The sequence below is a fragment of the Kogia breviceps genome, chromosome 5, assembly GCF_026419965.1.
Source record: "Kogia breviceps isolate mKogBre1 chromosome 5, mKogBre1 haplotype 1, whole genome shotgun sequence".
Taxonomy (NCBI): Eukaryota; Metazoa; Chordata; class Mammalia; order Artiodactyla; family Physeteridae; genus Kogia; species Kogia breviceps.
Genome location: NC_081314.1, coordinates 16,091,995 through 16,380,352, shown reverse-complemented (window position 1 = coordinate 16,380,352; position 288,358 = coordinate 16,091,995). Strand labels below are relative to the sequence as shown.

General features: G+C 42.5%; 6 protein-coding genes and 1 long non-coding RNA gene across 23 annotated transcripts in view; 2 read left to right on the top strand and 5 right to left on the bottom strand.

The window, feature by feature from the left end:
- CLDN18 (claudin 18) overlaps positions 1-9,194 on the top strand; it is a 27,874-nt gene extending 18,680 nt beyond the window's left edge. Inside the window, exons 2-5 of one of the 2 annotated variants that reach the window (XM_059065199.2) lie at positions 2,629-2,793; positions 3,413-3,530; positions 5,553-5,663; positions 6,663-9,194. In XM_059065199.2, coding sequence (XP_058921182.1) covers positions 2,629-2,793; positions 3,413-3,530; positions 5,553-5,663; positions 6,663-6,834 — 566 coding nt within the window. In that variant the 3' untranslated portion in view covers positions 6,835-9,194. The remainder of the gene's footprint in view (positions 1-2,628; positions 2,794-3,412; positions 3,531-5,552; positions 5,664-6,662) is intronic. The other variant, XM_059065200.2, reaches the window with a different exon arrangement.
- LOC136794224 (uncharacterized) lies at positions 2,381-30,934 on the bottom strand. Of its 2 annotated transcripts, XR_010840623.1 has the most exons (10): positions 30,871-30,934; positions 30,201-30,402; positions 29,174-29,376; positions 28,880-29,058; positions 28,403-28,446; positions 11,995-12,151; positions 10,374-10,534; positions 7,445-7,528; positions 6,905-6,993; positions 2,381-2,881 (listed from the first exon to the last, which is right to left on the bottom strand). It is a non-coding gene; the product is annotated as an uncharacterized lncRNA (long non-coding RNA). The 2 variants fall into 2 exon arrangements; XR_010840624.1 differs by lacking the exon at positions 28,403-28,446.
- Positions 30,935-44,611: 13,677 nt separating this feature from the next.
- On the bottom strand, positions 44,612-93,365 carry DZIP1L (DAZ interacting zinc finger protein 1 like). Of its 5 annotated transcripts, XM_067033721.1 has the most exons (18): positions 93,266-93,365; positions 92,548-92,771; positions 89,917-89,995; positions 78,894-79,475; positions 76,133-76,217; positions 72,859-72,980; positions 72,020-72,181; positions 68,809-68,937; positions 62,276-62,338; positions 60,849-60,989; positions 58,285-58,315; positions 57,103-57,156; positions 53,968-54,101; positions 51,879-52,074; positions 48,937-49,153; positions 48,347-48,519; positions 47,161-47,276; positions 44,612-45,411 (listed from the first exon to the last, which is right to left on the bottom strand). In XM_067033721.1, the coding sequence occupies exons 1-18, from the start codon at positions 93,356-93,358 to the stop codon at positions 45,088-45,090; spliced, it is 2,925 nt and encodes a 974-aa protein (XP_066889822.1). In that variant the 5' UTR covers positions 93,359-93,365; the 3' UTR covers positions 44,612-45,087. The 5 variants fall into 5 exon arrangements, with proteins under 5 accessions (XP_066889822.1, XP_066889823.1, XP_058921155.1 ...); XM_067033722.1 differs by lacking the exon at positions 93,266-93,365 and having other exon boundaries at positions 48,347-48,516; positions 92,548-92,853; XM_059065172.2 differs by lacking the exons at positions 89,917-89,995; positions 93,266-93,365 and having other exon boundaries at positions 72,859-72,992; positions 92,548-92,853.
- A 6,921-nt stretch (positions 93,366-100,286) lies between these two features.
- A4GNT (alpha-1,4-N-acetylglucosaminyltransferase) lies at positions 100,287-105,324 on the bottom strand. The gene is made up of 3 exons (XM_059065194.2): positions 105,125-105,324; positions 102,941-103,378; positions 100,287-101,127 (listed from the first exon to the last, which is right to left on the bottom strand). The coding sequence occupies exons 2-3, from the start codon at positions 103,349-103,351 to the stop codon at positions 100,513-100,515; spliced, it is 1,026 nt and encodes a 341-aa protein (XP_058921177.1). The 5' UTR covers positions 103,352-103,378; positions 105,125-105,324; the 3' UTR covers positions 100,287-100,512.
- A 24,272-nt stretch (positions 105,325-129,596) lies between these two features.
- On the bottom strand, positions 129,597-142,478 carry DBR1 (debranching RNA lariats 1). Its single transcript, XM_059065192.2, has 8 exons — positions 142,123-142,478; positions 141,383-141,507; positions 139,475-139,555; positions 137,007-137,092; positions 135,264-135,488; positions 132,622-132,702; positions 132,177-132,322; positions 129,597-131,463 (listed from the first exon to the last, which is right to left on the bottom strand). Exons 1-8 carry the CDS (start codon positions 142,317-142,319, stop codon positions 130,773-130,775), a joined length of 1,632 nt encoding a protein of 543 aa, XP_058921175.1. The 5' UTR covers positions 142,320-142,478; the 3' UTR covers positions 129,597-130,772.
- Positions 142,479-154,941: 12,463 nt separating this feature from the next.
- On the top strand, positions 154,942-258,848 carry ARMC8 (armadillo repeat containing 8). Of its 7 annotated transcripts, none has more exons than XM_059065176.2 (22): positions 154,942-155,259; positions 175,259-175,335; positions 190,701-190,772; positions 192,131-192,273; positions 192,378-192,475; positions 197,370-197,462; positions 202,116-202,196; positions 204,197-204,272; positions 204,369-204,459; positions 206,168-206,228; positions 208,260-208,460; positions 211,482-211,577; positions 228,831-228,913; positions 229,225-229,306; positions 233,578-233,664; positions 236,834-236,926; positions 239,297-239,446; positions 240,149-240,244; positions 245,881-245,976; positions 250,579-250,651; positions 252,051-252,144; positions 256,273-258,848. In XM_059065176.2, the coding sequence occupies exons 1-22, from the start codon at positions 155,215-155,217 to the stop codon at positions 256,304-256,306; spliced, it is 2,022 nt and encodes a 673-aa protein (XP_058921159.1). In that variant the 5' UTR covers positions 154,942-155,214; the 3' UTR covers positions 256,307-258,848. The 7 variants fall into 7 exon arrangements, with proteins under 7 accessions (XP_058921159.1, XP_058921161.1, XP_066889819.1 ...); XM_067033716.1 differs by lacking the exon at positions 154,942-155,259 and adding an exon at positions 155,272-155,481; XM_059065178.2 differs by lacking the exon at positions 240,149-240,244 and having other exon boundaries at positions 154,958-155,259; positions 256,273-256,954.
- A 2,400-nt stretch (positions 258,849-261,248) lies between these two features.
- On the bottom strand, positions 261,249-286,014 carry NME9 (NME/NM23 family member 9). 5 transcript variants are annotated; one of them, XM_067033711.1, is made up of 12 exons: positions 285,894-286,014; positions 285,519-285,555; positions 279,230-279,287; positions 274,491-274,594; positions 273,246-273,317; positions 270,883-270,999; positions 269,469-269,544; positions 266,657-266,739; positions 266,013-266,105; positions 264,922-265,076; positions 263,545-263,681; positions 261,249-261,639 (listed from the first exon to the last, which is right to left on the bottom strand). In XM_067033711.1, exons 2-12 carry the CDS (start codon positions 285,549-285,551, stop codon positions 261,545-261,547), a joined length of 1,023 nt encoding a protein of 340 aa, XP_066889812.1. In that variant the 5' UTR covers positions 285,552-285,555; positions 285,894-286,014; the 3' UTR covers positions 261,249-261,544. The 5 variants fall into 5 exon arrangements, with proteins under 5 accessions (XP_066889812.1, XP_066889815.1, XP_066889814.1 ...); XM_067033714.1 differs by lacking the exon at positions 285,894-286,014 and having other exon boundaries at positions 279,104-279,287; positions 285,519-285,554; XM_067033713.1 differs by lacking the exons at positions 279,230-279,287; positions 285,519-285,555; positions 285,894-286,014 and adding exons at positions 274,840-274,891; positions 279,104-279,121.
- Between the last annotated feature and the right edge of the window lie 2,344 nt (positions 286,015-288,358).

Here is a 288,358-nt window from a genome sequence, read left to right as displayed (position 1 = left end):
TTTAATTGTGTGTGTGAAAGAGAGCTAGCACCACACCATGAGTGACGGTCAGAAAGGGGTTCTATTATGATTTCTTAGCCAAAGTACTCCCAAGGTGAAAAGAAATTTGAGGTTTAGGATTTCCAGTGAAAATATAATCTTTCCAGGTTGTAAGCTGCTTGAAGACAGAGATTATTTCTCATGAAATTTTATTCTTCCTACAGCATCTGGCAAAGGGCTTTGCAGAGAATTTGAGCTTAAGAATACATGATGGATGAATGAATGAATGAATGAATGAATGAATTCATGGATGAGTACATGAATCTGTTGACATTTGACTATGAGAGTATACCAACATGTGCTGGATGAATACACAAAGGTATAAATAAATACACAAGTAGATGTCACATGCTTGCATTTGTTAATGACGGAATGGATGAGGTGTTTGTTCCCAGTATGTGTGGGGTCAACAAAGCCATTGGGCAAGTCTTTGGAAAACAGAGGTGACACACTAGAACCCTCTTATATTAAGAGGTGGATCCAGAGGCCACTCTTAAGCCCTCATGAGTTCTTTTCACCTTACTGGGGCCACTGTGGCTCTGGCATCAGGAAACTGCAAGCTCAAGACGCTAATATTCATCAATTCTTCTAGGAATGAATGGTCAGATCCTGGAAGATTGATCCACACCGTACACCAACACATTTACCCCCAGAATATGTGGTTAATAGGACCAAGACTGATGATGGATGCTTATAGACATCTCTTCCCAGCAGGGAAGCAAAGTTAAAAGCAGAAGTTTCATTAGGGAGAAGAGAATCAGAATTAAGTGAATGGAAGTCAATGGCACAGAACTAGAGTAGCTGGTTACCATTGTCTCGCTACCTGATGAGAAAGTTGCCAGGGCCTCCATTCCTCAGACACTGCAGAAGGCTCTTTAATGAATTGTGCATGATCTACCTCTCCTGTTTTCAATATCTTTCATTGATTTCCAATTCTTCCATCGTGACAAATTGCTTTATGATACACACGTTAGAGTGAATAAGCAGGCAGCTCCCCTGATATTGGCCACGTTTGAGATGAAATCTTCCCGAAAAGATTGGAGAGAATCCCTCCCAGGGCTCCCTTGTCTTGAGAGTCACATTTATAAATAATCTCCTGGGACAGGCAATTCCCTGAGATGACTTTTGGAGAATATTCCTTTATACATTCTTAGCATCCATTTCAGAGGATGACATTTTATGGTCTAAGTCTCCAAGTTTGAAGGATACATTCTGTTAGGAGCTTACAGATCCCTATACCTTGCTGGCAGCCAGAACTCTACCTGTTTTTCCAGGATAAAGTACCTCAGAGCAATGTATTGTGATGGGAAAATAACCATTTTGAAACAGTTCCAGGTTTGACCCCCAGCTCTGCCTTTCCTTTGATATGTGTCTTGGGGCAGGTTATTTAACCTCTGAGTCTCAATTTCTTCAATTATAAAATAAAGATAATAATACTACCTACATTGCAAGGGAGTTTTTATATGGATTCAATCTCGTAACGTAGAAAAGTCCCTAATAGCTTTCAATGAAAAGTAGCAGTTGGCTATGACAACTAGGATCGGACAGAGCTCTCTGCTTTGCTTCTCATGGTTCTTCAGTTCTGCTCTACCAGAACTACCCACACTAGTGGCCTTTCCCTCAGGAAGACACAAGCACTAATTTATCTTCCTTTTGTAAAATTAATTATGCTTGTGGCGGACATGTTTAATGACTTTCTATCCCCACTTTGGCATAAGCTCCGTGAGGGCAGAGACCATATCCTACCTGTTACTCACCGTCATCCCCATGCCTAGTCATGCAGGCTCAGTAAAAAACTGTTGGGATGAGTCACGGCACCTTAAGCATGCACTGGAAACCTCTTTGGAAATATCTGGAGGGGAGGTCACTGAAGGAGAGTCCCAGCAGGACGTACAGCTTCCATTGATTCCTGGAAAGGGAACTGCTGATAAACTGTGGTTGTGCTGAAAGGCCTGAGATTGATATCATTGTCTTTTTATGTAGACCCCAAACCTACAGCTCACCATGACCTTAGTAGTCCCTTTGGGAAGCGGCAACAATACAGTGCCCCTGGTATACCACCTAGTGACCTTGCTTCATTATAGGCTGTAAATGAGTATTGAGCTTTCTGGAAGGGGACACAACCCTGTGGAGCACTGAGTGCCTATGGAAAGACTAGAGAAGAAAGATGTTTGGGTTAGAAGTCAAAGCAACACAGTTTTACTAGAAGCTCTATCAATAATGTTTAATGGCACCTTAGTCAAGCCATTTCCCCTTCTTGGACCCCAGGTTATCAAGCTTTAAAATGAGGACATGAAATAGCTAAATTCCCTTGGCGCCCCCCTCAGCTCCAACAGTTCATGATTTTCCCATTCTATAGACTTCTGCGTGCATGTCTTTCATCAGTCAGGGGAGTGTAAGTGATGGTTTTGCATTTTTCACAATTTCATATCCCCTGATGACGATAAGGTTCACAGCTTATGGACTTGCCGTTTCTCAGCAGTTTGGTGCTGGTTGGCTGTAGTTGTTTTCTTGTATTAAACCAGAGCCTAATCAATCACGTTGAGGTGGTCTTACTTCTCTGCTTGTGTCTTGCCCCTCGACCCGCAGCCATGCTGCAGGCAGTGCGAGCCCTGATGATTGTGGGAATCGTCCTGAGTGTCATCGGCCTCCTGGTGGCCATCTTCGCCCTAAAGTGCATCCGCATCGGCAACATGGATGATTCTGCCAAAGCCAAAATGACACTTACCTCTGGGATCATGTTCATCATCTCAGGTAAACAAGGAGCCTGGGGTTCCCTCTCTCAAATGTGCATCCAGGAATGTCAAAGCAAAATCATTCTGGCAGAGGACAGGGCTTCTCCCTAGTGAGCATGGTTTGAACATGGATCAGAGCTTTACACACTGGGATTCAAGATCTGAGATTAAGGCTCACTTACACCCTACAGAATTATCATGAGTGCTGGTGTCCCTCTTAGCTGCCACCCTCGCCTCATTATGAGAGATTCTCAACTCTAGGTAGACATGTGACTCAATCCCTAAAGGCATTATTTTGGTGAGACTTTAGAAAATGATTTTAAGGGAAAAACCCTTGACATCACCAAAGGACCAGGCCCAAAATATTTGTACTACTGACCCCTGGTCCCAAGATGGAAAATCTCTTTCTGCGCACGTTCAAATCCTTCCTCAGCTAGAGAGATAAGAGACTGTAGGCACCTAGCACAGGGTCTGGCTCATAGTGGGAATTCAATAATCGATGCTTGGATTGACCATCCTGTTATAGGAATGGAATATTCTGCAGCCTGCTCCTCTAAACTCGTTTAAACGTACATTGCCTCACAAACAATGCGATCCATTTAAAGCTGACTCCGGAGTTTTCTTGTTCTTGCCCACAGGTCTCTGTGCAATCGCTGGTGTGTCTGTGTTTGCCAACATGCTGGTTACTAACTTCTGGATGTCCACAGCTAACATGTACACCAGCATGGGCGGGATGGTACAAACCGTCCAGACCAGGTAACCTCCTAGTCTAGTCTCAGTATTCCATGGTAAACATTGTTGCAAAAATCCGATTAAACACATATGCCTAATGTGACTGTCAGCGCCTGAAATAGCAAAAATTTATCAGAGGCAACCATGCCATATCCTAAATCAACAATGATCTGTAAATTCATAAACTTCATTTCAGTGAAATATCCTTGGTGATATGACTTGAGGCTGATCTGACATTTGCATTGAAATACAGCGACAGTTCACAGTATTTATCTAACACTCTTACACAGGCCCCATTGTGGTGTCAATGAAACAGGCACTGTTAACCCAAGCATGTAAATGAGCATCAGCCCCACGTCTCCAGTCCATGACAGGAACCCAGCTAGGGACAGGGAAAAGCTGGAATCGAAATGAGGGAGGTGCGGTACAGATGAGAAAAGTAATGTTTCTTCCTTGTACGGCTGTTCTTTCTCTCATTCATTAATTCATTCATTCTACAAATGTATCAAACATATGGGAACTCTTCTGAGGTCTGGGGATAACGACAAGGTCCTCGTTCTCACGGAGGTCACGGTCTAGTGGAGGGAGATGAAACCTCACTGTAATTTGGTGTCGGAAGCAGAGTAGAACTTTTCAAAGATGGAAGAGCAATTCCAATACCTATATTCATTTAGCCACTTCAAAGGGATGTATTTCATAGCAAGAAGCAGCAGCAAATCCCTAAAAGAGAAAGATCTTGTTCTGGGAGAGCAATGTAAATATTATACCTAGGTGACCCGTCCTCTCTGGAGTGGATACACTCGGTATTTCTCTAGCAACACCATCGTGGGAGACAGATGAGCGTGATCACGTGATAAATCCATTTCTCTCTGGCTCCCTGGAACTCCACTCGCCATCCATGTTCCTGCTTTATTTCAAGAATAGGAAAAAATGTGGTCCCCATAAGCTGCCCTCATCCTCCTTTACCATCCTCTCATGGTCTCTTGACTACAAGGGCAACTTAGAAGCATGTTGATCAACTCGTCCTGGTTTTCCTGGGATTTTCCCAGTTTTAGCACTGATAGTCCCAGATCCTGGGAAACTTCTCTGTCACAGGCATATCAGGATGGTTGGTCACCCTCTTTTGAAGAGCCCGCCTTGGCCGCAGTATCTGGGTGCCTGGTGTCACTGCCCCTGCCCGAGGAGTCACCCACCCGCCTGGCACCCAGTGCTAATGCCCGCCATCACTCTCTTACACCGTCTCCTTAGAACATTCCCGTGTCCCTTGGGCAGGCAACTTCAGAGATTTCGTTCTCAGACAATCCTGTTTTGATGTAATTGAGTCCCATTGGAGGCAACCCTCCAAGGGGAAAAGCACCAGCCTTGGTGGACTGGAATTCAGTGTGGACTGCAACAGAAGCACCATGAGGGTGGGGTCTGTGTCCGTTTGGTTCACCCCTCAGTCCCAGTGCCAGGCAGTGCCAGGCACATAGTAAGAGCTCAATAAATACTCATTGAACAAATGAGTAAAGAAATGAACGAAAGAATGACTGGTCTCTTCACATTAGTTCTTTCTAAACATAATGCTCCTACCGGCATGGACGGTTACCAGGGTTACTTGAGTTAGAGAAGATAAAAGCTTCTTGGCCCACAGTAAGAACCCAAGAGACCAAAATTCCTTCTGAAATAATAACTTGAGAGTGATCCCATCGTCTCTCAAGCTTCTCTTATCGAACCTTCAAGACACTTCCCTTTGCCAATAGGGAGGGAGGGGGATTTCCTGAGATGTTTCTCTGAAATTAGAAGGTTATAATTAATTCTATGCCTGAGTGATGCTAGGGGGCCTAAGAATCCCATGGCTGTTTTGCTGAGTAGCTTCAGCCCCAATTCTATCCTCCAGGACACCTGATTCAGTTGACTGCGACCCAAAGGGCTGTGTTCAGGGGCGGGCTGGGATCGATGTGGCATCCAAAAGTGGGGACAGAGAAGATGAGCATGGCCAGGTTCACCGGGTAGAGCCCGGGGAGTTGAGTCAACAACATTCACAGCCACCGTCTCCCCACCCAGGTACACCTTTGGTGCGGCCCTGTTTGTTGGCTGGGTCGCTGGAGGCCTCACGCTGATTGGGGGCGTGCTGATGTGCATTGCTTGCCGGGGCCTGGCGCCCGAGGAAACCAAGTGAGTCTCCCCATCCCAATGCAATCAGATGTTTTATCCGAGTCCATTTCAACGTATCATTTGCAGGCAGAATGATCAGTATAGGTACATGGAAAACTCTCCTGACAAAAGGATCATGAACCTTACCTTTTACGAGGAGACCTAAAGAACAGAACAGGCCTATTTCAGCCTGAGCAGATTTAGAAACGATGCTACTGAAGGAAAAACCCAGCCCTCTAGGTTTCCCTCCCAAGTCCAGCATTCTGTAACTCAATGGTTCTCAGCTGGGAGCAATTTTACCCACCTCCCACCCCCACCCACCCCTGCCCTGGTCCCCAGGAGATATTGGGCAACACCTGAAGACTCTTGATTGTTACAGCTTTGGGGTGGAAGGGTTGGGTGATACTGGAATCTGGTGGGCATAGGCCACGGATGCTGAATATCCTACAAAGCACAGGACAGGCCCCTACAACAAAGAAGTATCCGTTCCAAAATGTTAGTAGCACTGCTGCTGAGAATACCTGTTGTACCTCTGCAACTGGGCCTGGGGTTGGGAGACCTGGATCCCAGTCAGCTTCTCCTGCTCACCAGCCCTGTGACCTCTAGACAGTCATTTGCCGTCTCTGAGCCTCTGTTACCTCATCCACGCACTAAGCAGATTAGGGGAGATGGGTTGCATGTAAATACCTCCCAGCTCACAAATTCTATGATTCTTTGGCATAACCATGTTCCCCCGGACATCATTTCTGGTTCAGCTTCATCTTAATTAATGAACAGAGGGTACTCACTAGTCACTAACCCCCCAGCTCTAATACAAAGCAAGAAATTCTGCTCTACCACAGAGGCTGAAAAGCCAGTGTCCCAAAGCCCAGGGAAGCAACTGTCTCAGTTTGCCCAGGACTAAGGGTTTCCTGGGACACTGGACTTTCAGTGTTAAACGTCAGACATCCTAGGGAAAATGAGTAGTTTGTCCTCCTACCAAATACATCTATGGTCATAGAATGTTTCTTTTGCTTTCAGCTACAAAGCCGTCTCTTATCACACCTCGGGCCACAATGTTGCCTACAGGCCTGGAGGCTTCAAAGCCAGCACTGGCTTTGAGTCCAACACCAAAAACAAGAAGATATACGATGGGGGTGCCCGCACAGAAGATGAGGGACAATCTCATCCTTCCAAGTACGACTACGTGTAGCCCTCCAAGACACCTCGACAGGAGCAGAAATCCCCCAACTAGAGCTCACCCCAAAACAAGGACATTTTACCTTGATTTCCCATTGCTTTTGACTCACAGTTGGAAGTTAGAAAGCCTTGGTTTCACCTGTGGTGAGGTCTTGGACACCGGCCTCTGTCTCTAAATGTTCCATCACAAAACAGCTGAGTTAGCAGATGTGCATTAGAGGCTATAGCCCACGTTTTCCAATCCTCTTATTTCTTTTTTTTACATAACCTTTTAAATCTGATGATAGAATGTGGTTTGAATTCCTATCAATCACTTAGATAATTTAGGCAGACTCTCCATCCTCCTTCTAGCCAATGGCCCATTGATGATCTATTTCCCAACTCACCCCCCAGAACAATTCTGAAAGGAAAAAAAGACTCAATCAGAAGACATCATTTTCTGCTACTTGATTTTTGCCCCTTCCCCCCACCCCCACCCTAACTTGGCTACTAATAAACACTGATTGAAGGAGAGTTGGTAGGGAAAAATATTTACCATATCTGCAGCTCATTATCTGAGTTTTCTTACACTATGATCTTGAACATTACTTGGACCAAAGTGATTTCAGTTTGAGGAAACCAACCTTTTCCACTTCTGCTAACATCTGCTAATTCTAGCTGGACTCCCCACTGCAGGTCCTCTTTCTGTCACAGGCCAGAAACTGTCCCTAGAGGAATGAGAAAAGAATTTTTTTCTTTTGTCTTTTTTCTTTTTTGGTAATCTAAATATATTTGGTATTCTAAATATACTTAGAATAAATAATGTATTAGTGAAATGATTCACTGTCTCTGTGAATTAGCCTCACCCCTGCACGTGAATAGAAGAAAATGAAAAAAATAATTGCTCTGATGTTGTATTGTACTTTGTAAAATCACATTTAAGTCCAAATTTCATGAAATGCTCGCTGATCCTATTTCTTTCCCTTTGAGGTCTCCTGGGCTCTGATTATAGATGATAGAATCAGTGTAATCCATGTAAAAACCAAATGGAACACAGCAGGTCCTAGGAAGTGAGTTGAAACTGGTTCTTTTTTTAAAAAAAAGTGATGAGCCTGAATGTAATATTTCCAAGTGACAGGTGTCCACACTTCCATGGCTGCAGGCCACTAAGAGTTGAGGGTAGCACTTACTTGACACTGTGGTCAGCTTTGTGACCCTGAAAGCTGGTCCCTTCACTAAATTCATCCTGAGTGGTTGGACCGTTGGATGTTCAAGAACTCTCTGCAGCCACACGCCTTCCCTGTGTTTGCATCACTACTGCCAAAAGCCTAACCTCCTTCTTCCAGGCCACCAGAATCCCATCCCAGCACCAGAGCCAGAATAGGCCTCCCCCAGGAAACTGAGGGAAGGCCAATCTCTCAAAACTACCTAGTCAGGGAACAGCACTGGCACTGGGGGAATCTGACCATTGGGTTACTCTTTGGAGGAAAACAGTCCTCAGGCCAGTAGTACTTATGAAAGTGGCCTACAAGGAGAAGGGTGAATATTCATAGGGGTCTTCAGGCTGTAAAGACTACATCCAGGGGAAGACCAGATCATGGCCCATTAAACAGAGAGGAATTGTGTTCACCAAGAACCCAAACAGTAAACCCAGAGACACTTCTCAATGAGACAGCAATGGTTTTAGGCCAAACCACATAAGAGCGCTCATGAAAAGCATTGTCTAAGATGGGGTAAAGGATGAACAGATAAAATCAGGATGGACCTGGAGATTATCATACTAAGTGAAATAAGTCAGACAGAGAAAGACAAATATAATATGATATCGCTTATATGCAGAATCTAAAAAAAAAAATGATACAAATGAACTTATTTACAAAACAGAAACAGACTCACAGACTTAGAGAATGAACTTATGGTCACCAGTGGGGAAGGGTAAGAGGGAGGGACAGATTGGAAGTTTGGGACTGACACGTACACACTGCTATGTTTAAAATAGATAACCAACAAGGACCTACTGTAAAAAAACTAAAAATTTAAAAGTCAGCAATGCATGCACACACACACACACAAAGTGGAGGTTGGGAGAGAAACAGCTGAGCAATGTAGAACATGGAGATTGTTCAGGGTCCTCAGGGTTTGAGTTGAAGGCCCTGAGCACAATGAACTCGCCCCCGCACCACCACCAAGTCCCTAGTCAGGTCTGAGGCCCTGAGGTGTGGCTCAGCTGGGTTTTTAATTAGCACATTCTCTATCCAACACTTAATTGTTTGAAAGCCTCCACGTAGGGTGTGCTTTGTAAATTTTTTTGTTGCTGCTCTGTCTTATTGTATATGCACTGAGTATTGACCTCCATGTTTTGTTACTTAAATATTAAAGATACTGTTATCTCACATTCGAACAGCTTCTGCTCTTTTTTCCTTAGCTTCACAATGTGGAGGTGGGAGTCTCAGCACCTCAAAGCTGAGTACATCTCCCTGGGGTGTTTGTGTTTGCAGAATCTCTGTCTTCTCAGCAACAGCCTGGCTGCCTGGAGGCCAGCCAGGTCTGATCCAGTCCAGTTAGTAGTTTCTGCAACTTGGGAAGCCTGAATAATAACGGATTCCCAGGGCTTCCCTGGTGGCGCAGCGGTTGAGAGTCCGCCTGCCGATGCGGGGGACACGGGTTCGTGCCCCGGTCCGGGAAGATCCCACATGCCGCGGAGCGGCTGGGCCCGTGAGCCATGGCCGCTGAGCCTGCGCGTCCGGAGCCTGTGCTCTGCAACGGGAGAGGCCACAACAGTGAGAGGCCCACGTACCGCATAAAAAAAAAAAAAAAAAAAAGGGATTCCCAGAGCTGCCAGGCATGCAGCGTGGGATCCAAAAACCAAGTTTAGCCTGTCTGACCCTGAGTGTGCAGCCTGAAGTGTCTAATGTCATTGGTAAGCCCATGAGCTAGTAAAACAAGAGAGTCAATGCCTGTCCCCTTGATGACATCAAGGTCTGGCTTGACCAGCTCAATTAGCCTTACTCACTGAGGCTGCATCAGGCTATAGAAACAGCATGAGCTATAGAAGCAGAACATCCCAATCTCAAATCCAGGTGGCAGCATTTCCCAGCTGTGTTAGCTTGAACAAAACACTTAACCTTTCAGAATCTCAGTTTCCTTATCTACAGAATAGGGATAATGAGGCTAATGGAATAATGTGAGTAAAGGATCTATTTAAGTGAAAACACCTGACTTGCACAACTTTAAGACAAACAGGGCCTTGGCTTGTGTGGCTAGCATATGAGGCCAGGATTGGTTTCAGGCACAGAAGGATCAAGGAATATGCTCAAGACTCTACCTTTTGGGCTTCCCTGGTGGCGTAGTGGTTAAGGGTCCGCCTGCCGAGGTAGGGGACACAGGTTCGTGCCCGGGTTCGTGCCCAGGTCCGGGAGGATCCCACATGCCGCGGAGCGGCGGGGCCCGTGAGCCATGGCCGCTGAGCCTGCGCATCCGGAGCCTGTGCTCCGCAATGGGAGAGGCCACGGCGGTGAGAGGCCCGCGTACCACAAAAAACAAACAAACAAACAAAAAAAACAAAGACTCTACCTTTTTCTGCTCACATCTCAGTTCTGCTTTCCTCTCAGTTGGTGTGCTTCTCAGGCAGGTTGTTCCCACAGGCTAGCAGTGATGACTGCTTATATTTCCAGGCATAGGCCATCTTTCAGCTAGGGAAACTTGCCAAAAAGGAGGTATCTCTTTCCTGATATCTGTAGGAGAAAAAAATCCTGATAAAACTCATTGGACTATTTGAGTCATGAATCTATTCCTATCCAGGTATCCATCCATCACCTCTTCCTATAGCCAGAGCAGTGGTATTTAGCTTGGCCAAGCCTGGGTCCCACAGTCAAAACATGGAGATGGGGACTTCCCTGGTGGTACAGCGGTAAAGAATCCTCCTTACAATGCAGGGGACGTGGGTTCGATCCCTGGTCAGGGAAGTAAGATCCCACATGTTGTGGGGCAACTAAGCCCACGTGCCACAACTACTGAGCTCGCGCGTCTGGACGACGGCCCCCGTGCTGCAAACTACAGAGCCCACGTACCCTGGAGCCTGCGGGCCACAACTAAAGAAGAGAAAATCCTGTGCCACACTAGAAAGAAGCCCGCATACCATAATGAAGAGCCCGTGCACCACAACTAAGACCCGATGTGGCCAAAAATAAATAAAATAAATAAATCTTGTTTTAAAAAAGTGGAGATTTGTCATATACCACAAAGACTATATCCTAAGGACCCAGAGTCCTTAGCAATCACACCCTCACTGCTTTGCCTTGATTTTACTTTTTTACCCCTTTGGTTGAAACTGAACTCCAAGAAAAACTTCAGAGGCACAACCTCTGAACCTCTCTGACCATTTACCAAATAGCACCGTATTTACAGTACAGAGAGGGAAGATCTGGGAGACTTCTTTGGTTCTCACAGGAAACTGATAATTACAACCTAAAAAAAAGTGGCAAAAAACAAAAAACCTTCACATTCAATTTTAAACAAGTGGGATTACCAAACTGGATAGTAGAAAACTAAGATTAAGGACATTTTGAAGACTCTGTGCAAAGACAGTATGTGCAAGTCATAATGTACAAGCTCAAAATATGACTCTTCACTGTTATCCATAAAAATCCCTGGGGAATCCCGAGAAGTGGGCTAGTGTTTTGCTGTCATTCATGTCGAGGTCCAAAAGAAAGAGGATTAAATCAATGTATCCATGGGATGCCCAATTCTTTTAACTTTTTTCTTGGGTAATATTCAGCCCCATCCTGCCACCACAGATATTATATGGGGTCAACCACACTGAACTGACTACAATTTTTGCCAAAGTGCCTGGCATCTCAGAGTTGGAGCATTTCATTGGAGAGAGCACTGGACTTGGAATCCAGTCTTTGGGGAAACCTGAACTTATGGTCCCAACTCCATGGCCAACCAGTTATGTGACCTTCAAGGATCAATCACAATGACTCACCAACATGTTTTCATTAGTTTGTTTCCTTATTGAGTCCTTGGGATCATCAGTACTGCATTTAGTGCTTTATATATCTTACCTCTAATCCCCCAACAACCCTGATGTCTCCTCATCAACCTCCATCCTGTGACCAGTCTGAGTGGCCCAAAGCTCCCAGATACTTGTCAGGAACCACACACCAGCAAACATACACTCACCGATACTCACACAGGCTCAGTCAGCTGTATCTCTGGGTCTTCAGCAGCGTCCACAGTTTCTTTGATTTTTCAGTTCTCAGGCGTTTGCATACACCTCGGAGCTGCTTTTGAACTATTGCATTCATCCAGCTGAAGCCAGGCTGATTTATCATGCTTCCCAATCCACCCTGAGGAAAGAAAGGGGTTATTTTCTTCAGAATAGCCCAAATTAATATGAAATGAGTAAAAGAGGAATTAGGAGTAGGGATAAACAGAGTTTCCTTTGGGTTTAGTATTTAGTGCAAGACACTATATCGTGGAGACAAAATGTCACTAAAGTTCTTCAAAAGTATTCAAATCCTATTCTGGAGCAAAAGTATTTAATTTAGATACAGACAAAAGGGTCTAACAGTGATGGTTTTCAGTATGCATACCACCACAATACTCAGTACTAAAGGCAGCTACGACCTAATGATCAAATAAGATGAAAACCCTTAGCCACCCCTACTATAGGATTGCTAAGAGAAATCAGAGATTTCTTCCTGGGAGAACCTTCCAGGGAGAGTTGGGACCTGCCTGGAGATGAGGAACGTACAAGTCCCTTCTATAGAAAATATCATATTTTGTCTTATCTTTTAACTTAGATTTGGGGAGGAAATGTAAAGATAATGTAAAACCTAATATGAAAAAGGCTAAAAATATTTGTTCTTTAATCCAGCAATTCTTTTTTTTTCACATCCTCTAAGGAAATAATCATAAATATTTATGCCCAAAGATATATATCAATTGTTTTGAGTAGTGAAACTGCATCATCCTAAAATCCAGCTAGAGGAAGACTTAAATAAATAATAGTTTATTCATGTAAATTAATACACAGCCATTAAATTCTTAAGATTTTTTAAAATATTATTTCTTTTAAATAGTGCATTGAAAAATGCCCTGGAAAGAAATATATTCCAAAATATTTTAAAGTGGTTGTTTTTAATAGTGATATAATGATTCTTTTTCTTTATTTATACTTCTCAGTACTTTCCAAATTTTCTTCAATGAGAATATCTTCATTTCCTATCCAGAGGAAAAAAACAAAACTAAGAACTTATGGAGGATCAAAAACTTGAAAATAACATCCAGAAATGGCACAATATGAATATACTTAACTATACACTTAAAAATAGTTAATATGGTAAATTTTATGTTATGTGGGGTTTTTTTAACCACAATTTAAAAATAATAATAACATCCAAGCAGGAAGTCCATATGGCAAGTGCAGCCTGTTACCTGGAGACCAGACCATCTCAGACAGCTTGGAGGGAGGAAGCTGATAAGTCGTGGCTGAATAGAGCTCTCTGTTTATTCCGAACCAATAAAATGAAATGCTTATGAGCCCAGAAACTGGACCTGTACTGAGTTGTTTCAGTTTTTCCCCTTTGGAGACACTTTGGCATTCATTTCTCCATTTCATCACCTCTATTCAAACTTGAAGATGGGAGACAGAGGCCCATATCCCGATAGTGGGCAAGGACCAGAAAAGAGTGGGGGGAGCTAGAACAAGTGTTGGGAGTCCATATGCAGGTTTAACCTCTTACTTTCTCCCCAAGGCCACACGTTTCCTCCCCATTGGCCTCCCTGGTTCCCAACGCCTTTTTCTGGACAAAAGGGCCAACTCAAAAGAGCAAGGACAAGCTTGCTGTGAGGCAGGTGATCTAATGTTGGCAGGTGGCCTGGACCTCCACTCTCCTGTGTAGGGAAGTATCCAGAGCAGACCATCAGTTCCCAAGCCTTCAATACCTGAAACACATCAGACCTGCATCTGGAAAAGAAGGAGCTTGGTAAAAGCCATATGTCTTGTATCTAAAGAGGAAGACTTTAGGGGCCTCAATGACTTTCTCAGGGTTTCTAAAAGATAATCTGAACCTCAGTTAGTGTGTTACCCTTAGACTCCACTCAGAGATGTTAGGCAAAATTTAGTAGCCTTTTTCTAACTGGGAAAGTAAAGTTTTAGAAACCTAGGCCTACATAAAAGTGAAGAAAACAAACCAAACTCCCTTTTCCTGAACAGACATTAGAAATTAAGAGAAAAGCATCGATGGCAGAACTGAATGATGATGAAAGATCTCTTCGAGCCTTAAAAAATATATAGAAAATTACTAATATTAATACTACTATCAGTGTCATCTACTGAGATCTAGTAGATCTCAGACATAGCTTCAGGCCCTTTTTGTACACTAGCTCCAGTCCTCAAAATAACTCAAGAGACAAGTATTATTATCCTCATTTCACATATGAAGACACCAAGGCTCAGAGAGGTTAAGTGTCTTGCCTAAGTAAGGTGATTAACTGTCCTGGTTTGTGATAAACTGTCCTGAGTTTAGCACTGAAAGCCTTGTCTTCCAGGAAACCCCTCAGTCCTCAGCAAATTAGGACATCTGGTCACCCTATGCCAAAGCTACATAGCTAATAGGAAAGTATGGACTCCAACCAAGATTTGTCTGGCTCCACACCTCACTCTCTTTCCACTATGCCAGAGTGAATCCCACTGAGGCAAAATACATACATAAATACAGACAAAGGAGGGAAGGAAGGAAGGGAGAGAGGGAGGGAGGGAGGAATAAGTCTGCTTTAAAGGAAAATGCATTTGCCTATGAAGCCAAGAAGCATAATACTTAAAACAACATACTGTAAAATTTCAATCTTTAATTCTCTAATTTTAAACAAAATGTCAAAAAAGAGCAAATCTATTGTAAATGTTGGACAGAAGATGGTGGGGATGGAGGAGGACATCAGGCTAGCTGTTCCCTCTGATCTGACACATTCAGGCTCAGCAAAACTCTCACTGTGCTGTGTGACATGGGCGCATTTTTAAGGCTGAGGAGACCTGTGGTGTGATGCCACAGGGTCAGGGAAGGCCCAGGGTCCCCAAAGGGCACTCTCTGTAGGTGAAATCCCTGACCCCTCCAGTGGTGACAGCCAAAAGCCACCCAAAGGTCACTGAGATTGGGTTTGGGCTGAGACACATTTCATCTCAGCACTAATCTTATGGTAGAGCTCCCCAGAACTCTGGGTTCTGAGTCAGTTTCCATCAATCAAGAGTTTTTCCAATCCTTTCTTGTCTGAAGTGGAGCTGGATGTGACCTGCTCACTCTGGTCTCAGGTTTGTGACCAGTCCAGGCTTTTCCTGTTATCAAAGCTGCCACCCTTAGCCCTTGTTATCAATAAAAAGCTTATTTATTTTGTTCAACAATCCGACTTGAATTTCCCCAAAGAATTTTTTGAAAGGTAAAATATCAAATATATTAATCATGTAGGACTTTGCTGCCCATACTTATTGCCCAAAGGAGGACAGTTGCCATGGCAATGGCTCTGGTAAGGAGGATGGAGTCTGGCTGAAGGGTGAATAATATACCATAATAGGGCATAGGCCACCCAGCTAGCCCCCCCTTATGATACTGGGAGTGTTTGCCCAAGTCTTAGGAGTTAAGTCATAATAAGAGAGAATGAGAGAAAGAAAAATGCCCAACAAGTATTTTGAGGGATGGGGCTGGGGCATCAGAATGGGCGGGTGTATGTGACTGTGTCTTCTCCTGAGGGCTGGCAGAGCCCTCCCACCACCAGCCCTTGTGCAGCCACACCGGCCCCATCCATCTGCAAAGGGGCACAGCCAGCGGGGCAGAGAGAAGCCAGTGAAGGGTTCACTGGAGAGCTGGCATTGGAATGACCCTTCTGGCCTCTCCGGCAACATACTCCAAGTCACTACCGGGTTCATTCTCTGTGACCCAGTGGTCCCTTCCTGGGAATCTGCCCAAAGGAAATCATCCTGACTCTTAAATAAAGCTTGTTCTGTGGCTCAGGGAACCATCCGCTGAAGGCATTTGTTAGTACCTTTGATAGCATTATCACACCAGAGATATGTCTTTCCATGTGCAAGAAATACTAGTGAAATTGTTGGGAGAAAGCTGAACAAAAACAAAACTTTACCTTCTAAAAAAAGCAAAATTCAGCCCCTAAGGAGGGAATAAGTTCTCCACTTGCAGAATTTGTAACATTTCTGTGCACCAACGCACGTTCTCATTACTGCCAGGGCTGTGCCTCTAAAAAGAATATCTGTGCAATGTGAGGAGAAAGGGTTTGTTACCAAAAACCACCAGCAAACATCTGTCTAGATGTATTGATGCAGTTGCTGGCTTTCAGTATGATTTTACTTTCTTCTTGGACTTTTCAAGGCATAACATAGATGTTCAAGTTACAAAATAACATGTTTTAAGGCAAATAAGTAAGTTTAAAGCAGGGGAGTTGATAGGTATTCTTCAGCCCATAAGAAGTTCTGAATAGCAACAATGTAACTAGCCTTCTGCCTTAAATTGTTATTTTCCTTACAACCATTTTATTGAACTTGAATAAGCGGCAAATTTAATGGAAAAAGTTTCCGGCTTTATTTGCACTTTTTATTTAACATTATTCATATAATTCTTATTATCCTCTCCCTCTATTATATTTACAGATATGGCAGATGTGAGCAGGAGACTATTAATATTTTGCTCTGAACTTGGCATCCAGACTTAAAATTCTCCCCTCATTCCCTTGTTGGTTGCACAGTTCTTCAAATCAACAGTTGCTAAATTAATTGCAATTTCACAGGGTGTTTAAATATTTGAGACCATTGTTGCTGAATGGTTGCTTGGTAATCAGCCCAGACCCAAATCAAACACAAGTTGTATTTATGATTTTTAAATTTGTCTATGAGTCTGCTTCTGTTTTGTAGATAGGTGCATTTGTGCCTTATTTTAGTTTCCACATAAGTGATATCATATGATATTTGTCTCTCTCTGACTTACTTCACTTAGTATGATAATCTCCAACATGTGGCATCCATGTTGCTGCAAATGGCTTTATTTTGTTCTTTTTTATGACTGGGTAGTATTCCATTGTATATATGTACCACATCTTTATCCATTCATCTGTCAATGGACATTTAGGTTGTTTCCATGTTTTGGCTATTGTGAACAGTGCTGCTATCAACACAGGGGTACATGTATCTTTCTGGTTTTTTGTTTTGTTTTGTTTCACATCTTTATTGGAGTATAACTGCTTTATAATGGTGTGTTAGTTTCTGCTGTATAACAAAGTGAATCAGCTGTACATATAAATATATCCCCATACCTCCTCCCTCTTACGTCTCCTCCCACCCTCCCTATCCCACCCCTCTAGGTGGTCACAAAGCACCGAGCTGATCTCCCTGTGCTATGTGGCTGCTTCCCACTAGCTATCTATTTTACACTTGGTAGTGTATATATGTCCATGCCACTGTCTCACTTCGTCCCAGCTTACCCTTTCCCCCTCCTTTCATATGAGATCAAGAACACAAGAAACACCCCACATAGGTCCAAATGAATACACTGGACTTCAGAAAAACATTACACACATTATCTTGAATTCAAACTGTCATGAAAACCAGGAGAACAGTGTTCATCCATGAGGATGTATAATGTAAATGAATCACCACTCTTTGGGAACGTTCTTTGAAGTAGAAACCAAATTTTTTTTTCTTTACCTCCTCCTCTCTCCCACCAAAATAGATGATAGATGATAGATAGATAGATAGATAGATAGATAGATAGATAGATAGATAGATAGACAGATAGATAGATAGATAGGAACAAAGCAGGGGGAAGACTTTGGGCATGAAGAAGTTCAGTGCAGCATTGTTTTTAATTCTGTAAAACTGGAAAAGGGAAAACAAAAACCTTAATCTTAACAGCAAGGAAAAAGTTAAACTATGATGCAGTACACAGTGAAATATAATGCAAACAATAAAATGATGTTTAAGAAATCATCATAACATATGGAGAAATTCTCATCCTTTCATGTTACAAGAAAAAGTAAAATTCATCATTGTAAATGCAATATAATTTAATCATAGGGAAAACATGTAAGAATCTGGAAGGAAATGCATCAAACTATTGACTGTTCTTGTTTTGAAGTGCTGAGACCAGGGTAAGTATATTTTCTTCTATTCCATTTTTTCCAGGTTTTCTATAACGGGCATGTAATTTTTATGTTTGCAATAACAATCAACCCTTAAAAAAACCCAATACCTATCTCTTACCTCATAGCTATTCCCAACCCACATTGCTCTTGTCTACTTCTACTACAGAGGCTGGAAAAGGTGAAGTAGTCACTTTTCCAGCCACCTCTGTCCTAGCAGAAGACACCTGACACAATTCTAGCCAATAAGATGTGAGTGGCAATCTGAGCCCTGCCTTTCCCCCTTCCTCCTCCTTCTTGTCTAGAATGTAGCGACTGAGGCTGCATCAAGCATCTGGGAACCAAGCTGGATAGGCCAAGAGACTCAGATATGCTGGCTGTAACACTGTCTGGTACTGAACCAATGCCAGCAGCTGAGAGTTGTTAAGAACATGATGTAAAGTGTTAGAGAAAGCTGTGCAGCAGCAAGGCCAGGAGTGGAGGGTCTCACCCATTAGATTCGTATGGTGAGATTTTGTAAATACTGATGCCTGGGTCCTGACCCTGGAAATTCTGATCTAATTGGTCTGGGCTGTGCTCTGGACAACATGATTTTTTTTTTTAATTCCCCAGGTCATTCAGCCAGAGTTGAGAACAAAGTTCTGGAGGCATATAGAAGATGAGGTCTGAGACAACATTCCACTACCCAATGGTTCAGACTTCCCATTATGTGAAACCAATAAACCCCACCGTCACTGGATTTTCTGTTACTAGAAGTTGGATGTATTCCTAACTGATGCAATTGTACTGCTTCTTAAGGCTGGCCCAAATGTGTGAAAACATGAGCAAAAAAAATAAAATAAAATTTCATAGCACATAGTAGTCACATAGATATTTCTCCTTCTCAGTGTGGACTTTTCCCTCTTTGAAATCACACCCAGGTAAAGACTGATTTATGAATTATGTAAAAGTACAGTTTCATTGCCAAGAGAGAGCCCCCAAACTTACAATTTCATACCCTCTCATTCCTTCTATGCCTCCATTGGTATTGCCCCCATTGCGGTAGAGACCAGGAACTACAGCAAAAAATCCCACATCACATCCTGGCTCAGCCCCCAGGCTCCCTCCCCCTGATGTTAGCACCTGGCTATACGTCTGAACTGTAATACCTTAATACTCAAAGTATGGTCCATAGACCAGCAGTTTTGGTATTGTAACTGAGCAGGACCTTGTAAGACCTTCCCAGGAAAGACCCCTCCCCCATATCCTTTAGCTTTAGCTCTTCTCTGAAGTACCTAGATAGTAGTATCTGATGCACATTTCCTGAGTTGTTTTACAGATGCTAAAACCACCACCAAACGGAAAAAGTTAACTACTTGATGACCATAAGCATATAGCCCCCTGACCTACTGGTACCTAAGGATTGATAATGTTAACTCCTGTGACCTTGCCCTGTTACCTCACCATCAATCACTCAATCAGAGAATTGTGCACAAACTGCTGATCACATACCCTGGGACTCCCCTCCCTCAACTGGCCTTTTAAAATGCTTTGCTGAACCCATCAGGGAGTTCAGGTGATTTGAGCACTAGCTGCCCTGGACTCCTTGCTTGGCGCCCTGCAATAAACACTGCACTTTCCTTCACTACAAGCTGGAGTCAGTACACTGACTTTACTGAGCATGGGCAAGCAGACCCAAGTTTGGTTCCATAACAGTATTACCTGGGAGCTTGTTAGAAATGCAGACTCTTGATGCCCATCCCAGACCTATTGAATCAGAATCTGCATTTTAATAAGATCCTCAGGTGATTCTTATGCTTGTTAAAATTTGAGAAACCCTGCTGTAAGAAAGCCCTAGAATTAATTATGTTTAAAGTAATGGTTCTCTCTCTAATACACTCTCCTTTTGGTTCCTCTTTTGCTGTGGAGGAGGGCAAGGAAGAAAGGACAAGAGAGAGGTAAAGCTGTCACTGAGGCTGCTGTGAAAAAAAAAATGAGTAGGACATGCTTGCCTATGTCACCAGTGGGCTCTCCCTCTCTTTCCCCTCCCCAGGCTAAGGGCGGGAACTTGAGCCCCCTCACCCTCAGCCCTCTCTCCACTAGTGTCCATCCCAGGTGAATACACCACCTACCCACCAGAGGGAATGGGAAAGGAGCACATTAAATTCCTTCTTTTAACCTTTTTGCTGCAGCAAGTGTGCCAATCCCACAGCAAGTCCTTTAGGGATGTAAAATTTCAGACAATTTTGAAAGGAAAAAATCACCACTTTTTGTGCATATATAGAAGAAAATAGGACCCTAGGGGAAATGTAGGGATGGGAGAGGAGAGGGCAGGAGAAGTGGAGCTGAGTGGAGCCTATATATCCATTGAGGTATTCTCACAACAGAACATCTACCACAAGGGAGATCTGTTTGCAGGAGGATCTGGGAGAAAGATTGCAGATGTCTATGAGACTGACACTTAGATCCTGGCACACAACGTTAAGGCTTTGGCAACAAGAGAGGACAAAGTCTGTCTCCAAAGGTATAAAGGGAGGGGTTATACATGGAGAGAAGAAAGTCACTGTGAGGCAGGAGAGAGGCAAGGTGTCCCAATGTGGTTCTGGAACAGTGGTTCAGCATATCTGGTATAGAACATTTTTAAGTTAGACACCCTCAAGGGAATTATTATAGCCCCTGCTGCTGACAGTTTAACCTCAGAGCAGTCACTGAGGAGTATGGTTCACAGAGGAGGATGAGACAAAGAGTGTAAAGATACTATTGAGAAACCCAATAGCTGGATGCCCTCTGGTTCCCCTGCTCTACCCTGATTTCATGTTGCTATGGAATGGAAACTCCAAAAATAGGCTAAACAAGGGGAGCCTACACTTGGAGAGGATGTGCAACACTTTAACATTCTCTTTCCTAAATGGAAGCTAGCTCTTCTTTCTATGAACAGGAGAATTGGCACTTAATTTATTCTTCCCCAAATGGGTTTCATGCATATAATATACTTTCAAGATTCACTTGTATTCACTTATTGAACAAACATGTACTGGATGTCTATTTTACACAAACATGTAGAAAATTTGCCATTGAAATAAAATATTTATAAACCATGTAGCAAAATATTTTTAAAATTATGAAAGGAAGGAAGGAAGGGAGGAAGGGAGGGAGAAAGGAAGGAAGGAAGGAAGGAAGGAAGGGAGGGAGGAATGAAGGAAGGGAGGGAGGAATGAAGGAAGGGAGGGAGGAAGGTAGAGAGAGAGAGGAAGAAAGAAAGAAAGAGAGAGAGAGAGAAAGAAAGAAAGAAAGAAAGAAAGAAAGAAAGAAAGAAAGAAAGAAAGAAAGAAAGAAAGAAAGAAAGAAAGAAAGAAAGAAAGAAAGAAAGAAAGAAAGAAGGAAGGAAGGAAGGAAAGAAAGAAGGAAGGAAGGAAAGAAAAAGGAAGGAAGGAAGAAAGAAAGAAAGATAATAGCCTGAAATAACTGAAACTATAAAGTCCCAGAGCAGGTACTCCATATGGATGCATCCACATCCCAGCATACACAAGCTTCCCTCACTAAAACATCTTTCACTAAAATTAAGCTCACTCTTAAAAATTATAAAGCATGTGAGGAAATAAATCATGATGAGAACGTCACCAGATTTGAAAACCAAGATAAATCAAAAATCAAGATCTACAGCTAATAGAAAAATATGAGGCTGTAAAATAAGGACGCTTTAAATGTGTCCCCAAAAAAAAGAATTGGGAAAAACGAACAGGTGGTATTTTTTTTTCTTTTTTTTGTGGTACACAGGCCTCTCACTGTTGTGGCCTCTCCCTTTGTGGAGCGCAGGCTCCGGATGCACAGGCTCAGCAGCCATGGATCACGGGCCCAGCCGCTCCGCGGTATGTGGGATCTTCCCAGACCGGGGCACGAACCCGTGTCCCCTGCATCGGCAGGCGGATTCTCAACCACTGCGCCACCAGGGAAGCCCAGGTGGTATTTTTAAATGAACCAAATAGAAATGCTGGAAATTTAAAATATAGTCATTGATGTAAGAATCATAGTCAGGTTAAATAATGGACTAGATATAGCATGGTATCTCAGAAGAATGAGTAAAGGAAATGACTCAGTACAAGAAGACAAAGAGATGTAATGCCTAAAAAAGATTTTAGAGACATGACACATAAGATGAGGAGCTTTAACATTCACTTAATATGGATCCAAGAGAAAAGATTAGTCAACCTGGAGGAGAGGAAATGTCTCTAGAACTGGAGAAAGACATATTCTCTGGTATGAAAAGCACACTGCCTCCTGAGGAGAATTAAGCTATACTTAGGGACATAGTCATGAAAATGCAGAATAACAGGAATAAGAAGAACATCTTAAAATAAGTAAAGAAAAAATTATTTATTATAAATCCATGGCAATGAGACTGACATCAGTACCAAAAAATACCAGAAGACTTTGTAATCATATCTTCAAAGTTCAGAGGAAAGGGCTTCCCCGGTGGCGCAGTGGTTGAGAGTACGCCTGCCGATGCAGGGGACGCGGGTTCGTGCCCCGGTCCAGGAGGATCCCACGTGCCGCGGAGCGACTGGGCCCGTGAGCCGTGGCCACTGAGTCTGCATGTCCGGAGCCTGTGCTCCACAACGGGAGAGGCCACAACAGTGAGAGGCCCGCGTATCACAAAAAAAAAAAAAAAAAAAAAAAAAAAAAAAAGTTCAGAGGAAAAACAGTTGTCAACCTAGAATTTTACAACCAGCTAAACTATCATTCCAAAGTAAGGGCAAGATGAAGTCTTTCCAGGGACCAGCATAGAAGTTACTGGCCATTCCAGCTGTCACTGTGCTCAGGAAACACAATGTGACTGTGTGAGCCACACAGAATTCTCCCAGTGGAAAAGGGTCAGGTCTTGGGGCTTCCCTGGTGGCGCAGTGGTTGAGAGTCCGCCTACCGATGCAGGGCACACGGGTTCGTGCCCTGGTCCAGGAAGATCCCACATGCCCCGGAGCGTCTGGGCCTGTGAGCCATGGCTGCTGAGCCTGCACATCCGGAGCCTGTGCTCCGCAACGGGAGAGGCCACAACAGTGAGAGGTCCGCATAACCCCCCCCCCCAAAAAAAAAAGGGTCAGGTCTTAGGAACTATAGAGGTCTTGTTGACTCTATCACGTGGGTATTGCCAGGCCAATACTACTGAGGATTATATCCAGACACTTAAGAACAGGTGGGCCTTGAAGAGCAAGCATCATCTTAGCTTTAGTGCTTTTTACCCACCGAAATTATTTCATTAGTTTGAGAAGTACAAAGATAACACATTCTAAGTAGGCAGTGGGACCAGCTAAATCTACATTGTGCTCAACCACCTGGGATGCAAGCATATATGGATATCCTGGTCAAGTCTTTTTGTATGCAAAGAGCAGAAAACCCACTGTATGATTTGGGGCCTCTCTGCCAGCTGCTTACTCTTCAACTAAAAATGGTTGCCCCACCCAGATCCAACTCTGCATGAACTTTTAGTTAAAGTATCTACTACAATCTAAGCAGAACCTATGTTTCTCTTAGGTTAAATTCTTCTCACGAGAGAAAATCTGACTGACCACTAACCAATGAAAATTTTGTCATCCTCTGTGAAGGGTGCACCTCTGATCCAATCAGTTCTGTCCCTGTAGTAGCCTTGGCCACTCAACATCTGTCCTATTACCATCACTTTTTCTTGCTAAAGAAGTATATCCACCCTCCATCCTATGGCCCTTTCCCCAGCTCAAAGGATATATTTTGATTGGTCTAAGTCAATCATAGTGGCACATTCCCCTTCCCAGGGATTGGTTTAGGGAATGGAGCATATGATCCAGTTTTAACTAGTGATTTATAAAGGAAAGTCTGTTGGAGGATTCTAAAAAAAGATTTCTTCACTTCCTAATGAGAAGACAGCAAAACCTACAGACCCATCCCCCAAATACACAAACACACACACTCACACACACACACACACACACACACACACACACACACACACATTCTTCCTCCATCTAGCATAACCATGATTATATGTGATGACTGGAAACATTGAAGCTAGGTTGCTACCAGCCTGAAGATGAAGGAGAGCAGAAGAGAAGCCTAGGGAAAGTGGAAACAGAACTCTAATTTTGCTCCTCATTTGCAGACATTCCATCTCTGAACTCTTTGTAATGTAGGATAGTTAGCATTTTTATTGCATAACCAAATTTCAGTTGGGATTTACTACTACTTAAAGCAAATGTATCTTAATTAAAAGAAACATGGACACCTAGGCCAGGCTTTATCAGAGACCTTGAGTGGGTACAGCTCCCACAGAAATATCCACTGTGCCAAATGGGTTTGGTAGACTTGAGGAGCATGAGGAATGAAGTATGTCCTAGAAAATCCTATCTCAAGAGAAGAAAAATGACAAAGAACAGGTTTACTTTAAGCATGAGTAGGGATGATTCTGGACGCAGTGTGTACTTTTGATTGTCCTCTAATCTGGTGTGCATAGACTTGTGTCTGAGTTCTAGGGCAAATGCATTGCAAAAAGAAGCAAAACATATTAATAGCTATAGTAGTCTCTCCTTATTTGCCGTTTTCCTTTCTGTGGTTTCAGTTACCACCAGTCAACTGTGGTCCAAAATTATTAAATGGAAAATTCCAGAAATAAAGTCATAAGTTTTAAATTGTGCACCATTCTGTGTAGTGTGATGAAATCTCATACCATCCCACTCTGCCCCACTCCATCCTACTCTGTCTCATCCAGGAAGTGAATCATCCTCTTGTCCAGCATATGATACCTATTAGTCGCTTAGTAGCCATCTTGGTTATCAGATACACTGTCATGTTATCACAGTGTTTGTGCTCAAGTAACCCTTGTTTTATTTAATAATGACCCCAGTGGGAAGAGTAGTGTTGCAGGCAACTCAGATATGCCAAGGAGAAGCCTTAAAGCGCTTCCTTTAAGTGAAAAGGTGAAAGTTCTTGACATAAGGAAAGAAAAAATATGCTGAGGTTGCATATCTATGGTAAGACTTATGGTTAGAATGACTGTCCTATCTGTGAAATTGTGAAGAAGGAAAAAGAAATTTGTGCTAGTTTTGCTATCATACCTTAAATTGCAGAAGTTACTGCCACAGTGCATGATAAATCCACTTTTATTAGTATACTGTTATAATTATTCTATTTGGTTATTAGTTATTATTTAACAACAATCTCTTACTGCATCTAATTTATAAATTAAACTTTATCATAGGTATGCATGTATAGGAAAAAATATAGTATATATAGGGTTAGGTACTCTCTGCGGGTTCAGGCATCCACTGGGGGTCTTGGGATGTATCCCCCATGGATAACGGGGAACTACTGCACTTCTAAAAGCTTAATGCCATCCTGAGAGGTTCTAGTAGCTTTGGTGCCATGACCTAGCTGTGTCAGGAGACTAGAATGAAGCTTCCTTGGAGGGAAGAGGGGTCTTTGAATCTTTGTACCAAATGGGTACAAACATCTCCCTGTTTGGAGCCAGGGACAACAATCATTGGATCTTACAAGTCTAGACTGATTCCAACTGACTGTGCTGAGAAGGACTCAGGCATGAGAGATTGCCATGGTCAGTGAGCAGTGTCTGTCATGCAAGTGGCTGGGGACAAGCAGCACCCACGTCACACTCTCACCCTCCCGAATCCCTTCCGAGACCACTTCCAACCACTCCCTGCATAACAGGAAAGGTGCACTCCCTCCAACACCCCACATCACGCATTCAAAAATCTTATATTTTATCCTTTATGCTCTTAAACAAGGATACACTTACAAAAGTGCACTGTCTCCAACCAATTCACGCATCGTTGAACAATCCTCCAAGACCAAGAGCCGTTCTCATCACTTTTATTGGCCCTTGCCAATCCGCAACTTGACACGCCTCAACTTGCTATTTCTTGAAGATCAACAGCACTCCAACCTAGCAAATTTTACTTCAGAATTTTAGTATTATTGTTATTTTTATGATTTTTCTTGTCTTCCTGCTTCATCCTAAAGATTTTAACCATGAGTAGCTTTGACATGCTTCAAAACTGCTTTTGTTCTTTCAGGGAGCTTTTGGAGAGGGTCCAACTTCACAACGTCCCTACGAAACAAGGCCATGGAGAATCCTTTGAATTTACTTCCTCAGATATTTCTTGAGTACCTGCTCTGTACCAGGTGCCATGGCAGATACAAAGATGAATAAAGAAGGAAACGAAAGTGCCACTTGTTGAGATTCTGCTGTGCTATGTAATGTGCCAATACCATGCCAGGGACTTGGAAGTGCTTCAGCTCATTTCATTTCCATAGCAACCAGCAACTTCCCAAAGCATTATTATCACAATTAGAGCTGAGGAAACTGAGACTCAGAGAGGTAACATGACTGTCATGTTACCTAGTCATTACCTAGTCTCTAGTCATTCTTCTAGTGATTAGTGGAGCTGGCATTTGAATCATGTCTGTCTGACTTGTGGACAAAAAAATGTCACCTGCCCTATCAGTAAACAAAGGATGTTGGAACGTCCAATCCATCAGCCACTGCAGTCCCCAAATATGCACCCTACGGGGATTCAGGATGGAGAAACACAGGACACTGGCCCTAGATAGCTGAGGTGTCTATCAAAGGAATGATTTAAATGAGCCCAGATTCTTGCACCTTCCCATACATAGAAAAGTGCTAAATGCATTAACATGAGATGTCTGGTTTTCTTTAATTAGTGGTGATCTTTTGATGCTCGTCTACCTGGGTTTTTTGTTTGAATTTCTGTATATCCCGGCTCCTCCCTTACCTCTTCAGATCTGTCCTTCAGAGCTATCTGAGAGCCTGTCTCCAGGGCTTAAGTCCTCAGTAAAGCTACCGAATAAAACATAATTCTCAACTTTTAGGTTGTGCACTTTTTTTCAGTCAACAGACCCAAAGCCCATTGTTTTTTAATGCACCAAGACAAGGGACCAAATGAGAAGTAAGGCTTAAAGGAAAGGGGGAAGAGGGGTCTTGGGAAATTTGGAGCCAGAGCACTTCTTAGCAAGCTGTACAAAAGTAGACTAGTTACTAACCTCTCTCAGCCTCAGCAGCTCAGTCAACATGGGCTAACACCTACCTTGCAAGGCTGTTGTAAGGATTAAAAAATAATACGTGTAAAGCATCTAGCACATGGTACTAGCCTATAAAGAATAATTATTGTTATTCACAGCTATGCAAGTTACCATTTCTCAAAGAGGCAGGAGCCATTTTCTTACACCCCAAGTTCTCAGAATTTTCAGTGGGTACAAAATCTAGGACCTAAGTTAACAGGATTTTGTTATATGGCTTTGAGAAGGCATATGTTTTTCTCAAGAATCTCCAGAAAGTCTGTAAGAAGAGAAAATCCCAAATCAGAGGCAAAATCAAGTCCTCATTGAGGGCAGATACTGGGCAGGAATGCCAAGGGAAGCCAACGTAGTTCAAGCCTGCTTGTGAATTTGCATGAAAAGTGAAGAACAACATGACCACAGATCTGGCCCCATGGAATAGCCACGGGCATCTTCAGTGAGAAGAAGGCCATTATCTAAACTGCTTGGAGTCCCACCGCAAATCTTTACAGAAAGACACAAACTCACACTGGATCAGGCTTTTGTGGGTCTCCAGGGAATGCTGACTTTGTTAATGTCACCACAAATGTGTCCCTGAATGAGGGAATTGACAGGACACCTGTCTCTGCAGTGAAACCTGATTAAAGCAAGTCCAGCCCCTACTATTCTCTCAGGAGTCTTCACAGTTTCTAAGCTGTTTAGTCCTCTGTGATTTGGTCATTTCTATGGCAGGAAGACTTCATCCTTGATTCTTCTAGTGATAATCCATCCACAGCACAGCATGAATATGCAAGGAACAGGCTGCCTCCCAAACAGAGAGGATTGCCTAGGTGGAAGGACTTGATAGGAACTGAAAATGCATCCCCAAAAGCCACCCTCACAAATAAGAATTTTTCCCTACCTCCTTCTCTGGAGGAAGAGCGGCAGGGAGGTAGCATCCCAAACTGTTTCATGAAAGAATCCCTCAGAAAGAGGGTAATAGTGGAGATGGCTGCCCTACACTGTGAATATACTAAAAACTACTGACTTGTACACTTTAAAGTTGTGATGTTTACGTTATATGAATTATATCTCACAAATATTTTTTTAAACATTAAAAAAAAAGAGAGAGAGAGAGAGAGAAGTTCAGCTTTGGGAAACTTGTCCAGGAGGCCTGGAGGGCCCAGACCCAATTAGAGCTCCAGACAGGGACTCTTGTGCATGTCACATTCTGCTCTGTAATATATCTGTATTTGTTTTAATGTTTTAAGGGTTAAAATTATTTGCCAGTTAAAATGCTTAACCTTTATCCCCTCCAATATTTAAATAAAATTGATAACCAAGGAAGATGTGCCTTAGTTTTCTGGGGGTTTGTGGAACCTTGTGGCAACACCAATGGCTTGTGGGCTTAAGAAGCATGAGAAACCAGCCAGGCTTACCAAAGTGTGATCCCGGCGTGGATCTCAGGATGCTATCCCAGTGCCTATAAAAGAATGTTGTCTGTCATTCCAGTAAACAACAAATACTGCGCACCATCAAGTCGTCGGCCACTGCGGCCACCCCTGTCAGTACTCTATGAAGGGAATTCTGGATGAAGGAAAACAGGATACTGGCCCTAGATAGTTAAGATGCAAATCTAAGGAATAAGTTCAATGAGCCCAGATTCTTGCATCTTCCCATACATAAAAAAGCACTAAAATCATTAACTTGAGTCGTCTGTCTTTTGTGATTAGCAGTAATCTTTCGATGTTCGACCCCATGTTTGGTTTGTCTTTGCTTTTTGATTTTTTCAGCAAAAACTCCTATATAACCTGGCTCCTCCCTTGCCTCTTTGGAACTGTTCCTCAGAGCTGTCTGAGAGGCTGCCTTCCCAGGCTTTAGTCCTCAGTAAGGTCCCCAAATAAAACATAACTCACAACTTTTAGGTTTGCATTTTTCTTCAGTCGCCAGTCCCAATATGTGATTCCAGGGTGTGGATCCCAGGGTATAGATCCTTGCTGTGGACTCTGGTCTGGTCAGGTCACTCAGAACATTCATTTCCTCTTCTGTTAAATTAGGAATCCAGCACCTACTGTACTATGAAACACACCCAAGCCTACATATATATAAAGCATATATATATGCTTTGTCACAGGAATAATTGGCAAAAGACAAAACAATAATGACCACAACAGCCCCCAAAACACCATTACACAGACATTCATACTCACTAGAGGGTACCTCCAGATTTGAAAGAGCTTATCCAAGGCAAGAGACCTCCCTCAGGTGAGCAAAGAACAAACATTTAATGGAAGATTGCCAGTTGAAGCAAGAAAGAAAAGCTCCTCCATCCATTAATGGAGCCCTGTGAGGCCAAGGTCAGGGCAGACCTCTGCAGCTGGAAGAAACACCCTTTCCTCATTATGGATTAAGGCTGTAAGTCAAGAACAAAATAGTTGCTTGTTTTCACAACAGTACAGATCAAATGGTAAAAGAAGTGATCATACCAAATAGAAGATTTAAATTAGAGGTCCATCCGCATCCACCAAACCAGAACTCAGCACAACCTAGCTTCCTTCCTGTGTCCAGTGTGCAGAGGCCTAGGGCTGACGCTGCAACCGCAAATGTGGACACGGTCACCGTCGTGAGGCGCAATGCATGGCTTAGGCCTGAGCGGGCAAGCGGCCCACGTCTCGTGGGGCCCTGCTCCTTCACGTGCCTTCCTTGGAGTTTTCTAAGCACCCCTCAGGGCCTGGAAAACCGGCTGGGGCCAGCAGTGCCATCTGAGAAGACGCCTCAAGCCCAGACCAGGACACAGAGAACTCCATCCCTGTTTCTCCCCTTCTCAGTGCTGACTCTCTACCCTGGAGGTGGGGTTGGTCGGATGCCCAAAGGAGCTCTGGAACATGTGCCTACGTGTGCCCAGTTTCAGGAGAGCAGCCAGGCCAGCAGCTTACTCTTCCTACTTAGTACAGTATTCCTCTGTGAGATCATGCAAGATTGGGCCCCTAAAATGGTGTTAACATGCTGAGTTGGGGTGACACTCACATATTCCACAGAAGAAGTTCAGGGCCCGTGTGTCAACCCTCCCCCCCTCCCCCATGTTCTATGCTCAGTGCCGCCTCAGTTCTACAACATCGGACAGCAGTCAGGTGTCACTTACCCTATGTGTCCCCAGCTGCTGGCGCCCAGGGGGGTCTCCCAAGCCCTCCCAGGCTCCATGCCACACACCCAGCGGTCCTCTGGGGATGGTCTCACCTAAATCCCTTGAGGCATCTTGAGACTGCCGCTCTGCAACACCAGGGGGCGCTTTAATTGATGTCCTTGCTCCTAATCCATGTGGCGACACTGCGATCTCCTGCTCAGTCTTCCCCCACGGTAGAGGACAGATGGACATGCCTCATACAAGGTATGTGCCTTGCTTTTCTCACTCCCCTCACAGACCCCTCGTCCATCCTCCCTACAGGCAAAGGTGTGTCTAAGTTGAAAGAGATCACATCCTATGAAGGCAGTGATTAAAGTCTAAAAATTTCAAGAGAAGATGTGGTCAGAAGATGTGGTCTAGGGACTTCCTTGGTTGCCCAGTGGTTAAGAACCTGCTTGCCAATGCAGGGGACACGGGTTCAAGCCCTGGTCCAGAAAGATCCCACATGCCGCAGAGCAACGAAGCCCATGCGCCACAACTACTGAGCCTGCGCTCTAGAGCCCACGAGCCATAACTACTGAGCCCGCGTGCCACAACTACTGAAGCCCGCGCGCCTAGAGCCCGTGCTCCGCAACAAGAGAAGCCACCGCAATGAGAAGCCCGCACACCGCAACGAAGAGTAGCCCCCACTCGCTGCAACTAGAGAAAGCCTGTGTGCAGCAACGAAGACCCAATGCAGCCAAAAATTAATTAATTAATTTAAGAAAAAGAGATGTGGTCTACCTTCAGGTTAAAAAATTCCAAATGGGGCTTCCCTGGTGGCGCAGTGGTTGGGAGTCCTCCTGCCGATGAAAGGGACTCGGGTTCGTGTCCCGGTCCGGGAAGATCCCACATGCCGCGGAGCGGCTGGGCCCGTGAGCCATGGCCGCTGAGCCTGCACGTCCGGAGCCTGTGCTCCGCAACGGGAGAGGCCACAACAGTGAGAGGCCCACCTAGCACACACACAAAAAAATCCAAATGGTAAAGGTAACAAGACCAGAGATCTATCATTCTCATTTTCCTGTATACTGCGGGTAAGATTTGGTTTTGTACTCCTCAACCACAAAGCAGGCAACATTTGAGAGAGTCATTGGAAGCCAGTATTCGCAGGTGGCCTAATGCAGAGGCAGCATCATAAGCAGTGATATCACCATCACTAAATAGCTGATATCAGGGAACTGTGAGAATGAGCAGATCTATATTGTTTCAATACAAACAGCCACAGCAGTGGGAGCAATAAAAGCATTGCTACCTTTTCCTCATAATGAGGAGTATGAAATTAGCCAGGAATGGTGCATTTGACAATAAAGAACATGAAGAATGTTTCCTGGACCTGAACAGGATGGGATGGTGCCAGAACACTACAGAGAGTCTTCACATACACCAACTGGACAATAAACAAATCCATAAGTACCTCTTCTCCCCCTATTTTTCTATATTGCCAACAATAAATCACTATGTCACACGAGCCCATGCCCGTGGATTTTAAATTCTTTAAAATTAATTTTAAATTAACTGCAATTTCTTTGTCTTAATCAAATAGTTTTCATAGACAGCTTTATGAAAAATATTTGCTCAGGGCAAATATGTACACCCTAGAGGTTCCCTGGGCAGGAGTGCGTCTTTCTAAGGTAGAGGAGGAAGGTTTGTGGGAAAAAGCTGAGCAGAAACATGCTTGGGAAAGTGCATTCAAACCTGAGGACAGGAGAACCTGGTCATGAGCGGAGACTTTTGTCCCCTTCAACTAGTATTTATTAGTCCCCTAAGAGCCTCCCCAAATGGAATAAAAATAAATTTTAAAAAAGAAAAATAAGCACACTAAAGGTTTGAAAACTTGAGGCTAATATCAAGAGGAAGTATGGCAAGAACAGTAGTTGCTAAAACAAATTGCCCTACGTTCAAATTCTCCCTCTACCATGTATAGTCATGTGACCGTGAACCTATCTCAGCCTCGGTACTCCATTTTGTAAAATGGGGGAATAACAGTAACTCTCATCAAGGTACTTATTGTACAATAAGTGCTCCATCAGAGTCAGCTGCTATTATGTGTTTGTGGAAGGACCTAGCCAACCATATGCAGAAAAAAAAAATCCTAGATCAGTTTCTGTAAAGTCCAGTTAATTATCTTTATGTTTAGAATACTGTAATTTTTAAAGTTTTTTAAAGATATAAATCCTCCAAATTAAAATCATACTGTATCTTAATAAAGATAGAAAAAACCAAATGAATCCAAGCTTACAAACATAGTGATGAAAATGTAGAATTGCAGCAATAAAGAGAACATCTTAAACTTAAATCAAGAAAAAAGACAGATTGACTACAAAGCAATGGCATTTGGAGTGGTAATAGATTTTCTAGAACACAGTGGAATCACATCTTTTAATGTAATGATGGAAAACAATTATCCTACTTCTCTACACCTAAGTATTCTATAATTGAAGAAAGAGAATGAAATCTTTTTATTTTCCATTTTCACCGACTCTAATGCCTTGGGCCCCCCAAGTTAGATCGTCACCCTTAAACCCCTTCTAGAGGGAAACTCTCAACCACCTATGTGACTAAAGAATGTATTGAGAATGCCTGAATCCACATCTAGAATGAGAAATATATACACACTCAGGGAGTATTAAAACCAAGTATAGGGCTTCCCTGGTGGTGCAGTGGTTAAGAATCCGCCTGCCAGTTCAGGGGACACGGGTTTGAGCCCTGGTCCGGGAAGATCCCACATGCCGCGGAGCAATTAAGCCCGCGCACCACAACTACTGAGCCCACGTGCCACAAGTACTGAAGCCCGCACGCCTAGAGCCCGTGCTCCACAACAAGAGAAGCTACTGCAATGAGAAGCCTGTGCACAGCAACGAAGAGTAGTCCCCACTCGCCGCAGCTAAAGAAACCCTGCAAGAGGCAACGAAGACCCAACACAGCCAAAAATAAATAAATAAAATAAATTTTTTAAAAGAACAAGTATATTTGCCACCTAGCCTGCAGCAGCCATTGAGTAGAAATCATGTGATCATTTATACACAGCCACACTCCAAATATTGATGCTCCAAACCCCGATGCCCTTGACTAATAGGAAGTCCCATTCTTTGCTGCAGTACCCGCCCTAAACTTTTCAGCTCTCTCAGAATTTACATGTGAAACCCAAATGTACCTAAATCTACCCATCTGTGGGTCCCAGGTAAGGGCCATTCTTCCCTGGAGTGTCTGGAATGCCCCACATAAACGCAGAGCCTCCGCCTGACCCACCCTCAGCTCTCACCCTCCCGGTGCTCTGTGATCTGCTGCCCCCTGCCGGTCTCACTGGACATAGTCTTCCCTTCCCCTCTGGAGTCCAGACTACCATTTTCTGGCTTATTACAGGCCACCCTCAAACTACTTTCCACACCACTGCAAATTTCCGGCACACCACCAGCCTCTGGCTTCGGCTGCTCCTTTCTCTCTCTCCCCAGAATGGGGCTACTTTCCCTTCTGAGACCTAGTTCTCTCTCAGTGCTGTGTGCCCCTAGTAATAAAGCTGTGAACCCCATATTTCCCAAAGGGCTTTTTTAAAAGTCATTTTGTTTCTGCTATACATTAACCACAAAAGAACTAATTCCAAAGCCAAAAAAAAAAAAAACAGACAATTACGTGAAAAATGGCTCAGAACCATGAAATAGATGCTGATTATAAATATAGGCTTCAGGCATTATGAAATGAGGCAGCTCTAAATTTTCAAAGAACAAAGAGAAAGCAAGAGGATTTTTTTAAATATCAAAAGGACTTTCAGGTTATAATTAGTAAATTGACTAACATTTTTAAAGGTAAAAGTGAATTTCTAAAGCTTAAGGCATTCATGGGATTACACAATACTGTTAGGTCTAGAAGATCAGCTCTGCCGAGCTTCTCACTTCACAGGTGAGAAAACAAAATGTTACGTGACTTTCCTAAGGTCACAAAACAGGTCTGTGGCTGTCAGGATTTGAATCAATGCTCCTAGCTCCCTTCCTCAGGCTCTTTCCACTCTGTCTACAATAGAAGCTGTGTTCACAAATGAGTGACAATCCCCAGAATTACATGGATAAATATACAATGGTGGTGGTTGTGGAGGTGATGGTGGTGATGGTGGTGGTGGTGGTCATGATGATGGAGGAGGTCGTGGTGATGGTAGTGGTGATAGTGGTGGTGGTGGTGATGGTGATGGTGGAGGAGATGGTGGTGGTGATGGCAGTAGTGGTGGTGGTGGTGGTGGTGGCGGTGGTGGCAGTGGCAGTGGCGATGGCAATGGTGGTGGTGGTGGCAGTGGTGGTGGCGGCAGTGATGGAGATGGTGGTGGTGATGGTGGTGATAGTGATGGTGGTGGTTTGGTGGTGGTTGTAGAGGAGAAGGTCATGATGGTGGTGGTGGTGGTGGTGATAGAAGATGTGGTGGTGGTGGTAGTGATGGTGATGGCGGTGGTGGTGGTGGTAGTGGTGATGGTGGTGGTTGCGGAGGAGGCAGAGGTAGAGGAGGAGGTCGTGCTGGTGGAGGAGGTGGTGGTGGTGGTGGTGATGGAAGAGCTGGTGGTGGTGATGGTGATGGTGATGGCAGTGGTGGTGATGGTGATGGTGGTGGTGGTGGTGGTGGTGGTAGTGATGATGGAAGAGGTGGTGGTGGTGGTGGTGTTGATGGTGATGGTGGTGGCAGTGGTGGTGGTGGTGGTGATGGTGGTGTTTGTGGAGGAGGCAGAGGTAGAGGAGGAGGTCTTGATGGTGGAGGAGGTGGTGGTGGTGATGGTGATGGCAGTGGTTGTGGTGGTGATGGTGATGGTGGTGGTGGTGGTGGTGGTGGTGATGGTGATGGTAGTGGTGGTGGTGGTGATGATGGAAGAGGTGGTGGTGGTGGTGGTGGTATGCATGTGTGCTGGAATATTGAAGAGTAGGGGACAGACAGTTCAAGGGCAACTCAAAGGCATGTCAGCCGAGGCTGTGATTCAGTTATGACTGGGTATATCTAACAGATTGATGGAATGAGGCCTGGGATGCAGCAAGTGTAAGCAAATCAATTAGATGTATCTATAAACAAAATGAGAGACAGTACAGCAACTGAGGAAGCAAAAAGGTCATAAGGACTTTTCCGTGTGGGATTGCCCTGTGTGTTGGATACTTCCAGGATGGGGAAACTTCCTGACAGTGAGTCTCCTTGAGAACACAGGTTGTGGAAACCCATCGGTATTTGTTGATTGCCTTTTCGGTGTAAGACTCTCTGCTAGGCCTTGGCAACACAAGGGTAAGCAGGAAAGCAGGACAAGTCCCTGCTCTATACCTATCTTCAAAGGTTCTTGATTTTTGTTTTTTTAACGATAGGAGAGTTGCCTGGCTGAATAAGACAATTTGCCAAGTCCTGCCCACCTGTCCCGAGTGGTGGTACAGGCTGGAAGAGCCCTGGTTATCTCTTGTGGAAAGGTCCACATGTCATTGAAAAGTCCTCACGAGCCATCCACCCTGGCCCACAGTGGCACTGTGCTGTAGACACCCGTGGGCTAATCCTGCGCAAAATAAAACAAGCAGTAGCAGCTTGTAAGCCAACATACCACTTCTGGTCAGGAATTCAAAGCACTTTCTCTGAATAACTATTGTGCTGAACCAAGGCAAAGAAAAGGCTCTAGAATCTTGGGGCTCAGTGGACCCTTAGTGATCAGCTATTGGGCCCAAGTTCTCCTCTGTAAGATCTCTGACTGTGGTCAAATCATGGAATCAGTGAGCAGAGGGGCAGCTCTCTACTCCTTCAGACCATCCATTTATTTGATCCATGATGCTGATGGGCTCTGTTGAGTATGGAACACATCTCCATTTCTACAAGAGCCTGACACTGATCAGCTATTGCAGCAACAGTTCAGCTCATTACCTCATCCTGGTTCAGGCCCTCCCATTCACCCTGCTCAGACCTTTATCCTGAGTCCTCTCTATCCTTTGGGAATATGTTTCTTTCCTTGCTTATGTTGGTTCTTCTCTCTTGTCTTGTCATCAGGTGTGTCTTCATATGCTATGAAGACACTCCTGGCATAATAACTGACTTAGAATTGGCCCGGTTCAGCTTATCAGATGGGGAGTGTCTGCTCTCTGTAGAAACAGGTGATACAAGGATCAGCGACATGTCCTCCACGCTAATGAACTTAGCAAATGTTAGTGCCTGGCAGCTCTGTCTTCTTCTGTCTATTATTCTAACCTGGAACCTGCACCGTTACCTCCAGGGAGACAGGTATGTAAATGAGACAGGCATGAGAACAGACATAGAATAGGCCATGTAGGTATGAATGATTCTTTCCACATCCCTTCCTCTTAGAGAGGACTTGGAGGATCTCAGTAGCTCCCCTCAGAAACTGGCAGGGGACACACACAAGGAAGAGAAAAAAGTGCAGAATCACAGCTGAGGTTTTGTTGACTTTAGAGTTTGCTTTACTTCAATTCCCTATAAACTTAGAATTGATATCAGTGTGTAAATCAACTTATTATAATATGTCATTTCACTTTAGATTTTCCAAAATTGAAAATGGTCTGGGCTTCCCTGGTGGCACAGTGGTTGAGAGTCCACCTGCCGATGCAGGGGACACGGGTTCGTGCCCCAGTCCGGGAAGATCCCACATGCCCCGGAGCGGCTGGGCCCGTGAGCCATGGCTGCTGAGCCTGTGCGTCCGGAGCCTGTGCTCTGCAACGGGAGAGGCCACAGCAGTGAGAGGCCCGCCTACCACAAAAAGAAAAAAAAAAAAGAAAATGATCTTATGTGTATCTCGGTTTCACAACACTATCAGATTCCAGCCATGAGATCAAAGTATCTTCTACTTCCTAAATTGTGGCTTCGGACTTTTAGGTGGTAAAAACCTTTTTCAGGTTATAGCCATCAACCTATTATAAACTCCCAGTCATTATCATCCTTACATGCATAAGTTAAGCTCATTATTGAAGTTATCTCAGAAGATACAACTCATTACATTTTCTTTTTTCCTATTGAATCATGCAATTCATGTAATATATGGTCCACGGATACAAACTACGGTTCCCGAGTGCCAGGCTAGGGACCAGAGCTGGTCCATAATCAGGTCTTCATTTGTCCACCTCGTTTTGAAGTGAATGAAGAAAATGAGGGGTGCGTGTCATTGTGAGGGGCCTATTCTTTGGAAGTTAGGTCTTCTAGTCTAAGATTAACTCAATCTTATTCATCTGGTATTAAAAATCTTTTATAAAATAAAGGTGCTAGTGTGTTAACTGTTGCATACTTTCTTTCTGTTATGTTCTTATTGGCAAAATAAAAGCTGTTAACCTCGAATCACCTGAAAAACATTTTGTTAACTGAGCCTACAGCACACTGCCACCCCACACTACCAGGGTTTACGTTCCCACACTACAAAGAACCAGCCTGATGGGAATCCAGAAAGACTTGTGAGATCCAGGAGGATTTGTGAGAAACGGGACACTCTACTTAGAAGTATTCAAAAGACACCCAATTAAGGACCAAGTTAGAGCTTTGACAAGACCCAACTTCAAATAAGAGTTGTAATTAGGGTTCATGAAGGTGCACGTGGGAGCCATCCATATTTATTTGTTCATTCATAGATGGGGATCTGGATGCCTTCATAAGAATCTGATATAATATCAACTTTGAAAAATAATCAATAATAAAATTCTGAGAGATAAAAATAATTCGGGTATTTGCATCCTACTGGATGATAAATTTTAATGATTAAGAACAGTGCGATTCCAGTGCCAGAACCGTCAGATTAATGGAATAAATAAAAAGTCCAGAAACAGATCCAAGAACATACAATAATTTACATTTGATAAAGGGGATATTTTTAAAAGTGAAGAAAGGATAAATTGTCAAATAATGATGGTGAGACCATTGGCTAACTGTTTGGAAAAAAATAAGCAACATCCCTAACTCACAGCTAACACCCCCTCCCCACAAACTCCAGATATATTAAGTATTCAAATTTTAAATTTTTAAATAGAAGTAAAAGAAAATATAGATGAAAATGTATAAATATTGGAATGAAAAAAGCCTTTCTAATGCTGACAGCCACCAAAGGCAGATATTATAAAGGAAAACATCAGTTAGACATATAAAACTTAAAAATCTCTCTGTGGGAAGGAACCTATAAACAAAATTAAAAGACAGGGCTTCCCTGGTGGTGCAGTGGTTGGGAGTCCGCCTGCCGATGTGGGGGACACGGGTTCGTGCCCCAGTCCGGGAGGATCCCACATGCCGCGGAGCAGCTGGGCCCGTGAGCCGTGGCCGCTGAGCCTGTGTGTCCGGAGCCTGTGCTCCGCAACAGGAGAGGCCACAACAGTGAGAGGCCCGTGTACCACAAAAAAAAAAAAAAAAAAAAAAATTAAAAGACAAAAAATAGCAGTATGACAATGGATTAATATTTTCATGTATAAAGTCTTATTTATATAACTATATATAATTTTAATATATTTACATTGTATATATTAGCAATATGTACATATAAAAGCAATATGAAGCAAATTAAATAATAAAAATGCTATCTCTAAAACTCAAAAGTAAAACGAAGAAGCAAACCAAATTATACAGCCAGTCAGTAGCATAACCACAGAAAGAAACTACTGGAAGTGATTTTAAAATATAGTAATTTGACTGGGCATCCCTAGTGGGATACACCCTCAAGACCCCAAAACTCCAAAATATAACAGTAATAAATTTTAAACTGTTTTTAATCTTCATATTGTGGACAATAAAGTTGGCGCTGCTATTCTAAGACTGAGATTGTGCTGTTAAGAGCCAAGACTCTTGGAGTGGAAGAAAAGAGATACAAATAGATATTAAATCAATGAAATAAAGTAAAAATCCTGTAGTCCTGAATTTGAATGGGGAATATCAATAAGAACTTATAATACATTTTCTTACTTGTATTTCCTGTCTCTGTCCACTGAAAGTGCTTAGAAGTAATGACAAGACCAGTGGTAATCAGGACCCCACTGCACCCAGATTGTCTGTAAATACCATCTTCCTCTAAAAGAAACCAGGATTTCCCCAGAGAAATTACTAATTTCAGGTCTGAGGCAGGAAATGTATGCTATGAACCTGGATCTTCTTTCATAAGAGATAGCAAGGAAGCTATCAGACTGCTAAGGTCATGCAAAAGGACCCAGGAACCAACAGGAAGAAGCACCCATTGGCCAAAGACGGCGAGTTCACCATCAATAAGGATAACAACCACAATCAATTTCAACAGATCAAATATATTTAAATGTATGAGTTCATGTGGTTCCCATGGAGTATAGAAGGAAACCGTCTCATTATTTTGAAAGGGGAAAGAATCAAACCCTTAGCTTCCTTACCTATATAAACTGTATCTTAAGGCAACCAGACAGTTCTATTTGGGGAATTTCTCCTTACAGAAGCTTCCCAGCCAGTAAATGCCAAAGGAATGATAGACTATCATAATTTTGTAAATCCCTCATCAATAGGTGGATTTAGGTAATTATCCTCAATATATCATCAATACCATAAAAAGAGGGAACCAGATGTTATGTGCCTGTTGCTGGAAGTGCACAGTGCCACCTACGAAGTGTTTTGTCAAAAAAGAATCGAAAAATCGAAAAAGTTGAACCCGATCAAGTATTTAGATCTAACTACAATTTACAGATAGTTTAGGGGAAAGAGGAATGCATTAAACACCATCTCAGTAATGCAGTCAGCAAAATCGAGACCAGGGGAATTCTCCAAGGCAAATAACCAAATTTCTTTAGCAACAAAAAAAATAATAAGGATTGTGAGGGAGAAAAGGAGGGAGGGAGAGAAGGAAGGAAGGGGAAAGTGGAAATGAAATCTACGGATTAAAAGAGACATAAACATGTATAGGAAAAGAGAGGACATGTGAACACAACAGACACTGGATGACATTTAGAAGATATTACTGAGTTTTGTTTTAGTGGTGGTAGTAAAGTGGTTATTTTGAAAAGGAAATATACTTTAGAGATACATATGGAAATATTTGTAGATATAATAATATGATTATTCAGGAGGAGGTTGGCAAGAGGTTTGCAGAAAATAAGAGTCTTCACGTGTTGATTGCTAAAGCTGAGCCATGAGGACATCAAGGCCATTATACATTCTATTCTTATATATGCTTGAAATTTTCCATAATAAAAAGATAAAGAGGGACTTCCCTGGTAGTCCAGTGAGTAAGACTCCACGCTCCCAATGCAGGGGCCCTGGGTTTGATCCCTGGTCGGGGAACTAGATCCCACATGCATGCCACAACTAAGAGTTCGCATGCCACAACTAAGAAGCCTGCATGCCACAACTAAAAAGGTCCCGTGTGCCGCAACAAAGACCCGGCACAGCCAAAATAAACAAACAAATAAACAAATAAATATTTTTTAAGATAAAGAAAAAAACAACAAGGAAAAGTTAATTACATCAACTGACCAAAAAAAAGCACTAAGAATATAATCGGGCAATTTATAAAAGAAGAAATAGAAATAATTGATAGGAAAATGAAAAAAGAAACCCTGTCTTAGAAGAAAACTAAAAAACGTAAATTTTTTAAAAGGTGAGGTTTCGTTTTCCATCTATCACACTGTCCAAACATTTAGAGATGAATGATACCCCCTGGTGGCAAGGGAATGTGAAAAGGAGCACCCCAAACACTAGACTCAGTGGCTCAGGTTTTCTAGAGAGTGTTTATGTAATGAAAATCCTGCTAAATACATGGTGAGGGACTTCCCTGGTGGCGCAGTGGTTAAGAATCCGCCTGCCAATGCAGGGGACACGGGTTCGAGCCCTGGTCCGGGAAGATCCCACATGCCACAGAGCAACTAAGCCCTTGTGCCACAACTACTGAGCCTGCGCTCTAGAGCCCACGAGCCACAACTACTGAGCCCACGTGCCACAACTACTGAAGCCCACGGGCCTAGAGCCTGTGCTCCGCAACAACAGAAGCCACCACAATGAGAAGCCCGCGCACCACAATGAAGAGTAGCCCCCACTCGCTGCAGCTAGAGAAAGCCCAAGCGCAGCAACGAAGACCCAACGCAGCCAAAAATTAATTAATTAATTAATTAATTTAAAACAAAAAACTTAAAAAGATTAAAAGAGGAGAAGAGAAATAGAAAATTAAAAATATATATGAAAAAAAATACATAGTGAGGAGCCAGGGCTCCAGAGCTAGCTGGCCAGGTCAGATCCCAGTCATACCATTTACTGGAGACAGGACTCAAAGCAAGTTTAACTGCTCTGTGTCTCACCTCCTAGTCCTAAAACGACTGTAATAGCAGAACCTCCTCAAAGAGTTACTGTCAGGTTCAATCAGTGAATTGTGTGTGTGTGTGTGTGTGTGTGTGTGTGTGTGGCCGCACCACACAGCATGCAGGATCTTAGTTCCCCGACCAGGGATGGAACCTGTGGCCCCTACAGTGGAAGCTCAGAGTCTTAACCACTGGACTGCCAGGCGAGTCCTCAGTCAGTGAATATTTATAAGAAACTTGGACCAGTGCCTGGCATATAGTGCTAGCTTTCATTATAATGCTGGTCCAGCAACCTCACTTCTAAGTCCTTATCCTAAGGAAATCTTTATTAAGCTCACAAAGATGTATATACACATTTGTTTATCATTCCATGATTTATCAAAGGCCCAAAGTAGAAATGCCTGGCTAAATAAATTTTTGTAATCTTTACCTGGTGATACTATGTGGCCATTAAATATTATTATGTTGATACATGCGTATTGATGTAAGGACATTTATGATCTATTTTCAAGAAGGAAAATCAAGTTAGAGAAGAATAAATATAGTTGAACTCTAGGAAGGAGACATATGTATGTTTTTAATCAGTGTATGCATACCTAGTAGTTGACTCTGGATTTGGGGGTTATTCAAATTTATTTTTCTTTTTGATTATCTGTGTTTTCTAATTTTTCTACATCAATCTTACTGCTTGGATAATTTTCAAATAATTTACTGTTACATATTATGATGGTTAATTTTACGTCAGGGTCAACTTGACTAGGCTAAGGGATGCCCAGATAGCTGGGAAAACTTTATTTTGGGGTGTGTCTCTCAGGGTGCTTCCGGAAGAGATTAGCATTTGAATCAGTAGACTGAGCAAAGAAAATCCACCCTCACCAGCCTGGCTGGGCATCATCCAACCCACTGAGAGCCCAAATAGAATGAAAAGGCGGAGGAAGGATAAAGGACGACTTAGCTCTCTCTTCTTGAGCTGGGACGTCCATCTTCTCCTGCCCTTGAGACTTGTAACTCCTGGTTCTCAGGCCTTCACACTCCAGGACTGAGAAGCTTTCCTGGTTCTTCAGCCTGCAGACACTAGATCATGGGACTTCTCGGCCTCTATAATTGCATGAGCCAATTCCTGTAATAAATTTCCTCTTCATATATCTATATCTGAACCTATATCCTATTGCTCTGTTTCTCTGGAGAACCCTGACTAATACACATATGTTCCAGAGTTCTTATAAATCTTGCCCCCCCCCAATTTTAATGTATTTGAAAGTAGGGAGGGGTAAACAGCATAGAAATGCAAAACTAATATGTGAGTCTCCAGAGTAGATAGCAAAACACATTTGGGGAGATAGAACTTAATACTGTACATTCAGGAACAGAGTCACTCTGTACAGGTGATTATCACTAGCATGTGTAAGCACGTGCAAAACACATGGGCACTCACATCTATTTCACTTGGGTCCCCCTGCAAGCGGAGCCTGAGGCAAGGACTCGGGTACAGGTTTTATTTATTTCAGAGGTGCTCCCAAGAAGCAGAAGCCAGAGGGTGAGAAAAATGAAACCAGAGGGAGGAAGGCCAATAAAGGGTGTGTTAATAAATTGTAACTGTTGCAGGAGACTGGGATTCACTCCCCCTGGGGACTTTGAGAAACTGCAGAATTAACCTCAGAACTGTCCCACCAAAGCATGGGAAGCCTGGAGCAATTACTCACCAACTCCCACTCCACCTTGGGTGTGGGCTGCCCTGGTAGAGACAGCTCTCCAGCAGTTGCAGGCTGTACCTGCAAGTAGCCTGTGCAGCCTCCCACCAGAGACAACCCTGAGGCCGAAAAGCAGAGGTCCCAGAGCGCATTGTGATGTGGGGGACCGGCAAGCGTAGTGCACTCAGAGCTACGGGAAACCAGCATGTGGCGAGGGACCCCGCAAGCACCTTTTTACACCTTCCTTGCCCAAAGCCTGTGAATAAGAAAGCATAACTTTGTCAGGAGAACCCTGAGAGGGGGATGAACTGCCCCCACCACTCCCCACTCACTGTCCCTTCCCCTCCTCACGTGCCACTGAGATCCTGGTTGTACACCTTCTCAGCTGTTCAAAGGTATGAGATCCACGAGTCCCACGTAAGGCCCTTCGTAAGCTGGGCTCTGGCCTCAGTGAACAGCCCGGCACCATGATACCCCCAAGCCTCCTTTGCCCCAGATCCCCTTTGCCCTCTGCAGTGCCTTTCCTCCTCACTTCCCCTGGTTCCTCCTGCTAGAACTTCAGGGTTTAGCCCAGGTATCAGGACCACCCAGAGGTCCAAAGAAGCCTGGATGGAGGGCTGGGGAGACGGACAGACCCGAGGTAGTGGGGAGAGATAGGTGAGGCAAGACGGGCCACGAGCCGAGTTGATAACGGTTGAAACTGGGTGTTGGGAACGTGGGTTCATCACGCTATTCCCTCTACTCGTGAGGCCTGGAGGTGCACGGCTGGGTTTCCCTTTAGGGAAAACAATGGCTGTTCAACTAGGTCTCACTCTCCTGGGCACCCCAGCCAACGGCCAAGCAGGCTGGGGGCACGAGGTCCTGGCCATTCCTGCCCAGTGGGGACTCCCTGGCGGGCAGTGCTTGCTCTGGAGCTCCCACAGGGCTGGTGGGGGGTCGGCCGCAAGGCAAAGGGGTCTGGGGCTCCCCCTGCTTCCCGCTCTCCCTTCTCCCACAGGGGTCAGACCTGCATTGCACATGAGCGCCTTCCCTGCCCGATCCGGCTTCCTCCGCTGCTGTGACTCCCCAGCAAACCGACTGCAATCCTATCTCCATCTTGGCAACTGCGCCCCAAAAGCCCTAAACTGACACAGTTGGGGTACAGATGGCTCCAGCCCCCACCCAGCCCCTGCGAAAGGGCCAAAAACTGGAAGAAATACCAGAGAGTGAGAAACGTTGTGCTGTATTTAAAGGTTTACATGTAATAAATTAACGCTTTTCAAATTTAAAAAAGTACAGTAGTTATATACATAACCTAATTTTAGAAATAATATCAAAAATTTAATTTGTGGGGCTTCCCTGGTGGCGCAGTGGTTGAGAGTCCGCCTGGCCATGCAGGGGACACGACTTCGTGCCCCGGTCCGAGAAGATCCCACATGCCGCGGAGCGGCTGGGCCCGTGAGCCACGGCCGCTGAGCCTGCGCGTCCGGAGCCTGTGCTCCGCAACGGGAGAGGCCACCACAGTGAGAGGCCCACGTACCGCAAAAAAAAAAAAAAAAAAAAAAAAAAAATTTAATTTGTGGTCCTTTGGGGATATGAGGCCCTCCTTCCCTCCCACCCACGAGCAGGCCCTGCCAGACACCAGCTCCGGGAATCTCTCCAAGGTCACCCCAGGCTGCACTGGGAGGCTCTGTCTGCGCTCCCATAGCATCCTAATCTCTGTCAACAGATTATGACCCCGTACTTTTCACCCCCCATCTCTGCCTCTACCCCAACTCAGCAGTGAGAGGCTAGAGGACCTCAGTAAATGGCTTTGGGTCAATCAGTGAATGACTGACTCAGGCATAAGTCCCCAAAAGGACCCCATAAAAGACCCATCTCTACAGTGTTCCTGCAGGTTTACAAAACGCTCCGGACTAGGGACCAGGTGTTTCCTTTCAGTCTGGAGTGAACGTGGAGGTGGAGGAAGGATGCTGCCGCTCTGAGGTCCTGTTACAACCCTTTCTCAAGCCCTGGGACCCAGGGGCACTGCCAGCACCCCTCACAGGGGGTAGGAGAGATCATATCCATCTTCTGCTCTGCTTCTCTCCAGGGGAGGAGACCTCTCGGTTACTGGTGAAGACAAGAGGCCCAGCAGCCCCATCTGTTGGGGTGGACCGTGAGCCAGCCCCACCCAGCTGGGCAACAAGGCTGGTCCTCTGGCCGCCAGGCTCCGGGGCAGGATCACCAGCCAGGGACCCTGGGCTGACCAGGGCTCCAGGAGCTGGCACCGATCTTCTCTGGGAGCTTCGAGCGAGACAAGGCTTTGGTTTCTCTCTCTGGTTCAGGTCCTGGGGGAGATCTTCCAAGGAAGAGATCTCCAAGTCACTCTCCTCTTCAGAAAGCTGCAGGGAGGGGAGGGGGAGAAGAAAATGCATCTGACAAGGGAGGATGGACGTGCAGGACGGACGTGGGGACAAAATGCGGATTTGGAAGAAAGCAGGAGGGGGATGCTTCTCCTCCTGCCCTCTCATTTCCCTGAGAACCTGCTTCAGAGACCTGGGGTCACAGCAATGCAAACACCCCTGAAATTCCACTGGCCACACCAAGGCAAGCTCCTTGGAGAGGCCTGTAGCAGAGCAGGTTGCTCTTGCTGTAATTTAAACTTTGTCCAGATTTTTTAACTGCCCACAGTGACGGATCTGGAAGCCTAGAGCCTCAACTTCTCCAAATTCCTGAGCTGATGCACCAGGGGCCAACAGGCCCACCCCACCTGCCACAGACTTCTTCTCTAGGGGCTGGGAAACACTCTGACCATAGGAGCGTGAGGGGAACTCGAAGTGCCAGGAATCTTTCGGCCTGAAAAGGGTCTGGGCTGGGGCCAACTGAGGAGCCCAGAGTGGGCCAAGGTCCCAGGCTGTCCTGGAGCCGGAGCCACGGTCACCCCACCCCCCCAGAGCTCTCAGCGGCCAGGCCATCTGCCTGGAACGTAAGGCCAACCAATCAGAAAGCACCAGGGCCCGGGCGGCAAGCAGGCCCTGAGCAGTGCCTCAATCTGCTGAGGGCTGTCGGCGTTCTTTCACAACATGGGAAAAGGGTGAATACTTTTAAAATCCTTTAGACTCATTATTTGCAAACACACACGGGCTGCATAAGAAACCAAACACATTATGTAGTACAAGGTAGGTATTTGGGGTTGGGGGAGTATAGCATCCCAGGATGCATCTTTATGATTGAGAAAGGAGTGTAAAGTAACAAGAGCTCGAAATGTTTCTGCCTAAGACAGCAACAGGAATATGGAAGTTGCTCCCTGATGGGGGGTGGGCAGAGAAGAGGACGTCCTGATGGGAATGGTCTGGGAGGCTGAGCATCTGAGTTCTAAATCCGATGGCAGCTGGAGCCTGAGAGAGGCAAGGCCATCAAGACATTCTTAGTGATGAGGAATGGCCTTGAATATTCAGTCTAAATATCCCCATTGTGGGGCTTCCCTGGTGGCGCAGTGGTTGAGAGTCCGCCTGCCGATGCAGGGGACGCGGGTTCGTGCCCCGGTCCGGGAAGATCCCACGTGCCGCGGAGCGGCTGGGCCCGTGAGCCGTGGCCGCTGAGCCTGCGCGTCCGGAGCCTGTGCTCCGCAGTGGGAGAGGCCACAGCGGTGAGAGGCCCGCGTACCACAAAAGGAAAAAAAAAAATCCCCATTGTGTGTTGTGGCCTAATGTGCTGTGTGATGCTACTCCAACACCCCACCCTGTGAAGCAACCTGCTCTGCACACAGCCTTGCACTGGGGTCCTCGGGGCATGAGGGAAGGGGGAGGGGTTGGCTGTGGGAGGAGGCGGAGCCGGAAGAGAGCAGCTACTGCAGGAAGCCAGACACAGAGCTGGGTCCAGGCTCTATCAGAGGCAGAAAGTGGGAGCGTGAGTGGCCCGGAGACACAACCCACTGAGCGGTTGTTCGTATAATGAAACAACAAGCATTGGAAAGTGGCCATCCCTCTACCTGTGCAAGGGCAGAGGGGACAATGAGGTCACCCGCAGTGTCACACCAGGGCCCAGGCTGACGCTCGCTGGACCCTCCCTCAGCCCCCACCCCAGGCGCCCAAACTCAGAGCTGGCTCTGTAGGGAATCGCAGGGCAGCCTCCAAGGTCCTACAGCCTACCTGGGGCTTCCCTCCTGGCACAGCAGCCCTCTGTGGCCCGGCACTGGGCTTGGAGAACAGACTGACGGCTCCAGCAGGCTTCTCATGGTTTCTGACCATCGACCGCACCAATGTTCCTGGAAGGCAACCAGGGGGAAAAGCCCGGAGTCTGAATGCATCATCCTTACGGGTCGCATCCAGGCTCTGGTGTGGATAAAGGGAGCATGGAAAAGGATCAAGAGGAAGAAGGAAGGGCAAAAACAGTAAAAGAGGGGCAAACAGAGAGAGAGGCCCAGGCCAGCGTGTGCTTGGAACATCCTGTAAGTGTACTGTGCACTTAAGGGCACGGCTGGGTACAGAGGCTTAGGAAGCTGCCTTTTCCTCTCAACGGGAGGCCGGGAGGAATCCCTGCTCAGTTGGTACATGAACTGCAAGACTAACGTGCAGTTCCCCCTCCAACACCTTCACAGAGAAACGAAGAAATATCATCGATATAAATTCGCACAGGAGGGCTGCGGGCCAGACACGCCTTCTGTGAACTCCACGCACGAAGGGGGCTAAGCAGTGCCTACGTTACCAATGGACTCTGGGGACGTGGGAGAGCAAGGTGGATGTCCAGACCTCAGGACTGGCCAAGAAGCAGGGAGCTAGCCACGGACTTCCAGGATTCAAACATCTGGGGCCTGAACAGAGGTCCGGAGCTACGACAGCCCTCGGCTCATCGATTCGTTCAAAAACTTTTTGTCAAGGGCCTAATGTGTACCTCACCCCTCATTACCCATCTTGTCCGGAAACCTCATCTTACAACAAAGAAACCGAAACCCTTCACACAAGCACACGCAGGGAGCAAGTGACAGAGGCTGAAGCGTGTCCGAGGACTCCAGACTCCCGGTTCCTAGATGTTTACAGCCTATCATCTCGCCTGGCAGGTCGTCGGTACTTCTCCAGAGATCTGGCTCTGGTGGTCGATGGACTGGCAGGCCTGGAACACACTGTGGACAAGATGAAGTACCGCAGAATCCATGGACACTGTGGACTTGGCAGATGGAGCTGGGCTTACACCCCAGCGCTTCCACTTACTGACTTCGGAGAGACAGAAGTTCCATATTGTTTCATCTTTGGCTAGAAAATGCAACTGAAGCCAGAAGCTACAAGCCTCTTAACGTTTTTATAAGCAAACCTTCCTCTCCTGAGGAAGCCAGCCCACCTGAGCCCTTGCCAGGCGTCTGGGCGCTCCCCTCCGAGGTCTCGCTGTCAGACCAGCCCCAGTCATCCTGCTGCCGGGGCCCCTTCCTCGAAGGAACCCTCGGGGGCTGGAAGGACACATGAGAGCCGGCATCTGCCTCCGAGTCCTCTTCAGAACTGAACGGGGGCGTACTGCTGAGGAAAAGAAGAAACGGGCGGTGTGGGGGCCGGAAGGAAGACGTTCAACGCCACACTTCACCACTTGCAAGCTTGTCTCGTTTGCCCTGCTCCCTCCCTGGGCCCAGACGCCAGCCAGGAGTCATCTGGACAGTGGCAGCCACACCAGCTCCTCCGTCAGCAGATGAAGACCCAGCCCCTCCAGCGTGGCAACTGAGGCCTGGGGACAGGTGAGTAAGGGGAGGGTAGGTGTGTCCTGGCTGGGAGCAAAGGACCCTGGTGTCTTCATGGGAGCTAGGGCTGGACCACACCTGAGGCCCTTCCTGTTCACTTCTGCCTCTGCCCCCGCCGCCCCGTCTGCAGAAGCCTGTTGGGGGCCCAGGACAGGGCGGGAGCCACACCACTGACCCGGGGAGAGCGCAGAGCCCGGCTCACCTCAGCCCGGACCCCAGGGAAGCCGGGGTGCTGGAGGGTCCAGGCACGCTGGAGCCAGGAGTAGGGGTGGGCCCCTGAGCCAGGCCCGGGCCATGGTTACGGCGGCTCTGAAGAGGTGACATGGGGGACTCTGCCAGCTTGGATGACTGTGCCACGTGCAGGGTCCTGGCCTTTGGCTGGGCCTCTTTGGTGACCGGTGTGCTCTGCTGGCTTTTGACTAGAAATACAGGTAAGAGTGAGTTTCAGAGCATTCCCATCTGGGCCCTCGAGCCAGAGAGGATGTAGAAAGAGGCTCCACACACGGGAAATGGGCAAGTCACTCTGTGCAGAGTACTGTAATAATCACAGTGGATTTAATAACTTCCCACCCCAAGTGTCCTGCTGCTGGCCAGACCTGGGGCCGGGACCCATGGTTTCATCAGAGACCAAGAGAGCAGCTGGTGTTCCAGGGTCATGGCATCGTTTCGGGAGATCCGCGGGAGGCAGCAGGTCTTAAGAGGTCTGAAGAGGGTCCAACATGTCTTGCAGCTCCCCCGACACAATTCTAGAAGCTGGCCTCGCCAAGGCCACCTCTCTACCCAACCCAAGCGGCTGCTGCCAGAGTGCAGGCAGCCCTGCAGGAAGGCCCTGCTGCCACCAGAGGGCGCCGGTGGACCACCTGGGCCATCGAGATCCACACACCCGCCTCCCTGAACTCAGTTTGTGCAGGAGAGCTTAAGGCAGGCAATTAGATACAGCCCCTGCAGCTCTCGAATCACAGGGGGTGGGCAGTAACGCAGGATTGGCAGTTTTTTTATGGGAAGAGAAGAGGAGAGAAAGTGCATCACAGGGAGTCCGAGTAAGTACTGTTTCATCAAACTCTTACACGTGTGGACTAAGCCACAGCATAAAATGCAGTTCTTACTGTAGTTCGAAGTTCGAAAAGACGTTCAGAATGCACAGCTCTCGGACAATGCATTTACACAGAAGTGGGCTTTCTAGGAAAGAGTAAACTGAAAGGAGGGTGAACTTGCTGAGGGAAAAATAACAACAGCTACAGTTACTATGCACAGACCAAGCCAAGCACTTTACATCCAACATCCATTTAGCCCCAGACAGGCTTCCAGGGATTCAGGAACTTGCTCAAGACCCACGATTCCATGGAAGTCAGCGGCAGATGCAAACCCAGGTCGTCAGTCACCCCAAATCTAGGGCTCTTGCCACTGCCTTGGCTGCACCCCGCAGCTTTGCCCCGAAACAAAAGAGGCATACTCTGAGCAGAGACGGGAGGTGAGCTTTCATACAGCACTCATGGGGCCTAGAAAGAGAACACGTGGGTGCAGAGCTGGAAGGAGGCCTACGAAATGCCGAGAGAACAGTGTTCATCTCACAGGTCAGTGACGGGCCCTGAAGAAGGCAGGACCCAAGGCCAGGGAAGCGGACACAGAAGGTGGGGGCCAGGGGAGGCTCCCACTCCAGGCTTTGGGACCAAGCACTGGAGGGGAGGGTAGCACCTCTAAGAGCAAGAAACCTTTCTCTTCTTTTGGAAACCAGGACTCAGAGGGGGCTTCCATTCACCCTCCCTCGGGGCCTGTCCCCTCTCCTCCGAGCTGCCCCAGCCTGTGCTTGGCCCTGTCACATCACCTAGTCCTGGCTGGTTTCCCGCTGAGGGAGCAGGCCCCGGCCCAGGTCAACCTCAGTAAATACTGCCCTCAATTAAACAAATTAGGAATGCATGAGCATCTGAGGCAGAGGGTTACGTGAAAGGCAGGTTAGCAACCAGGACAAATACCCTTCACTCTGCGATTTCTGTACAAGACTAAAAACTATCCTTTCCTTAGAGCTTTTAAGGCCAGAAGTTTAAACCAAATACGACAGAGTTTCCCGGAGCATCGACACAATTTTTACCATATCCTCAAAGCAACTGTCCTGTTCTCTATTTAACATTTTTATATAAGATGACACCACTTTTAAACATAAAGTACCCACTTCATACTTATGCAAGTAATAATTTCCATGAGCTCTCAGGATTGCTATGTTAGTAATATTTTTCCAAAGTACATGAAGAAAAATAAAGATTAAATCTTAAAATTATTGAGTCACGTACCAACTAAAATCAACCCTCATGGCCCCCAGGGATGTGTGGACCACACTCTGGAAACTTCCTTTGCATAGAGAGCTGAGGTTGGGGCCTGCCTGGACGCAAGGAGACAGCAGAAGCGATGTTCCTCTGGCTGCACACGTCCACGACCGAAAGGAGCTGGGGCATCACCCGGCCTGTGGATCTGAATCTAGAGATGGGGGCTCCTGAGCCAAAGAACACAGTTCCCTTGCTCCCTGCGTGCCCTGAGGACAGAGCGCGGAGGGTCCTCGCCCGCATACTTCAGTCCTCCACAAGACCCACAGGGCTTTTCCTTGCCACAAATTCCAGGGACAGAGCAGCGGCTGGACCCGGCCCAGGGGACATCTGAGTCCTGAGGACTTGTCCGCCTGCCAAACTGGCCCGACCGCTGCCCCAGAGCCAAGTGTTCACTTGACGGATCCTTGCCTCCACCTGCAGCCGCTGTGCTGACAGGCCTGGTTTATAGAGCCACAAACAGAATGGGCTGCTCTCTGTTGCGGCAAAGCTCAACTTGTGGTCCAAGCAAGTAAAGCAGTGCAGAGCTAAGCTGCTGAAGGGGGCAGCGCGTCGGAGCAGGGCCAGCTCAGGGCTGAGCACGGCTCTGGTCCTGGTTCTCCTCTGCTTCCCTGCGGGACTCTGGTGCCCACCCCACCCCGTCCACAGACTCTGTTTTTCCAGCAGAAGACTTTTGGACTCAGCCATCTTGGAGGACCCTGTCGTCTGGCCCTTCAGAACAAAGCCCTGGATGTCGGTCGGCGGGGGGATTACGCACCCCTTTATACGCAAACAAGCCTGCACCCTCGCAGGTCACAGCCCCGAGCAAGCCCACTCGCCAGCTCACCTGGAGCCTCGCCGTCTGGCTGGGACACCGGGGCCCTGTTCCACTGTCTCTCCTCCTTCACTCTGCTGCTGGCTTCCTTGATGAGCTTCTCCCTCAGACTCAGAAATTCAGAAAACCTCCCCGCTTTCTGCTCCCGCTGGGCTCGCAGGAGGGACTCCAGGTGTCGGAGGGTGTGAGCAGGGATTCCCTTTGCATCCTGGAAGACCACAGAGGTTCCCCCTGGAGATGGGTTCCCCTTCTCCTTCCCTAAGCCTCTCAAAGCTGCTGCTGGCCTGGGAGTCACTGGAATCAGTGCTGGTGCTTCTGGGAGAGGAGCTGAGCATTACAGCAGGGCGAGCAGGCTGCTGAAAGCAAGGTGGGCCCAGCAAAGCACACACAGCAGGATGGTGCAAAGGGGCTACGCACCAGTCCATCGACATCAAGCATACAGGTGTAGGTGGGACATGCATCTCCACCACCTGACTGAATCCTATGGTGGGGAGACCACGGCTTGCTCTTTTTTGTATCCCCAGGCACTATCGTTATGCTGGACACATTGTCCTCCATGGCTAACAAGGTTTGAAAACATCAACTGCAAAAAAACAAAGCCAGGGACCCTTCCAAAACCTACTGGAACTTGCTTGGGCTTTTGACATCCACCTAGAACCCATGAGAAATCATCGATTAGAAAGAAATGGTTTAATCAAGTCTGAACGTAAGGCCAGAGTTAGATTGAGCAGTAGTTGAAAACAGTCAGTGAGAGGGGGCATCCTTGCTAAATTAAACCTAGGTGTCTGTTGTTGTTTTTTATCTTATTTTACTCTATACACATAGTAGTCTCAATGATGTGATGCTCAGCTGCTTTGATAACAAGGTGTGTTCTTTAATAATAGATGTCACTGGGCTTCCCCGGTGGCGCAGTGGTTGAGAATCCACCTGCCAATGCAGAGGACACGGGTTTGAGCCCTGGTCTGGGAAGGTCCCACATGCCACGGAGCAACTAATCAGCTCATGCACCGCAGCTACTGAGCCTGCGCTCTAGAGCCCGTGAGCCACAACTGCTGAGCCCGCGAGCCACAACTACTGAGCCCATGTGCCACAACTACTGAATCCCGTGCGCCTAGAGCCCGTGCTCCGCAACAAGAGAAGCCACCGCAATGAGAAGCCTGCACACCGCAGCTAGAGAAAGCCTGCGTACAGCAATGAAGACCCAACGCAGCCAAAAATAATGCCTTTCATGATAATATGCATTCTCTGGCTGAACACGGGCATGTAGGGACAATGGTGTTCAAATGCTAATTTGTACCAGAGTGTTCAGAGCCTGCTCCACCCACAGCCACCAGCTGAGTGGGCATGGCCACGTGTGCCACCGATGACGGACACTTCACCCAAGGGGCCCCTCCAAAGGCCACGCTGAACCAATTAAATTCCCTCTGTCAGAAACAGAGACACAGTCCTTTGGGGCACATATAGTCCCTGTGTCCAGGAGAAGATGGAACATCTTGTTTGATAGTTCCACGGAGACTCTATCCAATTGGAGAGGAGTAATCTGTCAAAGTAATATCCACATACTGTCCACCATCACACCTGGACCTTCAAGCTAAGGCACATCCCCTTATTATTCATTCCTATAGCATCCAATACCTCTCTTGCAGAGCATTTCTCACAATGGTAAGTTATTAAATTTCTGGACAATCATTGTTTAATACCTGAGTTCCCTACCATCTGTAAACTCCATGAAAAAAATGGTCAGTTCTGTCTAATTCATCACTGTATTCTCAGCATCTAGTACAAAGGTGCTCAGTAAATATTTGTTGAATATGTGAACAACAACAACAAAATAGAGACGCAGAAGAAAGTAGGCAACGAGTGGAGAGCACGGAGAAGTCAGGACACAGGGTGACATCTCAGGAAGCCATTGGAGGAGACAGAGAAGGGACCACAGTGCCAGCTGGGCAGGTTTATTTTCCTGGATACCAAAGGTGCCCCACTGGAACAAATAAGATGAGTAAGCTTACAATGTAAAGAACAATCGAGCCTTTGTCGGTTTAAGAATGCCCTGTGTCTAAACGGTAGGTACCGGCCCTGCCACAGTGGGCCTGGAACTCACTCGCTTTACCCCCATGCCTTCCAGCTTCTCCGCCAGGGTGTCCTCCAGGACTGGCCTGAACTGCTTCAGCAAGGTGGGGTTTCGACTGAGAGCTGCCAGCACCTTCTGCTGTCCGCTGCGGGAGTCCTCCAGCTCTGCAGCACAAGACAACCCCCAAGGTCAGCCTGGGTGCCCGAAACCTCTACTCCCAAAGCCACACCGCACCCAGCCAGGGATCCTGGTCTCCAGCCTGTGCACCCAGGGCCACCAATCCCCTCTGAGTGTCCATCCCCGGGTCCTTCTCCTCCTGGGAACCACTGCTGCAGACCCCCTACCCACCTTCAGCAACCTCATCCCCTGCCGGTCTGGACCTCCAAGATCTCGCTCGGTCCTGTCCCAGGTTAACTGAGAGATTTCAGGCTCTTGACTCACACTTGAGTCCTGACAGCAGTTTGTTCCCTGGGCTCTGGTCTTCGCGCCCCCCGCCCCCCGCCCCAGTTTTACTGAGATATAATTGACATACAGCACTGTATAAGTTTAAGATGTACAACATAATGATTTGGCTTACATGCATGATGTATATGGTGGACAGATAGCTCCCTGCTCCCCCCGGCTTTACTGCCTAAATCAGGCGTTCTTCCTCCAGTCGTATACATCAGAACTGCCTGGGTTTGAAGTGCACATTCCCTGGCCCCATCCTCCAGAGAGTCTGATGCCATAGGTCTGGGGAAGGGCCCTGGAACCTGCATTTTAACTCGCCCAGATGATTCTGATGGAGGTGAGCCACAGACTGCACCTTGAGAAATACCGACCCAGAGGGTAACAAAATAAGCAATTACAATGAAATGTGATACCTGCTACAAAGGGGCCATCCTGGCTGAGTCAGGGAAGGCCTCCCAGAAGTGCTCTTCAGGTCCAATGCCGGGGGCCACTGTGGTTACAGGTGGACCAGCCTTTTGATTCACTCAGTAGACGTTTACTGACAAGTAATATGGAACTTGAACAGGCCAGTGCTGAGGACACTAAAGAAAACCCTCAAGGAGCTCACGGTCAAGGTGATGGCCTTAACCCTGGCTGCCTATCTGAATCACCTGGGCTCCGTCCCAAGCTAATTAAATCAGAATCTCGGAGGGTGGGCCCCAGGCCTTAAGATCTATTTGTGAAGCTCCCCAGACCTAACAACAGCCATGTCTGAGAACCAGCTGTTCTAGAGCAGCGGTTCCCAAAGTGTGAGCCACGGCATCGGCACCCCCTGTCACTTATTAGAAAGGCAGCTTCTCAGATCCCAGTCCAACCTACTGAATCAAAAATCCTGGAGGTAGGTCCCAGCAAGCTGTGTTTTAACAAGCCCCACACTGCCCCTCAGGGTTGACGCTCTTCCATAAAGTTTGCACAGGGCATGAGCCCCAATTTTGGCTGCATGTTGAAATCACCTGTGGAGCTTTAAGTACTACTGATGCCTGGGACGCCCCTCACCGCATGTTGTGATTTAGGTAGTGGGGGACTGGCATGGTCCTCCAGAGCGCTGCAGGCAGCCTGGGAGATTCCTAGTGTGCAGCCGGTTGCAGAGAACCGCGGCCCCTGCAGCGGTCCTCCAACTAGAGCAAGCCCAAGAATGCCCTGGAGGGCGGCTGCAGACAGAGATGGCTGGGCCCTGCCCCAGAAGTTCTGATTCAGTCTGTGTGGCACGGGGCTGAGAATTTGAAAATTTTGCATTTCTAATAAGTTCCCAAGGGATACTGCTCTGCTGGTCTGGGACTAGGAGAAGTAGACAAGCAAGTGAAGAGGTACAGCACAGCCTGACAAAGGTCTGGGTCCTGTCTGCAACAGGATGGGGCATGGAGGGGGTGGGGAGAGGTGTCCCTAACTCGCCCTTCTCAGCCTCCTCCTCCTCGAACTCTATGCCCTCATTGGAGGATTTGGTTCATCCCCACTGTGGACCTTGTGTTACTCAAGGTTACATGTAACTCTAATTTTTTTGCTACTATATCCCAAGGTTAAATGCACTGGGTGGGGAGGGAGGTAGCAGAGGACTGATTAGGTAAATTTAGGTTCATCCATCCAATGGAATGCTGCGAAGTCCTGAAAAATTAATGCAGCAGCTCTATATAAAGGGATTGGAAATGAATTCCCAGATATGTTGTTAAGCAATAACCACAGAAAAATATGTATTCTGTGCTCCCGTTTAGGAAAAAGGAAAAGAATGCATACATCTATGTGCCTGTGTTTGCACCAAGTATCTCTGGAAAGATGCGTGACAAACCATTAACAACGGAATCTCTGGGCAGAGACTGGATGGCCCGGCAGTAGGGAGACCTACTTCTCACTGTGCACCCTTTTGCTTTTCTTTCCTTCTCCCTTCCTTCCTTCCTTCCTTTTTTTTTTTTTTTTTGGTCAAAAGCATAGATTACTGTCTCAAAAGTAAACTATTACATTATAAAACACCCCACGATGAACTATTTGGTGACACCAATAAAACCCTCTCCTGGGTGCACCTGTTGGGTTGCTCTGGGATTGTCACATCACAGCCTGGCTGGGCAGGCAGGCCTGGTCAGCAGGTTGGCTGTGAGCTCTCTGATCTTTCCTGGGAGCTCCTTCTCCCTGACCCTCTCAAGAGAGTCTTTTTCACTTCTCCTTTGCATTCCCTGGAAACATCTGGTTGAGAGCTCGGCAAACGGAGTGAATAAAAGCAGCAGGTACCCAGGGCTCTCTAGAGGGCGCTGAGGAGGATTCCTGCACATCAGTTAGGTCCTGTGTGATCTGTCTGCAGCACGCTCGCCATGCAGAATAAAACCACAAAGGTCATTTTAAGCCAGCGCAGGGAGGCTGCATCCACTGCTCTGGGTAGTACCAGGCAAGCGGTGGGGCAGGCACCAGGGACAGGCTATGCAGCAGACACCGCACCAAATCCTGACTCCACCCCCTGCTGGCTCTGTGACTCTGGGAAAGTCACTGACCCTCTCTGAGCCTGGGTGAACGAGCAGGCTGCACGTTAGTACCTGTGTGTAATGTGCCTGGCAAGCACAAAGTGCTTAAGAAAAATTTATTTCATGTCCCTAGTTCCCTTGCCCCAGCCTCAGGTAGCCAGATCCAGTTAAGTAGGGACAAACTAAACAATGAAGAGGGCAGCCCCCAGGGAAGAAAATGGAGCCTCACCTTCCTCGGAAGAGTCCTCCTCTGTGTCCACAGCCTTCGGGCCCTTGCGGATCCCTGAGGAAAGCAGGAGCATTTAGTGTCTCCAATGCCTTGGACCCCATCCCCGCCTTAGAGAAAAGCACAGGACAGCGTGTGAGTGCTGGTCAGACACAGCAAGCCCCCGAGTCGGTTCTCTAGCAGAGAGAGGCAGGATGGGGCAGCGGTCACAACCACGGACCCTGGAGGCAGAAAGATCAGAGTCCACATTCCAGCTCTGCCCCCTAGCTAGCTGCACAGGACACGGTAAGTCCTTGAACTTCTCTAAGCCTCAGGCTCCTCATCCAGAAAGTGAGGACAATAATACCCACCCCATGTTAAATCATGGGGACAATGGATTTGAAGTCCATGGCACACAGCTCCTATTAATGGCACACACCCCAGCCCCAGCACCCAGGAGATCAAGGCCATCGGAATAGCGCCTCTCTGAACTGGCTGCGAGGCTGGGAAAGAAATGTCTAGCCTCGAGGTAGGGGACGTGGGAGATGTGTGGGTCTGCAAGGAGAGGCAGAAGGGAAGCTACAGGCACAGGGCAGCGGAGGCGGGGTGCAGTAGAAGGGTCAGGTCTCATAAGCAGGAGCGGTCCCCCTGTAGGTTGCTGTCGACCTTTAGACGCCAGCGCCTGTGTCTGTCAGACACACACAAGCACGCACACCGGCACGCCGAGTATCAAAGAGGAGGAGGGCATACACTCCAGACGGGCCACATTCACACGGATTCGCAGAGATTTGGGGTCAGCTCGCTACAAGCTGGAAACGAGGTAAAGCTGGATGGAACTGAATCACAGGCATGGTGAATTAGAAAGAGCCTGTTCAGGGGCCCTGCCTGCTCCATCCATCACTGCCCCCAACATCCTCAGTCCCCGCTCCCACCTCACGTCTCCATCGTCCTACAGAGAAGAGCAGGCCAGGCAAGAAACCCTGCCAGCTGCATGGTACGCCTTCAGCGCAGACCTGGGCTGGAGCCCTGTCTGTCCCAGAAACAAACGTCTTCTCACCCTCCCCCACCCAGCCAGAGAGCCTGACACTACAGGTCCCTGAGCTGCTGCCATCAGCTTCGTCCTATACATTGACGGGTGGGGGACAAGAGACAGGAGAGGCCAAGACGACAGCCACGATTGTTACAAACCTCCCCGTACAGACTTACCCTCCACCTTCCTGAGAGACATGGTCTGGATCTGCAAAGATGTGGAAGAGAGCAGGTTACAGCCAGCAGGGGACTCTGCTGTGAGCGGTGGCTCTGCCTAGTTCTGTGAAGAAGGGACGGCCAGTGTTTCCATGCCAACCACGGGGAACTGGAGGGAGCTCAGAGTACTCTGCCCCAGCCCCTCAATGGCACCAAGGGTGAACAGCAGCAACCAAGATGGCACCATGCTCCACTGTCCCTTGGTGCGGAGACAAGAATGCCCCTCTTCAGAGAGGGACTGTGGTTTGAAGGGCAGCAGCCCCATGCAAGCAGAGGGGGGCAGGCACACGGGCAGTACTGTCGGTATAATTGGTGGAAATCAGCCAGGGCAAGGGAGGCTCCCCTCCTGCGATGTGGGCATCTGAGCTGAGTGCCCCATGGGAGGGAGGAGGCATGATGTGGACAGTCACCGACTCTCTGCTCAACCTCTCTTTTCCAGGAAGTGCTTCTTCTTCCTCCTTCCACATAGTGGCAGACAGGACAGCCCCTTGTGGCACTGAGTCCCCCACACCACAGCCAGGTTTGGGCAGAGAATTCTGGACTGGTAACATGTGAATTCAAGAGCTCTTGCCAGCCAGCTGGTTTGAGTTTGGGTTGTCACTGTTTATTTGTTTGCTTGTTTGTTTTGCCATGTAGGGCAGACATGGGGTGGAAGCTGACCTTGAGTAAAAGAAAAAATCGAAGCAGATACAGAGAAAGGAACAGAGACACACAGCAGAGGAAAACTCCTGACTACACTCATGTCTCTGGTCCCAGTTTATTCCTAGATTTGGCTGCACTCCTGCCTCGAGCTCTCTGAGACACCCTGTCTACCCTTATGAGAAATCCCCTCTTTTGCTTAGGCTTGAGTTGTTTTTCATTACCTACTGATGAAGGACTCATCCAACGTCCATTTCTAACTATTCCTCCTTTGCTTACCTCTACCCTAGAAAGTATAAAACTAATTATTCCCTTTCTAACCTTCCTTGCAACTACAGTTGCCCATATAACACAGCTTTGAACAGCAAAATATAAGTAGAAGTCTTGGGAAAGAGCCTTTTCATCAACTGTTTCCATTGGATGTGACTGTGATGGTTGGGGCTATGGCAGCCATCTTGCAACTATGAGAGTCAAGCATGAGAACAAAAGTCAATATGCTGAAGATGGTAATTTTAAAAAAGAAAAAAAGAAAAAAAAAACAGAGTCTGGGTTTCCAATGGCATAATCTTGCAGCTAAACCAAGGCCATCAACTGTCACCTCTTTTGGTGTTACAATAAAAATAAACCCCTGTTAACCTATTCTGCTATGTTTAGCCAGTGGGTTCCTAACTGAAACATGTGCAAACAAGAGTTCTGAGTAACATAAGGAGGAAACCTCCAGACTGGACCTGAGGCGGCCAGAGCTGCGAAGAGTTAAGTGTGTTGGGGGAGAAACAGTAAAAAGAAAAGCAGCAGGGCCATGGGTTAATAAGATATGTTGATGGTGAAGTATAGCTGGGAGAACAGAAAGGCACGAATAGCAAGAGGTACAGGAACAGTGGATTAGACAGTGACAAAAAAATGGGTGCTCAGCCCAGGGAAGCTGTGTGGAGGGTGGTATCAGACCCATGGCAAAGGACCTGAGGCCACAGGAGGGCCCAGCTGGGGATAGATACTCGTCTCCACCGACCTGGGGCTCAGATGGGGGAGCTGAGCCCAGGCTGGGCAGACAGTGATCTGCATTAGTTGAAGGGTCACAGGGGCCAGTTCTAGGAGAGGGTGCTTAGTGAGTGACGCCTTTTCATCACACTAGTTTACCTGACAACTTCATCAGAGGCAGTCAATTTATGAAAAAGGAATTAGTTAAGAAATGACGTCTGAGAACACAGTGAAAGGGGCACATGCTTTGCATTCCACCTGCCTGGAGGGTTGAATCTCACCCCTGTCATTTATAACGTGCCCCGTGTGGACTCGAGCGAGGTGCTTAACTTCTCCTGCCTGTTTCATCATCTGTCAAATGAAGATGGGGAGAAGGTAATGTCTGCCTTGAAGGGCAGCCCTGAGGCTTACACGGAGGAATAAGCAAAGTATCAAGCAGGTGCTGGCCCTCATACGGTCTCTGGTGGTACCGTGAACCCACTAACACAGGACAGCAGGCACGTTTTCAGCATCCTCATCACTTTCTGCCCCTCAGATCTGAGGACTCGGGCTTCCCTGGTGGCGCAGTGGTTGAGAGTCCGCCTGCCGATGCAGGGGACACGGGTTCGTGCCCCGGTCCGGGAAGATCCCACGTGCCGCGGAGCGGCTGGGCCCATGAGCCATGGCCGCTGAGCCTGAGCGTCCGGAGCCTGTGCTCCGCAACGGGAGAGGCCACGACAGTGAGAGGCCCGCGTACCACAAAAAAAAAAAAAAAAAAAAGAAAGAAAAAAAATCTGAGGACTCTTCTCTCTCCTCAAAGAGTCTGACTAATGAGACTAGTGTTGATAAGTCCAGAAGAATCTAAGGAAATCCTTGCAGAAAAGAGTCCTAGGGCTCCAGGTCCTGGCTGGGAGGAGGTACACACCTACCATCTCCTCCTGGGAGGCGATGAGCCTGGTTTGTTCCTGGAGCTGGGCGCGAAGGGCAGTGATCTGGCGCTGGGCCTGGATAGCTGCTTTCCTCTGATCCTGAGACAGGGAGGCCTGGAGCCTCTCGTTCTGCTCCTGCAGCTGGTGGCACAGGATGGTCGGTCAGTCACATGTCTGCGGGGACCTCTGAGTGCCCAGTGCCTGCAGGGCCTGCACCTGTAGGCAAACTCTGGTCGGGGTTTCACCTGAAGCAGGTGGAGTGTTTCCAGACCTGGGCAGGTGGATTTCTTTTTTTTTTTTTTCCAGGTGGCTTTCTAACAACACTGACTTCCTTCCCATTTGAGAACATTTCAAGTGGTGCCTGAGGAGAAGTGAGAATTGAATGCAGGCCCCTAAGGTCAGGGCAAAAGGCTCCCTGTCAGGTGTGCCACCCACTGAAGGACAGTCAGGTAAGTTGAGGTCATTTGAAAATCGTCAAATGGATGTTTTTAGGTGAAGACAAAAGGTGAAGGAGATGCGGTCTAAGAGCAGAGAGAAAAATGACACTATTTTTAAATAAAACCTCTGATGTAAGAGCAGAGAGAAAATGACGCTATTTGTTTATTTTTGCATAAAGAACCTCTAGAAGAATACAAGAAAGCAATAAAGTGGTCACCTGTGGGGTGGGTGGCGGGGACAGGTAGATGGAAACGGAGCGGAAGTGAGACTTTACTCCATGTATCTTAATATAGTTCTTCTGCTTTTGGAACAAACTTGAATGCATTTCCCATTTTTAAATGTTTCAGATAAGATAAACCCATCAGATGGGAATTACTGGAACGGGGGGAATCCATCCTGAGCCAGACTCAGACCTAAGCACCTTCACCTTCTGAGCTTTCTGCAGAAGAACCTGGGGCTCCTGTTAACCGGCTTCCTCCTCCACTTGCCTCCTCGTCAGGGACATTTTTAGAGAAGCTGTTTTCTCTGCCCTGACGCCTGCTGCTATCTGTCCACTGGTCTCAGTGTCTGAACCCTTCTATTTGAGCTGCCCGTGAATTATCACCGAGGTCCACAGCCACCGGGGTCTCTCCTGGTTGGAGTTTCAGAGGAGGACCCAAACACAGAATGACCAGGCAGCTCGCTGAGTTTTACATCACAACCCTTCTTGGAGCACCTTACAGGGTCACTGCAGAGGAAATCACAGAGAAAGGATGTGTTGGATTCATAAGAGAAGACCTGGAGGCCCCTGCTCCCTGCCAGGGAAGCTGCTGTCTGGGTGGCCGACCCCTCTGTGTATTGATGGGGGTCAGCAGCCAGGAACAGTATCAGCAAAAAATTATTATCTGCCAACCAGTTCAAGGGGGCGGGGGTGCCGAAGGATGGGAAGCTGAAGGATGAGAGGAGGTCGTGGGAAACCAGGCTCCCCAAAATGGCCCAGTGAGACCTACCTCTCTCTTCTGAGCTGCATGCTCTTCCTGCAATGCCTTCATTTTTCTCTTCCATTCTGTTTTCTGAAAAAGATTAAATGCTTATCGAGTGAGCCCCTCTAGATATTAAAATATACTATAAAGCTACACGAGTAGTAGAAAACCCAGACAAAGATGGGGGAAAAAATGGAATCTTAGTCTGGGGGAAGATGGATTATTGACAAATGGTGTTCAAACAAGTAGTTAACTGCCTGAAAAAAGAATATGAACTTGGATGCTTATTTCATATCTTAAACGAAAATAAATTCTAGGTGGTCAAAGATTTCAACTTGAAACATGTAAGTGACGTCAGCAAGATGATGGACCACGAGGTTTCAGCTCTCAAAACACCCACAGATGAGACCTTTATGGGAGACTGGGAATCCAGCTGAGAGGTCCCAGCACCTCGGTGAAGCAAAAAAACCAAAGAATAGACACACTGAAGAGGGGAAGAAGAACAGTTTTCACCTCACCTGTGTCACCCCTCACCCAAGGCGGCACAGTTCAATGCCAAGAGAGACCCACTCAGCCCACAATCTCTCCCATGGGGAAAGTGAGAGCAAGTGAGCACCCAACTGCCCCAGCCTTGAAGGATGCTGCCCAGGAGGCCCACTTCTGCCTCACCCCACCCAGAACTGAGGGAATCAGCACAGCTGACTCGGTTTTTGGTACTGGCATACGGATCTCAACACCAGCTTTAGATCCTACTGGCTAGCTTGTGGGCAGTGGAAGGTGTGGAGGAGGAAAAGTAAAAGTGTAGACTATTTGTATGCAATCAAAGTTAAGTTGTTTTTGGCTTAAAGCAGAGTGCTGTAAATATAAGATGTTTTATATAATCTAATACTAATCACAAAGAAAAAACCTGTAGCAGATATGCAAAGATAAAGGAATCAAAGCATACCATGACAGAAAAATCATCAATTCACAAATGAAGACAGCAAGAGGAAAAGAAAGGGACAAAGTAACTACAGAACAGTCTGAAAACCATTAACAAAATGGCAATAGAAAATCCTTACCTATCAGTAATTACTTTAAATTTAAATGGATTAAATTCTCCAACCAAAAGATCAAAAGTGGCGAAATGGATTTTTAAAAAAAGATCCAACTGTGTGCTGCGTACAAGAGACTCAGGTTAGCTTTCAGGACACACATAGGCTGAAACTGAGGGGATGAGAGAAGACATTTCATGCTAATGGTAAACAAAAGAGAACAGGGTACCTACACTTATATCAGACAAAATAACTTTAAGTCAAAAACTTACTAGAGACAAAGAAGGTCACTACATATTGATAAAGGGATCAATTCATCAAGAGGATATAACGACTGTAAATATACAGTCAGCCCTCCATATCCATAGGTTCAACATCTGTATATTCCACGTCCATGGATTTAACCAACCATGGATTGAAAATATTTGGAAAAAAGTTCCAGGAAATTCCAAAAAGCAAAACTTGAATTTGCCTCATGCTGGCAACTATTTACATAGCATTTACATTGTATTACAATATTTACAACTAGTTACATAGAATTTACATTGTATTAGGTATTATAAGTAATTAGAAGTAATCTACAGATGATGTAGAGTATATGGGAGGATGTGCAAAACATAAGGGACTTGAGTATCTGAGAATTTTGGTATCCATACCGGGTCTGGAACCAATCTCCTATGAATGGATACTGAGGGACAACTATATACTCACCCAACATAGGAGCACCTAAATATATAAAGCAAATATTAACAGAACTGAAGGGAGAAATAGATAGTAATACAGTAATAGTAGGGGATTTTAATACTCCACTTTCAACAATGGATATATCATCCAGACAGAAAATCAATAAGTAAACAATGGACTTGAACAGCACTATAGACCAAGTGTACTGAACAGACATACATAGAACATCCCATCCAAGTAGCAGAGTACACATTCTCCTCAAATGCCCAAAGAACATTCCCCAGGACAGATCACACATTAGCCCACAAAACAAGTCTTGCCAATTTAAGCTTGAAATCATATCAAGTTAATCTTTTCCAACCACAATGCTATGAAACTAGATATCAATAATAGGAGAGAAACAGGATAATTTACAAATGTGTAGCTATTAAACAATACATTCCTGAACAAAGAAGAAATCAAAAGAGAAGCAAAAGAATAAAAAACTTGTGACAAACAAAAATGGAAACGCAACATACCAAAACTTCTGGGATGCAGCAAAAGCAGTTCTGCAAGGGAAGTTTACAGTCATAAAATTTTACATTAAGAAAAAGGAAAGATCTCAAATAAATATCCTAACTTTATACCCCTAGGACCTAGAAAAAGAAGAATAAACTAAACCCAAAGTTAGCAAAAGGCAGGAAGTAATAAAGAGTAGATAGACATAAATGAAATAGAGAATAGAAAAACAATAGACAAGATCAACAAAAGTAAGAGTTAGTTTTTGAAAAGATAAACAAAATTGACAAATCCTTCGCTAGATTAAGAAAAAGAGAGAAGTCTCAAACATATAAAATCAGAAATAAAAGAGAAGACACTACAACTGTTATCACAGAAATGCAAAGGATTACAAGAGATGTCTATAAACAGTTACACACCAATAAATTGGATAACCTAGAAAAAATAGACAAGTTCCTAGAAACATACAACCAACCAAGACTGAATCATAAAAAAATAGAAAATCTGAACAGACCAATAATGAGTAGGGAGATTGAATCAGTGGTCAAAAACCTCCCACTAAAGAAAATCCCAGAACTGGATGGCTTCACTGGTAAATTTTACCAAATGTTTAAAGAATTAATGCAAATTCTTCTCAAATTCTTCCCAAAAATTGAAGAGGAAAAAACTTCCAAACACATTTTATGAGGCCAGTATTACCCTTGTCAAATGCCAGAGGATATTACAAGAAAAAAAATTATAGGCCAATATCCTTAATGAACATAGACGCAAAAATACTCAACAAAATACAAGCACATTAAAAGGATCATACAACATGATCAAGTAGGATTCATCCCCAGGATACAAGAATGGTTCAACATATACAAATCAATACATGTGATACACTACATTAACAAAATAAAGGATAAAACTATATGATCATTTCAATAGATGTAGAAAAAGCATTGGACAAAATTCAATATCCTTTTATGATAAAAAAAACTCTCATCAAAGTGTGTATAGAAGGAATATACCTCAACATAATAAAGGCCATATATATGACAAGCCCAAAGGTAAGATCATACTCAACAGTGAAAAGCTGAACACTTTTCCTCCAAGATCAGGAACAAGACAAGAATGTTCACTCTCACCATTCTTATTCAACATGGTACTGGAAGTCCTAGCCAGAGCACTGAGACAAGAAAAAGAAATAAAAGGCATCCAAATTGGGAAGGAAGAAGTAAAATTATCTGTTTGCAGATGAGATGACTGATGACCTTACAAATGGAAAATCCTAAAGACTCCACCAAAAAAAAAAAAAAAACCTGTTAGGATAAACAAATTTGGTAAAGTTGCAGGATACAAAATCAGCATGCAAAAATCAGTTGTATTTCTCTACACTAAAAACAAACTATCCAAAAAAGAAATTAAGAAAACTATCCCATTTAAAATAGCATCAAAATCAATTAAATATAGGAATAAATTTATCCAAGGGGTGAAAGAGCTATACAGTGCAAACTATAAAACGTCAATTAAATAAATTGTAGAGGACAAATAAATGAAAAGATATCCCATGCTCATGGATTGGAAGACTATTGTTAAAATACCCATACTACCCAAAACAATTTACATATTCAAAGCAACCGTATCAACATTTTAATGTCATTTTTCACAGAAATAGAAAAAAATCCTAAAATTCATGTGAAAGCACAAAAGACCCCAAATAGCCAAACCAATCTTGAGCAAGAAGACAAACTAGAGGCATCACTTCCTGATTTCAAATTATATTACAAAGCTACAGTGATTAAAATAGTATGGTACTGGCATAAAAACAGACACACAGACCAATGGAACAGAATATGAAATCCAAAATTAAACCACATATGTATGGTCAACAAATCTTCAACAAGGGCACCCAGAATACAAAATAGGAAAAGAATAGTCTCTTCAGTAAATGGTGTTGGGGAAAATGGATATCCACATGCAAAAGAATGAAATTGGACCAATATCTTACACCATACACAAAAGCCAACTCAAAATGGATTAAAGACTTAAATGTAAGACCTGAAACCCTAAAACTCCTAGAAGAAAACAGGGACATTGATCTTGTCAATGATTTTTGGATGTGATACCAAAAGCACAGGCAACAAACAAAAGCAAAAATAAACAAATGGGGCTACAACAAACTAAAGTTTCTTTACAGAAAAGGAAACCATCAACTGATGAAAAGATGACCTATGAAATGGGAGAAAATATTTGCAAACCACGTATCTCATAAGGAGTTAATATCCAAAATACAAGGAACTCATATAACTCAACAGCAAAAACCAATCCAATTAAAAATGGACAAAAGACTTGAATAGACACTTCTCCAAAGAAGACCTACAAATAGTCAACAGGTATATGAAAATGTGCTCATCATCATTATTCAGCAGAAAAATGCAAATCAAACCACAATGAGATTATCACCTCATACCTGTCAGAATGGCTATTATTTTTAAAAGTAACAAAAGATAACAAGTGTTGGCAAGGATGTGGAGAGAAGGAAACATTTTACACTGTTGGTGGGAATGTAAATTGGTACAGTCATTATGGAAAACAGTATGGAGGCTCCTCAAAAAAATAAAAAACCAAGAGAGTTACTCATTTTCCAAGGGGAATCTCCCATGTATCCATGAGGTATACATGTTAATAAACTTGTTTGTTTTCCTCTTATTAAAAAAATTAAAAACAGAACTACCATATAATCCAGCAATCCCACTTCTTGATTTTGATTCAAAGGAATTGAAATCAGGATGTCAAAGAAATACTCACACTCCCATGTTCATTGCAGCATTATTCACAATAGCCAAAATATGGCTACACTTACCCCCAAATTCAATGAGTTATATACATTAAATATGCACAGCTTTTTTTTTTTTTTTTTTTACACGGGCCTCTCACTGTTGTGGCCTCTCCTGTTGCGGAGCACAGGCTCCGGATGCGCAGGCTCAGTGGCCATGGCTCACGGGCCTAACTGCTCCGTGGCATGTGGGATCTTCCCAGACTGGGGTACGAACCCGTGTCCCCTGCATCGGCAGGCAGACTCTCAACCACTGCGCCACCAGGGAAGCCCAAATATGCACAACTTTTTACATGTGAATCATACCTCAATAAAGTGACATGTATGAATGAATAAATGGATGAATGAATGAGCAAACAAACTAACAAAAAGAAAACACAGGAATATTTTCTTTTTGGCCACACTGCACAGCTTGTGGGATCTTAGTTGCCCGACTAGGGATCGAACCCGGGACCCTGCCAGTGGAAGAATGGAGTCCAAATCACTGTACAGCCAGGGAATTCCCATGATTATTTTCTTTTTAAATCTCAGAGTGGCCATAAACAAAAGACTGATATTCTGATCATTTTGACCACATAAACGTTATTAATTTTGTATGGTCAAGACCATGATAAACAAAGTTTAAGGATGACTAGGAAACAGGGGGAAACAGCCACAACAAGAGCAACAAAGGGTTGGTTAATTTCCATACGTTATACCAACTCACAAATTGGTAAGGAAATCAACAGAAAAAATAGGCAAAGGATGTGAAAGAGTTCATAGAAAAAGAACGGCTTTTCAAAATGTGAAACTTGAAACATCAAGCAGTGGAGACGCTTTACCTCTGCTAGTTAAATGTTAAGCTCTTACTTAACAGTCTTGGAGAGCAGAAGCAGGACATGATTGAACGACTGTGCCAACTGCCCTTCCTTGCCATGGAACTCTCAGTGATACAGACCATATGTAACTGGACTGATGTAAGGTTCATCCAGTGGAGGCCAGGCCACCCCCTCCCAGCCAATGACAGCAGATTGTGCGTAAGTCTTCGCTCCATATCCAGTGACCTCACATTAGCAGCATGAAATCAGCCATGATGCGAATATTTACACCACAGAAAATGGCAAATGCTACAAAGCAAAGCTTTTTTAGTTCCAGACAACCGGTTGTTAAGTATTTAACATCACACCATTAGACCCATGCCAAATATCTTCAAAGCCAGAAGACTGTCACACTTCCTAAGAATTGTTTTCAACTGGGTTGGAATCAAAATGAGGGCAAGGGTGTCCAGTAAGATACACTGCTGAATGTATTTTGAAAAAACTCCCAGGCAAATCTGACATTGCACACATGTATGTCACCAGCCTCACCTGAGAACCCTAAGAACCCTACTCTATGCTCTCATGAATTGGCAGAAGGTCCGAAAATATAGAACTTTGATGTCTTTCAACTTCCCTTAAAGCATAGAGCAAAACCGACAAACTCTGTTGGAAGACAGCATGGTTCTTGCCTGGCTCTGGGAAGAAAGGCATGGGGCGTCGGCTCACCTGAAGCTCCATCTTCTCCTTCAGGCCCTGGAGCTCCTGAGTCTGCCTGAGTCGTTCCTCGGGCTCCTCATCCTGCAGGGACCCGAGGTTGGACTTCATCACCTTGTGGGACTGCAGTGCCTGCAGTTTCTGAAAAGACCAGGGTACAGTATCATTCAGATGAAGATCTAATCGTGATGTTGTCTTTTATACCCGGAACAGCGTCAGAAGGGCACACCTAACCCCAACCACAAAGCCCCAACCTGAACTCACTAGGCATGCCTGCAGACATTCACACACGTTCACACTCCCTTTCACCAGTGTTCTCCTGAGAGCTCAGCCCTTGCACAGGAGAAGCAAATTCCCAAGGAAGAACAGAATTCAAGAGTGTCGTTTCCATTATGCTGAAATTCTGCTCTACTTCAAATCCGGAACTTGCCTGACAGCTTTCCCATTTCTTCCTCAGTCTCGAACAGGCTGAAGAGAATCAGACTATCTGAGCCTTGAGGAGGGTCTCAGGCACTGCAGGCCACTCCCTGAGGACTCCTGCCCCTCTTCCCACAAAGAAAACTCCTGGCTGTCACCAAGAAGGCCTGGCTTTTTACAACTTGGAGTCATGTCACCAATGCCCAGTGCTTCCCAAGCTAATAGTGTATGGTGTGAAGGAAAAGGCATGGAAAAGTGGATCAAAGACAAGGTGCCTTTCCACCCCCTTATGGTTATATTTTTAAATATATCACTACTGGGGCCTTCCCTGGTGGTGCAGTGGTTGAGAATCCGCCTGCCAATGCAGGGGACACGGGTTCGTGCCCTGGTCCGGGAGGATCCCACATGCCGCGGAGCGGCTGGGCCCGTGAGCCATGGCCGCTGAGCCTGTGTGTCTGGAGCCTGTGCTCCGCAACGGGAGAGGCCACAACAGTGAGAGGCCCGCGTACCACAAAAAAAAAAAATATATATATATATATATATATATATATATATATATATATCACTACTGCAGTGACAAAAGCAATTATCTCCATCTCTATTACTATATAAAACTCATAAGCCCTATTAAAGCTTTAGAGAACAGTTAAGTCCCTGAGTTTAACTTCTCACTCTTGCTAATCTTTAACTCATCTCAATTCCTGCTAAAGCAATACTGGGTCCAAGTGCTAACTATTCCTAAACCCCTTGAGTATTTTTGTAGAGTCAAATGCTTTATCAGATGTATGCACAACTTTCGGCCCCTGATGTGTCACTTCTGTCTTCACACTGCTGCTTATGACGCACCAGAGAGCTGGCTTTCTCGGCCAGCTCACAGCCTTCATGGTGTTTTCCTTTCAACTGGGGCAAAGTGGACTTAGTGTTTTCCACAATCACTCTAAATGGAATCTTATCTGTTTCCCCATCCCCCAGAATTTTTTCAAAAATAAATCAACAAGATAACTATCCAACTACACTGAGAATTTTGTATCCAGTTTGGTTCCTATACTTTAATAAAAGTGAAATCATAAAACGTCAGGTGAGAGGAGATAGGGGGGAGACACAAAAATACAACAGAAGCCATCCTATAGGGGAAAGGCAAAAAAAAAAAAAAAATGGATGTTCCAGTTTAGGACAGTGTGATCCAAGTTAAAAGGAAACTATGGATGGTAGTAAGAATTATGTCCTCATTTACCACAACCCAGAATTTCCTAACCAAAAGTAACCTTTTGATTTTTGAGGACACGGTTTATGAACAACAACTCCAAATACAAATCAATACCTAGGTATCTAATGTGTCTAGTCAGCGAGTACCATGTCAGGGGAAGCATGGGAGTCGGGGAGGTTCAGATGAGCTCAGAGATGATGGGTGTGGAGCTGGGGGTTAGGAGTATGATGTCCACATGGTGGAGCAGCATCTTGTCCTCCACAGATCATCCCTGTCCACCCAGGGGGGAACATTTAGGAATGGGAGGACTTGGGTCACTATCGATACACGCGCACACACACACACACACACACACACACACACTCGCACACATGCACGCACGCACACACACGCACGAACACACGCAGAGCTCTCATTGCACTCCCACCGCCTTCCATCCTTAGCTTTCCGTCTCAGGTTGAGACCACCAAGGCTCCACGCATATTCTACGACAATCCCCTTCTAGAAAAGTTGTCTAGGTGTTTCTTTAGGCAAAACATGCAATGATCATGAGAAACACTATTACACAATTCATTTTCAAATCAAGAAAAGATTCTCCTTGATGTTCAGAAGACCAATAAGAGCTAAATACATCCTGAAAATACTTCTCCTCAAACATTGTCCCTGATACAGTTTTAGTTATACAGGTTTATATGGGAAGATACAGTCCACAGATAACTTTAATAAGTTTTCTTAATAAACAATAATATATCCAGTAGAAGAGCAGGGGCTTTGAAGTTTAAGGAGCTGGGTTCAAATCCCAGCTCTACCTCTTAACAGCTGTGTGGCCTTAGGCAAGTTATGTGACCTCAGTGTCTTTGCCTATAAAGGAGGAATGATAATAGCTTTTAAAAAAAACATGTTTTTTTTTTTTTTTTTTTTTTTTACTTTTTGGCCACACTGTGCAGCATGTGGGATCTTCGTTCCCTGACCAGGGATCCCTGCAGTGAAAGCACGGAGCCCTAACCACTGGACTGCCAGGGAATTCCCTAAAAAAAGAACTTTCAAAAAGAAATTAATAAACTAATGACACACCTACCTTTAGAATGTTATAGTTGCTTGGTTGTTATGAGGATTAAAAGTTAGTGTATATAAAGTACTCTGCACAGGGGCTAGAAAAGTTTCAGCAAATGTTAGCTGTTATGTGTGACCTCCACAGACCCCAACAGAGACCCTGGCCTGTAGCCAGGGCTCAGCAAGTACTTGTTAGAAGAAAAATGCATTCATTTACATTTTGCCTCATTTCTTGTCCAGTGACGAAAGCCCTTGGAGAAAATAAGGATAATATCTCAGGAGCTCTTCCTATATGCCAGAAAATGTTAAATGCTGTCTATGTGTTAATTTAACCCTTTCAGAAACCTATCCTACAGAAAAGAAACTGAGGCACAGGAAGGTTAGGTAACTCGCCTAAGATCACACAGCCTGTATGTGATGGAGCAGGGATTCAATCCTGGGCGCTGGCCTCTAGTATCTGGCCTCACAGTGTGTTACCCACCCCCAATGGCAGAGGACAGAGAACTAGTACAAACAAAGAAATGAGAAGCCTTTTAGGTTGGGTACCTCTTCTAGCGTTGAGTTCTGGTTGGCAATACTTTTAAATTCATCCCAAAATAATTTTTTGAGCTTGTCTATTTCCCCGTATAGCTGGGCCCGCTCTTTTTCTTTCCACTCATCAAATTCTTTCTTAGCTTCTGCTTCCCTCTGGCGAGTGATCTCTGCTTCCTACAAAGAAAAGCAAGAACAGGAGAATCATTAACTCCACATTAAGACAAATATTTACTGAGAAACTGCTAGGGCTCCTTGTCCGTGCAAGCCCCTATGGAGACCCAAAGAACGTTCATCCCCCAGTCCCCACTGTTGGGACTGGGGGTGGGTTTAGTCTTATCTGAACCGTAAAGGCCCTTGAGGATGGGGATCATTTCTTTTCTCTCTTTATATTCCTCACAATGCCTGGCATAGTTGGTACTCAGTAAATGCATGCTGAGGGAAGGAGTGATGAATGAATAAGCGCCGGAAGGAGTGAGGCAAGTTTATGCATTTTCGTTCTACAAATATTTACTGAGTACCTCCTCTGGGCTGCCTTTGGGAGCTTATCCAGTCTTTGTCCTCAAAAAGCTAACAGTATATTGTAAGAAGTTAAAATTCAGGCTCAAATGCTGTCACAGGGTGCTAGTGCAAGAAGCTGCAGCTCTCTTTTGGCCCTACAGGTCTGACCAAGCAACTGAATTTTCCTTGCCAAACTACCTAAAATCATTTAGCACATCCAGGAAGATGCCATCCTGGCTCTGCCTCCCGCTCTATGAAACAGCCAGAATTTTGGCCCTGTGGGGTGCGAGTGCATCATGGGTCTGTCAGCTAGTCCGTGACCAAGCCCCCTGCCGTTTCCTCTCCACGCCCACCTGAAGCTGCCGCTGCCTCTCCGCTGCCCTCTGCGCTTCCAGCTCCCCTCGGGTCCACTTCAGCTTGGTCCAGAGCTCTTCCAACACCTCCTCCACTGGCTGCTCCTGCTTCTTCTGCTTTCCTGTGGGGTCCACTCGAAGAGAGGGTAACGGCGTAAGTCAAAGTCAGTGGGATGTATACCGTCACACCTCAGTCTGAGTTCAGCTTTGCCACTTACATTGTACACTGACTTTGGGCAAATGACAGAACCTCCCTGACCCTCTGTTTCTCCAAACTGGAAAATGGACATAGGAATAGCACCTAACCCAGAGAGTTATTGTGAGGATGAAATGTGATAATGCAAAGGGCTTAGCATAGTGCCTGGCAGGACTGCTCAATCCATGTGAACTACTGTTGTCATTTAAAATAACTATTTCAGGGCTCCCCTGGTGGCGCAGTGGTTGAGAATCCGCCTGTGGATGCAGGGGACACGGGTTTGTGCCCTGGTCCGGGAAGATCCCATGTGCCACGGAGCGGCTGGGCCCGTGAGCCATAGCCACTGAGCCTGTGCGTCTGGAGCCTGTGCTCCGCAACGGGAGGGGCCACAACAGTGAGAGGCCCGTGTACCACACACAAAAAAAATAATAAATAAAATAAAATAACTATTTTGACAGTACTAACACATGGCAATGTGAGTGCAAAATCAGCAGAGTAACAGAAGCAGAATACCAAATAGTGTGTACACACTGATTATTAATACAAAGAACATATCTATGTATCCTGACAGCAATCAGAGGGAAATTTAAAATAGTGATAATAATTGTAGTTTGAAGTTCACTCTTTTCAGGAATATAGTGTAGTTTAAATGTGTGGTTTTAAATTTCCAATGAAAAAAGGGCAGCATGCATTACAAAGAAACCTTGAATTACAGAAGAATATTCTGACTAAATCACATAATGATAAACTAAGAGTTAAGGGTTAATGAAAAAGACACCAATTGTACTTGAACATTTGCTGCTTTTTTAAAATTAATTTATTTATTTATTTTTGGCTGTGTTGGGTCTTCGTTTCTGTGCGAGAGCTTTCTGTAGTTGTGGCAAGCGGGAGCTACCCTTCATAGCGGTGCGTGGGCCTCTCACTATCGTGGTCTCTCTTGTTGCGGAGCACAGGCTCCAGATGCGCAGGCTCAGTAGTTGTGGCTCACGGGCCGAGTTGCTCCACGGCATGGGGGATCTTCCCAGACCAGGGCTCGAACCTGTGTCCCCTGCATTAGCAGATTCTCAACCACTGCGCCACCAGGGAAGCCCAAAATTTGTTACTTTTTAAAGTACATTTAGAGACTATTAGATGGTACTGTTACTGCAACTTTAAGCTTTTCTTTGAAAAGAAATATATGGCTTTTCTCAGATGGGACTTTTTAGAAACAAGCAACTTTTAGATGCAGTGTAAATTAATTTGGGTTAATTAAGTGATCTGAGGTGAGTCTGGAATGGGAGCCCTGGGTTATCTGAGAAGCCAGCTGCCTGACAATAAATTAATGAACATTAATGTAGCAAAAGTTGCCTTAAGAACATATTTTTCCTCTCCTTACAGCACTTTACATTAAGGAAATAACAAGGAATATGCACAACGATTTATGTACAAGAATGTTATCATCATGTGATTTATAATAGGAAAATTTTTAGTAGCCCATATAAATTGAGAAATAATTCAATTGTGAAACATATTATGATCGCCACATGATGAAATACTATTCAGCCATTAAAAATCATGTTTTCAAAGATGATTTACTGACTTTGGAAAATGTGATATATTCTTAATTGAAAATAAGCAGTGTCAAAACTGCATCCTATATGACTAAATTTGTATAAAGAAAAATAATGACTGCGTACATACCAACATATTAACTGCAGGTGATATTGTCCACAGTTTTTATTTTCTCTTTTCTACCTTTCTGTATTTAAATTTTCTAGATCAAAGGCATATTTTTTCCAATTTCTTTATTGTGATGAAATATACATAACACAAAATTTACCGCCTTAGCCATTCTTAAATGTATAGTTTGGTGGCATTACATACACATTCATAATGTTGTGCAACCATCACCACCATCCATCTTCAGAATGCTTTTCATCTTGTAAAACAGAAACTCTATACTCACTAAACACTAACTCCCCATTCCCCCTTCCTCTAGCCCCTGGCCACCACCATTCTACTTTCTGTTTCTATGAATTTGACTATTCTAGGTACCTCATTTAAGTAAAATCCTATAGTATTTGTCCTTCTGTGACTGGCTTAGTTCACTTAGTATAATACCCTGTTGTAGCATATTGCAGAATTACCTTTCTTTTTAAGGCTGAATAGTATTTCTTTGTATCTATATACCACACTTTGCTTATCCATTCATCTGTCAGTAGACATTTGGGTTCCTCTACATCTTAGCTCCTATGAATAATGCTGCTATGAATATGTGTACAAATATCTCTTCAAAGATATATACCTTTATCAGAAAAAAATATTTAATAAGTGGAAAATCTGTTTTTCTTTAGCAGCCTCCAATGCAGAACCAAGAAGAATTAGATATATAATAAATGCATAGTAACTACGTGAATTGTGCTGTTTTAAAACTCTGTTCTTTGAAAAAGAAATTAAAATAAAGGGAAAAATATTTTATTCAATGGGATTTTTATATTTAATTTATATTACATTTTATCACATTGTATTTTCATACCTATATTTATTTTACTTTTTAACAGCTATTTCTTATCGAACCTCAAAAAACAGTTATAAAGTATGCAAACCTCTTAATGGGAAAAACATACAGCCTTGCTACTCGTTTTAGAATTTGAAACCATAAAATTACAGTGATTCAGTCATAATAAGCTCATGACATTAAAAAAGTCAAAGAATTGGTCTGACTGCTCATTAAGCCCAGTTAAGCTTATTCATAGTCAGCACCAGAGAACAGCAAATTCCAGAAGGCTGGGAGGTAAAGGCCCTCCAAAGTCACTCTGTCTGACTGCCCCATTCACAGTGAAGGACACAGAGGAGGAAACACTGACCACGGTCACGTAACAGAAGGGGACAAAGCTAAGACTAGAACCTACCTGTCTGACTCCCAGCCCTTTTTCTCTAAACACGTGGTCAGAAACCCTCCCCGCCCCATGTGGGATTCCCCCCATCCTCAACTGGACAATGAGGCTCTGAGGGCAGCTTTGGTGGTGCACACGCCCCTCACCCACTGAACACAAGCCCAGGCCCTTGCACAGTCCCAGGAGGGCCACCTGGACTCACCACCTTCCACCACGTCCGTATGTCTGCGCTGGATGTGGCCCCAGAGAAAGGTGGCATTCATGAAGGTCTTGTCACACAGGTGGCACTACACAGAGGGAAGTAGTGGGAAGTGCAGGATTAGCTCGCCTGAGTCAGCCAGGGATTCTCCCTCTATCAAAACTCTCATTCCTTGGGCCCCCTGGGCTGCTTCACAAATGAAGAGTTTGATTTACGGAGTAAGGCAGTGACTGAACCCAAAATATATATACTATATATTTTATCCCCCCCAATATATATATATTTTTTTTCTTTTTCTGAATTTTAAAACACTACCAGGGCCATGGGGAGCTAGGAACAATGATTAGTATCATCCTTAGATGATACTAAGGAATTTTTGTTGGTTTTTCAGGGCATGATGATGGTATTATGTTTATGTTTAAAAGTGGGATGGGAGTCCTTGCCTTTTAGAGCTACATAGTGAAATATTTACAGATAAACTCATATGACTGATACACTTCAAAATAATACGGGGGTGGAGGAAATTGGGTAGAGGAACAGATGCGACAACATTGGCCATGAGTTGATAGCTATTGGGCTGGAGAGTGTGCAGATGAAGATTCATTATATTATTCTCTCTACTTTTGTATATGTTTGAAATTTTCCGCAATAAAAAGGTTTTTTTTTTTTTTTTCAAAAAACACCAATGTCCAAGTCTCACCCAGAGTTGAGAACCACTGGAGCAAAGGGTAGTAAATATAGCATCTGAAATTCCACTTCACTCTCCTCAAGCATTTCAGACAATGTCAATCTAGCATATCATTTTTTCACTGTAAAACTTCAAAGTTCTTCCAACACGGCTTTGCAGGCTGCCATTGCTAGTCAATCAGAGTAAGAGGGCAGATTATTTGCTGTCTTCACACAAAGGCAAATGTGACAGAAATTGCCAATCGTCCCCCAGTACCAGTTTTCCCTTTTACCTTAGCGATAGAAACCTTGATTTTTAGCTGACCATGAGGCTAATGAGAATATATGTCACCTCCTCCCTTACAACCAGGTGTGGCCATGTGACTAAATTCTGGCCAATGGCATGTAAACAGAGGTGGTATATGCAACCACTTTGGGGAGGTGTCATTAAAGAAAGAGCCATGATATTCCTCACCCTCCCTCCTCCTGCTGAATGGAATGTGCACCTGAGAGGTGGAACTCAGGCAGCCATCTTGGACCAGGAGACAGAAGTCACACAATGAGGCTGGAGAGAAACACATCCAGAACTGAGTCCACGATTACGTGCCACTCCTGGATTGTTTACCTCTAAACTTTGTTCATGAGAGAGAGAAATAAACTTCTATCTGGTTTAAACAATTATAATTTGAGGTTTCCTGTCACCCACAGCCAAACCTAATCCAGATGGATACAGTCTGGGTTGACGGACTTTGCCCACTCCTGAGTTCTAAAGTGACACATGAATTTCTAGTTGTTTGAAGGAATATCAGCTGGGGGGCAGGGAATACGTTACAAGGCATCTTATTCCAAATTATGAGCCCATCCCCTCATCCCACCCTTCTCTGCTTCCCCTTTTCCACCCCAAGCAGCACACTCACAAACCAGGCACCAGACTAGTCCCTCTACCATGCCAGCTTTGAACCTGGGAAAGTGAGATGCTGGCATTCAGTGGCCCAACTTGCTGCCACACGGACACAGTGTTTCTGAGAATGGAATCCACACTGACAAAGAATTGCCAAGAGCTCCAGAGAGAGAAACTAGATTCTGGTGCCATCACCTAAGTCCCACCATAACCCTGGATTTTTCAGTTAAATTAACCAATAAATTCCTTCTTGGCCTAAGCCAGGTTTGTCATTTACTACTGGAAAGGTTCTGACCCTTTTATCATAATTAACATTATATTAATTATGTCAATTACCATTCAATCCACTAACATCATGTCCTAATGATTCCTTCTATCCACCCACCCCCAAACTATGAATTTCTGTTAAACCTGAACCAGCATGATTTGTGTCTTCATCCTCAGAGCCTGGCAGAGGGCGGGGCCACCTGACAAGCTACTAAAGGGAAACTGTCCCCGATCCACTCTTTCCATAGAAAGGAATGCAAAGGCTCAAATGCCACTCTGGGGAATGAACTGTCACTTGGCTGACTAATAGAGTCACTTTTCCAGAACGGGCCTGGCTCTACCAGACCCCTGTCACACACCTCTTACACACACCTTTACACATCACACTCTACACACACACACAGCCTTCGTATATACACATTCACGTCCTTCATGAATACACACACCCTTACACACATACAACCCTTCATTCATTCACACACACACACCATAAATATATCTTTACATGCACACTTCACATGCAAGCACGTTACACACCACACACTCTACATACATACCTACACATACCACTCACAGATGTACCCTCCAAACAATCACAAACACACCTTAGACACCATCCATAAACACACACACACACCCTGAATACATTCACACATGCACACATGAGACATGAACTCATACATAAACCTGCCACACATGTACAATCTCCATACACACACACACACACACACACACACACACACACACACACGCCATAGACTCGATGAGACACCCTGGGGCTCTCTGGCCACCAGCGGCATCTCTGAAATCTGCTCCCAGCCCCAGTGAGAATAGCCACAGCAGCCTCAGGGGCCAGGCAGTGGTGCCGCCGAGGTGGCTGGCGGCCCCGCCCACAGCCCTCCCGGCGGCCCCGCCCACAGAGATGCTCACCGCATGGTAGCTGTGGGCGCTCGTCTGCAGGAGCAGCTGCTGCAGGGCGCTGATCATCTTGCGCCGCCGGCGGCTCTCCTCCCGCACGCCCCTGAGCTCGTCGGCCTGGCGGCCCAACTCTTGCTGGCCGCGCTCCTGCTGGCCCAGGCTAGCCTGCAGCCGTGCCTCCAGCTGGGCCACGCTGGCACTCAGGCAGTCCTGGCAGTGCAGCAGGTACTCGATGCTGAGCTGCGCCAGCCGCAGCACCTTGAGCAGCGCCGGGTCCACGGGCTGCCCGCAGCGGCCGCACACCTCCCGGTCCAGGTTGCTGAAGGTAACGCTGACGATGTTCTCCTGCAGGGTGGCCACGTCCAGCTCCCGTGCCACACGTTCCACGTCCAGGGCGCTAATGCGCCTCCAGTCCATCCTCTCACGGCGAGGTTGGAACTTGAAGGTGGGGAGAGTGTAGGCCGCAAAGAGGGGGTCGCTGAGGCCCTGGGCGGTGGTAGCGTGGGACTGCATGGACAGGGGGAGCCCTGGGCTGATCGCTGGGGAAGGGTGCCACCAAGACCACGGCAGGAGGCACAGGAGCTGAGAGAGGGCCTGGAAAATAAGAAGAGGGTTGAAGTTAGGCCTGGTGCGTGTGGCTCCATGTGCTGCGCTGGCCAGCAGGAGCCTGTAGTGTGCATGGTGTGTGCACTGACACGACCAGAGCAAGGGTGTGGGCTTTATAACACACAAATGTGGATTCAGATCCTCGGCCTTCAACAAGATCCTTTATATCTGTAAGCCTCCGTGTGTATTGGGGATCACGGGGCCTCCTCTTCAGGCTTGCGGTTAGGAATGAGGCAGGTGAAACACCCAGCCAGTGCCTGGCACATAGCAGGTCCTCAATGAACCTCCCGCCATGCCCAAGTCCACTGTTAAGAGTGCCTGCCAGAGGGCTTGGTCAGGAGGGAGCTGTCCAATGTATAAGCAGGTCTTTCTGCAACCCTACATTGACCTCAGGATGAAGTCTAATAACTTGCCACGGGAGGCAGAGTCACTTAATGGTGGACATTAAGTGGCTCTCCTTCTGTAATTGCAACATTTAATGGAGGAGTGCTCTACAGTTCCCAGTTTCCCCAGCTGTAAAGTGTGATCAGTATGACTGTTCTGTCTAGTGAGATGTGAGCGAAATGATGTCCGCCCCTGCCATGGGGTGGCGCTCAAGAGAGCAGCTGTGTCTGCACAGAGATTGTGCTCGGTCCACAATGGTCTGTTTCAAACCTCATGGTTTAGAAAACAGCTCCAGTTTGTTGTTAAATGACTCAGATTCTACTCACCACTCTCTTGTTAGACAAAGAAATTGCTCTCTTTGGGGAGTAACTTGACAATAGCAACCGGAATTTAAAATGATCATTCCAGTACTAAGAATTACAATCTGTTCTACAGATAAACTCATACAAGCGTGCAAAGGTGCTTGTGCAAAAATTGTCATTGTAGTATTATCTGTAATAGCAAATTACAAGAAAATTACAAGAAAGCAAAGTACAAAGTACAGTGGGGACATGAATGGTATCTCTATACGATGAAATACTATGCAGCTATTGATAAGAATAAGGCAGTTTTTTATGTACTGATTGATATGGAATAATGACTATATATATACATATATATCAATTTCTGTTTTAAAATATATTAATATGACATTTAATAATAATTAGCAAAAATAAAGGAGATATGTATATCTCACATATGTATGTGTATATGTATTATATATACACATATGCATAAATATATATATCTCACATCAGAATGTTACCTAGGGCTTCCCTGGTGGCACAGTGGTTGAGAATCCACCTGCCAATGCAGGGGACACGGGTTCGAGCCCTGGTCTGGGAAGATCCCACATGCCGCAGAGCAACTGGGCCCGTCAGCCACAATTACTGAACCTGCACGTCTGGAGTCTGTGCTCCGCAACAAGAGAGGCCACGATAGTGAGAGGCCCGCGCACCGCAATGAAGAGCGGCCCCCGCTTGCCACAACTACAGAAAGCCCTCGCACAGAAACGAAGACCCAACACAGCCATAAATAAATAAATAAATAAAATTAAAAGAAAAAAAAAAAAAGAATATTGCGTATGAGGCAGGAGGGAAATGGGAATGTGAAATGGAGATAAATAAATGAATAAAATAAATAAATAAAATAGACAGATGGTGCATGCGTAGGAGATGGAAAGATAGATAGACAGACAGGTCTTACATAGACCAATGATGATAATGATATATATATAATACATACACATATATGAATGATTCATATTTGTTATTCATATATAATCATAAGTATACTGATTTATTATTCCTAAATATGGTTCATTATCTATATTTTTTAATAAGCATAGACTATTTCTAGAAAAATAGAAAAGCTGTTAGCAATGGTTATATCTGGGAAGTAGGAACGGAGGTTAGAGGACTTTTATTTTCCACTCACCATCTCTCTATACTATTCAGTTCTTTGCATCATCATCTATTACTTTTATAATTTCTTAAAGAAAAATATACAATGTCTGCCCTTAAAGAACTTAGAATCTGACTGAACAGGAAATACATGTGACCCTATTCAATCAAGTTCTTTCTAGATCATGTGATTTACACTTTCAAGTACGGTAGAAAGTCAGAGAAGAAAAAGGTCATTGACCTCAGGAAGCTGAAAGGCCTTGAAGAAACAGTCAGGCTCGGTTTGCAAAGAGGGGAAAGCCTCCAGGAAAGGCCCCTGAGCGCCCTGAGCCTGTCTTCATCTGGGAAAGGAGGCAGTGGGAGGTGACAAGCCTGCCCCCACCTGCCCTGGGGTGCTCTGGGGACTGGAGGAGAGGCAAGGGAGGGCGCTCAGTAAGAAAACCGGCCGCAGTGCAGGGAGTGCCAGCCTCCAAGCCAGACACACACTCTAAATGTAAACCTACCAACAGGTGGAACTATCCTCACTTTACAAACAAGGAAACGGATGTCTGGAAAGGTTAAGTGTCTTCCCCAGGTAGGGAGAGGCCAGAGTCGAAGTACAGCTGGAGGTGCATCTGGTTCCAAATCTTGTGGACTTTGAACCATCCAACATCGATCCTTGAGGTTATTTGTCCTAAACCTTTGCTTGGATCAGATCATCAAACCTTACCCATCGAACTCATTCTTTCATTCACTCACCCCCTCCTCCGCTCCTTTAGAACATGCCTAGCTTGGCCAGGCCCGGTGCCAGGCACTGGGGTCACCGAGATGCATTAATCACACACCTGCCCCCCAGCCCCCTCCTCGGCAGCTTAGCATAGCTCCTTGCTGCCCCGGTACCAAGTGCAAACACCTTAGCCTGGTCTTGAAGCTGCCACAGGATGCCACGGACCCACCTTTTCCGTTTCAGCTCCAATGTTTCCCTTTCTCAGATACTCCTCCCCAGCACAGACTCCAGAAACAAAACCATCCAGCCACGAGCAGCCCCATCACGGCCCGGAGGAGAAGACCAGCACATTCCTCTTAATATGTCACATTATTTTTTAAAAAGGAGGCAGGTGACATGACACTCACCATGCCCAGCTGCAAGCTCTAACTGTGTCACCAGAGCCTCAGAGACAATTGCCACAACAAGCTGTGCTTTGGAGCAACAGCATGTTACCAGGTGTGCTGTGGGCCACGGTAACAGGACACCTGCTTCCTGTCCTCCCACAGACCAGGAGCTCACCTGAGAACTCGCTGTTTAACTATTTAATATTTAAGCTTTGGCCTCAGATGTTTGCCCACAGTCCCCTCTCTCATAATAAGGCCAAGAATGTTCCACCAGCCACTCTCTCAGCTCTCCTCCCACCTCTTCGAATGCCCCTTCCAGCCTCTTCCTTGAACAAGGAAGAGCCTACTATCCTTGCGCCCCTTCCTTTAAGGCAGGGTGTGCCAGTGCCCCTGGGACAGTCTGCTGTTCAGCCCTCACCCCTCTCTCCCCGCACACTTCCCTGGGGATGAGCTCACACGTAACCATAGCTTCAGCTACCATAGGCCTGCTATAGGCTGAGCCTCAGCCACTCCCAAATCTCCTTCTCACAGGCCTGTCTCTTGGGACCTTTAGACTTAGCCTTCCAATACTGATTATACCAGAAATTGCAAATCTAAATTCCACCAGGACCAGGAAGGTACTATTAAATGTAGGAAACATGCCAGGTGTAAGAGAAACCAAATACAAGCTTGATGGTAAGTGGCAACTGATTCCCTATCTTAGTGTCCGAGATACATGTGGGTAGTGGTTCTCAAAGTGTAGTCACTCACCAGCAGCATGAGCATCAACTGGACACTCGTTAGAAATGCAGATCTCCAGGCTAACTGCTTCAGAACCTTTGTAGTAGGGAGTGTTGGGATAGCGAGCATTAAGGACGGTGGCAAAATGGGAAGTGCGTGCCCTGTTTACAAGGGGCAGCCACCACTGAGCTTCAGCCATATGGGAAGTGATGTTCTGTGTTCCTCGTGGGCTAATTCCAAACTCACTAAGGAGATATTCAAGCAAGTATGGCCAACATGGTGAAGTAGGAAGACCCTAGCTCACCTCCTCCCACAGACACACTAAAACTACAACTATTTACAGACTGGCTATCTATAAGAGTGACCTGGAGACTAGCAAAAAAGATTTTTCCCAACTAAAGATATAAGGAAGGAACCACAAGATGGGTAAAGGGAGTGGCGAAGCAAATTAGTCAAGACTCACACCCCTCAGTGAGCGACCCACAAACAAGAGGATAATTACAAGGGCAGAGGTTCTCCCCAAGGAGGGAGGGGTCTGAGCCCCACCTCAGGGCTCCCCAGCCCAGAGGTCCTGCACTGTGAAGATGAGTTCCCAGAACACCTGACTTTGAAGGCCAGCAAGGCTTGCATACGGGACAGCTGACACCAGCCCTGGGCCCCTCTGGCCCCCACAGCCAGCTGCCCCAGGACTCAACCCCCATCACCAGGGGGCTGGCAGCCACCACATGAGGCAGGGCCAGCCACGCCTACCAGCACACTCACAGCAGCCAGCCCAGCCACACAGAAGGGCCCACTCAGCCCCATGGAGCATATAGCTCTGGGGACCAGAGGGGAGTGTGGTACTAGACTGCATAGGACGTTTCCTACATAAGGCCACTTCTCTAAGATCTAGAAACAAAACTGACCTACCTAATACATAGAAATAAACACAGAGAATTAGACAAAATGAGGAGACAGAGAAATATGTTTCAAATGAAAGAACAAGACAAAACTCCAAAAGAAATGAGTGGAGATAAGCAATCTACCCAATAAAGAGTTCAAGGTCATGATCATAAAGATGCTCCACAGCCTCAGAAGAAGAATGGATGGACACAGTAAGAAGTCTAACAAAGAGTTAGAAAATATAAAGAAGAACCAAACAGAGCTGAAGAATACAATAACTGAAATAAAAACACACTAGAAGGGAATCAACAGTAGATTAGATGATACAGAGGAATGGATCAATGAACTGGAAGACAGAGTAGTGGAAATCACCCAAGGTGAAAACTAAAAAATAATTTTAAAAAATGAGGACCATTTAAGAGACCTCTTGGACAAGATCAAGCGTAATAACATTCACAATATAGGAGTCCCAGAAGGAGAAGAGAGACAAAGGGGAAGAGAACTTAACTGGAGAAATAATAGCTGAAAATTTCCCTAACCTGGAAAAGAAGACAGACATCCAGGTCCAGGAAGCACAGAGAGTCCCAAACAAGATGAACCCAAAGAGTTCCATACCAAGACACATTATAATTAAAAATGGCAAAAATTCAAGATAATGAGAGAATCTTAAATGCAGCAAGAGGAAAGCAACTAGTTGTGTACAGGGAACTCCCCTAAAACTATGACCTGACTTTTCAGCAGGACGTTGCAGGCCAGAAGGGAGTGGCCCAACATGAAAAGATGCTCAACATCACTCATCATCAGGGAAATGCACATCAAAACCACAGGGAGACATCACCTCACACCTGTCAGAATGGCTATTATCAGAAAGACAAGAAATAACAAGTGTTGGAGGATGTGGAGAAAAGTGAGCCCTCATGCACTGTTGGTGGGATTGTAAATTAGCACAGCTCTGTGGAAAACAGTGTGGCGAGCATTGCCCTCTGAGGAAGGCGTCATTAAGACCCACATAAGCCTCAGGGCCCGATTGTACTCTCCTTGGTGTGCATCCTGGACTTTATGGTATGAACGTAAAAGAGGAGATGGCCTTTGGCCAGATCGCTCCAGAGACCTGTTCAGTTACTGGGAGTCCCTGGTTGTTCCCTAAAGCTAGGAAAAGCAACCCTGGAGGGGAAGTTGGTGCCTTTGTGGAACAAGCAATAAACCCACTGATGCAGGTATGGTGGCGACTAGCCGAGAGGGAAGCCCAGTTCTATAGAAAAATGTCTATGCAAAGTCCCTGCTTTACAATGTCTGTGCAAAGTCCCTGCTTTACAATGACTATGCAAAGTCCCTGCTTTACAATGACTAGCAAAGTCCCTGCTTTACAATGACTACGCAAAGTCCCTGCTCTACAATGACTATGCAGAGTCCCTGCTTTAGGGGTATACATATGGCTATGCTTTCCTATTAAATTTGCCTTGCAACCACTAGTTGTTTGTGCCCTTCTGATCCCATACCTTGGTGCTTTCCATTCCCTACCCCCCTCTCATCGATTGTTGCTGCACTTTGAGGACCCGAAACAGTATGGAGGGTCCTCAACAAATGAAACATAGAACTACCATACAATCCAGAAATTCCACTTCTGGGTATTCTTCTGAAGAAAACAAAAGCACTAATTCAAAAACATAAATTCAGCCCCATGTTTGTTGCAGCATTACTTACAACAGCCAACATATGGAAGCAACCTAAGTGTCCATCAACAGATGAATGGATAAAGAAGATATAGAGAAATAGATAGATAATTACTCAGCCATAAAAAAAGCATGAAATCTTGCCATTTGCGACAACATCGATGGACATGGAGGGTATTATGCTAGGTGAAATAAATCAGAAAAAGACAAATACTGTATGATTTCACTTACATGTGGAATCCAAGAGACAAAACAAATGAACGAACATAACAAAACAGAAACAGACTCATAGATACAGAGAACAAACTGGTGAGTAGCAAAGGGGAGGGGGCAGAGAGATGGGTGCAATGGGTGAGGGAGATTAAGAGGTACAAACTTTTAGTTATCAAATAAATCACTGGGATGTCATGTACAGCATAAGGAATATAGTCAATAATATTGTAATAACTTTGTATGGTGACAGATGGTAACTAGACTTATTGTGGTGATCATTCTGTAATGTATAAAAATATTGAATCACTATGTTATATACCTGAAACTAATATAATATTGTAAGTCAAATATAATTCAATAAAAAATAAGATAATCAAAGACCTCTATGACCTGTTTCCAAACTACCTTTCTAGCTGCATCTCCCAGCTACCATTTACTTGCTGTCCATACTTTCATATCTATGGGCTATTTATTCATAGGCACTGTTTTCAAATGCCTTATAAAGAATAACTCATGTAATCCTCACAACAACCCTGCAAGGAGGTAGTATTATTATCTAAGCCACAAGGAAGTGAAGAAGCTGGCTCCAGGCCCAGGAAGCAGGAGCCAACCCACGCAGCCTGGTTACAGAGGTGCGCTCTGAGTGCACATGCTGCCTCTCGGGACAGACGGCCCTCCGCCCCTTCCTTCTGCTTCTCCGGCAGGTGAGCTCATGCTCAAGGCCTTGCTCAGACATGAATGCCACCATAAATACCTCCCAGGCCCACAGGCAGAATCCCTGGCCTCTCCCCTGGGCTCCCAGAGCACAGAGCGGACTCTCCTTTGGTCACCCTCACCACACTCTGGTCTGTGCTGGGTGGTTGTGCAACATTCATTCACCCATCCCACCCACAAATGGTTCCTGAGCCCCTACTAAGTGCCAGGCACCGTGACTGGCCCTTGAGACGGATGGTGACCCAGGCAACAGTCCCTGCCATTGTTTTGGTTTGTTTGTTTGTTTGTTTGTTTGTTTTTGGCTGCGTTGGGTCTTCGTTGCTGCGTGCAGGCTTTCTCTAGTTGCAGCGAGTGGGGGCTGCTCTTCGTTGCGGTGTGCGGGCTTCTCATTGCGGTGGCTTCTCTTGTTGCGGAGCACAGGCTCTAGGTGCGTGGGTTTCATTAGTTGTGGCTCACGGGCTCAGTAGTTGGGGCTTACGGGCTCTAGAGTGCAGGCTCAGTAGTTGTGGCGCACGGGCTTAGTTGCTCTGCGGCATGTGGGATCTTCCCGGACCAGGGCTCGAACCCGTGTCCTCTGCATTGGCAGGCAGATGTTTATGCACTGCACCACCAGGGACGTCCCCCTTGCCATTGTTAATAAAAATAGTGAACACATCTGGAACTGTGTGCTTCACACACAGTTATAAGACTTTGCATGAATTATCCCATTTGATTCCCACAACAACCCAGTGGACAGATGAAGAAACTTCAAGGTGAACAAAGAAGGCAAATGACTTTCCCACAATCACACGACTGGTTAAGTGTTGGGGTCTGGCTCCAGATTTTGCTCTCCAGAAAGTCAGAAAAATACATCGAATTACCTCCCAGAGTATTAAGTGCCAGAGAAGGAGCTAGGACAGGGAGCCCCAAGGAGGGACCATACAGGACATTTCTGTCTTCTTTCTGCCCCCACCCCTGTCCCACCACATCCCCAGCTGTGAGCTCCACAGGGGCTGAGACCATGGCTTATTTACATCTGTTGGATTCCAGCCCTTAGCATATTACCCACAGCCCAGATTGCTATTGACCTGAATGGAACTGTCAAAATCTTAGAATATCTGCTTCAAGATTCTATATTCTCGGGGTCTTGGGGAACAGAGGCTATGGACCAACAAGAATTAGGATAAAGAGTAAGAATGGACTTAGGGGCACTTAAGTTGTACTCCTTGGAGAGAAACCATTTAGACTTAGTAAAATGCTTGGTTTGTTGACCATCTGTGTCCATAGCCTAATCCTCCAGGCCGCTAATGAAAGCTTAGAGGGCAGGAGCCCTCGTGGGTGAGCGCAGGCTCATCAGTGAGTGTCCCACACTGACTGTCAAGAGGTGGCAGCAGTGTCCTAGCTGGCTTCCTGAGCAGCCCATAAACCCTCATGTTTACACTCTGAGCACAGTCTGTAAATACCCAAGGTGGCAGCCCCACTCCCAGTTATACAGAATTCTGAATCAGGGATCTGAGCTCCTGAGTTTTTACTAAATCCCAAAAGTATCACCCATTTTTGTCACTAGAACCGCAAGAGTCCAATTCTCAGAAGTCCTAGGGTTCTGACATCAAATGGTGAGCAGAACTGTGGGAATTTTTTTTTAATTGGAGTAAAATTGCTTTACAATGTTGTGATCGTTTCTGCTGTACAATGAAGTGAATCAGCTATATGTATATATATATATATATATATATATATCCCCTCCCTCTTGGACCTCCCTCCCACCCATCTAGGTCACCACAGAGCACCGAGTTGAGTTCCCTGTGCTATACAGCAGGTTCCCACTAGCTATCTATTTTACACATGGTAGTGCATTTATGTCAAACTTAATCTCCCAATTCATCCCACCCTCCCCTTTCCCCACCCCGTGTCCACGTGTCCATTCTCTACGTCTACATCTCTATTCCTGCCCTACAAATAGGTTCATCTGTACCATCTTTCTAGATTCCATATATATGCACTAATATATGTTATTTGTTTTTCTCTTTCTGGCTCACTTCACTCTGTATGACAGACTCTAGGTCCATCCACATCTCTACAAATGACCCAGTTTCTTTCCTTTTTATGGCTGAGTAATATTCCATTGTAATCATACATATGTACCACATCTTCTTTATCCATTCATCTATCATTGGACATTTAGGTTGTTTCTATGTCCTGGCTATTGTAAATAGTGCTGCAATGAACAATGGGATACACTCTCTGACAAAAACCACAGTAAGGTCTTTTTTGACCCATCTCCTCGAGTAATGAAAATAATGGGACCTAATTAGACTTAAAACTTAAAACAGCAAAGGAAACCATAAACAAGATGAAAAGACAACCCTCAGAATAGTAAAAAATATTTGCAAATGAAGCAATGGACAAAGGATTAATCTCCAAAATATACAAACAGCTCATGGAGCTCAATATCAAAAAAACAAACAACCCAATTAAAAAATAGGTGGAAGACCCAAATAGACATTTCACCAAAGAAGACAGACAGACAGCCAAGAGGCACATGAAAAGATGCTCAACATCACTATTCATTAGAGAAATGCAAATCAAAACTACAATGAGGTATCACCTCACACCGGTCAGAATGGCCATCATCAAAAAATCTACAAACAATAAATGCTAGAAAGGGTGTGGAGGGTTCCCTTTTGGAACCCTCTTGCACTGTTCGTGGCAATGTAAATTGATACAGTCACTATGGAGAACAGTATGAGGTTCCTTAAAAAACTAAAAATAGAACTACCATATGACCCAGCAATCCTACTGCTGGGCATATACCCTGAACTGTGGGAATTTGAAGATGATAAGGATGATAGCAGCTATCATTTATTAAGTATCCGTGCACCAGGCACTGTGCCAGCCTTTAATATTTCTATTTCTAGCCATCATACAACCTTGTATGTAGCTATGATTTGCCTCATCTGATAGATGTAGAAACTGAGGCTCAGAGAAGCTAAGGGACCTGTCCCAAGTCCTTCAGTTACTAAGTAAGGAAGCCAAGATCCAAATCAAGTTCTGACTCCAAAACTTCTGAATTATGCCAAACTACCTCCCAATGATGGTGATGATAACACATAAATCCCTTCCCATTTTGTAAATTACAATACCTGAGATTTCTTGACCCAACTGCAAGGACTGAAAGAGTTTACAGCAAATCACAACAGGGTCTGTGCTGGAGACCCTGAAGTCTCCCTGTATCCTGGCAGAACTTAGCCAAATACAACTCAGCTCCACAGCTTGGGTCCTGGTTGGGATGGGCATAAGACAAAGCCAAATGAGAATGCTGCTGGTTACCTGGAAACCACACATCCCAGAGGGCAGGCACGCCGTACTTTCTGCAGACTGAATTATCAGCAGGCTTCTTTTCCCACATCTGGGAATAGAAACACAAGACAAAAATGACTCACTGTAGGACTTCCCTGGCAGACCAGGGAAGACAGGTTAAGACTCTGTGCTTCCACTGCAGGGGGCGCGGGTTCAATCCCTGATTGGGGACCTAAGATCCCACAAGCCGCATGGTGCAGTTAAAAAATAAATAAATAAAAATAAATAAAATGACTCGCCGTCATTAGGAAATCTAGAACTATTAACCATCTCTAGATGTTTTGATGGGTCCCAGGAACTTCCCAATCCTAGACCATTGTCATGAATTAGTGGGACCCAAAAGAATATTTACGCTAGCATTCCAAACTCACTTCATTATTGAAGAGACAGTTTCTACCTGGGGCAATCCCACAGCCAAAAAAGCAAGCCTGTCTACCACCTAGCTTTGCACACTCCCAGTGATGGGATGCTCACTACCTCACAAGGCAGCCATTCCACAGTGAAACAACTCCTAGAAACTTTACAATTCTTCTGAAACCTGCCCACCTATAATCTGTCAAAGAGAACATCCACAAAAATGACCAAAGAGCTGATTTTTTTAAACAAAATTCTGGCTGATTTTTTGTAACATAAATTAACAGATAGACTACACCACCACCGCTGCCACCTTGCTGTCTGTTCTGCTTCCTCAAGAATGCTGCCAAGCCACGAGGAGCACTTGGAGGAGACAAGCTTCCAAGGCCGCTGCCAGGCAATCATTTACAAGCCTGCCCTGACTCCCAGCTAACTTCAGCGGTGCCATCCCAGGAGCTCAGGCGTGTCATTAGTGCTAATTGTTCTGGCTGCCAAGGAAACCCTCGCACAGTTTGCAAACAGGCCGTGCACACACTGTAGGCAAGGGAGCACTAGAGACCCCAGTGGAGACAAGAGTGACCCAGGAGCTCACCTGAAGCACTTCCATTACAGACCTTGTTCTGCTTTGTTCTCTGTTTCTGCTGTTTTCTAAAGAAAGGAGTCCCCCTTTCCACTCTTTCTTGCCCATAAAGTAGCAAGAGAGAGATCCACTCCACCAGGCTCACAGCTCTCCCTTACACCAGGTCTCCCATTTCCTCCCTAGAAACTTTGGAGATATTTTTAAGAGATGATGTCCTTGCTTTGGTCAAAAGCCCATTTTAAGTTTTTGCCACAAAAGGATTTCTTTAAAATAAAAATGGGAGGTAGGGATTTGACTGGCGTCTCTTCAAAGTATTTTAGAGACGACTACATACTGATAAGACCTATCTTCCCAGGTACAAAATTGTGAAAACACAACACTAGTTTTCACACCTAAAAGAATAGCAGTTTAGAACAAACTGGTGTTTTCTTTCCCTTGGAGAAGTCATTGCTTCTTGGTAGTTTCTCCAGCTTCGGAGCCTGGTACATCAGACCACACAAAATCCTCCCTAGAGGTAGGAGGCCTAGTGACAGATGGCACTGCAAGCGTTAACCCTGTTGACCAGGACTGGCCCTCCCTGCAAGGGGCCCACAAGGAGGTTCAGAACAGCCCACCAAGTTGTCCCCTTCCCTCCTCCTGTCAGTGTCAGCTGAGCAACGAGCCTTTGGACCAAATTCCACCTCCCTGGCAGAACCCGGGTATGCTGCACAAGTGAGTTCAGGTTCCTGTTCCCAACCTGAAGCATGTAACTTCATGCGACCATTTTATCAAGTTGGATGGTATCCAAAAAGATTCCCACGTGAGGGAGAGGTCTCCAGAGCGTTGGTGCTGACAGAGACAGACAGAAGACCGCTCATCAGCTGCTGGACTGGAGAACCGGCCTCCTCTAGGTGGGGCTGTTCTCACTGGCCAGTCCTCAGCTCTAGGGGCAGGTGTGAGGGGCTGTGACAAAGGAGAGACACCACCCACCCACCCCGTCTGTGGACGGAAGTGTAGGAGGCCACAGTCGGAGCACCTCACACTCATCAGGCTTTTCTTCAAAGTCCTGTTAGATACCACATTTCAAGAGACCGTGTAGGGACAGGCAGGCCCTGGGCCTTAAGGAACAGGCCCGGGTAACCCCTGCCCAGGCCCCCCAGACCCGCCTTCCGGACCCTTGTCCCCTACCCAGCAAGTTCCCCTGGCCTTTTATCTGCAGCCACCTCAAAAGGAAAATATGGTGGCTGCCTCCTGCTACCCTCCAGCCTCGGAGTGCAAGGCGGAGGAACCAGAGATGCTAATCTGTTTGTTTCTATCAGTAACTCATTTCATTGCTAAAAGATGCCCCTGTTCCTACAGAACGCAAAGCTGCAACCCCACCCCCGCCCCCAATCATTTTACTTTTTTCAAAAACTGAAAATCCGAGGCCATCCTCCCAATGAAGGCCAGTCCGGCGGGTTCAGTCGTTCTTGCTCCCCTCCGGGTACCTCGGTCCGGAGCCGGCCAGGCGGGAGGCCGCGGGTCCCCGAGGCGCAGCTCCCCGCCTGGAGCCCGCAGGGCGCCCGAGCCGCTGCTGTTGAACCCCCTGCGGCCCGTGGCCTCCGGTCACTCGGACTGCACGACGCTCCCCAGGCGCGGCCCTCCCGGGCTGCATTCCTGGCATAGCTCTCCCACGCGGCGCGGCTCACCTGGGGGTCCCCGGAGCCTGGGGAGCGGGCAGAGGTCGCGAGTTGGCGGCTCCGCTCCTCCGCCCCGGCCCAGCCTCCCGACTCGCTCCACCGCCACGGACCGAGGCCGTTCCCGTTCCCGGAATCCTCGCCGCCGCGCCGGCCTGGGCTGCTTCCTCGGCCCCGAGTAGCGCGGGCTCTCGAGGGCGCGTGACAGAGCGTCCCGGCCACCCAGTGCTGCCAACCTGCGGGACCAGGGACACAGAGAACCTCTGGCGCCAGCAGCTGGAGGCCCGGGGTCTCTGATACCTCCCGCTCCCGTGACAGCCGCCCCACCCCACCCCAAAGAGAGGCGGAGCCTCTCCCTAGCCCCTCTGGGACGAACTATTTTTAGGCCTGTTACGGAAGCGGGAAGGAGGGAATGCCACGTTTAATCCGCCAGGAAAATCCAGGATCTTAGTTACTGGCTCCCAGGCCTTGCTGAGAGGCGGGGACGTCCTCCCGTCTACACAGACACACACAAAGACACACACACACACACACACACACCACCCCCCACCCAGTACAGCCGCCGGCCTGCTGAAAGCTGGGGGCAGCTGTAGCCTCCTGGGCAGACAACCCGGCGCCATCCGTCCTAAACTAAAGGGACTGTCTTGGTTTCTGATCCGAACCCATGCTGGTCCTTCGAGTAAATCCCAGGTCTGTTCAGATGGCAACCACTTTCCCCGGAACTCCCAACCTTCTGGCCAGACTTGTGGATCCAGCTGGGAAACCTAGAACCAAAGAACTCTTTCTTTCTGGATAACAGTCTCTGACCCCTTCCTATAACCATCTGTCGCTTTACTGAGACTCAGATTTCTGGGAATTCTTTTTTTCCTTAAGCCTTCCTCCCACCCCAATCTCAATCTGCCAAGCTGTGCCATGGGGTATTCAAAACAAAATTGCATGGGAACAAGCGTTGGCAAAAATGTGAAGAAATTGGAACCCTTGTGCACTGCTGTGAGAATGTAAAACAGTACAGCCACTGTGGAAAAGAGAATAGTGGCTCCTCAAAAAATTAAACATGGAATTACCACATGATCCAGCAATTCCACTTCTGGGTATATACACAAAAGAATTAAAAGCAGAGACTCAAACAGGTATTTGTACACCCACGTTCATAACAGCATTATTCACGATAGCCAAAAGTTGGAAACAACCCAGTATCCATTGACAGATGAATGGATAAACAAAATGTTACATATACATACCTATATATTTCAGGAATGAAGGGCTTCTCTGGTGGCGCAGTGGTTGGGAGTCCGCCTGCCGATGCAGGGGACACGGGTTCGTGCCCTGGTCCAGGAAGATCCCACATGCCGCGGAGCGGCTGGGCCCATGAGCCATGGCCGCTGGGCCTACGTGTCCGGAGCCTGTGCTCCGCAGCGGGAGAGGCCACAACAGCGAGAGGCCCGCGTACCGCAACAAACAAAAAAAAAGGAATGAAATTCTGACACATGCTACAATATGAATCAACCTTGAAAATGTTATGCGAAATGAAATAAGCCAGACACAAAAGGACATCTATTATATGATTCCACTTACACAATGTACCTAGTATAGTCAGGTTCATAGAGACGGAAAGTAGAATGGTGGTTGACAAGGCTGGGGAGAGGAGGGAATGGAAATTATTGCCTAATGGGTACAGATTTTCAGTCAGGGATAATGAAAAAGTTCTAGAGGCGGATGGTGGTGCTGGTTGCACAACAATGTGAATGTACTCAATGCCATTGAATGGTACACTTAAAAATGGGTAAAATTGTAAAGTATATGGAACATATATTTTACCGCAATTTTTTAAATGTAAAAAAAATTAAAAATGGGTGGACAGGGGCCAGGCCCAAGTAGAGATGATTGTCAGCCACCAGCTCTTGATGGGGAGTCTTGTTCCTCCTCTGCTCTCCTGGTTGGGGCACCCCTTTCCCTCCAGGACTTCCTGCAGGAGGGCAGAGAAGCATCCAGGCTGTGGAGTCAAAGACGCATTTAAATTCCACCTTCCCAGGCGGTGTAACCTTGGGAAGTCACTTACCCTCTCTGTCAAATGGGGAAAATAAACTCTACCTAGCAGGTCATTATGAGAACCAACTTAGTTAAAACATGTCAGCCCAGGGCCTGGCAGTCACAGGTGTGTCCTCCCAAGTTCAGTCAAGTGTCAGGGTTGGGAGCATTTGCTTCTCAACTCGCTTCCCTGAAGTATACAAAAAGTAGCTCTGTGTGTGTGTGTGCGTGTGTGTGTGTGTGTGTGTGTACGCGCACGTGCACGCATGTGTCATTCCCACCAGCCTCAATTTCCCCATGTGGAAATGGGTGCCATCTTTCGCAGGGCTGTTGTGAGCAAGTGAACTTGACATGCACCCAGATCTACCCTCTCGGGAACGCCAAAAGCAAGAGTATTTAGACTCCTTCAGCTGACCAAGACCTCACATGCGTGAAACCCGCACACCCTCCCTTTACTGGGCCACAGTTTGACATTCAATACAGCCAAGAATTACTTAGTGCCTATTACGTGCCAGGCTCTGTTCTAAGGCCCGAGGAAACCAAGAGTTTATAGAGGACTAGATCCCTTAGCACTAGGAAGCTGTCACCTTCTGCTGTGCCACCTGTGCCACAACACACAAGATTTGGTGGCACGAGTGGGAAAAGGTGAATCATCCTGGACACAGGAACAAGCCAAAGGAGACTGGCCCTAGTGGGCTATTCCCGGGGACATTCCTGTCACCCTGAGCAGCAGAGCCATAACTATTGGACGGACAGAAGAGTGGGTTCTCAATATCTGTGGTTTCCATTTTGCCCTGTAGCCCCTCACCTCTTCCTCAGGCCAGTGCCAGATACCAGCTCTCTGACCAGCATAGACACCATCACAACAGCATAGACACCATCACAACTGGTCTCCTTCTTACACTAAGGGATGTGTCAGGAAGCAGTGGGACATGTCAGCTAAATGAGGGTCTACTTTACGCTCTAGGGAACCCAGGATAGTAGTGCCCTCTGCTGTCAACTGCTGGCATCACACCTTGGAGTCAGCTCCTATTCCAGATCCCACTTTCCTAAAGGGCATATGAGGTGTAGGGGACAGGTCTCTCAGTGCTGGGACGCTGGCCACTAATGGTCCTAGAGGTGATTTTAGGTCAAAGGTGTATTGTTGAGTTTTCACAGTATTGATGTATAGGTAGACAGACAGGCGGAGAGTTAGAAGGGCATTTTACATAAAAACCTGGTTTGCTTGTTTCTTCTTGAAAAATCTGAGAATCTAGCAACAAAAGTCCCGTACTCACATGTCAAGAATCAGCTGGAACTGAGGGGGAACCTCTTCCCTAGGCAGAGCTTACACTCTAACCCATTCCCTGAAAAAGATCACTTTGAAGGACGTCTGTGCACTTATAAAAAGACCTCTTTCCTCCTCTTTTGCAAAATGAGAACGCAGGGTCATTTTAACCAGGACCCATGCTCTGAGTCTTGAAACAAACACTAGGTGAGGAGGGCTGAGACAGACTGCACAAATTGCGACAAAATAGTAAAATGTTTGTGTCCTTGGTATACAAAGAATAGTTAAGTCACTAAGAAATAGAAAAACAAACCCATAGAAAAGTGAACAAAAGATTAGGCAAGTCACAGAATAAGAAAATATACCGGGCTTCCCTGGTGGCGCAGTGGTTGAGAGTCCGCCTGCCGATGCAGGGCACACGGGTTCGTGCCCTGGTCCGAGAACATCCCACATGCCGCGGAGCGGCTGGGCCCGTGAGCCATGGCCGCTGAGCCTGAGCGTCCGGAGCCTGTGCTCCGCAATGGGAGGGGCCACAACGGTGAGAGGCCCGCATACCGCAAAAACAAAAAACGAAAAACGAAAAAAACAAAAAACGTATATGATTTAAAAAAATAAGCACTAGAAATGTAATGTACAACATGATGACTATAGCTAACACTGCTGTGTGATATATAGGACAGTTGTTAAGAGAATAAATCCTAGGAGTTCTCATCATAAGGAGAAATATTTTTTCCTTTTTCTCTTTCTTTTTACTGTATCTATATGAGAATATGGATGCTGGCTGAATCTATTGTGGTTGTCATTTCACAATATATGTAAATCATGCTGTATACCTTAAACTTATCATTTCTCAATAAAGCTGGAAGGAAAACGTGGTGGTGAGGGGGGTATTGGGCAAAGTAAAAAGAGTAGTGAATGGTAAGAAGTGTGGGATTCCAGATGATCCTGGATTCCCAGGATCCGGGATCCTCCCGGACCGGGGCACGAACCCGTGTCCCCTGCATCGGCAGGCGGACTCTCAACCACTGCACCACCAGGAAAGCCCATCATATACGTTTTAGTCTATGCATTTTTTTCCATCACTACCAAGTTTTGAAATATTCTTTTCTACTTAACAAATTGCATTTATTAATACTTTTTTTTTTTTGGCGGTACACGGACCTCTCGTTGTTGTGGCCTCTCCCGTTGCAGAGCACAGACTCCGGACGCGCAGGCCCAGCGGCCGTGGCTCACGGGCCCAGCTGCTCTGCGGCATGTGGGATCTTCCCGGACCGGGGCACGAACCCGTGTGCCCTGCATCGGCAGGCGGACTCTCAACCACTGCGCCACCAGGGAAGCCCCAATACATTATTAATTTTTTCCCCACATTTTATTAATCAAAAACTTTTTGCTGCCACGTAAAACTCCCTACAAATGTCATATTATCAATATTGCCACAGTGAATTCATATAATCACAGCCCAGCATAAAGAAATGTGACATTCAGGTTGACCTATTTGGTCCTATCATAAAACAGTTCATATATTTTTGAAATATTGAAAATATTTCAAATTAAACCCTTCCAAACCCTAGGGACTGGGAATGTTAGTTGGAGGACCATTTGGCATGCATTCTCCAGATGTGGAAATTAGATCCAGCGTGTGTGACCCTGCTCCTCCCTTAGAGGGCTAGCCCTAGGAAGCCTCACTTGTGGAGAGACTCAGGTGAGCTGAAAGCCAGCGGGGGTTCTGGGGACACAGGTCAGAGGGCAGCCATGGGGAGTAGCAGCAGGCCTCAAAGTCTCACTCTGGTGTCAGGCTGGACCTAAGACTCCAGAACAAGCAGCTGGGAATAAATAAAGCTGGGGCAGGAGACATGACTTGCAGGTATTTTTTAATAAGACAGTCAGAACAGTGATTCTCAAAGGGGGAAATATCAGAATGAAAGGGGATGGGTGGATGTCATTTGAAAAAGCATCATAATTTTATACATGGAGAAAAATATAAACATATGTTTCCGTTAAAGCAACTACCAAAAAGAAAGTTCTAGAAAATCTTGGTTGATGAGTATTTGTAGAAGAAATATTAATTCTCATACCTCCTAGAAAGAGGAGGTTAACTTTTATGTGACTGTAGAAGGGCCAGCAGTTTTTAAATTTCGAATTTGTAATTTGCTTTTATAAGCCAACTGGGGGAGTAGGGAATAGCAGACACCCAGGGGAGCAGAGGACACTATCCCCAGGGGGGATGTAACCAGTCATTAAGATGTAAGTACTAAGGACCTGCAATGGACTGAATGTTTGTGTCCCCCCCCCAAATTCATATGTTGAAATCCTACCCCCAAAGTGATGATATTAGGAAGTGGGGCCTTTGGGAGGTTTAGGACATGAGGGTGGAGCCCTCATGAATGGGATTAGTTCCCCTATAAAAGGGACCCCAGAGAGCTCCCTTGCCCTTTCCACCATATGAGGATTCAACAAGCAGTGTGCCATCTGCCATTCAGAAGTGGATCCTCACTAGAACCCAACCATGCTAGCAACCTGATCTTGGACTTCCAGCCTCCAGAACTGAGACAAATAAATTGTTGTTTATAAGCCACCTGGTCTATAGTACTTTGTTATTGCAGCCCAAGCTCATTTACACAGGACCTTGTCTGCTTGATCCAGCAGCATCTTCAGCATCTAAATCAGTGCGTGACACACTGAAGGGACTCAATTAATATTATTGACTGAATGGGGGTTTTTTGATTTTTTTTGTTTTTTTTTTTCACAGTCTCCGGACGCTCAGGCTCAGCGGCCATGGCTCACGGGCCCAGCCCCTCCGCGGCATGTGGGATCCTCCTGGACCGGGGCACGAACCCGTGTCCCCTGCATTAGCAGGCAGACTCTCAACCACTGCGCCACCAGGGAAGCCCTGACTGAATGTTTTAATGAATATCAAATTCAGGACTAGAAATCAAATCTCTTTTTTCCCCAGCCAGTTCTCTAACAGATCCTGTAATTAATCTTACAAAAGTAAATATAACACGTAGCAAAACCATTAGCTGCCTATCCTAACACCCATTTTCTCTTCCTTCTTGAATGTCCCAGCCTCTCCTGCAGCTACATTCTGGTCAATGCGATGTAAGGGGAAGTGTTATATGGTACTCGCAGGAAGTCTTCATAAAACAAGGGAAGTGAACCTTTCCTCTTTCCTTCGTCTTGCTGCCTGAAATGCAGAAATGATGGGCTGGAGATCAAGCTGCCATATGGACCATGGGCAGGATGGCAAACAGAAAGATGGAAGAAGCCTAGGTCCCTGATGACTGCAGTGACCATACCCGCCCTGATCTGCCTGCCTTCAGACTACTTTTACGTGAGAGAGAAACGAACTTCTATATTTCTACGTCAATGGTCTTTGGGATTTTTCTATTATGGACCCAGAAAGCCCATTCTTACTACATGCGCGACCTGCACGTCTCCCCCCACTGCCAGCAGGGGGCGCTGAGCCCGCCTCTATGACAGGGGTCACGTGAGAGTTTCATCCTCGCTCAGCTACCAGGAGTTCCACCTCCTCTGGCATCTCTAGGACTTTGGCTTCCCGACAGGGGCGGTATCTGTCAGTGCTCAGTCTCCTTAGAACCCGCTGGGGTTTCAGCTTGAGGACAACACCGGACTGCATCCGTGCGGACAGGAGCACAGTTTTCTCAGGACCCTTCCAGGGAGGTCCCACTGGGAGAAAAAGGTGAGGAAAAAGTGAAGAGAAGTGAAGAAAAGTGGGGAGAGACTTCCTGTGTGTGACTGTCTGCTGGGGGCTGGGGGGATCCCTCTTCAGAGGACCCAGGACAGAAAGGTCTTGATGTGGAAAACTGTGGGGTTTTAGTCCCTGTGTGCAGTGTAGACTGTGTCCAGTGTGGTTCTTTGGTGTGTGGTGTCCAGTTTTCCTGGTGCTGTTTATTGAGGGGACTGCCCTTTCCCTGTTGTATGTTCTTGGTCCTTTTGTCGTAAATAAACTGATCACACCCGTGTAGATTTATTTCTGGGCTCTCTGTTCTGTTCCTCTGGTCCGTGCGTCTGTTTTTGTGCCAGGACCACACAACTGTTTTGGTTACTGTAGCTTTGTAATGTTGTTTGAGGTCAGGGAGTGAGATGCCACCAGCCTGTTCTTCTTTCTGAGAATCGCTTTGGCTATTCCTGGTCCTTTGTTGTTCCACACAAATATTAGGATCCTTTGGTCTATTTCTGAGAAATATGCCATTGGAATTTTGGTAGGGATTGCTCTCAGTGTGTACATTGCTCTGGGTAGAATGGACATTTTAACAATATTCATCCTTCCAACCCATGAGCATGTGATATCTTTCTATTTCCTTGTATCTTCTTCAATTTCTTCATCAATGTCCTAAAATTTTCAACGTGCAGGTTAAACTTATTGGTTAAACTTATTCCTAGGTATTTGGTTCTTTTTGATGCAGATGTCAATAGGCTTGTTTTCTTTTTCTTTCTGATGGTTCATTATTAGTGTAGAAATGCAGCTGTTTTTTGCATATTGACTGTCACTTTACTGAATTCCTTTATTAGTTCTAATAGTTTTTTGGTGGAATGTTGTAACTGTAACTGATATGTGGGTGAGCCTCCGCACACCTAGGGGAAGTGGAGATCAGGTGAAAGCCTGGCACTCCAGGAAGTGGCCAGTTCCACGATGTAGCACCAATGGCCCAGCATTGGCTCTATTTGTTAGCTGGGCCCTGCTCCCCAGTCACCGAGCCCTCTGGACCTTGAAGCAGGTCCCTGTAAGTCTTGGGACAGTGCTTACGGTAGAGATTTTCCACCAGTGTGTTGCTTCCTCTGACCACAGCCCTCCCTTCTCGGTTCATGTAGTTCCACAGATGCAGCGCATAGGACTCGTTGAAGCTCGGCTCTGTGTCCCAGGCTTCATAGTAGCGCCTCCACTCTAGATAGGAGATGGGGTAAAATCTTTGGGGGTGTAAGAAGAAGAAGTTTAAACACTTGAGGTCGCTCACCTCCTGGAAGTCTCTGAGTTTGCACCATACTCTCAAAATCCTCGTCATCAATTCGGGACCCTGGTGGCCCCAAATATCTGGATTGTAATCTTCCACAAAGTTTTCCATGCACTGCCACAGGAAAGGGTGGTGGGGGAGGAATCCAAACACCCCATTACTGGAGACCTGAGATGTCTGCGCAGCCAGAAAGTTGTCCTCGGGGATGGGTCTGATGGAGATGACATCAGTGTCCATGTAGACACCGCCGTACTTCCAGATGAAGGCCAGGCGGGATGCATCTGAACTGACATGGAGCCAGTATCTCTCTGCGCTGCTGTTGATCTGCAGGAGCAGGTGCAAATTAGCCCCCAGGCAGGGGAAGAGGGAGGGCTGTCACAGCAGGAGGCCAGGCACAGGGTAGCTGAGCAGGAAGCAAGCCAACTTCCCAAAAATCTATTTGCCAAAAGCCCAATATTGCAAATTTACCAAAATTACCTCCACCCAAAAACGTTGCCTTTAAGTGAAAAGTGTACAGCAATCAGTATCAATGGGAAGGTTTTAGCAGCTTTTAAAGATTTCATGAAATTGTTTTTTGAAAAAAAGCAGTAGAAAAATGAAACCCAGAAGGAATTTCACAATGAACTGTATGAGTCACTTTCAGCAGGATGGAAATTAACCACAAATATGAAACTGTGAAGAAAGAATTTTTTGTAAGTCCTAAAAGTCCTGAGAACTGATAAAGAAAAATAAATAAATATGAAAATATAAGATAGATTAATATCTATGCTCTTTGAGAAATTGGTTAAAAAATCTTAAAATGCATCCATGCCTTCATCCACTAATTAATTCCTTTAATAATATTCATTGAAGGCCTACTTGCTATTTGCCAAGCTCTAAGCTGCTGAGGATACAGCAGTGAACAAACAGATAAAAATCTTTACTGGCAGGAGATAGACAACAAACAAATAAATATATCATATGTTGGGTGTTCATAAAGACTATGAAGGAAAAAAAGTCAAGCGAGGGGGCTATGAAGGGGGCAGGATGGAGCACTATCTTATCTTGGGTTCGAGCAGAACGTTGGATGAAGTGGGTGGATGAAGCATGCTGATATCTCTGAGAAGAGGACTCTAGGTAGAGGAAACAGCAAGTGCAAGGGCCCTGGGGCAGGAGTACGCTCACTATGTACAGGAACAGGAAAACAGCAGTGCAGAGTAGTGAAGGGAGAAGGGTAGGAAACCAGATCAGAGCAGGGCAGGGGCGGGAGTGAGGGAGGATCCCATAGGCTGGGGTAGAGACTGAAATGATTTGGAAGGTTTGAAAGAAAGGAGTGATGTGATCTGAATTAGTCTAAAAGGGGTCACACTGGGTGCAGTGTGGAAAATAGATGGGGACGGGGGCAAGGGCAGAAGCAAAGAGGCAAGTTAGGAAGCTGTTGAAATAACCCAGGCAGGAGATGATGGTGGTTTAGACCAGGGTGATGATAAAGGAGATGAGAGAAGTGGTAAGATTCTGGGCACACGGTAAAGATAATGCTGGTCAGGATGTGCTGATGGATTGGATATGGAGCCGGAGACAGAGGAGTCAAGGATAACTGAAAATGCTGAAATGTGAACAAAGCAGAAATTGACTTTGAAACTAATAAAAATAAACCATTATAAATGCCAGTGTTCCCAAATGGAATGCTAAAATTTTGAATACAGAAAACACAGTAGATTTTTCTGAATTTAAATATATTGATTAAAAGATTAAACAATTTTCCAGTTAAATATTGCCTAATTTCCTCCCCTTAGGTGCAAAAAAGTTTAACATAGATGGGTTTAAAACTGTCAGTGACAAATGAATGGTCTATACACCTAGAAAAGATGTAGAAACTCATTCAGTTAAGAATAGTCTCAAGAAATCCTAAGAAATAAGATGAAAGCAAAAGGAAGCAGGGTAAAGATAAGCCTAAATCAAGCCTCTCCTGTTTCCTTGAATTAGGACTCAACACCGTAGAATGAAGACCAGGCAAGAGTCAAAAGATCTGGGTTCTAGCCTATCTCTGACAATCTAGCCTTACCCTCAGTGTACCCATCTATAAAATGGCTAGATTGGACCCATTTTTCTATGGTACTTCCCAACACCGACATTCTGAGATTCTCTGAACACTTACTTGAGTGTACCACGAAAACAACGGTGTGTCTTCAAACAGGCTTTTCATATCCAAAGGGAAGAGGAAAACATTGTCTATTGCTGAGAGGAGGGAAAGGGCTGGGGAAGTGGAGTTTGGGGGCAGCTGCATGGAATTGTTGAGCCCTTTCATAAGTAACAGCACAGGTTGCTCAGGGTAGACCTTGGCCGCCGACTCCACAGCACAGGAGACCAGAGGGGATAGCTCCATTCTCTCTGAGGTCTCTAGGAACACGATGCTGCGCCCATGGCCCAGGAGGGCTTCCAACCCCTGCTGGGACTTGTAGGGAGGCAGGTGGGGGAAGAGGCAGCTGGACTTCAGGGTGAACTGGTAGAGGAAGCCACAGGTAAGCAGCAGGATGACCGACAGGGAGAGCTGAAGCTTCATCAGCATGTCCACCCCTCTCTCCTGTCCTGCTCCCTAAAATCAACACTATTAATTAAAAATTGTAGTCACAAAACCTGATGAAGATAGCACACAAGAAGATAATACCTGAATATCACTATCAAGCTTAGATTTTTAAAATTGATTTATAATATGAGATTACTTTCAGGTGTATAGCATAGTGATTCAGTATTTTTACAGATTATATTTCATTAAAAGTTATTACAACATAGTGGCTATAATTCCCTTGCTAAACAATATATCCTTGTTGCTTAACAAGTTTATACCTAGTATAGTTCATATTTCTTAATCCCCTACTCCTGTTTTCCCCCTGGCCCCTTCCCTCTCCCCTTTGGTCACCACTAGTTTGATTTCTCTACCTTTGAGTCTGTTTTGGTGTTGCATGTGTGTTCATTTGTATTATTTTTTACATTCCCCATGTAAGCGATATCATACAGTATTTATCTTTCTCTGTCTGACTTATTTTAGTAAGTATAATATTCTCTAGGTCCGTCTATGTTGCTGCAAATGGCAGAATTTCATTATTTTTATGGCTGAGTAATAATTCCATTGTATATGCATATGTATATACTGCATCTTCTTTATCCATTCATCTTTTGATGGACACTTGGGTTGCTTCCGTATCTTGCCTGTTGTAAATAGTGCTGCTATGTACATTGGGGTGCATGTATCTTTTCAAATTAGTGTTTTTCTTTTCTTTGGTTATATACCAAGGAGTGGAATTGCTGGATCATATGGTACTTCTGTTATATTTTTAGTTTTTTCAGGAACCTCCATACTGTTTCCATAGTGGCTGCACCAATTTACATTCCCACCAACAGTGTATGAGGGTTCCCTATTCTCTACCTCCTCGCCAACATTTATTTGTAGACTTTCTGATGCTAGCCATTCTGACAGATGAAAGGTGATATGTCATTGTGGTTTTGATTTGCATTTCTCTAATAATTATAAGTTTTGATTTTTTTAAATTCTAAATAAAATATGATCAAATCAAATCCAGCAATGTTAAAAAGAAAGGTGCATTGATTAGGTTTTATGTGAGGAATGTAAGGATGATTTGATATAGGAAAATAATGAATTAATAGGAAAACTATTAATGAAATGCATTATTTCCACAGATTAAAGAGAAAAGCTGTATGATCATTTTGGCTCAGTAGATGCTAACAACAGCATGCTAAAATTTGACATCCATTCATGCTTTTTTAAAAGCACATGGAAAGTTTCTTAAGCTGACAATGTCTACCAGAACATATAGCAATGATCATCCTTAATGTGAAGCATTTGAAATATCCCCATTAAGACCAAGAATATGACATGGATGTCTATTATCACTGTCATTTTCACCGTCATTCTGCTAAGCCTAACCAATGCAGTGAAACAAAATTCTTTTGAAAACAAAAGAATTTCTACTATGAATATTAGGAAGAGACAAAAATATCACTAGTTGTAGAAAATATGATTGCCTACCTAGAAAATCCAAGATAACTTACAAAAAAACCTAATAGAACTGAGAAGAAGCAAACTGAAGGTTAAATAACTTGCCAAGCTTACACAGTTAGCGGAGCCATGACTTTAACTAGGGTCTACCTGTCCCCAAAGCTCAGGCTCTGAGCAGTTACCTGCAGTACCACCCTCTCCTTCACCATAAGCTCTAACTCTATCCAACTCCAGGACAGCAGAGATCTCCATTCATCAGTAGTCTATTTTTTGCTTTACATGTAACTCTTTCGGAAAATACAAATCCAGTAAATCAGAGCTTACCTTCTAGTCCAAAACTTGTAGTTAGCCAATACCTGCCGTCTTAGCAATGATGACAAGTTTTTTCCTGCTACACTTTCTGATAAATCACCACCTAACCTTCAATTCAACAGTGCTGAAGGAAGTAAATCATTGGCAAAAGACTATGCCAAACACAAGAAGTTCCCGGGAAGCTCCTCCCTTTGCTAAGTTGCATTAAACACAAAGACTTGCAGATCGTAAGGGGTTCACATGATTTTTCAAGTGACCTACACACTAATCCTGCTGGTTTGTGGGCCTATCAGGAGGGTTACAAGGCAACAATTTCACCTGAAGAAAACTGTATAGTAGCACAATCCTGGCGCCAACAAAGCGTGAACCTAAGCAGTTTGGCCTCAGTCAAAATCATGGGCAGAGACTTGGGGAAGTTCCTTCACCAGACAACCCTGTAACTTGGTCCAAGCTTTGCAAACAAAAGATTTTGTTGAAAGAAAAGAAAATCCATCTCCACAAATCAGTAAGTAATGTAGAAACCCCAGCAGTCTAAGGGCCTGGTGATCTGGAACGAGAATTGATTCCCCAATTTCAGTTATGGCGACTTCCCTTTGCCCAGAAGTACCCCCTGTGGGATGCGAGCTTCCTCCCAGTCTCAGAAGGTCAGCATCACCACCCTCCACTGATGTGGTAATCCCCACATTTCCCAAGAGAGTGTGACTCTCCTATGGTCTGGTCCCTATCACCCCTGACAGGCACGCTTAGTAATCCTCTTTCGAGCCGTCCTCTGCTCTGTCTTCATCCAGAGCCTTCTCTCAGCCATGAACAGGTATCCACAGAATGCTCTGGTGTGAACAGAGAGGTTCCCTCCAAAGCAGACTTTGGATCCTGATATAGCAGCTCCTACAATCAAGGGAAGGAAAGCTGTCCCACTTGTCGGTGGCTTCTCATTTTCTATGTGCCCGAGGTTCTCCAGGAACAGCTCTTTGGGTCTCCACACACTCCTCTTCCTTTTGGAGCTGAATTTCTTCTCTGGACCTTGTCAATTCTAGAGTCAGGGTACCCTGGCATCTTTGCCAAAGTTCCCTGGCACTGGATAGATTGGTCGTTCTTTCCTTATGGAGGGTCAGAAGAAGCAGAGCTCCTGGACCGCACTCTGGGGTAACCAGAGGACTCCAGTTGTGTGAGTGATACGTTCCTCGTGCCCACATTTCAGGTGGGTCACAGATCCTGGTGCCTTCTAGCTGCTTGCAAGATAGCCAACACCATCAAACAGGTGGTCGAGGCAGAGAGCAGGGAAGTAGTTGGTGATCTTTGTCACAGGGATGAAAGTGAGTATTCGCCATGCAGTGAAATACTAAGCACAAAAAGTAGGACCTGTCTGAGCAAGAACCAAGTAGAGAGTATGATGAAAAGAGCAATGAGCTTGGAGTCACGCCTCAACCCACTGTACCAAGAGTACCAGAGCAAGTCCTGAAACTGCCCAGAGCCTCAGCTCCTCTGTACAGTGCTGACCTCGGGCTCATTGTGAGGATGAAAGGGCTCTATAAGCCAAAGAAGCAGCTCCCACTTTCTACTAAGGATAAGAGGAGAACAATAGAATACTATTACTGTAGATGGCCTGGACTCCCTGATGACAAACATTAAGTCACTGTTGTTCTCAGATGAATGAAATCTGTTTGCCAGTGAACCGCTGAGAAGGAAATCCTCAGCCCTGTGTGAGTACTGCTGAGATGTGTGCAGAAGTCAGCAGTCAGCCTCTGGTGCCTGGGATCTTTTTAGGGTCACAGCATGAGGTCCTTGCTGAGTTCTCTGCAAGGAGGCCTCCTGTCAGCCGAGGCACTCTACCAGGAACGTCCCAGGGACCCTGGATCCTTTCAGCCTTCCCTCTCGTGTTCAGAGCAGAACTGCCTTCCCTTCCGTGTGCTCCATCTTCTGCCTTCTCTGGCCTGTACCACACTAGCTTTCTGTCTGTGCAGGCAGATGACACAGCAGCAGCTCCTCACCTGAACTCCACAGATCCCTAGAGGCTCAAGGATAGGTTTCAGGAGACCCTGGACCCAGAAGCCATAGCTTTCATCAGTACCTTTACCTTGGACGCCATTTATCCACAGCTCCTCCTAAATATCACCTGAGGAAGGTCCCTGCTCTTTGACCCTCCGTGACATTAATTCTGTTTAAAATTCCCACAGATATCTTCACCATATAATCTCAGGCCTTCTTCAACCAGCCAAGCAACCCCTAGGAACCTCAGTACAGATATCAGTGTAGAGATGTACCCAGAGCTATTTACCTTTAAGCAATGGATGGGTCTGAATACACTGGCGACAGTCACACATGCATCCAGGTATTATCTACTTTCCTAGAGTTTAGGTCTCCTGTGAGAGAGCTCTTACTTCCTACATTGCAACGTAAGCCAGACTTGGTCAATCCAATGGATTATGGAGCCTTGGTAACTGTTGCTGAGTGATGAGACCTTAGGAAACATGGATTGCTGTAGCCCCAAATAAATGAACAGGATGGGAAAAAATTCTGAATGCATTATTCTTTCTATTGTATTTTACATTGCTGTTCTTTGGATGTTTGAAGCTAATACAAAGAAAAGGCAGTACCGGGAAGAAAATCAAGGAACCAGCACTGGGCACTCGGCACTCGTTGGCTCTGCAGATAACCTCTGGTAACCTCAGTTGGAAATAGTTCAGTGTTTGGATTCTAGACTCCCTCTGCTATAAAGGACCCACTGTGTCAAGAAGGAAACGTTAAAGGAATTTTTAACAATAAATGTTTGTTGCCCACACTTACACGTGAAATGCCTACCTCTCAGTTCTGTAGCTTCTTTGAACTCCAATTTACTGCAAGAAGGAAATGTTCAAGCCAACAACCCTTGTCCTGTTTCCTTTGGAGCTGTTGGAACCACAGTTCTGCTTATCAGTCCCACTTGTTTAAAGTGGAACTGATAAGCTTGTTAAAGCATTCAGCCATTTGCAGGACAAAACAAATACACAGAGAGTATTAGCTTATCAACGTTGCCAATTCCTTTCACCACTCTTCTGACGCTGAAACAGAGACTGGAGCGTTGGGGTTCCATGACAAGAGAGGAGGCCACTGGACAGAGGCAGTTCACTGCAGACCGAGAAAAAATCCATAGCCTAACCCTTGGGACACATTGAGGAGTGACATTATCAACATCAAATCTGGAAAAAAAAAAAATTTTTTTTACTGAAAGTCGGTGAGTTCGTGCCAGAGTAAAATCTCCTTGTCCTGTGGCAATATTTTAAACTATTCTGCATTTCCAAGAAAAAATGCTTCTAGCCTTGTGTTTCTGGAGATAATGGTTTCTGTTCCCCACACAGCCATACTAATCAAACATGCTTCTGCTTACAAAACCTTATATAGCTACCAAGAATGTGCTTCTAGGTTTATTTTGGATATTACTCAATCCACACGTGTAATTTTCCCCCTTTTTAAATTTACTTGAAGATTAAAGAAGAGGTGGGGGAGAAGGGCAGGGAGATAAGGGGAAATAATTGTTCTCAATGAATCAGTTGTGCCTCAGACGCCACTCTTCCAGGTTGAAGAACAGGGTCTGCAGGAAGCCCACAGAAGTCAGTGCAAAACCAGTCTGATCATGGAGGGCTGTTCAAAGGGGCTTTGCTATTAACTCTTATAAGTCAGTGCTTAATTTCTTCTTCCTGTAAGGAATTGGGAACATCTTGGAGCCACCTACACCAAGTGTCCACATGACACAGGTACCTTCATAAAGACTGAGTGGCCGCGAGAATGAACACTTCCCTTTCTGGCTGAAAGAAACTGTTATGGACTGAATGTTTGTGGCCCTACCCCCCAACCCGTACCATCACCAAAATTCCTATGCTAAAGCCCTAACCCCCCAATGTGATGGTATTTGGAGGTAGGGCCTTTCAGAAGCCATCAGCCTTAGATGAGATCGTGAGGGTGGGATCCTTGTAAGAAGAGGAAGACAGAGATCCCTCTCCCCATGAGCACGCACAAGGAAAGGCCATGTGAAGACACAGCAAGAAGGTAGCTGTCTACGATCCAGGAAGAGGGTCCTCGCCAGGAACCCAATCTGCACCTTTATCTTGGACTTCCCAGCCTCCAGAACTGTGAAGAGTAAGAGTCTGTTAATGAAGCCACCAGTCTGAAGTATTTTGTATAGCAGCCCAAGCTGACTGAGACAGAAACCTCACAGTAAGCTTCTTCTCTCTGATCTCCATCTATATGCTTTCCTGAGAATCTGTTTTTGCAGTTGGAGCTGCTCTTTAAGGTTTGGAGAACTGAGACCAGGCCTCCAGTGGGGAAAGGGCAAATTCATCTTCAACAGAAACCCATAATACGTGGAAGTGTCCTCCTTACCTGAGACCTCTCTGCCTTCTCTTCCTCTTGTTCTTCCACACACCCCACAATCTGTCCTCTTGTTATACCTTTTCTATTTAAATGGAGATCCTTGGTCTCCCTTATCTCAGTGCCTGACAATCACCATGCACCCACTACCCAAGTAAGAAATCAGGGAGTCATTCTTTTTTTTTTTAATACTCTTCTTAATTGAAATATAATGGATTTACTATATTACATTAGTTTCAGGTGTACAGCATAGCGATTCAATATTTTTATAGGTTATATTCCATTTAAAGTTATTATAAAATAATAGCTATATTTCCCTCTGCTGTACAATATATCCTTGTTCCTTATCAATGTTACACGTAGTAATTAAACCCCTACCCCTATCTTGCCCCTCCTCCCTTCTCTCACCCTCACTGGTAACCACTTCTTTGTTCTCTATATCTGTGAGTCTGTTTCTGTTTTGTTATATACATTCATTTGTTTTATTTTTCAGATTCCACATATAGACAGTATCATACAGTATTTGTCTTTCTCTGACTTATTTCACTAGGCATAATATTCTGTAGGTCCATCCACATTGGTGCAAATGCTGTGGAATTTCATTCTTTTTATGGATGAGTAATATTTCATTGTGTGTGTGTGTGTGTGTCTGTGTGTATCTCACATCTTCTTTATCCGTTAATCTGCAGATGGACATAGGTTACTCCCATATGTTAGCTCTTGTAAATAATGCTGCTATGAGCATTGCGATGCATGTATTTTTTGAGTTAGTGTTTTCATTTTTTTCAGGTATATATACCCAGGAGTGAAGTTTCTGGGTCATATGGTAGTTCTATTTTTATTTTTTTGAGGAACCTCCATACTGTTTTCCACAGTGGCTACACCAGTGTACATTCCCACCAACAGTGTGCAGGGGTTCCCTTTTTTCCGCATCCTCGCCAACATTTGTTATCTGTAGACTTTTTGATGTTAGCCATTCTGACAAGTGTGAGGTGATGTTTCATTGTGGTTTTGATGTGCATTTGTCTATTGGCGATATTTAACATATTTTCATGTGCTTGTTAGCAATCTGTATATCTTCTTTGGAAAAATATTTATTCAGGTCTTCTGGCCATTTTTTAATCAGGGTGTTTGTTTTTTGATATTGAGTCCTATGAGCTGTTCATATACTTTGGATGTTAACCCCTTATTGATCATAACTTTTGCAAATATTTTCTCCCATTTAGTAGCTGTCTTTTTGTTTTCTCAGTGGTTTCCTTTGCTGTGCAAAAGCTTCCAAGTTTAATTAGGTCCCGTTTATTTATTTTTGCTGAGACAGATCCCAAAAACTATTGCAACAATTTATGTCAAAGAGTGTTCTGCCTATGTTCTCAGCTAGAAGTGTTATGGTTTCATGTCTTACATTTAGGTCTTTAATCCATTTTGAGTTTATTTTTGTATATGGTATGAGGAAATGTTCTAATCTCATTCTTTCATGTGTAGCTGTCCAGTTTTCCTAACACGACTTATTGAAGAGACTGTCTTATCTCCACTGTATACTCTTGCCTCCGTTGTTATAAATTAATTGACCATAGGCGTGTGGGTTTATTTATGAACTCTCTATTCTAATCCATTTAATCTGTTTTTGTGCCAGTACAATGCTGTTTTGATTACTGTAGCTTTATCGTATAGTCTGAAATCAGGGACCATGATACCATGAGCTTTGTTCCTTTTTCTCAAGATTGCTTTTGCAATTCATGGTCTTTTGTGGTTTCATATAAATTTTAGGATTATTTGTTCTAGTTCTATGAAAAGTGTCATGGAGACTTTGGGGTTTTCTATATATAGTATCATGTCATCTGCAAACAGTGACAGTTTTACTTCTCTTCCAGTTTGGATGCTTTTTTTTTTTCTTGTCTGATTGCTGTGGCTAGGACTTCCAGTACTACATTAAATAGAAAAGTGGCAAGAGTGGGAATCCTTGTTTGTTCCAGATTTTAAAGGAAAGGCTTTCCGTTTTTCAGCATTGAGTATGATATTAGCTGTGGATTTGGCCTTTATTATGTTAAGATATGTTCCCTCTTTTTCAGCTTATGAGAGTTCTCATCATGGATGGATGTTGAATTTTGTCGAATGCTTTTTCTGCATCTGTTGAGATGATCATGTGATTTTTATCCTTCCTTTTGCTAATGTGGTTATCACATTGATTGATTTGCAAATATTGAACCATCCTTGCATCCCTCGAGTAAATCCCACTTGATCATGATGCATATCCTTTTTATTTATGTTGGATTTGCTTTGCTCATATTTTTTGACAATTTTTGCATCTATATTCATCAGCAATATTGCCCTGTAATTTTCTTTTTTTGTAATATCTTTGGTTTTGGTATCAAGGTTATGGTGGCATTGTAGAATGAATGTGGGAGTGTTCTATCCTCTTCTATTTTTTGGAATAGTTTGAGAAGGATAGGTATTAGGTCTTCTTTATATGTTTGGTAGAATTTACCTGTGAAGCCATCCAGTCCTGGACTTTAGTTAGCTGGGAGTTCTTTTTATTACAAATTCAATTTCACTACTAGTGGTCAGTCTGTTCAAAGTGTCTGTTTCTTCTTGGCAGGTTGTATTTTTCTAGAAATGTGTCCATTTCTTCTAGGCTGTTCAGTATGTTGCCATATAACTGTTCATAGTATTCTCTTATGATTTTTTGTATCTCTGTGGAATCAATTGTAATTTTTGTTCTTTCATTTCTTATTTTACTTATTTGGGTCCTCTCTCTTTTCTTCTTGATAATTTTGGCCAAAAGTTTATCAATTTTGTTTATCTTTTCAAAAAACCAGCTCTTGGCTTCATTGATCGTTTCTGTTAAGTCCAACTGGTCTGTTGTGTCATTTAAGACCACTGTTGCTTTATTGATTTTATTTCTGGATGATATGTCCATTGATATAAGTGGGGTGGTAGAGTCCCCTACTATTATTGTATTATTGTCAATTTCCACCTTTATGTCTGCTAGTATTTGTTTATATATTTAGGTGCTCCTATATTAGGTGCACATATGTTAATGAGTGTAGCATCTGAGTCTTATATTGACCCTTTATCATTATATAATGCCCTCCCTTGTCTTTTGTTATAGCCTCTGTTTTAAACTCTATTTTGTCTGATATGAGTATTCCTACCCCTGCCTTCTTGTCATTTCTGTTTGCATGAAATATCTTTTTCCATCTCTTCACTTTCAGTCTATGTGTGTCTTTAGCTCTGAAGTGAGTCTTTAGAAGGCAGCATATAGAAGAGTCTTGCTTTTTTATCCAATTAGCCACTCTATATCTTTTGATTGGAGCATTGAGTCCATTGACATTTAAAGTAATGATTAATAAGTATGTACTTACTGCCATTTTATTGCTTGATTTCTGGTTGTTGTTGTTTTGGGGGTTTTTTGCGGTATGCAGACCTCTCACTGTTGTGGCCTCTCCCTTTGTGGAGCGCAGGCTCCGGACGCGCAGGCCCAGCAGCCATGGCTCACAGGGCCAGCCACTCCACAGCATGTGGGATCCTCCTGGACCGGGGCACGAACCCATGTCCCCTGCATCGGCAGGCGGACTCTCAACCACTGTGCCACCAGGGAAGTCCTTTCTGGTTGTTTTTGTAGTTCTACTCTACTCATGTCTTTTTTGTTTGTTTCTTTCTTTCTTTCTTCCATTGTGGTTTGATGATTTTCTTTAGTAGTATGCTTGTGTTTCTCTCCTTTTCGTTTTTGTGTATCTATTGTACATTTTTGATTTGTGGTTATCATGGGGTTCGTATATGTTGACCGATAACTATATCTATTTGTTTTAAACTGATAGTAATTTAAGTTCAACCACATTCTTAAAAACCTACCTTTTTACTCCCCTCCCCCACAGTTTGTGTTTTTGATGTCATATTTTACATCTTCTTGTTTATCCCTTAACTGCTTATTGTAGTTATAGTTGCTTTTACAATTTTTTGTCTTTTAATCTTCATACTGGCTCATTTAAGTGGTTGAGCCTCAGTCCTAACTATGTATTTGCCTTTCCTAGTGGGATTTTCCTTTCTTATTACTTCTTACTTCTTTTCCACTTACAGAAGACCCTTCAACATTTATTTTAGGGTAGGTTTAGTGTTGATCAACTCTTTTAGCTTTGGTTTGTCGGAGAAGTTGTCTCTTTTTCCATTCTCATGATAAACTTGCTGAGTAGGGTATCCTAGGTTGCATGTTTTTCCCTTTCAGCACTTTAAATATATGATGCCACTTCCTTCTGCCTGCAAACTTTCTGCAGAGAAATCAGCTGATAGCCTTCTGGGGATCCCCTTGAATATGGCTCTGTTTTTCTCTTGCTGCCTTTAGAATTATCTCTTTAACTTTTGTCATTTTAATTATGATTTTGTTAGTGTGGGTCTATTTGGATTCATCTTGTTTGGGACACTTTGTGCTTCCTATGATACCTGGATGTCTGTTTCCTTCTTGAAGTTTGAGAAGGTCTCAGCCATAATTTCCTCAAATACATTTTTGACCCCCTTCTCTCTCTTGCTTTTCCTTCTGCGACCCCTATAATGCGAATGTTGGTACACTTGATGTTATTCTAGGAATCTCTTAGACTGTTCTCAGTTTTTATTTGCTTTTTTTTTTTTTTGGCTGTTCTGATTGGGTTATTTCCATTATTGTATCTTCCAAATCACTTGTGTGTTTTTCTTTATCACTTAGTCTGCTATTCATTCCTCCTAGTGTGTTTTTCACTTCAGTTATTGTATTCTTCAGTTCTGGCTCATTCTTTTTTATATTTTCCAGTTCCTTGATTCTCACTGTTTCCATCTATTCTTTTCCATAATTCAGTTAGCTTTCTTATTACTAATGCTTTGAATTCTTTATCTGATAAATTGTTTATTTCTGTCTCATTATTTTTTTCAGGGGTTTTCTCTTGCTCTTTCAATTGAGATCAGTTCCTCTGACTTTTCATTTTGCTTAACTTACCCTGTCTCTATGGATTTAGGTGAAACAGTTACCTGTTGCAGTCTTGAAGGGGTATCCTTATGTGGGAGCATCCTTATGCAGTCTGCATGTGCCCAGTCCCTTTGGTGGGACAGCTAGATTTGACGTGAACAGGAGTCACATTTTTCCTCAATGTGTGCTGGCAGCTATCACCTTGGTAGGAGGTGGGGCAGGAGATGGAGGGAGTAGGGCCAGAGTCAAGTGTGAGGCAGGGATTCCCCTCTGCTCAGTGGCCATCACCACCCTACTGGGGGCAGGGGTGAATCCCAAGTTGATTCAGGTCCTTCAAGAAGCAGACCGCCGGGCTTCCCTGGTGGCGCAGTGGTTGAGAGTCCGCCTGCCGATGCAGCAGACACGGGTTCGTGTCCCGGTCTGGGAAGATCCCACATGCCGCGGAGCAGCTGGGCCCATGAGCCATGGCCGCTGAGCCTGCGCGTCTGGAGCCTGTGCTCTGCAACGGGAGAGGCCACAACAGTGAGAGGCCTGCATACTGCAAAAAAAAAAAAAAAGAAGAAGCAGACCCCAAGATGAGATTAACTGTGCAAGGAGTTTGTTAGGAGAAATGCCAGTGTGAGAAAACATAAGAAGGGAGCTGTATAAGGCTGGGACAGCTGTCAAATGATAGGGCAAGTCTGAGAGAAGCTTGGGTGGAAGTGTCCTAGGCTGCCTTGCCCAAGGCTGTTCTTGTCTAAGGAAGGCTCAGCAAAGTCATCAGAGAGTCCTCAAACCAAAGTCAGCCACTAGAGGAGTCTTGTGGCTCCCAGGAATGAGTCTACCTCAGTATTCTTGCTACACACAGTGACTGCTGGGAGAAGCCTGTGGGAGAAGTGGTCTTGGCACAGCTCAGTGATGGATGTCGTAGTGCAGTAGCTGGAGCCATTGGTCACTTACGCTCCCTCTGGTTGGAGGGCCATGAGGCACAGTCTCATGGCTGCCACAGTTCACCCCTTGAGCTGCACAGATCTACTTTTCCAGGTAGTTTTGGGGAGCAGTGCTTCCATGGTTCCCATGGACCTCTCTTACTGAGGGGAAACTAACAAGAAGGAGGTTAGAGGAATGAACTACAGGCCCTGTCAGTGTAGTTGAAGTTGATCTCAGGGCTGCAACTCATCCTTTCTGTCCTCCAATATCCATTCTGAATTCCCTTCATCCTCAGAGGTTACCTCAGCAGGCGTTGGTAGCTTAGCTGGTTGTGCAACTTACCTCCCTGAAGTGCCTGAACACTTGATAGTCATACTCTTCCTTAGGTCAGTGTTGCTGCACATGTCTGTTCAGTTATCATGGGGCCAAGGAATACCAGGAGGCCCCAGATTGGATCTCCTGGGTTCAGTTCATACTCCTCCCTGCTACCGTTATGTAAAAGCAGCCTGACCTCCTTCTGCGGGCCAGGATCAATTACCCTTGCCAGTGAAACTGTCCCCTGTACTTGCTGGTCCCTGGCACAAGAAGTCCAATGTGCCCTGCAGCAATTTGTAATTCAGTGAGACCCTTGCAGTATCACTTGGCAAGAATCTGCTTTACTTGAGATCAGAACCTATAATACTGAAGAGTGCAGAGTTACAGGGACAGAAGCACAGAATCCTCCAATAGGTCAGTGGGGCCACTCCTATTTATAACCCTTGATTCCCAGATCCATCTACTCTTTCTGTTGGGAACAGAGCACCATACACAGGTCTCTGAATTGATACGAATATACTGTGTCCTGAAGGATAGCACCCAATTCTTTCAGCGTGTTTTCTGCAAGCTAGCACTTCAGCTGCACCTTTAAGAATGTCTTTCCAAAAGCTGCCTCTGGATGGTGCAAAATGTGATACAACCAGTAGATCCCATGGGCTCACCCCTGCACCTCCCTAACTGTAAAGCGAGTCCCTGGTCAAATGCTATACTATGTGAGATTCCGTGCCTGTAGATCAAGCATTCCATAACCCCAAATAGTGTTTTAACTGAGGCTTTGCAGGCAGAAAAGGCAAACTCATACTTGGAATATTCATTCCTGTGACAATGAAGCATTCATCATCAGGGGCCTGATGTAGTCAACCAGGTGGGCACCAAGTAGCCAGTTGGTCTCCTCAAGAAATAGTGTCATACCAAGCACTCAGTGTTGATCTCTATTGCTGACAAGTTGGATCAATCTTGGGAAGTGGGAGTCTATAATATCAGACAATACATGGCCTCCATCTTTGCTACCATACCCATTCTATTCAGGTGCCCATCAGGCCAGTTCTGGGCTGGTAACCAATTGCTAGATTGTCATCAGTACACCAGTATTCCTGTGAGATATCTCACTGTTGCTTTAACTTGCACTTTTCTGATAACTAATGAGTTTGAGCATCTCTTCACATATAAGTTAGCTATTTGTTTTCCTCTTCTGTAAATTGCTTTTTCATATGCTTGGTTCATTTGTCTGTTGGGTTCTCTTCCTTCTTCTTATAAATCTACAAATCCCTTTTAGGTAGATATTAGTCTTGTGTTGGTCTTAAACATTGCAATTATCATTTCCCAACATATCATCTGGATTAATTTGTCTTTGATGTCCTCTATTTAACAGATATTTTCATTTTGATGCAATAAATATAACAGTTATTTTGTTGAATGATTTACATTTTGGGGATCCTATTTTTTAAAAGATTTATTATTTTATTTATTTATTTTATTTATTTATTTTTGGCTGCGTCAGGTCTTATTTGCAGCACACAGGATCTTCGTCAAGGCATGCAGGATCTTTCATTGTGGCACACGGGCTCTTCATTGTGGCATTCAGTCTTCTCTCTAGTTGTGGCATGCAGGCTCCAAGGCACATGGGCTCTGTAGTTGTGGCGCGGTGGTTCCAGAGTGCATGGGCTCTGTAGTTTGCGGCACATGGGCTCTCTCACTGAGGCACGCGAGCTCAGTAGTTGTGGCACGTGGGCCTAGTTGCCCCATGGCATGTGGGATCCTAGTTCCCCAACCAGGGATCAAACCCATGTCCCCTTCATTGTCAGGCAGACTCTTTACCACTGGACTACCAGGGAAGTCCCTGGAGATCCTATTGAAGAAGACTTTCCATACTCCTAAGTCACAAAGATATTCTCCCACATTTTTTTCTTTTTTTCTTTATAATTTCATAGTTCACATTGTTTATTCGTTCATCTGGAGTGTACATTTGTACATGGTAAGATATAAAGATTGATTTTTTCTTTTTCTCCCTGTAGTGAACTAGTTTCTCCAACATCATCTACAGAATAGTTCATGCTTTCTCCATTGGGTGGTGATGCCAGTGCTATCATATAGCAAGTCGCCATATGTATGTCCCCATATATATGCACATCTGTCTTTGAGTTTTCTCTTTTGTTCCACTGGTCTATTTTTCTGTTCCTATAACTGTACTTCTTAAATTCCATTGGCTTTTTTGTATGTCTTATTCTGTGGTAGGTATTGAAGAACTGCTCCTTTTTCTGACTTCCCCACATGCCTTTGAAGCAGCTGTACTGGCAGCACAGAATGGATGGAATAGCGATGGTGAAACACTTGTCCCTAGAATAAATTGATAGAAATAAAGAGTTAAGAAACGGGCAGAAAGCTGCGACTGAATGGAAGATATTCTTGGAAGAAATGAGAGAGAAAAGGAAGAGGAGGGGGTGGAGGAGGAGAAAAAGAAACAAGCAGCCACACCTTTTGGGAAGAAAGAATTTGAAGAAGAATTTAAATTATTTAGGAGGAAAAGACCAGAAACTATTAGTGAAAATGACAGTCCAAAAGAAGTACATGACGGGATAAGAACATAAATTTCTCTCGAGAGATTTCAGCAGGATTCTGGGAAAATGATAACAGCAGCAGTATATATAATTTAAATCCAAATCCCCATGTAAAAACAGGCAGAACAACTAAATTGTAAAACCAAAATCCCACAGACAACATTTACAACAAAACTATGTGACAACGTATCCCCATAAATCCCAAAATACAAGTGGATGGTGACAGACCACCAATAGCCCCAAGAACTCCATGGTTTCAGTTTCTATGCTAGAGAAAGCAAAGAGAATCAGTCAAACCTGAGAGGAGGAGAAACTCAAAGTATCCAACAGATATTTACTGGAAAGTGTGGCCACACCGAAACTGGGAGGGGTTTTGTCTCGTATAATAGTGGATGAGAGCGAGGGGCTCCCAGTAAAATCTGAAGGGGCTGGAATAGCTCTGTGAGGCTTCTCTCCAACACAGAGCCACACACTGAGGAGATACTGATAGAAATGGAACAATCAAAATTGTACAGGATAAGGAATTCCACTTCCAGAGGCAAAATAAAGGAACCAGGTTTATCGTCTCACCTGAAACACACAAAGAATAGACAAAATAGGTGGAACAATGGTTTTTCAAAACACTGAGCATCAGACAATAAAGGACAGTCATCCCTGACTGATGGGAAACCAACAAGGTAAGCCCTGTAGTTAACTCAGCTTCCTGCCACATGAGGATTTCTAGCTTCAGTGCAGGGAATGGGAGCCAAGGTAGAACCCATATTTTGCATTGAGAAGACAGAGCTGAGAGTCCTGGAAGATTGAGGTAAGCAGAGTACTAGAGAAAAGAGATTCACACAGCAAAAGTTCAGAGACCTACAGGGGGTTATGCTTGAGAATTCAGCAGAGTAATAATCAGAGCAGGTGTGTGAGGTAACAATCCGAGGCTGGGGAAAGAACCACCAGAAGGGATTAGAGGAAGAGTGTGTGGCACTCACACAGGGCCAGAAATAGCTCCTGTGCTCACCAGTCAGGCTGAAAAACCTCATAATTCATAGGATATTGGGTAGAGAACTCAGAATGCTCTTGTCTCAGTACTGGGGGAAAAAAATAGCTTTAAAATTAGCTCTAAACACAGCTCTGATGCTGCCTAACAGATTTTTTTGTCTGCCTAACAAACTTTAAAAGCAAGAACGGAGAGGATCAAGCAGAGGAGGTGGCCAAGCTGGCAGAGTAGGAGGACCCTGAGCTCACCTCCTCCCACAGACGCACCAACATTGCAACTACTTACAGACCAACTATAGCTGCGAATGACCTGAAAACTAGCAGAAAAGATTTTCCACAACTAAAGACCTGAAGAAGGAACCATAACGATTCTGGTAACAGAGGTGGAGATGGAGGATAGTGAAGACCCACAGCCCTGGCAAGGCAGCTCACAAATGGGAGGATATGCACAATCACAGGGGTTCTCCCCAAAGAGAGAGGGATCCGGGCCTCAATCAGGCTTCCCAGCTAGGGAGTCCTACACCAGGAAGATGACTCCCAGAACATCTAGCTTTGAAGGCCACTGGGACTTATGTTTGGGAGAGCCAGAGGGCTGCAGGAAACAGAGACTCCACTCTTAAACTGTACTCACGAACTCTCACACTCTCTAAGACTCAGCACAGAGGCAGTAGTTTGAAACAACACTGGGTCAGACTGACCTGCTGATTTTGGATATCCTCCTGGAGAAGCAGGAGGCAATTGGGACTCCCCTTACGGACATAGATGCTTGGCAGCAGCCGTTTGGGGAAACCCATCTACCACAAGGACAGAGGTGCTAGCAAGTGCCATCCTGGAGTACTCCCTCTAGCCTATGAGTGCTGGGGGCTTGCCTGCTCACCAAAGGCCCAGCAGCAGTCCTGGGCCTCCCCAGCCACCCAAGACCAAGACCTTTGGATCATTGGGCCAGCACCAGCTCCAGCCTACTCAGGCCCACAGCCAGCTGCCCCAGGACCCGGCCCACCTCCCAGCAGGTGAGCACCAATGCCAAAACCTCTGGGTCCTGTGGCCAGCCACATCAGGATCCAACCCTGCACACCAGTGATCCAGCACCAGCCCTAGGACACCCCCCCCCCAAGATTATGCACCCAGCCAAAGCAGGATCCAGCCAAGCCTGCCCCACAGAAGGCCAGTACCATCCTGGGACACCCTGGGACACACAGCCAGCCATACCAGGACCCAGCCCCACCTACTAGTGCACCCACATTAGTCAGCCCCCTCACAACAGAAGAGCTCATGCGGCCCACAGAGCTGGCACCCCTAGAGCATATAGCTCTGGGGACCAGAGGGGAATGTGCTGCTGGGTCCCAAAGGACATCCCCTACATAAGACCACTTCTCCAAGATCAGTAAACATAACCAACCTATCTAATACAAAGAAGTATTAGGCAATACACAGAAAATTAGGCAAAATTAGGAGACATTTTGACATATTCCTCTGAGGAAATAGAAGAATATGTTACAAATGAAGGAACAAAACAAAACCCCAGAGGAAGAACTAAGCAAACTGGAGATAAGCAATCTAACCAATAAAGAGTTGAAGGTAATGAACATAAAGAGGCTAAACAGACATGGGAGAGGAATGATGAACACAGTGAAAAGTTTAACAAAGAGTTAAAAAAATATAAAGAAGAATGAAATAGAGCTGAAGAATACAATAAGTGAAATAAAAAACACACTACAAGGAGTTGACACTAGATTAGATGATAAGAAGGAATGGATCAGTGAACTGGAAGACAGAGTAGTGGAAATCACCCAAGCAGAACAGAAGAAAGAGAAAGAATTTTTGTTTAAATTAGGATAGTTTTAAGAGGCCTCTGGGACAACATAAAACATACTAATATTTGCATTATAGGAGTCCAAGAAGGAGAAGAGAGAGAAAGGGGCAGAGAAATTATTTGAAGAAATAATAACTGAAATATCCCTAACCTAGGAAAGAAAACAGACATCCAGGTCTAAGAATCACAAAGAGTCCCAAGCAAGATGAACACAAAGGAGTCTACACATTATGATAAAAATTCAAAATTGAAGAAAAAGAATATTAAAAGCAGCAAGAGAAAAGCAACTAGTTACATACATGTGAACTCCAATAAGGCTATCAGCTGACTTTTCAGCAGAAACTTTATAGGCCAGAAGGGAGTGGCACGATATAGTCAACGCAATAACAACAACAAAAAACTACATTCATGAGGTTAAGGGAAACATCCTGCAATCCTGACTTTAGATTGGAAGTATCAGTGTGAATGCATGAGGTGTTTTGTCATGTGTGTGTATGTGTGTGCACTTTTCCTAGCTCTGTCCATTGAAGAGGCCTAGAAACAATGACCAATCCAATTATAATTAACAATCTTTGTACCCAGATTATGGTCTTGAGATACATTGTCTCACTAAAAGAAACAAGGACTTTTGGGGGGAAATGATTCATTTCATGCCTGAGGCAGAAAAAAGGTAGAAGGCGAGTCTGGAATATATTTTCACACCAGATAGCAAGGAAAGAGTCATGTCAAAATGATTCAGTAGTAGGGATTTCTGCTAACAAAAATGGGACACTCTTAACTTTCTAAGGCATAAGTGCAACTGATTGAAACTCATTTAATATGTTTTAGTCCATAGGTTTTTAAAACTGATTGACCAGTTTGGGACTGTGATAGGGGATTCAAGTCACTATCTGAAGAGTTGTAAGAGAAAGAATCAAACATTTATCCTATATTTCCCATACACAATTGCACTATTGTTTACTGGCTATAAAAATAGCATTGTTGGGCTTCCCTGGTGGAGCAGTGGTTGAGAGTCCGCCTGCCGATGCAGGGGACACGGGTTCATGCCCCGGTCCGGGAAGATCCCACATGCCACGTAGCGGCTGGGCCCGTGAGCCGTGGCCGCTGAGCCTGCGCGCCCGGAGCCTGTGCTCCACCACGGGAGAGGCCACAACAGTGAGAGGTCCGCGTACCGCAAAAAAAATAAATAAATAAATAGCATTGTTATAAAAGGTATTCCAACTAATAAATGAAAAAAAATTACTGAATTAGAATATCACTATTTTTCAACTCCCAATAAATTATTGGATCTAAACATTGAGCGTCAAATGCTGCTAATATGACAAAAAGAATGAAAAGTAGACATGGTGCGCCTGCTGATGAAGGAACACAGCACCACCTATACAGTCTTTTCCAAGAAATCTGACCTAAGTCTGATAAAGCATCTGGTTCCAGCTGCCAATCTGCAGGAAGAACAGAGGATAGAGGAGCACGTTGAACTGCACCAAAAACAAAATCCAGGCTGTGGGATTCCAGACACCAAAAGTCCTTGAATCTCCATCGGAAAAAGTGTAAAGAAAAGAAAAAATGAAGTGAAATCCTGAAGATTAAAAGCCCCTTAAAGACATAACAATTTTTTGAATGGACAAGACTCAACTACAGTATGTAGAATTGCCCACAGGTGAAAAACTACAAAGAAATACAAGAAAGTGATTACTATAAAGACAGGATAATGGATACTTTGGGAAGAAGGGAGGGTATTGAGATCAGAGTGGAGCCATGGAGGGAATTCCAGGGTAAATGGCAAAGTTCTAGTCATCTGGGTGACCTGGAATATAGTTATAAGGGGGTTCACCTAACAAGAATTCAGTAACTATACATTTGTCTTGTGAAGTATTCTGATTCTGTTTTTTATTTTATAATTTTATTTTATTAAAATGACCTAAAGGGGCTTCCCTGGTGGTGCAGTGGTTAAGAATCCGCCTGCCAATGCAAGGGACATGGGTTCAAGCCCTGGTCCGGGAAGATCCCACATGCCGCGGAGCCACTAAGCCCGTGCACCACAATTACTGTGCCTGCTCTCTAGAACCCACGAGACACAACTACTGAGCCCACATCCCACAACTACTGAAGCCCACATGCCTAGAGCCTGTGCTCCACAGCAGGAGAAGCCACCGCAATGAGAAACTCATGCACCGCAATGAAGAGTAGGCCCCACTTGCTGCAACTAGGAAAGCCCATGTGTAGCAACGAAGACCCAACGCAGCCAAAAACAAATTAAAAATAAATAAAATAAATAAATTTATTTTTTAAAGAAAGACCTAAAGACCCCATGATTACAGACTCCTTAATAGTAGGTCAGAGACAATCAAATAGTGAAGTTATAAATTGCCTGTTACATAAAAACCTTATAAATAAGTAAGAAATTAAACTTCAACCCAGTAGAAAATTAGGGAAAAGCAATGACCAGGAAGTCTACAGTAAAAGAAATACAAATAGATTTCAATATGTGAAGACAGTCTTACCCATAAGATAATTAAAAGCTGCCCTGAGATACTATTTTTTATCTCTCAAGGCCTATAAAGTTTAATAAAATAAGGTGTTGGAAAAGGTGTGGAGAAACAATCATTTTCACACATTGCTGGAAGCATAAATCTGTATAGCCTCATCAGAGAACAGTTAAGCTTTACTTATTGAAATTATGAACTAATATACCCTGTGTCCAGTGATTCTATTACCAGGAATTTATCCTAGAGATCTAGTTGCACGTGAGTGAAATGACATATATTTTCATTTGCATTGTGTTTATTTTCAAAGGATTGTGAAAAACCTAATGTCCATCAGAAGGGACTAGTTTAATAAACTTAGATACATCCATACAATGGAATAATATGCTTCCATAAAAAATAAGGAAGACATATATGGACATGCAGTCACCTCCAAGATATTTATTTTTTTGAGAAAAAGCACGGTAAAGAAGAAAATGCGTGGATTGCCACTATCATTCTCAAAAGAGAGTAGAAACAGAAATTCAACTATTGATTGACTCTAGGGAAAGCAACTGAGTGACTAGGAAACAGAGACAGGAAGAGATTTTTCATCGTATGCTACTTGTACTATTGGAATTCAATACTATGTGAATATATAAGCAATTCAAAAAAAACAAAAACAAAAACCAAAGTTTGAATAAAAACAATTGCGTATCCCAACAGTGACTGATGAACACAGACTTATGATGAGAGTTGAGAAGTTTGATACAATTACTAATGAAGAAATCAGGTAATCATCAGGAACTTCCTGTCTTGGATTCAGTAAGTCAATACATGGAGAAGTCCAAAATGGACAAAGGAAAGCAACTGAAATGCTTTGGAATCCTTTGATATTCTTCCCTAACATTTCCTTTCCACATTTTATACATTAAAAATAAAGATAGTGGTCACATCAATAATTCACAGCATTCTTTCTTGTTACCATTCTTTTATACACTTTTAGGAACTGATTTTGAATCTTCTTTATAATTTCACTACTATAATTTATACTAAAATTTAACTTACCAGATTTGTTAAATTCCCAGGATGGAGTCAATATTTTCTCCCAGGTGGTTTGGAGTAATTGGTAGTTGTTGATTTGGCAAGAATTGACACCTTTGCAATGTTAAGCTATCACATCCAAATTCCTAGACCATTTGCTCATTTATTTAAATATTAAATTATTTCCTTTAATACAGTTTTCAGTTTTTCTCTACTGAAGTCTTGTGCATTTTTGATAAATTATTTTCCAGAAATGTTTTCATTTTTCTTCTTGCTGTGTTGCTGTGTCTGTCACTTTTGCTTACTGATTATTGTTGTTATAGAAAAAAAATGCTATGATTTTTAAAGTTTTCTTTGACTCTGGTAAACTTTTGTTGACATTGTTTATTTGTATGAATGTTTTTTATTTTTTTCTTCCTATATAGATGATCTAGATATAGATGGTCTGCAAATAATGTTTCCTTTCCAACCTTTATATCTATTTTCTTTTTTATAGAGATACAACTGTTATTTTATTTCTGCTTATAGCATAAATATACACTCATTGGCTTAGGGCAAAGCCTTTTCTTTTTTTCAAATGTATTTATTTATTTATTTATTTTTGGCTGTGTTGGGTCTTCGTTGCTGCGCGCGAGCTTTTTCTAGTTGCGGGGAGCAGGGGCTACACTTCGTTGCAGTGCATGGGCTTCTCATTGCCGTGTCTTCTCTTGTTGTGGAGCACGGGCTCTAGACACGCAGGCTTCAGTTGGTGCAGCACTTGAGCTCAGTAGTTGTGGCTTGCGGGCTCTAGAGCATAGGCTCAGTAATTGTGGCACATGGCCTTAGTTGCTCCACGGCATGTGGGATCTTCCCAGACCAGGGATCGAACCCGTGTTGCCTGTATTGGCAGGTGGATTCTTAACCACTGCGCCACAAGGAAAGCCCTCTTTTTTCTTTTCATACAATTTTTAAGGGTTACTTTACATTTACAGCCATTACAAAATATGGGCTATATTCCCCAGGTTGTACAACCCTTCTTATTTTATAGCTTGAACCAAGGCCTCCAGTAGGTATTATATTAAACAGTACCAGCGAATCAGATATCCCATTTGATTTGCTCTTGTAGTACTATGTTCCTGTCACTTGGCACACTGCCATAGCTGGAATTTCACAATTTTTGATGTGATTATTTTATTAATATTAAATTCCCTCATTGTACTTTAAGCTCCATGAAGGCTGGTATTAAAACTGGTTTTTCTCACCATTGTATCCCTGGTATAGTGACTGGGATGTATTTATCTCAATAAATATTTCTTGAATGAATGAATAAATACCTGGCCTAAGCTGATAAAAAAAACCATAATAGATGAGGGCCCTACTTTTCTTATTTTGCTTTTTCTTCCCCTATCCTAATTGCAAGCCCATTAACATCCAGGAGTATATGTAACAGTCAGGGTATTTGTGTTGCAAGCACCAAAACTCATGCTGGGTAAATTAAACAAGAGGGGAATTTAGTGGAAGGAGATCAAACAGGGAGTTGGGATTAGAAGATGAAAGGAATGCTGAAACACTAGGTTAAAAAAAGAGCAATTCTGAGGGCGTAGAATAGATAGTAGAAACTGCTGTAGAGTTCTGTCTGGGTACTGCCACTGGAACAACCATTTTCATCTTTTTATCTCTCTGATCAATATCCATATTCCAAGGAGGGAGCACCCAACTGTTATAACTTGAGTCACATGACTGCCTTTGGACAGGTTAGGGCAGGACACCAGTGCAGTAGTGGTGATTCCCAAAGAAATAATGTGTGGTGCTGCTACCAGAAAGGGGAATTAATGCTTGCAGGCCAAAAATCAATGACCTTTAAAGGTCCACTTGTGACATCACCATTTCAGACACTAGGATAAACTAGAAACTAATGCAAAGAGTTGGGAAGGGAGTAACAGGATGAAGGGGTTCAGAATGGGAGGAAGACATCTCTGAGTATACCTTTTTAAAAACATTTTTAATGGAGTATAGTTGCTTTATAATACTGTGTTAGTTTCTACTGTACAGCAAAGTGAATCAGCTATATGTATACATATATGCCCTCTCTTTTGGATTTCCTTCTCATTTAGGTCACCACAGAACCCTGAGTAGAGTTCTCTGTGCTATACAGTAGTTTCTTATTAGTTATCTATTTTATACATAGTATCAATAGTGTATATATGTCAATCCCAATCTGCCAGTTCATCCAACCCCCCCACCCCGAGTATACCTTTTAAATATAGTTTTGACAACTACAATGAGGTACCCCCTCACACTGGTTAGAATTGCCATCATTTAAAAGTCTACAAATAATAAATGCTGGAGAGGGTGTGGAGAAAAGGGAACCCTCTTGCACTGTTGGTGGGAATGTAAGTTGGTGCAGCCACTATGGAAAATAGTATGGAGGTTCCTTAAAAAACTAAAAATAGAGCTACCATATGATCCAGCAATCCTACTCCTGGGCATATATCCATAAAAGACAAAAACGGCAATTCGGAAAGATACATGCACCCCAATGTTCATAGGACCACTATTTACAATAGCCAAGACACAGAAGCAACCTAAGTGTCCATCAACAGATGAATGGATAAAAAAGATGTGGTATATGTACAATGGAATATTAGTCAGTCATAAAAAAGAATGAAATATTGTCATTTGCAATAACACGGATAGACCTAGAGAATATCATACTAAGTGAAGTAAGTCAGACAGAGAAAGACAAATATTATATATTACTTATATGTGAAATCTAAAAAATAATACAAATGAATTTATTTACAAAACAGAAGCAGACTCACAGACATAGAAAACAAATTTATGGTTACCAAAGGGGAAAGAGGGGATGGGGAGGGATAAGTTAGGAGTATGGGATTAACATATATATACTACTATATATAAAATAGATAAACAACAAGGATTTACTGTAAAGCACAGGGAACTATATTATCTTGTAATAACCTATAATGGAAAATAATCTGAAGATATAATATGTATATATACATATATATATATATATAAATCAGTTTGCTGTACACCTGAAACTAACAATATTGTAAATCAACTATACTTCAGTTTTTCAAAAGTTTTGACTTTTGAAACATGTAGATGTTTTACAAAGTCAAAACTAAAAGAAAAAAAGCAAAGCAAGGAAATTTCCTTCTCACACAGAAAATAGACACTGCTCTCTACCTTGATTTAACTTAATATAACCTAAAACTCACTCTGTATCAGTTCATGAGAATCTCCCGTTTTTTTTAGTGTACAATTCAATGGTTTTCATGTTCACAGTATATTCACAGAGTTGTGTAACCATCACCATAATCTAATTTTGGAACATTTTTGTCACCCCCCAAAAGAATCACATATCCATTAGCAGTCATTCCTCATTACCCCCCCATTCCCTTCCCCCAGCCCTAGGCAACCAATAACCTACTTTCTGTTTCTATGGATTTGTCTATTTGGGACATTTCATATAAATGGAAATCAATCAACATGTGTTTTCTTTTTTTTTTTTTTTGTATCTGGCTTCTTTCATTTAGCATAACGTTTTCAAGTTTCATCCATGTTGTAGCATATGTACTTCATTCCTTTTTATTGATGAATAATATTCTGTTGTGTGGGTATATATTTTATGTATTCATTCATCAGTTGATGGACATTTGGGTTATCTCTACTATCTGGCTGTCAAGAATAATGCTGCTATAAACATTTATGTACATGTTTTTTTGTCCCACATTCTTTTTTAAAGCTGTGTGTTACTCCATCGGGTATTTGTTCAACCAGTCTTCTCCTGGTGAATGTTTAGACTGTTTCCAATGGTTCATTATTACAAATAATGCTACAATGAATACTCTTGTGCTTATGCTTTTTCTTTGATTTTGGAGGTGTATCTTTAGGACCTATTCCTACAAGTTTAATTACTGAGTCTATATAAAGAGTTCTTTATATTTTGGAAAGATGAGCCCTTTTGTCTGTGATATGAGTAGCAAATACCTTCTTCCAGTTTGTCTTTTATCTTTTAACATTGTTTATGGTGTTTCATTTTGTTTGCCATGCAAAAGTTATCTATTTTTGCGTATAGTCAAAATGTGTCAGTCTTTTACTGTGTCTGGATTCTGAGATACAGTTACAAAGGCTTTCCTCAGTTCCAGATTAAAATGAAATTTACCCATGTTTTCATCTGGTATTTATATGGTTTCATTCTTCACATGTATATCTCTGATCTACTTGGAGTTAATTTTGGTATGTAAAAAAAAGTTTCTTTCCCGAGGTCCAATCCTATTTAAAATGTCATCTTTTTCCTCAGTGATTTGAGATGTCACTTAAATACTATACTAAACTCATATATGTTTGGGCCTATTTCTTGCCTTTCTGTTCCACTGGCCTGTCCTCTAATGAACCAGTACTATGTTGTTTTAATTACTGTAGAGGCTTTATATTACATTTTAATAGCTGTTATGGCCAGCATATGTCCATTACTCTTTGCGGGGGATTTTAACTTATTAATCCACAAGCATTAAAATCAACTTGTCTAGCTCCAGAAAAACAAACAAAACAAAAAACGTGTTGATATTTTTATTAGGATGTTAAATTTATATATTAACTTGAGAATTGGCATCTTTAAAATGTTGAGTTTATCTATCCAGGAATAAGAGATGATTTTCTGTTAGTTCAAGTTTACTTTTGCATTTTTCGGGTGCATTTTAAGGTTTTCATTACAGGTCTTATGCATTTCTCATTAAGTATTTTTGTTTTGCTTATATCATGCCACTTACTAGTATTTGTGCATGTGAAAACTATTGATTTGTATGTTCATTTTATATCATTACTTTGCTGTATTACTTTATTTACATATTACTTTAGTGGTATCTTAGTTTTAGTTTTAATATTCTGGTGTTTTCCAACTAAACATTCAGGTCATCTGTATAAAGATGCTTCTGCCTTTACAGTTCTGATTCCCCTCATTGTTTTCACCAATATTAAAATATAAAGGAGGTAGTGGGTATCTTGTTCCTTGATTTTGCTCTTACTTTCCTTTGATGGGAATGCTTATAGTATTTCCCTTTTAAACAAGATGCTAGATTTTACTTCTTTAAAAAAATCAGAAATGGGTGTTGCATTGTTTGTCCTTAGATCTATTACTGGGTGAATTATATGAACAGACTTCCTAATATTGAACTATCTTTGTATCAGTCATGCTGTATCTTAAAATGTGCTATAGATTCTGTTTGCTAATATTTTATTTAGGACTTCAATTAGGACTCAATATTCATATGTGAGATTAGTTTGTGGTTTCTTTGTGCAGTCTTTGTCAGATTTAGGTATCAATGTTGTATTAGCGTCATGAAAAGAAACTGAACTTTCCTTCATTTTCTATATTTTGGAACACTTTGCATAATATTAGTGGTTACATTTTAAAGGTTTGGTAGTTTCTCCTGAAACCATCTGAACCAGTAGTCCCTCGATAACACTATTCCTTCTACAGAAATTACTTTCACTTTCCATCTCTACTAGGATAATTCTTTTCCCTTATAAGTTATTACAAAATACTGAGTATAGTTCCCTGTGCTATACACTAGCTCCCTGTTGGTTATCTATTTTATTCCCTGCTAGTAATTAATACTAAGCTGAACTGTGCCCCAAATGACCTGTATAGTCACATTAAAATTAAAGCTAAAGTTAAACTATAATATGTAAAAGTCAGCAGGGTTATATTAATCTCATCAACTAAGTATAATATTTTGTTTGCCAATGTTTAATACTTATTTCCTGAAATCTTATCTACCCTCTTCAGCTTCAATTATATTTGATAGACATTAAGAGCGGACCAGAGAAAATATTTATAATAAACGAAAAGAGAGCATATATAAGTATATATACAATAATGACTTAACTGTAAAACAAAATATAAATATGCCATACTTTATACACCAAAATATTTACAGTGATAGTAACTCTATGAAGGCTAAAACCCCTGTCTTACTCATCTTTGTAGTGCCATCTTATAGAAGAGTGCCTGGTACAAAGTAGGTGTTCAATAAGTGCTTGCTGAAAAAAACGAAAGTGAATAATATATGTTCTCAGAAAAAGGGGTACTCAATCAAGTAAATATATGAAATTTTAATATTTTTTTATCTGAAACATACAAAGGTCTGAAGATAAAGTCCATACCTAACTAAAATTTATGTAACTTCATTATTACAAAGTTAAGTCTTGAGTCAAAGATCCAACTCTAAAAATATAGTCTCAAAAATCACATATCTACATATAACACTAAAACAAGTAAATTGTCTTAGGCTGTATCATTATCCACTGAAGCATAGATGGCTTGATTCCTCCTCTTGATTTTCTTTCTTTGTTCAGGTTCATGTTCATCACTCAGCCTCTTCAGTGGCACCTTGGTTAAGTCCTTTCCATCCCCCAACTCCAGAGGGTCACCGCGATTCCCCTCCTTGCCAACTGGGGAACCGGATGTATCATCAGAAGATACAGTCATGGAACTTGGCAAGATCCTGATGTCAGAGAAGCTTGCAGAAAAGTCAGAAGCTTGATCAGAAGATGGTTCTGCAGATGGTGTATTCACGTCACTGTGTGCACTTACAATACTATCATCATATTCCTCTTCTTCATCTAACATTATCTCTTCTGGATTGATAGAGGACAGGGCAGATGTGTCTGTGTTATATTCACTAGGGTCTTCTCCAGAGTCGTTACTCTCCACGTCATCCTGCTCTTCAGAGTCACCACACACGTGCTGTTCTTCCTTGGCCTTCTGAAGCCTGATGTTAAGGTCAGTGATGCCAAGCTGGGCACAAAATTCAGTAGTCTGAGGATTAATCCTATGAACCAACTGCATTTGTGTCTGTGGCTTGCTAGGGTCATAACAAGCGGCCGTTACACTAAAGTTACATGGAACTTTGAGGTCATGATTCAATTTTTCCAATACTTCGTTCATAGCTTCTTTTGTTGCACTGTAATCCCACCTAGAAAAGTCCAAAACAATAGCTTTTTATATTTTATCAGCCTCGGACAATAAATGATGAGATCTAACTATGGACGGCAGGTGCATTAAAAAATAAACCACATTTCAGAATTCCATTTCATAAAATTATAATTAACTTAGCAAAGGACCATTTTAAGATTAAAAACAATTCTTAGAAAAAGCTGTCCTGGGCTTCCCTGGTGGCGCAGTGGTTGAGAATCCGCCTGCTGATGCAGGGGACACGGGTTCGTGCCCCGATCTGGGAAGATCCCACATGCCACAGAGCAGCTGGGCCCGTGAGCCATGGCCGCTGAGCCTGCGCGTCCGGAGCCTGCGCTCCGCAATGGGAGAGGCCACAACAGTGAGAGGCCCGCATATCACAAAAAAAAAAAAAAAAGAAAAAGCTGTCCTTAACTCACTCCCTAAAACAAGTACAAATTTTTTTAATGTGTGAACCAAATCTCCACAGTCTTAAAGTTTCATGCACTTATGCACTTATCGTTTGATGCACTTAATACACTTACTTGGGTTGGTGCTCAGCAGTCTATTTTCTTGGATCTCTTGGAGGGAAAACTTGCAATTTTCATACCAGACAATAAACTGTGAATTGTAGCAATAACTCCCTTGATTTAAAAAAATAATAATAACAAGGTGGAGGGGACAAAAACTGTGCATACAATGGAGAGGGGAAATCCTAAATAAGGTCAGACTCACCTTGTATGCAGGCCATTATTTTCAGGCATATTCCATAGGCGCTCACTCACATTAACAAGATCATTAGTAGCCCTGAGAATTGCGAGCCATTCAGTATCATACTCCAAGTAATCAGGCGCACCGGGGTCATGTTCTATTTCTATAACCTGCAAGAAGAAATTGGAAATTTTAAGAAATACTATCTATTTTTAATATTCTAAGAATGTCAATATAACAATAAAGTTTGAAAAGAATTTAATTTAGTAGCTTCAAAACATTAATGTAACTTAAACATTCCCAAAGAAATCTCAGAACACATAAATTACAAACAGCACCAATAATTTCCCAAAGAAATCTCAGAACACATGAATTACAAACAGCACCAATAATTCTGAAAGGAGACAATTTTTTTTAAATCACTGGAAGAGTAAAACTATATTGCAAAGTTATTTCATTTTCTTTTTACCTGAAGAAAGTCTCTGTGTGGTAAGCATTTGTCCAGGGCTAGAAATTTGGTTGCTTTGGCTGACTGTCCTTTATCCTTGGCCTAGACAATATGAACCATGATTTAAGAAAGAATGTTAAAACATCACAGGCAATTCAGACATTGAAAAGGATGGAAATAATCTTTATTACCCAATCCCCTAAGTTGTGTGTCAAAGGAACAACGGTTACTTTTCCAAAACAAGTTAGCTCTATACCCCCTTGTGCAATGACAAGCAAGGCACTTACACTCTCTGGGCTTCAATTTCCTTACAATAGTCAAAGCAGAAAGAAATGGTGGTAATGATAGTGTTAAATCAAAGCAAATTAACACACATAAACCAAAGCATATAACACAAAGGTTAAAGATCAGACAACAGAAGAGCTTAAAAGTAAATTGACCGAGCTAAAACTATACAACTCATAGAAGAATTCATAGGAGAAAATCTTTGTAACCCTGGGTTAGGCAAAGATTCTTAGATACAACACCAAAGTAGATATATATATACATACTCCATAGGATGAAATACTACTCACCAATAAAAGTGAAAGAAACACTGACACTCGCGACAACAGGAGTGAGTGTCAGAAGCAAGCAAAGGAAAGAAACCAGTTACCGAAGACTATGTATTTTGTGACTCCACTTATATAAAATGTTCAGAAAAGGCAAATCCATAGAGACAAGGCAGATTAGTGGTTGCCTGGGGCTGAAGGTTGACAGAACAAAGACTGACAACAAAGAGGCACAAGGGATCTTTTGGGGTGATGGCAATGTTCTAGAACTGGATTATATGATGTTTGCGCAACTCTGGAAATTTACTAAAAATCACTGAATTCTACACTTAAAACAGGTGAATTTTTTGATATGGAAATTATACTCCAATAAAGTTCTTTTTTAAAAAGTGAACCAGCAGAAACACGGGAGGATCACAAACGTGAAGGTCACACTGGAAGAAGTAAAAAGTGACTCACTAAAAACAGCAAGGCACAGGGAGGAAGAAAGACAAGGAAGCAAGCGACGGGACACCCTGCTGAGGACCAGGTTTCAATTCAGTGGTGGGGAGGGACTGAGAGGTGGGATGCGCAGAGGTCACGGGCAGATCCTGGCAGCAGGGCAGTTCTGAGGAAAGATGACCTTTGGTGTTAGTGAAAGGGCTCAGACAGAACACCGGTGAAGTCAGAGGCAGCCGAGGAGCAACAAAAAGGGATCAAACATATTAATTCAGAGACACAAGTCCCTGAGGTCGACAACAGAAGACAGAATCAGGGAGAAGTAGCCAACTGGGTGCTCCAGCAGCAATCCAAGAGCGTCATGAGCCCCAGGAGACAGAGGAGAGTAACACAGACGTGGGAAAGGTGACTGACAGAAACAGAAGACTTGGACGGGAGAAGAGGATAATCACGTTGGCAACAGCCCAAAGGAAAATGCAAGAGTAACCTTGCCTTCTTCTCCCAGTGAAGGTGGGGAGTGAGAATAAGCCCACAACAGAGAGGGCCCACAGGAAATGTTTTCAGACAGAATCCTCCAAACCGTGTGCAAAGAGCATCACTGAAGTGTACCTCTACCGCAGAAAAGGGTTTGGTCAGGTTAAGTTCAGGAAGCGCTGCACAGCCCATCCTCCGTCTCAGAGAAAAGTAATGCCCATTAGCACACCGGACTCTCAGAAATTCTACAGAAGCCTCTGGGAAGAAATCCCGAACTTTGTTAACCCAGCACTTTATAAACGTATTTCCCATGGGATACTTTATGGGAAAGTCAGAATTCAACCAGAATCAGAGGTGAAAGGAAGAACTGCATAGTTCCACTAGAGCCTAACTCTAAGTAGGTATTTATTTTCTACTTTGCATCAAGCACCATCCCCATGCAATTACCAAAGGAAAACTCTGGGAGTCATTCTGGATTCACTCGTCCCTCTGTCACTAAATCCTGATGATTCTGCTTCCAAAATCTCTCTGGAACCTGCTTCATTCTGTGTTCCCCCTTTGCCTTACTTAGGTTTGAACCTCAGCTTTTGCTTACATAGCCTCCTCTGCCTCCCATTTTACATTACTCCAATCCACACACAAAACTGCTGCCAAATTAATCCTTCTGAAATGAAACTTTGACTTCATCACCCCCAACTTTCCCCATTACCTCCTGGTTAAAACCCAAACTCCAGAGCATGTCCCAGAAGGCAGCTATGATCTCGCTCCAGCTTCATCTCTCCCTGTGCCTCAGCCCCAGGGACCAGCTGCACTTCCCCAAAGGCACCACGCTCTCAGACCTCCAGCCTGTGCACACATCGGTCCCTGGGCCTAGATTACCCTGATAATCTGCTTCTTCCTGGCACCATCAATTCCTTTAGAAAACCTTCTCTATCCCTTCATCTCTCTGTCCACATCCCCATCTCACCATGGCCTGGCTTAGGTGTTCCCACAGTATCCTAGCATTTTTTGTCACAAACTTATTACACTATTTTATAATTGCTCGCTTGTCCCTTCTCCCCACTGGATACTGAGTTATTCACAAAAGGAAAGTTATCTTTGACTTCTTTCTCTAACTTTCCAACTATTGCCCATAGGACCTAGCCCGTAGATGTTCAATAACTGTTTGTTAAATCAAAGAATAAGCATTTTGTTTTCTACCTGATGCTGCATCAAGGCTGCAAACTTCACATGAAGGTGTGCAGAAAACCAGTAAGTAGGTTTTAAGTGCTCTAAAAGTTCTGAGGCAGCGGGACTTCCTAATGTGTTATTTTCCACTTCTTGTCGGAAAAAAGATTTAGTCTTAAGAAGTTGCTTCTTATTTCCATAATGATATATACTTCTCGGCCAATCATGAGATAAGAATATGTCCATAGGCTGCTTCAGCTTTAACAGAAAAAGAAAAGAAAGAAAGCTCTTAAAAACAGATTAACCAAAAGCAATCCCCTCCCTTCTCCCCACCACCACACAACCATTTACCCACAGAGATCTGTAGATTTCTATGTAATTCATTCTAAGAACACTTTATTTAAGGAAGTCACAGAAATACTGAGCTACTCACTCATTGAGGCAAAGAGTAACACCTTTCTCTCTGCCTGACAAATCACCTTTATTTTCTGTGGCAAGGCAGTTCAATAGAGACACGCTTTGATTAGATTGCCAATCAGCTAAGGTCTTTAGCACTGGGTTTCTAAAATCTACAACATGGACTGTTCTTTTCCCTTTTAGTAAAGAAACTACTGTTTTAAGATCAATGTCCAGATTTCATGAGACTTGTAATGTAAACAATACAGTCAACCTAACCTACAGTAAACCTTTTTTTTTTTTTTCTGATGGACTCACATAGTAAACACCAAAAAAACCTCTCTGTTCACTACAAAACTTATATTAGAGGTATTTAAGGTAGCTGGTGTCTTCTTGGGGAGAACACAAAATATACTCCATACTGTCAAGTAAACCAAAGCAAATACTTGGGTAACTAAATTAAAATAATTTAAGTAAGTGTTCAAGAAAATACAAGAGGTAAGATAGATATGATTAACCACTGAAAAGCTGGTATGGGCAATAAGTGCTACAAAAATCCAGAGAAGGGTGAGGACTTTAAACTAGAACACTGGTTAGGAAGTGAAATCTGAGCTGGGTCTCCAAGGACCAGTAGGATTTAGATGAGTAAAGGCAAAAAGCATTCCAGGTAAGAAACTGTTATGAATGGGGCATACCTGTAAACATCTTTATGTTCCAGTCGAGGCTGTATTTATGATGGGAAGGGCCTGAGTTCAGTCTGGCAGGCTCTACCAGCCTGCAGGCTCTGGCCGGCTCTTAACTGTGTGGGAAGTCCTGGGCAGGTTACTTTATCTATCTGAGCCTTTGGCCTCTCTCCCTTAGTGTGACAAAGTTGGACATGCTGCATGACAGAATTTGAGTGACAGTTATATGAACTATCACAGATGAAATATGCTTAGCCCACTGTCAGACATTTAATGGGTTCACAAACAAAAACCTAGTTTCACTTACTCTCCAGTTAAGCCAGTGTTTCGGTTATCACCTTCACAATTTTCCCATATCATCTTCACTATTATTTTCTATTTAATATCATTATTTAAAATAAAATATTTAACACTTTCTTTAAAGTATCACTTTATTCCAATATATATTCTTTAGACTTACCCTAAGGAATAGTAGCTGAAGTCATGGATCAAATATTTTATTATTAATCACTAAAATAAATGTATAGCCATTAAAATTTTAAAAATGTTCATCTGTGAACCTCCTAAAAACAACTCAAGATCCAAACTGTGGAAATACCGAATTGAGCTCTTCTTGGAAGTAGTGAATCAAAATACATTCTGGTAGAGAATTACTTTACCATTTTTTCAAGTCTGCCGTAATGTACTTTTTACATACCTGTTTTAATTTGTAGACTTCTATATTTCTCACATGATAGATACTCCTTATTGTAGTTGCATTATACGGGGGGCACTCAAAATGACCTTAAATTGAAGAAGAGAAATAAGCTATATTCAACTCCCTTAAATACTGCAAGTATAAATACCTACATACACTTCTCCAAAACTGATGTTTGTCATCAATGCTTTTGGTTCTTGAAAATTTTATTAAAAAAACACTGCCCTCAAAATGCTGGTATTTTCTAATAACTGATCACCAACTATAAATCTAAATAAGTGGGGGGCTTATGATTTTTTAAATTAAATTATATTTAACTTTGGAATACACTGTTTAGTCACATAGTTTAAGATTTAAAAGATACCATCAGAAAGGTATAGGGTAAGGGGAGCGGGGGTGAGGGAAGGATGGATTGGGAGTTTGGGATTAGCAGATGCAAATTATTACATACAGAATGGATAAACAACAAGGTCCTACTGTATGGCACAGAGAATTATATTCAATAACCTGTGATAAACCATAATAGAGAAGAATATGAAAAAGAATGTGTATATATGTGTAACTGAATCTCTTTGCTGTACAGCAGAAATTAACACAATACTGTAAATCAACTATTCTTCAATAAAATAAATTTTTTTAAAAAAAGAAAGGCATAGGGTAAAAAGTATTCCTCCTGGAGGGTAGACCCTAGTGGTTACCTAGGGCTGGCATGGGAGCAGGGTCTAAGTTTGGCACAAAACTTTTAGGCATGATAGAGATGTTCTAAATCCAGATGGTGCTAAAGGCTGCATAACTCTACAATTTACTAAAATCACTGAATTGTGTACTCACAATGGTACATAAATTTTACGTCAATCAAGCTGCTAAAACAAGCGGACAGGGTTCTCCTATTTCTTCCCCCATCTATCAGTAACCCTACCTACAGGGAACCAGTGTTAATCAGGTTTCAGTATTTTATTCCAGGGATGTCATCTATGCATATAATATACATATTTCTTTATCCTCCCCCTTTTTTTATATATACAAGTGGCAGTATAATTTATACACGTTCTGTGCCTTGTTTTTTTCACTTAACTTATTTTGGAGTTCTTTTCATATTAGTCACACATAGAGCTGCTTCTTTTTTCTTTCTTTTTGCCTTCATAGCATTGCACTGTATAGTTATACCATGACACATTAAACTAGTTCCTATCTTTTGCTATTACAAACAAGGCTGAAATACATTTGTTTATATCATTTTGCACTTGTGGAATATATCTGTAGATAAATTCCTGGAAGTAGAACTCCTGAGTCAGAATACTTCTATAATTTCCACAGATGTTACTAATTTTCCTCCAAAGAGTGGTTCCAATTTGTGCCCACACCTGCCATGTAGAAGATGGCCTATTTTTGTAGACCCATCCCAATAGTTCAGAATCATGGGGAACAGGGCAGCAAGAAACAGACTTGTGATTTAACAGTTACACTGAGGATGTAAGTTTAGCTGTCAACTTAATTCATGAAATTTTAAAATCAATGTGGATCCAAGCTATTCCTTTAACTTTAAAATCAAGATGAAATTCATTCAGGGTTTCCCTGGTGGCGCAGTGGTTGAGAGTCCGCCTGCCGATGCAGGGGACACGGGTTCGTGCCCCGGTCCGGGAAGATCCCACATGCCGCGGAGCGGCTGGGCCCGTGAGCCATGGCCGCTGAGCCTGCGCGTCCGGAGCCTGTGCTCCGCAACGGGAGAGGCCATAGCAGTGAGAGGCAAAAAAAAAAAAAAAAAAAAAAAAAAGATATAATTCATTCAGATACAGTGTGGTATATTTATACAATGGAATACTATTCACAAATTTAAATGACAGTTACATGTATCAACATGGATTTCAAAAACATATTAAACAAAGAAGCAAGTTGCAGAAAGATACATGTAAAATGATACACTTATATGAAGTTTAAAACATGCTATATAATACACTGTTTAAAGCTGTTACTGATATGGTAATGATATAAAATAATCAAATGAATGATAAACACCAAATTCAGAATAGTGACTGCCTGGTGAGTTAAAGGAGGAATAAAAGGAGAGAGATGGGATTGAGGACAGATAAACAATGAATTTCAATTGTATCTGTACTCTTTTATTTCTTAAAAATCAAAACTAAAAGTGGCAAAATACCAAATAAAACTAGACGGTGTATACACAGATAATATGTTCTAGTGTTCTCTATTTTTTCGTATTTTAAAATATTTTATAATATAAACTTAAGAATAAATTAATCAGTTCATAGGAGAAATCCAATGAAAAAGTCAAACTGTATATTATGCTTAAGTTACTACCGGGCATGGAAGTTCTAAGTTTAAAAACAATTCTCAGAATAACAATACTCACTTTGCTGTATACCTGAAATTAACACCACAATGTAAATCAACTGTACTCCAACTAAAAAAAGAATGTAATGTAAAAAAAATAAAAAGGATAACAATACCTTTTCGATAGTCATGAGATTTAAAGATACCAGAGATTCCACCAATCCTTACACCTCGGTATTTTACTACACCTGCCAAGCCTGAAAAATTACATAGTTAAATAAAATTACTGTAGGCAAAAGCAATCTTTACTAACTGAACAAACAGTTTAGAGGCCTAGAATATCATGCAGTCTTAAAATTATTTGAAAATTAAGTGTCATGATGAGGTTATGCTTTTACATAAAAAATACGCCAACAATATATAATGTAGAGTAGGGAGACAGTCTACAGAGGCAAGAGACAGAAAAGAAGCAGAAAAGAAGGAACAAGTGAGATAGGGAGTGTTAAGAGGGAAACAGACATACATAATTTGGTACCTAAAGGAATATAGGGATGGGGTGGGGGAAATAGGGGAAAATGTCCTATAATGGATTTATATGTTATATATAAGGTATATATAACATATACCTTTGACTTATAGAATACAGAAACCTGCAGTTTCTATACTTCATTTGATTGATCATCTTCAGACAGTTTCACCTTTTCACAATACTACAGTTGTCAAAAGATGATCCATCAGTAATGACATAGAGAAATTAAATTTCTGAAGTTATAATGTCATCACTAGAAACACCTGTAAACATTTAAATAAAGAGATGAAAGGACTGTATAGTTTAAAAGGACTAAAACTGAACCTGACCTAATCAGGTCTATAAATCTAAATGCAGATTATAAGCAGTGCAGAGGATAAAAGGACCACGTTAAACAACCCAAGGAAATCCAATCAGCTAAACCCAGAATGTGGGAAATTCTGCCAGATAAATTTCCCATTTTCTTCAACAAATAAACAGCACGGGTGTTTGGGGGAGAAGAGAGTGCGAAAAGGGACAGTTATAGTCTAAGAGACTTCAGAATCATGACAATCAAATGAAAGTGTGGACCTTGTTTGGATCCTATTTGAACAAGTCAACTGTAAAACAGACATCTTTGTGATAATCCATAAAATCTGAACATGAACTAGGCAACAGATAATGATAGGTAATAAGTATAATCATGGTACTGTAGTTGTGATATTTTTTTAAATCCTCATCACTTAAAAATACATGCTGAAGTATTTACAGCTGAAATAATCCGATGGCTGAGGTTTGCTTTAAAATACTCCAGTTGGGACTTCCCTGGTGGTCCAGTGGTTAAGAATCCACCTTCCAATGCAGGGGACACGGGATTGAGCCCTGGTCAGGGAACTAAGATCCCACATGTCCCTAATCCCCTAGAGCCCACATGCCGCAACTACTGAGCCAGTGCACTCTGGAGCTCCAGAGCGCCCAGGCGCCACAACTAGAGAGAAGCCTGCCCACCGCAAGGAGGATCCCGTGCCGCAAAGAAGATCCCACATGCGACAACTAAAGACCTGACGCAGCCAAATAAATAAATAAATAAAATATTAAAAAATAAATAGATAAAAATAAGATAAAATACTCTGGTCACCTCCTCCCACAAAAGAGTTTAGGTGGGGAGTGGGTTGAAAGAAGGATGGCAGAACAATAATTGTTGTTAAAGCTGTTTAATAGGTACAGAGATTCATTATACTATTCTCTACTTTTGTGTATGTTTAAATATTTCCATTATAAAAAATTCGCTTTTTTTTTAATTTAATAAGAAGAGTAAGAAAAAAATTAAGAGATTGCAAATCGTACAGAAGCTCTTTGCAGTTATATTAAGTATTGCTTAAAGCACTAGATGATGCATGGACATATTTTCATGATTACCTACTTAAATGAACTATTTTAATTAAATTTTCATGATTATTTAAATCAAGAGACAGTCCCAAAACACCATACATTTCAAGATTCCGATCAACTGATATACAAATCCTGACAGGCTTTTCCATGCCATCAGACCAAGAAATTACCCAAGAACACATACCTAAATAATAAATGTTTGGTGCTACCCAGCCACCGTAGGGTAACTCTTGCAAATGATTTGAGGCTTCATGGTTACCCCCGATGAAAATTGTGAGAACTGGGGCCTTTTTCTCTCCAGAGTAATACCTAGAACATAAGGACAAAGTTGTCAATTAGCAGAGCAGAAATGAGACATAGAGAAAAGCAATTGGTCACGCCTGTACTATTAGGCATAGCATAAAAGCAAAATAAAGTCCGAAGTAAAAAAAACCTGAGCTCATCATAAAAAGTTAAGCTCTTTCTAAACGAATTGTCCATCCTTGTCCTTAAGAATGATTCAGAGCCGCCACCTTGGGTTCAAGCCAACGTATACTCAGTGAGGTCAAAAACTTTTGTCAGTTCACTGCTACAACCTTAGTTTCTAGAATGAGGACTAGCACATAGCAAGCGTCCAATAAAAACTCCTAGATCAATAAATGAACTAGTCCCAGAGTCCTATTAAGCATGAAGTAGATTAACCTGTCAGTTTCTTCCTCCAGATTTTCCCCTCAGGCTGCGATCCCTTCCGAAACAAAACAGATGAATGCAAAGAAGAAAAGTGACATTTACTAAGCGCCAGTTCCTAGACACACAGCGTGAACAAAGACGGGAACTAAGAAAGACAGTTGGTCAGTGGCAGACAGGATTCGAACACACCCCGGGTTCTCTGACCCCACCGCTGGCTAGTCACACTGGGGTCCGGGCCCAGGCCACGCCCCTCACCTGTAGAAGGTCTGCATGTGGCGGTACTTGGGCGGCACGGCCATGCAGCGCAGGTCGGCCTCGTTGCGCACAGCCTGGAAGTCGCCGCAGCACAGCAGAAGGTCTATCGGCCCCGGGCCGCGCCGCTCCGCCAGCGCCAGCGTCTCATAGATCTTGTCCAGCTCGCCGTGGCAGCATCCGGCCACAGCCACCCGCATGCTGCCGGCCCGAGGCAGGGAGCGCTGCCCGCAAGCCCCTAAACCAGAGCCAGCCCAGGCCGGACAACGAAGACCCGACTGATCGCTCAGACCCCGCCAACCTTAACTGAGACGCCGCCTCCGGCAATCTAGACTTCATCAATATTCACTTCCGGTTTCCAAATCTCGCGAGAGAGAGGTCGGGAAGGGCATGAGCAACACGGATTCCAGGGAGCTTTGAAATCTACTCGTACTTTCCCTGTTTTGGCAGGTGGTTCCTGAAGTCCAAACAGCCTGACAGGTGCTAAAAATCAAAACCAGAATAGTAAGACAAACAAAAATTCCTGGAAATAGTGTAGTTTGATAAAATCAAACCAAACTTAGGATGAACTTCTCACGGCAAAGATAAGTGCCTGAAAGTGTTTAGAAACGATTAAACGAACGGTTTTTTAAGACACCCGAAATAAAAATAAATTTAAAATAAAACGTAAAAACTCACTGAGGATTTTGAAATTATCTCCTCGAAAAGTTTCTAAAATTATCAATTATTTTTTTTAAAAGGGGCCAGGGACTCTTCATTTTCCTACCAAATGGTTGTTTGCGTAACTAGACTGCAAGCTCAATGAGAGCAGATGAATATCTCGAAAACATCCAGGAGGGAAAAGGACCAGACTGACAATTGAAGAATTAGTGGCCAAGGCAGAAACAAGCAAACAAATAAAACCCTTCTGGCAAATTTAATCAAGAAAATAATCAAGATAATACGGAGAATAATAAAACCATCTCTGCTCATTAAAAAAAAACTAGATAAAATAAACAATTTCTAGGAATAAAGACACCAAAGTTAATTCAAAATGAAGCAGAAGATGTAAACAAAACAATGACAATAAGAAGACACTGGGATATATACACTACCAAATGTAAAATAGATAGCTAGTAGGAAGCAGCCGCATAGCATAGGGAGATCATCTCAGTGCTCTGTGTCCACCTAGAGGGTGGGAGAGGGAGGGTGGGAGGGAGACACAAGAAGGAGGAGATATGGGGATATATGTTTATGTATAGATGATTCACTTTGTTATACAGCAGAAACTAACACACCATTGTAAAGCAATTATACTACTATACTAAGATGTTAAAAAAAAAGACACTGGGAAAGTCAAAGACATAAATCCATTGAAAGACATTTATGAGTGATTTATAGGTGATTTCTTTCAAATTTACAAGGAAGATACACTTTTAATCATATCTAAATCAATCAAGAAGGTAGAAAAATATGGAAATCTAATAGTTCCTATTAGTTTTTTTTTTTTTTTTTTTTTTTTTTGTGGTACGCGGGCCTCTCACTGTTGTGGCCTCTCCCATTGCGGAGCGCAGGCTCCGGACGCGCAGGCTCAGCGGCCATGGCTCACGGGCCCAGCCGCTCTGCGGCATGTGGGATCTTCCCGGACCGGGGCACGAACCCGCGTCCCCTGCATCGGCAGGCGGATTCTCAACCACTGCGCCACCAGGGAAGCCCGTTCCTATTAGTTTTTAATGTTTTATTTTCTCTTCTTTTTTTTTTTTTTTTTTTTTGCGGTATGCGGGCCTCTCACTGTTGTGGCCTCTCCCGTTGCAGAGCAGAGGCTCCGGACGCGCAGGCCTAGCGGCCATGGCTCACGGGCTTAGTTGCTCCGCGGCATGTGGGATCTTCCCGGACCAGGGCACGAACCCGTGTCCCCTGCATCGGCAGGCGGATTCTCAACCACTGCGCCACCAGGGAAGCCCTATTTTCCCTTCTGTATTAAATTTTTTGAACTATATAAAGAACAGATACTTCTTTTGACATTGTTAAATTTAACTTCAAAAAAAAAATTTTAACTTCTTCCACTTGATTTTCAATCTACAGGAATTATCTTTTTCTGGATTTTTTTTCTCCATTGAAAAATTGTTAATTTTAATTAACTTACTTAAAGTACCATGAACAAATCAAATCTTAAGTGCACATTTTGATGAATTTTTCCATATGTAATCACCCATATCAAGATATAAAACATTTCTAGCATTCCAAAAGAGTCCCTTGTGCTTCCTCCCAAGCCTATTCTCCCAAAAGAAAAATTCTAGTCTAACCTCTAGCACCGTAGATTAGCTCTACTTGTTTTTAAACTTCATAGAAATGTCAGTGTATATTATGTACTCTTTTGTGTCTGGCTTCTTTCACTTAATATCTGTGAGCTTCATCCATGAATCTATGTAACTGAGCAGGAGGACCCTATGGGGCCTTCGCAGGGCAGATGACCACCACCCCCAGCCCCTGCAATGTCCTCCACCTACCTCTTTGTAGAAAAACTAGCCACCTAGGCCTTCTCCAAGTTCCAAAGAATAAATTTAATTAGAGAAGTGAGAAAATGCAGAAGCAAAGGAAAACAATCAAGCAAGACAAAATAATAATAGTTTAGCCATTAAACAAAGTCAAGGACCTTTAGTTCCTCCTCAAGGGCTATAGATAATAATCTGAGCCAAAGAATTCCCTGGCGGTCCAGTGGTTAAGACTCCGTGCTTCTGACACAGTGGGTACGGGTTTGATCCCTGACCCATACCATATCCTTTGAGCTATTTTGCAGATACTGAAACTCCCACCAGGTGGAAGAAGTTAACTGTATGCTGATCACAAGCACGGATACCCCAGATTGGTTGGAATCAGAAGGTTGATGATGTTGACTCCCAATTACCTCACCACCAACCAGTCAGAATGTCCACGAGCTGATCATGCACCCACAACCCCCTCTTTCACCCTGTCTTTAAAAACCTTTCCCTGAAAGCCATCAGGGAGTTCGGGTCTTTTGAGCACTAACTACCTGGACTCCTGGCTTGGCGCCCTGCAATAAACACTGCACTTTCCTTCAACACACCCTGGTGTCAGTAGATTGGGCTTTACTGTGAGCAGGTAAGCAGACTCAAGTTTGACTCAGTAACAACTATACTATAGATAGATACAGCCATAGTATACTATTTCTTATTGCTGTGTTGTTTTCCATTGTATGAACATACCACAGTTCATGTATCCATATTTCTGTTGAAGGACATTTGGATTGTTTCTAACTTGGGGCTGTTATGAATAAAGCCACCATATACATTCTTGTAAAATCTTTTGGTGGACATAACACTTTTCCCCCTTGGATTATGCCCAGGAATGGAATCTCTGGATAACATAGTAGATATATGTTTAGCTTTAATAGACAGTGTCAGTTGTACTAATTTACACTTTCCTACGTAATATGAGTGTTCTAATTATTCCATGTGCACAACAGCACTTGGTATTATCTGTCTGTTAAATTTTATCCATGTTGTTAGGTGTGCAATGGTGTCTTCTTGTTATTTCCATGTAGATTTTACAACAAAATTTTAATATGTCAATTTGAATTTTCTTCTTTTGTGACCAATAGGAAACAATAATTTAATGCCCTAACATTCAAAATCTCATGGTCAAAGAAGGAAATAGAAGATCATGAATAGGGATGAAAAAGTGCATCATGGCTTAGCTCTTAACTCTATTCCCAACCAACACCCCATTTCCAGAGGTCATACTGGTATGTTAATAAACTTGAGAATTCTCACTGACTTTCTCAAATCCAGAGAGGATAAAACTAAATCAATAACCTCAACTCCTTCCCATGCTGAATGAGGTGAAATGGGAGGATTGTGGGAGAAAAATGGATGTGTGAACAATGAAAATTCTTTTTGCAAACATGAAGGGCCATTCGCTGAACAGGTAGACCCTCTCCAATTTTGTGTGTGGTCCATGAGGAAAGTCCCTCTTATTGGGTGGGAAAGGAATTCCCTGATTCTGTCAGAGCAAAGACAGTATCTAGATAGAGGCACCCAATGATGAGCAAGATGAAAAAAGAAACCACATATCAACTATGGAAACATGCTAAAAAGAGCATAAGCTGGGATGAACCTGGGCAGGTGTTAATTAAAACTCCTTAGATACAACCAGATCTTTCTCCTCTAAATCAAGTCTGCTTGTTGAAATGGTTGATTCCAAGACAGAGAAAGTACAAAATGAGCATGGATCATCTTGTGCCAGAAAACAAGGAAGTGCTCAAAGAATCTGAGACATCAAAAGGACACTGAGTGAAGGTTTTTTCCACTGGCCAAATCTGAAACAATTTCAGCATCAAAATGCACCATCATAGTAACAGACTTTAGCCCATTGAATAAAGTCGGAATCTACTATTCCATCCTGACATAAATAAGTAAATAAATAAATCGGAAAAGAGAGGTCTTATTTACACAAGAATGCTGACTGATAAGTATAGAAGGAAAGTTGGAGTTAGAAAATCACCATAAACCATCATCATCATCATCATCAACATCACTTGTTACAAGGAAGAATTTTTAATGAATGCTAAACAATTGGGGAAACTTTGAAGAGTAATAGGATACTTACATTGTCTCAATGTATCTATTATTTGAGACTATATGATCTCAAAGTATCTTTCCAAAAGATACTAATCTTTTTTTTTTTTTTTTTACGGTACGCGGGCCTCTCACTGTTGTAGCCTCTCCTGTTGCAGAGCACAAGCTCCGGACGCGCAGGCGCAGCGGCCATGGCTCACGGGCCCAGCCGCTCCGCGGCATGTGGGATCTTCCCGGACCGGGGCACGAACCCGTGTCCCCTGCATCGACAGGCGGACTCTCAACCGCTGCGCCACCAGGGAAGCCCAAAAGATACTAATTTTAACAAAGAGAAAAATAAGGATTTTACACTAGAGAAACCTGGCAGACACCACCTAACAGAGTGATCAAAGTTAATCTCACTAGGAATGGACAAATCCACATCATGTGCCCCTGAGACATTACTTCTGTGGTATTCCTGCCAAAAATGCATAACCTGAATCTAATCTTGAAAAATAGGAGACAAATTGAAATAGACAAAAAAAGTTTTTTAATAACTGGCCTGTCTTTAAATATATATATATAATGGTCATGAAATACAAGGACAGACTGAGAAAGATTAAAAATTAAATGATACTGAAGATTCATGATAACTGAATGCAATGTGTCACTATAAAATACATTATTAATTGCCAAACCTGAATAAGATCTGTAAATTAGATAGTATTGTATCAGTGTTAATTTCCTGATTGTGATCATTTTACTGTGGTTACATAAGGGAATTCCTTGTTTTTAGGAAACACACACTGAAATATTTAGGAACGTATATATCTGCCCATACATGTATTGCAGGGGCTAGAAGCTAAGAAACTATTGGGCTGGCCAAAAAGTCTCTTCAGTTTTTAATTAAAAATGAAAGACTCATTTTTCATTTTCACCAAGAACTTTATTGAATAACATATTCACCCTTTTATTCCACTACCTTCTGCCATTTTTCAGGCAAGTTCATAATTCCTTCTTCCCAAAACATTTTATCTTTTTGAGCAAAGAACTGTTCCAGGTGCCTTTTACAGTCTTCCAGGGAATTGAATTTTTTTCCATCAAGAGAATTTTGTAAAGATGTAAATAAATGGAAATCCAAAGGTGCAATGTCTGGTGAATATGGTGGATGAATCAGAGCTTCCCCAGCCAAGCTGTAACAGTTTTTGCCTGGTCATCAAAGAAACATGTGGTCATGCATTATCCTGCTGGAAGATTATGCATTTTCTGTTGACTAATTCTGGACGCTTTTCGTCGAGTGCTGCTTTCAGTTGGTCTAACTGGGAGCAGTACTTGTTGGAATTACTTGTTTGGTTTTCTGGAAGGAGCTCATAATAGAGGACTCCCTTCCAATCCCACCATATGGACAACATCACCTTCTTTGGATGAAGACCAGCCTTTGGTGTGGTTGGTGGTGGTTCATTTCGCTTGCCCCATGATCTCTTCCATTCCACATTATTGCACAGTATCCACTTTTCATCGCCCACCACAATTTGTTTTAAAAACGGAACGTTTTCATTACGTTTCAGTAGAGAATCACATGTGGAAATACGGTCAAGAAGGTTTTTTTCACTTAACTTATGTGGAACCCAGACATCAAAGTGATTAACATAACCAAGATGGTTTAAATGATTTTCAACGCATGACTTGGATATTTTGAGTATGTCGGCTATCTCCCATGTGGTATAACATTGATTGTTCTCAATTAATGTCTCGATTTGATTGCTCTCAACTTCAACTGCTCTATCCAACCGTGGAGTATTATCCAACAAGAAATCACCAGCACGAAACTTTGCAAACCACTTTTGACATGTTCGATCAGTCACAGCACCTTCTCCGTACACTGCACAAATTTTTTTTTTCGTTTTGGTTGTGTTTTTACCCTTCTTGAAATAATAAAGCATAATATGCTCTGAAAATGTTTCTTTTTTTCTTCCATCTTCAATATTAAAATGGTTACACAAAAATTCACCAGTTTTGATATCTTTTTTTTTAATGCACGCTGATATGACAGCTGTCACATACAATCTAACAAATTGTTTTGAATGAAGTTAAAGACAACTAAATGCTACTAGAGCCATCTTATGGAAAAAACTGAAGGAATCTTTTGGCCAGTCCAATACATTTCTTAGACTCACTTGCTGGTTGAGGTCTGGATTGGGTTTTGCAAATGAGAAACACTTGTGTGAGGTTAGAAGGTAGAAGAAAAGTAAAAGCTGTTGCTTTTCTCTTCCGGCTCTGGAAATGGTGGTGGCAGCTCAGCACCCCAAGTTCATTCAGTGATGGTGAATTTCTCACTGTTCCTGATCTCAAGGGAAATATTCCCTCCCTGTTTGCCCTTTATTCCTTCCAATAATTTTGTAAACTTTCTGCTTAAAATACAAAAAATGGGTTCTTTTTTCCTGTATGTTGTACCAGCCAAGATGTCATTCAAGTAAAAGGCAACAAACAAGATGTTTTCAATCATGAAAGTACTCCAGGGAGACAATATCCATGGGCCCCTCTTGAAAAAATATTACTTGACAATGAAATCCAGCCAGATAAGAGTTGAATAAACTTATGACACAGGAAGGAAGGACTGTGTTTAAAAGATGATTGGGACCTCCCTGTCTGTTCAGTGGTTAAGACTTCATCTTCCAATGCAGGGGGTGCCGTTCGATCCCTGGTCAGGGAGCTAAGATCCCACATGCCGTGCGGTGTGGCCTAAATAAATAAAGTCTCTTTTTAAAAATGGGGTGGGGTGGGCGTGGGGGAAAAAGAGAAATTTAAAATGGTCAACATCAAAAAAATCTTTTAAAAATGGATGATTTAAAACAGAACAGAGTGAGGGGATTGGAAATGCCATGTTAGGGGTAGAGTACTTAATGAAAGTAGGGTGGTTCTGGAAGACCATGTTGATAGGGTGACATATTGAGCAGAAACCTTCATTAAATAAGGGAGTGAGCTGTGGAGCTATCTGGGCAATGAGTTTTCAAGTCAGTTTATAAATAAAATGTTATACACATCAAGATAAAACATCCATCCCTGCTATCTGTATCTTATAATTGAACTAGGTGATTATGGCACCTACCACCACCTGATGGCAGCACATTCTACAGGAAAACTAAAGAGTGAGCAAGTCTGTGGTGGTAAAACTAAAGAGCGGCAAACATCACAGAGAGATAAAAGAGTCCTGTGGTGTCTCTAGCCTCTGAATCTTAAACTTGTCAGACATTCCATTCGGACTTTCTGATTTCATCAGATTTTTTTTTTTAAAAAGCAAGCACTTTCTCTTGTTTATAGGTTTGATGACATCCAGATTGCATTCCGGTATTGTAAATGGTGAAGATTGGATTTGCTTTGCCTAAATTGTTACCTTCACATCTCCATTTTCAAACTCATCTGCCTAATGTGGCCATCTTTGCTTGGGGTGGGTGTGGAGTTGTCTTTTAGTGCCCAGGTAATCCAGAAGATGGCAACCCATCTGAAGACCTGCTGATTTTATAGTGTCTCTTTTCCTATAAATAATCGGAGCTCTTGTCCTAGCACTGATTTTGCAAGATCTGCCAGTGTTTCCACAGCTAAGTGCAGAGAAGGGGGTGTCTTAATTGTTCCATTATGCAAATGTTTATGGACAAGCCAAGCTCTGTGTGGAGCAATGCACAGAGCTTTGCCTGGTCTGTTCCTGTTGACACTGCAGGTCAGAGCTTGGGTGCCACCCCCAACAGAAAGACTTCCTGTGACTTTAGTCCTGATGAGGTTCCCTCATAGATGTTCCCTTTGCCCCACACCTTTTCACGTATCATCCTACATTCTAATGACTTGTTCTCTTGTCTCTCTTCCCTTTTTTAAAAAAAAATAAATTTATTTATTTATGGCAGTGTTGGGTCTTCGTTGCTGCTCGCAGGCTTTTTCTAGTTGTGGCAAGCGGGGGCTACTCTTCGTTGCAGTGCGTGGGCTTCTCATTGTGGTGGCTTCTCTTGTTGCAGAGCACGGGCTCTAGGCATGTGGGCTTCAGTAGTTGCAGCGCGCGGGCTCAGTAGTTGTGGCACACGGGCTTAGCTGCTCCACAGCATGTGGGATCTTCCCAGACCAGGGCTCGAACACGTGTCCCCTGCATTGGCAGGTGAATTCTTAACCACTGTGCCACCAGGGAAGTCCTCTCTTCCCTTCTTTTGAAAGCTCTGTGATAACAGGGAATGTATCTCTCTTGCTAATTGTATTACACCCCCCCCGCCAGCACTGTGCCTGGCACATAGTAGGTACCTAGTAAATATATTTTATTGAATGAATTAAATTCCAGGATCCTTGGCCCTCTTATTATTATTATTCTCTAAATGAGTCCCTTTATCATTATTAAAGACAAACAATTGCTTAATACATAGTGACTCAGTTTTTTACACTTAAATTCTTCACTCTGTGTTTCCTAAGAACAAAGATATTCTCTTTATAACAACAGTACAATTATCAAAATTGGTACATTAACAATGGTACCTCATCTACAGAGTTTGTTCACATTTTGCCATCTTTCCCCTTGATGTCCTATATAGCAAGAGGGGAAATTTTTTTTTCCAGGATTCAATCCTAGATCACAAGTTGTACTTAATAAGTGTCATGTCACATTATTTTCCTTTAATCTATAGCAACTCCTCAGCTTTTCTTTGTCTTTCAGGCCAGTTTTGAAGGATGTAGATGTGTTGTGTCTCTCAAGGTTTGTCTAATGTTCCCTCATGATTACACCCATGCATTTTTGGCAGGAATACCACAGAACTGATGTTGTGTCCTTTTCAGTGCATCATATCATGGTGTCTATTTATCCCATTAGTGGTGATATTAATTATAATCACTTGAATAAAGTGGTGTCTACCAAGTTCCTCTACTATCATTAGTAACTTGTGGGGAGGTTCCGTTTCTCACCATATTCCTACCAGTTAGTTTCAGCATCCATTGTTGATTCTTGCCTCAAACAAGTGTAACTCATATGGTTGTCAAGGGGTGGTTTTCAAATTCCATCATTTCTTCTATATTTGTAAGTTGGAATTCGACCACCGCAATTATTCAGTTAGAAAAAGAGCATTTTCTCTTTTTTTAACTGTAGTTTCTAGTAGAAGACTTTTTCAACATCTTACTAATTCTGCTTTATGCATATACACATTTTACACCCTCCAAGCACCTGAATTACGGATGCATTATTTCCCATTGCAAAGCCCTTGTAGATTTTCCTTAATTGGCTGGTTGCTTAAGTGAGTGCTCAGTAATCCCATGAGGGAGACTCCTATCAGGTCCCAGGGGATTATGTATGAGAGAGCAAATTATTGAACCTCTCAGAGTCTCATATTTTTGTCTGCTTAAAAGCAGGAACCATGTCTTTATTCCACTTTGAATCCCTAGTACAATGTGTGCACCAGTAAACCCACAGTTAGTGTCTGTTGAACTGAACTATATCTCCTCTGCACCAATGTTAGTCCATTTTCTCTCTTTAATTTATTTAAAGAATCTCTTCTGTTTTCAAATCTTTTAAAGGGTCTTCTAAATTCCTTTTGGGATCACTCAGTTTTTGTTTTGAATCTTTCTACATTTTAAGCTTTCCTTTTTTTTTTTTTTTTTTTGCATAGGTATGTTTCTACTTTCAAAAATATGGCTTTATTTCTCTACCCTGGCAGTTCCATTTAGATATTTATAAATACTTTTCAGATTTCTTTCTTGCTACTTACTATCGATTATGTATTTCTACTTTTTCTTTATTAAACTCACACTTTGTTATCATTATTTTTTCAGAAATTAATACTGCTCTGAGACAGGGGAGGATGGGGAGAAATTTCGTTCCTGTTTTCAGGGGAGTCCGTGTGGCTATTCCTACTCTCCACCACTGCGCCAAAGTTTTGTTGTTGCTGTTACGTGGAGGCTGAATCAATTTTTTTTATTACTCTCAATTTCTACTCATTATTTAGGCTTGAAGGAAGTACCTAAGATTATTTAGTAGCAAAATTGGATTTTAGTAGCAAATGGGATTCCTGATCCAAAGCTTAGGACTTTGCTAATCAATGCTTCTTTCCTGTAAAATGGCTATGTCAGTTTTCTGGAAATAAAATGGAAAAGCCTGGATGCTTTGACATGTTCCCTAGCCCCTCATCACTCTGATTTCAGCCACAGCTGTAATGATGGTTCTGCTGCAAGTTCAGATGCATGATGCCTGTATCCTACCCCAAAGGAGAGCCTGCAGTTTCTGCTTTTCTGCATCAGGTTAAGGAAGCCCTCTCTGTTCTGTGCACAGGTACAATCCAGGAGGGTAGGGAATTAAAAGCTGTGGGGATACCCTCAACTAATATAGGATGGGAGTGGTGGATTAATACTCCAACCTCAAGATGGATATCTAGGGGGTGGGGCATGCTGTATGTTTTTCAGGGGTCCTTAGGGAATAAGCAGTGACTTCAACAATGGACCCTTATATTGACTTTTTCTTCTTTCTTTTCTCACTCTGGCTGATCCATAAATTCTGTTCCATGGAAACACTTTCCAAATAAACTACTTGCACCCAAGTCATTGTCCCAGGATCTGCTTTTGGGGGTGCCCAAACTAAGCCAAAAATTCATTCAACAAACATTTACTAAGTAAGTAGTCTATGCTAGGCAGTGAGATAAAAGATCTGGAAGATAAAATTCCTAGTGCCTGCTCTGAAGTGTATAATGGGGAGACAGACAAGTAAAATATTGCCCCCAAAGTTAGAGTCTATTGTTGGAGATGCTATGTTAGAGGCAAGAACAGAATGATATGTGAAGACATGAGGGAGGGGTCACCTAACCAATACTTAGGGGAGGGGGTTCCTGGAGGATGTATTGCTTGAGCTAATTAATGAAATGTGGATCAAATACAGCTGCAACAACTCTATATCATACAAATGTCAACTGAAAATTTAGTTGATACCTCTGTACACTCTGTATAAGGGTTATGCTCTGCTCTGTTGTGGTATGTAGTACATGACATGATTCTAGGTGATATACGGATGAATATTTGAACATTTTTGTAGTTATGTTAATGTGTACTAGAATAAAAATTAGGAGCACAATACACTCGATTTTTCAGAGTATTATGATTTAGGATGAGGCTAAAATTATTTAATCAGTTGAAATTGGCTTTAAAGAAAAATATTGAATAATAATACCTGGGTGCAGGTTGGCTAAGATTGTGTGGGTGGTATGCAGAGTACTGAAGTTTGGGAAATAGTGCTGCAGCAGGAAGAAAATCTACAATGAAATCACTTCTTTCCAGAAAGTCAACAGTTTGTTAGGGGACACAGGCCCATAAGCGAGATTAGTACCACAATAAATTCAGAAACCAAGTACAGGGGAAAGACAGGAAAGCAGTGAGGAGCAAAGTGAAGAAGAGGCTAGCTACAACATCAGTTGGAAGACAATTGCTCTAGTCCAGGGGAGAGGTAATAACAGCCTGCATTAGGGAGTGGCTATAGCAATGAGAGAAATACAAGTAATATAACAGGTTCATTGCACCCATCTTGTGAAAACCTTGCTGGTTGCGAGCAGCACGAAGTTGAAACCTGTTCAGCCAAGTCCAGGGCAGTTTTGTTCATATACACCCAAACACACAAATGGAGTGGGAGAGCTGAATTCATCAATCAGAAAATAGAATTAGAAGCATATTTTTACTTGGCCTCAATTATCAGAGGGTTTTAGTGATATTTGACCCCATTTTTTTCTGCTTGACTCAGAGGCTGCAGAAATGCTAACACATATATAACGTTTTCTACGTTCCAGGCATGTTCTAAGAGCTTTATATTTTCCATCTTCATAGCCCCTTATTTTACACAAGAGGAAACTGAAGCACAGGAGTTTAAGTAACTTGCCGAGGTAATGCAGCTCTGTGAAGCAGCAAGGATTAAACTCAGGTGTTCTGGCTCTAGATTATCTATTCTTAACACTACACTAGAATAAAAGGGTCGGGCAGATAATGCTGAAACACGTTACACTTCAACGATGGATCGTGAAACACTCTTACTGGTGGCAGGAGACCTGGTTCTGAGATCACAGTTTCTCCATCTGTAAAATGGAGATAATAACGACACCAGGAGTTTGGCGCAAAGAAAGAGTGAGATAATGAATGTGAAAGTGAACTTCCAATTATGTATTTGGCTCTACACACCAGTTTTTCGGATGAAGCTTGAAGCAAGACTCCGCCCCTGAGGCTCCGCCCACCGCGAGCCGCAGGTGGGGCCGGCCGATCTTCTTTGCGCATGCGGAAACTGCTGCGCGCTCCCACCTCTCATCCAGGCTGAGAGTAGCTGCCGTTTCTGAGAGGAAGATTCGTTAGGAGGCCCCTGGTGCGGTTTCCCTTTGCTCTCCCCTCTGCGGGCCCTGGCCGTACTTCAGCGGTGTCTAGAGCGTGGTCCGTTCTCGTCTACCTGCCTGACTTTCTGCAGAGGTAACTGTGGTTGGCCCAGTAGTCGGCTGTCGAAAGTGCCGGCCCCGGCGCCGGCGCCGGCTGCAGCCGGGTGGGAAGGCTCAAGATGGCGTGCCTGTTGGAGACCCCAATCCGCATGAGCGTCCTTTCGGTGAGTGACCGGCCGCAGCCGCTCGCCTGCCCGCCCGCCCGAAAGCTCGGGCCCAGCCCGCAGCATTCACCACCAACGCGGCATGCCTCCTGGGCACCACTCCTTGGGGTGGCCTCCGGCTCAGCTCTAAGCAGGGGAGTTGAGAGAGGATGGGCGGGCGGGAGAGACGGGACCCGGCCGAGCCCTAGACGTCTCCAACTCCGGGAGCGCTCACCGGTGCAGGTTCTCAGGACGGCGTTGGGCGGGCCGGGTGGTTGGACACAGGGGCAGCTGGCCCGGCGGCGCGGCTTGGGCTTTGCCAGGCGTTTCACCGAGCCTTCTTCTTATCGATGCCTCTTTCCCGGGGTCGAGCGCTTTGCCGTGTGAGGCGCCGGGCTTGCCGCTGGCCTGGGGGTGAGCGCCCACTCAGCCCTCCGTGGCTTTGGCAAAAAGAGACGGAGGCTTCTTGGCCCCCACTGTCTCGGGGCTGCCACGCCAGGTTTGTGTGGCTTCTATCGCGTCCCAGCACCCGGTCACAGGCTAGAGCTGCTTGCTTCTTGGCAACGGGAATTTCATATCAGCTGCAACGTCTCCTAGTGTATGTAGTTATTTAAGCCCCTTTTCTCCGCTCTGCTGCGGAGGTCGCAGCCCTGAGTCTAAAGGAACCTGTGACTAGCCTTCCTTTTTCCTTCACGGGGAGTCAAACGTTGAAAAAAGAGATCAGATTTTCCTACTATTGAAAGAAGGGAATGTATTGACATGCCAGGAAGTAATACCTAGTTTGTTCGCTTAAATTTAAAAATGAAACCAGAACTTTCATCTTTCGCTGTGTAGCTCTTGAGAGAACCAAGGACCGGGGTGAAAGTTACTAGGGATAACTTAGAAGGCTTTTGCAACAAATGAGAGCTGTCCAGCTCTGAGAATGGTCAGTTTACCAGTGGTCCATTTGCTGTTGTTGGAAACAAGCAGGCAAAGACTGGTTGACCATCTTTTAGACTTATCGTGGAAGTCAGTCTGATGTTAAGAGGATGGTTGGATTATAGATGCCTTGTCAGTTTCCCTGAGTCTGTGGCTCGAACGGGTTTCTGTTCCCTGACTTCTCCCACAAACACCTATCTGGAAGCACTTAGGACATTTGCTGCAGTTCACGGTTAGAGCATTGTGGCATTTTCCACCTTGATTTATTTGGGCGGGGGTGGGGTGGGAGCTGTACACAAATTTGTCCTCTGATCCATTTCAGTAGTCCCTTTTCTTATTTTTAAACTAGCTGGGGACATACTGCTCACCTAAGCATTGAATTAGCTTGTTACTCCATCTCTGACTGACACCTAGGCACATTTTGTGGGAGAGCAGGTCAATGACTTTCCCTCATTAGCTTTTTGTTGTTTTTTTAAGTATGCATCTGGACTGTTCTCAATTCCCTTAATTATCTAGATTATCCTTCATTTGAAGCTTCTTTAGTTTTTGTACGTTGTCAACCCATGTAGTGTAAAATTGAAATTTTGGGTTTTTTTTTCCACTCCCTCAGTAAATAATATATCCTATATTACTTTATTCAAAAACTTCTTGAAGAGTATTCCCTACTTCTAGTGGGTATTTGCTTTAGCCCTAGTCTCATTAGGGGCTCTTTTTTTTTTTTTTTTTTTTTTTTAAGGTTTTCACAGTCCCAAAGTCTGGTCTTTCAGTTCTTCAGTTCTGGAGCCTTGGGAAATCAGACCTTTGGATAAATGATTTAAACTGTCTAAACTCACTGATTATAATAATTTCAAGTGAAGCCTGTACCTTTCAAAGTTCTACCTAGGGCACCACTTTTTGAGATACAAAGTGCAAGTGGAACAGGAATTAATCATCAGAAATTATCTTGAAAATAATTGGTTCCTTTAATAGGCTACTATTTTGCACCAGTTGTGTACAACCCCCAATGCACGGTTGAGCTCAGCTATGCCTTCAGAAAGCTCACCGTCTGAATGACTCCATAACCTGAGGAACATAATTCACACCAGGGGCAGATCAAATGGTTTTAAAGAATTTCCATTCAAGGCCCTTTATACCTTCTCCTCTCTGAGAGATCTCATTCATTTTTATAACCTTAACTATAATCACCTCACATATCTACATTGTCAGCCTTGACTGTTCTCCATCTAGTCTCACGTCTTCAGTTGTGTGGATGTTACCCATCACTTTCCAACAAAGCACATTCCTTCTCCTAAGAGAACTTAGTCCTGACTTCCCATTTCTGTTAATGGTATTATCTTTCATGGATCACCCACTGTTAAACCACTTGAATCATCATTGACTCTTCCCCCTTTCATGCCCCTATAGCTATCAGTCCTTAAGTTCTGTTGGCTCTTCATTCTCAGTGTTTCTCACATCTGTCTTTTCCCATGACCACCCTCTCATTCCGGAACTTATCATTTTGTGCCTGCATTACCACAGTTCCTTGCAGTTATTTTTACTGCCTCTAGTGTCTTATCCTCTTAGTTGAATTCAGTTCTCCACATTTATTTCCCTATACAGCACATCGGATGCACCGGTTCCCTGTTTCAATTCTTCAGTGGGTTCCTGTTGCTAAAAGGCTGATGTTCATATTCAGCTTTGGATATAAGATTCTTTATCCTCTGCATGAACCTCCTATCCCATATAAACTGGCTTTCTCAAGTTGAAGTGATCTTGGGTTCTTACAAACCCCAGTAACTCTTGTTGTCTGCCTGCTCATTTGCACATATGAATTATAGCTTTGTATAGGTTTATTCATGTAACATATTTTGAGCTTCTGTCATTTGCCAGGCATGGCATTGGGTTTGGGAATACAGTGGTGAGCTACCTAGACTCTCTTTGCCTTCTTGGAGATTAGCCTAATGAAGAAAATAAACATCAAAATGTCACACAGTTTTTTGTGAATGGTGATTAGTGTTATGAATGAAAAATATAGGGTGCTGTACAAGCATGTAATAGGGGAACGTGTTCTAATATGGAGAGCAATGAGAGCTAGGGAAGGTTTCCCTAAAGAAATGACAATGAGCTAAGAGTTCAAGGACAAGTAGGAACTAACTAGAAAAACAGAAGAACAGTCCAAGCAAAGGGAACTGCTTTTGCAGTGGCCCTGAGGCTTTTAATAATTATTCTGTTTTATCTTCTTATAGAGTAAATTAATTCAGAGGTAAGTGCTTGACCTTTTCTTCTTCTTAACCCAACTACTTTTTATAGCACTATGTCTTTCATTTATTAGATTCTCAATAAATATTTGATTGGACTATTTATTTGGAGGACTTGGACAAAATCTCCAGGTGTCTTTCTAGGCTACACCATGATCACCCCTTTCCTTCTTTGATTTGCATTTAGCATTACAACATCACTGTTTTCAACAAATTTATAAATTTTCCCATGTTTCCCAAACTTTTGGGTGATTTTACATTGATTGCATTTTTAAAAACTTTTTATTTTGAGATAATTACAGATTTACAGGAAGTTGCAAAGGTAGTACAGAGAGATCCCTGTGTATACTGTACCCATTTCCCCCGTTTGGTCACATTTTATATAACTATAGTATAGTATCAAAACCACAAAACTGATACTGGTATAAATATGTATACATTTCTATAACACCATAGTCAAGATCTCCCTCATGCTACTTCTTTATAGTCACACCTGCCTACTGCCCCACACCCACTATCTCTAACCCCTGGTGACAACTAATCTCTTCTCCATCACCATGATTTTGTCATTTTCTATAATGTTACATAAATGGAGTCATACAGCATGTGACCTTTTGAGATTGGCTTTTGTCACTCAGTGTAATGCCCCAGAGCTCCATTCAAACTGTTGTTTGTATGTATCAGTAGTTTCTTCCTTTTTACTGCTGAGTAGTGTCCTATAGTATGGATATATAATATGGATGTTTGAAAGATGGTTTGCTTAACTGTTCACCTGTTAGAAATTTTGGGCATTTCCAGTTTTTGGCTGTTATAACCTGCTATGAACAAACGTGCAGGCTTTTGTATGGACATAACTTTTTGTATCTCTGAGATAAATGCCCAATCGTGCAATTGCTAAGTTGTATGGTAAATGTATGTTTAATTCTTAAAGAAACTGACAAACTTTTCCAAAGTGGCTGTACCATTTTACATTCCCACCAGTAATGTTTGAGAGATCCAGTTTCTCTGCATGCTCACCAGCAATTTGGTTTGTCATTTTTAATTTTAGCTATTCTAATAGATATATAGTGATATCTCATCATGGTCTCAATTTACATTTCTGTAATGATTAGTAATGTCAAAAATATTTTCATTACTTACTTGCCATCCATATTTTAGTGAAATATGAATAAAATATTATAGTGAAATACGAATAAAATATTATAGTGAAATATTTTTTCATGTCCTTTTGCCCACTTTCTAATTGGACTGTATGTTTTTTTACTGTAGAGTTTTGAAATCTCTATATATTCTAGATGTGAGTCCTTGGTCAGATGGGTGCTTTGCAAATATTTTCTCCCAGTCTGTAGCTTATCTTTTCATCCCCTTAAACATAGGTTAAAAAATGAACTTTGATCTTAATTTCACACCTTGTACAAAAATTAATTCAAAATGGATCGTAGATTTAATTGTGAAATATAAAACTTTTAGAATAAACAAAATATGCAGAACCTTGGGCTTGGTAAAGAATTCTTAGACATAACACCAGAAGTATGACCTATTTTTTAAAAAATTGGTAACAGACTTAAGATGAAAATTTATGCCTTTTGAAAGACCCTGTTAAGAGGATGATTACACTTTACTTTGGTCAGTTTGTAGTGATTTGAGAGAGACAAGATAATAAAATGCCTTTGAATCATACTGTAGGCTGGCACAGACTGCTAAGGCCTTCGTTACATTTATTTCCCATTGCCATTATGCCTATTTGATAAGCAGTTATTTGAACTGTATAGGGTATTCCAAGTCTGGATATTCCTTGATTATGTTCTGTTCTTGATGATTGTAAGCATTTGTTGGTCTTCAGGTACTCTCTTACATGGACAACTGACAAGAGTTAAAAAATGTTTTTCTGTGAGGTTAAGCTCAACTATCCTGTAAGTATGAATTTGCCCTCTCTTGGTTTTTAGTAGTAAATGCAAAGTAAAATCTTGTCAGCACATTTTAAAGTTTCCCTTCTGTTTTCTCTACAAAACACTGGTAAGCACAGGGTATGTCAGGAGGTGGTCCTAAAAGAAAATCAGTATGAACTTCTTAATCTTTAATGGCAATGTGTGAAGAATGGGAGATGCTCATCGTATGTTTCTGGACATCTTCTATCTTTTTAAGGAAAGATTGCCACCTGAATTCAGACAGCGAATGCTCAGGAAGTCTTTTAAGCTTTACCAAGAGTTAGGTAAGGTCTTCAGTTTCACTTGGATATCTATATCTAGCCTTCTTATCTCCTCCCATTCCCATCAAGAATCTTAAAGTAGTACCAGGAGCCAGGAATTTCAGTTACTCTGACTTGTATCTTTTTGATTTCTGATTTGGCAATTGTTTTGCAGTGTCATGTGTTATGTTGTCTTCTAGGTAAATATATGGATTTATTGACAAAGGAAGATTTCTGTTATCTTCTGGAAATTGGAGAGCAACTACCTTCACTGAGCTGTAGTGCTATGATCCTTAGGACTGTTTAGCTAGGAATGAAAAGTATTCCAAATGAGAGCTGTTTTGCAGAAACAGCCCCCACTTGTCACTTTGGTAGAAGAAAACTGTTTTGATCTCATTTCGTAAACTCAGAAGAATAAAGAGTTAGCTACATTCTCTGGCATATTCATAAAACAGTTACTGGGGGAAGGGAAATGATGAGATGGTGTTATGCTTTCTATTAAAAATGAAAAGTTATGGTCCAGTGGGAAGAGTTTCCAGCCTATAGAATCTATTAATATTTGGAGATCTTTACCACCTGCAAAATGATTAGAGAACACATGATACTTCTGTTTCTGGAGTGTTTTAAGAGTTGATTAGGCTTTCAAAAAGTAAGACATGACTGATTGGATATGGGGAATGAGGAAAAGGAAAGAGTCATAATCATGATCAAGCATGATTGACAAGATTTTTAGTTTTATATCTAGGTGGTATCCTCTACTGAGATGGTGAGGATTAGGAGCTGAACATGTTAGAGGAGTAAGGAGGAAAAATGAGTTTCATTTTGGACATGCTGAGTTTGCAGTGTTCTCTGGGAATTCATTTAGAGGTGTCCAGTAGGCAGCTGGATATTCTGGAGTGTTTTCCACACCACCAAGCAATTCTCTAGCTCTCTGTGGATATAGCTGGGTGTCCTACAATTTAACTCAATTCTGACACTATTTACTTGGAGATAGTATCAGATTCCACAGGTTAAGTCCTGCAAGACTGCCCCCACTTCAGACAGCAGTTGCAAGTCCAGGTTGTTCTCCTGTCCTCTGACTGACCAGTTATAAATCAGGGGTTCCCACTGCTCCCTCCTCAAATTCAGTCATTTGTCAGAATGGCTCACAAAGCTCAGCAAAACATTTATCTTATAAAAGATACAGATGAACAGCCAGGTGAAGAGGTACATAGGGCAAGATCCAGAAAGGTCCCAAGTGCAAGAACTTCTCTCCATGTGGAACTGGGGTGCACCACACTCCTGGCAGGTGGATCCATTCACTTACCTGGAAACTTAATCACATTTTATTCAGGAGTTTTTATAGAGCGTTAATCTCCAGCCTCCTACTCTTCCACTTCCCAGAGGTTGGTGGATGGGACTGAAAGTTCCAGCCCTCTAATCACTTCGTCTTTTGGGTAACCAGTCCCATCTTGAGGCTATCTAGGGGCCCCAGCCTAATCGTTCATTAGCAAAACTCTTGAAAGATGTTCCTTATGAATAAGTAAAGACGTTGATGTCACCCAGGAAATTTCAAGTGTTTCAGGACCTCTGTGCCAGGAACTGGGAGAAAGACCAAATATATTTATTTATTAAACCACAGATATAGAGGTCTAGTGCTTAAACCTGGGGAGATGATTATTATTGGGAGTCATCAGCACAATGACCGAGTTCTTAACCTTTTAAGGGTAAGAGGCTCAACACCATCTTCCCCAGAAAAACATGCATCTGCCTAAAGAATCACATAATTTCAAGGGGCTCATAGATTCCCTGAAACCCACACATAAATCTTGAGTTAACAGTTCCTATTCTTTATTCATTCCAAAGTCAGTCACAAAAACATAGAGCAAAATTTAAAACTCATTTTAAATCATTTTGGAATGGTAAAAATTGTAACAACAAGGTTTTAAAACTCACGTAAGGTATCATATGGGGGATTTGGCTCTGAAGAACTGTAATCTTCTGCCCAGATTATGCCAGTGATCTTCCCCAAGGTGTACTGTATGTGCAGAAAGGGCTTTGTGTAGCAGATGGTATAGCAGGCCTGGGAGGCAGAGCTAGATGAGAGATCTAAGCCAGGACAAAGTAAGGCATTTGTGGATCTGGGCATAGGCAAAGTGGAATAGACAGAAATTACAAGTGGCCCGTGATACTGACATAATAGTCACAGGCCACAGTGTGATTGATGGGTCAGGCAGATCCTGCCTATGGTCGGAAAGCTAATGCACCAGTTGCTGGAAGTGGCGGGCTGAGTGTGAGTCAAGCACCATGGATAGCTCTGAGGCAAGGGTGTTTGCTGCCTCTAAGAATCTGAAGCAAATAAAGCCTTTAAAAAAAAAAAAAAAATCAGAAGGCAGCTAGCCTGTCTGGACTGTACCACCTCTGAGGTCTACCATGAAAGATGGTACCCTGGATCTCAAAGTCATTACATGATTGCAGTCTTGAAGAATAAACTATTCTTATGGTCAAGGGCAACATCACACCCATGTCTGAATAGCCTCACTCTGTTATGTCAGGATTAAGAAGTAGGCATTTGAATGCATCCTAGTGGATTTCCTGGGCTATTTTACCATTCTGGAAGGCATCTAAATGAACCTTTGCCAACCCAGAGAATACCTCAATCTTTATAAAACTCCTCACAATCCTTGTCACTCTTATGTCCCATAGAAGGTTCTTGCTCCCTTGGACTTCCAGATTCTGCTATTTTGCACCATAAGTCCTTACATGGTCCACTTACTCTGTCCAGAGGGATCTCTTCTTGCTCCTCAGTCTTCAGACATTCTTGTCTACATTGAAGAGTAAATGAATAGAATTTAATAGTGAGAAAGAACCTTACAAATCATCTAGACCCAAATAGCTCTTTGTGATTTGTACCATACTTTAAAAGGTACATTGCAGTACCTGATTAGAAAGAAGCATGAATGCTAAATTGCTTCCAGTTCTTGAGACCACCTAAGCATCTTTATAGCATGTTGATACGATATACAAGGGCAATAATAATATTTTATTACATTAAAAACTCACTACTTTGCTCTGGTTTTCCTTTTATGAAGAAAAAAACCCCCCTTTGTGTAAGTAAAATTATGGAATCTTTGCCTGAAAGAAGCCCGCAGATAATCTTTAGTTTGTCCTTGTCTGTTTTTTATTGATGAAAACTGAGAACCAGAGAGAGTGACCTGTCCACTGTCATATACTATTGTCTATGAAGTGTCGTAGTTAGATTTCCAAACACATAGAGGAAAAATTTGTGTGCACAGCCTTACATTTTAGAATTTTATTTTCAAACTTTATATGAGTACTGATTTATTTGCTATTTATTTTAAAGTAAGTTATCTTAACATGTAAAATCTGATTTTCAGTCTTAATTACTTATTGAGAGGTCAGGGCTACTGCTTATCCAAGTAGATTAAGTTTAAAATTATATATTTCAGTATTTTCATAATTGTGTTTATGAGATTGAAACATTATATTCTAGGAATTTTGGTTGTCATAAGTATGTTACATTCTGCACTGATGGGACCCAGCCAAACTGAAGTGCCATTTTATAAACTTCCCAAAGTTTCTAGAGACTGCAGAAAAGCAGGGTTTTGGTGAATTTTGGGAGGAAGGATGCTGCAAACCTCTAGAATCACCAAAGAATGAATCCCATAATTTAAAAAAAAAATGTAAAGATAAAAATAGTTTAAAAAATACTATGTGATGGGTCTGCAAAAATTGAATGAGAATCTGATTGAATCCTCATGGGGCCAGAAGTTTACTAGAATACAAAAAAGTAAAAGAAAAGAAAAATCAAAATATCCACAAAATTTGGGGTTTACTTAGGCATTTTCTTCTAATTTTTCTTCCTTTTGGAGGCAAGTAGGAATTTTTTTAATACATAGGGAGGGCATGATAGCCATCTGCAAGGAAAAGGTCAATCTTTGTTATATTATCCTTTTTTGTATTGTTCCAGAGGGAGGTAGTTTTTTTTCCCCCTCAAAATTAGGAAAAAATTCTCTAGTTCCTGGACTTTAAATTGAATAATTGTGAATCAGTGACTGATCTAAGCAGTACAGTTATTTGGCATTTCAGAGAATTGTCAAAGTGACAGTAGGAAGCATTTGTTTGGACTGAGAGTTGGAGGCATCCGAAAATCAAATCTTGGTTTCAAATTGTTTGGGATGGAGAAGAGGTTCTGGAGCTCCCAGCTGACTGGAATGTTAAGAGCTGTTTCAGTTAGTGGTTCTCAACTCTGCTAGACTCCACACCCCCTTCTTAAAACGTATTTTGAAGCACCTCCTTGGCTCTCCTGGAGTGAAATTCATAGATAACTGCTCTTACACGTAAATTTTTAAGGGTTGGCGTAATGCCTCAGCTGTGTTAAGGGAGAAAGAGCAGGAAACTAATTTATATTATTTAAATGAGTAAGTACTAGAAAGAAGTAATAAAATAGTGATATATTTACAAATAAGGGTAGTTTAGCTGTAAATATGACTGCTATAAGACAGAGTGATATAGGTATGATGTGATGGTTACGTAAATACAATAAGTGATACTGTTTTTGATGTGATTTTTCTGAAATGAACAACTTTCGATAAAGTTCCTAACAAGACAAAGTACACCCTTTCCTATATTCATATAGGAGTTGCATTCTTGGAAAATGGTATAGTAAAATGATGCGAAACACATTTTTTGTTTATATGTAAAATGGAGTTAGACTCTAGGCTCACGTAATTAAAGTTTATTTTCCTACATGACTGCATAGTGGAAAGTCTTTTCGGGGGTGGGCCTGTTGTCCCACTCACTGCAGGACATCTAGCATCCTTAGCCCTTGCCCACTAGATATCAATAGCACCTGTTGTCATTTTGACAACCCAAAATCACTTCCATAGATTTAAAGAATGTATCTTACGCAGTAGTGCTGTCCCTGTTTAGAACTACTGAGATGCTGAGCGTTTGGGGTTCTCTGTGGGGGATGTATTAGTACACTTCCCTCTTTCTCTCCTGCACTTCTCCCTCCCCGCAGCTTGTACAGTGTATAGTAAAAGGATATGGAAATAAAATGTGCTGTTAAACAATTCCCCCCATAGCATGTATAGCCCTATAATATTCTGTATCGTTTATTTATTTTTATTGCTTTTTATCTTTCTCCCCTTGCTGAAATGTAAGCTCTGCAAAGTTGGGCTTTTTTTGGTTCTTGCCTAGAACAGTGCCTGCATAGCTGTCTAAATATTTGTTGACTGAAGTAAGGAGTACAACTTTAGCTTTGTTTTGTATTCCCAGGTGTATACTATATCACTATAACACTAAATTGCGTTTCTCAAACACACCACATTGCTTCAGAACTCTTTTGCATGTGCTGTGCTCTCTGCCTAGAGTCCTTATCGGTTTTTTCCTCCCCATTTCACCTAGCAAAATAATACTAGTCTTTAAGATTAATCATCCTTGCTGCTTAGATACCACCTCCCCTTCCACCCTTAACTTCAGTAAATTGTATCTTCAGCTTTCTTTTTATCTTGTGTTCACTTTTATGGTTACACTTATCCTGTGTTAGAAGTGACAACTGTAACTTACTTACCTATCTGTTTCCTTTCTGTGCTGTGAATGAGTTGAGGGTAAGGGACTCTATCTTAACTCTGTTACCAGCACCTAGTAAATTAAATATATTCACATGTTGAATTTCAGTATGAAATAGGTTTTAAACTGAAGCTTTATAGAGCTCAAACATTCTGTTTTTTGGGTTGTGCTCCTTTCATCTCTTCCCTAAACCAGGATTTTCCCTGACAGTGCTGAATGATCAACATTATGAACAATTTTATCTTGAAGTTCCTAGTAGTTTGTGGAATAATTGACACATGAAATTTGGTTAATATGGCAACAACTAGTTTAAACATTCATTTCTCAGGGGTCAGAATTCCCCAATGAGATTTGTAATATTTCAGTTTCTAAAGAACACATGAATTAAATGAGAAAATAGATATGAAAATACTTTGTAAGCTGTAACATACTAAACAAGTGTCAGGTATTATAAAAATATTTGTATTCTGTCTACCTTTTCTTTCTGATTTGGTGTATAGGAACGAGAACTCTATAAATTGATTATTCCTTGCGACTTCTTTGGCAGTACAGTGGTTAAGACTCCGTGCTTCCACTGCAGAGGGCACGGGTTCGATCCCTGGTCAGGGAACCAAGATCCCTCATGCCAAGGTGCAGCCAAAAAAAAAAAAAATTACTCCTTGAACTATGTATTAGTATTTGTAACTGTGATTTTATGTTGTCTGAGTCCATGGTTATACCTACAGTTATAATGAAAGTTAGTAATAAAAAGTGCACTAAGGATTACCTTACATATTTTTAACAGTTATTTTAAATCTCAAGTAATGAAAGTTTAGATTTTTAAGGTCAGCATTCAAATGCATATTTATTTCTTGCTAAGTACTTAGCTTGGTCTGAGAAAAAAGCTGCTATCAGGTGAGGAAAGGTATGTCTGAATAATTAGACTTTAATCATGAATATGACTATAAATAACTGAGAAGAGCATTAGTACATTTGTTAAGGCAGTTATATTTTTTATACAAAAATAGGCTGTTCCTGAAATCAGTATTTATATGGTTCATTTACAGTTTACAGGGGTTTTTCTTGTGTGTTATCTCATTTGATCCACACTCTGAGCTATGTGGTAACGTTACCATTTTATACTTGAAGAAACAGTCTCAAAATTTTATTTTTGCCCTATGTCACAAAGCTACCAAGTGGTAGAACTAGGTTTCAAACCCATCTTCTGATGCCAAGTCATATATTCTTTCTGCCATTCAGTGCCTGAATATTAAAGAACATACTATTTTAATGAAACACACATAGAGCAAGACTTTAATGAAATAAAATAGTTTGATATTTTCTTATTAACACTTAAACCCTCACTCTTCATTGTCTAATAAACCCATTGTTTCACTTCAGGTTTTAAAACTTCAGTTGAACACATTTACTTCTTCCATTCTTTGAGTTAAATCCCATTCGTGGCAAGTCTGGGACTTAATAATTTGGCATTCAGAACCTTTCCTGAAGAATTTTTTTCAAAAGGCAGGGTTTTAATTTACGCCAATCATGCGTAGTTTATTCAGAAGGGCAATTAGAGATTGTTCTAGTTTGCTTTTTCAGTATGTCTGACCAGTTTTCTGGGCTATCTCTAAGTTTTTCCTCTTTTCTTTTGTGCCACTAAAGAGGAATAAAAGGTAGGGCGAGCATGTAAGCCCGGTTTGTCTCCAACACTCTTCATTTATGTGTGTTATTCTGTGACAAGTATTAGTAGTGCCCTCTTTCAGTCTTAAAATTATCCTGGTTTGGATGATAAATTTGAAGGTATATTCATTGTCTGTTTATTGTTATGTAACAAATTACTTAGCTGCTTAAAACATTTATTATCTCACAGTTTCTGTAGGTCAGGAATTCAGATGTGGCTTAGCTAATGCCTCTGCCCCAGAGTTCCTTGTGAGGTTGCAGTCAGGGTGTCAACAGGAGTCACGTTTCAAGGCTCAGTTGAGGGAGAATCCATTTCCAAGCTCACTCACAGGATTATTGGTAGGATTTAGTTCCATGTGGGCTGTTGAACTGAGGGCCTCAATCCCTTGATGGCTCTTGGCCAGGGGCTCCCCTTAGTTCCATGCCATGTGGGGCTCTCCATAAGGGCAACTTACAACATGGAAGCTGGCTTTTGACAGAGGGAGGGAGGGAGAGACAGACAGACAGACACAGACATGGACACAAAGAGAGGGAGAGCTCTGCAGTGACATCCTATCACCTCCACTGCTTTCTGCTTGCTAGAATCAATTCACTACGACCAGTCTTCACTCAAGGGGAGACATCACAAATGGTCACCCTAATAAAAAGGAAATTGCTTCCACATAATAGTTCTCCACAGTGGAATGCAACTCATTACCTGTTTCTGTTTTCCTTCAAGAAGAAATTTGCTACAAGCTTCTCTTCTTTCTTTAATGTTTAGTACCTGTTTGTACATATGTACATTCAGCTCTACTAAGTTCTAAATACTAATTTACAAATTTGGTGTATACAAACTTTCTGCTTGAAGGGATTCATGTACATTTTTACATAATATAATTTGGAGGGGTGCTATTAAGCATAAAAATGTAACAGGTTTTTAATCTATACATCTGTGGTGGCTTCTGCAGCTTTGAATGGGTACAGTGAGTTTAGAGCTAGGTTTCGAGGGCTTTCTAGGTCATTTGTTTGAAGCCTTGTGCCAAAAGGCAGAGGTCATAGTGTGACCCTGGCTAGCACTGCTCTCCTTCATGGGCACAGACCATACCCTGAGCTTTAGCTGGCTGCTTGGCACATTCACTGGATCGGTAGGGAGGATGAAGGATCACTGTGTGTACAATCCCTTCCAGCTACCGGAAACTACAGAGTAATTTAAAAGAGTATTAGTGTTTTGAAGTGAGCGTGAAGCCACATCTTGAAAGGACAGATCATCAGACACTGTCTTAACCTTTTGGCCTCTGTGGGCAGGAGGGAGGAAGAAACTCGAGTGTTTTTCCTATTTCAGGGGTAAATTAGTGCCTAGATCAAACTGTCCCTCCCAACATCCACACTGTTGTTGGCAAGAGTGAAAAAGCCCCCAAATTCCCTTCACTGCCACCTCCCCCATTATTACAGCCTCATTCCTCTTTCCCTTGAGGTCATCGGGATTAAGCTCTTTATCTCTGTTTACATTAACTATCACAAGAAGCCCGGGACTCTAGGGTCCTTCCTCATGCCCATGTGTCTCTGTCCGTTTACTTTTCTATCCAGATCCCTTGCCTCTCTCCTGTTCCTTTCACTGGGTTTCTGTTATCCTCACCCTCTTGTCTGAATTCACACTTCCTTCATCTTTTTGTTTAGACTGAAACCAGGTTTTTCACCTCCTGACACCCTTTTTCTCAGCTTTCTCCTGCAGTCTTCTCCGCTGGTGGCTCTTTTTCTTCCCATATCCCTCATATCTCTAGGCCTAGAAGTGGAGATAGAGAATTGCTCCTCATTGCTCTTTTCAGACCCCTCTCTTCCCTTTTCTCTAAACATTCCAGCTCTGAATCTCATCAGACTCTACCTTGTAGTCATCTATAGATCCCCTGGATCATTCCCCCTCATTTCTTTAAGATTTTAGCTCCTAGCTCATGTTCACTTTTTCTAGCACTATTTCTGTGATAATTTATGAAAATTTCATTACCTATGTAGACAATTTTTCTAAAACTCTAGACTTCCCCAATGATCATATCCTCTGTGCTCCCTTGAGGTGTTTGTCCCCATGGTTATTTCCTAGACCTTGACCTTACCAATAACTACAACCCCTTCATAATCTCAATTTTACACATTCTGGTCACCACCTTCTGTCCTCCCAAACCACTCCTTCTACTACCCAAACACCTACAAGCCTTCGTCAATCCCCCTGTTAGCTGCATTCCATTAATTCTGCTGCTTTTTCATGGGTCTTCAATAGGCCTGTCATTATAATCTCAACTTTGCGTATACCCTCAACTCAGCTGACCCATTCTTTCGGCTTTGTCATCCTTGCCTGGTGAAATTCCAGCTCTGGTTAAATCTAACTCTGTTATTCATGTCTACTTCTGTATATTTTAATGTAGCTGGAGAAAAACACAGCCATGCTGACTGGTCTCACTTCAGGTTCATAATCGTGAACCTCAAGAAGGTTAGTGCTGCCTGGCCGTCCTGATATATTCTCTGGCCCACGCTGTGTTTTATTCCTTCTGTTCTTCTTTCTCGCATCAAACCCCACAATTTTAACTTTCAGAAAATAGAGATAATCAGAGAGAATGTCCACAAGCTCTCATCACTGTATCCACATAATTTATTGCCTCTGACTGTCGTACTTTCCATGTTCTACTTGGTCAGTAAATCCACTTCCCTCTCAATTATTACGAATGTTGTTCCAGAAGTTCTCCCCCACCCCAGTGCAGCATGTTTTTCTTTATCAAAACAAAACAAAAATTTCCATCAATGAATAAGTATGCTTTAATTTATTCCATCTTTAAAAAAAAAGAAAAAGCTCTCCTGACTTCACTTGTCCCTCTAGCTCTTACTCTCTTTCTTCACTCCCCTTTACAATGAAACTCCTTGAAAGAGCTGTCTGTGTGTACTTTCTCTAGTTCCTCTTTTCCCATTCTCTCTTAAACCCTCGCCAAGCAGGCTTTGACCCCACCACTCTGCCCACACTGTTGTCAAGATCACTGATGACCTCCAGATTCCTAAGTTTAATGGTCAGGTCTTAGTTATTATCTTATGCTACACATCTGTAGCAGTTGGCATATTTGATTACTCCCTCCTTGAAACCTTACCCTATCTGGCTTCTCAGATATCCTCCCACCATACTGGCTGCTTGTTCAGATGCTCCAGAGTTCAGTCTTCAGGCCTTGCCTTATCATGGTTATTCCCTAAGTGAACTTATCCTGTGTATAATCTGTCAACTCCCTAATTTGTATCTCCCACCCACAACTCTCTTCTAAACTCTAGACATATTCAACTGCTAACTTGACATTCTTTCTTGGGTGGCTAATAAAATTCTCAGTCCTAGCATGTCCACAACTGAACTTTTGATCTTCTCGCTCAAACCTGCATCTCCCACAGTCTTCCTCGTCTCATTAACTGGCAACTCAGTCTGACCTTCTAGGTGCTCAGGCAAAAACCTTAAGTGTTATCCTTGGCTCCTCTATTCTTTCACACTCCACATCTATTCTGACAGCATATCCAGTTTGATAGTTATTTCAGCTTTAACATTTATCAGGAATCTGAGTGACTCTTACTGCCTCCAGAACTCTTGCCCTAGTCCAGGCTTCCATCATCTCTCTGAAGTGACAACATTTCTAATTATTGAAATAGCCTCCTCCCTAGTCTCCCTACTTTGTTCCCTAGCTCCCTCCACACGTTTGTCGGTTTCTAAGGTTGCAACCAGAGCACTCCTTTTAAAACAAGTCAGTTCATGTCTCCATTTTCTCAAAACTCTCTAATGGCTTCCCAACTCACACCATAAAAATAAAAATCCTTAAAATGACCAACAAGGGTCTATACCAGTGTTGTCCAGTGGAAAAATAATGCCAGCCACATATGTAATTAAAAATTGTCCAGCAACCATGCTATACAAGTAAAAAGAAAACATGAAATTAATTTCAGTATATCTAATTTAAACCAGTATATCCAAATATTATTTCAGCATGTAATCAGTGTAAGGAATTATTAATGAAATTGTTTTACTTTTTTATATCAAGTCTTCAAAAATCTGGTGTGTATTTTACACAATTTTGGTACCAAATTTTGGTTGGAAATACTTGTTTTTTTTTTTTTTTTTTTTTTTAAATCCTCCCAGACTTTTTTTTTGTTAATTAATTAATTAATTTATTTATTTATTTATTTTGTAGTACTCAGGCCTCTCACTGTTGTGGCCTCTCCCGTTGCGGAGCACAGGCTCCGGACGCGCAGGCTCAGCGGCCATAGCTCACGGGCCCAGCCGCTCCACGGCATGTGGGATCTTCCCGGACCGGGGCACGAACCCGTGTCCCCTGCATCGGCAGGCGGACTCTCAACCACTGCGCCACCAGGGAAGCCCCTTGATTTGTATTTTGATTGGAAATACTTGATCAGTATTTAGGTTTCATGAAATTTACAGTTGAAAGTAAATTTACATACCTAAGTAATTCAAAACATTCTTAAAAGTTTTCTAATAACTGAATCCAGTATTGGTTTTTAAATTTTAATTAAAGTTAAAAAATTTAAAATTCAGTTTCCAGCCACCTTTCAAATGCCCAATAGCCATATGAGACTAGTGGCTATCATATTGGACACCGCAGCTCTTTACCATCTGGCCACTCTTCTCTGACCTCATCTCCTACTGTTTTTTCCTTTGCTCATTCTGCTCCAGCTGTAATGACCTCCTGTTCTTTGATCCCAGCAGACATTTAACATTTCAGAGCCTTTGCATTTGTTGTTCTCTTTGCTTAAAAAGCTTTGCTCCCAGGTAGCTGCATGACTTACTCCTTGACCTTTTTCGGGTCTTTGCTCAAGTGTCACCTTCTTAAAGAAATTATCTCTGACCAACTTATTTAATATCTGTACCAATTGCCTTCTCTCTCAAAGTCTTATATTTCCAGGCTGCCTTTTGAAAGACGAGAGAAGAGGGCTAAAAGGGGAGAGACGGCCTGATCTACAAAGGAAAGCAGTGAAGTATGAGAAATGTCCCATACAAACAACTAAGTGAATTTGTTAAGCAAAAACATAAGAGTAAAATCAGATTGAACAAGTGACTGTATCCTCTCAGCTTGCTGCTACCTAGGCAGCTCAGAGGATCATTTTTTGTACATAGGACTGACCCCTTTATAGATGTAAGCTCTTTAAGTGTACTGTTCTGCCTTAACATCGTCTTGTATTTTCTTTGGCACCTAGCATAGAACTTTGACCAAAAGGCAAAAATTTTCTTTTTCTTTTCTCCACAACACTTCAATTATTGGCTGCCCATTGGTTAGCCTTTTGTGTTTTATATTCTGTGGTTGCCTTTCTACCTTCCTCCCTTCTTTTTCAGTGCCAGAAACTGGTATACTTGCTGATGGTATTTGTGTGTTGGCTTCACATGCCTTATGGCTGTGGTTGTGACCCTGATTCTTTCCTTGTCTGTTCTTATGCACTCATTCATTTTCCAAAACCAGCTCCTCTAAGAAGTTTTCACTATGTATTCTTCTGTTTTATATTCTAGTAGGGAATATAAACATGTAAACACAGTTACAATAGAATATGAATTCTTGAGGGGAGGGACCATACCTTACTTTTTATTTTGGCCTTTAATGCCTTCCTCAATGCCTTGCGTATAGTAGGTACTCAGTGCTTGTTAAATTGAATGAACCAGGCATAGAGCAGTAGAGTTGCTATTAATGGGAGAAATTTATGTTGTTTAAAATAAGGTCTTAAACCCAAGTACCTTTTTTATTTTTTATTTTTTTTTTTCCTCTTTTTTTTTTTTTTTTCCAAGTACCTTTTTTAAAACCACATTAAGAGGCAAGAGATGTAGAGCTGTGGGAGAGTATGTGGAGAGAAACAGTAAAATCAAAATCTGTCCTTACATAGGAGGGAGTCTAAGAGTCTGAAGTTCTCAGAACTTACCATGTTGGAAAGTCAGGAAAGCACATGTGCTCAAATGGAGTGAGAAGACATATCTGTTTGTATTATAGGAATACCTTTTTTCAGTTTTACCCTGGATTTTGCTCTTGTGTATATTATTTCTTGATATATTTGTACAGTTGTTTGCATCCCTACTTAACATTTGACAGTCTGACATCTGGGTAAAGCTCAGCCCTCATTTGTTAACCAGGAGATTGAGAGAGATAATTAAGAGTCCTTCTAACTCTGTGATTCTGTTATTTTGAGGAAACCAGACCCCGTTAGCAAGTACTTAATGGTACCCTATTAGGCAGAAGAACTTTCATCAGTTTGGCTTATTTGCTGCCAGTTTGTTCCTTATAAATGGAGTAGGTATTAATAGTGGGTACTTGAGTTGCCTACAAGGGTACTTTGGTTGCAAGCTCATAATGTGAAAACACACTTTGATTTTGGATTAGCTATATTGTCAGGAAATTTGAGTTTATAGAATTTTTTCCAGAGTTATTTTTGGAGATTCAGAATTTTAAGCTGGCACTGTGTCTTGGCAGTTAACTCTTTTCTGATCAGGGGTTCTGGGTAAACTGGAAAAGTATTTCTTCCTCTCTATAATAATTTATTGCTAATGGGTCATAGTACATGAGCAGCATATTCCAGCAGGCATCAGAAAGAAACAGCAAGGGACAAAAATTCTTTTTTTCTGGTTCTTAAGCATGTTCTTTGTTTTAAATAATGTTAAGTATTGAAAATTAAATGTAAAAAATAAGTATGCCCCCCAAATAAGTGTTACAAGAAATAACATAATAGTGCAAACCCCAAAATACAAATAAAAGGAGGTAAGTGTCTCCCCTGCTCTTCATAATCTAACTCTCCCTCTTCTGTCCAGCTTTAGCCAGTTCAGACTGGGTAGCTCTTTTGGACCTGATAAATCACCCTAATTCTTAAATTTTTTTCCCTCACAGAAAGTGTGACAACTCCCTTATAGTCGTGGTTTTTTTTTTTTTTTTTTTTTTTTTGCATATGTCTGCTTCCTAGCAGTATAGCTCCTCTGCATCACTCTGAGAGTCTTCCTCTTGCACCAAGACTACCCTTCATAAACTGTTCATGAAGTCCTTACCCTTTTTTCCTTGCTGAGAATCAGATTTTCCCTCCCTTTAGTGGGTATAAACAGAAGCAACATTCCTAGGTTTTTTTCGTATGTAGGTGACATCCAACAGTTAATTAAGAAACTTAACTTGCTTCTCAATACTTAACGCCCAGTTCTTCCATCGGCAGAGCTTGCAGGGCTCACTGCAAAGGGCCCACTGTCTAGTTACGTTTTTAGTGAGAACCGGGTATCTCTTCCTTCCCCATCTTATGTTTTATCTTGTCACAAGATTTTCTCAGATAGATTTAATATAATAAGTATTTATAAAAATTCTAATGCTTCTACCTTAAGTTAGATTATATAGCTGTTTGATGTTATGGGTGATACTGTGAATTTGTGATTTGCACGGCTTCAGATGTCATAATTTTTCCCCCCACTTTCTAGGAAGTAACAGCTAGCAGTCGCCACTATGTTGACAGGCTATTTGACCCTGATCCCCAGAAAGTTCTACAAGGTGTCATGTAAGTAGTATGTATTTAAGAGTCTATCAAAAAGTCTTGTTTGTTTCATGTTTGAATCTGTCAAGTATTATAATTCTGAAAATGCAGGGTTGTATCTTTTTTCTTCTGTTTTGGAAAGACCCCTTGACATTCATGACTCTAATATGGTACTGTAAAGAATTGTCCATTGGATAGTTAACTGACATGGTTAGCTTCATTTTTTTGTAGAATACTTGTTTTACATTTTTAAAAATGTTTACTTTGGAGAATGCTTTTGTGACTTTAATATCCAGCAAAAGCAAGAGAGTAAAATTGATTATCTTTGATAATTGGAAAGGGGGTGGGAGAATAGGTCACCAGGGTTTTGGGCTTTTTGTTTTGCTTTGTTTTTGGTTAACTCATTGACTGTCTCTAAGGTTTGAATTTCCTAGTGATGTTTTAAATATAAGAATTTAGAAAGCAGTCATTAGAAAATTTAAATAAACTTTTTTTTCCCACATTTTAAATAAACTCTTGATAACCGAAATGCCCTTCTTTTCTCCACAATTGCCTCATGTTTAGTGAGAGGAAATATTTTTAAGCAACATACCCGAGGTGATTATTCTTAAAAAAAAAAAAAAAAATTAAGTGGGACAAGTGCAATAAGATTGCAAATGATTGGAAGATGAATTCTCTCTCCTAAGAGCAGATTTTCATGCTCTTATCACATTTCTTCTAAGAAAGAAGGTCTAGCCTAAGACGACTGACTGATAGGGTTGGGAAACACAGAGCACCCACAGGGCTGAGCTGTGTCCTGGGGAAGGAGGATCCAGAAAAGGTCAGGATGAGATACATTTGGGATAGCAGTGAGGGCACAAATGAGTCCCTTTCTTCTTACTCTGTCAGTGTTATCAGCAAGATAACATCTTTAGTTTAACTCTTGCTCAACCGTGGCAAGGCTGGGATGCTTCCCACTTCCAAAAAAAAAAGCTCTATAGAAGGGATGTCTTTCTTGAGAGTGTGTATTTGTAAAGTAGAAGCAAGATAAGTAAGTAAGGCTGCTTGACTGTTCAAATTCAGCTAGAAGGGAAGGTGAGGAGCTGGATGGAGATCCACCTGGGAAACTCGACCCCTTCTCTTCACATCTTCTCAGTTTACAGAAACAGGAGATGATATTTCTTGTTTTCTCACTATGTTAACTTTGCCTATGTCCCCTTAACTGGGAGACACTATAATGATTTAATCAGCCCCTTTAAGTCTAGTTTGATTAATACCAGGAAAAGTGGTATTAAATCTATCTGTTAAATAAATCAGTTTGGGTTGTACATACACACACAAATTAGTTGAAGAGATAGGTTTAATTTGACATTCTTTCTTAGACAGGCAGACACTCCCCCACACAAAGCTAGACACAGCTTTGTATATTGATAATCCTAGATATTACTTAAGATTCCTCAATAAATAGTTTTGCTGGAAATGTCAGACTCATTAAGTATTCAGTAAATGATATAAGATGGTGTTATTGTTGTTGTTGTTTTCATTATTACTGCTTCTATGGTTGTTTAGGAGAAAAGTGAAATTTCTCAGTCAAGGATTCTGCGTGAAGGACTTGTATCTTGAGTCATATCTGATATGAGTAGCTGATTCAAGTGTTAATTGTCACTGTTAGAAACTTCTCATTTACCAAAAAACACTGTAGCTTTTTGAAAGGTGATTAAATATCAAATAAGGCATAAAAAACACTGGGAAGAGTGTATTATTTCAAACTAGCTAAGGTATAGTTTGATAGACTTAGTGCCTCTTAAAAAATTGTCAAGTCTAAGACACTTAGCTGTCAGCTAAGAAGATAAGAAAGGTTTGTGTGGAGGGATGGTGGGGTGGAAAGAGCATGGGCTTTCGAGTTGGACAATGGTAGGTTGGATACCTGGTTCTGATACTTCCTAGTAGAGTCCTTTCCTAGTACAGTGCTTGGGCAGGTTATTTGATTTCTTTGAACCTCAACTTTATCATCTGTAAAGGGAGAGTAATACTGCCCATCTTGCCAAGTTGTTAAGAATTAAGGCAGAAATATAACATTTAGTGCCTGGTATGTTGTGGATACCCACAAATTGGTACTTAAATTGTTAGTAGTTATTGACCCTAATTTAAAACAACTTCAAAAATAAGGTGATTCTTTTCAAAGAAGAGAAAGAAAAACTGAAAAAAATGTCAAGGAGATAAAACAATTCCCACCGAAGGAGAAGAAGAGGGAGAGGAGCTAGAATTCTTGATTCAGACACAAGAAAATCTGAGTGATAATACTTTCCCGTAAATGTGATTGCTACTTAAAATACTAAAATCTATTTATAGTTTGAAACGGACAGATCACCCAAAATCTTTTCACTTTATGGCCTTCTAGGGCTGTGTGTAGTATGATTTGATAAAGCTTTCTTTACCCCAGAGAGAAAAAAATTATCCTTTCTGACTTAATTCTTTCCTGAACTTCGTTACTGTCTGAAGATTAATTAATTGTACGTAGTCAATTGAATGAAAAGTGAGTTAAATGTTTAGCATTTACTTTTAAGTAACCTTGTCTAATACAAGAATAATACAATATTGATAGAGGAAAAGGGGGAGCCAAAATGATGTTTAGGAAAAGAGAATTGACCAGTTCTTTTCTTTTAATACACATTACACAGCCACCATTCAGTCAGTCATACAGAGACCATTACTAGACCAAAAGAAGCAAGTAGAAGGAAGGTGGCCACAGAGTGTAAACAACCAAAGGTAGCCTTCTGGTTTGGGGGAAGGAGAAGACAGAGGCTGAAGTAACCAGCTTTGAATCCAAAATATCCAATTCGAAAGACATAAAAGAATTGATGACTAGCTTTAGCTACGAGACAACCAAAGTTCTATCATTTTTCTAGCAATATTAGTCTGATTTTTCACTAGCAGGAAAAACAAAATCGAAGAAATTAAAGATGAATAATAACTTTTTATCAAGGCCTCTAACTAATCTACTCAGCCGAGTTAGAGCCATAGCCCTATGCATAAATGTAGGGAACTTCTTTGTAGATAACCCATGTTGTGAAGGACCGTTTTACCTAGTCAGTGAGTATGCCTTTGAAGAATACTATTAAACATCAGAACTGCTTAAGTTTAATTGTTAAAGAATGAGGAGTTATCCTAGAGACAACTTTTTTGTTTATAGTACAATATTTAGCATAAATTTGAATGGTCCTATTATACTAAAGGTTTGAAAACAGAATTAGGTCCTGAAAAGCAAGGTTTCAAATGTGTAACTGAGTAGTTAATGGAGTAAGATAGGAGTCAGATATGAGCAGAGAGAACAGGGCAATCAGCTGTGTAGATCATAAACTACAGCCTTTGCAACTACAACAGAGAGTAGGTACATCAGATAAACTATATTGTATTGCAAATTTTGAGCTTCCTCTAGTGTGGTGATCTGCGTGTGACTTTAAAAAAACAATTACAGGATGTTTTTGGTGAAGTTACTCTGGTATTAGCTCAACCATGTTAAATTTCATAGTTGCAGAAGAATAACTGTTGAAATGTTTTTGTAGACCTTGAGTTAAAGCTACTTAAACATTGTGCTTTTTTTAAACATACCTAAATTAGAGCACCTGAATCTGGTTTTGACGTTAGTGATTCTCCCTGAAAAAAATAAACATATCACCATGTGGCCTTATGTTCACATTCCCTATGTTGAAAGGCAAAAGATGATATAAGCAAATGTGGCTGGCTTTGTAGTTTCAAAGTTGAATCAAACTAGAAAACTAGATTGGCTCTTTCTGGTAAACTAAGGCAGGCAGTTGTGGATACTGTAGAATTGTGTGGTTTTCACCAAGTATCCATTTTTTAAAAGTGTCTTCTGAAGTATTTTAATATACTGATGAAATAAGTTCATTTTGGTAATGGTTTTGGTACTTCATTCTCTGGTTCCAAGAAAATATGTACCTCTGGTTTCAGCAGAATATAGACACTTTCCATTTTCTTGCATGTCCTAAAGATATGAGCTCCCATAAAATGAAGCCTCTGGCTTTTGGAAATTTTAAATTAAAGGATAAGTTTTAGGCTAATTCAAAAGCAATGTCCTGTTAGTTACTTTCAAAAGTGTTACAGGTAAACATAAGTGAAGATGACCTTAATACCAAATGAAATGGAGTGATTCTGAGAGAGTTACTTGTTTAAAACTTTGTATTCTGAGACAGGTTAGTCTGATTAAAAGGGTAGCAAGATTTTCCAGAAATTGTTAGATCAGATTGACATAGTTTTGTGTACAGATATATGTTTATATATGTATGTTTACATATATAAACGTATGTAAATATGTATGTGATACTATGTATGTGGTACTAACTTTGAACATCAAAAGTTTATATACCTATGTGATACTAACTTTGAACATCAAAAATAACTGAATATTTGTATGCATATCTGTATATATATCTTTTCATATTTATAAGCCACTTAACTATATGCTTCCATATTCATAATGTTCTAACACATTCCTGATGTTCTTTGGAATGATTACATATATTAAAAATATTTATTAATGTACTGTAAAAATATTTTACATTTATTAGTGCAGTTATTACATTGTACTTTTCATTTTTGGAGAATATAAGGTGATTTGTAATCACCTGATAACTGATAAAAAAAGAGTTAAGTACAACTCCTAATTTCTGAACTAGTGTTTTTAAAAATCGGAACTGTATCTGACGCTACCTACATTCCAGAAATCTACACCTCAGGGTAATTTGTTTATAAAAATTAATTAAATTACTGTCAATTCTCAGTTCTTTTCAATTTATACATATAGTAGGTGCACCATAATTGCCTAACTTGACTTGAAATGAAGTTCACTGTAAATCTCTCAAGTACCTGCTGAATCAAAGCCTTATGTTAAAAGTAACTTTAGTTTGAATAATAGAGCATCATTATCCACTTCTTTTAAAATTGGCAGTTCACATATGATGATGGTGATTTTGATTGGAATATGAATAATCTCATTCCTTATCCATGCTGGATATTAGAAACTTATTGTACTTGGATGTTTGGATGTTACATTTTCCAAAAAGAACATCATAATAATTATTATTACAGGGTCAGAGCAGTGAGTAAGTTTGTAATTTTCCAAGTCCAAATACTTTTGTTAAGTTGTTTACCCTGTTGCCTTATTGTAGCTACCCACAAATATGTATTTCTTCCTTATGTCTTATGAAAAGTGAGTTTTCACAAGTAGGTCAGACTTTATACTCAAGACTGTACTTTTCCGTATCTACTGTACTTTTTGACTACTTCATGCCAATTAGACCAAGAATGAATCTGTAGTATTCCAAATAAGAGCTGCTTCAGGTAAGTGAAAAGTCATACTGGTTCAAACTGAAAATGACATCATTGATCTTTAGCTTCTGGCTCCAGCCTTCAATGATTTTAAAGATAATTTTCTATTTTTAGATGATAATTAGGTTTTCAGTTAAAATTGATGCTATTTTGACTGTTTAGGAATAATATGCTTATACCTGATTGACTTAGACTTTGTTTCTCCAGCAGGTCGAGGTTCCAATTATTATTAATTTTTTTTACTTTTCCTACTTTTTTTTGTGTGTGTGTGTGTGTGGTATGCGGGCCTCTCACCGTTGTGGCCTCTCCCGTTGCGGAGCACAGGCTCCGGACGCGCAGGCCCAGTGGCCATGGCTCACGGGCCCAGCCGCTCCGCGGCACGTGGGATCTTCCCGGACCAGGGCACGAACCCGTGTCCCCTGCATCGGCAGGCAGACTCTCAACCACTGCACCACCAGGGAAGCCCTTTCCTACTATTTTAATGACAAAGTGTGGTGTTTACTTTCTCTCTTGGTTTTGATCACAAATCATAATACTCTGATTTAGACATATGCTGTAGTAGGCACTGCACATGTCATTTTTATATTCAAGACCTTTTTCTCTACCACACTAAAAATTAAACTCCTTCAGAGCAAAGAAAGGAAGTAGAAAGGTTAACCTCCATGTAAAAGTGGGTGCATTTTGAGTCTGTTTATTACTGGGCAAATTTAAGGTTCTAGCTAGATTTTAGCTGAAAATGTTCTCTGACAAATGCATTTTTGTAACATCTTAATATCGACTCCTCTTCTCCCATCTTCAAAGAGTAGACTATCCCCAAGGCTTACATTTTAGCTTTTCTACCAAGATATTCTTATCTCATCTCAAAGATAATTCAGTATGTATAAAATCAAGGTAGATCCTTGTCTTGCTAAGGGATTTATTCTCCAAACTTCCTAGTGTTCTCTGCAGCCAGGCACCCAGACTTGAAGTAGTCACTCGAGACATGTCACATATCACATTTCCTGTACCTGTCAAACCTATCAAATCATCTTGTTAACTGCTTTCTTAAAATGCCCTCTCTATTAATGGTTCCTGTGCTGCTACTTAGTCTCATATAACCAGATAGCTGGATGGATTGAGTAGTTTTTTAAACAAACATTTATTGAGTGCCTATCAGGTGCTAGGTAGGCATTGTGCTAGTATGGGAGTATATAAGAGTGAATAATTAGTCACTGCCCTGGGAGATCCAGAAGTCTAATGCAGGAGTCAGATAACGAAAGAGACAGTTCACTGTAGTTTGATTAGTGAATACTGTGATAATGATAAGCACAGAGGGTCTTGGGACCACACAGGAAGGGCATCAGCCATTTAGTTGCCTCTCTTGACTCTAGAATTATCTGTATTCCAGTCCATTCCACATTCAGCTTGTCTTCCATTGTCATTGCTTCCTTCATGTCCTTTTTCTGATCAAAAACATGATTTCTCCTTAATCCATCCCCCTTTAGTTTGTCTCTCCTCCCTGTCACTTTTCTAACTTTGTTCCATGCTTAATGTTCCACCTTAAAGGGAACCTTCTTTTCAATCCTGGCTCCTGTTACTGCCCCAGAAGTATGCCATATTCATTTCCAATATGGTTCCTTTTGCCCTCCTCATCCACTTATTCAAATCCTAGCCATTTTCTAAGGTCCATCTTAGTTCCTACCATTGCTTCAAAACCTGTGAAGCTTGTCTTATCATCTACTTTTCTCAGCCCTATAAGCACACTATTTATAATATACACCGCCTTACATTGTTAGTGTTATTTTTGTCTTCTCAAAAAGTTTGTAAACTCTTCAGATCAGGCATCTCATTATGTGATGCTTTTGTATCCTTCATAGAGCCTAGCACAGTGCTGAGCCCAAAAAGTAATCGTTGAATTCAGTAGTATGTTAGTAGAGCATTCCACCCCTTCCAATATTAAAGACTGGTGGACATGAGATTGAGATTATATATTTCTTTGATCTACTGGGAAAAAGATATGCTTTTATTTTGCATAAAAATATAAGTTGAAAGACAGTAGGAAAAAGAAAATTCATTTACTAAATTCTTTTGTCTTTTCTCTGAATGCCTGATATGCTGGAGGTAATGGAAAAAACACTTGGCATAAAGGACATGGGTTGAGACTGGCTCTGTCATTTATTGTGGAGCTCTGAGAAGAGCCCAAACCCAAGTCTTAGCTTCCTCATCTGTAAAATGGAGTTAATATTACTTAAGATTGTGGTGAAGATTAAATAATGGGTATGGAATGCTTTGTGAAGTTCAAAGCAATGTGTAAATCCTGCCTAGTTTTGTTGTGCTCCCATCTTGATGGTTGTGAGTTTGTACTTTACAAAAATATGGATTTCTATATGGTATGTTTTGTGAACCATTGATAGTAACTTCTCTGATATTTCCAGCTCAGACTGGTTTCTTGCCTCTGAAGAGGAGACAGACTTCTATCCTAAAAAAAGTAATGAGTGTGTTATGATACAGACCACTAGGAGGGATACCTAACCCAGACTTGGGAGTTGTCAGGGCATGCTTCCTGGAGGATGACACTGACATAGAAGCTCAGACCTGAAAGATGAGTAAAGTTGGCCAGGGAATGATATAAGGGAGGGAATAATAAGGAAATGAAAGAGAGAGGAAATAGCTGCACTCTGGGAACTGAAAGAAGCTTCATTTGGCTGGCTCTGAAATTGAATCTTACCCTGTACTTAGATCTGCTAAAAATGAGTATATGTATTGATTATTGTCTCTTTCGGTTTTAACTCTTTCATAGAAATGATCTTCCCTTTATATTAACAACTGAATAGAATTTATTTGCAGGGCATTAACATCTCTTCCTTGTCTAGTATAGATATATTTGACTTATTAGAGCCAGAGCAAGAATTGTTTTCTTTAGACATTGGTCCATTTTATTAATTGTGTTCTCTTTAGCCTGCAATTACTCTATAACTACCAGCTACCTCCTTCATGTCCTCTTTGCAAACTATTAGGAGAACTGGAAAATTGGTTTTGGAGTTTTTGTTTGCTTTTTTCTATAAAAACATTTACTCTGGCATGGTTTCAGGTATTTGGGTTGTGTTTATAAGGTGGGGACACCTCATTTCTGCTTCGTTTAGGAAGAATCAGGAGAAATCTGGGAAAATGTTAGGGTTGAGAATTCCAGAACAGAGAGAACCTCCAGAATGGCACCTGGCATAAAATTAACTCTCAGTAGATGGCTAGCTACTGGACAAATGAATGTGTACTGTGTTGGTATAGGCAGAACACATTAAGAGAAAAGAAGAAGATGAAAGAAAATGACAGACTGCTAGGTTAGGGTCTATAAGCTGACAGTTGGGAAGCAGGTCTCTAAGAAAACAGCACGCATCCATAAGGAGGCAGGAGCTTAGTTATACAATTTCTCATCAACTATGCTTTGCTCAGGGAAGCTTCAGTATCACATAATTTTATAATCATGTATCAAAACTTGGTTAAAACCTTAGTAAACTTCATTCAGCTTAGTCCTCATAAACAAAAAATACTCCTGCTGATCCCGTATAAACCATATGGAAGATCTGAGGGATATTTACAGAGAGAGAGGTAAGGCCCTGAAAAATAGACCTCCCTCATGCACTGAGCTGAAGGAAGAAGACTAACAGGTACAGTATTTGGCTCAAGACTTGTGAAAATGCTATTCAGAAACTTATGGGGAGAATCAGCTTTCAGCAGACCACTACATCATAGCAGCATTTTTCTGTAATAATTGAAGAAGGTAATTAAGGAGAGGGGTATTATAATTACTGTTACCAGGGTTTTCAATGCCAGTGAAATTGGTTGGTATTGGAAACACAAGCTGACGGTAACATTTAGTCACTTATTTTCTTAATAACTCCCCCCCGCCCCCGCTTTCTACTCTGTTTTTCTATAAGATCATGCTTTGCCAATTACAGAACTTTTTCAGAATTGTAACTTTCATGATCAGCAGAAAAAATTCCTGTATATTGTAGAGCTCTGCTGCCTAAAAGAGAAGTCAAAGAGATGCTTAGTAAGTAATTAGGGGAATGTATTTTGGGATATGAAAGAAAGATAATTTATAATGCTTTAATATGTAAGTGCTTAGGTGTGACCACATTAGAAAACTTAATGAGGTATGAATGCAAGAGCAGAAACTGTGGACTGATGTAGGTATGGTATTGATGACCCATATACCATGAGTGCCACTGATCTGATTTTCCAAAGTGAAATAACTTTTAATGAAAAGTATAGTCTCGAGCAGAAGCAAGAAGAACTACTATCCTGCAGCCTGTGGAACAAAATCCACATTCACAGAAAGATAGACAAGATGAAAAGGCAGAGGTCTATGTACCAGATGAAGGAACAAGATAAAACCCCAGAAAAACAACTAAATGTAGTGGACATAGGCAACCTTCCAGAAAAAGAATTCAGAATAATGATAGTGAAGATGATCCAGGACCTCAGAAAAAGAATGGAGGCAAAGATCGAGAATGCAAGAAATGTTTAACAAAGACCTAAATTAAAGAACAAACACACAGAAATAAACAATACAATAACTGAAATGAAAACTACACTAGAAGAAATCAATAGCAGAATAACTGCGGCAGAAGAATGGATAAGTGACCTGGAAAACAGAATGGTGGAATTCACTGCTGAGGAACAGAATAAAGAAAAAAGAATGAAAAGAAATGAAGACAGCCTAAGAGACCTCTGGGACAGCATCAAACGCAACAACGTTCACATTACAGGGGTCCTAGAAGGAGAAGAGAGGGAGAAAGGACCTGAGAAAATATTTGAAGAGATTATAGTCAAAAACTTCCCTAACATGGGAAAGGAAGTAGCCACCCAAGTCCAGGAAGCACAGAGTCCCATATAGGATAAACCCAAGGAGAAACATGCCAAGACACATAGTAATCATACTGGCAAAAATTAAAAACAAAGAAAAATTATTGAAACAGCAAGGGAAAAACGACAAATAACATACAAGGGAACTCCCATAAGGTTAACAGCTGACTTCTCAGCAGAAACTCTACAAGCCAGAAGGGAGTGGCATGACATATTTAAAGTGATGAGAGGGAAGAACCTACAACCAAGATTACTCTACCCGGCAAGGATCTTCATTCAGATTCGATGGAGAAATCAAAAGCTTTACAGACAAGCAAAAGCTGAGAGAATTCAGCACCACCAAACCAGCTCTACAACAAATGCTAAAGGAACTTCTCTAAGTTGGAAACAGAAGAGAAGAAAAGGACCTACAAAAACAAACCCAAAGCAATTAAGAACATGGTCATAGGAACATACATATCGATAATTACCTTAAACATGAATGGATTAAATGCTCCAACCAAAAGACACAGGCTTGCTGAATGGATACAAAAACAAGACCCATATATATGCTGTCTATAAGAGACTCACTTCAGACCTAGGGACACATACAGACTGAAAGTGAGGGGATGGAAAAAGATATTCCATGCAAATGGAAATCAAAAGAAAGCTGGAGTAGAAATACTTATGTCAGATAAAATAGACTTTAAAATAAAGAATGTTACAACAGACAAGGAAGGACACTACATAATGATCAAGGGATCAATCCAAGAAGATATAACAATTATAAATATACGTATGCACCCAACATAGGAGCACCTCAATACATAAGACAACTGCTAGCAGCTATAAAGGAGGAAATCGACAGTAACACAGTAATAGTGGGGGACTTTAATACCTCACTTACACCAATGGACAGATCATCCAAAATGAAAATAAATAGGGAAACACAAGCTTAAATGACACAGTAAACCAGATAGATTTAATTGATATTTATAGGAGATTCCATCCAAAAACAGCAGTTTACACTTTCTTCTCAAGTGCGCACGGAACATTCTCCAGGATAGATCACATCTTGGGTCACAAATCAAGCCTCAGTAAATTTAAGAAAATTGAAATCATATCAAGCATCTTTTCTGACCACAATGCTATGAGATTAGAAATCAGTTACAGGGAAAAAACCATCAAAAACAAAAACACAGGGAGGCTAAACAATATGTTACTAAATAACCAAGAGATCACTGAAGAAATCAAAGAGGAAATCAAAAAATACCTAGAGACAAATGACAATGAAAACACGACAATCCAAAACCTATGGGATACAGCAAAAGCCATTCTAACAGGGAAGTTTATAGCAATACAATCCTACCTCAAGAAGCAACAAACATCTCAAATAAACAATCTAACCTTACACCTAAAAGAACTACAGAAAGAAAACAAACAAAACCCAAAGTTAATAGAAGAAAAATCATAAAGAACAAAGCAGAAATAAATGAAATAGAAACAAAGAAAACAGTAGCAAAGATCAGTAAAACTAAAAGCTGGTTGTTTGAGAAGATAAACAAAATTGATAAACCATTAGCCAGGCTCATCAAGAAAAAGAGGGAGAGGACTCAAATCAATAAAATTAGAAATGAAAAAGAAGTTACAACAGACACTGCAGAAATACAAAGCATCCTAAGAGACTACTGCAAGCAACTCTATGCCAATAAAATGGACAACCTGGAAGAAATGGACAAATTCTTAGAAAGGTATAACCTTCCAAGACTGAACCAGGAAGAAAGAGAAAATATGAACAGACGAATCACAAGTAATGAAATTGAAACTGTGATTAAAAATCTTCCAACAAACAAAAGTCCAGGACCAGATGGCTTCACAGGTGAATTCTATCAAACGTTTAGAGAAGCACTAACACCCATCCTTCTCAAACTCTTCCAAAAAATTGCAGAGGAAGGAACACTCCCAAACTCATTCCATGAGGCCACCATCACCCTGATACCAAAACCAGACAAAGATACTACAGAAAAAGAAAATTACAAACCAATATCACTCATGAATATAGATGCAAAAATCCTCAACGAAATACTTGCAAACAGAATCCAAGAACACATTAAAAGGATCATACACCATGATCAAGTGGGATTTATCCCAGGGATGCAAGGATTCTTCAGTATATGCAAATCAATCAATGTGGTACACCTATTAACACGTAGAAAAAGAAAAACCGTATGATCATCTCAGTAGATGCAGAGAAAGCTTTTGACAAAATTCAACACCCATTTATGAGAAAAACTCTCCAGAAAGGGGACAGAGGGAACCTACCTCAACATAATAAAGGCCATACATGACAAACCCACAGCAAACATCATTCTCAATGGTGAAGAACTGAAAGCATTTCCTCTAAAATCAGGAACAAGACAAGGATGTCCACTCTCCCCCCTGTTATTCAACATACTTTTGGAAGTCTTAGCCATGGCAGTCAGAGAAGAAGAAATAAAAGGACTCCAAATTGGAAAAGAAGAAGTAAAATGTTCACTGTTTGCAGATGACATGATACTATACATAGAGAATCCTAAAGATGCCGCCAGAAAACTACTAGAGCTAATCAAAGAATTTGGTAGAAATCTCCTGTATTCCTATACACTAATGATGAAAAATCTGAAAGAGAAATTAAGGAAACACTCCCATTTATCATTGCAACAAAAAGAATAAAATACCTAGGAATAAACCTGCCTAGGGAGACAAAAGACCTGTATGCAGAAAACTATAAGACACTGATGAAAGAAATTAAAGATGATACAAACAGATGAAGAGATATACCATGTTCTTGGATTGGAAGAATCAATATTGTGGAAATGACTCTACTACCCAAAGCAATCTACTGATTGAATGCAATTGCTATCAAATTACCAGTGGCATTTTTACAGAACTAGAACAAAAAATCTTAAAATTTGTATGGAGACACAAAAGACCCCAAATAGCCAAAGCGGTCTTGAGGGGAAGAAATGGAGCTGGAGGAATCAGACCCCCTGACTTCAGACTATACTACAAAGATACAGTAATCAAGACAATATGGTACTGGCACAAAAACAGAAATATAGATCAATGGAACAGGATAGAAAGCCCAGAGATAAACCCATGCACCTATGGTCAACTAATCTATGACAAAGGAGACAAGGATATACAATGGAGAAAAGACAGTCTCTTCAGTAAGTGGTGCTGGGAGAACTGGACAGCTACATGTAGAAGAATGAAATTAGAACACTCCCTAACGCCATACACAAAAATAAGCTCAAAATGGTTTAGAGACCTTAATGTGAGACCGGAGACTATAAAACTCTTAAAGGAAAATATATAGGAAGAACAGTCTTTGACATAAATCACAGCAAGATCTTTTTTGACCCACCTCCTAGAGTAATGGAAATAAAAACAAAAATAAACAAATGGGACCTAATGAAACTTAAAAGTTTTTGCACAGCAAAGGAAATTACAAACAAGACGAAAAGGCAACCCTCAGAATGGGAGAAAATATTTGCAAACAAATCAGCAGACGAAGGATTAATCTCAAAATATATAAACAGCTCGTGCAGCTCAATATTAAAAAAACAAACAGCCCAATCCAAAAATGGGCAGAAGACCTAAATAGACATTTCTCCAGAGAAGACATACAGTTGGCCAAGAAGCACATGAAAAGCTGCTCAACATCACAAATTATTAGAGAAATGCAAATCAAAACTACAATGAGGTATCACCTCACACCAGTTAGATTGGGCATTGTCAGAAAATCTACAAACAACAAATGCTGGAGAGGGTGTGGAGAAAAGGGAACCCTCTTGCACTGTTGGTGGGAATGTAAATTGATACAGCCACTATGGAGAACAGTATGGAGCTTCCTTAAAAAACTAAAAATAGAATTACCAGGTACAGTACTGAAAAATACGGTTTTCTTTAGGATTGTGCAGAAAAGGCTTTCTGTATTAAAACTATGGCCAGAAATTTCCAGACACTCTCTTAAACTTCTGAAATGCCCATGGAGTCTGATGCCTTCTTCCATACTTTGATAATCACAGTGTTCTAATGTTCTATATTAAGATAGCATTACTGACCAATTAGCGTAAGGTTTTTTTATTAAATATTTTATTAGTACTGGGCTTATTTTGAGCTATTTATTTTTTCTCTGCCTGTCCTTTTGGGAACAACCATGTATTTGTGAACCAACTGGTCATTGATATTCTTATTATGGAATAGAGTGTTACTCCTGGTGAAGTAAAGATCTGAGTATAGCTAGAATAAAAAATACTGGTGAATATATGGGAAATATAAAAGATGTTTTCGTATTTTTAAATCTCCTTAAAAGATAAGTGGCTGTTTAAGCAAAAATAGTACAATATAGGGAATTCCCTGGTGGTCCAGTGGTTAGGACTCCATGGTTCTACTGCAGGGGGCATGCGTTCAATCCCTGTTGGGGAAACTAAGATCCCACCAATCTCACAGCACAGCCAAAAAAAAAAAAAAGGTACAGTATATTACATTGTTTCTAACTAATTTAAAAATAAAACTATGACAGCAGCTCAAAGAATGGATGGGAAGATGGAAGTATATGCTTGCAAGGCTCTTACAATACACATGAAATGGGACAATATCCCTTGAAGATTGACTGTTAAGTTAAAAGATGCATGTTGTAAATTGTAAATCAACCACTGAAAAACAGCAAAACAAAACCGAAAGAGGTACAGCTAATAAGACAATAAAGGAGATAAAATGGAATCAGAAATATTCAGTCCAGAGAAGTCAGAAAAAAAGGAAAAAAGTAAAGTCATTGTCCCTGAAACAAGATCATATCTGTTCTGTCAGCTGGCTGCTTTTACTCCCTACTCCCAGAGCTGTGCGTGAGAAGATGGCCTATATTTCTTTTATTCAAAGGATTGGTAGCCTTATTTGAAGAACTCAACTTTCTTTGTATTGGAAGTCTTTTGCCAATACTCAGGATGTCTCTCATTCCCCCCTCCCCCCACCTTGCTACTCTTTTTACAGCCCCAGGTTTATAAGGTACCTATCTCTGTCCCTTCTCTTTGGCACTCCAGGTGGAAAAGCGTCAGTGTTTTCAGTTTGTCCCTAACTTCTGTACTTGCCAATCTAAGATGTTGCATAATAAAGATAAAGTGGGATGCATTGATCTTTTATTTTTCTGTGATGTCCTAACATACCTTACCCTTTTCTCTTTCTCCTGAATTCAGAGACATGAAAAATGCTGTAATTGGAAACAACAAGCAGAAAGCCAACCTCATTGTTCTAGGAGCTGTTCCAAGGTAAGTTTGCTGTCATCCCCTTTTCTGCTATTCATACTAAGTTTTGAATGTATTTCTCATTCTCAACCATAAGACCTATCTTTTTAATGTATTGTCTGTTCTCTTATTTTTTTTAATAAATGCTTTGAAGTATATGAAGCATCTCTTAAAAATAATTAAGGTACCAGGGAATGGAATATGAAACAAATGTATTAATACATTTTAGAGGTTCCGGAAGATCATTGACCCTGCAATAAAAGGACATGTTGTGTAGATAAGCAGTATACACCAGCCTGAATCTTCCCTGTCTCCTTTGTGCTCTGGCAGGTTTTGTATGATTGGATAATAATTTATTAGGATTCTCAAAACCTTTTTTGAATTTAAAAAAATTCTTGGTTTTTTAACCCTGTTTTTCTTTTTTAATTTCTAATTTTTCGAATTTGCTGGTTTTTAAGTTAACATAGAAAGTTTGATTTCTTCTGATGAAGCTAATAAGTAAGCTTCCTTTTGGTAGACAGTGACAGTTGTATAACTTCCTCTTTGCCTTTGCTACCCAGAACTAAGTTTTATGTGCAATTGCTGTAAGTCTTTCATTCAGAATTTTTTAATGTTTTGGTTTTTTTCTCTTTCTTCTTTTCTATCTTTTTATATAGGATTAATGGTTTTATTTTTATCGTGATTGACCTTTGGTCACTATAAAGCTGTCAGCAGCCTTTCTTAGGGAATTAGTGCTCAGTATATATAAATATGCTTTAGGGAGCATGAAGGTTCTACATTAGAACATAAAGGAGATGGTCATAAGTGGTAGATGATTAGAATTGGGGGAGTATTTATTTGTCAGGCTGGCCTGGAGGAGAAATAGGATCTTCTGATCTCCCAAATAGGAGGACTGGAGAAAGAAGAGAGCTTCCCTCGCTTGAAGAGCAGCACAAGGACTCTGAATATTCCCTCTAGGCTGGATCTCTGTGGTCTCTGAACTGCAGCATTGGGTATTCAGGGTCCTTAAGCTCCGGCAGCACTTGGCTTTGGGAGTCTTCATATCCTGGAGCGGCAGAGAACGTGGACTGTGATGCTGCTGTTTCCACAGAGATCACTTGTGGACAGCTTTCAGACTCACAGTTCTGATAAACTATGATTATATGAGAGTTCTGTTGCTCAAAATGAAGAAAACCTCTTCAGATCCACCCCCACTCTATATTCCATTATTAAATTAACAGCTTATATACAAATATGACCATTTCCTAGCCCTCTATAAGCTCACCAACCATATTTTCAGTGTGTGGGATGTATTGGTAGCCTTTTTCTGTAACATTACTTTTAGCTAATGTTTACTTTTAAGTTTTTTAGTCTCTTCTGTTTATCAAGTTCTTTCTTTTTAGATTATTGTACTTGCTTCAGCAAGAAACCTCAAGCACAGAGTTGAAAACTGAATGTGCAGTGGTATTGGGAAGTCTTGCTATGGGTACTGAAAACAATGTTAAGTCTCTACTCGATTGCCATATTATCCCTGCCTTACTGCAAGGTATGTAAAGAAGTCATTTTTGTACAAGTAAAAATTAGAATCAGTTTGCAGAGTTTTAAATATGAGTTGAAAGGATGAGTCTCAAATCTCTTTTCTATTAATAGGACTACTGTCCCCAGACCTGAAGTTCATTGAAGCTTGCCTCCGATGCCTGCGCACCATCTTCACCAGTCCCGTTACTCCAGAGGAACTACTGTATACAGTGAGTTTTAGGTGTTTTTGAATCATCAGTTACATTTTACTAACAGCATACTTCTAATTTATTGGGTTGGCCAAAAAGTGCCTTCAGTTTTTAAGTAAAAATGAAAGACACATTTTTCATTTTCACCAAGAACTTTATTGAACAGTGTATTCACCCTTTTGTTCCACTACCTTCTGCCATTTTTCAGGCAACTTCATAATTCCATCTTCCCAAAACATTTTATCTTTTTGAGCAAAGAACTGTTCCAGGTGCCTTTTACAGTCTTTTAGGGAATTGAAATTTTTTCCATTAAGAGAATTTTGTAAAGACCTAAATAAATGGAAATCTGAAGGTGCAATGTCTGGTGAATACAGCCGATGAATCAGAGCTTCCCAGCCAAGCTGTAAACAGTTTTTGCCTGGTCATCAAAGAAACATGCCGTCTTGCGTTATACTGATGGAAAATTATGCATTTTCTGTTGACTAATTCTGGATGCTTTTCGTCTAGTGCTGCTTTCAGTTGATCTAACTGGGAGCAGTACTTGTTGGAATTAATTGTTTGGTTTTCCGGAAGGAGCTCATAATAGAGTACTCCCTTCCAATCCCACCATATGGACAACATCACCTTCTTTGGATAAAGACCGGCCTTTGGTGTGGTTGGTGGTGGTTCATTTCACTTGCCCCATGATCTCTTCCATTCCACATTATTGCACAGTATCCACTTTTCATCGCCCACCACAATTTGTTTTAAAAACGGAACTTTTTCATTATGTTTCAGTAGAGAATCGCACGTGGAAATACGGTCAAGAAGGTTTTTTATCCTTAACTTATGTGGAACCCAAACATCAAAGCGGTGAACATAACCAAGCTGGTGCAAATGATTTTCAGCACTTGATTTGGATATTTTGAGTATGTCGGCTGCCTCCCACGTGGTATAACGTTTATCGTTCTCAACTAATGTCTTGATTCAATCGCTTTCAACTGTTCTACCTGACCATGGAGTATTGTCCAGCGAGAATTCTCCAGCACAGAACTTCACAAACCACTTTTGACATGTTCAGTCAGTCACAGCACCTTCTCCATACACTGCACAAATCTTTTTTTACGTTTCAGTTGCATTTTTACCTTTCTTGAAATAATAAAGCATAATAAAGCAAATAATAATATGCTGAAAATGTTGCTTTTTTTCTTCCGTCTTCAATATTAAAATAGCTACACAAAAATTCACCAATTTCGATAAGTCTTTTTTTAAATGCACGCTGATATGACAGCTGTCACATACAATCTACCAAAATTATTTTGAATAAAGTTAAAGACAGCGAAGTACTACTAGAGCCATCTTAACAGAAAAAACCGAACGAACCTTTTGGCCAACCCATACTTAGCATCTCAAAACTGATCTTAACTGTGATAACTGTGTTGTAGAAAAGTCTCAAGAAGTGTTTGAAGTCTTGCTAATTTGCAAATATCAAACGTCCTAGGCTTTGTAAAGAAGTGAAAGATCGTCTCAGATCTTGAGGAATTTGTAAGCTGTTTTTTTTCTTTTGGTTTTTGTAAAAAGACCCTTCTTTAATTTCCTAATAGGTACAAATTAAGGAAGTATATTTAATGCATTCACTATAGGTTAAATCCAGTAGAGTAGGCTTTGTAGAGAAGGTAGAATTCGACCTGGTCTTGAATAATGGATAAGATTTCAAGAAGTGGAGAGAAAAGAAGCTGTTCTAGGAAACATCTGTGCGAGAGAGAATATGCAGGACAGTGGACAGAATAGTCTAATGCAGGAAGGGAATCCGTGTTCATTGCGGCTGGAGAGGTGAAGCAGAAGCAGCTTGTTAGAGGCTTACTTACCAGGGTAGAATCAGAATACGTGTGAGAGAATCTAAAGATCTTTAGAGTCATTCAGTGGTTTTCAAAAACTTCAGGGAGTATTAGGGGGTGTTTTTATCTGTTGATTACTTGGGACTTTCTTACTAAAAATTATACATACTAGTATTTTTCAAACTCTTATCCACAGTCCACAGTAAGAATGATATTTTCCACTGCCATACTGTGGGGGGGGGCGGGGTGGAAAGGGGAGGGGGCAAGGGGTGGTGGAACATCCTGAGATAGTCTTCACAAAACAGTTCCATAAATGTGGTGCCTTCTGATTTCTGTTCTATCCTTTTTCATTTAAAAAAAAAATGCTGGTTGTGATTCCCTGAGCTGACACACAGCATGTCAGAGTTTCAGAGTGGACACATACGAATCAGAGCTCTTGTCCAGAATCATGTTTTACAAGTATTTCAAGAATATAAGCAGTCAAGAGGCACAGGCAAAGCAGGCAGGGAGAGGGAACATGCCACGTGCCTCCATAGTTTGTTTTTCCTACATTAGGCCCTTGCTTCTCTGGCTTGTAATGATGCATAAGGTCTGTGAGGTTTGTGGGTCACCTCACACAGCAGGGAGGCTCTAAATTACGAAACATCTCAATTTTATACCTCAGGGATTTGTGCAGCATTCTTCAGGAAGCCATGCCTCATAAATCCAAAGACTGTTTACTGAACTGGTTCTCAAACTTGAGCATGCACCAGAATTACCTGGAGAGCTCATTAAACACAGAATCCTGGACTCTACCTACAGAGTTTCTGATTCATTGAGTGTGGGGTAGGGCCTGAGAATATGCATTTCTAAAAGTTTCCCAGTAACTTGAGATGCTACTGGTCCACGGACCACTCTTTGAGAACCACTGGTTTACTGTAAGCACTTCTAAAATGGGGACATCCTCCTCAAAGCATTCCACATAGAAGGGCTCTCCATCTGTTTTCCTGAAGGTCCAATTGTCATGTTTACAAAGAAATTAAACCAATCACCCATCTTCTTTACCCTATAAGTTTCTCCCCAACCCCCAGCCCAGTAATGGGGGAGAAATTGATCCTGGTCAACTGATTTAGCGCCTTCCTCCTCTCTCTCTAAACTGATTTCATGACCCACTAATGGATCGTGGTGCATAATTTGGAGAACACTAGTCTACACAGACTTCTTTACATAAGAAAAATTCAGACACAGGGACATTAACGTGACCTTCACAGAGAGAATACCTAACTTGTGAAACAATTTTGTCCCTCAGAGACAGTGGAGAATCCATGAAAAGTGTTAGGTGGGACAATGACAGAGAGTAGTATTTAGGTGTAACTGACTGACATCTGTGAGTGGGATTGTGTAGAGGCCAGCTACCACGGCAACTCAGGCACTAAAGACAGCACAGTCCTGTTGAAGAGGGCAGGATGTCTAGTTTGCAGTCCTGTTTATCAGATGGGTGACTTTGGGGAAATTATGTAACTGTTCTTTGCCTTGTTTAATCAACCATAAACTGCAGATATATAACACCGTTGGCAGAAAGGACGCAGGTGTGAAGAAATGGGATAGGGGCTGTTGTCACAGGAAAACTGAGGGATGAGAGAGCAATGGAGGAAAGGAATGAGGTGGAAGTAGTTTTAGGAGCGTAATAGAGGCTCTTCCTCTCAATTGCTTCTTCTCTCTCAGCTGTTACCTACTTCCCTGTCATCTGTCAATGGAACCTCTGTCGTCATTCCTGCCACCCCAACCTCGCATCTGTAAAATAGATGCGTACTTTACATTCTCATCTCTTGCCTTTTTAAAATGAATTTAGTAGCTGACTTTCTTTGAAATTTTCTGAGTGTGGTTTATTTTTTTTGTCCACGCCACGCCGCTTGCGGGATCTTAGTTCCCCGACCTGGGATCAAACCTGGGCCTATGGCAGTGAAAGCGCTGAGTCCTAACCCCTGGACCACCAGGGAGTTCCCTCATTTTGTTTTTAAACTGCTTATGACAGCACAGGGTTATACTAACAAGCAAGGGGAAAGGATTCTACTTGTAGGCATCAACAACCTTCTGTTTTCCTACTTAGCTTTTATGTATCTTGAGCATTCTTTTCTTTCTGAGGGAAACCCCAGATCTTGTTTATCCCAACAGTGGTAGTCTGGTATTCTTTTAAGTTTCCTTCCTTGCCCTCTGTTGTCTTTTGTCAAAGGGTGGGCTGTGGACCAGCAACATCAGATATCAGTTGGGAGCTTGTTAGAATGGAGAATCTTAAGTCCTACTCCAAACCTAGAGAATCAGAATCTGTATATACAGAATGTCCCCTGGGAACATACACACAATGCACATTCATATTTGAGAAGCATTGCTACAGGACTTGTGACAGTATTTACTAGGGGGCTTGAGCTAAGTGTCCTTTTCCATCTGTGGTTCAAGCCAAATATTATTTGAACGTTTAATTCTTTTTTCACTCAAGAAAGGAGATTTTTGGAGAGCCCTGCAGCAGGTTGGGAGGATTCTTCTGTCTTGTCCTATACCATCGTGTATGTTGTGAAGTGTCAGCAGTAGGCAGAGAGTGGGCTCTAAGTGAGAAGTTGCTATGATATAAATTGTGAAGACTGAAATTAGCTAACTACAGTTGTTATGAGTGTTAACCTGTTGCTGATACTTACCAGAACATCTCAGAGATCAAAATTGTCAACTTTTATTTTCATACAGTAATTCCTCCTTATAAGCGATACATTATTACATATCTTATTAATATGTCACATTTTGGTTTCAGAATAGATTTATGTCAAGTCTTATTGAAATGATTTTGTTTTATTGTGGGGATGTAGGCTGTTTATGGGAGAGAAATTGAGAATTTCCTGTTCTTGTATTTTGTTGTCAAGGATGAAAATTGAAGCCCCTTTCCTTGTCCTTTGCCTAGACAGTTTTGATTGCCGTGTTGCTTTTGTGTTGTGTTCCTTAAAGAGACTTGATTTACTGTCATTAAGATAAGAGGCTTACGTATGTATCTGCTTGTGGAAATCATTTGTTAGAGATACTCACTGTGTTTGAGTTCCTTGTTGCTGTGCTCTTCTTCCCTTTGACTCCAGGATGCCACAGTGATACCGCATCTCATGGCGCTGCTTAGCAGGTCCCGCTATACCCAGGAGTACATCTGTCAGATCTTCTCACACTGCTGTAAAGTAAGAACCAGAACAAATGTTCTCTATAATATAAAATCTTGCTTGTCTCAGGAGATGTGCCTTCTGTGTGTATCCTCCTGTAGCTAATCTATACGCATAGAAGCAGACCTATGTACGTATTTTCCCCTTTTTTTTTTGACACAAATGGTAGCATATCATACATACTGTTCTGCACCTTGCATTTTTCACTTAACATCTTGAAGGATATCCCATATCCGTACGTAAGGAGTTTCCTCATTCTTTTTTTTTAAACAGATGAAGAGTATTTTATTGTATAGACATACAATAATTTATTCAACCAGTCCTCTATTGTTGGGCATTTAGCTTGTTTCCAATCTTATTTCACAGCAGTGATGCAGCAAATACCCTGTATGTAAGACATTTTATAAGAAACAGAACTGCTGAGTCAAAGAGTGTGTGCATGTGTAATTTTACCACATGTTGTCTTATATGGAGGTTATACAATTTTATACTCCTACCAGCAGTTATGCTCATGACTGTTTTCCCACACCCTCAGTTTCCACATCGTTGGAAATTGTTTTAAGTGATCTCTTACAAGGAGAACTAAGAGAGACTCTTCTCTCTTCTTTGTTGAAAGGAGTTTCAGTTATTAAAAGAGCCTGAACCTAAACTGAAGAGTGCTATGCAGTACTACTTATTTTGCTTCCTAGTTTACATATTGAGTGTACTCTTTTGATAACCATAATTTGCTAACTTTTAACCAAGTCATTGTTTATCTTCTGAAAAGTTTTTCAGGACAGCATTACTTACCTGATTATCACTTATAATGCAAATATAAAATGAGGAGTTTGGGGAACTATAGGAAAGAAGGAAAAGTGAACAACTGCCTAGTAAACTAGGAAGATCACAGATCTATGCTGTTTTAGGACAGTTTCCCAAATATAAATTGAATCAGTTGCTTTCAGAAAAAGTAACTATAGATTATAACTAACTACAGATTATAACTTAAAACCCCTCCCAAATCCTAGCTGTCATAGCCTATTCTATTCTATATAAGACATTTAGAATTTAAGATTTTTGTCAAAAGTCCCTGAAGTTTCTCTTCCTGGATTGCTTTGTGAGCATGTAAGCCAACTCACAGGACCAGGGATGTCAATTCCTTAATCTCTTGAGGTGGACAAAGAAAAGCTTTGAGAAAACAATTTCCAACATTAAATGATGTCTTATAGCCAACCCTGGTAGATAGGTGGAGAAGGATACTCCAGAATTATATGCCTCATTACAAATCTTTCAGCATCTAGATGCAAGTGCTTGAGAGCACAGCATCTACTAGTCATAGTCACAGTAATCCCAAAAGGACACTGAAAATTGGACCTGGAGGTATAACTACTACATGTCAAATTATGAGAAATTTGAATAATCCTGTTCCTGAAGTTACCCAAATAGTTTTTAGAATTGCTCTTCAGAAACTTCTCAGTGCTTTTAGGCTTGCTTATCTGAAACTTCTCAGTGCTGTTTTAGCTCAAATCTTTGATAACGGAATACTGTTAAATCACTAGTTCTTTTGCTGGAGAGAAACTTATGCTGAACAAGAATTTACAGGCACCCTCATGCCACTAACAGAACTGAAGAAAATTAAAAACGTGAACTCAGCTTTCTATTGGCCTGATAATTAGCATTTGCCATGGTAATTAGATGACCCAATTTAAGTAGCCTGAGATATAACTAGACCTCAAGAAACATTATAGCATGTATAAACCCAGTGACAATAATAATAGTCTAAAATACAGTATTTATTTCTCTACTGATACACTAACAACATGTATCTTTGAAAACAACTGGTCTGATGATCTCTCTATTGTCATTAATTATAAAAACCTTTTATTTTCATTTTGTTTATGAAAAGAATAAATAAAATTCATAGTAGCATTTTAAGACTCATTTACAAATTTTCATATACTAGTATCAATATTAAATAAATTTACATACTTTGGGCAGGGGAGACAGAAAAAGAGATTTCTAAAGCATTTGTGTTATAAGCTAATCATAGTTATATTTTTGAAATTCTCTCCCTGATTTATTAAGGAGCAAAAACAGGCTAGTAATAATAATTGGAATTCTAACTTCTACACTGTTGCCACTTAAGCAGTGACTCAGATTTCAAGACCTATCTTTTGGGGTTTAGGATCATGAGGGCTTATGTGCTTCCCACACTGAGAGGCTGTTTCACTAACTCCAGGTTCATGCAGGTTGATTTGGAGAGACTAAAGAGAGACTTGATAATGGAATAATAGTTCCTCCTCTTTAGTTGGTTCATCCACTAATTCCTCCCTTGCAGTTGTTTTTACACAATCCTATCTATGACCATAGAGAAGAGGAAGAGCTTCTTTTGTAACAAATATTTGCTGCAATTTGGGCAAAGAATGTGAGGGATTAAAAAGTACAATATCCTGTAAGCGATGGGAAACAGTTACATACAGAGAATTGCACTGTGCTTCACCATCATTTATAAATACAGCTCCAAAACTGAAAACAATCTGAGTGTCTAACTATAGGATACTAGTTAAAGTATGGGACATTTGTACAATGGATTAAGGCCAAAAAAGAAATGAGAAAGCTCTTTATGTACTTATATGAGTGATCACTGGGATATATTATAAAGGAAATAAAAGGTTTGGAGCCATGCATATATATATATAGTTATATATGTATGTATAGTATATATATAGTATTTATATGTAGTATTTTATATATTATATATATATATATGTATAGTATTATCCTACCATTTGTGTTAAAATAGGGGGAAAGAATATACTTGTGTATTCTTCTTTGTTTTGAAGAATATAAAATAATCTATTAGTATTAGGTCACCTCAAATCAGGAGAATGGATTGGCTGAATACAGTGGAAGAACAGTGAGGTACAAGGGGGTAGAGGCGGCCCCCTGCCTACTTAGCTGTTCTGCGAAACATTGCCTGTATATAAGTCGGGACGTTAAAATTTATAAGGAAGGCAAAAAAACCTTAGGGTTAATTGAGGCTTATCTTCATAACTTATTCTAGTTACCTACTTGTTAATAGGTAGAAAAAAATGGGTCAGATTCTGAGGAGACCCTTCTTTTCCTTGGCTTCCCCTTTGTAGTCTCCACCACTGTCCTTATAATGAATAAGCCAGAGACTCCTATGTTTCAAATGAGTCAATTAATAGTGAGACATTAGGAAGTACCAAAAATATGTGATGGGGGTTTGCTTTAGTAAACTGTGGAATATTATATAGTGATTAAAAATAAGAAATTAGAAGTTAGAAAATGTATAGAATCAATTATACTTCAATTTTTTAAATGTATATAAATTAAGAGAGAAATTGCTGAAGTGTTTCTTTTTAAGGGCACTTTTTAAAAATGTTTGTTCGTTTGTTTGTTTATTTCGGCTGTGCCAGGTCTTAGTTGCGGCAGGTGGGATCTTTAGTTGTGGCATGAGGACTTCTTAATTGCTGCATGCAAACTCTTACTTTTGGCATGCACATGGGATCTAGTTCCCCGACCAGGGATCGAACCTGGGCCCCTTGCATTGGGAGCGCAGAGTCTTACCCACTGGAACACCAGGGAAGTCCCTAAAGGGCTCTTAATAGTATGTAAAATGTTTAGGGGTTTGTTGCCTATAAAATAGAGTATGGCTCTTTTATTATTCAGAAGTATGAATGCTAATCTTCCCACTTCAAATGATGGATATTTTGGTCCAAGAAAGGATGAGCATCTGCAAAACAGTTGTAACTTGGCTGAATAGTGAGTTGGAGAAGTTGGTTTGAGAGCTTTTTTTCTAGACTAGGAACTGGTTTCCTCTGGTGAACTCAAATAGGTAACCTACCTTTTGGTGCTACACTTTCCTCTCCTAAATAATGATAAGCATGAAATACCATCCTTGCCTTGGCTTTAATTGACTTTTCATTATTTGAGTGAATGGGTGGGACATAAAAAAGTGAATTAAGTACTGGCAAATTCAAAGCCTTACATTAATCTTTAGCTTGTGCCATTTTGAAGATCTTCAGTAAATTGATTAGCAGAAAACAGAGTTGGTAAAAAATAAAATACCTGAATTTTCCTATTACGTCACTTTCTTACTCTAAGAAGTGGTAATTTTAAGAGAAATGAGAGAGAAAGAGAACTAAAACATGTTTACTTCTCACTTATGCAGTGCTGTGTTTCCTACCATCCACTGCTCCAACCTCCCAGATGTGTTGAGGTAGCTTAGGACCTGGTCCAGCTTCTCTTGTAATTAATTAGTTTTAGAGTTCCCCTGACTAGGTCATCAGTCTTAAGTTGTAAGAATGACTACACTGTCTCCTGTGGGCATAGGGTAAGGGTGTGCACATGAAATGCAAAATTTCGAGTGCTTTTGTTGCTGTAATGGTGTGAGGGCCTATGCCAGGATAGCTTCTGTGCCCCCTTCCTTACTTAGGGAGGTAAGGAGGCAGCAGTTCTATGGAACTGAGATGAGAGGTAAGATATTACAGCTCTTTGCAGGACTGAAAACAGTGTCTATCCTGCTTTTTGGGAATGGGTTTATACAGGAGATGGGTAACTAAAAATTCTACATTGTAGTGAATGTGGTTTTCTCCATTTTAAGTAAATGTTTTATTGGAATGAATCATTACTCTTCTTAATGTATTATTATATTCTCTTTTCTTACAGGGTCCAGATCATCAAACAATTTTATTTAATCATGGTGCAGTTCAGAATATTGCTCACCTACTAACCTCAGTATCTTACAAAGTAAGATGTTAAAACTTATGGCCAGACTTTTTTTTATACTTTATTTTGGGTTTCTAGAGTCTTGGTCTGGAAAGAGGCACGCATGTTTTGTTGTTTCTTTGGTAGATATTGTGATCAAGAATAGTATTTTATCAGTAAAATGTTATGGGGGCATTGTTTTACCTATAGAGAGAGTGTGCTTTAAAAAAATCCACCTTGCCTTTTTTTTTTTTTTTTTTCCTTCAGGATATGATTGTGGTATAAGTTCCTATTGATTTTTACCTGTGATCATTAGTAGTCTCTTCTGGTATGGTGTCAGTGCCAAAGTTGCATGTGAGGTCATGCTTTGAAGTATGTAGGAGCAATGGCTTGCTATAACAGGAAAGACCTTGGACTTCCTATTTGAAACCTTTATTTAGCCACACGGACTGAAACTTACAGCATATACCCACATATACATCAACATTTAAAATGTGTTCTGTTTTGTATTTTGAGTTAAAAAGTCAAGGGTTTTCAGTTACTATCTTTTATATATAGATAAGCAGTGTCATGATATGCTATCAGGCATTTAGTTAAAACTTTGGTCATTTCATTATTGTCCAACTGGTAAGTTGTAACAAATATTGGGACACTGTCTTTATTGTGTCACATTAGAACTAAATATGCTACGAATTTCCTGTAAATCAGAGAAGCTGTCATTTTTGTCTGCTATCCATTTGCACTGATCCTAGTCTGCTCTTTTTGTCCTTAGCTTTATTGCAGGTCTGGCCTGCTAATATGTACGTTTTCCCTACCTCAGACATCCAAAGTTAGGTCTTGGTGAAGATCTCACAAGAATAGGAGTGGGGAATGGAACCAGCTTGAAACTAGCCAGAGGCAGGGGAAGGACATATATACTGAGAGCTGCTTCCTCTGCTCTGTACCGTGTGTAGGCTGAGACCAGTCAGCACTTGTATGTCAAGAAACAGTTGCCGGGGTGGCGATTTACTGTTCTTATTCTTTTCCATCCTCTAGCTTCATTAACTCCCTCAGTCCTTCATTTCTTTCTTTTCTTTTCCACACTAGACTTCCTTATCTACTATGGCAAGTTACAGGTTGTAGAGGAAAAAGGTTTTGGTAACATTACTCTTGCCAAGGTTTGTTCCACTGTCAGAGTGTCATGAACATATTCTAGGTTCCACCTGTAGGCATGTGCTTATGCTGCAGAGCATTGCCCAAGTGAGGGACAGAGCTTCTACACACCTCAGCTACCTATCCTGCCAATCTCAGGCTCCACAGAAGAACATCATATATAGACTCAGGCGTGGAAGTGAGGATTAGGTCATCTGATAAAAGCTGAACAGAAAGAATAAAAAATAACAGCTCTCATAGGAGCTCCTGCAAATTATAAAATATGTTGTATGTGGTCAAGAGTTTGAGCCCTTGGTATCACCCCAGACCAGTTACCTAGTTTTGAGGTATAGTAACATAATTCATAAGTATTCCTAAAGTTAAATTAGTTTAGTCCTTTTCGAACTTTTATCATAACTTTCTTTCCTCTCCTGTTCTCTTCCCCCACTCCCCATCCCCATCTCCATCCCATACACAACTACAAGAGTACTCTTTTTTTTTTTTTTTTTTGGTCTTCTCTTCAGTTCTCTGGTTTGTAATTTGGGAAGAAAAAATGTCCCACTTGAAAGGCAATTAGTAATTGTTATTAAGTTCCCTTTGCCTTACCAACATTGTATTTTTTACAGCATTCTTTTAAATTTGAATAGGGATTTATCTAGTTCCATTTTAGTTTCTACTTCCTCCTTTTTTTTTCTTTTCTATTATTTCAAAATTAATTTTAACTTTTTATAATTTTAACTTACTGTACTCTTCAGATATACAGGTCTTACTTTTATTCCCTTGAGTCCTTCCTTTAGTACTTTAGGCAGATTTAAATAGTTATTTCTTCAGAAGAGTTTAGATTCTGAGACATTAAAATTCATATTTGCAAAATTAAAATAAATGCTTTGTTTGTTCATTTATTTTTACAGGTTCGAATGCAGGCACTGAAATGCTTCTCAGTTTTAGCTTTTGAAAACCCCCAGGTATCGATGACCCTGGTAAATGGTAGGCTGGAACTTTCAGTGGCACCTACACAATTTAATTTATGAACTTTGTAGATTTAAAGAATTTCTTAATCCTTGTTGTTTGTTTTATTTCTAGTTTTGGTTGATGGAGAATTGTTACCACAAATTTTTGTGAAGATGTTACAGAGGGATAAGCCCATTGAAATGCAGCTCACATCAGCAAAATGGTAAAGGTCAAGACAATGTGGGAAGAAAGACAGTGTTTTATCAATTTAGAGTATTTTTGGACAGCCTAATGAGCTCACTTTCAATCCCCATCTTGTTTTGGGATTTTGAAATTTGAAAGTCATGAGATTATCTCATATCTTCTTAAATAGATGTGAGTTTTATACTCAATTTACTACTAGTAGCATGCAGAACAAGAACTTTCTTATAACATCTAAGACTACCTACAGAAAATTACTTCATTACATTCCCTTCTCCTTATATTTCAGTTGAAATAGCACAGAATTAGATCAGATTTAACTAACACATATTATGCTAAGCATTATGTCAGGAAAACATAAAGATATAGAAATAGTGAGAATTAGTTAAAGTTGATAACCAAGGCATGATTTCAGAGAATGTGACTCCCTCATCTTTGGAAAAACAAAACAAAGATTCCTCATAGAGATGTGATCATTTATAAGATAGTTATGTAAATTTCTTATTAGCACAGTTCCTGGCTCATGTAAGCATTCAGTACATGTTAATTCTGTAATTATCAATACATTGCCAGATAGGTTTAACATCTGTTATGTAGGGTTCTGTGCTAAGTGAATGGTTTAGTTTCAGTATTTAAGAAGCTGTGGCTCTCTAATATTTTGGCCAGAATGAGGAGTTTTCAGTGAATCACTCCTGCATCATGAATTGTTTTCTGTTTGTTTATATGATTTGTATTTTTTGTTTGTCTGCCTTTTTGTCTTCAAAACTGAGCATTTGCCTTTTTGTTAGTAAGGTAATACTCTCATGGAACTGGTTTCAAAAAACAATGCAGTAACAAATCTTAAGATAATGATAACAGCTATAAAGAATTCATCTCCTACAGTATAAGTAAGGAGTTTTACTGACTTGTTTATAACTTTCCCTAGAAGCCAGAACATGGGGTATTTTAGGTTTTTTTCCCTCCAGCTTACCAAAGGAATCTAATTCAAAAAGGAAATCCATTAATTTAAGTTTCTTAATTGCTTAATGTTCAGTACTTGCTTAGAGAATAGAAAGTAATTGTATTCTTATTCACAGCCAGATATAATTTGTGAAGGTAAATTGTTTTTCAGTAGAGCCAAATCACTAATTAATTCTCAAAGCCACTACTGGCAACCTCTGACTAGTTAGTTAATATCTTAACTAATTAATATCGTAACTAGTTAATATCTTAACTATCTTAGCTAATAGGGATAGCTATAAGTGTTACAAGTTAACTGCTTCTTCTGTGATACTTCTACCACTGCTATTGGAGTTGAAATATCCCAACTTAACTTCATTTAAATTTAGATACTTTGTTAACTTTATATTTTATTTAAAAATATTTTCCTTTTTATTATGGAAAATTTCAAACAAAAAGTATAGAGAAAAGTGTAGAGAACTCCATTGTGCCCAGCATCTTGCTTTATTGTTTACCCATTCATTCGGCCACTTATTTTTAAAACAATTTTGTAGGTATTTTTAAAAACTTCTGGCTTACTGTCTGCCTATATCGGATAGTTTTCTTTGACTATTTAATTAACAGAATCTCAGATAAGGGAGTGTCAAAACCTTCTCCCTCAAGATAAGTAAGAGTAGTTGTCTTTTTTTCCCCCCCCCATAATATCTTAAAGGCAAGTAGGTGGTGGTGGTGGGGTTTTTTTAAGGCTTTAAAACACAAGCAAAAACTTACTTTCTGCCATCTTATTCCAGTCTAACTTACATGTGTAGAGCTGGAGCAATTCGGACAGATGACAACTGTATAGTATTAAAGGTGAGCGAATTAATTCTTTCTAAAAACATGTGAAAATTATCCAGGCATATAAGTGTTGACTATAAATATTTGTATCCCTATTTCTTTTTACACATTTATCACTATGGTATGTGTGCACAGCATGAAATAATATTAAAACACCATGCTTTTCAGTGGGATGACATGTAGTTTTAAAAAATTGGTTTTAGATATGTTTTGAAAGTCAAAGTAAATCTTTCCTTGTCAAACCTTTTTCACTTTTATGGTAATTAGAAGGATGTAAAAATTATAAAAATGTGTAAAATTCAGGTTAAATAGAAAATATATTTTAGTCCTTGATTTTCATTAAGTTTGCAGCACAGTTTTGTAGCAAATAGTTCACTAACTCTATAGATAAAGACTTTATTTCACCCACATGGCAGATAATCAAAAAGCATAATGAGAAAGAATATGTAAATAACACATGAAAGCAATCATCATTATTGTGGTGTGTCATATGCAACTAGAACTCAGAAAAGCCCAGATAAAAGACTAGCCCTTAAAACTCCTAAGACCTGGATTCCCCTTTTAGCACTTCCACCACTGACTGGGTTGGTAGCCTTGGGCACATCCCTTATTCTTGTGGTGCCTCAGACTCCTAATTATGAAAATGGAAGCAAAAATTCCTGCTCATCTATCCCAAAGGGATACTGAGACTAACAATATATTAAATACATTAAACAGCTTTTAGTTATAAAGAACAGAACAACTGTGAGTAAATTGATGGTGTGTCACTTTGTGTATGTGAGATCTCATTATCAGTGTTCAAAATGAACCCAAGGATAAAAGAACATTAAGAAGATTAATGTTTCCTTTAGTCTTTGGTGAAGCAAGACAGTTTAATGAGATCTGAGGACCCCCTAAGTAAATAGCACTGCATAGAGTGCTAAGGGCTTCCATGCCCTTACTTAACTGCTCTCCCCCTCCTTTCCTTTCTCATTGGTAAACTAGGTTAATAGTGTCTTCTTTGTGTAGTAGTTGTGAGCATTAAATTCAATAATCCATGAGTTTATGGTATTGATAAATGTTAGTAACTGTTCCAAGGAAAATAAGAATAGGCTTTCTTCTTGGAAGCTTAGGGTCTTATTTAAAAGATGGAACCAGCCTGATAAGAAATCAACAGTGAACAATAAAGTGCTAAACTCTGTGGTCAAGCTATAATAGGAACTTAGAAAAGAACAAAGCATAGTTGACCGGTTGTAGAGGAAATCTTCCTGTAATTCTGATGTTTCGGTTTCTATTTCCACATATCCTTTAAAGTTGATTCATCAGCCTTAGAAATATAAACGTGGGATATTTTTATTGAGAACTTAATGTAGATAAATTACCAAGACCAGTGCCAAGGTTTTTGAAGGACCTTAGAAGTAAAATTGGACTAGTAGATATCACAGTCATTCCAGGGAGTTCTCTGGAGAACTCAGGAACTATGATTGATGCATTTCACTTGGATTACAGGAGAACTGGTAGAATCTGACTAATGGGAAGATCACTGAGTTTTTAAAGCTGTATTTTGTTTTTGCAACTGTAAGTATTAAACTCTAAACAAAAATTGAAAGTCATCCCAGCTATATGACACTCATTAAGGAAAAGATAGCATACTTTTTCTAAGGCAAAATCGTTCCTAATTAAACTGCTGGATGTATTTTAGGTAAATAAATACATAGACAGGGCAGGAGCATCAGAAACGATTTATTAGGGATTCTTAAATGTCTTTTGTAAGGTTGTACAAGAAAGCTTCAGTCTTGTCAATCACAAAAGCCTAATCAGACTTTATATTAATGTGCTTTGACTATATGGGAGTTTAGTGTGCCAGTGTAAATGACTAATATGCACTGAATTTTGTGTGTTTTTACATTCCAAAAAAAACTTTTATTCTCTGAAAGTCTTTATTGAAACATTTGATCACAAACATGACTCCCAGTAAAAACTGTTGGGTTGATATAGTTACTGTATGATCTCCATCATGCTTTTGCATTTACCAAAAAGCAAATAATTAATATCACTACCTTCCAGACATTGCCTTGTTTGGTTCGAATGTGCAGTAAGGAGAGGTTACTAGAGGAGAGAGTTGAAGGAGCTGAGACACTCGCCTATCTGATTGAACCAGATGTTGAGCTACAGAGAATTGCTAGCATTACTGATCACCTCATTGCCATGCTTGCTGATTATTTCAAGTATCCCAGCTCTGTGAGTGCCATCACTGATATTAAAAGGGTACGTTCTCTTTTCCTTTTCAGCAGCTCAAGAGAGGGATTTTTAAAAAGATTTTCTTACTGTTCACCACTTTTGAACCAATTGATAATTAACAGTTCAGAGCCATTTTAAATAAAGAAGTCTTTTAGTAATGTAGATGATGTCACTTTATGAGTTTTGAATCCAGTTTGTTTCATGTTTATTGTCAGAAGTTTTTTAGTAAGGAGATAATCAGAAAATTGCATCCCAAATTCCCAGCTAGCCCCAAAATAGTGGGGTCTCTAAGCTGGTTATTGATATTATATCAACGTCATCTAATGCTATTGATAGTCCCAGAATCAGCTTTGTCACTATATTCTCATTCTTTAGGACAAGGGTAATCTTTTGTTCCAGGCGACTGAGTGGCTTTATTTTACTCTCCGCCACTGTCTTTTTCTTTTGCTACCTTTTCTTCTAATTTTTGCCATCTCTTCTTTCTTTTCTGCAGTTTCATACTGTGCTTTGGGCCTGCTAGTGACAGCTAAAGCACCATCTAACCTCTAGTTTGAGACCATCAAGGACCAAATTGTGCTAACTTTTTCTCAAACTATAAGTTCCTCAGAATAGGTAGATATTCTTTTTGGCTTTGTTTTTCTCAACGTGTTTGTCATATCCACTTCTCTAAGCATGAGAGATAAATATTCTGTCAGAGAAAGTTTATTTAAGGAGGTCATGGTATAGAGAACATTGCCTCCTAAATAATAACCAGTACTGTTTCACAAATGTGACTGTATTTTTGATGCCACTGGTCCCAATGGTAAATTTTTTTAAACTATTCTCTTGACCTCTCCCATGCCCCTGAGTTCCAAAAAACTTCATCCGGTAGGCAACTGTTCATTTGGCATTTAACACTGAAAATAAAACAAACTATTAAGGGTATAACTTTCCTCTGTCTCAGAAAGGGCCTAAAATAACTTCCATTGATACTTGTATTAATGTACACTGCCCTTTATGTATTAAAGTTATGTGCCTGCTCTTCCTTCAGTAGTATTGTTTTTCTAGTAGAAATGATAGGTTATATTGAAGCAGCTGCCTTGTCTGTTTTCCCTCTGGCTACTTGCTCACTGACACAGGAACTCAAAGTAAAAGACATATGAGCAGGTCCTAAATACAGCCTCATGAACACCCTTGGCTGACCATCGCAGCAAGGCAAATAGAACACTTTGATGGACATGCGAGTGAGGAAACATAGTTACAAGAACGTGTAGCTTACACATGTGCAAAACATTTTATCTAGTATATAGAAGATTATCCCTTTTCTTAGGGTTTTTCCATTTTATTTCCATCACAGTAAAACTGGAATAATAATAACTTTTTAAAAAATCTCCTAAACTTGAATATTAGTTTGTTTTGTCGTCTTTATTTTTGATGATGGATTATCCAGTGGTTTCTGACATACAAGTATAGGTACGAGACCCATAAGAGAGACTTTTTTACATGTTAATAAATGTGTGATTTTCATGGTATTTTAGTCCAAGTCAGTATTCTAGTAAATGTTATGATTGGAAAGTAGTTAAGACGTAAGAATAGATATTTTAAAACTTACACATCAAAATGAGTGTTGTATATTGGGAGGTTCCTCCCATAAACCATCAGTACCTGCTTTGATCAAAATATTTGGGGAGCTACTCTTAATAATTGCCTTCGAACCACCCCAACTGAGTTTTAGTTTTTTACTGTGGAGTTTTTGTTGTTGTTATTACTCTAAATGATGTAACCCAGTTGTATTTCCCCCTCTTCACACACCAGTGACAGTTAACTTAAAACTCTCTTAGTCAATGAAAATAAGTTATTATTGTCAGGGTTTTCTTGCTAGTGTGCCATTCAGTTCTTTAGGAATGTTCAAAAGAGGGTCTCAGAATATTATGAACAACACCTACATCTTTGCATAAGGGTGAACCTTTCCAAGGCAACTCATTTGGAAAAAGTTGTAATCATTTGGATAAGTTATATCTCTTAGTTATAAAATTATTTACTGATACGCCTTATATATTTACTGGTTCATATTTAGTCACTGAAAGTGTCCTGAGAACACGCTTCTCTTTTATTTTTATGGTAGTTTGGTGATAAGTCAGGTATATGGAAGAATTGATAACTGAGAAGGCCAGTTATGCATATGAAAAGATAGCATTAATTGTTTCATACCAGTAAGTAATTTTAATAAATTTATCCCAAAAAAGCCCCCTGAACATAATTCTCAGATAGCTATAATAGACAGGTAGTAATGATTACCATGGTCTGTTGTTTATTAAGCATTTTACAAAGGTTTTCCTGCTTCTAAAAGCTTTTGGTTAGCACTGTTAATGTTTGGGAAAACCTTCTAAAGATACTGTTGCAGCAGCACTCAAGTTATCAGTTGTATTCCGGGGTTAGAAAGGCCTGAGTGTGCTTTTTTTTGTTGTTATTTGTTTAAATTAATTAATTAGTTGCAGCATGTAGGATCTAGTGATCTAGTGCCCTGACCAAGGATCGAACCCAGGCCCCCTGCATTGGGAGTGTGGAGTCTTAGCCACTGGACTTAGCCACCAGGGAAGCTCTTCTGCCATGTTTTTGAGAGCATTTCAAAGAGTTAGTGGGAAATTCCCTGGTGGTCCAGGGACTCTGCGCTTCCACTGCAGGGGACACGAGGTCGATCCCTGGTTGGGAAGCTAAGATCTTGTGTGCCGTGTGGCACAGCCAAAAAAAAAAGAGCTGCTGCAAGCAAGCACCAGTGCCACTAAAGCTACCATCTAGAAACACTGAATTTTTAACGCTCAAAGGTTCACAAAGGCTTTTCATATACCAGTGTCACATTTTAGACAGAAGCAGACTGCAAGAATTCCAGGTCATGTTGACACAGACACAGCAAGGTCTCAGTCATATGTGAGCAGAAACCCAAAATAACCAGCACTGATATGTTCATAGTTGTTACAACATATTTTTTCTTCAACTCTACTTTATTAGTTTTATTGAAAATTTAATTTGTGGACTGGGTTGGAACATATCTTTTTTTCCCTCCCATAGCTTGATCATGACTTAAAGCATGCTCACGAACTTCGCCAGGCTGCATTCAAGCTCTATGCCTCTCTCGGAGCAAACGATGAAGACATCCGGAAGAAGGTGAGTCTGGGAGAGGGGCGTCCCCCAGTCCTGACAGCCAGCAGGCAGGGAGTGACGTCAACCTGAAAGTCGTGGTGAAGAGCACTAACAGTGACTGTTTGAATATAATAAAACAGAGTGACTAAAGGCATAATTGAAGAATGAATGGGACCCGGATTTGGGGGGTTGTTTGTTTGTTTTTTAGAACATAGAGTGGCATGGCCGTGCTGGAATGACAAATAACTGGCGTGCTTTTTTGTGTCATTAATATGGATTATTGTGTTGCACATTTTTGCATGTGTTCTGATAAAAATCAATTCTAGCACTGTGAAGCTTCAGACACCTTGAAAGACCTAACACTAGAATTGTAAATGTTATTTATGGAAATACTTTCCAATCATTGAGAAATTCAAATCTCTATTGTATATTGTTCTTTGATATGTGGCTTAGTTATGTTTTGATTTTTTTTTTGCTACTGTGCAAGTTCGATGTGAATAAAATCTTTGTGGAATAATGATTTTATGTTTAGTGAGTGGTCATCTGAATTTTCCAGCTCCCAAAAAATGTGTCACTGCTATAGCACCTTATGTTATTACAGCCTAGTCCAACACTGAGCTCATGTTCTTTATGAGAATAGTTCTAAGCAGGGAGTAAGTATCGTGGTTAGCTCTGATCTGGCTCTCTCCACAAACCAAAAGCCTGGAGCTTACTACTCAAAACAAACCCGTATTATCTAATAAATTACAAACAAGGCTTTTAGGAACATCAGTAAATTAATTCATATGTTCTGTCTTGATGAGCCGTAGCAGAGAGAGCAAATTGTGCATTATTTACTGAATGTGGCAGTTTACTAAATCTCCCCATCTTGCATTGGTACTTTAAGGAGCCTTGTGAGAGAAATCACGAAGTATTGGGACTTTAACATGATTTAGAGAAGTACTTTGGGCTTGTAGAAAGAGAAGTATGGAATTAACTGTAGGTTTATTGAAATAAACTGTACCGTTCTTGGAGAAAATTGAAATTAATAGCAGTATGATTGATCAGTAAGATTAGATATGTAAGTAGCTTTGCTTTAAAATCAGTGCAGAAAACACAACTAAGCTGAATGTTTTCCATGTACCTCAATTTAGTTCAGTCAACAAGATGTTTTTGACCTGAAGTGTTCTAGTAAATATCTGTGAAAATCCTTTTTGACACCTCTAAGCTTTCATTTGTAAACTGTTACTTCAAGGCAAACATACTAGTGATATGATTTTCCCTATGTCTAATCATGATTTATGAATGTTGTTCATATGTTTCATTCAGTTTAGGTACATGGTGTATTGCAAGGGAAGAGGCTTTTATGGCAATTCATATAGATAAAACTTTTTTTTTTAACTGACATGGACTGTATAACTTAAACCATCCCCAAACAAATCATCATGTATTTATTAGGGCCCAATGGAAAGAGGAGAGGTATTTTACCCAATCTTTTAGCTGAAGAAGGCCATGCCATGGACTGAAAGGGAGATAGATAGATGGACCATAATGGGGGAAAATAGGATGTCCATTTGTACTTCTTTGTACTTTTTTGTTAATAAACTATTGTTTTGGAATTAATGACTTTAATTTGTGATATCGTGTTCTAGAAATATAACGTAACAGTCTGATGATCAGTAGTCTATTAAAACTTGTATTTATAATGTGTATAATTTCCTGGTAAGGCTAATCCCGATAATTTCTGTAGAAAGATAACAAATAAAGACTAAGTTATAATTATTATAGTTTTTTGTGTGTGCTGAAGAAAAGATACTATAGTATGCCTATGTAATGGGGATTATATAGAGTTTTTAGGAACATATTTAATTTCTGGGAAATCAAGTGAATAATTTATAGTTCATAGCAACTACTGAAGAGAGAAATTGTAAATTGGAAAATATAAAGTAATTTTGTGATAAAATCTGCATGAAAACGGTTCTTAGGAGTGGAGAATTTTTATTTTCAGTGTATAAAAATGATAAATGTTAACTCTTCCTTTGAATGCGTTTATTTCTATTCTATTTTTGTTGAAATAATTATTTGGATAGATTTTTATTTACTTTCTCCATGAAATATTTATTTACCTTTTACACTTCTGCCTTAACTTTGATTGTATTTCTTTTTTTGGTGTAGATTCTTGAAGTACAATGTTTATTATTGTTTTATTTTTTAATGCAATTCTTATACTTGCCAAGATGGAATTTCAGTTTACTGAGTTGATGAGTGGACAATCTCTGAAAGAAATTTCAAAGACTATAGACCTATTTCCACCCCATCCCTCACCCCAACCCCCAGCCAAACAAAAAGACTTATTTATTCCAGGATAAAAGTATGAAATGTTCAGTTGGTCTGCCCTTTAAATTGAAAATGGTAATGTAATTCAGTAAATATAGGAAGTAACATATATCCCATTGCCCGATTATGACCAGTTACGGGAATCAGGCAGAATGAATAGAAAACTAAAGCAAAGAGATAGAGACAGTGAGAGGTATACACAGCAGTAAAGGAGAAAGATACAAGCCTCCTCTCTTCATGGAATTATGGCTCTATCTTATTGCTTGTAAAGACTGCAAAAGGCCTGCTGTGATTTCATTTCTTAATAGCTTCTCTCTGGGCCACACAAAATGAAGCTGAAGACTGAATATGACCTGTAGGTCAGAGATTTGCCACTCCTGCTTTGAAGCAGTGTTAGTATGTTCTCATTAAAAGAAACCACCTGTATAACAAACAGTCCCTGGAACCTAATAAGCACTCAATAAATATTGTTGTGTGGATACAGAGAGATAAATACAGAAATGAAAATGCAGAAATCATACACAGAATGATATTTCCTTTAATACACCAGGATCTTTCTGTATCCTGTGCAGAGCAAAGTTGGTATCCTAATTCCAGGCTTGGCATCCTTTATCACTCTGTGGCACATCTACAAATTTCCTGATTTCCTGTGGTGTCCTGTCAGTGAAAGGGTGGAAAGAGTCCTGCGGTGAAAGTGGAAAACATTACCATTGGCTGTGACATGAAAAGGGAGAAGAAGCCCAAGAAAAGATGAAGGACCACTCACCTTGACAACAGATGTGGCCTGGCCGTATTAAACTTAGAATAATTCAAGGATTTTGGTTAGGGAAAGCAAGGGCAGAGCAGGAGTTAAGAGCTCGGTGAAAGAAGGGTCCAGAGCACATTAGCAGTAACTGCACTGACAGCAATGCCAGGTAAAAATTAGCTGTAATCTCTGCCGCAGGGAAAGTCAATAGTTTCTAATAGTAGTCTTTACCACATAGTAATGCCTACTAAGAAGCATAAGTTCAGTTAATGGGACAGTAACAAAGTTAAGACAACTAACAAGTTATTTTAAGTACTGGCATCTCAATCAAAACCCCAGTCAGTTGGCTAAGTCATGCAGAGGCAGCAGTGGCAAATTACAGCAGTCCTATAATTGTGAGGCCCATTGTTTTATAACAAAGAATTGCTTTTTTGAAGACCATCCCTTGATTGGTACCTGTTGATCGTCAGTTAGGTTGGAAATTTAAAAGAATGGTCTCTCTTTTACTTTCTTCAAGGAGCTTGTAGAATTTATCAGAAATAGCTAGGAAGTGTAAATTGAGGAAAATTAGAAATTTTAAATGTAAATTAAAATTCAAGGAAATTAATAAACTTAACAGGATGTTATTTTTATTTTTGATAAAAATAAACACGTTACAAATGTAAATATAGTACTTATTGTAGCCTTTGCTTCTTTGAGATATCTGACTAATGGAGCTTTTCAGAAAGCTTTCCTCTTGGATTTTGAATACTTACATTTTAGCTAGAGATCCCTTTTGAGGAACTAGAATGTAAGCTCCATGAGGGCAGGGATTTTTTATATTTTGTTCCTCACTGTATTCCCAGCATCTGCAATACTATGGGGTGCATAGTTGGCACTTACCAATATTTGAAGAATGAATGGATGAATGGAAAAAATGAATGGACAAATGAATATTTGAACTATATTGCAAAATTGCATTGTCAAGCACCATTAATTGTGTTATATATGGGCCTCTCTGCATTAAGAACTTTCATAACTTTGCTAGCAATTTTACGGGTATGTGAAGAGAGGAGATTTAAAATAGAGGAAACCTACATTTGGTCACATAGGCAAGGGGTTTCTCTATACTAGCATAGAGAAACTGTAGGAAATTCCCATTTTCAAGAGTCAGACAATACCAAGGGCGTGTCTTCTACTTCTTTGATGTAGGTCAAAGAGAACATGTTTTATGGTATGGTACTTGTTTAATTTTGAAATAATTTTTACCATTATTTCTTAGGTTTTTTTCCTTTTTAAATGTATGATTTTTTAAAATTTATAGCATTCACAAGTGTGAATCTGGACCAGTTTTTTTCCCCTAGGGATAAAAGTATGATTTGGTTTATAGAAATAAGGCCAACTGTCAGGAATCAACCTATTCTATAAAGTGATATACACCTGTATAAAATATTCTCAATGAATGTCAGATTTTTATGAAAGTCATAATTAGTGAAGGTCAGTAATTTAATTCAATTCTACGTAGATTGATTGAACTGCCTACGTTGTATAAACAATATCAGATGGGTGGAGGGAGGGGGGAAACAGTAAGGTGAGATAAAGAGGAATAAAGACACAGCCTTAATACTCAGCATTTATAATAAAACCTCAGTAAGTCTGAGGAAAGTAAGGAATGGCCAGTAAGAATTTGCTAGGGGCTCAAAGAATTATTTGGAACCAATTAAAATGGACATGGTGATATCAATGGAGCAGTCCTTGAATCAACTTGGAAATTAATAATTTAATATTTTAATGTTTTCTAAATGCCTTTTATATCTTCAAGAATTGATAACATAAAATCTTAAAGTTTTACTCCCTGGCAAGGGCGGGGGGGCGCCTGTGGAACAGTCACAGTGGTTTGTACATGATGTATGTGAAGAAGGTAGCGAAGTGTGAGATTTTTTTTTTCTTTTTAAACTGAACAATTTTTTTTTCCTGGACAATTTTTTTGAGAAGTACAGGGAGAAAAAAAATAAGAAAAGGAAAGGAAAACAAAGAAGAATGAGAATTTTTCTACTCTCTTTTTCCTAGCAAAGGAAGTTATATCTACAGGGACATAGTGAGGATGGGCTCTGATGTATTTTAAATGTTTAGCATGGTGCCTGTAGGTGCTCAGTAAATCAAAGCATTTATTAGACTATCTTAAATAACTTCGTTGGAAGATTAAAAATAAATGTATATTTTTAAGTATTGGGACAAAAGCTGAAGAGTGTTGGGGCATAAATAAGGTTTACAGTGAAAACAGTGATTTTATGCTATAAATTTCCAAGACTACTAGTTATTCCTTCTAGTAAAAAGAATATTTATACTTCAGAAGCATCAGCTCTTTTTTTTAGTTTATCTCTTATTAAAATGACAAGATGTCTTCTTACTCTTATAATTATATTTTAAAATATATTTAAAATACTTGTTTTCAAAACTCTTTGTTGCTATAGCATACCCTCTGAAGCACCAAATAGAATATTGCTTTTCTTGGAGTTAAATAGAATATACAATATAAATCAATAATTTGTTAGTATCATAAGTAGTAGATGTCTTGAGAAAAGTAAGGAGGCCAAATTCTGTCTAATGTTGTTTATCTAAGTATTACTTATTACTGTGTGTGGTTGCCATAGATGTAATTTCTCCAAAGGGTCATCATTCATATGAAACCATATCTCAAATACATGTGTTCAAATTTTGAACAAATGTAAATCTCCTGTGTTTTAGAAGTCACACGATTTTAAAGTACATTTGTAAATTTAGGTCAGTTTTTCTTAATATCGTTCTGCTATCTCAAAAACTTGATAAGCACTTCACTTTGAACATTTTAATCATTTGTTATTGCTTGATTTTATTACTAGTTGGTCTTCTGTGTAACAGTATAATTGTACCATGAATTTATATTTTAAAACATTTTGTGAAGTTCAGTAATTCTAAATGATCATTTAAAAAGGTACACTGTCAAAATTCTGTATTTGTCTCTGCCGTGAAATCAGGCAGATGCAAAAAATTCTTTCTGAGCCTTAGTCTACATGTTGAAACAAATGCCTTGAACATTTTGAAGGTTTTCGACGGTACCACAGAAGTAGCACCCTTCAGGACTTGGTTCTGCTACTGAATAACAACAAATTTATTCAGAATTCAGAATTCCTTGACTTAATCTGTGGTTAAATTGTTAGTTATCGTCTGAAAGCTAATCTGCCAAAGAATTTTAAATGAACTCTGCAACACTGATTCATGATGGTAAGTATTTTTAAAGAGTTCACCAGGACAGGACCAGGTTTTGCCACTTGCCCACAGTATTGAGACCCTTGGCCTTCAGCATACTGAAAGAAGCAAACCTGGGAGTGATAATGCTATATACAGAATAGAGGTATTTATAAAATCAAGTAATGAACTTATATTTCAGAGTTTCATTCAGTGGAGACATAAAATTGAGTGTTTTACTGTTATTTGTGGTATTGTAGTTGCATAAATCATTGAATTATACTTCTTGTTCTTTTTTTAAAATAGGAAGTCCAGATTGATTGTTTCATTAGTTATTTACAATCTAAGGCAGGTGATCATAATCCAAGAAATGGGCTAAAATATGGTCTATATTAGATCTGTAGAACTAAAATTAGTGACTTAGTTGGATTTTCAAGAATTTTCTATCTGGAAATGAATGAAATGTTTGGGATGATAAAATTTGTGGAGTAGTAGACCTTGAGAAGATTGAGTTTGTGATGAAGAACCAGAACCAGTGCTACACTCTTTCCTGTGATTAAAATGCTAGCACAGGAGTCAGCAAACTATATCCTGTGGGTACTTATTACGTATGTAATTATCCTGTAGCGTGTGAGCTAAAAATGGTTTTTGCATTTTTAAATGGTTGGAGGAAGAAAACTGAAAGAAGAAGAATATTTCCTGACATATGAAAAGTAAATTAAATTCAAATTTGTGTCCATAAAGTTTTTCTCTCTTTATCTTTTTTCAGCTTTATTGAGATATAATTGACAAAATGTCTATCAAGTTTTATTGGACTATAGCCATGTTGATTTGTTTATGTGTTGCCTTTGTCTGTTTTGCACTACAGTGGCAGGTTGAGATGTTGGCTGCACAATCACAAGGCCCACAAAGCTTAAAATATTTACTATCTGGCCCTTTGCAGAAAAGCTTTGCCCACCCTGTGCGAAAACCGCATAGCTTAAACAGAAACGACCATAAACCAGTTTGATGAAAAACTGCATTTCCCATTTGCCTCTTCGCACTGAACTGTAGAAAGAAATGGGACCCTACCAAAGCCCAGGATCGGGGGTGGGGCGCGGAGATCAGTTGTCTGACTTCCTGAAAGAGAGGCATTATCAAGTGTTGCCAGTATAACATTGTCACTGGATTCTTTCCTATATGCTGATTTCCCTTGTTTGAATGATTTTGGCATGTGACAGAACCCAGACAAATTGCGTAATAACTATGACTTTTGGTTATGGTAGGAAACCTTAGATTCTGTGTATTGATTAGCAGAGTTGCCAGAGTAAGATTTTTCACCATGCCATCGAGAAAAATTAAGATCCAGTTCCTTTATTAATAAGCAAATATCCATTCAGCCTTTGCTATATACAAAGCCTTGTGTTAGGTGGTATGGGGGCATGTAAAAGGCATGTAATTTAGGTATTTACATCAAGAGATAATCTGTTTGGGAAACCAGATTTAACAGAACTACCATTTATTGAGCGCTTACTGTGTGCTGGGCACTGTGCTGATAATCAGCGTTAGCACATTATCTCCCTTAAACTTTACACAACCTTGTAAGATAGCTGTTGCAGATCAGGAAACAAGTGATTTGACCAAGACCACCCAGCTAATAAGTGATAGCCCCTGCATCGTGTCCCAGTCTCTCTGACTCTAAGGCCTTTGCTGTTAACCACTTCATTACTTTACTCATGTAGAATTAAATGCCATTACAAGAGCCAAATTATGATATGAAATGGCAAGAAGTGTCACTGGAGAATGTGTGATAGTCTGAAGTAGTGCTATGATTTCAGAAAACTTAATAGTTTGTATTAAGTGGTTGCAAAGCATCAGATTCAGAAAATGTGTCTTTTCTCTCACACAATTTTTGGTACAAAGTGGATAATGAGATGCTTTAATCACATCCATTTATTCATCTGGCATATATGATACACCTCCTCCTTTGTGCCCAGGAAGGAAGCAGAAGACTACTGTGTACTTGTGGGAGCTTACAATTTAAAGCAGCTAAGGAAGGAGACACTAAATTGCTGTGTAGTAATTCCAGGGCCTTGGGTATGTGTAAAAAGTCTCATCTGCATTGAAAGCCAGTTTTGCAGTGGTCCACCCAAATATGATTAAAATAAGGCTGTAATTGAAGTCCATTTATATACTATAAAGAAGTTTACTTAAAAGCATTCTCACCTTTTCCTTCCAAGGTATTAAGGAATGAAAGATCTCCGTATCTGTCTTCCTTCTGCATAATTGGAAATGTTTTTCTAAGGCCACTATCTTGACATGATTACACTGTAAATTAATGTTCTGGAAAGGAAGCATCCAGAGTTAATGATGTCATTTCAGAATTTTGTTTTGTAGGCAGCTTTGGAGTAGATTTAAACTTGAGGCAGCATTTTGAAATCTTCTTTTAGTAGTTATTTCTTACCAAGCTGTAAAGTTCACAGCTGAAATGTAAGCTCCATAAAAGCAGTACTTGGTAGATACTGTGCTTGTATTTATAGAGTAAATTGTGTATGTCTGGGCATTAGAATTTAGCCAGCCAACCTGTAGGATAATTAAGACTACAGGTCTTACACAAAGCTGTGGCGTGCACAGCTTTGTGTAGAGTAGGGGCTGAGCGGGGCCATTGTGTTGCACGGTTCTTAGGGCAGTGCATCATTCAGATGCCTGGCAAACAGTAAGAGATGGAAGGGAAGTTTCTAGTTCTGTTGTTGGAATAGTCACTTATAATGGTTTTATTTATGTGCTAAAATAAAAGTGTAAATCAGCAGCTGTCTAGGTTCTATTCTGCCATAAAGCTAATGGTTGAACTTTAAAAATTGAACTCTTATGTGTAGAGAAATATTTTTTTGATAGAGGAAGTGTTGATTTATTTCTAGACATTATAAATATTTCTCACACACTGTGTTTATATTTTTGGTTTTAGGAGAAGGACAGGTTGGGCCAAGAGAGTTCTCCCACTTTTCCCTAAAGTGTAGAAAAGTTTAGAACTTTGAGTTTTTCTTCTAAGCATTTAACATAAATGAAGTTTCCCAGCTATTAAGAAGGTTAAAAGGTCCTGAGGTAGAAATTACAAAATACCACTTAAAGAGGCTTAAAAGCAAGAATGAAATATAGAAGCTTAAAAACAGGCCCACAGGGGCTTCCCTGGTGGCGCAGTGGTTGAGAATCCGCCTGCCAATGCAGGGGACACGGGTTCGTGCCCTGGTCCGGGAAGATCCCACGTGCCGCGGAGCGGCTGGGCCCGTGAGCCATGGCCGCTGAGCCTGTGCTTCCGGAGCCTGCGCTCCGCAATGGGAGAGGCCACAACAGTGTGAGGCCCGCATACTGGAAAAAAAAAAAAAAAAAAAAAAAAAAAAAAAAAAAAACAGGCCCACCCTAAGAACCCCCTCTTCTTTGTCCTCCACTCCTGAAGTGAAGTGATACTGCTCCCAGGCTTAGACCTGCAGGAGAGCTTAGATGTTAATTTAGTTAGTGCCTTCAAGAGAAAGGACCCAAAGGAGGCCCTGCAGATCAACTCTCATGATGTTTTGTTTTTCAATTTCTCTGGCTAAGATGTTACAGAAAAACCCAAACGAAGTTTTGGGCCAACCCAGTATTTCTCCCAGCCCCCTGTGTCCCAAGATTGTGGAGTTAGAGAAGTCTGGTATGAATATGGGTGTAAAGAGCAATAGAAGACTGAGAGAAGGGAAGAAATGCTTTGTAAAATGTTTACTGAGACTCCAGAATATAATGTTTTGATCAGTAATCTGTCCTAAGAGAAGCTGTGGTCTTTTAGGGAAAAAAAAAAAAAGAGAGACTCTGGTAAAAACTACCCTTTATTTTTAAAATATTTGCCAGAGGAAAATGTCAGAAAATCTTAAATTGGAGCAGTGGCAAAGATATGACATAGGATAGGCTGTGGTAGGGAAAACCTGCAGTTCTCACCCAGAGCAGATGGGGCTTATGGCCTGAGAACAGTAGAATATTAGTTCTATTTAGTTGGTATCTGCTGAAGCTAGATCCTGATTTTAGAATGGAGATCAGATTAGATTATAAGGCAATTGAATTTAAAAGTCAGTGGAACTCACTCTGGTGGTTTCTTCACAGTGTTTCCTTAACTTTTCTTCATTGACTTGCATCCTCTCTGACCTTTGGCGTTTATTCTCCAACCCAAGCTGAATGGTTGATTTGTCATTTTTCTCTCTTGTAAGTCCTGTGAGTTATACCTTTTCTTTTTCCCTTGTCAGTCCAGTTTATTAATGATGACCTCTCTTCCCTTTTATAGTATATGCTAATCTTTTTTGGCCTAGGATGTCAGTATAAAATATGTAGTTCGCACAGCACTACTGACTTTTTAAGTTCTCTTCTTCCCTCATTTTCAAATTCAGGCCTCAACTTAGTTACTAAGGCTAAGCAAAAATCTTATCCTTAAGTGCAGTGAGTAGAAAGGACCTCACACTGGAAGTAAGAAAACCAGGTGGAGCCCCAGCTCTGCCTCAGATTTGCCTAGAGAACCTGGACCAGTGACTTAATCTTTCTGAATTTCAAAGACCTCATTGTCAACTAAAGAAGTTGGATGAGTATTTGTAAGACCTCTGTAGATTTTAACATTATTCAACTAAAAATTAACAGCCATAAATGGACTTAGTTATTTCAGAGAGTTGTATCTGCTGCCATTAACGCCATGCAGAAGAATGCAGAAAGAGGATTGGTTTCCCAGTTGAACTTGTTTAGGAGCAAGCACTGCAGCTGCCCTTGCTTGATTCATGAAAGGCCGTGTGCTCTTGGGGGTTTTTGTTTTGTTTGTTTTGCTTTGTTTTAATAAAGGGGACATGGCATGAGGATGTACTTAGGAATTATAAATATTATAAAATGCTCAAGCAATTCCATGATATGCATGGCAGCATATCCTTAAGTATTATGTGGCAAAATCAGAAGGGTCACATCCTAAAACTAGGAAAGTTGGTTTTCCATTTTTAGGAAGAGATCCCTCCCCAGTCCCTTACCAATGCTACTCAGTCTACCAGATCAGCTGGCTGTATGTGTTTATCTCACTCTAGTGTTTACTTTGTTAATCTCTTAACCCTTCTCCTTCCTCCCAGCCTCTACCTCATTTCCAAAGCCAGTCGACTGCACTGTCATCCGATCTTGTGTTCATAGGGCTCATCTTTTAAAAAGATAAGTTAGATGAGGGGCTGGACCTTAAGTAAGTGGCCCCAAGTAGGAAAGACTCAAGTGTGTGCCCTGAGACCCATCTACATTGACACTTATGAAACTGAAGCATTGCCATCTACATCTAACAAGTTCAGGGCTCTTGTAGATCCTTTTTCCTTGCCACACCTACTCTTTCTTCCTGACCTCCTTGTGCTACACTGTTTGGCTGCTTAGTCCTTGCTGCTTTAACTAGACTTTCTGGATTTGGTACCTTATCATCTTAGATCTTAGATGGCTGCCTCTCCTGACGTACACAGTTTGATTCCAAGTCCTCACTCTTTCTGGAGAGTTCTGTCTTGTTATCCTCTGTTGGAACTCTTTCTAGGAACCTTTCACAAAAGCCCCTTTGGAATTAAATTGTGTTTGCCTGGCCATTGTGCACATTTTCTTAATTGACATTAAGAAAATCCAACTCCCTTGACTCCGAGCCCACCTGCTTTGAATTGTCTGAGAAGTTTGGTGACACCACTAAGAATCTGCCTGGTTTCAGTTTCCACATCTTCTGCTTGATCTGGTTTCATCACAGTTCAAAGTCCACTCTGAAGTCTGTAGTACCTAGAAAATGCTTCATCCTGGGTCTTGCTGGAAGAATAGCTGTGTCTTATCTTTCTGTTTGTTTATTTGTTTTAACTCTGTAATCCTTCAGTTCTTCAGTTTTCTGAGGAAGAGATGGTATATGACTTGGCCACAACTTAATTATGGATCCACTAGTGCTCATGGAGGGCTAGGGAATTCCCTTTTAAGCTAAGGCCACCTTTATCTTGTTAACATTCCCATGTGTGCCATGAACCTCTGCCTAAGGATTATCTGGGTTCTGCATTTTCCCCATGACCCTCTAGGCTGACTACCCTTCTCTCCCCCAGGCTGTAGGGATCTTCTGTCCCAAGACAGGGGCCTCAGATGCTGTTCCAGTAGATCTTCATCTACTCCTACAAGAGCTGCAATATCAGAGACAGAAAGCTTAGCAAAAGCATGTAGTTATTGAAGACACCAGCAGAGAGGTACACAGCACCTAGTCCATTGACCTAAAGTGTGGTCAGTTTAGGGTACAGCATATTTTATGTGATTTAATTCTATAGTTAAATGTACAAACCAGTCCTCTAAAAGAGCAGAGATAGAGAGATGGCACAGTGCCTCTCTCTCTCTCTCTCTCTCTCTCTCTCTCTCTCTCTCTCTCAGCAGAGTCAACAAGCTATGCCGCAGGGCATGTTTGCTGAGCTATGGCTGAGGAATCTCCCAACAAGAATCATGAGGCACAACAACTTCAGGCCCCACTTGGCATTGCTCTTATATCCTGGAGAGACCTAAAGATCCTTTGCGGGGGCTAGGACTTGGCTGTCCATTATTATCAAGGCTTTACAGCACGGTACTGGGGTCGTTGAAAATGTGTTTTATTGTACTTGGCTTTCCAACCGCAGATCTGAGAAGCTATCTAGTGCTCTGTTAGACCTTCATGTGGGTCAGAGGGCTATGGCAGCGGCCACTGCCAGTTCCTTCCCAGCTGACCTGAAATTTTTTCCTGTGGATTTGATTCCAAACCTTTCCCTACCTCCTCGGCACATTTTTATCCTCATTTCGGTTAGTGTACTCGCTATAATCCTCCTCTTACCCCTGCATAGGCGCTGTCAGTAGCCTCAAGGCTACAATTGCGGTTAGATCATGTTGCTCATTCATGTAGCCTCTTAGAGTGTTCTTCTGGATTAGAATCCTAAATTCAGTTCACATTCTCATTTTGCATCCTATTCACCCACTTGCTCCCTGACTGATCTCTTGATGGAGATAGTAGATCAGACACTCAAGTAGTGTGCTTTCTGGAAACCTAGTAGCATTACTGAAGTTCCTCCATGACGAATTTAGTTACAAATCTGGGCCTCCTACTGCAGATATTTTGAAAGACTATGACCTGTAGTCTGAAGGGAATATACTTCCAGATCGTCCTACTGTTTTATATCCTAAATCAGGAGAAAAGTTTTCCAGCCACCTTATAGCTATCCTCCACCCCAAAGTGTCAGCCACCACACCTCCAAAAAACTTGAGAGAAAGCTCAAAGCTCCACTGTACGTTGCAGTGACTGGCCACTAACATAGTTCTCCAGTGTCCTCTGGCCTCTGAGCCAGAACATTCTCTGGTAAGGTCATTAATGGCCACTTCCCAGCCTATAGTAAAACTCCCATTCTTGAGAATGGATGTTTTTCCTACCTACCCTCTGTGCTTATTTCACTCTGTTTGCCTTAAGCCCGATGGCCTGTGTCAGCTCTTGCTGACATAGATTCAAGTGGCATAGCACTTGAATAGTTAATTGCACTTGCTTGTTCAACACTGTAAGTTTGGTGGGAATAAGGGCTCTGTCTCCTGCATTGTATCTTCCAGTTTTAAAACCATGCCTAGCACTCAGTGGACACTCAGGTATTTGCTGAATAGGTACATGCGGGTATGTAAATAGGAGCTGTGCCCTGTTTGCCCTTCCTTGCCTACTCCCTGATTTTGTCCCCCTGTCCTGCACTATCTCCAGTCTCTTCTAACCAGCCTTGCTTCCCATGTCACTTCTGAACAACATGATAGTTTTGCCCAAACAGACTAACACAATTTTTATTTAACTGACTGCAAAGAATTGGAGGTAAAATAATCATTGTTCTATCCTCTTATTTTACTGAAGGCCCAGAGAGGTCAATTGAGTTGCTCAGAAGCATAGAGCGAGTCTATATGCCTACATGATTGCTACACCTGTCCTGTGCCTTGGCAGATTTACATCTTTGGTTAGATGTGGCCGGTCAATATTATCCAGAAGTCTCTTTCAAGTCTTTCCCATGCCCAGGTTTCTTAAGCACCAGGAGCCAGTCTAATAGTATTTCTCAGTTCTTAGAGAGTAATCATATGTCCCTGTCTCTGCCCCAGCCCCCATCACTTTATTTTCTGATAATGTAATTACACTCAGTACAGGCAGCTGTTTCTCCCAAGTTATCCCTTCTTATTCTCAAGTAAAATTTATTTCCCAAGCCACTGGGAAGGAGCTTTCAGACTTTTGCATCTAGCTATCCAGTGCCTAAGACTTTTGCCCCAAGTTTTAATTTCCTCCCCATGCTAAAGGTCCTGGTTTGGCCTTGTCTTTTTCAATCACAGTGGCTAGTCCTTGATTGAAGTAACCTGTCAGTCAACCAGTCTTTGACAGTTGCTGTAGCACAAAAGATTAGATAACTTGGAAAACACTATAATCCCAAACAAATAGTAATAAGGTCCTAACTAGTTTATTGGAGCGAGACTAGTAAGGAAATGAATATAAGGTGTACAGTGCAAAATCACTTGATTGGCTATTCAGGGAGAGATGGAGTCCAAATTAACACAAATGTAGTGCCTGGGTGACTGGGAGAATAATAACACTATTAGAGTGACAGACAGATGTAGAGAAAGAGCAGGCTTAGGGAGGGAAGATAAACTCAGCGTGGGACATAATGAGTTAGACGTTCCACCAGACATTGTGGAACTTACGTTTGTGTTTAGCAGGCAGTTGGAAATATGAAGCTAGAGGTCAGGAAAGAGAATTACCCATATCAAGCTGATTTTAAAGTCACAACAGTATCATTTAAGTAGAGTTAAGGATGGACAGAGCTTTCGGACACATGTCCATTTAAGGAAGGGAAGGGGTGAGAGGTCTGTAGCTTAACAAGGTTAATGTTTGGGCACTTCTGTCTGTTAAATAGGAGTGGGAATGGGAGGTGGGGCAGGCTGAGGAAGAGTATCCAGTGGCGTGGGGCAGAGTACAGGTGCAAGAAAGAGGGGTGGGGGAGGGGGCAGGGCTTTGAGCTGTAAGTACCCAGCCTCAGCAGTACAGGAGTGAAGAAGAGAGGTATGGAGACACGTTAATGCGAAGGGGGAAGTTGAGGCAACTTGTGTCCCAGAAAAAAAGCAATGTCCCTGCAAAAATGAGGTGAGCTCAGAGGGACTGAGGGTGTGAGGGAGGTAGGAAGCGTTTGAGGTAGGAGGTAAACATCCTAAGGAGCGTGGGAGTCTCCTGCAGGGGAGTGCAAGGCTGGCAGGCCCTCGGTGAGGACCCCACTGAGGGGGGATGGCGTACCCTGAGAGACCAAGCAGCCGGGTTTGGTGGTTTTTCTACTGTAATACCAGCAGTTTGGGATCTGAAGCAGGAATGAGTTGTGGGAGGACAGTGGAAAGGAATCTAATATGTGGAGTATCTGAGCAGGGCATCCAGGTAGGTGAGAAAGAAAGGTATATGAGGGTCCGATAGATAGGCAGACGTTCCGGGGCTGGAAGTGACAGTGAGGACAGAGGGTGGATGTGCATAAGGGTAACGGTGAGATTAGGTCTGGTCCGGAGTGAGAAATACATCAATATGTAAGTTTTCTTCAGCCACCTCGGAACCTGCAAATCACTATGTTTTTTAAAAATGACCATTCCTCCTACCCTACAACTGCAGTGTGGTTCCCTGTTCTTAATAGTTGATAATCTTCTCCCAGGCACTGTTCATTTCAACTCTGTTTTTTCTGCTCTTCCCCATTCGCTTGAACATCCTGAGATTTCCCACCCTCTCCTCTTCTGAGGTCAGCCTTTAACTCCTCTCATTTTAGTCTAGGTCAGTGACCCTCCATCTTGGCTGCACACTGGACGCTGAGGAGCTTTTTAAAAAACTACAGGTGCCTAGGCCCCGCCACAGAGAATCTGATTTAATTGGCCTGGGACTTTGTTAAACTCCACAGGCGATCTTCCTACATGTTCCCCCAACCAGGTGTTCTCCCAGGTGAAAGTAATGACTCCCATTAATGCGTTGCCCACGCTGGGAACTGCCTGATGAGCACGGGACAGCTCTAACCAGGGCAGTGTTAGAAGCATGGCTGAGCATGAGGACTCTCCAGAGTCAGATGCCTGGATTCCTGTCTCAGCTCCGTGATCCTAAGCAAACTCTGGAGTACCTAGAATCTTCAATTTCCTAATGTGCTGATGGGGAATGATAATGCCTGCAAAAGGCTTAAGTCACATAATGTAACATGCTTATTATTAGCACAATGCCTGGCACATAGAAGTACTCAACAAACAATAGTTGTGTTTGTTAATATTTGGGTTTTGATAGCATTCGCATTTTTTCTTAATATGCTGTATTTCCACAGGACCACACAAATTAAACTTAATTTCTTCCACACGCTATTTTGTATCTATGCATTGTTTAATGAAGGAAAATCGTAGGCTATCTTGTTTTTAAATTTTAAAAAACTAATAAAGCTTCATGATTGTAATGATGACATGTAGCAGGACTTGGTGCTAACAGTGAAAGTTGGCAAGGATTACTTTTCTAAATATTTAGCTTAATTTCCACTTGCTTGGGAAGAAAGTAGCCACAGGGTGGCTCTGTCAGAAACCCACAGATTTCTTTTCATAAGGGCTGAGTGTGGACCATGATTTTTCAAGAAACTCACTCTGGCAGGAGAAACTCTGGCAGGAACCTGCCCAATGGTAGTTCAGTAATATCTTGCTTTTTCTCAATACTGTTTATGCAACACCTCTGCAATATTTATCACATGTAATTATTGTTTTAAGTGTCTTTAAAAATAAATGAAGAAACATAATCTGCCCATAAGCCTGTCATTCAGTCTGGCAGGTCCTTGGTGGGTTAGCCCTGCCTTTCTGATGAGCTGCCTGCCCCCACTGCAAAATGATTGTTCCAGAGGCAAAAACTCTTGCTGAAAACATTAACTTAAAATGGACATTAACATACTTGCATTTACAAGCAGTGAAGTTTGTCATCTTCGTGTTGTTATTTATGCAGCATTAACCTTTTTCTCCAGATCATTGAGACTGAAAATATGATGGACCGAATTGTGACTGGCTTGTCTGAGTCTAGTGTCAAGGTGCGGTTAGCTGCCGTCAGGTATGAGCTTTAAATGGCCTGAATAAAAATCCTTTGCCGTGTGTTTAACCTGTTTCCTTTCCGGACCTTCACCGAGTAAGCACAGAATCCAAATGTTACTTGAAAGTATTCTCAGGTGAATTCATACAGTGCGTAACACTATTTAACAGAGAAGCTAGCCTGAAAAGCCTGTGAAGTCCTGAAGTAGTTGAATTAACAATGTCTGTAGATAAACTTGAAGTGTATATTAGTAATTGTGCAATGACAAGCAGTGTGTTTGAAAAGTAAAAGTTTCGGCTTCTTGTGAAGCTAATTTTGATTATTCTTTGTAGATGTTTGCACAGTTTATCTAGATCTGTGCAGCAGCTTCGAACCAGTTTCCAGGATCACGCCGTGTGGAAACCTTTAATGAAGGTAAGAAAAAAGCAGCAAGTCCACACCTATTCCCACCGAGCCTTTAGTGAGCGCGGTAGCTGACAGCACTCTCTGGTCTAGGAGTGTATCTGATTTTTATGTTAAAGCGTTTTGAACATTTATCTCCTCAGATCTGATGTTCTAAGCCTCTTTAGAACGTGCAGAGTGTATTTCTGAGGTCAGCATCTCGTGTGTGACAGGGGAAGTACATGCCTGGCTTTCTTTCATTAAATGAAACTCTAGTTACTCATCTGATCTCCCTGTGTATCTAGTATTACACTTTTGACTTATATCCAGAGGCATCTTTGTAATTTTTAGTTAAAAAAAGAAAGGAATCAGCCATTTACAGATATAACCTGTTCTTATTAGTCTTTTGGCAATCCCTGGATATTTTTTTAAACAATTACTACTTCCTGTCTCTCTATTCCAGAATAACTTCTTTGTTAAGACCTAAAGGTCTTTCCTTGAGGACCAAAAAAAAAAAAAAAAAAGAAAAAGGTGGTTTAGGTCAAATAATTATCTGAATTGAGACTTAGGATATGCACAGGTTGCTGCTAATAATGTTATCCCTGATACAGTACAGAACCACAGGTCAGCTTAGTCTCACCATCTTTTTTTCTTTTTTTTAAGTAACTATACACCTTGCATTTAATCAACAGGTTTATTTGTTTAAGCTTTTGGTTTTTTGTTTTGCTTTTTATTATCTACTGTGAAAGCCTCTGGGCACAGTAAGTCTACCAAAAATTTTTACTGCAGAGCTCTTGCCCCCAGCTTAAAACCTCAGGTTACAGTAGAGGCATAAGTATGGTAGAAATAGTTGGGGGAGGCTTCAGGCAGGAAGATTAGGAAGTAGCTTTGAATGCAAAAGGAAGTCAGGAGGATTTTCCAGAGAGGAGTAGCATGAACAGAAACATTACGCTCTCCTTAGTAAAGGGATTTTACTGTTGCCACTCTTGCTTACTCTTAGATTGCACCTTTTTAATAGCAGCTTAATCTTGATTGATTCTGTCCATTCAAAAAAATGTTCTTAAACATATCACTTTAATTTTTTGTTTTTGATTTTTTGGCTGCGATGGGTCTCCATTGCTGCGTGCGGGTTTTCTCTAGTTGCAGCGAGCAGGGGCTGCTCTTCGTTGCGGTGCACAGGCTTCTCACTGCGGTGGCTCCTCTTGTTGCGGAGCACGGGCTCTAGGCGCGTGGGTTTCAGCGGTTGTGGCATGTGAGCTCCAGTAGTTGTGGCACATGGGCTTAGTAGTTGTGGTTTGCGGGCTCTAGAGCGCAGGCTCAGTAGTTGTGGCGCACGGGCTTAGTTGCTCCACGGCACGTGGGATCTTCCTGGACCAGGGCTTGAACCCGTGTGCCCTGCATTGGCAGGTGGATTCTTAACCACTGCGCCACCAGGGAAGTCCCCATTCAAGATTTTTTAAGCTGTTCTCCTGTTTCCCAAAATAACTTCCAAATATTTTCTCTGGAGCCATTTTCTCTGATTGCTCAGCTTGGTACCCCTCTCTCATATGAATCAGAAAAGAAGCAACATACGGTTTCTGACTAGTTCTACCTGGGCAAAGGTCTGGTGAGCAGTCTAAAAGGATTTTGAGCACTTGGTTACATGTGGGTATAATTACTATCAAACTACTACTATGTTGCACATTTAAAGTTTAGTATTAAAAGCCTGGAAGTAGGGCTTCCCTGGTGGCGCAGTGGTTGAGAGTCCGCCTGCCGATGCAGGGGACATGGGTTCGTGCCCCGGTCCGGGAAAATCCCACATGCCGCGGAGCGGCTGGGCCCGTGAGCCATGGCCGCTGAGCCTGCGCGTCCGGAGCCTGTGCTCCGCAACGGGAGAGGCCACAGCAGTGAGAGGCCCGGGTACCACAAAAAAACAAACAAACAAAAAAAGAAGCCTGGAAGTAAATGAGTGATTTATTTCAGGTACTTTTAGGTTTCTCTTAGTTCAGAGGCTGCTTCCATGTCTATTGATTCTTTTTCCCCTTTTGCTTTTCCATGTTTTTAAATGTTGGTTACCAAACCACAAGAGAGTAGACGTTTGATTTTAGCTAAAACTTTCATTTGTGATTATTTTTTGTTCTTATTTTGGTGAAATTCTATTTGGTCAGTGTTAGATGTCAACTTCTGAATTTCACATGTTACATCTTATACGGTAGCGAGTAAATGCTTTTAAGAATTTCATAGAATCTTTTCTGTTTTAATTTATTATTATGTAATTTGAAAATGAAACTTATAAAAGCAGATTAATCTCTATAAAACAATAAATAATACTTTAAAAAGTTAATCATATCAAGCAAACAACTTTTTAAAACAAGTAATAGCCATTTATTAATGTTTCTTTTAAAAGTTACACACTTTTAAAGTCATTTTTTTCTTCTTAACAAAACAGAATGCCCCTCCCCCCAAAATACCCTGCTCTGAACTCATATGATTGCAAATTCCCCAGCACGTAGACGAGAAACAAAGCAACTTTTTAAAAGCCTTAATAGGTGCTCACTTATTTCAGTCAATGATTCTAAGTAGTATAATTTTGGAAAATGATTATTTCTCTTAATTCAAAAGCATTCATTGAGCACCCACTTTGTGCAATGCCATTTAGTTGATACAGGCCAGGATAAATTAGACTATAGATATTATTATAGATTATTCCTTCAAGAAGCTTAAATTTGTCAGTAGGAAAAGAGATTGGCAGGGCTGCACAAAGAATTTGAAAGTGAACAGTAGTAAGGGCCCTAAGAGAGGTCACAGACAGTAGCAGTGGGCACTCAGGGCAGGATAGGATGACTTCTGATTGGAAGGGCTCCAAGGAGGTTTCTGGAATGGGACAGCCTTAAGACATGGATAGAGTATATACCTGAGAGACATAGGAAGGGCATGGCAAAGGAAGGGAAGGGTGAAAAGGGTGTTAAAGTAGGTTGTGGCACACCCAGAGATCAGCCTGCATAGTATATGAGATGTGATCTTTATCAACTAACTAATGATTCACAGAAGAGTTAAAACAGTATCTTAGGAGAACTGCTTCCATTTTGTAATTCTTGCTTGTTCTTAACTTGGGAACCTCAGACTTGATTTAGCTGATAATATATTTAACTCTCTGGATTTTTTGTGATGATCCATTTCCAATTTGCGTAACTAGAGCTCCTAGGATTACTTTTGGGATCATAAGCCTCATCCTGATCTGATTCCAAATGCAGAGGATTTATTTGAAGTGGATATTGCGTATACGTGGTAGTGTTTATGAAGCCTTCTCTCTTGGAATCTAGAAAGAGGAGGTTCTGATAATAGCTAATGGCAATGAACCTTTGTCATCATGCTGTGTTGTTTTCTGAGTTGTAAGAGTCCATGGCAGTTAGTTTGCTGTATAACTGCTATGTGCCTGATAACAACAATTATGGCAATAAGTTACCTTTTTTAAAACCTTATTTATATAACCATTACTGTGTGACAATTACTGTTCTAAAATCTTTTCATATATTAATTTTCACATAAGCTCTATGAAGCAGACACTATTATTATCCCCATTTCATAACCAAGGAATTCATACACCTAGTTAGTGGTTAAGCTGAAATTTGCACTCAAGCATTCTGTGTTCTTAACTCCGATGCTATGCCGCTTCCCTTATTATTCACCAAATCACATTTAATCTTAAATAGTCCCATCAAGGAAGTGTTATTTTCCTCAGTTTGCAGGCTCAGAGAGGTTAAGAAATGTGCTTAAGTTCACACGTCTAGTAAGTGGAGGAGTGAGGGTTGGAACCAGGACTGTGTGATTCCAGTCCTGAGAACCAGTTCCCCACCTTGCCCTGCCTGAGTAGTAGCTTGATCCATCCGTGTTCCGAGTCAAACAAGTCTTTCCAGAGACATCAGAAAGTCTCAGGTCCTAGGGCAATTCTGTGGTTTCATAAGTGGCCTGAATATGGTGGAGTAAATTGGGTTAACTTGCCCTAAAGCAGTTCTGTGGTCTTCAGACCTTTTACATAGAGCACCCTCTCCCTGACTTGTGTCTATCTCCTTTCCCATGTGGCAGCCCCCATCCTGGCAGTAGGGCTGTAGCTTCTCCTCCAGCAAGATAGATGTGAGGGCCTTAGTCAGTCATAATGACAGCGCTATGTAAAGTTTCACTCGATGTCAAGTGGATCTTTCCTAACTATCTCTCCAATATGAGAAATCAGGTTGAAAGATAAATTGTTTTTGTTCTCATTTATTCTTGTGATCTTACTCCCATGGTTGCAAACCATTAATAGTATCTTTTTTTTAATTCCACAGGTTTTACAGAATGCACCAGATGAAATCCTAGTAGTAGCGTCTTCCATGTTATGTAATCTTCTTCTTGAATTTTCTCCAAGCAAAGAGGTTAGCGTTGATTTTCTCTTCCTAGACAACTTTTGCCCGGCCTACCTAGAGTTAAGTTAAATAGTTTTCACAGTAGTTGACATTGAAATTTGAGGATTGGTGCTTAAAAGCTATTTCTGAATTGTTTGGATTGGGGGGGGGGGCATATTAAATCATTTAAAAATATGATCATCATTTCCTCTTATCCCTTTTCTGCCTGGCATATGAAGTGTATTTAAAAGATATTACAGCTTGCAGTCAATCTAAACTGCCTACAACTGCAAATGTAGGAAATAATTACACAAGTAATAGACTATTTTCAAATTATATTTACTAAAGAATATATTAAGACCCAATTTTGTAAACCAGGATTACAGATCATTTCAGGAGATAACTGCTGGCATTGGAAAATAATCTTTTTAATGTTTAATGTTAATGGCAGTTGTTTAGGGAAGGATTGCATTTGGGGATTTTTTTTCCCCTTCTTTTATGCATTTTATAAATTGTTTGAGCATGCATTATTTTTATAATAGGGAAATGGAAATAAACTTTAATAAAGGAGGCGGGAAACCTTACAGATTTAGTTTTATCGTGTTAAAATATCTCTGGCCTGCCCAATCGTGAACTAGGTTTAGACACCATCCTTTATTAAGTACATTTAGTCGTCCCATTTTGATCAATGTCTTTCTACATTGTAACACCTTCAGGCTTTTGACTGGTAATTAGGAAGACATTACTAACAAGGTGGAGGTTCAGAGACAATTATTCAGCAAGCAGAAATCTTGGAATGAAAAGGGAGAAACAACTTCCTTCTGTTGTTTTGAAGGAAGGCGAAGGCGAGATAGGATACCAGAGCTTCTGTCTGTTCCTCTGCCCTGGTGGTGGGGGTCTCTGCTGAGGATGATCTGGTTGCAGTCAGTGCAACACTTTTAATCATCTTGAACAGCTCTTATGTTGCCTCAGATCCACCTTCAGGATATTTAGGGTCTAGTTAGAAAGTAAGTTAGATGAACTCAGGTATAGCATCATTAATATGATTGATTTTTTTAATATTAAAAATAAACTGGACTTTTAACTGGAAGGGAAGGAAATGGTATAAGAGCATTTATTGGGCCAGTTGACAAAATGGGAATATGGACTACAGATTCAAAAAAAGTATTGTTGTAATGTCCGTTTCTCTGAATTTGGTAAGTGTTCTTTGGTCATCTAAGAGAATATCCTTGTTCTTAAGAAATACTCATTGAAGTATTAAGGGTAAAGTGGCATGATGCCTGCATTCCACTTTCAAAGGGTTCAGAAAAAGATAAATAATGTGGATATGGGTGTGTAGAATGAGAGACATAATGATAAAACAAATATGGCAACATGTTAACAATTGGTGAATCTGGTATACAGCTTGCCAACAAACACATGAAAGGATGCTCAGCATCACTAATCATTAGAGAAATGCAAATCAAAACTACAATGAAGTATCACCTCACACCGGTTAGAATGGCCATTATCAAAAAATATACAAACAATAAATGCTGGAGAGGGTGTGGAGAAAAGGAAACCCTCTTGCACTGTTGGTGGGAATGTAAACTGATACAGCCGCTATGGAGAACAGTATGGAGGTTCCTTAAAAAACTACAAATAGAACTACCATATGACCCAGCAATCCCACTACTGGGCATATACCCTGAGAAAACCAAAATTCAAAAAGAGTCATGTACTACAATGTTCCTTGCAGCTCTATTTACAATAGCCAGGACATGGAAGCAACCTAAGTGTCCAGCGACAGATGAATGGATAAAGAAGATGTGGCACGTATATACAATGGAATATTACTAAGCCACAAAAAGAAATGAAACTGAGTTATTTGTAGTGAGGTGGATGGACCTAGAGTCTATTATACAGAGTGAAGTAAATCAGAAAGAGAAAAACAAATGCCGTATGCTAACACCACATATATATGGAGTCTGGGGGGGGGAAAAAAAAGGTTCTGATGAACCTAGGGGCAGGACAGGAATAAAGACGCAGATGTAGAGAATGGACTTGAGGACACGGGGAGGGGGAAGGGTAAGCTGGGACAAAGTGAGAGAGTGGCATGGACATATATACACCACCAAATGTAAAATAGATAGCTAGTGGAAAGCAGCCGCATAGCACAGGGAGATCAGCTCGGTGCTTTGTGACCACCTAGAGGGGAGGGATAGGGAGGGTGGGAGGGAGACGCAAGAGGGAGGGCATAAGGGGATGTATGTATACGTATAACTGATACAGTTTGTCTTATAGCAGAAATGAACACAATTATACTCCAATAAAGATGTTTTTAAAAATTGGTGAATCTGGGAGAAGAATATATGGAAGTTCCTTATATTAGTCTTGCTACTTTATAAGTTTGAACTTACTTCAAAATAAAAAGTTTTTTTTAAAAAACTGCACAATTTGTATATAAATCTGTATTGCTTAAGACATTTCTAGAATCCACTTGAAAGATGGCCTTCTAAGCATTTGTTAGTGATGGTACATCAGTCCTCTAAGGCTTGAATTTTTTAGAAACTACGAAAACCTATTTTCAGCCAAGTATCATAAGTTAAGTAGTCAGACTAACGCATGCTATTTTAGGTATAAAATGTGATATGACCATAAAAGTACAAGACTGTTTTGCTTGTATGATTGTAGGTAGTCCGGAAAGTAGTTCTAAAAGATGAATTCTACAGCATATTGATGAATAAGATTAACAATTTGTAAGGAAGATAGTTCCAGTCTGAACCAGGCATATTGCTTCATAGTCACAACTTGTAAAGAACACCTGAGACACATGCCGCATGAAGCGGGGGTGGCCCTCTCAGAGGAGGGTGAGAAGAATATGGATAGTTATGGGATGGTAAGGGTATGTGTGCAACGTACACAGAATTAGGATATCTCCTGAGTCTTTCAGGACTACAGAGAAAAAGGAAACGACAGGGTTTATTTTGGTTTTCGGATTTGTGAGAGAATCATTGTTCTTGACCTTCTCAAAGTGATTTTTATGGCCTCCTCACTCCCTGCTTTGTGAAAGTTGCTTGGAATTGGGTAAGAGTAGGAAAGAAATAGAGTGCCAGGGTATATATACAGAGTGAATAGAAAGAAATAGAGTGCCAGGGTATATATACACCTAGTTAACAAACCTGACTTTAAAACTGTTTTTTCTCCTTTCCAATCACAGCCAATTTTAGAATCGGGAGCTGTAGAGCTACTTTGTGGATTAACCCAAAGTGAAAATCCTGCTTTACGAGTGAATGGAATTTGGGCTTTGATGGTATGTTTCACAAAGAGAAGGGAGCAGTTATCAAAGTTAAAACTAAAGAATGTGTTTTTGAAATGTCTGGAATTTTCTTTTTTAAAAATCTTGCTCTTTTGGCCCAGTTTTCTAAAGACTTAGGACCTAGAAGACTTCATTCACCTTTCAGATTCACATGTAAGCAAGTTGCTTGACCACTGTGTTCCTCGGTTCACCTGTTTATTGAGAAAAGTGGACAGGTGTTGAAACTTGGCATCTAATTTTGGGAAAAAAAAGTTTTCCTCCTCATGAACGTATTGATATCTGTATAGCGCTGCCTACTTTACAAAGTACTTTCGTGTCTCCTTTATAACGTCTTTGTGAAATAAGCTAGAGTGTATACATATTTTACAGATGAGTAAGCTAAGCGCAGAGTGGTTAAATAACTTCCCCAAGGTAACAGAATTGGGGTATACATGCTCAATGATTTCTTAACAGTTTCTAGTAAATAATTTATAATAATCTGAATTCTAAAACTATATAACTATGAACTCAGAGAACCATTTTTCCTTAAAATTTTTTTAAATAAAATTTATTGAAATTGAAAATAAGAGTAATTCTACATGAATTTTTTGAACATAATTATAGTAGTTATAATTCAACACCGTGTGCCAGACACTAAACTAGGTGTTTTATATTTGCTATCTCTTAATTTTTATTTTACATTATATTGGTATATATCCACCTTACAATTGGGAAACCGGAACTTAGAAGGTAAATGAATCATCTAAGGCCTCACAGCTGATAAATGATGGAAATGGGTTCTGAACCTGTCCCAAGCCCGTATTCATCTCCCTGTACTGGGCTATATATATCTGCTGTCTTTTCACATGAACTTTGGATGGAAATAATCATCTTCCAAGAAGCACTGAATGCAGTAGATTCACAGTTATTTTTCTCCTTAACACCAGCTTTTGGCACTTCTCTTTCTTGAAACTCTTTCCCAGGACTTAATTTTTTTTTTTTTTTTCACCTCCCTTTGTACTTAGCCTTCTTTTCAACCTCTTTCTCAGTGAACATTCCCCCGAGTTTCGGTTCCCAGTTTCTACTTCCCTTCACACTACAGTTTCAGGGACTTCATCTACCCTCATGGGTTCAACTCCCCCTAATAGAAGAGGTTGCTTTGGAATATGCATATCCAGATGGAACTATACCCTGTTCGCCAGGTCTATCACTTAAATGGCTAATGGGACTTCATTTGAGGGCTCCCTGACAAGCACAGTTTTAATGTTGAAAATTGAATTTATCCCACTCCTCAAATTCATATTAACTATCTTCTTCTCATCCGTTTCCATATTATCAGTTATTATGTTCTCTGTCCACAAAATACAAAACCTTGGAATTCTCTTTGGCCTGGGTCTCTTGACACCCAACTCGGTGCTCTTTTTGCTCTGCCATGTTGCCTTGTGTTATTAGGTAATTTGATCTTTCATATATCTTAGATCCTTAATTTTAAAAAGTTCCTGAAGGGCAATAACCACGTATTATAATAAGTTTCTAGTTTACAAGAGATTTTTTTATACCAAAAGTTGATGTATGAATTATTTGGAATCAGCCATGGTTTTGTGTTTGTTTTTTTTCCTTCACACCTATTATAGCTTCAGGTTAAGGTGGGATAATCCATAATGTGTCCAAAAAGGAGAAAAAGGAGCAAAACAGCTCCTGCCCATCTGGGGCTGCTAGTAGGTTGGATCCACCTCCTACCCCCCGAGAGCTTCCTGCATGATATGGCCCAGCGGATCAGCACCTAGCATAGAACTGTGAACACAGTAGGTGTTTCCTGCCAGTAACGCTTAACAAAGCCCACTACTTATTTTCATGCATAATAAGGGGGTGCGTTGAAGTCTTTCTCAAAGTGCATGGCACAGTGTCGTTGTCAGTAGCCACTTTGTTATTAAAGTGCACACAAAGCAACTTGATAACCAGAAGGACATTCTCAAAAGTAACCAAGCTCATGGGTACAGAGAACAGATTGGTGGTTGCCAGAGGTAAGGGTGGGGATGGGAGAAATGGGTGAAGCGTTTGGTTTTTTAATGTAAATAGATTGAATTTTAAAAAATATAATAGTAGATTTTGTACTTATTTGAGGAATCTTAAGACATGCAAATGCCATGTCAGGAAGTGGTCATATTACTCATAGAGGAGTATATATAGGAGTGACAGGTATCTTTCTTCTGACAGACAGAATTATATAGGTGATTAACAGGAATCAGAAAGTTGATGTGACTTATCCGGCAGGATTTTCTGCAGATTCTGTTTATACTTTGAAAATTATCAGAATTCCTATTAAAATATAATTTAATAACGCAAATATAGGCATGATTCTTGAAACTTCTTTAATCCTTTCAGAATATGGCATTTCAGGCTGAACAAAAAATAAAAGCAGATATTTTACGAAGCTTGAGTACTGAACAGCTATTCCGGTTATTATCAGATTCAGATTTGAATGTGCTGATGAAGACATTGGGCCTTCTTAGAAATCTCCTCTCTACTCGCCCAGTAAGTAAAATCACCCAGGTTTCCAGATTAGCTACCCCTGCATATGCATCACAAAACATTGTCCTGCCTCTCTGCTCCCATCAACATCTGCCCAGAAGTGTGATTCAAATGCTGCCCCTTCCCAGAGAAGCCAGGAGTTGATGTTTAGACCTGTCACCTTCATAGGTGTTCTGGGAGCCGTTCCACCATATGGCCACCTGACCCTCCACTCCTGTACTGCCTGTCCTCTAGTTCCTCCGTACTGGATGGGAGTCTGCCTTGACTTGTTACTTGATTTTCACTTGATTTGCTGGCCAGGCTGGGTTTTCTCGTCTGCCTAAATCACTTATCTCTGGGGCCTCAGCTTCTTTCCCTTTAGAGACTCCTTCTCAGTGCTATTCCGTAAATACCTCCCTACCCCGCCCACATTAACTGGATTGACCTCTGAAAGCGTCAGCATGGAGAGCAGTGGACATGTGTCAGAGCAGGAGAGGCTGAGCCTTGGTGTGGGGTCTTTCTCGTTGTTCTCTAATGTTCCCCGAGCAACAGGGTCGGCGGCCTTCAGGCAGATAAAGAAATGTGGGTGGTTCCCTTCTCTGTTCCTCACTTGTTTTCTGAGTCTTCTCTGTACATTGTTTAACTTTTTGGAAGCCTTCTGTTCTTTTCTATGGTCTTTTTCTTTGTTCTCCAAATGATAATTGTGGGTTTCCCATTGTTTTGCAGCACATAGATAAAATAATGAGTACTCATGGAAAGCAAATTATGCAAGCTGTCACCCTTATTTTGGAAGGGGAACATAACATTGAGGTCAAAGAGCAGGTATGTGTTCCTTTTTTTTTTGTAGGAATATCTTCTGAGTGTGAGTACCAAGAGAGATCATAGTTAGGAGTCTCCTGAAATATTCAAGTCTGCAAAAGACAGGGTGCGAGATCAGAGGTGCTGTAGAGACAAGAAAGGTCTGAGGGGAGAGATCCTTCACCACCCCTTAAACTCTCTTCAAGAATTCCTCTCTTGGAATGGAAGAAAACATGACCAGAGTCTATACTTTTACCCTCTGTGTCACTCTATGTACATACTATTCGTCTCTACAGGGATGGCTACCTCTGACCATCCTAGAGTGAATCCTTTCTCCAGGATTCACTATTTCTAGCCCTCTATATCACCATACTCTGAATACAAATTCCTAAAGTTTCCTGATGAAATAATCCCTTATGCTGGAGACATCTTTTACTTCTTTATTCTCATGCTTCCCAGTTCCTTATTTCTATCCCATACCCCTACTTTCTGTTGTGTTTCAATAGGGCAAGTTTAAGGTAGGCATGAAAATACAGAGGCTATGCGTTCATCAGGAGACAGTTTGGGAATTACTTTTCTATCGTTCCAGGGATTTATTATAGGATTTTTAACATAGTATGTATTTTGTCATAAAAGGAAAAGTCACCTGCAAACTTAAATTTTTAACACAAGATCTGAGGTTACGGTAATACCAACTTTCTGACATAAATGTTGGCTACATGGGTGTGTTCATTTCACAGTTCATTGAGCTGTACGCTTATATATATGGAAGAAACTTGCCCAAGGTCATCGTGGAGAGTTGGACCCAAAGTCTAACTGCAGGGCCCACGCTCCTTATCCTCTGTGTTCCTGAGTTAGAGTAGTTCATCAGGCTTCAGGAGAACAGTCCAGGAAGCAAGAGTGGTAGGACTTGGGAGTTGTGTTGGAATTTGTGAGCAAAAAAAGGTGATCTATTTGACAAAAGTGCTTTTAAGATGGATGTTTTAGGTGATTTCTACTGAAATTCAGTAATAAACAACTATGTTTTTTTGATTGACAAAAATTTAACACAGAAAAACTATGATCTTGTAGGCATCACTGAAGAAATTAGGGTGAATGAGATTTGTTTCTGGAAGACAACAATAAAGAAGAGGCAGTGTTCAGAATAAACTATTCTACCTGGAGAGCATAGAAATTTGTTTATAAAGACAGCTCACTTAGATAGAATTGCACTAACTTGAAAAGCGAAGCAAGGTAGAAAGGCGAGGCAAGATTTGGATGAAGACAAAAGAAAAGGCCAACAACCATAGGGTGTTTTGGCAGGATACAGTGATACCCTCTCACAGATTTGGGTGATGGTCCAGAAGTAGGCAACTCTGGGGAGGCTTAAACTGTCTGGTTTTTAGCCAGAAGTTTAATTCTTCTCAAAAGTATCAAAAGATACATTCTTTTCTTCCTTTTTTATTGAGATACATTGATATACAATAAGATACATGTATTTAAAGCATACAGTGTGATAAGTTGACATATATATATATATATATATATATATATATATATATATATATATATACCATGAGACAATCACCATGATCAAGATGGCAAGCATATCTATCACTGTCCTTAGGTCAGGAACAAGACAAGTATTCCATTCTTACCACTCCTATACAACATCGTACTGAAACTGCTATCGAGTACAATAAGGCAAGAAATAGAAATAAAAGGCATACAGATTGAAAAGGAAGAAATAAAACTCTACCCAGACAACGTGAAAGTCTGTGTAGAAAATGTCATGGAGTCAAGCTAAAACTAGTCAGTGAGTTAACCAAGGGCACAAGAAGAATCAATTGTATTTTTATATACTAGCATGAACAAGTAGAAATTGAAATTAAAAACACTATCATTTACAATAGCTCAGAAAAAAATGAAACTATGTATAAGTCTCACAAATTATGTGCAGGATCTGTTTGCTGAAAACTATAAAACACTGATAAAGAAAGCAATCTAAGATCCTAATAGATATATACCATATTAAAATGTCATTATATATTACCCTTTACATAGGTTGTTGGATTCAATTTACTGAAATTTGGTGAGGAATGTTTCACATCTATATTCATGATATTGGTGAATAGCTTTCCTGTGATGTCTTTGTCTGGTTTTTGATACTGGAGTAATGTTTGCCTCGGGGAATGAGGTGGAAGTGTTCTCTCTTCAATTTTCTGCAAGAAAATTTGTGAAGAATTGGTCTTTTTTCTTTCTCAAATTATGGTGGTATGTACCAGTGAAGCCATCTAGACCTGGTGTTTCTTTTGTGGAAAGGTGTTTAGCTACAAATTCAATTTCTTTTATAGAAGTAGAACTATTCAGTTTATCTGTTTCTTCTTGAGTGAGCTTTGACATTATGTCTTTCAAGAAATTTGTCCATTTCATCTATGTTTTCAAATTTATTAACATAAAGTTGTTCAAAATATTCTCTTATGTTTTTAAGGTCTGTAGTATTCTTTGCAGTGAACTGTCTTTTGTACTTTATATTAGTAATTCCTTTTTTCCTGATTTAGTCTGTCTAGAGGTTTATCAATTTTATTGATCTTCTCCAAGAAGCAGCTTCAGTTTCATTGATTTTTTCCCCCCTTTTATTTTTCTATTATCTATTTCAGGGGTTGGCAAACTTTCTACAAAGGGCAAGACAGGTATTTTAAGTTTTGCAGGCTATAAACTCTGTAGCAACTTCTCAACTGTGCTTTTTTTTTAAAACATCTTTATTGGAGTATAATTGCTTTATAACAAAGTAAATCAGTTATACACATACATATGTTCCCATATCGCTTCCCTCTTGCGTCTCCCTCCCTCCCACCCTCCCTATCCCACCCCTCTAGGTGGTCACAAAGCACCGAGCTGATCTCCCTGTGCTATGCGGCCGCTTCCCACTAGCTATGTGTTTTATGATTGGTAGTGTATATATGTCCATGCCACTCTCTCACATTGTCACAGCTTACCCTTCCCCCTCCCCACACCCTCAAGTCTGTTCTCTAGTAGGTCTGCATCTTTATTCCCGTCTTGCCCCTAGGTTCTTCATGACCATTGTTTTTCTTTGATTCCATAGATATGTGTTAGCATATGGTATTTGTTTTTCTCTTTCTGACTTACTTCACTCTGTATGACAGACTCTAGGTCCATGCACCTCACTACAAATAACTCAGTTTCGTTTCTTTTTATGGCTGAGTAATATTCCATTGTATATATGTGCCACATCTTCTTTATGCATTCATCTGTGCTGTTCTAACCTGAAAGCAGGTATAGACAATGTGTAAGCACGTAGACGTGGCTGTCTTCCAGTAAAACTTTATTTACCAAACCAGGCATTGGGTTGGGTTGTAGTTGGCCCACAGGCCATAATTTGCCAATCATTACCTCTATATCATTGATTCCAGTTGTTCATGTGAGTGTGTGTGTGTGTTGCTTTTATCTCTGCTCCCTAGCTCATGTGTTAAATTGGCTTGGCCCATGAACTAAATCAGTCTCTTTAAGATTTGGTTTCTTGTCTCCTCAGAATATTTACAGTAGGAGTACGTGGGCTTCAAAGCAGAACTCTAGGTCACTCAGCCATGCTGGACAAGCCTGAGGATGCATAGGTGTATTCTAACACTCCAAGAAGGGGAATCACTTGCCTATCTTGCTGGCCTAGGCTATTCTGAGGACTGTTTCCTGAAATCCCCCCTTATACCCACTGTCTTAGTAGGTAAGAGAGGGGTAGTTCTTCCCTAGGTGAGTCTAAATTCTTTTCCGTGGTTAGAGTCCAAATCTGTTTTTCCCCCTTGCTTTCCCCTCAGTCCTGAAAAATTCAAGGGTGTTGTGCATGTCAAGACTTCTGACAGGCTCACCATTTGCTGGATCACTGTGAAATCTGATGTCTTCCTCAGATCGTCTCTCTCCCACTTCTGGGTCATATCAAGGTCTCCTCTTCATGATTTAAGTACCTTGGAATGAGTAGTCCCCCAGTGCCTTGGATCGTAAATTGCATTTTCTGTTTCCTGTATCCTAGAGGCAACCTTTTTTGGTTCAAACGTCAGGACTCACTCCTTAATAATCTAGTTACTGCAGTGCTATAATCTAGGAAAAATAAGATCACACACCCTTTAAGATATCTGAGGGTTTGGGCCATAGTAAGAAAACATTCTCCTCAGTTAGCTATAACCTGCAAGCTTTTTTTTTCTTTTAAACATCTTTATTGGAGTATAACTGTTTTACAATGGTGTGTTAGTTTCTGCTTTACAACAAAGTGAATCAGTTATACATATACATTTGTTCCCATATCTCTTCCCTCTTGCGTCTCCCTCCCTCCCCCCCTCCCTATCCCACCCCTCTAGGTGGTCACAAAACACAGAGCTGATCTCCCTGTGCTATGCGGCTGCTTCCCACTAGCTATCCACCCTACATTTGGTAGTGTATATATGTCCATGCCACTCTCTCACTTCGTCACAGCTTACCCTTCCCCCTCCCCATATCCTCAGGTCCATGCACTAATTAAGCTTGCAGGTTTGTGGTAGGACGGGAATAAAACACAAACCTGCAAGCTTAATTAGCTTAAGTCTAGTGAAGAGAAAGGTTAAAATTGGAAAAAATTATTTGAATCCAGGCACCGTCCCCACCTCTCATCACTTTCTTGGAGTAATTCCTTACTCTGCTCCTGGACTCAGTGTCACTTCCTCCAAGAAGCCTTCCCCGACCCTTGCGTTATCACACAAATGCACTTAGTACTTTCTCAGTTCTGTTGCACCACAGTGAAATGTAATTGTGTGCTGGCTTTGGAGTTAGGGAGAGTGTCTTATTCCTGTCTCAGCCTGTTGCCCAGTGGAGTGGGCGGAGTGCATGCACATTATAGGTGCTCGGCCAATGTTTGTTGAACTGCTAGGGCTGTCACTGGCTCAGTATCCCTGTCACCATCCATTCACTTTTACCTTAATCCTTGCCTCTTGCTGGTCTGGCTATGAGAATGTAACAGCCAACAAGAACAGTCTTTTCCTCCAGTACCAGCGTGGCGATTGTCCTCATGATAGACTGTCCTGCCAGCTGGCACAGGCTCCCTCTAACCTCCACATTAGGCCAGCCTGGACTAAGCTCCTTCACACGTTTTGCTTCCCTTTCTGTTCCTCCAGTAGGGTTCAAAAAAGTCAAGAGGTCCTCATTGCATGTGGCTAGTGGACAGGGATCCAGAAGGTCATGAGCTTGGAAGCAAGTGGTATTTAAAAGGGGAGGTAGGGGGGAGTTATAACACCTTTCAAGTTTCTACCAAAGAGACTACCTCTTTGAAGAAACCTTGTGGGTTAGTAGCAAGAGCTTCTCTTAAAAATGAAATTTTCAAGAAAATAATAATAAATTACATTTTCCCTTTGATTTATGTGATAGCATGAACTATGGCTGCCTTTGCCTAGCAGGGATGGTTTATGCCCAGAAAGAAGCCACTGAAACATTTGGGTTCTCTTTTACCTAAGGCAGACTTTCCTTAGGTGTGGTTACTTTCATTGGCAATGATGTTATGAGATAAGAACTCAGGGCATTCAGAGTGGAACCTGTGAGAATCCATGTACTTCAGATGGGAAATTGCCTAAGTTCTTGAGAGAGCTTGAGTCTGGGGACTTCCGAGCTTTCCTGATCTCTGGCCCTTTGTTTTTTTCCAGACACTGTGCATCCTAGCCAACATAGCAGATGGGACAACGGCAAAAGAACTTATTATGACCAATGATGACATCCTGCAGAAAATCAAGTATTACATGGTAGGCCTTTGTCCCTTTCATGGCTCTACACTAGCTGCACATTAGAAGGCAAGCACTGTAGCACTGTTAGCTCAAAACAGATTGTGCAGAGATTAAACAAAGAATAGACTCCTCTGTAACAGATTCCAGAAACTCTTCCATCCTGAAGGAAAAAATGACACCAAGCTCTTGAAGCTTGTGCCATTCCCCACCCTATCGTCTGATTGCCTTCCTCTTACACAGTGACAACTTGGGCTCTTGGCCTTCTCTCAGTGCCCCCAAAGCTTCCCTCTCAAAGCTTCAGTCCTATGCGGATGAACCCTCTAGCCTCTGGTATCTCTGGCTCTTGTTCTTTGACCATTCTGCTTTCAATCACAATCTGCTACCTACTTGCAAACACCTCAGCCACCTACTGCCATGGCCATACCCGGGATCTTGTCATCACCAGAATCTGCCCATTGCCAAAATTTGGAAATCAAACATCCCTCCTCTTTTCATTCTGTTGGTGTCTCCTAACAAAACCCTAATCGTGGATGAACCTGTCTTCTCTTTGCCTCCTTGTCAGAGTTAACAACTGCAGAGAAAGGCACAGAACCGGGCTGACTGGTTTCATGTTAAATTCACATTTACAAAACCCACATGGGCACTCAGCACTGCCTGGTACCCTCCTGTGATTCTCCAATAAGCTGGTGCCTCCATTCTCCAGAAAAATAGGTTCTTACTTTCTCCTCATTCTTTAAACCTCACCTCTTATCTCCCTCATCACTCTTAGTGCTGACCTCACCTTTTGTTTTACTAAGAGACTAGAAGCCAAAATCCTTCAGCAGTTCCCTATTACACCTTGAATAAAATCCATCCCCCCTTTTGATGGCCTGTGGAGTCCTACATGACCTGACTCATCTGTATCCCCCAACTTCTCTCATTCCCGCCTTCCCTTTCACTGACCTCTTTCCGCTCCTGGAAGAGGCCATGTGTGTTCTTTTCTGCCTCAGAACCTTCACACATGCTGGCTTCTCTGCCTGGAATACTGTTCTCCCCATGGGATGCCTTCTCGCCTCTCAGATCTTAGCTCTGCTAACACTTTCTTATGGACTCTCATCTGCGTGGGTTATTCTTTGTTACTGCATAATTGAGTGAAGTACTCCCTTCAGAGCACTTAGCTCAATTATCGCAACATATAGTTGTTTGTGTGCCTACTGACTGTAAGCTCCCTGAGGGTAAGGACTGTATCAGTTCTGTGCACAATTGTATATCCATCACCCTGTACAGTGCCTGGCCTTTAGTATATGCTTAGTAAGTATTTGTTGAATGAAAACCATACTGCTTCAACCAGGAACTCCCTTATCTTTCCAATACCAGATCCACATAGTATCTCTGTAATCTTCTGAAAGTTTCTCTGGACTTCCCATACCCATTGAGGTACACCTATCTCTCTGCTGCTGTTCAGAGCCAGACTTAAAAGCATCTTCTGCACGTGCTGTCTGCTTCCTCACCACTAAATTCACTCTTTAGCCCACTTCATCTGGCCTCCAACCCCATTGCTCAACTGAAACTGTTCTGGTTAAGGTCACCAGTGACCTCCTGTTATGCCAAGTCCAAAGGATGGTTTTCTCTCCTCAACTTTCCACACTTATAGTGAATTTCAGCACAGCTGTTTCCTCCTCCTGGAAACATTCTTTTTCTCTTGGCTTCCATTCCATTATGCCTCCCTGCTTAGCCCTGGACTTTTATCTTTTCTCTCCCACATATACTCTTGAGATTGATGGTTCATACGCTTTGTTGCATGGTGGAGGAATCTTTCAAAGACTGTTGCCTTGCCCCTTTCCTCCCAAGGTTCTGATTTAATAGTTCTGGAGTATAGCCTGGGCATCAGTGTTTTCTTTTACAGTTCCCCAGGTGGTTCTTAGGTATAGCCAGAGCTGAGAACCACTGGTTTAGGGAATCTCATCCACTCCCATGGCTTTTACTGTCATCTCTATTCTTTGTTTGGTTTCTGGGCTCCAGTTCAGTAGTCAATTTTGATAAATAGATTAGGCATTATCTTATTTACATTGTCATGGTATCAAGCAATACAAAACACAACCACAATAATGGTTACTGGCCTTCAGAAGCCATGACAACAAGCTTCCCTGATGGTGTCTACAGCTTTACAAATGCTGGTTCTTTTCTTAGTGGGTGGGAGAGGGTAGGGGAGCAAGGTCCAAGGGTCACACGGAGCATATTCTCCAGCCTAGACCTCTCTTCTGAACTCTGGACTCGTATATCTTCCTGCTTACTCAGCATCTCTCTGTGGCTGTCTGAAGCCTCTTGAAGTTGGTGATTAAAAATCGATTCTTAGGGCTTCCCTGGTGGCGCAGTGGTTGAGAATCCGCCTGCCGATGCAGGAGACACGGGTTCGTGCCCTGGTCCGGGAAGATCCCACATGCCGCGGAGCAACTAAGCCCGTGAGCCATGGCCGCTGAGCCTGTGCGTCCGGAGCCTGTGCTCCGCAACGGGAGAGGCCACAACAGTGAGAGGCCCGCATACCGCAAAAAAAAAAAAAAAAAAAAAAAAAAAATCGATTCTTAGATATCTCCCCTAAACCTAAATTTCTCCCCTCCTCACCTTTTCCATCTGAGTAGAGTGGCTCCGCCATCTACCCATTGCTCACACCAAGGAGTCAGTCTTTATTTCTCCAGCTCCTTCATCTTGTAATCCAATTTATCAGTAGGTCCTGTTAGCCTGGCCCCTAGCCGCTCTGGATGCTGTTGACTTCTTTCTGTCACCCCTGCTCTCACCCTAGTTCAAGCCATAGCCTCTCATACCTGATTGACCATAACAGCCTCCCAGACACCTCAGCACTGTCGCTCCAGTCCCTTCAGCCTGGGTGACCTTCTAAAAATGTAAATCAGGTGTTGTCCCCCCACTGCTTAAATCCTTCAGGGCTTCCTGTCAACTCAGAATGAAATCAGTCCTTACTCTGGCCCGCCAGAGCCTACAGTTTAGCCGGGCCTACAATTTAGCCATGACTACATCTCTGAACTAATGTTACTCTACTTTTCCTTCTCAATATGCATAAGCTCTACAGTTTCTTCTTACCTCAAGCCTTTTTGCAGACTTTTCCCTCTTCTTGGTACCTCTTGCTCTTTGTACACCTGGCACCTTCCTGTTCTTCCTATTTTTTGTTCTTCCTCTGTATAAACATTGCCATCTTCAAAGAGATCTTTTCTTTCACTTAAAATTAGGTTCCCACCCCCCAACCCTCCAGTTTTCCCTATCACAGCAATTTGTTTCCTCAAAAAATGTTTATTGAGTGAAGGATGGATGAACTTATATGTAGTAAATACTGTTGTATTATAAATAAGTTCATTTATTCAACAAATACTCATTGCTGGCCTGATGCTGGGAGCAGATGACACATTTTATTCTGTTTTGTCTTAGTGGAGCCCCAACTGGACAGCTCTCTAAAAGTCTTGGCAGGTAGGAGGGAAAAAGAATCACCAACCGTAGAATTCTAATGAAGGAAGGCGTGTGCTTTTCTTTGTCTCTGCTTAGTTCAGATATAGTTCCACATGACAAGACGAGTCTGTCTCAGCCTTCAAGAAACTGTTGAGCATATATCGTGTCATGGTATTTCACAGATATGCATAAGTTATTTAAGTGTAGTGGGGACTTTCTTTTTTTAATTGACCAATTAAAAAATCATCTGTAACACAGAGATCAGACTTGTGGTTGCCAAGGGGGAGGGGGGAGAGGGAGGGATGGACTGGGAATTTGGGTTGGTAGGTGCGAACTACTACATTTAGAATGGATAAACAACAAGGGCCTACTGTATAGCACAGGGAACTATATCCAGTCTCCTGGGACAAACCATAATGGAAAAGAATATTAAAAAAAGAATGTATATACATGTATAAGTGAGTCACTTTGCTGTACAGCAGAGATTGGCACCGCATTGTAAATCACCTGTACGTCCGTTAAAAAAAAAATCATCTGGAAAGATTGTTTTACCACTGGGTCCTCTTTCATTTAGGAGAAAGCACTGTATGTGGATAAATAATAACTTTAAGCAAAAACGGTTGTAAGTATACATAAAGAGAAATAAGCAAGAAGTGTGTTTCAGGAGAATAGGAGGCTCCTTAAGAACAGTCGAGACTTAGGCAAGTTTTTTGTGATGTGCCTATGGAAGCAAGAGCGCTTTGAATCAGATAATCAGTAGCCAACAAGATGAACACTGAGCGCACATCCATTCAGTTGATTGGCCCTGAATGCTTCCTGCTGTAGAGAAAGCATAGACTTGTCATATGCCAGTGTTCCTGTGTGCATGGGTTGAGTGATAAATTGCAGACTGCACCTGTGGCCCTGGAGGGGTTTTGTCTGGGCCAGCCAGAGGGTTTCCAAAATTTGAGTGTGAATGTCTTTTGGCAAGGCTTCACTCTCCAGTGTGCCGGATTTCCTACCATTCTCTTGTCTTTCGCCCAACCTGTTCACCCATTAGTACTAATTTTGTGGCCCCTCAAGACGTTTGGGTTTGAGGTCCCTACTTCAAACTTTTAGGCTATTGGAATTGCCTGTGGTACATTACCAAAAATTAACGTCAAATGAGATTACCTCTATTTTTGTTTCCTTTTCTGCATCAAATAGGGTCATTCACATGTCAAATTGCAGCTTGCTGCTATGTTTTGTATATCAAACCTCATATGGAATGAAGAGGAAGGTAAGAGATTGGTGAGATTTGTTCTGAAGAAAATTATGGGAAGGAAGGTCTTGCACAGGAAAGGCATCAGGTGCCCCTGAAATCCTGGGTAGAGGCACCACTCATTGGCCCCCAAGCCCCCAACCGTGTCACCTTGGTATGAATGAGAATCCATGGGTCTAGTTAACACTGAGCCCCACTGTGGAGTCAGCACTGTTCCAGATTACTGAACGTGAGGGTGGAGGAGACCCTAGGGAAGTGAGTGGCAGTCCTTGTCCTTGAGAGGGCTGAGGAGGAGGAAGGTGAGATGCACTTGAAGGAGCTGAGAGGTGAGGGTGGGCGTGGGCAGGAGGGCCGGCCTTTCCCGGGGCAGCACGTAGGAGGACGACCGGCAGATAAGCTTAATGGACAGGGGTGCTTTGGTGAGAAGGGAGAAATACACTGTGCCTGGTGGAGCAGCCAGTCTGTGAGGAGGCCCCTATAGCTCTCCACCTTGACTGTGCATTAGAATCACCCAGGGATTTTTGCACCAGCCAGTTAAATCAGAATCTCTGGGGGTGGTCTGCAGACATAAGTGTTTTTTTTAATTCCCCAGGTGATTCCAATGTACAGCTAAGGTAGTGAACACATGCAGGAGAGCCGTGGGTCTCAGTGCTGGGTTGGCTGCATGAGAGTCACCTGAGGAACTGTGTAAAATGCAAATTTCTGGGCTCTACCCCTAGAGATTCTGCTGCGCTGAGTCTCACGGAGGTCAGTGCATGAGTGAGTCACTGTGGGCTTTTCGCGGGGGAGGAAAGAATCCAGGAGAATTATCCTCCTTAGCACTGTGTCCAGAACAAAGTGGAAGGAGACAAAACTGCACTCAGCGTGCAGGCTGAGAGACCAAGTAACAGCCGGGTACCAGGGAAACAAGCTGCCCTCAAGGAGGTCCTAGTCTAGTTGGAAGATAGAACACAGCAGTGCGGAGTTGGAACTGCCACATGCTAAGAGGTAGCAGGAAGTGCTGGGAGGTCAGAGGAGGGTGGAAGAGAATGGAAGGGGAGAACAAGACTGGTTTGGAGTAGGAAGAGCCTGGCTAAGTATGTCCAGAAAGAAGTGATGAAGATGGGGCCTGATGGCAGGGCCTTGTGCCAGGCCGAAGAAGCTGACCTTGACCCTGTGGTCCATGGAGAAATTAATCCAGCAGCAGAACCCCGGATGGACTGCAGGAAGGAGGGTCAAGAGGCAGAGAGACCAGTTAGAACACTGTTGGAGAATCCGAGCATGAGGGGATCTGGCTGCACTGGGGAGAGTGGAGGGTGAGGGGGTGGAAAGGGAGAGGGCAGAAGACACTGGTAAGGCTCCAGATTGTTGGCTGTACATTAAGGAGAGCAATTGCCTGGGCCATGTTCCCAGTAACCTGCTAGCTTTCATCTCTCAGGCTCACAAGAACGCCAGGATAAATTACGAGACATGGGCATCGTAGATATTCTGCACAAACTGAGTCAGTCACCAGATTCAAATCTTTGTGACAAGTGAGTATCAAAGTAAAAGGGCCTTGCTTTGGGGTATGTTGCATTCTTTTATGACAGGGTTTGAATTGCTTAGTAAGTCACATAGCCAAACTCAAAATCTTTTAAATTCTTGGATTCCCTTTTTAATAATCTGTGAGTCAACTGTGTGACATTTGAGTAAGAGATAAACTAATAATTAGCAGATTATTAAAGATTCTCATCTTACTCTGAACTGACAGGAGCCCAGGCCACCTTCGTGGTACTCTGGAGAGGATCCAGAGGTCATTCCCTTTCAGCCCCTCGATCATTAGAATAGAAATGCGTGTGGCCTTTTGGAGAGCAGAAACGAAGGCCAATTATAAAAACATTCATTAGCTCAGAACCTCACTGAGCGCCTGCCTTGTGCCAGCCTGGCCTGGCTGCTGGGGATGCAGCAGTGACCACTGAGTCCCTGTCCTCAGAGAACTCGCCTTTTCTGGGTGAGGCGAGAGTCATAGTCAGAGACCCCTCTAAGCTCAGGATAGCCAAGACTGTTTTTCCTGGCTGTGGACCCTTCTTATGACACAGCCTTCGTTTTCCAGCTCACTTTCATTCTCCACACTCGTGAGCAGGCCTCAGAGTGCTCCATGGTCTGGCTCTGCCTTCCTTGTGCCGCCCCCTCCGCCGTGCCCACCCTGTGCTCCAGCCACACCTGCCCTCTTACAGTATCACACCTTCAGGCGTCTACACCTTCTGTCCCATCTGATTTGCCATCCCAGTCCCCTCGCCTCTGAATCCCCATTCATTCAACAAATATATATATTTTTTAATACCAACCTCTACCAGGCATCGTTTCAGGCATCGGAGGTATAAGGGTGAATAAAATTGGTGACATCCTGGCCCTCATGTAACTTACATTCTAGTACAGAAGACAGACAATCAGCAAATGAGTATGTACTATGATAGCAGATAATGAGAGGTACTGCGAAGGTATAAGCAAGGGTGAGGGAACGGAGAGTAAGAAAGCTTCTCCGAGGATGTGACATTTGATCAAAGACCTAGGTGAGATGAGAGAGTCTTCCAGGCAGATGCTTAGAATAGTATTCCAGACAGGGGACAGTGGGTTCAAGGCCCTGAGGCAGGAATGAGCTTGAATGTTCAAGAAACAGCAGGAAGACCAGTGGGGCTGGGGGATGAGCGAGGGGGAGGGTGGTAAGAAGCGGGCCCAGGAGGCGGTGGGGGCAGCTGAAGAGCCTTGTAGACTGTGGCCAGGACTTTGGATTTTATCCGGATTTTAACAGGAAGTCAGTCATTAGAGAGTTTTGAGCAGACGAGACAGTATCTGATTCAAAGTTTTAAGAGATGGCTCTGGTGGCTGTGTTGAGAACGGTCTGTAGTAGGGCAGGAATGGAAGCAGGGAGACCAGCGAAAGGCCATTACAGTCGTGTTAGATAAGAGAGGAGGGGGTGGTGCTGGGAGTATTGAGAAGGGGTTGGATTCAGGATTCAACCTAAAGGTAGAGCCAACAGGTTTGCTCCTGGGTTTGATGTAGGATGTTAAAGACAGAGAGGAAAGGAGAATGCCTAGAGTTTTAGCCTGAGCAACTGAATAGAGGGTTTAACAAGATGGTCATTTGCCAAGATGGTAAGGAATAGAAGAGAAGTGGGTGAGGGTAGGGGGAATCAAGAGTTCTTGTTTGGTGTGCTGACTTTTGGATGCTATTAGATATCCAAGGGACTCGGGAGAGTGGGGCTGAAGATATGAATTGGGATGGTATATAAAGCCCTGGAGCTGGCTGAAGTCACTTAGGGAGAATAAACGAGAGGAGAGAAGACAGGAGGGCTAAGGACCATGCTCTGGGACACCCCTCCGCCACCTTTAGGGGAAGATGAAGAAGGCCCAGCAACGGAGCAGGAAGAACAACCGGTGAGGCAGGCAGAGACCTGGGCACATAGGTGTCCTGAAAGCAAGGGCGGAGGACGCCTGGACAACGGCCATCCGTCCTTCAAAACTCAAATCAGGTTGTCACCTCCGTGGAAAAGTCTTCCTGGATCCTTCTGCACCCTGGCCCGCAGGCCTTGCTGTGGACCCCTCTGTGCTCCCATAGGACACAACACATGGTGTTATGGCTATCAGCTTGCTTATCTGCTCCACAGAAGGGAAGAGGCACTTGTTTAATTGTTCCTCCAGTGAATGGCTGGGCCAGATGGAGCACAAAGAGCTGGGCCCCTCCTCCCTGAAGCTTGCCATCCAGTGGGTTAAAGACAAATCCCCGAATAACTGCAGCCCAACCTGCTGCTCAGATGAGTGTTCCATCAAAGGCAAGTCAAGGCCGGCCACACGCTGAAGGTGGGATTTGAGCTGTACCTTGAGGACGGGAACCTTCATGTCTACCTCCACAGCAGTAGTAACAGCTGCTGGCTTAAATGACAGGCTCTGTCAGCCCATCTCTTCTGGCCAAGAGCCAGACTATTCCCTGGGTTTCTTTTCTTGTGTTTGTTCAGAAATTAAAATAGTTCTGCTTAAAATCATCTCTGGGATGAGCTGGAAAGAGGCCTCACCAGCATGAAGTGGGATAGTTTTAAGCCCTGGCCTGCATTGCTTAGACCAATCTGGTACTGTTTCCCCAATTTCTATGGCACATACGTTGTCAGCAGTTCTTAAACCCCATTAAAAGGGTCAAGGTCTGAGCTACTCTACCTTAGTCCATTTAAGGAAAGGTGACCTTGCCTACAAAACCATCCATCTGAAAGACTCCTTAGATATTAATAGATAGCAGAAAGATAATGAGGGCACAGTCTCTGAGGTCCGATATAATCAGGTATAGCCAAACCCTTAGAAAGATCCAGAAGGAGTCTGAATTGACGATTTGAAAGAGTAATACAGAATTTCGATCAAGACCCTCATGTGGGCTTTCCCACCATAGTAAAGTCTGCTACCTAAAGACAACATCTTTCAGGTTCTTTGTCTTTAAGGCTTTGTGATCCTTTGACTTTCAGACACTTACAGATGAGGAGCTATTGCTAACTAGGCCTCTCCACCCCAGCCTCAGAGGGCCTCAGGTTTGTGAAGTTATGGTCAATAAGAGGTAGCCTGTGGCATTATTCATAAACTTATTTCCTAACAAAACGACCTTGTAGAACCCAACTTGCTCATAACTTGGAGTGGTCTGTATGGAGCTTTCTGTTCTGATGAACTGGACTATTTGCAACTATCATCCTTATAGAGTCTTAAATAATTGCAAGAATATCCCTTAGCACACCTCTTTTTTAAAGCTGTAGATTGTATCCATTACTGCAGCAAAGAAACTGCGCTTGAGTCCAGCTTATCGCGGCCCAGTCTGCTTTGGTATACTTCCATCAGCTAATAGTAACAGAAAAATTTAACCTTTTCTTTCCATAACTTAGAAGGGGAGATCATTGCCAAAACCTGACTTCCTAACTTCCACAGTTGCAGCCTTTACCAAATCATGATGGGAGAGTAAAGGAGGCCTTCTCAGTCCCAGCTCAAAGGAAGGCACTTTAATAAGGATCAGGATAGGTTAAGGCATTGACCACATTGCACCTTTTCCTCTCCAGCTAGCTAATTTTTTCCCTAATCACTGTAACAACCCACATCCCACATCAGTCAGTGTTATCAGGCATAATGAGAAGAATGGGATAAAATTATAACCTCCCTTCCTCAGTTCTGAGGCATTTGAACCACCAGACAGCCTCATCCCAGGAGCTCTTTGCCCCACCCACGCACCTTCTAATCAGCCCCTACCTACCTCTTCCCGGGTCAGTGTTCCTCTTAGCTTCCCAGAACCCTAAGTGTCGTCCCCAGTGTCCTGCAGCACTAGATAAAACCTTCATGGCAATAGGAGAAAGTCAAGAATCCCAGATCCATCACAACTATATGCCAGCGACAAAGGAAAATTATAGAATGTCACTGGGTTGCAGCAGCTATAAGGACAAGAGCAGGACCACAGGAAGAGGATGTAGCCAGCATGGGTTTGACGTGCGTGCTGACCACAGATCTCTGCCCTTTACAGATGTCCCACTGGGCTTACCCCAGTTCCCTTGGGGGACCTACCTTTTTAGACTTTCCCAGCTACCATCTTTGAACCATGGGCTTTTTACCTTAATTATACTTCTGAGATGATGGCTAACAGGAACTTTGTGATTGCAGGGCAAAGATGGCACTGCAGCAGTACCTGGCGTGATGGGAACGCCCTGGGCGCCTGTGAGCATCCCACATCCTTGTTAAAGGAAGTACAGGAACTAGCCTCATTTGATTCCTTCTATTTGCACAAGTCACCTTGGACTGCAGGGAGCTGTTTTGCAAAAGCAATTTGGTAGGCTTAGATCTCAAATTCACCTTGAGAACATTTTTTTTGAGGTAGTAATTTCCTCAGAGGACTATTGTGTTTTGTTTTGTTTCTTTCTGAGCTACCTGGACTCTTTATTAGAACAATCAATTATTTTCCTTTGGACCTACAATTTTTTGCCTATGCTGCAGCCACTTTGTGAGTGAGAATGGCTCTGTGTGTGTGTGTGTGTGTGTGTGTGTGTGTGTGTGCGCGCACGCGCGCACGCACGTGCGTGCACGTGGGTCAGGATGAATGGACGTGTGTGTGTGAGGGATACCTCAAAGTTTTCTTTTCTTATTTTGTGTGAAAATCTCTTTTCTACAGATTTTCCAGGGTTTAAGCATTGCTTGCTGTATAAAAATCTTTACTGAATTATATACAGTTTGAATGAAATGTTATTTTAAAAACAAAACGATTGTTAAGTGTTCCATAAAGGTTATGTTGGATTTTGGTCAGATGAATATTTGTAAGTAAAAAAATATATGCATTTCTGAACCTCAACTTACATAGATTTTCTTTATAAAAAACAAAAAAAGAAAAAAACAAAACGAAAAGTTTGGCTATAGTTGGCCTGAATAACAGGCACGATATATGGTGCTGTGCAAAATAGTAAGCTAGCATCTTATACTGCCGTCAATATCAGCAGGTACAGAGCCTCTTTTCAGCCTAATTCAATAAGCTCTCAGGCTTCCAAGTCAGATGGACAGGGTGGAGTGGAGTGAGGCGACAAATACACCATAGGTTTTTTGAAACATCAAAGGGAAGTATAACTACTGATAGTGAAAGCCCAGCCATGACTGGTGGGCCATGCTTGGCAGGAACTGGGCACCGAGAGCCTCCCAACTGCCCTAAATCCTGTCACTGGTATAGCAGTATATGGCAGGATTTAGAACCAGTCATGGAACCTTAAGCTCCAACTAAAGTAGGTCATCACTTCGTGGAAACAAAGTCTGATCACCTTGTGCTTCCTGAAACAGCATATATCACTGTGAAACTAAAGAACGTCCTACAGATGCATCTGTAGGAAGAAGCAAAGAACAGGATAGTTTAGAAAGCTGTTTTTCTCTTGGCTATACTCAGCAAATTCTATATACTTGTCACTCAGGACTGCTATTCAGTGTGCTTTTGTAAAATGAGATGGAAATTTTAGTAAGCGACGCGGCTAAGATTTTTTCCTGCATGAAGCCCAAAGCACTGACGTTTGAGAGAAGGGAAGGCGGTCTCCCCAGGAGGACCGCAGATGACCGCCTTTTCCAGCCACGACTGCTTAGCCCTTCGGCAGCCCTCAGCTTGGCACACGCTCCAACTTCTGGGTCCGCTTCAAGGTGAACTCAGCGAGGTTGCTCTTGACTGTTTGAAGGTACAACCAGCCTCGCTTTTCCCTTTGCTCTGCGAAGTTCAAAGGCACCGTGGCCAGGAAGCGAGGTCTGCGGCCCAGAAGCTTAGCCGTGAGTGCGTGCACCCGATGGGTGCCCCAGCCCACCAGCCACTCCCGACGGGGCACCCATCACGAACCTGCTCCTTCCCTGGAAGAGTTAAATATGTTTGATTGCAAATGAATGTTTTTAAAGTGTATTTAATGCCGGTTTTTTTCTGTTCTCAACACGACCCACCCAAGATTCAAACACAGAGATTTCCAAGTTGTTATTTTTTCAGAACATTACCAATTTAAAAATGTGTCACGACAGGAACTTGGGTTTTGTGCAACCATCAGAGTGCTAATGTGCAGAAGCCAGTGTAAAGAAAATGGAGTGTATTGGGGGAAGAGCCTTATTTGGGCCCACTCATTGACATTTCTAGTACCGGGAAAATATCCTTGGTTGGCATTTGTAACACAAAACACTATAGAGTTGGTATTTAAAGTACCAGGTAAATATAAATAAACCAATAATGAATTGCTGAGACAATCTTGAGCCCAGATAGCATTGGAAAGTGGAAAGCCCAATGAAATGACACTTTCACACTTAAACTCTGTGGATAAATCTTGCCTGTGGCTATAAACAGATGGTCAAAGAAAAAGTGCTTTACTATGATTAACTTTTCTGAGTTGAATGAAGGAAAATGTATTTATTAAAACAAAGCTGTTTGCTGCTTTATGCAGGTGCAGTGTTCAGTCAGCAAGGAAGTGGGAGGAATGGGACGTGGTCTTGTGTTTCCACCCAAGTTCTTAACTAAGCTTCTCGCTCTCTCTAATACTGCATTCTGTTTCTCCTTTTGTGCCCTGATTGTAACCCAAAATTTATGAACTAGAAAAGAATGTCCAATTTAATAAGTTGCATTTTTTTCCTTAAGCACTTTATGCAGAACAATACATGTTCTTCTGGTAGTGTTTGGATAATATGATTTTAACACATGCTAATAAAAGCCAAGAAAAAAGCATGGCAACTTCTAAAAAGGAGTCTGTTTTCCAAATACCTAGAACATTAGGAAACGTTAGAAGATGATGTGTACTGGCTTTCGGAACCTGAGATTCTTGGTGAATGAGAGGCTGGGAAGTGACTCTGCATTTCAGAGTGGGAGCCAGCGCCCTAGGGTAAGTGCAGCTTCCGGGGGCCTCTGCAGCGGTCTGCGACCCCCTCTTCCTGGTCTTTACAGGTGGCCGCTTCCAGCCACCAGGACTCCCCGCTCCATCCTATGCCACCCCTCCCCTGCCACCACCCACTGGACTCAGGCCCAGAGCTTGGCAAATGACCATCTGCACAGGCGCCCTGCATTTACTGGGCACCGCCTTCTCTTCCCCATCTCTGAAATGTAGGGACGCACCTCCTGTCTCTTGGCCTCACTAGAACTGGAGAGAGAACCAAGGGCGCCTGCCCTAGAGCGTGGGGGGAAGATGGTGAGGTGATTCCCCCGCCACAGGGGAAACTTGGAAGAGGGGACGGACCCCAGATCCTGCCGGAGAGCCGACGGGAAGGTTCCGGACACCTCGCCACCTGGGATAGGGGCTGGTGCTTTCCCAGTCCTGCTCCTTTGCACTGACCTTCCCTGGTTGCTGGGCAGGGAGGTATGTGTCAGTTCCCAGCACGAGGGAAGTTTTGTTCCATGACCTGGCCTCAGGGAAAGCGGAAGGAGCCCCCGCCAAGGCCACACTGGGACCCACCGAGCCACCTTCCTCCGTCTCTCCCTGCAGCCCTGGCTGAGTGGAGGGCCTGAGCCAGTCAAGCCGCATCCTTCACTTCGTGGGGCTAGGCCTGCCCTCCACCCTGTCAGGCACTCACACCCAGGAGAAGCCTTAACGCCTAAAAAATGGCGCCCATCCTGCAGGCCCAGGGTCTCTGCCAAGGAGTTCCGTCCTCAGACAGTGAGCAGACATTTCAGCCTTCCTCCAGATGGCTGCCAGCTGGGTGTACCCCCAGCAGTTCATTCAGAGCCACACAGCACTTCTCTTCCTCCCCCTCTGCCCTAGCCCCATTCCTTCCGCCAGGAATCTTCTGGACTCTGAGAAAAGAAGCGCCCTACCGTGCAACAGAAAGAAGGAGCGTGTCTTCACACCTCCCACCCCAGCCCTATCACCTAGCGTCCCTCCTGCTTTCCCCGTCCCAGCCCTGCCACCCCCAGCCGCTTCCTGGGGAGGCTGAAAGGTCATCACAGACACCAGCACACACCGGCCAGCTTCCCCACCTGCTCTTCTCTGTCCCCTGCTTTCAGAGGCCTTGGTCACTCCATTTATCACCTCTCATCTCTCCAGCGGTGGGAGTTTGGCTTCCCAGCTTCTGGGGAGACTAGATAGCTGTCAGCTGGGTGTACCCCAAGCGGCTCATTCAGAGCCACACAGCGGTGTGGAAGACCAGGCGTCGGGCTCTATTGCCAGCTCTGAGGTGAACACAGGCCAACCGAGTCCCCGTCTCGAGGCCACTCACAAAGGGAGGAGCACAGCCCCATGGTGGGCTGTGTGCCGGGGGACCTGGAACACTAGATTCAACTCTCCTGACGGACTCCGTCAGGGCGGGTCCCACCGGGTGCTTCTCACAGAGGCCTGTGCCCATGCGCTGAGCACAGCGGGCGGGCGCATTTCCATCTAGAGGTGACACGAGGTCATGGGAAGTGCAGCCACCCACCCGCTGTCTCAGGCCACCCGGTGTCCCCACCTTCTGCAGCCTGACTCATCCTGTCCCCGGTGCCAGCACGGAGGACCTCATGCTACAGGCTGGAGGAAAGAGTAGTGCATCCGTAAAGGACAGTCTTCTGGGAGCTAACTGCCCGTTTAAAGGGCTTCTTCAAGTCATAAGCATGAAGCCCCCTGGAGGAAACCAGCAGATGGGAAGGAAATCTCTGCCATTTGCCTCGTGGTGTAGAAGAACACAGCCTTTTCCTCAGTCAGAGAGGAAAGAGTATGCCTGGGCTCAGGGAATTTACAAATCAACCAAAGAGCAAACCGGTAAGAGAGTAGCTAGCATGTTACTATTCACAGGGGTAACTCTAGTTACTGAAAACCTGTGTCCCATGGAGGGGCGGCTAAACCAGGCAATAGTGAAAGGGGGCGCCATCACTAGGAGCGCTCAGGTTTTAAAATTAGGCTTTAGCCAAAACCAGAAACCAAAGAAATGGGGGAAGGGGGCATCAAGAAAATTAAATGAACCCTGGTCCCAAATGTAACCCCCAAGCATTGCTTTCTGAACATGCCCTGATTCGTGATGAATCTGGCATATTCCAGGACTACCCTTGTGGCTTGGGTGGGCAGCATGAAGATTTAAAGCTGATTTACATCTGCCCCCACGTCAGTAAGCCCTGAAGCGTCACATTCGGTCCCGTTGCACTATTTTCAAGTCCATTGTCACCGAGTTAAGTTCTAAAATTGTTTCATCCATAATGTAGATTTATTACTGGGAAACACTGTCCTCTGTAACTCAGCATCCCCTGAGATGACACTATCATAGCAGAGTTCAATGACTGATGTCCATTTATTTTCTAAAATCCCAGAGATGGCCAAAAAAAAAGTACATGTTCCATATTCGTACTGTTTAATAAGGCAGGAAAGTGGATACTATGATTTTTATTCATGAGCAATAACTAAACCAAAAAAAGTATTGGAAGTTTCGGTTCTGGAGGTTTCCTTACGTGCAGCAGACATGAATGTACTGACGCTTCATCTCATCTCACGGCCTCACCCTGGTCGCAGGCCGCCTTGTCCACGTCCTCGGGGGAGCACAGCGCCTCACCGGGGCCCTCTCCTTTGGCCTCGAGGCCTGTGGGACAACAGGCATATGCTGTAGGGCTTCTTACAGCAGCCCTGTCCCCAAACTGTCCACAAAGGAACAGCGGAAAGGGGAAATCTAAGTACATCACCGACGGTGACGTTAGAGCTGAGTCAGGTTGGACGGAGCAGCAAAGACAGGTCCTAATATGTGTGTTAGGGACTCGGAAAAAATTAGGAGAGGAAGTGACACCGGTTGAGCACGTGTGTGTCAGGCCCCAGGCTAAGAGCTTCACCATGCTTTGCCTCCTTTCGTCTTCACAAGAGCCCTGAGGAAGATGATTATTATGGGGCTATAATGGGCCTCTCATTATCTCCATTTCACAAATGAGGAAACTGAGGTCCGAAAAGGGAAGTAACTTTCCCGAGGCTATTCAGCTAATAGATAGTGGAGCCAGGATTCTGTCTGCAGGGCCCAGAAGAAGTGCTGGGTACGTGGAAAGCACACTCTGCTCCTGACAACTGAGAAGGCACAACATACGTGTCAGACAAAGGGGCAGAACACCACACCCCAACGAGGCTGCTTCAAGGTCATCCCCGCAGGAAGCTGTGCACTGACGCCCAGGTGTGGTCTAGGCTCAGACCCTTCTGGAATTGTTCCCTTTGCTCATTTTCACCCGAGGCCGAAAAGTCAGGCTCACGATCTCCCAACACTTCTCCCCGATGGCCCCGAGGAGTGGCGCCCAGCCAGTTCGCTCTCCTCCTTTCCCAGAGTCACCCCCCCGCAAAAGGATGAAGATGTCACATGACCCTGGACACATCAGGAAACACGTCGTCGTCGTGGGCTCTCCCTGAGGGCAGGCCCCCAGGGGAAAGCTGTGCCGCTCACACCAGAGTGAGAGTTCTTCCCACGGAGGATGGCTTTGGAGAACCACCATACGCACTTGGATGTTCAGACTTGGGTCTCTGGTCCACATAGAGCCACACTTCCCAGGATTTCTCAGCTCCCTAAACTCCATCACACTCCCAGCTCGACCCTCGGTTGGCAGCAGGCACCGGGATTAAACGAGGGCCAGCAGGGGTCAGCTCCCGCCCGTCCTCTCCTCGCCCTCCAACCACCTATTCTTGGTTGGATTCTGATCTTGAAGAGACCATGACGAACACGTCAAACATTTAGGTAAACCGACTGGTTAAAACCCAAACATTTAGGCACACGGAGGTTATTACCGTTTCAGATCTGCAGGCGACCTTCTCCCAAGAACGCCCCCGGCCACATCCTTTGCTCTTCCCAGAATGTTCACCCCCTGGCCCCTTCCAGCTCACTTCAGGCTCAACCCAGAGCCGTGCAACACGGCGGCAGGAGCACCGCGGGCCGGGTCTCGTTCTTCCACTCGTGGAGCGGGGTGAGTCACGTGCACTCTGAGCCCCGTGGGTTTCTCACCCAGATTTGGAGGTGGGGATGACCCAGCACGCTTTTCCCAAAATGTGGGGTCTGGGGGATACGAGAGCCACCGCAGCGACGGGCAGAGGGTCCTTCTGTGAAACCCTCTGCTTCTCGGCGAGCCCACCGAGGGCTTGATGGGGCACGTGGCGCACAGAGCAAGTGAGGGAATGACATGTGGCCTCTGCCGCCGAAGTGGGCTTCCAGAAAGTTAGTTACATTTCTCCCCGGTGGTTTCCACTGGAGAATGCAAAGTAACTTTGTAACGAGACTTTGGCTTCAAAGTAAAAATGCAGCCAAAAATGTAATGAAAAAGCAAAACTGTTCCTCTGAAAACACAATAGAGCAGGGCTGCCGCTAAAGTTACTTAATGGGCCTGGTTGCCCCAGCAGGGCCCTTATTAGAGGGAGGACTTGCTTACCACGTAGTTGCTGTCAGTACCCGCCTCCCCCCGCCCCCCCGCCCCCCGTCCCCGCTGCAGATTTAATACAGACCAGATCTGCCTGGATGACTTACCCAGAGGGGCTTCCGGAACCTGGTCTGAAAACTTAAAACTGGGGAAGAGCAGTGCCAGTTCCCGGCGGGCATCTTCCGAATCCCGGCTTCCATGGACCGCATTAAAGGGCATTTCTGTGCCATACTGAGCCCGGAGACTGGGAGCGTGCAAAACGTACAAGAAACGATCGTCTCATTTGAAAAGAAATGTTTTGCTCTCTGGCAACGTGGCCACCAGCTACCAATCAGCAGCTGGCATTTCTGGGACATGGCTTTCTCTGCTGGAAACACCGGGAACAGCAGCAAGGATGATAGTAGCCGCGGTGTTCTGGGCACGTTGCCAGTGTTTAACATACCTGATCTCATTTCATTTGTGCGGCAACCCTGTGAGGGAGACTCTGTCATGATCCCCAGTTTAAATATGCATGAGTTACGGTGTGAGCCCAGGAGCTGCTATTTTACTGCTGTTACTACGGCGGCTAGGCTAACACCCTGCCGAGGGCTTGGTACAGATTGGCATAGTTAATCCCCCAAGGTCCCCTAAGATAATACTAATATTGCTAGGACTTCCTGTACGTCAAACAATGTTCTAACTTCTCTCTCTCTCTTTCTCTTTCTCTCTCTCTTAATCGGAGGCAGGTCCTATCCTATTATAGTTCCCATTTTCCAGATGAGGAAACTAAAGCAGAGGGGTTAAAGCATGGATGACCCAGGGTCACACAGTTAGTAAGAGGAAGAAGAGAGATTCTAAGGTAGGTGCTCTAAACCACAGCACTGTACAGCCTCCCCCGACAGGTGCTCATATCCCCGTTTTACAGATGAGAAAACTGAGGCTCAGAAAACTTAAGATCTGAACCCTGGGCTGTCTTTCATCAGCCCAGGCTGCCTCATATATGAATGTTCCCGGCCTCCTACAACTGTTATGTCACAGTAAAAACTGCAGTTACTTAGTCTCTTGCAAATTGCTTTCCTGTTGGCGAGGCCTCTCTCAGCTTCAAAGGCGAGACACAGTGGATTTGGTAGACCTGGGTGGGACCCTGGAATCTGTATTTTCTGGGTGAGAGTTGCAGGTGGCTCTGGGACCACGCAAAGGGACCCTTTGGCTGAAGAGAGAACAGTGAGGACCCAGCTGCAGCCTTCAGAAGAGGGAAAGAGGCAGCAAGGAGGTGCCCCGTGAAGAGCTGGTGGCTGGATCAGAGGGAGAGGGTGTCAGGGCCTCCTCAAATACATAACAGGGAGGTCAGGGACTCCCCTAATGTATGACAAAGAGGGAGCTTCGTGGCCATCAGAGAGCCTTCTGTGTTACCCACGGTTCTGGGCTGAACCTCGAGCAGGGCTCTCCGCCTCCTTGGTTGCAGGTTTTGAGATGGATGCAAGGACCACAGCTGGTGACATCACCTGTCAGGCTGCTCCCTCCTTGCCACATCGGGGTCACAGGGTCCCATGAGGGTTTGCCAGGCAGTGACCACATCCTCGGTGCCCTCAGTCCTGGTGAGGATCAGGAGGTGGCTCGGTCCACTGCACATGTGATGTACCAGCTTCTCAAATGCCTCCTAGCACAGGGAGGGAAGACGGTGAGCCAGAGCAGGGGCCCCAGGGCCTGCAGAGGGCCGGCGGGCCCATCCCACCCACAGGATGGGAGAGCGTCAGTGAGCGGCCTTGCCACCGGCCTGCATGCCCGCGGAGGGCCCCGGGGAGGCAGGGGGCCGAACCACACCCAGATATAAGTTAAAGGCAGGAAGACGAGGCTTCGAGTTGACTCCCTTGGGGTTGAACATGAGATAATAAGTTAGGTGGGAGCATTGAGAAGACCACAAATATGGAAATCATGTGGGTGCTGGAAAACCAGGGGATGCAGCTCAGGCTTTGTGCAAGCCTTCCCCCTTCTTCAAGTAGCGGTACTCAGGCTTCCTTTGGGGAGAAACCCTTCCCCATTTCACTTGGTCCTAGCCCAGCTGACAACCACAATGCCTATCCAGCCCTCCACATACACACCCCCTCACCTGAGAGGTGGGGCCCAGGCTCGCTCACCGATACCCTCCCTCCCAAGTGGGTGAGTCACAAGCAAAAGTAGATGGAAAGTGGCTGGATCTGAGCCCCCCAACAGCAGCACCCGAAGTGGCTGTCCGTGAGGTTTTGCCCCTGAGAGCCCTACCCCTGCCTTGCTGCTGCTTCTCCCCACACCTTCTTAGGCAACTCCTTCAACTCTCTTCAGTTCTGGGAGTCATGGAGGATCCCTCCGATAAATTCCTTATTTCATCCCTTAAGTTGGAGTCAGACCCTCATCCTTGCTACCAAAGAATGTCTCCCCGATGCAGCCCGTAATTATTATTCAGAGAGCAAGTTCATGGCTCGCTTGCTGTTCATATTCTTGTTCTTCATAATGCTCTATTTTCTCCCAAACTAATAGCAATCCATAAACACAATGTTGGAGAAAGAGAAAGAAATGAGAGTGTTTTGGATAAGTGGAAGCAGAGAAGCTAGCTGACCTCTCCAGCTCTGTGTTGGTAGAAAAGTCGCATTTCTGCTTCTGTCATGGTTCTCTCTTCATTTGTTAAAATGTCAAAGCCAGCTTCCTGGATCTGTAGGAGATATATATATATATATATATATATATATATATATATATATATATATATATATATATATATTCTAAAAGCGTAAAGCAAGCCCAAATTCACATTTCAATGTGTTGAGAGTAAAAGGTGACGGAAAAGGCAACATTAAAAGCAGTGGAGGGCTTCCCCCGTGGCGCAGTGGTTGAAAGTCCGCCTGCCGATGCAGGGGACACGGGTTCGTGCCCAGGGCCGGGAGGATCCCACATGCCGCGGAGCGGCTGGGCCCGTGAGCCATGGCCGCTGAGCCTGCGCGTCCGGAGCCTGTGCTCCGCAACGGGAGAGGCCCCAACAGTGAGAGGCCTGCGTACCACCAAAAAAAATAAATAAATAAAAGCAGTGGAGACCCTCGTCCTCCAATTCGATTTAAAAATTGTAAGTTACTTAAATGGAATTTTAATTAAAACTCCTTAGAAGCCTTCTTTCCCCCTAGGACACTGCTGCACAACGCTCCACCCCTGTTTTTCCACCAGAGGAGGCATGACGATAGTCTGAAAGGTAAGCGTTTTCTCTCTCACCTTCATGATAATCTCATCCGTCTTCCCATGGACCACCGCATCTGGTTTAATGACTGCCAAGGTGCAGGCCTTCTCTGATGACACTGAAACAAGCCAGCGGTGGTGCTGTCAGACACTGGGCTCTCGGGAGCCCCTCCGCAGGGACGTGCAGCCCCGCACGCAGCCCCCCGCTTCCCTCCCCTGGCCTCTTGGCTGTGCTTGCGCAGACCTAGACTCTGGTGGATGCAGGGGTCTGGCTCCAGACCCCAACCTCAGCCTGCCTGCAAGGGACAGAGACATGCAAGGGACATGAACCTGGGAGGGAGGGCGTGGGGAGGGAGGAGAGGATGGGAGATGGGGGAGGAGGTCAAAGGCAACTCAGGAACAAAAACCAGAAGCAACCGAAGGAGTCGGCTCTTGTCCCTTCCTGTCACCCCGTCACGAGTCTTGACCTCTAACTGCTGCCAACCGTGTTCTCCTCTCGGCGTGCCTTTTTGCCTTTCCCGGCACGTGGTCAGTAGTGGCTGCCCCGGGCCCCGAGTCGGCATGACTGCTCAGGGCCAGCACGTTCTGCCAGACCGCGCCTTCAGACTCCCAGCTCATTGTCTGGAGCCCAGGCACCAGTCATAGATCACTGACCAGTCTCCTGGTGGGCCGTGTCCACAGGTCCAAGCGGCTGTGGAGATGAGGCAGGTGCCGCCGTCCACCGCTCAGGCCCACAGACGCCGTGGGGAGCCCCGTGTCCGGGCACAAACCCATCCCTGTCAGACTCCCGTTTGTATGGACTTGGCCTTGGTGAGCTACCTACACTCTCCACCGACTCTGTATCTCCCCACGGCCTATTTTCTCTTTTCAACTTTTATATCAGTTGTGTTGTAACATGACAGTATCTGCACCTGAGGAGGGCCTCCTACTCTGAAAAATCTACAAACTCTGGACTGCAAAGGTGTGAATCATTTTAAGCAAGCCAGTCGATTCATTATTCCGTGAGCGCTATTTCTAACATCCTATGAACACCTGGACTTTAAGGGACTCTTACAATAAATTTCCCCTTATAACTTGACCGATTAATGAGACCGCCTAGAGGTACGGGGTGAGAACTGGGGCCCTGAGAACTCCAGCCTGAAAAGGGAGCAAAAGAAAAGAAGCCAAGGCAGGGGAGGTGGCGGAGAGGCCAGAGGAAACAGGAAGGAAGACGAGAAAGGTCTCGACATCTCAGACACCAGACGAGAAGAGGGCGTTGAGTAGGAAGACGCTGGGGACATCAGCCAAGCCCACAGAAGGATGCCATAGGCTATGACTGGAAACTGCCTTCTGGATTTGGCACCAAGAAGGTCGGTCACTGGAGCCTCGGGGAGCGGCCAGGGGGCAGGGACGGAGGAGAGGGTGGCCCAGGGAGCGTGGACCACGTTCAGGAAGCTAGGCTCGGGGGAGAGGAAGGCTAAGGGCAAGGGTAGGCTTTGGGTAGTTTTCTAGGTGGAGAGACCTGATTTGGGAGGAAATAATGGGGAGGGGAAAAAAGAGGTAATCCCAAAAGGAGACAACAAACGTTTCCTGCAGAAGCCAAGTCGCTGACTTCCTTTTCACACTTGACGTTTCTTGCTCTCCTACACTGTGCCTCTTCCCTTGTTAGGATCCAACTCGGAAAGTCCTCGTCACGCACACGTGAATAAGCAGCGTTTCTATTTCAGGGAGTAATCAGAACTTCCTTCTCTCTCCAGCTCGGTTCTTGAGCTGCATCCTGGTTTCCCCTGGTGTCTCAGGGACCATCGGGAGGCACCTTGCCAACAGCAGCCTCTCTAACCTCAGGTCAAGGTGTTCTTCTCATATTAAAGGTTCAGGAAGAACAGCAATGCTCAGGAGTGTAAAATCCACGGGTTAATACCTGGGGCATCAGTGGAAGATGATGCAGGGCTGCGGGGAGGGAAGGGGTTCAGGGCAGCTGACTTTCTGACACTTCAGAAAAAAGGTGAAAGAAGCTCAAACTCTTTGGCTCAAATAAGGACTAAGGGAACAACAGCATCATTACTTTACCTTATTAGCGTCGCTCCCTCCATTTTACTAAAGGAGCCTTTCCTGATGCCCAGAAATTGCCATGAAACTCACAGTTGTTAAAACTGAACATGATCAGAAAACTGTGAGAGGTGCCCAAGATGCCATTAAAGGGCAGAAGAGACACTTAACACAGTATGTTTGAAGTCAGGTGATGGGAGACAAAACATTTTATGGGTTATCTTCCCAGAGTTCAGATTTCTCAATCAACTGATTGCTCATATATTTTTTAAAGACACACCAGGGACTTCCCTGGTGGTCCAGTGGTTAAAACTCTGCACTTCCAGCGGACGGAGGAGCGGGTTCGATCCATGGCAGGGGAACTGAGATCCCATGTGACGTGCAGTGAGGCCAAAAAAAATTAAAAACTAAAAAATACACATCAGGGCTTCCTTGGTGGCGCAGTGGTTAAGAATCCGCCTGCCAATGAAGGGGACGTGGGTTCGAGCCCTGGTCTGGGAAGATCCCACATGCCGCCGAGCAACTAAGCCCGTGCGCCACAACTACTGAGCCTGTGCTCTAGAGCCCGCGAGCCACAACTACTGAGCCCGTGAGCCACAACTACTGAGCCCACATGCCACAACTACTGAAGCCCGCGTGCCTAGGGCCTGCGCACCGCAACGAAGAGTAGCCCCTGCTCGCCACAACTAGAGAAAGCCCGTGCGCCCAGTAACAAAGACCCAACACAGCCAAAAATAAATAAATTAATTTTTTTAAAAAAGAACACATCAAATCCGAGTCTGCTCTGCCTTCTTGCCATGCTTGTTGGTTCTGTACTCACCTGCATCCTCATCGTCACCATCTTCCTTTTTGTGGGAAAAGCATTCATCTTCATCAGAAAGAGCCTCATCTTTAATCTAGTACAAATTGGTCATGGACAGTTAAGTAGTTAGCGAATTAAAACTCCACAAAGACCTTCAAAAAGCAGCAGAAGCCGAACAGGTAAAGGTACTAAATGCAGAGCAGAAGAAGAGGGTCAAGATTATCAGCCCTGGAAACTTTTCAAGAACCTCTTGAGTAGTTGGGTGTAGGGAGCGGGGGAGGGAGAGCGATCGAGGACAAGGAAATCCATGCTGATCTTAAGGTTTAGAGTCTGCCTGTTTCCACAAGCATCAAGTAGAAACTAAGAAAAAGAAAGATGAAATAGAGAGTTGTCAAGAAGACAAAGTAAGAATTGAAATGCAAGTAAATAGTAAGCAACTGGCTACACAGTGCAGGTAGTACAGAGAGAGATCATTTATCTGTGGAGTAGGTACAAGCGTCTGTGATTTTCTTTCTTGGGGAAAAATTGCCAGTTTTCTGGGGAGCAAATAGGATTTGATTCCAATCCATTCTATGAAAACAGGGCTTTGCTCTTTGGAACTGCATGTGAAAACTTGAACAGTGAACATGGAATAATGTTAAGGCTCATTTGACAGCTGCTCAGGGCACCAGGAAATACTTCTTTCTACCCAAGGTGTGTCGGTTTTCAAAGGCCGCCAATTTTTTGTGAAAAACTCGCAGTCCATGTTGTCCTGGAAGTAATTTACCAAAATCACAAGCAGTGCTGATCCTGTTTCTCAAGGTAATGACCCCTTTCTAGTTAAAGAAATGAACCCTCTGGGGTCACAAGTCAAACTCGGGAATGAGAAAGGAGGGCAGGCCACCAGGAGAGATTTCCCCCTGAGGCTGACTCCTTGTACCCACTACTGGATTCAGAACTTCATGTCCATTTCTGAATTCGTTGTCAGGGTTCCAGAAACCCTGTTAAGAGATGCAGTGGGGGAGCTTCCCTGGTGGCGCAGTGGTTGAGAGTCCGCCTGCCGATGCAGGGGACACGGGTTCGTGCCCCTGTCCGGGAAGATCCCACATGCCGCGGAGCGGCTGGGCCCGTGAGCCATGGCCGCTGAGCCTGCACATCCGGAGCCTGTGCTCCACAACGGGAAAGGCCACAGCAGTGAGAGGTCCGTGTACCGCACAAAGAGATGCAGTGGGGATGAAAGGGAAATGGATAAAAGACGTTAAACTGTTCTGGATGAAGGGGACCACTTCAAAGAAGATTTCCTAGTGGGACGTGCACCCTCCCCTGAGCCCTCAGAGGCCCCCAGCCAGCGTAGGCATTTAATGCAGCTTTCCAAGGACAGTGAGGACATTGGCAGGGCAGGGAAGGGACCTGCTGGCCTGGCCTGGAAGACACTTGTGAGCTGGCCGCTTACCACTCTCCGTTCTCTGCCTTCGGCCAGCACCCTCTTTTCAGCCTGCAGCTGCTCTCGGATGGTTTTCTGCAGCAGTGGGGCGTCTGCTCCTCTAACCAATGCCACCAGCTCCCCTCCCTAGAATACAGCACAGATGTCCTGCTCAGACCACACACAATGGGCAACCTCTTTCAAGAGACATGAGGGTCCAAGAGCTTTGTTTAGGAGCGTGCCCAAGGTCAAGGTCTGGGGACCCCAGGCCCACAGCCTCCATCCACCTCTCTGCCCCCTACCCCAGGCCCCTCCCTTCAAAACTTCCTTCAGGACAGCCTGGAGTTAGGTGGGGGAGGACCAGGATGCACTGGGTTGTGAGTGACTAAGTGTGGCCTCTTCTTGGCTCCTTCACCCAACAAGTATCAGCTGAGGGCTTACTATGCCAACACCAAGACAGAGGCAGAGAACAGAAATACTAAACATGAAAAGACATAGCTGCCACCCTCAGTGAGTGGGGTGTCGAGTGGGGAGAGAGTGGTCATGTCAGAGAAACAGTTGCAGTAGAATAAGAACATTGCTTTCGGGCTTCCCTGGTGACGCAGTGGTTGAGAGCCCGCCTGCCGATGCAGGGGACGCGGGTTCGTGCCCCGGTCCGGGAAGTTCCCACGTGCCGCGGAGCGGCTGGGCCCGTGAGCCATGGCCGCTGCGCCTGCGCGTCCGGAGCCTGTGCTCCGCAACGGGAGAGGCCACAACAGTGAGAAGCCCGCGTACCGCAAAAAAAAAAAAAAAAAAAAAAAAAAAAAAAAAGAACATTGCTTTCATGGGGTACTTGGGATTTGGGGCAAGAATTGATCCCCAGCTCCATCTGGGGTGGTCAGGGAAGACCTCACAGTGGAGGTGGTGTTCCCGGTGAACCCGAGTTCCCCGCCTTCGCTTTTTCCGAAGTCTCCCTGCCCGTCACTCACGGAAGCTCACGTGCACCGAGTTGTCCTGTTTGCATCCCACCCTCAGAGGACCACCGCCGTGTGCCTGTGATGAGCGGCCGCACGTTCCCACGCGGCCAGTTATGATTTATGCTTGAATCCCGCACACTCCGGGCTCAAGCGAGCAAACCGCTGCGGTAACGATCCCATTTCTGCAACTGAGCGCTGATGCCAGTTTGGCGGAGGGCACTTTCCTCTCAGTGCTTCCCACCCCTGCTCCCTCCCCAACCAGGTTTCTTCATAAAACTTCAGTCTCCCTAGCGAAAGCCGAAGCTCAAATCATGTTTCACCATAAGCTTCCAGCTCGTAATACTTGCAGTGACGAGGGCAGGAGCCCAGAGTCTTCCAAACTAAACAACTCTGGCCCCAGTGGGCAGACCCCAGTTTCCCTGGCTGAGCTATGAGGGGCTGGACCGGGTCGGGAGGAGAATATCCATCCACTGTCTTCAGGGCCTGGCAGGTGACCTAAACCCAGGAAGGCAGGTGTGAGACAGCAGGCCCTCAGGGGCCTGGAGCCCCACGTGGATGTCACAGCCGAAGGCAGCCAGATGACCTTTCAAACGCTGAACCGCTGGCCGTCATCAGTCACCCCTCTCATTTCTGACTTTGTATCAACGTATCTCCACATTTTACAATGAAATGAAGGTGAATACAAAGCCTGTCTACCCCACAAAGGAGCGTTCATGTTTGCTCAGAAGTCCCGTCTGCGGAGGTCTCCAAACTCTGCACTGAGAGTGAGACCTCAGTCAAGAGGTTCCCTAGGGACTTCCCTGGTAGCTCAATGGTTAAGAATCCACCTGCCAATGCAGGGGACACAGGTTCGATCCCTAGTCCCGGGAAGATCCCACATGCCGCGGAGCAGCTAAGCCTGTGCGCCGCAACTACTGAGCCTGTGCTCTAGAGCCCATGAGCCACAACTACTGAGCCCGCGTGCCACAACTACTGAGCCCACGTGCCACAACTACTGAAGCCCGGGTGCCTAGAGCCCGTGCTCCGCAACAAGAGAAGCCACTGCAGTGAGAAGCCCGCGCACTGCAATGAAGAGTAGCCCCTGCTCGCCACAACTAGAGAAAGCCTGTGCGCAGCAACAAAGACCCAACGCAGCCAAAAACAAACAAACAAATAAAAGAAGAGGTTCACGAACCAGAAAGAGCGCAGGCCTCTGAGTGAGTCCTGCTCTGTCCCGGGTACTGCCCTCAGGAAGGCCCCAAGCCCAGAATGACTGCCCAGAGCTCTGCCCATGGGCGGTGCCATGATTAAGGGCATCTGTCCTCGGCCAAAATAATAGAGTCAGGGAGGAAACAGCATTCACTCGCTGGGAGCAGTGCGGCCTCTTGGTGAGAGGCGTCCATCTGAACCCTCGTGATGTGCAGCCGTGGGACAGTTCTGGACTGAAAATGTACTTACTGCATAAAACAGAAAGGTCGGCTCGCACCTCCCTCTGTATTTTTCGAGGACATCAAGACAGTCTGCCTCTGCCTAAAGGAAACAGGCTGTCAGCAGGTCGGGTGCAGGGACAGGATGGCGGGAGAACCGCGCAGGACACACACACCACACCCCCCATACAGAGCACATACACATCCATATCACATGCACACCACACACACACACACACACACACACACACACACCAAACGCACATACTCCTCATCCCCCACATACCACACACCACATACATACCACACATACATACTACCAGCACACACATACTGCTACACATGCACTCACATACATTACGCATAATATACACACATCACAGACACACATCACATTCTCCCACATACACCCACACACCACACACGTGCACACACATGCATTACACATAACACACACACACACACACACACACGTGACTGTCCTCCCCAGGTGGAGCCCTGGCTTGTTCTCTCTCATGCTTCTCCTTCTAATGCCTTTCATCAGAATCTTAACAACTGTCAACATACCGGTAAAAACTGTTGCCAGTGTAGTTTTCTGAGGAATAAATAAAGAGGATATGACAGAGCTCCACCACTGACATCCCACATCTGCCCCAAATGGCCACAGCAGAGGAAGGTCCTGAGCTCACCTCCGGGTCTGATAAAGCTCCCCATCCACACGCCTCCTCCGCTCGCCCCACAGAAGCCTCACAACCCTCTCCCACGGGAGAAGTGCAAGCCCTGGAAGCCCAGCTTCTCGAGAGTTAACGTAAGGGAGGGTCTCGCCTGTGTTCACCGTCTCTGAGCCTCAACCCATGCAGCTCATCCAGTGTCTCTTGCATGCTTCTCTGGAAGTGATTCCCGTTTCCATATACTGACCCGAGTAAACGTTTGCTGAAAGTTCCCCTTTTAGGAGCAAGGATAGAAATCTTAAACCCTGTGCTCAGGAAGTGGAACTTCAGGGTTCACAGTGTCCACAAGCCTAGAGGGAGTGTTAGCCTTAAAGTGGCCGCACGCCTTCCCGGCTCCAGCATCAGGGGCAGCCGAGCCCACAGGGGCTGTCGCGAGGCAGGGCGGGGAGGAGGCTTCCTCTCTAGAGAAACTGGTATCAGCAAAAAAATCCACAACGGATGCCTTGTCGATGATCTGAAAAAGGCCCCTCAAACTTCCTGTTCCTGTTTTTAAATTTTTCAGTTTTTTACAAGTTGTGGGACATTGTGCTGAGAGAGGACCTTACTGATGCAAAATGCAGAAGGTCCAGGCCGACCTCGATCCTCATCTTCTGGAAGAGGCTCACCACGGGCTTGCAGGGGCCGCACCAGCCTTGGTAGACGTCGACCACTGCGTGGAACCAAGAAGCAGGAGCGCTCAGCGGGCACCCGCGCCCAGCACGTCACGCAAAATTGATACCTGCACATTCCAACCCCCTCCGATGGACATCTGTTTGCAGGGATATTTATTTCACGGTTAAAGGGATATATTATCCCAGCAGACTATGAGCGAGTGTGGAAACACAGCTTTCCCTCATGAGCTCAGCATTTGGAATTCTAAGCACAATGAAGTGAGTATGGTGGAAAATCACTTACTTAACACGGATCCTTTGCCTTAAGGAATTTTCAGCTACATTCAGGATCAGGCCTAGCACAGAGAAGCCCTCAGTACATATTTGATATGGACTGAAACTATCTCTTCTAAAAGGAAGAGGTCACTGTAGGTGACCTATCGGCATGCAATCAGCTCTTAGCTACTTTGGTAATAAACATAGCATTAACCTTTCCTCCTGATGCACTGGAAGCCACTTGCTTTGGGTAAAGGAGAGTTTTATCTTTAAAACTTTACTTTATCAAATCAACATTATTCTCCTGGAAAGTGAACCTGAGAGAGACGTAGGTGGAAACTGGGGTGCCTTTTTCTGCTTTGGTCTCAGTCTCTGGAGTGTGGTGGGACTGGGTGTGAGGGACCCTCTTGTCTGATTGCACTAGGCCCCGAGGCCTGTAAGAAGCTAAGCAGCGAAGCCAACCCATGTGCACTGGATACACACCAGACCTGCCCAGCCCAGTCAGATGCAGCAAGTAAGTGCTATATGGTGATGGACCGGTGGTCACATTTTAAGGAAGGATGTCTTCCTAAAGACCTCAGCACTCAGAGCTCTTGCCTGATCCACACAGGGGGTGTTTCTGTTCTGCAGTTTGAGTGCATCCTCATGGGGAGAGAGTGTGGACCCTGCTTATAAACTATCAGCCCTGCCAGTGTTAATAGCATGCAATTTGCGATTTTACTTTTTGAAGATTCACATTTCAAAATTTTCACATCATATGACAACTGTTAATAAACCATGATATAAATTATCTTTTTTTTTTTTTTTTTTTTGGCCATGCCACACTGTTTGAGGGATCTTAGTTCCCTGATCAGAGATTGAACCCGGGTCCTCAGCAGTGAAAGGTCAGAGTCCTAACCACTGTACCGCCAGGGAATTCCCTAAATTATCATTATTAAAATTAGCATAGACTCTGGCAGCACTGTCTTAATGCTGTACTGTAGGACTCAGGGGAGGAGGCTTCACAGTGGAGAGGCGACTTGCATTGGGCATTGTGGAAATGCCAGGCTTGGAAGGGCAGAGAGGGAGGCCACGGTGGGAAGCATGGTGGGGGAGTCCAGGGGCCCCTGCGGTTGGGTTGATCCGTGGAGGAGTGGGGAATGTGGGTTTGAGGAGTTCCATCCTGATTTACTAGGCAACGAGGGTTCACAGTAAGTTTTAGAAAGGAGAGAGAGTTAATATTTACTGAGCTACTACGAGAGGGCATCTGCACTTTGCTTTTCTCTCAAAAAATCCAGCAAGATAGGTCTCATTGTCCTGCCATAGAAATGAGGAATGAAATAACCAACCCAAGGTAAAAATAAAGAAATAAATAAAAATTCTCAAGCAGTTGACCTGAGTTTTGGACCGAGGTTCGTCTGATGCCACAGCCCGGGCTCTTTTAATGACTCCAGGAAAGAAGATACATGAATTCAAGAGTATGGGTTAGTTCAGCCAGGCAACATAGTTTTGCAGAGAAAGTGAGAGCCAGGCTGGGTTTAAGAGGGACGAGAAAGCCAGACACAGGGGTGGTGGTGTTGAGGGAGGGGAGAAACGAAGGAATCCCTGAGACTTTGAAAAGGTAGTGGAAGGACTGGGGGTGGCAGTCCTGTAGGTGTGAGAAGGACCACCTTTGAGCCCGGCAGAGAGAAAGAACTGGGTGGAGGCAGGGAGAGAGCATCTGGGGAGGGAGGAAAGTGAACTAGATTCCAGACATGTTGCATTTCCAGTACCGACCAGAGAGTCTAGGGCAAATAGCCCCAAAGTCAGCCAGACGCCACCAGGGGCAAGAGAGAAGGATCTGTCCTCCTCAACATCCAGGTGGAGGATAAGGCTCCTTTGAGGCTCCTTTGAGGACAACAGCTTCGCGGTTGAGGGATTTGGAGATTTCAGTAGACCACAGGAAAGGGAGAGAAAGGCATCTGGGTGACTCCAGGGAAAAAATCCTTGAAGAATTAGAGGACCCTGTATCCAGGCCCACCAAGGAGAACGGGTAAGCCCCGGCAGGAAAAAATTGGGATCCCATTAGCTGCCAATCTCTATGCAGGGTTTGCACTGCTAGGTCAGCTTAGTCATCTGTACCAGTTTCCCATCTCCTCTTGCACTCCCTGGCTCTACAAGGAGCGGTGGGGACAAAGGCACACTTCCCACGGTTGTGGGCGAGAGGTGGCTGAGGATGGGAGAGGAAGTTATGAAGAGATAGACTCTGAAAGGCAGGAAGCAGACAGAGAAGGAAGGAAAGGAATGGCAGAGAAAATGAAAAGGGAGGGGGGGTGTGTGTAAATCTGAATAGACTTTCGCATGTTTGAAGACAGATGGAAGCGAGCCAGCAGAAGACCAGAATTCCAAGATGGTGGCTGACCTTGGAAGCCAATCTCTGCTGGTTCTAGAAAGAGGGAGGAGCCTGAGTTCCTGGCGACTGCTTGATGAGGAGGGGCAGGCGAGCCCCTGCTCTCTTAGGTCCACACAGTTCCCTCGTGTTGTGCTTCGAGCAGGACTCGACAGGGTCCACACTCAATAGATGAGGGTGCCTGGAACGTGGCAAATCCTCCAAAGATGAGGAGCTGGTGGCTTTCTTACTGTTGTTAAAGAAATAGAAGTCATGGTGGTTTTGCCCTGGAGCCACGTTCCGGTTGCACACAAGGCACACGGACAACATAGTTAAGACCTGGCACCATCAACAAAGCCTTGTAATCCCTCAAATAGTACAGTGTGGTCAGACTCACACCCACATCCTGGATCAATGCAACCGCATTCATTAAGAACCCACTCGGCCGGCGCCTGGACACGTCTGCTCCCGATGGAAATGAAAAAGACAATGGCCCTGTGCTAGAGTCTGGGGGAAGGCATGGAATGCCTACCTACCTTCACAGGGGCCACACCAGGTTGGGTGTGTGCTGGGGGTTGAGACAGAGTCCCACCCCAAATGCCCTAGAGACGCCAGGCAGAAGTGACCACACAGAGGTTCAGGAAAGATTTCATGCAAGGAGGCTGCTTTAGAACTGCTTGGGAATGAGAAAGGTTTCTACAGGTTGTGGCGGGGGGGGGGGGGGGGTCATGATATTTCAGGTAGTAGGAACAACGTGGATACAAGTGAAGAAGTGGGGAAACTTGTGGCACGTTCGGGAAACAGGTTGGAGCTGAGGACAAACCTCAGGGGACACTGGGTGAAGGGGCTGGAGGGATGGCGGAGGGGGGCTTGAGTGCTGAAGTCATGGGTGCAGGGGCGGTGATGGAGAGAGATGAGAGCAGATACCAGCTGATCGAGCAGGTGTATTTATAGAGAGAACTAAGCAGACACAGAAATGGAGCCCAGAGATCTCTAGAGGAAAAGAAGCGGAGAAAGGAAGAGTTGGGGAGCAGCTGTGCTGGGCAGCCTCTAAGGTGCTGCCAGTGAGCCCTGCCTCCTGGGATTCAAGCCTTTGTGTAAGCTTCTGCCTTTGAGTGCAGGCTCCACCCAGTGCTTCTAATGAATGGAACAGGGCAAACAGAATAGCGCAAAAACAATGGGATGTTACTTTGGAGATTAGGTTACAAAAAGGCTGTGACTTTCCTATCTCTCCCTCTCTCTCTCTCTCTCTTTTCCTCCCTCCCTGAACCCTGCTTTGGGGGAAGAAAGAAGCTACCATGTGTGAGTAGCCTTATGGAGAAACTGATGTCTCTGGTAAACAGCTAGAGAGGACCTAGGTCCTGCCAATGGCCACAGGAATGGGCTTGGAAGTGACCTTCTAAGATCTGCCAAAGCCAAATGACTGAGCTTGGAAGTAAATCTGACTCAGTGGAGCCTTGACATTCTCCGTGTGACTCCTTAGCTGCAGCCTTGGGAGAGACTCCAAGTCAAAGGCACCCAGCTGAGCAACCCCTGGATTCTGGATCCACAGAAACCGTGGGATAATAAATGTTTAGTGTTATAAGGCACTACGTTTGGGGGTAAATTGTTGCTCAGCACTAGATAATTGATACAAGGAGGCCCAGTGACAGTGGCTTTGCTGTCTCCTAATGACTGTGCAGCCCCTGGTGCCACTTGCTTGGGTTGCCTGTCTCTCCTTCCAGCACTTGAGTTCTGAGAGATCCCGTATTCCTTTCAGTACCTTCCCCTTTTGTGCTTCAGGTAATTAGAAGAGGTTTCCGTTGCTTAACACCAAACAAGCCCTGAGTATGAGTAACCATAATCTAAAACAAGGGAACCCTGCTATCCGGCAGGACTGACTAGTTTCCTGAACTGAACTCACAGATGTTCCAGTCAGATATGTATATAAACACAAAGAAATTACCTGGTTCTTTATTTATGAAACTCGAGGTTATAGGAAAATGATGCTCTTTGCAGTTTTCTCTTCATGGTTCACTATGTCATTTGGCAGCTTTGAAAAGGATGGGTCTAAAAAATTATCTTAAATTACCAGTTAGTCCTTTGGAACTGAGCATTTCCTCCCAAAGTTCCTGGGTACTGATGTTGACCTAGCATCAAAGAGAAACAAACGCTGTATTACTGAGGGTGCCGATGGGGAGACAATTTTATGTATTCATTTGCTCCAGATATCTACCTATTGTTCTCTCTCGCTCTTGCTCTCTCTCCCAATGAAATACTTACAAATAAAGCTCAAGCTGTCATCTTTCCCCAATCCTCTCTTCTCTTTTCTCTCTCCTCCTTCCTCCACCCCCAAGAATAACCACTATCCTAAGAAAATCTCATTTAAAATTTTTTTTAACTTGTTACTTGTCCAAAAACACTACATAAAATTGTTTCGGGGCTTCCCCGGTGGCGCAGTGGTTGAGAATCCGCCTGCCGATGCAGGGGACGCGGGTTCGTGCCCCGGTCCGGGAAGATCCCACGTGCCGCGGAGCGGCTGGGCCCGTGAGCCATGGCCGCTGCGCCTGCGCGTCCGGAGCCTGTGCTCTAAAACGGGAGAGGCCACAACAGTGAGAGGCCCGAGTACCGCAAAAAAAAAAAAATTGTTTCGTGTCCCTAAATATGCATAAATAGTATCATACTGAAGATATCCTTTTTCAGTTTGTGTTTTTGCTCAACATTAAATTTTGACATTTATCTGTATCTGTGTACAGAGAGGTACTCATTTTTTTGTCTTCTTAAACATTTTATGGAGCTATAAATTATATATAGTTAGATACACAGAACTAAATTGCTACGAATCAATGAGTTTTGACAAATGCACACATCCAGGTAACCACACTCCTATCACAATTCAGAACATTCCATCTCCCAGAAAGTTCCCTCCTTTCTCCTCCAGGTCACTCCGCACTCCTCATCCCAGGGAAACACTCATCTGCTTTCCGTCGTCATAAGTTCATTTTGCCTATTCTAGAACTTCATATAAGTGAAATAGTACAGCATGTCTTATTTTGCACTGGCCTCTTTTGCTCAGCATATTTTGGGGTTTCATCTGTGTAGTTGTGTGTCAGTGGTTTGTTCATTTTTATTCCTGAGCATGTTCCATAGTATGACAACATCACAAACTGCCTGATAGAGAGTTTGGGGCTCTTATGAATAAAGACTTAGGAACATTCTTGTTCAGTCTTTTTGTGTTCATGTTCTCATTTGTCTTTGGTAGGTAAATACCTAGGAATTAAATTGCTGGGACATAGGGTAAGTATATATTCAGTTTAATAGGAAACTGCCAGTGCTTTTCCTAAAGTGCTTGAACCATTTTCAACTCCTATCAGCAAAGTATAAGAGCTCTGATTGCTCCATATTCTCACCAAAATTTGGTGCTGTCAGGCTCTGAAATTTTAGCCACGCTAATGGTGATATAGTGGTATCTCAATGTGGCTTTCATTTCATTTCCCTCATGACTAATGGTATTGAGCACTATTTAATGGGCTTACATTGATCTGTCCATTTTCTTAAATTGGATTGTTGACCAATTTAAAGTATATTATTAGAATATGTATACTTTTGGTGGGGGACAAGGTCTTGTCAGAAATATGTATTATAAAAAATTTCTCTCCAAGTTTGAGGTTGGCCTATTAATTTCCTTAACAATTTTTGTTGAGCAGAAGTTTTTAATATTGATGAAGTCAAATTGATCAAATTTTAGTTTTATGGTTAAGGCTACTATGTCCTTCTTAGGAAACCTTTCCTCAAAGTCATAAAGATGCTCTCCTATTTTCTTCTGGACGCTTTATAATTTAGGCTTTCACATATAAGCCTGTGAGCCATTTGAAATGAATTTTTGTCTACGTTGTGAGGGAAGGATTGGGGTTAATTGTTTTTTCATGTGTAGGTATAGTTGTTTCTGCAAAAGTTGCTGAAAAAAATTTATTTCCCTATTAAATTGCTTTGGCACCTTTGTTGAAAACCAATTGATTGCATAAGTATGGGTTTATTTTGCACTCTATTCTGTTTCATTGACCTATTTATTCTTATGCCAGTACTAGACTATTTTGATTACTGTAGCTTTATGATGTCTTGGAATCAGGCCGTGTAAGGCTTCCATATGTGTTTTTCTTTTTCAAGATTGTTTTGGCTATTCTAGCTCCTTTACATTTTCATATACATTTCAGAACCAGCTTGTCAAATTCTGCAATTATTTTAATTGGGATTGCATTGAATCTATGGATCGATTTGGGATAAAACTGAAATCTTAACAAGACTGAGTCTTCCAGTACATGAACATAATGTTTCTTCACATTTATTAAATAGTCCTTAATTTTTCACAGCAACATTTCATAGTTTTTGGTGTGTATGTTTTGCACATCTTTTGTTAAATATATCCCAACATCTACATCCTAAGTAATTAACAGTTGCATTTATTGCAATTTCTTCACATTTTTCTCTTATCTATCTACAAAGTATTTTGGTTTATATCAGAAATGAGACTCAAAGAAATACATATTACAAATAGTACATTATTAATAGTGTACATTTAAAAAAAATATTTTTCCTTTTATTCATTTTTTGGGGGGGGTAATTTATTTTATTTATTTTTGGCCACGTTGGGTCTTTGTTGCTGCACATAGGCTTTCTCTAGTTGCAGAGAGCGGGGGCTTCTCACTGCAGTGGCTTCTCTTGTTGCAGAGCATGGGCTCTAGGCGCATGGGCTTCAGTAATTGTGGCTCGTGGGCTCTCGAGCGCAGGCTCAGTAGTTGTGGCGCACGGGCTTAGTTGCTCCGTGGCATGTGGGAGCTTCCTGGACCAGGGCCTGAACCCGTGTCCCCTGCATTGGCAGGCAGATTCTCAACCACTGCGCCACCAGGGAAGCCCCAATAGTGTACATTTTTGTATAATTTTTTTTTTTTTTTTTTTTTTTTTTTTTTGCGATACGCGGGCTTCTCACTGTTGTGGCCTCTCCCGTTGGGGAGCGCAGGCTCCGGACGCGCTGGCTTAGCGGCCCTGGCTCACAAGCCCAGCCGCTCCCCGGCATGTGGGATCTTCCCGGACCGGGGTACGAACCCGTGTCCCCTGCATCGGCAGGCAGGTTCTCAACCACTGCGCCACCAGGGAAGCCCTGTATAATGTTTTTATTTGGAAACAATTTCAAACTTACAGAAAATTTGCAAGTACAGTGTAAATAACTTTTTCTTGAACTATTTGAAAGTAAATTACTAACCTGATTTCCTGTTATCCCTGAACACATTATTCAACATAACCACAGTACAATCATCAAAGTCAAGAAATAAACACTGATATATTATTACTATCTAATCCCCAGACCCCATTCAAGTTTTACCAATCATCCCAATAATGTCCTGAATAGCAAAGGATCTAAACAGAATCATGTGCTGGATATGTTTGTCAAGTCTCTTTAGTCTGTCTTAGTCTGTAACAGTTCTTCAGCTGTTCTTTGATTTTCATGACCTTGATACTTGTGAAGACTTCAGGAGGGTTATATTGTAGAATGCCCCTCAGTTTGGGTGTGTTTGGTGTTTCCTCCTGATTAGAAGCAGGCTGTGCATCTTTAGATTGGTTGGAATGGTTGAATTGGTTAGAACTGATTGGATTAGTTGGAACTGATTGGGATTAGTTGACACTAGTTGGATTGGTTGGAATTAGTTGGATTGGTTAGAACTGGTTGGATTGACTGGAATTAGTTGGATTGGTTAGAACTGGTTGGGATTGGTCGGAACTGGTCGGCTTGGTTGGAACTGGTTGGATTGGTTGGAATTGGTTGGATCGGAATTAGTTGGAACAGTTGGAACTGGTTGGATTGCTTGGAATTAGTTGGATTGGTTGGAACTGGTTGGATTAGTTGAAACTGGTTAGATTGGCTGGAATTGGTTGGATTGGTCAGAACTGGTTGGGATTGGTCAGAACTGGTTGGATTAGCTGGAACTGGTTGGATTGGTTGGAGTGTCAGAATCAGAAGAATGTTCTCTCATTGCATCCTATCAGGTGACACACGCTGTTGATCTGCCCCCTGACTGATGATGTTCACTTTGATCACTTGATTAAGGTGGTCTGTCAGGCTTCTGCACTGTGAAATTATTCTCTTTCCCTTTGTAATTAATAAGTTTTTGTGGAGAGCTGCTTTGAAAATATATAAGTTAAAAGACCATGACCATTGCCACTCATTAACACAGGTATGCTAAGGTGTTCGTCCCTTTAAAAGGGCTGGAAACATGTAACATCTGCAAATCCTCTATTAAAGATCCATCTTTCTAAATAATTCATGCTTCCATACATATTTTGTTTCTATGAAAAAAAAAGAAAGAAAAAACAGAAAAGGCTTCATGATGCCTTACATGCCGTAAGAGAGTTGGACTGGTCTCGTCCTGAGCCCACAACTATAATCCTGAGGAAAATGAAAGAATTCAGGAGTCCTCACCCTCTCTCTTATAACAGTCACTTTCAGAGACTCAGCTGTCAGTCAGTGGCAACTCTCTGTGGTGCCCCCCCATCATGGACTGAGCCATACCAGGGCCAGGACTCTGGACAGTTGAAGAATCTGACTCCTAGGAGCAGCGCAGGAACAGAGAGGTATGGGAAATATCTGGACCTCAAGAAGTCCTACATGAGGTAGAGAATGAATGGAGAATGTGTGGCACCTTTTGACCACACTGTCTCTTGATATCCTGCAATTCCTGTCTCCGTCACAGAAGGAACCCTAAATAGTCTTACACAGGGAGAGAACAGGGTTCCTGGGTTGGCAGACCCTAGAGCACTGCTTTCAAGGAGTTGACCTGGTAGACAGGCAACGCTTACACAGATGCCTCAGTGCATAGCCACCCCGACCTCAGCAAATGGGAGCACTTCCTTTGAGGACCGCAATGAACTCAGAGCTCTGGGGAATACGCGTGGAAAAAAAAATTGGTGAAAAATGTTATTACTCTCCAAGGGGATATAAAGTATAGACACAAAAAAAGACAGTCGTATGGGGCAAAAATCTTAGAGCCACGACAGACAGCATTCAGACCAGCCTGGAAATGTCTAAAGGAGTCTCATCATAACGACTCTGCTGGTTATGTATTATAAAGAACATGGAGGCTCACAGAGGTTGAGGAAATCATTCACAGCAATACGTGGTAGGACCAGGTGCTTAGAATTGATTTACAGACAGAATACAGACAGAAGAAAAGTTTTATAACTCTAGAGTACTAGAATATCAATGCTGGAAGGCCCTTAGGAATAATTCACCCAACATCCTCATTCCACAGATGAGCAAGCTATAGCCCAGAGAGGTTACGTGATTTATCCAAAGTCCCAGAGTTGGGTAAGAGAAGAGGTAAGAACTACATCAAGTCTTCGACTTCCAGTCCGAAGATCTTCCCTTCCCCCACTGCCCGCCCCTCACCCCCTGCACACATCCTCAGCCTGACATTGCTTTCTCCCTTTTAAAAATCACTAGGCTTTTGAAATTCACATGTAAAGTGCTGGTGCCACGGAGAACAATAAAGGAGAAATCAGATGCCTCAAGACCACTGCCGCTCTACTCTCCAGGAAGTGCCTAGAGCCTGAGCACGTTCCCTGATGGACTGAACTGACTATGAGACATTTTAAAGTTTGCTTTCAAAGGTATCCATATTATACATCATCCAGATGATCTTATGATAAAGCCCTCCCTTCCGCTGCCAGGACCCATGCCTGCATCACTTTAGAATCAACCACCACTTACTGTCCAGGACCAGGGAATAAAAGAGCAGACCATGGATTATGGAGTCACTTATCACAGGCACAAATGAAGTAAGGCACTCTATAATGAAAGTGTAGCTCACAAAATATCAAAACATATTTCTTGAATAAGCGAATGATTTTAGAGAGTAGTGGTGGGAGAACTGGGTCTGCAGAGAGGGCGTGGCTACAGACACATGGCCAAACTCAAAAGAACCGGTACCATATTCTCTCAGCAAGCCACAATTATACTTCAACAAAAAAAGATGTCAACATCGAATTATACTGATTCATGTTTTCTTGTTTCTCTTTTTTTTAGTTTTACGTTAATTCATGTTTGAGTTTTATGGTTGCATAAGCACTATAAGCATAAACACCTTACACCCAAGTTTATGTGTGTTTATATTTAAGTGCACAAAAAATTTGTCATCACTAGAGGTCCAAGATAAGGGTTTTTTTCCCCTTTAAGATAGAAAGGTACAATATTCAAGTTTGAGAACGCTGTCTGTCACATACTACTGGCAAACGATATCATTTTTATACTCCACTTCCCGCTCCACACCATCCTCCTCGCCCCCCAACCCCAGTCAAGTGCTGGAAGGAAGCTCCTCTTTGAGGCTTACCTGCAGGGCAATTTCCTTCTTCTTGCTCCCCATGGCACTGCAAAGAAGACAGAAGCTCTGTTACTGACAGAACGTTGCGCTGAGACCCTCCTTCAGACAAAGCCCCCCCGCCCCTTTAAGTTAGAGTGGCAGCAAATAAACGCAATGATGCAAAATGAACACCCCACGGTAGAAGCAGAGCTTGCGGCCCGCGGGCTCATGGCTCGCCGGAAGATTTTCTGCGGATTTGCGGAGCCCCTTCCCCGCCCCGGAGCTGGCCAAGGGGTACGCGTAGAGGCCGAAGTACGGGCTCCCGGACCACGCAGCCCGTCAGGCATCTGAGGGCCTGCCGAGGAATTCGTATGGAAAAAGTCTAAAGAACGCTGCTATCCCTACTGTTCCAATTTATTCCTGGGAAACTGAGTCACTGCAAACAGATACACTGTCCTCAACCTGCAGCGAGAGTTTCCAACAAAATTTGCTGCGACCCAGCCACGGTCGTCATGGCAACACAGCGCTGGCCTAAGGCGACCAAGAAATAAACAGGAGTACACATAAGCCACGCCTACTCTGAGCCCAGCGGAAAGGCAGGAGGGTGTCCCGCCCCTTGCTGTCAGAATTGGACTGTAGGAACACTTTCATTGGCTGAAGAGTTTGTCCCTGACTGGGACATTTGAACCCACCAAGCAAAGACCTGGTGCATCCATGTACTGTAGAGTTGCATCCTCGAATCCCTGCATCCCCTCTGTCCCACCAGGACTGGCATGCAGCTTTTCTATTGCTACTTAATACGTGCCGGGCAGGGGTGGCTCCAGGTTTTGAGGGATCGGAAGAGGTTCCCTTTAAGACAAAGAATACAAAATTACAAATTCAAAATTAAGTATGAAAGTCAAGTGGAGCAAATAGAAAACAAGTACAAACCTGGTGTAAATGATCTATACCAATTAAAAGACGGAAATTGTCAATGGATAAAAAAACAAGGCCCAACTGTATGTTGTCTACAAGAAATCCACTTTAAATATAAAGACACAGGTTTAAAAGTTTAAAAACAAAGACACTTAAAAGTAAGGTAAAGGGGTGGAGAAAGCTATGGCATGCTAACACTAATCAAAAGAAAGCTGGAGTAGCTATATTAATTTCAGGCAAAGCAGATTTCAGAACAAGGAAATTTATCAGGGATAAAGAGAGGATACTACATAATGTTAAAGGGGTCAGTTCTCCAGGAAGACATAACAATACTTACTGTGTATGCACCTAACAACAGAGCATCCAAATATGAGGCAAAAACTGTTTGAACTGCCAAGAAAAAATAGATAAACCGACTATCATAATTGAAGACTTCAACACCACATCTTTAGGAATGGGTAGATCCAGCAGGCAGATAATGAGCAAGGATATAGTTGAACTGAGCAAACAGCATCAGCCAACCTGACCTGATTGACATCTATAAAATACTTCCTCTAAACAGCAGAATACAGATTCTTCTCAAGTTCACATGGAACATTCAACAACATAGGCCACATGCCAGGTCATAAAAATACCCTAGCAATTTAAAAGAATAGAAATCATACAGAGTATGTCCTCAGACCACAATGGAATTAAACTAGAAATCAATAATAACTGGTGAAAGATATCTAAAAGAGTTATATAAATGGAGAGATAGTCCATGTTTGTGGAGAGGAAGAATCATATTTTTAGATGTGATCTATAGATTAAACACAGTTTCAGTCAAAATCCCAGCAAGCTATTTTGTAGACAGCTGATTCTAGACTTTTTATGAAAAGATAAGAGACAAAGAATAGTCAACACAACAGTGAAGAATAACAAAGTTGGAGAACTGACACTATCGGACTTCAAGACTTACCATTAAGCTACAATAAGCAAGACAGCATTTTAGTGAAAGAATAGATACATAGATCAATGGAATAGAATTAAAAGTGCAGAAAAAGACCTGTACAAATGTAGTCAACTGATCTGTGACAAAGGGGCAAAGGAAAGTGATTGTAGAAAGAATAGTCTTTTCAAAAAATGGTGCTGGAATAATTGGACATCCATTTGCAAAAAAAAAATCTGGACATAGACCTTACACTTTTCACAAAAATTGACTCAAAATGGATCATAAACATAAATATAAAATGGAAAACCATAAAACTTGAAAAGAAAACATAGAAGAAAATCTAGGTGAACTTGGGTTTGGCAATGACTTTTGAAGACACAACATCAAAAGAATGATCCATGAAAGAAAAAAATTGTAAGTTAGACTTTATTAAAATTAAAAACTTGTGCTCTTCAAAAGACTGTTAAGAGAATGGAAAAACAAGGGAGAAAATATTTGCAAAACACATATCTGATAAAGGACTTGTATCCAAAATATACAAAACTCAACAATAGGAAAACAACCCAGGCTTCCCTGGTGGCGCAGTGGTTAAGAATCCGCCAGCCAGTGCAGGGGACACGGGTTCGAGCCCTGGTCTGGGAAGATCCCACGTGCCACGGAGCAACTAAGCCCCTGCGCCACAACTACTGAAGCCTACATGCCTGCGCTCTGCAACAAGAGAAGCCACCGCAATGAGAAACCCGCGCATTGCGATGAAGAGTAGCCCCCGCTCACCGCAACTGGAGAAAGCCCGCGCCCAGCAACGAAGACCCAACACAGTCAAAAATAAATAAATTAAACAAATAAATTTATTTTTTTAAAAAAGAAAACAACCCGGGCTTCCCTGGTGGCGCAGTGGTTGAGAATCCGCCTGCCGATGCAGGGGACACGGGTTCGTGCCCCGGTCCGGGAAGATCCCACATGCCGCGGAGCGGCTGGGCCCGTGAGCCATGGCCGCTGAACCTGCGCGTCCGGAGCCTGTGCT

What these genes read in the sequence shown, in the direction of transcription:
- DZIP1L (XM_067033721.1), bottom strand. Translation starts at nt 93,358, where the DNA reads ATGGTTATAGGAAGGGGTCAGAGACTGTTATCCAGAAAGAAAGAGTTC. An exon ending in CAGGCTCCGGGGACCCCCAG is followed by an intron (nt 89,996 to 92,547) that starts GTGAGCCGCGCC and finishes TTCTATTCCCAG; the next exon opens with ATGTGGGAAAAGAAGCCTGC. An exon ending in AGAACTCAACGCTAGAAGAG is followed by an intron (nt 68,938 to 72,019) that starts GTACCCAACCTA and finishes TGGTCTTTTCAG; the next exon opens with AAACTGCAGGCACTGCAGTC.
- A4GNT (XM_059065194.2), bottom strand. Translation starts at nt 103,351, where the DNA reads ATGCTGATGAAGCTTCAGCTCTCCCTGTCGGTCATCCTGCTGCTTACC. An exon ending in TGTTTTCGTGGTACACTCAA is followed by an intron (nt 101,128 to 102,940) that starts GTAAGTGTTCAG and finishes CTGCTCCTGCAG; the next exon opens with ATCAACAGCAGCGCAGAGAG.
- DBR1 (XM_059065192.2), bottom strand. Translation starts at nt 142,319, where the DNA reads ATGCGGGTGGCTGTGGCCGGATGCTGCCACGGCGAGCTGGACAAGATC. An exon ending in AAGTCTACAAATTAAAACAG is followed by an intron (nt 135,489 to 137,006) that starts GTATGTAAAAAG and finishes TTTCTGTTAAAG; the next exon opens with CTGAAGCAGCCTATGGACAT. An exon ending in AATAATGGCCTGCATACAAG is followed by an intron (nt 131,464 to 132,176) that starts GTGAGTCTGACC and finishes GGACTTTTCTAG; the next exon opens with GTGGGATTACAGTGCAACAA.
- ARMC8 (XM_059065176.2), top strand. Translation starts at nt 155,215, where the DNA reads ATGGCGTGCCTGTTGGAGACCCCAATCCGCATGAGCGTCCTTTCG. An exon ending in CAGAGGAACTACTGTATACA is followed by an intron (nt 192,476 to 197,369) that starts GTGAGTTTTAGG and finishes CTTTGACTCCAG; the next exon opens with GATGCCACAGTGATACCGCA. An exon ending in AATTTTCTCCAAGCAAAGAG is followed by an intron (nt 233,665 to 236,833) that starts GTTAGCGTTGAT and finishes TTCCAATCACAG; the next exon opens with CCAATTTTAGAATCGGGAGC.
- NME9 (XM_067033711.1), bottom strand. Translation starts at nt 285,551, where the DNA reads ATGGGGAGCAAGAAGAAGGAAATTGCCCTGCAG. An exon ending in CAGTTCCAAAGGACTAACTG is followed by an intron (nt 274,595 to 279,229) that starts GTAATTTAAGAT and finishes GGTTCCACGCAG; the next exon opens with TGGTCGACGTCTACCAAGGC. An exon ending in GGTTCCGGAAGCCCCTCTGG is followed by an intron (nt 261,640 to 263,544) that starts GTAAGTCATCCA and finishes GTTGTCCCACAG; the next exon opens with GCCTCGAGGCCAAAGGAGAG.